Here is a 288358-nt window from a genome sequence, read left to right on the forward strand (position 1 = left end):
AATATTCCATGTTCAGAGCAAATGAAAGACATGAAAAAACACTTCTGGTCATGGTGAGCAACAGTACCTCAAACATACGCTCACTATGGGGTGTGCAATGGCAGAAGAAGCATTTTATTATTCTGTAACTGGGCAGTAAACACGAGCAGTTGCTGTAGCTAGCAGCTCTTGAGTCAGCCCAGGCTCTTCTGCTGGCAAAGGGAGCGGGAGAGGAAAGGGCAGTGACTCACTAATTTGCCACATGGTGGGAAGTAACTCAAGAATCAAATTCCTAGCAGCAGTACCACCTGCAGAGCTTACAGCCCTATATATTTTATTTTGCTTAAAAATCAGACCAAAACAAAAGTGAGATTAAAAAACAAACCCAGAAACCTAGGAGAGCCATAGGGTGAGACCTCCAATGAGAAAATGAGCACACTCCAAGATTAACAGGTTAACAATGCAGTCTGGTACTGACTACTTTGCTCTTATGCTGCAGAAAACACAATTCTCTCTGTTGTGTGTGAAAGCTAAATGTATTTGTGTCTTAATACATAGTGAAAAATGCAGTTCTTGCGAAAAATAAAAATATTCTCACATTAATTATCTACTCATTTCTCATCTGTTCTTTAGCAAATACTTTTTGCTATTAAGAAATTATATGCACGTCCAGTCTGCAGCTTTTTAAGGATGCTTCAGAAGACTGCTTTGACTAAGCAGTGAGCCACCATTCTAAAGATTTTCCTGCTGTAGCTCTAAGTTTAGAATTGAAGTTAGAACTAGTGGTAGGACCTATTGTCCTTGTCTTCCATCACCATCTTCTGATAGAAAGGACCTTCTGGGCCTTAGGTAGCTCAACATGAAGACAACTATTGAAACTGCTGAGTTTTTCTTTCTTTATGTCAAAATAAAATAAAACTCAGCAATATCAATTTCCCTCAGAACCCAGTTTAGAATGCATACATGCACAGTTTCTGTGGGTAGAAAGAGAATAGGCAACCAAGGAGGAAGTTTAAAGCCACTTCCCTTCACAGAATTTAATTGAGAAGCAGCTGGGAACCTGTGCCAGGTGATTTCATTTCTTACTGAGCCATGTTTCCATCAATCTAAGAGTCTATGCTTTTCTTATATTTTAAGGGCTTCCTCAAAATCAGTTGAAAGATAATGATGTCCTTCAGATCAGTGCATAACAGATCATTAAACATATAACATTTAAAAGGCCAAGGCCCTGCCAAGCACTTTTATTTGTTCAAGAGCAAAATATAATTGTGTTATGTGCACAATTTTATGTAGGTGTTTGAAAAAATACACTTAAATTCTGTACTCTTTATTATTTTGATTGACATTCTCCACAGCTGTCTTTTATATTAACAAGAAATTAACACAAACAGTGGGGAAAAAACACTCTTCATTTCCTTCCATCATTCGTCTGAGAATAAGAGTGTTTGCCTTACAGCGCAAAATTAGTAGGTATCAAGATTTTAATTATATGTCTGCTTCTGCTGTTTAAGCTCCATTTCACACCAAATGCAATAAAAATCACTAATGCCTATAATCAACCTTACTTTAACCAGTGAAATGAAAAAGATAATCAAGATACATATTAAAAAGGGCACTGGCACTGATTCTGTGTTGGGTAGTTTTGTGATAGATGTGTTGCTGCACCCACATGAAACACTGTGTAAGATCAACCTGCACAAACTGCCTTGCAGTAAAAAGGAGTATCCCCTGGTTTGTCCTTGAACAGACCAATTCTCGTCAGTGAATTTTGGTACTATCTGCCAAAGGTTCCCTCCTTACTTCCCAGTACTCCTGTATAATGTGCATTAATCTACCTGTTTTAAAGACCCATGGCAGCTGCAAGTTGTAATTCAAGTCTTCTCCTTAGGACCTTATAAAGAAAATGCATGAACCAAAAGCAAACTTCTTCAGCAGTCTGCCAGACCCAGCTTCAGGGTGCCCCATACTGTGAGAACAGAAACCTCAAATGATCTGTGTCAGCTCAAAGTCATCTTCAGAGGAGACTAAGCTGATCTTGAATGAGCAGAAGAACTTTTCCTATTTTTGAGAGGGCCCTAGTAAACATCTTTCCCCATTCACTTTTCTGCCAAATACTGCCTAAGAAGAATGAAAGCCAAGGTGGCCATGGATGAGAACCAGTAGTCAGCTTGGTAAATGGCTTTTGGAAGTCTGCTTTGTCTGTTTTTATTAGCAGTCAGATATAAAGCAGGTAAAGAAAAGTAAAAATTCTATTACACCCCAGAACTATTTGAGTATGAACACATTTGCCCTGGCTTTTGAAAAGTGCATTTTAAATCAATAAAATAAATGTTCTAAAAAATGTATTGCAGAGCAAAAGACCACACAGTGGGTTTGTTCAGAGCATTACTGAGGTGTGCCATACAATTCAAGACTCAGTAAATATAGCCCATTATGTAGTCCTCTACATATTTGTATGAATTATTCGTAGAATCATAGATTGGTTTGGGTTGGAAGGGACCTTAAAGATTGCCTGGTTGTAATCCCCCTGCCATGGATCTTATTAATGGCTTACACCACTGTCTTTCCTTCACCAGTGAGAAGTAAATCTGGTTTGTGAAGCATAACTGGTAATCTATTTAATGTATGAATAAAATACTTTGCTATAACATTCAGTTCTTGTTTTGTATTTGTTAAATGTATTGTTTGAAATGCTACCACCAGCTATTCATTCCTTTTCTGAGCAGTGATGCCATGACAACCCCCACGTGACTGGCTACAAGCATACCACAAGTCTCCAGGGCTTTGCTTTAGAAAAGACTCAGATTGATGTTACTCACACTTTTTTATTTTAAAGAGCCCAGTTTCAGAGATGCTTTATTTTGCAGAGATGCATCAAGCCTACCTGTCAATTCTACCATGTGGCAACAACTATTTCAGCTAAAATGGGACAAAGCAAAGTATGAAGAACTCAAGAAAAGGGTGGGCACAATTGTTTGATAAAGAGCATGTTCTTTAAGACTTCATCAAAGAATATGCTTACACAAAAGGACTACAGTATCTCTCTATTCATTCTTAATGTGCTTAATGTGAAAGCTACTGATGAGCAATAAGGTAGAAGAGACATGTTTTGACAATATCCAGCAAATGTATGTATAGCTTTTGTGTCCATTTAGAGTATCATAATGATTTTCACCAAATTTAGAAGGGGAAAAGATTTGATTAGTCATTTGCTTCAAATCAGTAATAATGCAGGACTGTGACCTCTTCAAAATCCATAAGCAGTGACTAGCATCAGTGATGATTTAACTGCATTGCTACCTTAGGAAGATTCTATCACAATACAATTAGCTTTAATACCAAGAAATAGTTCATTATTTCCAGACTGGGTCTGCTTCATTGACTGTGCACAATTTCCTTCCTTCCTTCCTTCCTTCCTTCCTTCCTTCCTTCCTTCCTTCCTTCCTTCCTTCCTTCCTTCCTTCCTTCCTTCCTTCCTTCCTTCCCTAATTTGACTTGCAGGTGGTGCACAATTTCCTTACTTCCTTCCTTCCTTCCTTCCTTCCTTCCTTCCTTCCTTCCTTCCTTCCTTCCTTCCTTCCTTCCTTCCTTCCTTCCCTAATTTGACTTGCAGGTGGAAAAAAGTTAAAGATGAGGTAGAGAATTGAATTTGATATATATTTCTAACTAAATTGACAATATTGAAATGAATAAACTTCGTTCTGTGTGAATTAACCTCAGGAGGCTCAGTAGTGTTTATAAGCATGGCTATTGAAAGAGTGGCTCTTTTAAAGGAGGGAACTGCTACCAGTGTAGCTGAAATACCCTCAGCATCCACTGTTCATACAGAACTCTCCTTTGTTCACTGTGCAGAGCAGTGTACTTCATATATGCATGAAGGGCAGAATAGAGGTTAGAGATCACCATGGTATATGGTGAAGAAATGTATTTATAGAGAACAAAATATTTGTCACGACTCAATTGCTCTTGGATTAAAAACAAGTATTAATTTCTGAGTGCAAGAAAAGAGAAAGAATAACTACCTTGTTGAGTGAAGGATGGCTATGAAAGTATAGAGTTTTGGTTTTTATTATGGGGTTCACACCAAGCAGTGATTAACAAGTGAGGTTAACAAGGTCCCCAGTGACCAAAGAGTGGCCTTTTCAAGTTCCCGTGTTGTCATGCTGGCATTTCTAAATTCCCATGTTGGTTTCCCAGAAAATTCACCGTGCCTTGTCCTGGCACAAGCACAGGCTTGCTGCATGAACACCAGCTCCCAGAGCAGAGGTACCTGCAGCTGTGGTACCTGGGGCAGCAGGACAGTTTGGCAGGTTGCCCTGAATGGCACAGCCTCCTGGGGCCAGGCTTTTGATCTACCCAGAGAGACAGAAATTGCTCTGAGAACACATAAGGGTCTCTGCTTGGGGATGTGAAGGCTTTGCACTGAAGGAGCTCACAAAGAAAATGAACCAGAGCAAGAGAGAAAGGGCAAATAGGAAGCAAGGAAGAAAGCAAGGTACACTTCTTGGAGAAGACCACTAAAAGGATGGCAATGTTTAGGGATAAATTATCATTTACTCCATGCTGTAAAAAATGTCAGCATGTTTTTATTAAACCAAGAGCAAATGCATCCAGTATGAATAATTTTGCTATTTCCTTAATAGAGGAAAGGAACAGTGAAAAAATATCAGAAGTTACATCTGCTCTCTGCAACATTCTGCATAGAATTAAAAATATAATGGTTCCAAAACCATCTGTAATGTGCTGCAAGTTTAAGTGCTGCTGTAAAGAGATAAAGGTGGGGTTATAAATGCCAGGGTTAACCTTTTACTGTTGTACATATAAGAACAAGACAGAAATTGTTCACAATTCCCAGAAAATGAAATTATATTGATATGAATTCTACAGAAGAAATCTGATTTCTAAACTTACATTTTTGTTGTTTCAAGTTTGGAAGAGTTTGCATATCTACAAATTAAAATCAGAGTTTGCATAAATATCACATTTTGTTCTTCACACTGGTGATTTGTACTGACTGGTACAGTAACAACCCTCTTTTACAAATTACATGTCTTCTTAAAGTTATTTTTAAAATAACTTATTAGTATGATAATTAAAGACACCTGAAGAATCAGAGAAGATAGCAGCAGCAGCCAAAATTCTCACAGGTTTGCCAAGTTTAGTTTTGCTATCCAGTAAAAGTCAGCTACTTAACATGACAGCATATAGAAAGGATGCAGATGAGCCCTGTCATCATCCCCTGAAAACACTTGGAGTTGAGAGCAGTTTCCTTCTGGGATCCCACCTCCTCTGAGATGACTGCCACAAAAAAAGCAGCTGAATGTTTTCACAGGAAGCCAAGCAGCTCAAGCAAATTTCAGACAAAGTTAGAAACTGCTAAACATTATCCCAGTCAATGCTGTAAATTATTCACTCTGTTCTAAAAGCAGGGAACCTGCCGTGGTAGTATGTATGACAAGTCTGCTATCAGGGATTCAAGCCTGGTCTTTGGCTCATCACAAAGATGCTTCAGAAAGAGACATGGAAGACTTGTGTTGCAGTCAGGCAGTGCTTTGGCCATGTCCTACATTAAGGGGTTAGTGTTGATGATGTGCTTGCTGCTTTGACTTGTCTCTTTCTTTTTTTAAATAGCAAGTGTTTCTCTCTTCTTTACATATCACCCAGTCTGCCTGAGCTGGAAGAGTTCATGTGTAAGTTATGAGAGAAGGAGAATGTATTTCATGACAGAAATTCATAGTTTCAGCTGACCCAGTGTCACTCCCTGCAGAAGCTTACTCTGAGAGAAAGTGGTGTCCCCTTTTAATCCTCCCTTGCTCTACTCCATTACCAGCTTTTCTTCCATGGGTTTACTTAGTCCAACACAGCTCACAGATTATTCTTCTCCCTCATACCTTGCATGGCTGTTTAGGTCAGATGAAGATAAATATTAGCATGCTGGTAAACTACCAACTCCTTTAGAATTATTAGATCCACAATGTGCTCTTAATGATTGTTCTAAAACACTAAGAGAGACCTAGGAATACTTTCAACACAAGAAGTCCTTTTCCAGTATTCTTGCCCCTCTGGCAGCATCCTAAATAAGTATCCTTTTGGAAGACCTGACTTATCTTAGGATGTGCTTTCTTACACTAGTCTTTTTTTTTTTCTTCTGCTGGATGTCTAATTAAAAATGCCTGCCTTCTCTTAGACAGTAATTTTTTTATCATAGTATGAACCCAACTGTAACCAGACTATGCATTTGCTACATTTTTCCAGCATAAAGAAGACTTTGCATCTCCAGCAGGCTTTAAAACTTTCTTGAATGTTTTCATTTTCCACTACTCTTCTGGGCAAGTCTGGCTTTGCCAATACAATGAATCATGTGTTTAATAGCACTACTGCCAGCTAACAAAACAGAACACAGGAATTAAGAGATCTTCCATAATGATATAGAAAGATATTTCCAACGAGAAAGGAAAAACATTTCACTTCTGTTGCAGATCCAGACCGCAAAACCATTAGTGGACGCGTGTGCCCCAACAATACATGGCCACAAGCTGAAGGTATGGCACTGGCTATTTCACTGGGCCTTCACATCTCCTCTCAAAGGAAATAAAGAGCCTAGCAGAAGGCCACAATTTCAGGACCTTTTTTTCCCCTCAGTGAAGTGACTGTTACAACAGGACTATCAGGATCCATGAATAGCACATTCCCAGCAACATTAAATGACTTCTTTTATCTTTATGATTATTGATGAAATCAGAGTTTCAGATTAACAAGTGCTAAAGTGTTCAGATAGCCTCCTAAGATGCACTTGTGCACAGCCAAGAAAATACCATGGCAAATAACAAGAATAGCACAATCACCAAGATACAGAGCAAAGAACTGAACAATGGGATGTTAATATATTCAAAGCACAAGAAATAACAATGAGTAGCCTTGACTGGCAGTTATCCTTCAAAATCTTACTGCTCCCAAGAGACAAATTTTTAATAACAGATGAGAGTGGAAAATAAATTGTTAGCTAATTATCTTTGCTCACTAAAGGGAAACAACAACAATTAAAAAAAAAAGAAAAGGAAAAAAAACAAACCCCGAATGTAAGCAAAGTAGAAAATATATGCAGCTAAACCCTGTCAAAGACTTAATTTCCAACACAGTTCCCCTCAGGCAATGGGAGTATAAACCATATAAGGACTTCAGAATTAATTTCCTTAAAATTGTTTATCATCTCACTGTGTGACATAATAATCCCCAGGCACCTTAAAACCATTTCACTAGCAAAACAATTCATTTCTTCTTCATGCATAAATTCACATGCTATATTAGGATGTGAGTTCAATTGCCAATGTTAATTTTTTTCCCATTACTGTAAAAATAATTGCTGAAGTTCCTTTGAAAATGAAACACTGCATAACCCCACACACAGAGGTTAACAACAAAAACACCAACAGAAACCCACTAGTCTTAGGCATGATCCTTAGAACTACAGGTCCTGATACCTCAAGGTGAGACTGGTTCTTTCTCATCCTACTGATTTCCATACTACTATAAAAAGAGGGGAGAAAAAAATTTTGCAATTCTGGTATCCAGTTTCTTTACAATCACTCTCCTCAGGGTTGTTTTGTCATGGGATGACTTAATGCACCAGTTTAAGGTACCTTTATTCTACAGTGTGACCAGCATCTGGCCTGCTTTGGTTACAAAGCCCAGCAAACAAGGCAGAGGCACTAGATTTCCTCCAGAAACCTGCTATTCTATCATTAGCCACTCAAAACTGTCAGATCTGGATGAGCAGGATTTACTGTTTGTTTTGAATAGGACTTTGGAGTGTCTAGAATCAAATATGGGGAAGGAAAGGGTGAGAAGGGAAAAGACTGAATTAATATGCTCAAAACAACACTGTTCCCTCAGCGATCCTGTTCCAAGAGACTTTTGAGGATGAGATGTTGAAGTCCAGCTATCAAAATTGTGCTTTCCCTTCTTTCCTCCATCTGACCTCTCTCTGGTTATCTTCAATTCAACCCTTCCAGAAAAGGGATTGTTTGGCCTCAGATAATTGTATAAATAAGTTTTTCTCTTCAACTCTCCCCCATTCCTTCCCAATCCCCACAAACACACTTCTAGCATGGATATGTGTTCTTTGAAAAACAGCAGAGTAACATTTCTTTACAAGTCAGAAAATGCCTCAAGATGTCCAAAGATATTCTCTCCTTCCACTGGACTATTTCCATTTTTACCCACTGTTGACACAGTTAACTTTAGAAATTGAGATTATTAATATCTTCCATTTTAAAAACAAATTTTAAAAGGCTTAAAATCATGATAATGATGAAAAGAACTAGCTTATCCTTCCTCACAGATCTCCTTCCATTTGTTCATTGCACCCAGTTGTTGCTTCTCTACTTACAACAGCCTTCAATCCCTCCAGGACAAAAATGGCCTGCAACTGGACTTAATCCAAATCTCACTGAAGTCAATGGAAAAGTTACTATTTGATCCAAAGCCATCAAAGATAATGGATAGAATCCCACTGACTTCACAGAAATCTGTATATGTCCTATCATGTACACTGGTACATTGTCCATAACCATCCTAGCTTTTGATAAGAGCCTATGAAGGCTGCTAGAGACAAAAATTATGATGATGATTCTGGAAAATATGTTGACAAATATTTATAGAAATTCTGCTTACACTGATGAAATTCATTCACTAATCATGCAGGCTGTGGTTGCAGGAGAACATTTCAGGGTCTAATTCACAGCATTACAAAGGGTTTGTCTCCCTATGTCACTATGAAAATGGTGCAAAAAAGGGTTCTCTCAACAATAGCACAGAGCTTTACCTGATCAGTGTCTGTTGCATGCTGTGTACACAGGGGACAGCAATTTTGAACACCCAATTGCATACTCATGATACATCACTGCTGCTTGTTATGCCCTTGTAAAAACAGAATCATTTCTTTATCCCTTTTGTACACAAAGTTGGAGGAACACCAACTTTCTGCTACTGAAAGAGAGAACTGTTTGCTGCTGGAGAAGATGTCCTGCATCATGAGAACAAAGGGACAAATTGATCACAAAAATGACTAAGGCCAAAAGGTAACATCAGCAGCACTGTTTCCATGTAGTTATCAAATTTCCTTCCCAGTGATAAACATAGCAAAGGATAAACTGCTCTGTGAGGACACATTTAAAAGGCAGCCTAAGGTATAATCAACACTTCAGAAAGACATTTGCTTGTCCTGTCACATGAAATCTAATGCCAGGTCATTTTCCTCCTACACTCTGTTGAAGAGACGATGGCTTTAAATTAGTTTTTCACTTTAATAACTGAGTGAATAAAAACAAATAGAAAGGGGAAACGTTGCCCTACTTTAAGAAAATAATTGAAGCAAACCTGTTATGTCTCAGCAAAGCTGTTGATCCTGCTAAGTGAGTCATTGCTGTTGACTTTGCCAGTTGCTCCTACAGACACCACCAGAAAAAGGTAGGCCCAAAGCTGAGTGATGAAATAAAGCCAGAGCAAAAATATAATTAAAATTTAAAAAAAAAAATGAGCAGGAAGCAGGCAAAAGTGATACTTTGCTGCTCAAAGGAGACCAAGCAAAATGTGCCTTGAAGATTTATCACTGGAGAGAACCATCTTAAATATTTTTGATTCAGCAGGAAATTCACATCCCGAATAGGGCACAGCAACCCAGTTAACAACATGGACAGGTTTTTGAAGTGAGGGGTTTGTATAGTTCAGGTGGTGGGTGTTATCTCCTGTGATTCATTTGCAGCCAGTCTACTTCTTGACAGACTGACTACTCACCAAGCCCTAAAGTGTCTCCAGAAAGCAAACGCTGCTCAGCTGAAATGACCCAGGTAGAACTCACTACACATCACTGTCACAAATATCCTGACATTTGCACAGTTCCTTCACCTGAGGCAGAGCTGGTCATGGGTACATCATGCAAATCCACAGCATAACACTTACAGCTTGTCACTAGTGAATAATATCCAGATCTGTGCAGGCATCAACAAGAAATACTTAATCCCATTGCTGAAGCTGTAATTACACAAGATATAGAAGGAGCAGTGCATCCTCCTCCTTTCCATTCCTTCTCTCCACTCATGATTCAAATGGCAAACTCCTGTTGTTTTCTTTGGATCAACTCTGGTTTTCACTAAACCTCTCCATTAGCTAATTAAATTTGTGACAGCAGCAGAAAATTAACACAACAAAACCAAACAAACCTGGATGGTTTTTCTGCCACTTTCTGCAAAGTCATTAATTCCAGGGCTGTTGCCAGGGATGGTGAAGACCACACAGTGGGAGCAGGGGGGAGATGAGCATGGGAAGGAAAAATGTGGGTCCTTTGATTTTTTGGTGGCAGGAGATTGTTGTGAGATCAACTCAGAAAACTATTACTATCAACTACTGCCTGGAAAATCGCAGTCTAAGAAAGCACAGAATGTTTCCAAGGCATTTGAGGCAGTAGACTTATCTCCACTATCTTCATTCCTCTCAACTCAGTATATCAGATTTGTACACAAGAGAAACTTATAAATCAAGGTAACAGAAATCGATGATTAAGTATTTCAGACACCAGCCATGCCCTCACCTACAGTACTGCACTACTGCAATTCCAAGACTGGAGGGCTGGCACTAATCTGAGATAAAGCTATAGAATTGTTCCTCTTGCAAAGTGTCCCAAAATTCCATATAGGCAGGAGGGTGTTTAGAAGACACAGAAAAAAGTCTATCCTCTTAAGAAGGACAAAAAGATTGGGTTACAAGGGCCAGTTAATGCAGATCAAGAAGGAGCAAGTCCCTGTAGGGGAGATATAAAATTTCAGGCAAAATTCCCCCTAACAGAAGATTGACAAATACGTCACATTCTGGATTCCCAGGCATAGGAACACAAACAAGTGTGAAGAAGTCTGATTCTACTTATATGGTTTTCCCCTCTGGTTTAATTGAAGAAAAACTAAAGCAGGAGCTGTGGAAAGTGAACCAGGAGAACTGAGCCATTCTGGATAGAATTACAAAGTCCCAGTCTCAGTATCAGGTTCAATGATGGCATGAGGATTGGCAACAAGCTGAAAAATACATGGCTAACATTGCAATATATCCTCGTGGGCAGTGTAAATCACAGAGCCAAAAGGTAGCCCTGAGCTTATGTTCTTTCCTTCACAGTTATTTCTGGATCAGAACTGCTCATAGAGCACATTTTGCTGTACTTTTGTGCTGGGGATTAACTGCACGTGGCAGCCAGCCACACAATTAACAGCCTTTCACTTAATGCAGCCACTCTTATCAAATGAATCCCAGAGCGCTCCTCAGACTTTATTAGGCGATTTGTAACTGCTGTCATTTCTACACTCAGCCTGTGCACCGTGGAGAAATGGTGCTCTCAGAAAGAATCTAAAAATTATTGAAGAAATCAGAAGCAACTGCTAACCAGTTCCCTGAGAGAAACAGCTAGACACTGCAACATTTAAGGTGACCAGAAAGGCACTTGCTTTGAGGGCTCCAAAACCTACACTGTCAAAGCATGACCAGGTTATTTTCATCAGTAACAGAGGAAAAGAAAAACAGCAAAAAAATGGCTATAAGAGGTTTTAGCAAGCTTTTCCAGAGAAAGAAAATTGATTGTCTTTTGCTTTTCCATGTCCATCTAGTGGGCTTTGAGCCCTCTTAAGTCATAAATTCCCAACTTTTGTCCCACACAAACCAGAGGGAAGCTGCAGCACTGCCCATCAAGCAGGGAGCTGGCATCAGCTCTGCCTTTACCCGTCCTCCTTGTTGCCTTGGACTGCTAGGCCTCTGTGGTCATGTATCTTGATTTTTGAGGTAAGTTCTCTGTCATTTGAGTCTGATACAACATGTGGTTCATACTATCTGTATGTTCAACATATTTACTTCTCTACCCATTACCTCCAGCCTGAGCTCACTGAAATAAATATTTTTGAAGCCAGTACTTTCTGAACACAAGTAAATGGATTTTCAAAGGTTTAGCTCATCAAAATCTGCCTAAGTTTCTGGAGGGCAGTAAATGGTATTTCTCCTATCCTAGGACTATCCTTTTGTCAAATCTCTGGTGCCAGTTCTAATTTCAGAGGGCTTGTTCAGGACAGGCAAAGCACTCAAAAGAAAAATAAATTAACATTGTGGCACTGAAAACAAAAACTACCTCAGCCTCTCCCCAGATTCTGTCTGGGCACAGTTCTTGAATACAGATACATCAGTTTCACTAAAGCTTCCCAAAACTGTTTAATCAGAGTCAGAAAGCAAAATGAGAGTGAAAACTTCAACCCAAACAGTTAAGACTCGACCAAGAAACTTCCAACTGAAAGAAAGGCTTCTACAATGAAAAATATGAGGCAGCATTAATTGCTGTGGAGGCAACGAAACAAATAATTGTATGAAAAGTAGTATGTTGTAAATCTAGGAGTTTCATAGTCAGAAAGTTCCAAAATTATGGAAAAGTAAATATATACTGCAGCCTTGCCCACATCCGCTGTTAAGTCTGTGCTCTGTAATTAACAGGTACTAGAACATCTGTAAGAAGTAGTCTTTAGAAAACACCTTTTTCCACTCACCATTTCACAATTGGTTAAGCCATTCTGAAGGACATTTGTCTTTTGACAAATAAGCAAACTTGATGCAGATATCTGCTGCAATTCTCTTCATCACCAGGGGAAATTCGGTGAAGTTACACATGAAAATAGGATCAGTGCAAGTATTTGGCAAGATCTGCCATAACTTGTGCTACTCTATGATTTCTCTGTGATTTCATAGTTCACCTGACCCAGTCCACAGCCAAACTTCAATACAGTACAAGTCATACCATTTCTTGTCAAGCATTTTTGTACTCTCCCTCTGTTGCAATTGAAAACATTTTACAAGTCACATGTATGCTCTAACAGCAGGAAAATGTGAGAATCCTTTTACATAAGGACATTCTTTACCAATTCCAACTGAATAAAGAATTTATCTGATCCAGCCTTTCCACTAGCCTGACTGATGGAAATTGCTCTCTGGTGGCTCAGGCAGTATTTATGAATGAAAGCAAAGGAGAATTCCCTTTCTTTCTTCTGGAAGAGGACTACAGCACTATCACCAGCAAACACCTGTCAGCTTTCTTTGCTAACCAAGCTTTGGTGCCAAGAGAATAATCCTAAAAACAAGACATATAAGGTTATTAAATCAAGGCAGTGATAGGTTCTTTATTTTATATTTCTCTTTTCTGTCTGCAAGAACGATTTTAAAAAACAGACATCTAAATGAGATGGAGAAAAAGAGAAAAACAGCTGAAACAAGTGTGAAATGTAAGATGAAGGAAAAAGGAAGAGATCATGTTCATCATGGAAAGTAAAAGGACAACTAGAACAAGACAGGGTTCCAGAAATAGCATTATTCCAGTAGTCTCCTGTGAAAGCAATTTAGGAAGTAGCAAAGAATTCTTACTCCCTCTTGGATAATGACAGCATTTGGAAATTTTACTGTCTTCAGCCTTCCTGCTTTGCTCTTATTCTGAAAGTCAGTCCTTTCCTGGTATAGTGAACCAGCAGAACAGGAGTCACAAGCCCATGTTGTGATTGCAACCCTATGCATCAACATATTTTGATTTCTGTACTTTAAGTTAAAATACTGCTGTTCCTTTGCAGACAATAACTTCCCATATCAAAACAATGGACTTGTGAGGGTACTAACCTTTTTAACTGTGCAGTTAAACTTAGCAAAATTTGTAAACAGAACTGTAGAATTAGCTGGAATGTGTTGGACAATCGGGGGAAGGATTCATATAGTTTAGGATACTAGGGGGTTAAGCATTCTGTAAAAGTGTAGATATTAAAGACACTATGTCTTCAATATAGTGAAAAACACCACGAAGCAAAATGGCATAAAAGCCATTTCCCTTACAATTCCCAACAAAATTCCTTTGAGACTATAACAGCTAGTAAAGAAAAAGCCTGACTGGGAAAATTACTATAAGCCAGCAGTAACTGTAGCATAACTAATTGATCTGATTACAATTTGGACTTTTTTTCCACATGACAATTTTCATCTATGTATCCAAGGTCTCTCCAGCAAGGACCCAGTGGGCTGACAGCAAATACTTCAGAGAGAAGGTTCTGGAAAATCTTCAGAGGCTCTGAAGTCCCTGAGCCACTTGCCATGAATGAGGGAGAGTTCTTAGCAGAGCAATTCTCTCCCACTGCAGCAACACTTCCTTCTTTACTCATGATTTCATGCAATTTTTGTGTCTGTCACAGTAATTGCATTCACAGAGTGAAAATACTAAAAATACATAAAATTTGTTTCAAGCTTCCCTTTTAATAGGATTTAGCAGCTTGAAACAAGGAGAAGCAGCACCACATGACTGATCAACTCTTTGCATGTTATAATCTACCACTCTGTTACACCACCATTGATCTGTGGACCGGGGGATAGACACCTTTGTACTGGAAGCATATATTCCATATTACTTCTTTTTAATTACACATCTTCAAAAGAAAATGTGTATTAAAATCACAAATTAGCATAGCCAAGTAGGGTAGCAGCAATTCTCTCAGAAGGGTTATCAACTGAAACCAAGACTTAAACTAGTATCAGCTCTTCCTTCATTTAACATAGAATTTCACCTGCAGTCATGTTGGAGGCTGCACTTAAATATGATTTCTAAGGTATTTTCTCCTTTCTCATTTCTCATTCTACTGATATGGATCAGTAGAAAATGTTTGAAATTATGATGAAAACTTCTTTTCTGAGAGACAGAAACTCTAGCACACAAAACTATGACTTTTTAGTACTAAACTAAAAGTAGAAATACCACCTCCCATAACCACCACCTTATAGTACTTCAGTGAGTGCCACCCAACTGCAAATTCCTGGCTTCAGAAAATTGATAGTTTCCCAGGGCAGGATCCCCAAACCCACCAAATCAGAGAGTAAAGCTTCACCACACCTAAGTGCCTGGGTCAAGAAGGAAAAAGGATTCTTGTTTGTCCAAAAGTGGGACAGGTCCAGTGTGCTGCAGCAACACACATCCTAGAGTGCATTGAGTATGTCCAGACCCCGTGTGGAGGAGGTGACCTCTGTGCAGTGGTCAACCACAGAGCTCCATGGCTGGATGGAGGTCATCTCGAGCCACCAGCCATGGTGGGAAAGTGCCAGGACAGACAAACTCAGCTTCTGTTGTGCAATCACATTAGCACATATATCTCTTTCCTTCAACAGTAGCTCATTTCTAAAAGAAGGATTATGATCCCTCTAAACAATAGCCAGAAACTAATTTAATGAACCAAAACTTCCTTTGCTATCAGAAGGAAGTTGACCACTTGGCTTTAGTAGCAATTCTAATTTTTAATGAAAATATTATATGCCCTTATGGCTGAACTCAAATACCCTGGAATTCTCCTGCTTCACATGGTTCTAGTTTGGATCATCAGGGCACACTGCAAGGGGCCAGCTATCCTTAACAAGCTGCATCACTGAACCCAAATATTTTTTATCTCCTTTTCTTCTTTAAAAGTTTCAGTTTGGGATAATAATAACCTAAAACACTTGACCAAATGCCACTTTCCTTATAATTAAGCAGAAATCTTCCTCTCTTCAAATCCCTGGCTCCAAAATTAAAACACTTTGCTACTGAAGCACTGGTATGATTACAAACTGAATACTTGAAACAAAAGAGAACTGAAGTACCACTTATAAAAAAGAATGTTAAGAGTTACAGGAAATGTTAATCTCAGGGTCAAGTTCTTCGTTCGTTTTCACTATTGTAAATCCTGGCTAGCAGCTTTATCTTCACTGCAGTTGCTGTGAATATTATAGCCTTACATTAAGAAATCATGTCAAAAAAGCCCTGATTAACTAATTTTGAAGTTTTAAAGACATCTGGACTGAGATTAACTACCAGCTCAGTGCCATGGGAAACAAGAGGTCACTCACTCTTCCCCTTTAACTCCAATTCTTGTGCCTCTCTTCCATTCTATTTGTCTTATACTTGTGCTCTTGAAATCCTGAGCAAGGTCAACTGCACAAGAAAAAGCTTTTTTTTTTAAAGGAGAATAGTCTTCCAGTGGGTTAATTTGTTCAATCAGTTCACTGAAGATGAATTTAAGACTAAGCAAGGGAGGAAGGAAGAAATAAAGCCACATATTCCTTTGGTAATGTAGAAAAACATTTACTCACTGCCTGGCAGTATTTAACACCAAAATAGCTCTCCGAAGGGTTGATAGAAACACATTAAATCCAGTAAAATGGTTGCAACTCAATAATCCATGTTGGTTACCATGGAAAAGCTATGAATATAGACACAATAAGGGTTTGTCCAAGTTAGAAATGACTAATCTTGTATTCACACACACACCCCTTTAAACTGGACAAACATCAAGTATGAGTGTATTTATTTTATTACTTCTTCATATTTACCACAATAAAAGGAATATTACTTAAATATTCCAAATTTGTTATGGTTTTTTTAACAGAGTTTTTATGATTTCAGGATCAAATTATTCACCTGTATTTCCAGGCCCAAATTTAAGCAAGAACAATGAGTTGAAACCATATAGTCTGCAGTTTTAAAAAATTGAGTCAGGTCTTCTAAAAATGTTGCACTTGTATAATTGCATTAAAAGTTGTGAAATTGAAATATGAATTGTGATTTTTTTTTTTAGTTGCTTTCTAGCTACAGAATATGCAGAGTTCATGTTTTTGAGTTTTCTTTTCCCCTTAGAAAGTTAAGGAACCCTCTTTTGAAGTATTCAGTTGATGCAGCAGCAGGAACATGAAAAAAAAAATGGGGGAGAGAAAGAGCTGTTAGAGTTTTATGACACAAAAGTTGTAATAAAACTGTAACAGTGAGGATCTTTTTTATTAGATACCAGGAAAAAATTCTTCAGGCTGGTGAGGCACTGGAAGAGCTTGCCTAGAAAACTTCTGGATGCCCCATCCCTGGAAGTGTTTACAGACAGGTTAGGTGGAGCTCAGAGCAACCTGGTCTAGTGAAAGGTGTCCCTATCCATGGCAGGGGGGTTAGAACTAGATAATCTTTAAGGTCCCTCTCAATCCAAACCATTCTATGATTCTGTAATGTGTTCCTAATTTTGTGGTCTTTGTTCCTTTCCAACATTCATGTTTGGCTCTGTCCTACCATCACTGAAGTCACCTCAACTGCTCTGTGTTTTAAAAGCATTTCTAAAAGTAAATGGTAATGCTTATTAAAGAAGGGATGTAGAATTTAACATTATGTATTGAAAAACTACGTCAGCACAAAAGAGCAAAAAAGGCATCAGAGTCATGCAGCCACAAGGAGAGGTTACCAGGACAGAGTACAGCACAATGGTTTGTTTAATTCTGTGGTTTGATTTGTCCCTTCAGCATTAAAATACTTTCATCCCACCATACAGCCTGCTGTGAAGGATAGAAATGACACCTTCACCTCAGAGCTGAGGAACTCTGGCATAAAGTTTACTGCCACACTAATCAGAGGGTCATTCCACACCGTTCTCACTATTTGCATTCCAAGAGAAGCCGACTAGAGCGACAAGAAAATCAGCTCAGGTATAAGAAAAATTTAACTCTTCTCTTGAGTATAACAGTTATTCCACAGTCCTCAGCTACTATCACAAATTTATGTGCTTATGAATTAAGACTGGACACAGATAATCACAGAATTTGAGGTCCAGGTTCACAAGTCAGTGAGAGGTTGGTGCCTGAAATATCATGTGGGAATGTCACTTTCCTTGCCAACAAGAGGCGCAGATATTCTTTTGCTCTTCTACAGCTGAAAAGGCAGAGTCTGAACAAACATGTGAATCACAATGTGTGGAAGCACCAGAGTTTATTTGGCTTCAGGAAGGCACTGTGCAATTTGTCACCCTGAAGTTCTGCTACAGCTCTCCAATTCACAAGCTCACTTCTACTGGGACTTTGTGAACAGTAACTACTAAACCATACCTGGGGGAAAATATGGCACATCAGGAGAAAGAGCATGCCCATGGTGGGAAACAAAGAACACACAGGAAGGAAGGTGGAGACGTGATGGTTGATGTGTGGTACTGTGTTAGAGGGGAAGGTAATGAAAAACTCTCATGCCTGCTGTTGTTCCAGCCATCAAACATCATTTCTAGCTGGAGCAGCCAAAGAAAAATTAGATGAGGAAGGAAAGCTGAAATGGAACATCCTGGTCACCTCCATATCCGGCATCATCCTCTGTTTCCTTATTAACCAAATATAACCCAGATTTATTTCACTGTCACATTTTCTTTCGAATCAGCAGATTCTTAAGTATTTTTTTTTAATTAAGGCAAAGCTTGCTAAAGCTGTTGGAAAACACAAAAGCCCAAGCACAAGGATAATGGTTACAGTATATATGTGTATGTAGAAGTGACACACTACTACCACCTCCTAGCAATTCCCTTGTCTGAAAAAAGAGCAAAAGGAGATAATACTACAAAAACCATAGGGAAGTAATAATTTTCTTATATATTTAAGTAATGCTGAAATATTTCTTCAGCCTGTAGAAGCTTGACATTTACATGCACTGTTAAAGGAATAGAAGAAAATCCTTCTTTGGTATGAACAGAGATGCAACTTGTGAAGTGAATCACAGCTACCTTTGTGTAGTGCTTTCTTTCAGTGCTTTTTGAGACTGTTAATAACCTGACAAAAGGAATTCAGCCACAGATGAGAAAGATTTTTTTGCTTTCTTACCTATTTCTTTGTCACTCATGACCAACAGAAAATTAATTTTACATTCTGCATCAACCAGCAATTTTTGAGTCTCATTTCCATTTTAAAACTCACAGTTCTCTTCATGAATTAAATATGGCATCTAGTAATACAATTGCTACAGTAAGGCTGGAATTTTAGTTCCAATAATACATTGATTAAACTCTGCCCTCAGGAGTTTCAGCTTTCAGCATGACAAAGGTTGCTTTGATTATCCCACGTCTGCATTATCTATGTATAAGGGCTTAAGTACAGTGCCATGATTTGGGAGGCATGTGGAATCGTGCCTGTCATATATAATCTATAGGCATACACACAAATTAAATCCCATTGAGCTGGATTCCCTGGTGCCTTCCCGGAGCTCAGCTGGCATAGCTGCACTGAAAATTGGTCCCATTCTCAGGAGACAGACAATCACTTCTTGCCTCTGCCTTCCCACCCCCATCCTCCAGCTGTCCCTCCTGGAGCTGCTTGCTGCTTCATTTGTGCACTGCCAGCATTTTATTGCGGGAACTGCGGCCTTCAAATTGCTCCTGCCACTTCATTAACACCATCAGAAACAGAAGCATTTGCTGAACAGCATAATATTGATAACTGGTTTAATTTGGTCTCACCATCTCTGCCAGGCTTCCATGCAACAGAAGCATGAAGAGCAAACCTGGCCAAGCTCTTTTAACATCCTACATGGCACAAGTTTCATTGCACTTTAAGGCTCCTTAGTTTAAAGCTTAGCACAAATTAGAATACAAATTAACAGGTTACAGTGCAAGAAAGTACAGCTTTAACCAAGCGTGGCTTGCATCTCCCAGAGGACAACACACCTTGGATTTTGGGCTAGCTGGTGTGTAGCAAACGGAGGGCAGCTGTAGTCTGGCCACACTCACGTGAATCCGTGTGAAAATACACAAGGAAAGAAAAGCAAAGCGTGTGTAGACCCTCAGGAAATACTGGTTACCCACTGGTCACAGTCTCTGCAGCTTTTCTATTTTCTGTCTTTTGCAGCAGTACAATCTCTCCTTTACTACATATGTTCTCACAGCCCTGAAAGCGAGCTCCTCGTGTGAAGTTAAAGTGCAAATTACTTCATCTTTGCTGCTGCTCCAACTTCATAACTGTGTTTTGCAGTACCGATACATCCTGTATCACACTTTTAGAACGCACCAGCAGTCACCAGCTAAAGCATTTCAGTGTCACATCTACATCCTAGGCTAGGCATAACCTGACTGATAGCTTAAACAACACAAAAAGACACACAGATTGGCAGGCACACGAGTTGGCAGACACACAGTAAGGGTACAGACCTGGCTGGTGCAAGCTCACTGACAATGAGGATACACATGGAGGCAGCTCTGTCTACTGGACTGCGTTAGGACATCAGCTGAAGTAAATCTTACTGTGAAAAATCAGAGCAAAATTTGCAAACATCAGCTAAAGAAGGTATAAAACGCATATCACACTATAACACTAGTCATGAAAATTTGCAAAAGTTTGCAAATCTTTAGATATAGGGGGGAAAATAATATTCATATTTGCTGGAAAATCAAAGAAACAAAATTCCAGCAAATGGGTGCAAGTGCAGAGAGCTAGTCTGGACTTGAATCAAGATTGATTTAAAGTACTTCAGAGATCCAATCTAAATGTTTTGCACAAATTTCAGGATTTGATTTTGTGAGCTGGAGGCAGGAGCCTATTTTCTCTAGGCTGCATGCAGCTAATAACAGCTGTAAAATGGTTCTGGCTGCCTGACAAGGCATACTTTCATCCTCTGACCTTTCTGAGAAAAATACCAAGGTTGGCATAGATGCACTGGCACATTTTTTCCATCATATAATATATTATGCTCATGCAACTAATCACTACACTGTAAACACAATTTTATTTTTATGTTTATGATTTCTCAGACTGATAAATACTTTCTGCTGTGGCGTTTATAAAAATACATAGTTTTTTTAAAATCTTGTTTGTAATTCAGAGTTCTTATAAAAAGAAGAATATTTTGAATGCTATGTTACCTCTAATACCAAAGATAGACATTAGAGTTTGACATGCTTGGGCTCCATGTTCTGTGCAATGAACATTCCCAATACCAAATACATGGCCTACATATGAAACCAACCAGGAAGTGGGGGAGAAAAATGACACCAACTTGAGAGTTTAAATTATGTGCCAAAATAAAATACCCTGTTTACAAAGGCACTCAGCATTCTCAGACGGAAAGCAAATAAAGAAGCCTTCTTTTGTTGGCTAAGTATGGCTCTATATCTTAATTAGATAATCAAATTTGAATAAAGATGTTTGCCTCCAGTTTAAAAGTGCTGTTATCTGACCACACTTGTAAATGGCAAACAGCTCAAGCCACTAACATCAAAGGGAAGGCTAATTGTATTAGGCTAAAGCATGCAAAGAACTTGACTTTTCAAGCCCTTCACGTACAGAACCCCGACTGGATCAGAGCTTTTCATGGGGATCTGAGACCTTCCTGGTCCCTTCAGTTCTATTTCTCATGCTTGAAGAGCTAGGTTGCCATCTGGCACAGGCTTGCAGCAGCTGCACAAGATAAACTCAAGCAAAACATATCAGCACAGGAGTAATGAACAATTAGAGGGGGCAAGTACTGCACATTACCTTATCTAAACAAAAGCTCGTGGGGAGTCCACACCCCTGAGTACCTCATGATCATCTACCACCTTTTCAGCTGCAGAATTTATTCTTCAGCCTTATGGGTCTGGGGAATGCTTTATCTAAATCACTGCTCCCAAATATACTTTGGGCTAAACTTTTAAGATTAAAGTTTTGGTCTTAAACTATGAATGCTCCAGTATATATATATATATATATATATATATATATATATATATGAAAATTGAAAAGGCTTTTTTGATAAGTTCAGTAAGATGCCTGCATTTTATTTTTTACTTGAATTTTATAGTACTTTCAAAGCTGCCTCCCAGTAAGCACTCTGTTTAACCTAAAATACAATTTGACCCAATTATGCAATTGAAGAAATAAACTTATTTTTACAGAAGAAAACAATAACCATTTCACAAGCTGAAAGAGGTATTTAATGGCTTTAGAACGACTGGCAAATTACTAAGTATCATCATATTTTTCACAAAAGTGACTGGGATCTTTGCAGATCTTTCCACATGTGTCTTGGAACACGTATTGAGGAAATCTGTCAACTAGACTCAGAAAATAATTTAGTGTGGAAAGGACCTCAAAAACCAAGTCCAATTACAAGTCACAACCACACTTCCAAGTCCATCACTAAACCATGTCCCCAAATGCCACATCTACACATCTTTTAAATACCTCCAGAGATGGTGACTCCAACACTTTCCTGGGCAGCCCGTTCCATTGTTTGTCAATGCTTTCTATGAAGAAATGTTTTCTAATATTCAGTCTCCCCACAACTTCAGGCCATTTTGTTTTATCCTATTGCTTTGTTACCTGGAAGAAGAAAACAACCCCCACCTGGCTACAACCTCCTTTCAGGCAGTTGTAAAGAGAGGTAAGGTCCTTCCTCAGCCTCCTCATCTCCAGGCTAGCCCTCAGCTGCTGCTCATATTTGTACTCCTGAACCTTCACTAGCTCCCTTTCTCCTCTCTAAACACTCTTCAGCACCAGTGGAAATTTTCTTGTAGTGAGTGGCCCAGAACTGAACACAGGATTTGAGGTGTGGCCTCACTGGTGCTGAGTACAGGGGAACAATCCCTGCCCTGCTCCTGCTGGCCACACCATTGCTGGTACAGGCCAGGATGCCACTGGCCCTCTTGGCCACCTGGGCACTCCTGGCTCATGTTAACCTGCTGCCACCAGCACCCCCTTTTCCACCGGGCAGCTTTCCAGCCACTCTTCCCCCAGCCTGTAGTTCTGCAGGGCATTGTTGGGACCCAAGTGCAGCTTATATAATTGGCCTTGGCCCATCAATCCAGCCTGTCCATATCCCCCTGCAGAAACTTCCTATCCTCCAGCAGAACTACACTCCCATCCAATTTGGTGTCCTCTGCTGAGGGTGTACTCTGTTCCCTCATCCAGATCATTGATAATGATATTGAACAGATCTTTATATATGGAGGGAAAGACAGTTTTCTCTTTACACCACAGAAGTATGTGCTTTCTAAATCTGGGTAAGGAATTTTTATGCCATGAAAGTGAAATGCATAGCTCCTTTAAAGCCCACTTTAAAGCAATTGCCTGGTCACTCTTGCTGAGAGTGACCATGTTAATCTGACTGTGTTAAATGGGTGGAGTTCTAGAATGTGATTTTCAAATCCTCAGTTTCCACAAGCCCAAACAACTCAATTTAGTTGAGTTCATTAGGAATGAAAGCCCAGACACAGGACTGAATTTATTCAGAAGAGTGCAAAGGCTGTTTAGATTTGAGATACTGGACAGGAAAAGAGATAAAGCTGCCCCATGCATGTGTTTTGTGTTTAAACAGGACTACGACTCTAGTCCTTTTAATCACCTCTCCCTCTCCTGCTTTGGGCATTAAACTAGAACTTCACACATGCAGTGACCATTACCTGTGATTTTTGTGCAGAGCAACCCTGGTCTGTATGTACAATGGAACCATTCTCACAGGTACATCTGGTTCTACTCATGTGTGATAACTGATGGATTTTGGACACTTGGAGTTACCATGCTTAGAGCAAGTATATTCCTTGAGCAGTAAGCCTGGACTACCCTGAACATGCATGAGACCTAATGTCCATCCAATCAACATCCCAAGTGAAATAAGTCTCACAAGTTTCTCAATCTGCATCTTGAGCATCCAAGCAATTTATGCCGCCTGTAGAAAATGCTGCCAGCGGTGCTTTGGATCCCCTGTCTAACAATGAACACAAGAAAACACAGCATCTCTGAACAGGTCCTGCCTCAGAGACCTTTGTGCCAGATTGTGATACCTCCAGTGTCACATAAAGATCAGTGTGATCCTCTTTTCTAAGCCTCAGTCATTTTTTACTAGCTGCTGCCAGGCAGGAAGAATGGAAACAGAACAGCATGCAGAAACTGGACCTGTGACAGTCAAGAGAGCCAATTCTTCCTCCAGGGGAATTTCTTACTGGTCATTTTCAATCCCAATTCAATCTCCTACATCAACTGGAAAATGAAATCTGATGAACTTGACAAAGCTGATGATGAGAGACAGAACCTGGTACCTCTCTGAAAGTCACTTCCCAGGTGCACCCATTTCCCTCCAGCCATAATATTTGGGATCTATAAGATCCCCAAGCAGGTTTTGATGAAGGTCCAGGTACATATGTACATGCCAAGAGGTGAGCTGAATGCTGGACAGTCAAGAAGTCAACAGGTGTTGGCTTTTCCAGAACCAAAGGGAGGCATCACACATGTCAAAGGTGAGTCAGTTAGCAAAAGTCGTAACATTTTACACTAAACCACAATGAGGCTGGCTTGCTCTGCTTCCAAAAGAGTGCATTGGTCTAGAGATTGGAACAATCAAGGCAGCAGTTAGAGAAAAAAAACCCTTCTTGATACTCTTGCCAAACCAACAGAAATGCCACTTACATTCTTACAGTTAACATCCAAATAACTGATCACATTTCATCACGAAGAAACATGTTGCTATTGCCTGAGGCAAGCAATGAATCTACTAAGGAACCAAATAGGAACAAATGAGATATTAAGCCTGAACTTGACAAGCAACATTCCAGTTCCTACCATATTTCTTGGGGGGGGGGGATGAATATTAGGAGAACAGATTATTCTATGGAATTTGTTACTTTCCTGTGAATGGTATCTAACTGTAGAAAAGTGCAACTCAGCAAACCAGGACATGATTTATCTCTCTGGCCTTTGAAGGACAGGTGGGGTGCTCTCAGTTAATGTACTGAGGAACGCAGCTCAGGACAAGGACTTGAGACTGACACAAGCCTTGTCTCTCATTAAGCTAAAAACCAAGAGGATTTTCAAATATATTTTCAAACAATTTCTAAATTTCCAGTATGTGTGAAGAATTCATCAACTACTGATAAAAAAATAAAATATCCAAGGAATAGAACTCTGCTTAGCCATGCTGAAGAGGAGCTAAGGGCACTGATTCTGCAAGAGGCATCCCCAACCCCTGTGACTAATGTGACTCAGTGGCACCTCAGGTACTGTGGAGTGGTTGGTGTTTGGTTCCATGAATCTAGACTAAAGGCATTTATCTCAGTTTGCTCATCACAAAAAAGCCCCTAAAACTACTTTTAAGGCCATCACATACTGTGAGAAATGAGCACTGAAGAGTGCAAAACACAAGTCCCACCTTTATAAAGATTGATGCAACAAATCAGAAGATATTCTCTCCCCAGCTGAACCTTGGTATCCATTTATTTATCCTCTTTCTGGATGAAATAAAATAACCACACAAATTAAACATGGCAAAGTCCTGGAATTATCAACATATCGGTTTGAGGAATACGGGCTCAGTTCGTGCATAAATTCACTGCTCCAAGACTCATAATCCCGTTTAACAGTGACCCCTAGTGATGTTCGGCAGCATCTTTGCTTTTTCTTGGGTGTTGCGCAAAAAAGATCAAATAAATAGTAATAAAATGCAACTGCCTTTATACTAAGGGCAGTGTCAATGCTCAGCCTCTGTTGTGGGTGAGTGGAATGCATCTCAGTCAAAGCAGAGAGGCGGCAATATGTTTTATGGAGGTAAGGTAATAATTTGACAGAGTTCAATGAATTCCATGGAATTTAACAGTGGTTTAACAAGGTTCAGTAAGTTTGATGGCAAGGCTCACCTTATTAATTCATGCATGGAAGAAAAAGACAAGGGGGAGGGGAAGGAAGGGAAGGGAGGAGGACGGGGGAAGGCAGGAAAGGGAAAGAAGGAAAGGAAAAGGAAAAGGAAAAGGAAAGGGAAAGGGAAAGGGAAAGGGAAAGGAAAGGAAAGGAAAGGAAAGGAAAGGAAAGGAAAGGAAAGGAAAGGAAAGGAAAGGAAAGGAAAGGAAAGGAAAGGAAAGGAAAGGAAAGAAGAAGGCAGTGTCATTTTCTACTTAGAATAAGAACAAATTTGTACGTTTTCAGTTTTCTAAAAAACAGCAGAAATTTGTTCGCACACAAACCCTCAGCTGATTCGAAACTTTTACAGTAACACTAGAGGGCAGGAGAGCAGCTTTTAAACCCGTCTTGCAATATCAACTCCATCTGGCTAAAGACGGGCTCAGAAACGTCCCTTTTGTAAGAGAACAAAATAGAAATGAGGTATTTCTCGTCTTATAGGCCACTTACGTCTTTTTTTTTATTACCACATACTAGCACAAGAAAGGAAGTGCCAATTTGAGCTAAAGAAATTAGTTTGCAATTAAATATCCTTTCATAAACACTCTTTATTTTTAGACATAATACAGCATCTCTTAATTCATTTCACTTATGCAATCTTTACTGGAAGATTTAGTTAATGTTTTTTTAAGCTTCTCCACCTCCAGAAAATAATTTTTACATATTGTTTTATATATCCCAGTCAGGTGTAAAGAGTTTAGATTCACTGAGCTACCCTCCCCATCCATATGCTGAAGACCATCAGGTTCTGCTCTCACAACTGATTTCCATGACAGTCAAGAGGAACAGCCTTTTCTGGGTCAAAAGTGTTTCTGACTGCTGTACAAAGAAGCTGTGAGAATTAGTGTCTTTGAAGATAGTATTTTGCAGAATCTCAATGTGGATGAGGTTTGCAGCCACCTTTGTAGGCCAGGGGATCCGACTCCCGGCTGAGGCAGGGCCACTGGGAGCTGTTTGCCCAGGCCCATGTCCACATAACTTTTGAATATCTCCAGGGACAGAGACTCCACAATCTCCCTAAGCAGCCTGTTGTAGTGCTCGGTTACCCTCGCAGTGAAAAAGTGTTCTCTGGTTATCAGATGGACCCTCCTGAGTTTCAGGCTGTGCCCATTGCCTCTGCTTAGCATTGCCCCACTGGGCACCAGTGACCACAGTATTTATTTATAAGATGCAGGACCATGCACAACTACTTGTCACATCACAGCATTTTAAAATGTGTAATCTGGCACTAAAGTAAAGAAACCAAAACCAGTCTGGAACCTCAGATTAAGAACTTCTACAGAAGCCAATGCTGTTTTAAAGTGGGGGTGCATAGGACCCCCCCTAAACAAGTCACAGACTCAATATTCAGTCATGGGAAAAAGCATGCTCAAGTCTCAGTCCTAAACAACACAAGTGTCTAGAGACGTAAAATAATGAGGGGATTCACACCATGAGCACAAATCTGTCAAAATGCAAATGTGATTATGCAAAATACCAAAAGCACCTGCAAGAATAGTCATTGTGGTCTATCTAATATCTAGATAGCATGAGAGACTTTGTCTACTTTTTGTCTACTTGTGGCAACATGTTCTGTTTTTTGTTGGCTTTTTTTTTTTTTTTTGCTAAAAAGTTTCCATGAAATGGTAAAGTGTTTCTCTGACATGTGTGCTGATGAAACAGCAATGACAGGAGTCAAAAAACAGCTGCAACAGCAGTGATAAGAGATAGAAGACAGCTTTTAGAGGGTAATGACAGAGACAACAATAAAGAAGATGAAAAGAAATGCAAGCAAAATCAATCCCAAAGATGCTACAGAACTGCTTTTCAAGGAAACAAAAAGTATACATATTTTAGCTATTTTCTGTTTCACATTGATTGTTTCTTATGCAGCCATCTATTACATTCCTTTACAGAATTGAAGGACACAACTGCCAAGCAATAACATCTCAGCATAAGAAAGCTGTGTCTGTCTGGTACAGTGACCTGAGAAAAGTAAAAGTTGTTCTCTGGATATGATTATTTCAAAATATTACATCTTAGCAATGAGATAATCAAAATCCACATTTCTTTCAAAATAAATGCCAACAAACTAGATTTCATGTTGGCTCATCAGAAAATATGTCACGGATTTCCTTGTCCATGCTGGTGATGAACTGCAGTGGTGAGCAGCTCTCTTCACAGTGAAAGGAAATGAGTCACGCACTGTAGAGCTGCTCAAGCTGCAGCCCGTGCAAGATGTGCTAAGTCTCACAGGCAGCAAAGTAATCACAGTGCTTCTGTTTCACCATCCCAAAGGCTAGAGAGCAAACTCTTAACCAAGCAGCCACATCAGCAGACTAGTCCCACACGGATGTCACAAACATCTACAGCAATTGAGATAATACCTAAATACCCCACACAGATGTCACAAACATCTACAGCAATTGAGATAATACCTAAATACAACTACACTCCTACATATGGAGAAATACATTGAGGTCCTAGGGTAGACTCCATTACAACACATACATTTGGATGACTATGAAGTAGGTGCTTAAGGTCTCATTCGAATCAGCAGACGTCTAATTAACACAAACAACAGAGTCCAGAGAGCCAGTCAGCTCCCCCCAGTGCAGACACATCTGCTTAGTCAGCTATATTATTGATATTGCACCACTGACAACAGAAACTTCCAGGAAAATGACAAAATCTAGACTGATGGCAAAGCAAGGCCTGAGTACCTCATCTCCCTCCGGGTATATCTAGCTCAGCTCACCACCTCTGGCTACACAGATACCACAAGTCTTCTCAACAGAAATCTAAGGAAAATAAGATGTAAAGAAAATCTTAATAAAGCAGAAAATAACTCCTAGAGCTAAGTCTCACTTCAACATCTACTCATACAATTTCTTTAAACATAATAGAGCAGCCTAACTGTAGTCAGTTAACATAGCTTTGTAATAAAAGTAACTTTTTGTGATGCAAATATTTATTTCCCTGTGTTAAAATTTGTCCTGAAGGTGTTACATTTTATTGTGATCAACATAAAGAAGCAAAAGAAGATTGTGTTATCTTCATTTCCTTAAAACAGATTTCTCTTTTTTTGATTCCTGAGCAAGAAAGATGAAGCACCCTCAAACTCATTCTAGGCACTTCTGTTAGCGAAAATGGAGTAGTACTGCATGGAGGAGAGAAATCAGCATGAAAGAGGCCTCTCTTCCAAAATTTATCTCTTGGAAAAAACAAAGCCAAATGCAATCTTGGTTGTTTTGTTATGATCAACGGGAGTCACTCATCACCACTGCGATGAGTAAAAACCTGATGCAGAAAACAAATACCAAGATCCTTTTCTTTACAGCAATAGGGTTGCATCATCTAAATAACTGCAGCACAAACAATGTTCTACGAGCAGCAAACCTACAAACGCTGTTTTTTTATTGAAGATCCTTTTCTTTATAGCAATAGGGTTGCATCATCTAAATAACTGCAGCACAATGTTCTATGAGCAGCCAACCCACAAATGCTGTTTTTTTATCCACCAACTCACGTAGCCCCCAATTTTTTTGCCAAGCCCCAGCTTCTCTTTCTCCATAGTAACTCTAGTCCCTGTTGTCCCATATCCTTGAAGCCTTCTGACACAATCTCCAGTTGTGATTCTGAGCCATACATATCCTCACTGGACTGCTGGCAGGCCAAATGGAGCAGGTAACCCCTTAGCTGGAGCTGTAACCTTCCTTGAGAAAAAAGGGGCACTAGTCTGTCCACGTCTCTCTAATCTCGACACTAACTGCCACAAAACTAGCAGAAACGAACTCTGCTTTTGGAGACCTGTCAAACTTGCTTGATAGTGACTAGTGGCATGAAAGATGTTTGGAAGAGGCAATTTACAGCTGTTGTGTAAGCCAAGCTAAAATAAGAAGGAGGAATTTTAAAGAAAGGCCTCACTTTAATTGCAGATAGTGTTTTTGACAACTCATGCAGTTCATCATGAGCAATCAAATAATAGAAGTTCAGGTACAGAAATATCATGCTAGTAAACTTAGAAGAAATGACACAATTTCTGTATGAAAAGGCAAGAATTCTGTAAGATAATTTAAGAATGCTGGTAGGAGACAAGAGAAAGACAACTGCTTTCCTTTCCATCCTCCTCCCCTTCCATGCATGCCACAGGTGTCCTCAGTTGATCAAGTTCAGTCCATTTCCCAAATCACCTTTTTTAGACCCACTGAACATCAAAATAATACCTTTTTCCAAGTTAAGCCATGCTGCAGGCAGCTGAGGGAGAGTCACACCCCATGGGAGCAATTCAGATATTCTGCCTCTGTAAAGTGGGGATTGCCAAGGGCTGCCCCTTGGCAGGTCTGCAGTTCTTATACATGATATTGGAAATAGGAGCCCACATGGGTTTGGGGTTGCAGAGATGAAGAAGAAAAACTTCATAATGAGGGCAGTAGATGGTCACTCACTTTTTACACTTACCTGAACAAAATAGCTGAGTTAGGAGCTGCCTCTAAAACCTTCCAGAAAGATTGACACCTGCTCCTGGGCTATTTCAGAGAGAACTTCTCCCAGCTCAATACAGACCTCCATTTCAGATGCCTCACTTCAGTTACAGTACTCAAGCCAGAAACAAGAACACTTTCCAATATCAAAGAAGACCTTTTTCATGTACAAAGTGAAAGGAAACACACTCACTTTTACTTGATCAAGTTTACCTGGTCTGGTGGAAGGTGACCCTGCCTGGCAGGGAGGTTGCAAGGTTGCAACTAGATGATCTTAAAAGTCCTCTCCAGCCTGAATTGTTCTGTGATTCTATGAAATGTGCAAGGGCCAAACTGACTTGGAAACATTAATTTAAAAGCAACAGGAAGAAGCTATGTGATAGCAACAGCACATATCATGTCTACAGGTATTTTTAGAACAGAAGAAAGAAGATGCTAAAAGTAGATAAAAATATAGGAACTTCCACAAAGTGAGAAAGTCTTACTATGACTGTGGAGCCTTCCACTTCCTGTCAAGATTTAAGATACTTGAGTGCAAATTTGTAAATCAATTTGTTTTAACTGACTCTCCATACCCTCACCACTGTTAAAAGTATTATTAAGCAAAGCAGTAGGTATATCAAGACCACTTAACCATTACAGTTTTGCTCTCTACTGGTTTTGAATCTGAAAGAGAAATGTATGTATTATTTGAAACTACATAACATTCAAAATTTCCTTTGTTCACACCTAAAGTAATTTTTAAGCCTCAGCCACCACTTCACAAAGATCTTTCTGTTCACAACATGATGTGTCAGCCCCATCTATTTGCTCACACGCCTACATAACTCCCAGGGAAGGAGCAAAATGATGGAGTCTGTCCATAAGGGTGCTGCTTTGAATGAGCAGCTACTTCATGAGAGCTGATGTCAGACCAGCTTCCTGTTGAAGAAATGGGACTGGAGACCCCTGAGCAGAGCCTCCAGGGCCACAGTGCCGTAGCCCCCAGCAGAGCTTAAGCAACCATTCCTCTGAGCTCCAGTTCCAGAAACAGCTCGCTCAGATGAGCTAAATTTTCAGGGAAACATGAAAAAGCAGCACATAACACATGTTAGGGAGCAACATGAGATGATGTACTCTGCTTTGACAGTGTAAGAACTAGACAGATGCTAAAGGAGAAAAAACACTCTCTATGTGCATTTCTGTACCTGTTTCCTCATGTTCATAAAGCATTCCCCGGACCACTCCAAGATCCTGCAGATGACAGGTCCTCTCTGTGCTTCAGAGCAGCTCCCGGTGACCACGGCTGTTCTTAACTGTCACCCATCCTCAACAAGAGCATTTTCTTCTCTTCCAACCCCCACACTTCCTGTGCATCTTTTTTTTCTTCCCCAGCCAAGATTTCTATCTTACTGGTTAGCACCAACTCCTAATTTTCATATTTAATTTCATTTTTTTGTTCTGCATTTCATGAAGTTTCAAACTCAGTTTCTCTACTGAGATATTTAAACTAAAAGAGGGTAGATTCAGACTAGATATAAGGAAGACACGTTTTATGATGAGAGTGGTGAGGCACTGGAACAGGATGCCCAGAGAAGTTGTGGAAATGTTCAAGCTCAGGTTGGATGGGACTTTGAGCAACTTGGTCTAGTGGAAAGTATCCCTGCCTTTGGCAGGAGGGTTAGAGCTTGATCTGTCCTTTCTAACCCAAATAATTGTATGATTGTATGATTTTTAAATTTATCTTGTTCTCTCTGAATTACTGAAGTTTTCTACCATGATGTCTCACACCAAATAGAAGCCACTGATCTCTGGTGAGTTATTATAACACCTGGTCAAAGAGGGACAAATCATGGGCTCCACCACTCAGCAGTTGCTAAATGTTATCAAAATCTCACTCAAACATCTTTTGTTGTACACAGAAAGACTAACAAGCTGATGAATACATATGCTGTTATTTCCATACTGGTTTCAAAGTGGATTTTAAACTAAATGCAATGAGTGGAATGGTAGTACTATTACAAGCCACAAGTTTCTGAGAACTGTAGGTACAAAAGCTTGATTGCATCCTGCCATGGAAGATATTGCACACCCAGAAATTGTATTTAGGGAAGTTGAATGTGATAATAACCCTCACTAGATATGACTGTTGGATGCAAAGAAACCACTATCACGTGGATTAGTTTCTTCATTATGTGATCTGAAAGATGAGCAAGGATTTTGCTTTCCCCAAGACGATGGTTACCAAAATACAAACAAGTGGCACACCTACAAATGTGGTTGAGTTAAAAAAATAACAGAATAAATTTATGCTTTACAGCGGGCATAAATATCTGCCTTCTGCAGCACACACACTCAATGGCACCACAAGGTGACACAGTGTGAGGTGAAAAGCTGACCTATCTGACCTAACTAATACCTGGAGGAAATCACAAAAATCAAACCATTTTACATCAAAGTGCAGCTACTGCAAATAATTCAAGAGAGGGCACATGGATCCATTTTTCTCAGAGACTGTTTGCTTTGTTGCAGTCTTCATACTGTAACCTTGAAAGAAGTCTTCCTTACTCCTGGAAGGTGGTTCTTCCTCGTGTCCCATGCTTACCTGCTCCAAGACATATTGGCCAACACCTGATTTACTTCAAATCAGGCATTTTAATGGTTCACTTTACTTGGGTTTCAGTAGTGAAAGCTGGCATGTTGAGTGGATGATTCCCTAATCTGTGACACCAAAAATGCCTGGGAGGAGCAGGACTCACAGAAACCCTCCCGAGACACAATCCACCATCCCTGCAAAGTCCCGAGGGAGCATTTTCAGCACAATGCGGCAGCCCAAGGGGCTCTCAGGGCAGCGGATCTCTGTGGGAGCCCTGGCAGAGACGGTCATGGAACCACAGAGCATCCTGAGCTGGAGGGACCCACAGGGATCATGGAGCCCAGCCCCCGGCCCTGCACATCCCCAGGAGACACAGCCTGTGCCTGAGAGCGATGTCCAAAAGCTTCCTGAGCCCTGTCAGCCTTGGTGCCGACACCGCTTCCCCGGGGAGCTGTTCCAGTGCCCAGCCGCCCTCTGGGTGCAGAACCTTCTCCGGATACCAGGCTAAACCTGCCCTGACTCAGCTCCACATTCCCTCGGGCCACATTCCAGGGACAATCTTTCACTTCGAAACTGTGAAGAAGCCCCTCACCACAAATTTCCCTCTCCCTCACATAAGTCCCATTCTATGTTTATTCAGGGGCGTGTGGAGGAAGAGGGGGGATGTCCCCGGCGGCCTCAGCGCTCCCGGAACGCCGCGCTCGGGGCGCTGTTTCCGGGCGGGAGGCAGGGAAGGCGGGGGGCGGGTTTGGGCGCTGCACCGGCGGGCGGCCCGCGGTCCCTCGGCGGCTCCGGCGTCCAGGGCGGCGGGAGCGAGGGAGGGAGCGAGGATGAACCTGGAGCGGCTCAGGAAGAGGGTGCGCCACTACATCGACCAGGTGAGCGCCCAGCGGGGCTGCTGGGGAAAGGGTGGCAGGCCCCCGCGTTTTCCTGCAGGCAAAGCCGCGCTCGGCGTGGCTCCCGCAGAGAGGGAGGCCGGGGCGCGGCGGCAGCGGCGCCGCCTCAGCAGCGGCGGAGAGGGCGAGCAATTGTCCCCGTGCCCCGTTCTCCCCGTGCCCCGTTCTCCCCGTGCCCCGTTCTCCCGGGGGGAAGGAGCGGCGGGCACGGAGGGGGAGCCGCGGCCTCCCGGTGGGTTTTCCTGGTTTCTGGAAGAAGGAGGAGGGGAGCCGCCGTGGGGCCGCTGTGTTTGCAGGATCCCGCCCTCTCGGTTGTGCAAGCTGGGCCGGACCTTGCTGAGGCTGGGGGAACGGCCTCTATCGCACCAGGGCAGGCTCAGGTTGGACGTCGGAAAAAAAAAAAATCTCTTCGCTGAAATGGTGATTAGGTATTGGAACCGACTTCCCAGGGCAGTGGTGGAGTCACCCTTCTTGGAAGTGGACATGGCTCTTGGTGATAGCTTTAGTGAGTACCGTGGGTTCTGGCGAAGGTTGGACTTGATTATCTTGGATGTGTTTTCCAACCTTAATGATTCTGTGATCGTTACAAGGGAGAATGGATTCGAACTAAGAGGAGTCAGGTTTAGATTAGATATTAGGAAGAAATTCCTTACTGTGAGGGTGGAACTTGAAACAGGATGCCCAGAGAAGATGCGGATGCCCCATCCTTGGAAGTGTCCAAGGCCAGGTTGGATGAGGCTTTGAGCAGCCTGGTCTAGTGGAAGGTGTATCTGCCCCTGGCAGGTTAGAACTAGACAATCTTTGAGGTCTTTTCTGAGCCAGACCATTCTGTGATTCTCTGCCTGGTGATTAAGCTGCCCATCACACTCCTGCAGTGCTGCAGACGGCTCGTAGGAGGGCAGGGTTGTTTTCATTTGTTGATGGATTCAGCAATTATGTTGCTACAGGGCAAAAAAAGAAGAAAAAAAAAAGACACACAAGGAAAAACGCATAAATAAATTAAGTTAAATGTAGCATCCAACTGTTCTCTTCCAGTTCAGACTTGGTGCAGGCATCACTACTGAGGAAAGCACAGCCCTTAAATCAGCAAAGGCATTTCTCTGTGTGACCAGCAAGTCTGACTCAAAGGCTGATTAGGGACCTAAGCTAATTTGGTGGGTTTGGTTGGTTTGGTTTCCTGTTCTGATTTGTTAACTGTTTCACTAAGCTGTTTTGCCACACAGCTGTATGGACAGCAGTGCACTTCTGAGGAACATAAAGTCACTTTTTTGTGTAATAATGTGTCATCCTATGGTACTGCAAAACTGCTCAACAGAAGTCATGCAGTGCCTTGTAGGCCTGGATTATACCTTTCTTTTGTGGGGTTGAGGTAATAATTTAAATCTCTTTTCTTGTAGACAGCTATTAAATGTGTGTGGGGTTGCTTTGTGTGTTTTTGTGGAATTTTTTCTCCCCTTGGGAGTGCAGATTGAAACCAAACTATTCTCTTGACAAATTTGGTGGGTGTTTTTAATCCCCATCAAGTAGGAAATGTAGGAACACATGAATGAAGAGACCACTTAGGTGGTGTAGTGTTTATGAGGACTGGGGTACCATCAGTGTGTGCATTTCAGAACAGACTGCCAGACCTGTACTCCAAAAGCATACACCAGTCCCTGAGGTTCTGAACAGACTCCACAACTGCAGTGGGGCAGGAGAGGAGAGAAGCCACCAAGGCTTGCTTAGTCTTCAGGGAAGCACAGGGTGTTTTGGGCTGAAAGGGACCATACAGACCATCTGGTTCCAGCCCTTTTCCAGGGGCAGGGACACACTGGACCAGGCTGCTCAGAGCCTCATCCAGCCTGGCCTTGAACACTTGCAGGGATGGGGCATCCACAGTTTATCTGAGGAACCTGTTCCAGTGCCTCACTACCCTCACAGCAAAGAACTCCCTCCTTACATCTAAACCTGCTCTCTTTCTCAGTTTTAATCCGTGCCTCCTTGTCCTCTTGCTACATGCTCCTGTAAAGTCTTACAAATCCTTGCAGTGGCAGGGTATTTGTTAAGTGTCTAGCATATCCTGGGAATCATATTAGGGTTCATTGCATGGACTGGGAGAAAAAGGAACAGCAAGAATGCCTGGTGATCTTCTCAGGAGATAACCCCAGCCAGTTCTGTGAGATTTTGCCAGGCTCCCAAAATCTGGTGGGAACTTTTGCTGGGTTAGTGGGATATACCTGCAAATTCTGCTTCTGTCTGATCTCTGCTTGCCACCACTCTTAACTATTTCACTCACTCTTGCCAAACTGGAGTCTCAAGAGTGAAAATGTGTATCCAAGAATAAAGGGAAATTCATGCATGCAGGCACTACGGATTTATGTGAAGTTGAAGCATCTTGACTGGAGAATGAGCATTTCTTGATTAGAGATGGTGCTGCTGAAGTTACCTGAAGTAATTTTGGTGCCCTTTTTTATATATAGTATTCTCTTTTTTCTAAAACGCAGCATTTTTTAAACTGGAGATGGGGATTCTTGCTACTTTTCCAGTGCTGGCAATTCAGCTAATGACCTATTGCCATACTTACAGAGCACATAACTTTTGGTCAAAGATAACTGTAGTATTGGCCCTTTTAAACTATTTGCTTAAGTTACAAAGATCTGAAATGTGCATCACCATTCATTAGAGACTACATGCACAAGATATTAGATCTGATTGATGTACAGTGTATTTCAAAATTACTCAGAAAAACCAACCCCAAAGGAATACTAATTATTTCTATCTTGCTTTTACAGCAACAGTATCAAAGTGCCCTGTTTTGGGCTGACAAAGTAGCTTCACTCTCTCATGGTAAGTGCTCACTTTTTATATTGTATCTTATTAACTTCTTTCTGATAGCAAGAGTGTTTTGGTGGGTTTTAGTCAGACTTGATTATCTTGGATGTCTTCTCCAACCTTCCAACCTGTGGCCAAAAACTCAAAAGTGCTCACTTTTTATATTGTATCTTATTAACTTCTTTCTGATAGAGTGTTTTGGTGGGGTTTTAGTCAGACTTGATTATCTTGGATGTCTTTTCCAACCTTCCAACCTGTGGCCAAATATTGACGTTTTGAGTTTGGTTTAGGTGCATTTTTGTGATCTTTGGAATGCCATTCTCTTAAATAGAGCAGAGCTCCTCTTCCTTGCCTTTTGAACTTTGTGTTGCAATTCATGTTTGAACAAACCTTAAGGTTTGCTTTCCTTAAGAAACAAAAAAAAACAAGAGCAACAAGAGACCATGGTGGTTTCCCCCAGGACTCAGGGTTGCCCTGCTTCTGAAATTGCAGCTCCAAGCTATGGAAGTCTAGTGCTTGCACTGTTGTTAGTTTCCTACTGATCTTTTTATTGAGAGAGACATTTATGGGTTGCTTTTTTTCTGCCCTATGTCCAAGACTAGGGTAACCTGCAACTGCTGCTTTTTAAATCTGTGTCATTGTTGTATCCTTCTCATGACACATCTCTATTATGACATTCTCTGTATTCACTGTCCAGTGCACCGAGGTCTTTAAAGCTAAAACTGATTATCTTTTCATTTTAATCTCTCACTGATAGATACTGTAAGTACTTTATACATATTTATAAATAAAATTTTGTAATTCAGTTGGATGCCAGAGTAGGGGGAAGATACTTCTCTAGTGAAGCAAAAGTGAACATTCTGTATTAAAATGATTGAAGCTACATTGTAAAGCAATGGTTTGTACTTTGTTCTTTTACTTCAGAGGAACCACAGGATATCTACTGGCTGGCCCAATGTCTTTACCTAACAGCTCAGTACCACAGGGCAGCACACGCCCTGCGATCACGGAAGTTGGATAAGGTAAGTCATTTTAGTTGAGAACAGGCTACTGTTACTCCTCTTTTAAGGCTCTGCTGCTAACCACAGTGACTTCTTCACCATCACAGTAAGAAAAGTAATTAAGAAAGCTGCATTATTTAGTTTCTAAGGCCCTGTGTTCAGTCACTCAGGTTTATAGCATTGTCTCCAGACAGGGTCACAGAAGAGAGAAGGGGTCTGAGGATGTAACTGCAGCAGGTATGGGAAAGTGGATTGTCATTTCAGATGTAGTTGTTTCAATTTTCCTTCAATTCTGATAACAAGTGGTAAAGACGAGTCAAGTAAGCGTCCTTTGAGAATTTAGTAGTAGAGAAAGTGTTACAGGCTTGGTCAGGCAGGACTTTTGGTGGTGAAAGGAGTGAAGAAGCCATAGCACTGAAAAAGGAGAGAGCAGAAGGGACTTGGGCAGTGTAAGCAAACACATTCTCTCCTTATAATTGATGTGTATGAAACTTTTCTTTCAGTTGTATGAGGCATGTCGCTACCTTGCAGCCAGATGTCATGTGAGTACACATTTTAACCCCTACTGGAAACAAACTAAACTAAATAAAATACACATCTTGGGAAGATTAGGTACTTGATAGGCAGTGTAGTGTATGTTCATTGAAACAACAGGTTTAAATTTTCTGACAGTTGATTTTATTCTTTAACTTTCAGTTGGGTCACTGGAGTATCCATTGTGGCACTAATTGGAAGAAATCCAACTGATCTTTTTTCCCAGGGAATACTCCTCTAATATTTTGTGGGCAAAGAATGTGAAACATTTTTGTCTCATGTCTTCATGTTTACACTTTTATTTGGTTGTTTATAATCTGACCAGTGGAGATGTGATTTATGATGGTAAAACCATAGTTAGCAGCTTTGTACTTCTGTATAAGATGTCATACATAAAAGGTAAAATGCAGTGCTTTCAGAGACACAACTGAATCAATTGGTAGATTAAATACAGAAATTTGAAGTAGAATAATGTGCTGCTTATAGAATAAGATGATGGCATTTTATTAAAACCTATGTTAACTATTTTTAGAACCATACCTGTTTCTCTGACAGCATAATTCTGAATAATAATTTTTTCTTTATTATTACATGCTTTATTTTGTAATGTTTGCATATTATAGATGACCATTAAAAGAACTAACTGCAAATAAAATTGCAAGTTGCCAAATAAGAAAATGCATGCATGAAAAACCTGCTGATAAACACTAGTTGTTGTAACCTGTGCCTTTGAAACATGATGCTGTGTTTGTTGGTGTTTTGTGTACAAATTCTTCAAAACCTTGTTTTTTACATGCACATGTTTGGTTAGTATGCTGCAAAAGAGCATCAACAGGCCTTGGATATTCTTGATATGGAGGAGCCAATCAACAAACGACTTTTTGAAAAGTACTTGAAGGATGAAAGTGGGTTGAAAGATTCTACCACAGACTGGGAGATGTCACAGTCCTCAGTAAGTGACATTATTTTAAAAAATATTTTTGTAGGAAAAAAACCTGTGAAGTCAGAAAGTGATTTCACAGCTCCATGAATCTGAAACTGCATTAAAGCTTTCTTTTTCAGATAACATAATTTTCAGAAGTGCTTAATCGTTCTTCTTTCAGTCACATGTTGTGTGTTAGCTTGCCTGTATGAAATAACTCAGCATGCAAAAATAAACAGGGCTTTTCAACAACTTCTTATAAATTATTTGCAGCCACTTTGCAGGAACTTCATGATCTAGTATTGGTTTTTACAGTCTTTTAGCTCTTTCTTGATAATGTATCCTAACTGCTTTCAATTGGGCAGCACATTCTGAGACAACAAAGCAAGTTTTTTTTCTCTCTCCTCCAGTTATTTTTAATGAAATACTTCATAATTACTCAAGTGTTGTTCTCAGTCGGATATTCTTTGATCACATTTGTGAAATTTATGTGAGGTGAAGGTGAAATTTTTGAAGCTCAATGAAAAAATCTGTGTAGAGACACAGTTTAAAGAGATTGGTATGGTGTGTAGGCTGAAGAGTCTGTGTAGAGTCATTAGTTTCAGAGGTACAAATTAAAATTTATTAGTTGAAATTACAGTGTAGGTGATTGACAGACAGCATTTTCCCTGTAAGACTGCAGTAGCAAAGTGGGTTACGTTGCTGATGTGGACTGGTTTTGAATGCTGGTATAATGGGATTAAAGAATTGTTTAGTCTGATGATAGAGTTAGGTAAGGTGTTAACTTTCTCTTTTGCTGACACTTTTGTGGCCTTCTGAATGAACTGAATACCTGTCAAGGGAATTTAGAAAGAACGTGTTTGTTAATCAACATTGTAGCACAACTGGTAATTATGGGCTTTCACTGTTTTCTTTTGTGGAATATCTATGTTTTGGATTTAAAACAAGGATATATTTTTCTGTTCAGAACAATTCAGTCCATTGATTTGGCCTTTTCCATCTCTACTGTGGTCATTCTTGTCTTGCATGAAATATGTGGTTTAATGGTCAGCAAAGAAGTGTATTGCCTTTGAAAGGGACAATTTCTCCATGTTGGATATGAAGGGAATTTAGTACAATTAAGTTACAACTCAGTATCAGAGAGCTGGATGCCAGAATTAGAAAAGATAAACTCTGTCCTCCTGTTGTTTATTTCGAGCATGTGTTTGGCAGTAGGTAACCTGACAGAGAATTCTCTGGACTTTTCTTTGAGGTAGCAGAGACAACTTTTTAGTTAAAGACAGCACTAGAAAACCAGGTTCTATCATATATGAAATACTTTCTACTTTCCAGGGAGCACATTTGATTTGTGCTGAAAACTAAATTGCAAACAATCATTCAGTCTTTGACCTCCAGTCCTGCTTTTCCACCAGATCAAGAGCTCTATATGCCTTTTACGAGGGAAGATCTATGATGCTTTGGACAATAGAACCCTTGCAACTTACAGCTACAAAGAGGCCTTGAAGCTGGATGTTTACTGCTTTGAAGCGTTTGATCTTTTAACGTCGCACCACATGCTGACAGCACAAGAAGGTCTGGAGAGAATATTTCCCAAACACAAGTAAAATTTACCTGCTTTCTCAAGATGTGTTTTCCTAGATAAAAATTAAGGCAATACAACAAGTAACAGACTCCAAAATGTTAAGAATAGAAAATGTGTGAAGTGAGTGAAAATTACGATTTGTGCAAATTTGCATTTGAACTTTTATTTTTCAGACCTGAGGTGCTAAGGGTTGAAAGAAACACAGTAACCCAGCTGTCCTGCTTGTTAGCTCTTCTGCCCTGCCCAGCCCAAGCAAAGTTTTGTTTGTGTTTTCAATTTTACAGGCTTTGAACCAATGAAACCCTCCTGGGGTTTGCTTAGGCATTAGTTAATAGAGTATTCTAAGTGATAACATTTGACATGTGGAGTCAATAAAAATAATGGTGTGTTATTTCATCTTTATTACATTTTATTTTAAAGTGTAGAAGGAATAAGTAATCAATCCTTAATTTCCAAAATTAGTACTAGTATCTGTTTCAGTGTATCTGTGCTGTTATAATCCTTGCAGTTGGGATGACCATCATAAAATCCTTTGTATCTCTAAGTTCTGGAAATGTTGGATTGTGCTGTTTCTTCTGTAATATGACCATTTCAATGTTTTTTAACTCTTATAGAAAAAGAACTCCTTGAATCTCTACCTCTTAATAGACAATGTACAGAAGAAGAACAGGAATTGCTTCACTTTTTATTTGAGAATAAATTGAAAAAGGTAAGTCCCAAAAATCTGGAGAATTCATTGAAAGTCTTGACTTTGGGTGTAAATTTTCTTGGATCCCATTTATTCTGAACACGGAAATAAATATGGACTTTGTAATTTTTAAAATTTTTGATGCAGTACTCACTTTATGCAACAGTGTAGCAGTTTTCTGTAAATTGTTTTCTGCTGTGGTAACAACTTGAAATTCTGATTTATGTTTTTGAAAATTTATTTATGGAGGAAACTTCTAGGTGGGGAAGAGGAATGTTAATAATATAGACAAAACGTCAGTTACCTGAAAATATTAAGCTATAAGAACATCATTCCAGACTATTCTTATCTAAAGATAAGGTGATAAAGAGCAATAAAAATATATATTGCTCAGATTTAATTTCTATAGCCTACACTAAGCATATTGACTATGGCAAGCATCTTTCATGTTCTAAATGAGCTTTTAGTACATTTTAAAGAAGCATTTTACCAAATACAGGATTTATGGACTTTCAGTTTACAAATAAAACTTCTAAGAACTTTAAAGCTTCTTAAGTATTCTTTTAGGACTGAAAATATTAATACTTATACCATCTGATTTTAGTTTAGTTTTTGTTTCAAATGTTGTTTCTTTTGTCTTTCAGTATAATAAACCCAGTGAAACACTGATTCCTGAATCAGTAGATGGTCTTCAGGAAAACCTGGATGTGGTAGTATCCCTAGCAGAAAGGCATTATTACAACTGTGACTTCAAAATGTGTTATAAGCTTACTTCAGTGTAAGTGTGCAAAGCAGCTTTTGGGTTTTTTTCTCTTATGGTGGGGTGTAATAATTTTGCCTGGACTTACAGCAAATATTGTTGTCCAATGGGTAAACATACATAACAATTTCATATGTATTGCAATGTACATGTCATGTGTTATATATGTCTCACGTATTTAAAATGTGTAGTTTGTGTCTGGCAAGATGTTATATAGTTATAATACATATCAGATGTAACCAAGGTAAAACTTGGCTTAATCAGCACTGTGCTGAACTTCCCTTCATCCGTCCTCTTCCTTATTCTGGTACCTTCAATTTTGTGTGCTCTCTACCTACTTCTTGTTTGGCCTTCAAAATACACTGGTTTGAATCAGTTGGTTAGTTAAGAAGTTTGATTTCTCTGGCCAATAGCAGTTACAATGTTATTGACAATGATCAAAAGATATTACCAATTTAAAAGCCAGCACATTATTTCTAGTTTTGATGGCCGAGTATCACATATCGGTTGTTATGGGCGTGCACTGCTGCTGGGGTCAGAGGCTCAGAACACTGCCATGGTTTGCTTCTTAGCTGCTGTAGGTCTGCACTCATGGATGTGTTCCTGAATGCCACAGGAAACAAAATTTTACAGCTGAGCTAAATGTGACTCCAAAGGCATACTGCCTGGTGTTAACCTCAGGAAGTTGAGGACTGTTGTTTGAAACTTGCTGTCAATTGTATAGAAAAGATAAAGAGCAATGTTGTTTGCTGTCTGCTGGTTAAATTTGAAGTGACCTGCAAAACAAAATAGCATTTTATTCTGATTTTTTAAATGTATATTCTGCTTGAAAGAATTTTCTGTTATTCTCTTTTGTTAAGCTAAAATAACTGTTGTATTTTTGGTCTGAACAGAGCCTTTATTATGCTGTTAATAGTTGTCCTTTAATCACAAATAGTTTTCTATTGCCTAAAGTGGTAACTAACTGGAACATTACTGCTATACAAGCAGTTTGCTTGTAACACATTAAAGTTTTTGAAATGTGCATTACAGTTTTTTTAATTATTTTTTTTTTAGAGTGATGGAAAAAGATCCCTTCCATGCAAATTGTTTACCTGTACATATAGGGACACTTGTGGAGCTTAACAAAGCAAATGGTAAGGAGCACAGCATTTAATACAACTCAACAGAAGGCTGTAAAGCCTCAAGAAAAAGTAACTGGTGAAGAAGGGAATATCAGAGCTGACAGCAGGATTCAGGGTTAGGGGGAAGTAGATGTGCAAAGAGTTCATGGTCTTGAGTGTAGCTATCTTTTAACCACTGGACTATGTAGGCAGGAGGCCTGTGAGCTACGCTGCCTCATCCCTGTCATTGTGATTTCTGTTTCCAGGTGATCTTTGTACAGTATCTGGCTGCACTTTTTTTTTTGCTCAACAATAAAATATAATAAATTAAAATAGAAAGTAATGTTAAGCAATTGTGTATGCTTAGGTGAACATGATTACTCTGTGATAGAAAAGACTCTAGATTCTCCTTGCCTTTGCTGTTGTGAAGGCCTCTCTTTAGTTCAAACAAATTAATAATCATGCAACATTTTCATTGGAATTACGGTAATATCTGACTTGCAGCTGGGGTGGCTTTTTCTCATTCCAGAATGCATATTAAACAAGTGAGTAGCTTGAATATTTTTAAAATCAATTGGAAAACAGAACAATGAGCTCATATGCTGTGCAGTCCCTCGGGATGGTGCATTATATGTACCCAAATAGGTCATTGGGTGTGCTGGTACTTCTTGGTGATTAGTTATTCTACAGTTAAGTACATCTGAAAAGGGGGCCAGTACTCTGATTTTTTTTCTAAATCTGCCTTGAGAAGCATTATGTACAGAAGTTAATATTTTGGAAGCCAGTTCTAATACTATTTTTTTCTGAGCTGAGATACAAAGTTCTCCAGGACAATCTCATTGGTTTAAGAGCACTGTGCTCTGGAAAAAATAAAAACTTTACATGCCCTAATGCTATTTCCCTTGAAATTGCTTAGGCAATAGAATTGTTATCCTGTAGCTGATTACTGCTGCTATTAGAAAATCTGTAGTAAGTTATTCCAGTAACTAGAATTACTATTTTTACTAAAAAAGTAATCACTTGGAATTATTCCAAATAATATAATAATTTATTTGCTTTTGTCCTATTTTCAGCATATTAATGCACAGGACTCTACTTTGAAATGGATCTAGCCAGTATGTTATACCTTTTAGATGTAGGAAGTTGAATAGTGTTTTACCTTGACAAGGTACATTCAAGTGTAATACTGCTGGCATTTATTGTAATGTATGGAGTGGCCTATGTTGTGGCAGAATTCTTAAAGAGTGGGAAGTAGAGCTGCTTATTTGTGTCTTGTGAAGACTTATGGGTTGTTTTGGTTGGGTTTTCTTTAGCTAATTGCAAAACTGAATTTATTTTGAGGCAATTTGAAACATTACAACTAAAAGAAAACATTTTGTTCACTTGTGGATTAATAATGTTAAGTGTTCTCTATATTTTGTATGGAAAGCTCTAAGACTTGAAATATCTAAGTGTTTTAGCATGTTTTAATTTTCTTTTCTTGTTTCTTCCCACTGTGTAGAACTTTTCTATCTTTCTCACAAACTGGTGGACTTGTACCCAAATAATCCTGTAAGTTGTTCTAAGTTTTTGTTGTCTGGTAGTTTCTTTTTTAGGTGAAAGCACATAAAAGTTGTAATGTATTAGTTTGAGCTACAGAATTCAAAATCTGTTTCTGAATGAAACTTGTAGAAATGGTTCACTCCTTTTATTTTCTCTGCATTGTAATTCCTTTATGCCAAGGTTCTTTTTGTAAAATTAAGTACCTGTAAAAAAGTATTCAGTGCAAGCTGTTTACTTTGATTAATAATTTAAAACAAATGCTACAGTAATAAATGTCTACGTGTCTCTGAGCAACCTTTTACAGTGTTTGATCACCTTCACAGTAAAAAATTGTTTTTCTTTGACTTGATCTTAATTTCCCGTGTTGCAACTTGTACCCAGTGCTTCCCATGCTATCATTGCACCCCTGAAAAGAGCTGGCTCTGTCTTGTATTCTTTACTTTTAAATAATTGAAGACAGCAGTAAGCTTCCCACTTAGCTCTCTTTATGAGGCTGAGTAAGCCCCAGTTAGAAAGGTACATGCCAGCAGTTCCAGCTTGTCTGTAACACCAAATTATTTGAAGAGCTGGTTGTGATTTCAGTGAAGATGTTCCTAACTTCTCTAATTATTATGTTTTCCTCTCTTCACTGTGTGAAGTGTGATGTATCTAATAATATTCTATTTTGATTTTCATATGTAGGTGTCATGGTTTGCAGTAGGATGCTATTATCTCATGGTTGGCCACAAAAATGAACACGCTAGAAGATATCTCAGGTAATTTTTTTTTCTGTTTTCCTTAGTGAATCTGTTGCTCACTTGCTAAGTAAACATTTATTGTTCATGATTGTTTGTAAGCTCATAAAGAGAAGCCTCAATAAACTGGTTACTACTTAAATACTTTCGTTGCCACCTTTTTTTTGGTATAGCAGTTTAGACCTTATCTGTAGAGATACTTTAAAAATGAGGAATACTTAAGTGGTGTCTCTCTAGGCAGCCACCTTCCTGTTCTGGGCAGGTTCCCTGCAGTCACTCATGCTTCTGAGCTAGCTACAGCTGTAGGTGATCAGGCCTCAGTTCTCAGTTGAGGGACACTCAGGCAATCTCCTGGGTTCAGGTTTCATGTCTGAAAGGAAATAATTATATGGAAAAGTCTGATGTTTGGCTGTCCGGTTCTTTCTGTGCACAAGCTACAGTGGGCTTTTTAGGTTTGGTCAATGCTGTTTCCTGTTGGTGTTCTGTATGTGTAGTGAATATCAGCACTGGGGAGCAGAACTTGCTGTGAAGTAGGGCATTTCTTCTGGTGCTGTAACCTCAAACTGAGAAGGCATGAAACAACCTGTAAGACTAATTTTTCCTGACAACTTTACAGACAATATATGTAAAGATGAGTTAGTAATTTATACTTTTTAAATGCCTGGTTATTATGAGTAAAATATTTAAGTTCCTTACAAATAGCACTGTGAAATTCTTCAAGTAGCTGTCCTGAGTGATATATTTGGTTTTGGTGCCGAAATAAAAAACATCTTTAAATGTACAAGCATCTCTGGACAGCAAGAAAGTATCTGTAGATGTTGAAGAGAAAAAGAAACTAATAAACAACCATCATCAAAATTCAGAGTAGTTCTGGCAAAAGGGAAAAGAGGTCCACTGAAAGTGAAATAGTAAGAAGATGCTTAAATATCTTGGAGAAGAATGACAGTGTAAAGCTAACAAGGCTAGGGGCATCTGTGGGCTACACAGTTCTGGTTTCCAGAAAAGAAACTTGAAGACACAGTCAAATATCCACATATCTTTGATTGCTGTCATGGGTGGTAAGATACAATGTTTGACTATCTAAAGTTTTGTCTCAGAAGACAGAGAACAAACCATTCTCTAGGGTCTGTCATGAGAAATAATGAGTTTAACTGTGACAGACAAAATTTAGATTATATGTTAGGAAAAATGTAAGTTTTTATGGATAGTTAAGCAATATGATAGAATACATATGGAACATGTATTACTTCTGTGTCAGCTTTTAAGACTGGGCACACTTATTCTGAGCTGTTTGGTTATGAATGTCCTTGCCTTCAAATTCAGAAAGTAATCTACAGAGCTTTCTACTGTTCCTGTCAAGTCCACCTTTCTCTAAAGTCTCTAGGTTGATGTCTTGATGCTCAGGTTGCAGTTTTCAGCTCAAGACTTGAGTGACATTTTTTATCCTTCCCTGATGCATGGCCTGTGATGTGACAAATGCTCTCCTTCTTCAAAGCTAGTGCAATTAGATGGCAAAACTTCAACCTAGATGTTCATTTGGTATATTCATATCCTGCTTCTTAAACTTGGATTTGATAGAATATATTTATTTCAAAATGTGTAGGATTTTGCAATGAGTTTTGAGTCACTGCTAATGTTTTGTGTATTTTATTCAATTTTCCTACTATATAATTGTTTATGTTCAGTAATATCAAATAATTTCTCCTGTCTGTGAACAGCAGCAGAAATAATAAAATCAATTCATAAGAATGTGTGATACTTCTAAGTGAGAAATAGTCTGAACTTTTAAAATGAACTTTGTTTACCACTGGTCATTACAATTATCTCACTAGATGCCTAACCATGTGGCATAGCATTACTATCTGAGTGATCTGAAGCAGATGAAATTTAATTTCAGATGTGTTTGCTTGTGACTTCTCTTGTTTTTAGCAAAGCTACTACACTGGAGCGAACGTATGGCCCTGCGTGGATAGCATACGGACACTCATTCGCAGTGGAGAGTGAGCATGACCAAGCAATGGCTGCCTACTTCACAGCTGCACAGCTCATGAAAGGGTCTGTACAAACTTCGTAGTTGGCAAGATTCAAATGAATCCATAAGTAGTGCAGAATATTGACTTGCATTCCTTTAAACAGTAGCCAGGCATTTGCAGCAATTATGTGGTAGAGAACAAGGGAGGAAGAAATCCCCAATAATTTAACCATTACTTTTAACTGCAATATTTGTAATTATTGTTCTAATTTTATAAGTTCTAAAGTCATGTTTTATGTATATGTAATCTAAGTTCTACCTGAACACCTGAAATTTGTGAATCATGGTTGTCATACCAGCTCATCAACTGCTGTATAGTAATAGCTTGAACAGCTCTTTCGTGCTGTGGGAGGGGGTTGTAAAATGAGTTGTGAACTAATCGTGTCATATTGCATATAAAACTATTGTATTTGATTGTGGTTACTGGTAAATGTAATTCTTTTATCAATTACTTCCTCCACGTTCTATTTGTAAGTTAAATGTATGAATGAAATTAGGGGAAACAACCATCAAAACTAAGCTTAAGTGCTGAGAAGATACGTGTGATTGCAGAGCAGGTTACAATTACCTATTGGAATTCAGTCTCTTGTTAAACAGAGATGTAAAGTCTTTTAGACTTCCCCTTAGGTTAGTAGTCCATTTAAATCAGTTGTTACTTGGATGTACATAAACATATGCAAACAATTGGCATGTCTGTATAGTTTGTGACTCCATTCTTGACAAGCACACAGAAACAAACATGTACTGTGTTTTATGGTTTTTAGGTGTCATTTGCCAATGCTCTACATTGGACTGGAATATGGTTTGACCAACAACTCCAAGTTGGCTGAACGGTTTTTCAGCCAAGCTTTAAGCATTGCACCTGAAGATCCTTTTGTTATGCATGAAGTTGGAGTGGTAGCATTTCAAAATGGAGAGTAAGCTTGCAAAATATGATAAAATACTATCTTAAACATGGATTATTCTTAATTGTAATATGTCAATATATCTAAAGTATCTAAAGTCCTTATATTAAGCTATAGTGTCTTTTGGTAGTAGTTTAGATGGTGTTCACCTTAAACCCTTGCTTTCTACATTGTTCTTCCTCGTGTAAGATTGAACAAGAACAGAATTTAATGCTCAAGGAACATCCAGAGATTGATGCTACCTTTCATGTGCCTGTCATTGTGTAGCTGAAGCCTGAAAAGGCATCTATCTGCACACATACTATAAAATTTTGTACAGCAATATATCTTGGTTCCAAATATATTCTGGGGGAAAAAAAGCCTAACCTATATAAGAATTGTTTAGCCAATATTTTTAGTTTGATTCCGATTTTTTTTAGTTTTTTCTTGTTAGCTCTTAGGACTTAATGCTCAAGGAACATCCAGAGATTGATGCTACCTTTCATGTGCCTGTCATTGTGTAGCTGAAGCCTGAAAAGGCATCTATCTGCACACATACTATAAAATTTTGTACAGCAATATATCTTGGTTCCAAATATATTCTGGGGGAAAAAAAGCCTAACCTATATAAGAATTGTTTAGCCAATATTTTTAGTTTGATTCTGATTTTTTTAGTTTTGTCTTGTTAGCTCTTAGGATCACAATGCAAAATATAGCCAAATGTAAATTACTGGGTTTTATATCTAATTATATCTAATTTATATCTAATTTCACACATGATGAAATAATGTCTTAGAAATCTTATTTGAATACAGTTTTCTCATACTGCTAATGAAAACTCTTCACTAATTTACTTTTCTGTCCCCCCACTCCTTCAATCCTTAGCTGGAAAACTGCAGAAAAGTGGTTCCTTGATGCACTGGAGAAAATCAAAGCTATTGGAAATGAGGTATTTATTCTAGTAACATGCAAGATCATAAATTTGTGAAACTCCAGCAAATCCTGTAATAGCTTGTGACAAAACATGTTGTGCTTTTTTTTAAGATAAAAGTAATACAGTATATTTTTTTTTTTGAAACTGTGCCTTTAGTGTTCCTAGGCCGAGACTTGACTTTTTCTAGTTAAGTAGAAAACAAGTTTTGTTTAGTTTGCATCAAGTTTTAATAACACTGGCCCTTTAAAGAGATATTAATAGCTTTGGGAATGTAAAAAATAGAAAAAAATTGTTGTTGAATAAATGTTTTCGGCTTGTTTGTTTTGTTAAGAGTTTAAAATGCTTGTGGTATTTTTCTTGTTCATAAACAAAATTCCCTATTCATTTTTATGTTTTGTTTTTTTAAAAGTAGACAAAATTTAATTACAGTCTAGGAAGCTGCAGTTATTTGAATTGTTGCTTTATTTTGCAGGTAACAGTTGATAAGTGGGAGCCTTTATTGAACAACTTAGGACATGTCTGCAGAAAACTCAAGTAAGCAGAGAGTGCTGGAGCTCCATTTCTCTATAATGCTACACAAATGTGTTTTCTCTCTCCTTTATATCAAGATTGCATACCACATGAGAGCAGTGTAGAATTGCCCTGTAAGAACAAGATTCTCTAAATCAACTTGTGAATATAACTATATTAATGAACCCTTATATCCTGTTTATTACACAAAAGTTAAAGTACTTTATGTAAAAGCCCCTCTTTAACTATTGATTCTTATTAGGGGCAGTGTAGAATTGCCCTGTAAGAACAAGATTCTCTAAATCAGCTTGTGAATATAACTATATTAATCAACCCTTATATCCTGTTTATTACAAAAAGTTAAAGTACTTTATGTAAAAGCCCTTCTTTAACTATTGATTCTTATTAGGGAATTAGTTGTAGGCTTTTAGATGCTTGTATGGGTGTGAATTTTAACTCTCCACAGCCTCAGTCCTCACATACTGAAATATGTCCATTGATTATTATATAAATACATAATTAACATAAAGGTAGGTTTATGCCAATTAATTGCTTGGATTAGCACTTACTTTTTTTTACTGAAGTGAAATATTCAGTGGCACTATAACACAGCAAGTGAGTCTTACTTTATGTTTTTTAGAGCAAAACTATCTAATATTTCATGTTTCCATTCAATGAATAGAAAAGTACAAAGCATATATATACAAGTGTTAACAGTTTTAACATAGAGACTTTTTCTCATTAATTACCTTAATGTGACTTTAGCCAGTCCTTTCTTTGTTCAATCAATGCAATTTAAAAAAAAATATTTTAATGGTTTTAATTGCTCAATTGGTGTATGCTGTAATTTTTGTTTCAAAGCTGCTAATGAGAATGTGATTATGGTAGATGAAAGCTGAGCTTCTGCTTTGGCTTTGGTAGTAATTGCTTTGTGCTTTAATTGCCAATTAGTCCTCATTTTCATTATGAAATAAGGGCGTATAACAGTTACTCCTTGTGCCAAGATCAAACAAAAGGCACTGCTTCTGAAATCTGGTCATGAGTATAATTGCAGGATTTTTTCAAATACTTGTTTTGTTTATAATTACTTTTGTATTTTTAAAATTTCTACGGTAGTTTAACTAACTGCTTACATCATCCTTTGTACAACTTCTAGTATTTGCTCAGGTTCAGAAATCAAAGCTAAAATATTTTTGCAGTCTTTTAAACCATCTTCCAACAAAATCAAGTTGAGAATTTAGGCAACTGTACATATGCTTTGACATCTTAAAAAACTCTGTAATAACTAATTTAGTAGTGTCTGTAATACATAATATGGCTATTATGAAAAACTTAGTGGATATCTGTCTACTCACTACTATTACGTGGTGGAAATTTGAAAGCAGCCTATTAAAATACAGTGGCAGTCAATTGGATGTGTAAATACTGAGTGAAAATGAAATAGAAATCATGTGAAATGTTTGTGCAGCAAGCAAATAGTTGCATAATTTTTCTGCCTCAGTTGTCACTTAATGCCCTCTAACAATGTCATGTGATCCTCATTGCATAATTTCATTATCACTTTAGATGTTAAAATTTCTTATAAACAGGTGATATCTATCTTTATTTTTAACAATGTAGAACTAGGATGTCAAATGTGACAATTTAATTTCTCAGAGTAATGCTGTAGTGTACATTTAATCCTTATTTTATAAAATAACAAATGCAATAATTAATAAAGTGTAATTAATAGACAGTTTTCAAAGACAGGTTGTTATTAGATAGATATCATGGATATGTGTAAATCTCCTTTTCTGATAGAACGTGTCACAAAATGATGAAGGTATCAGTGTATGCAGCACTTAAGGGTTGTGAGATTTCTGCCCAGAGAACTTTTCTCAGTTTGAATCATTTGTGATTTAGTCTCCTAAATGCTCCTTCTCTCCCTAGGGAAGGCAAATGAAAGCTACAGAAAGAAAGCCAGTGCTACAATGAGCAGCATTAAACATCTAAAGCAATTTAGCATACCAAACAGCTAAGACCTCCAAATGGGACCTAGCTGTAGGCAGCTGCTTTCCTACATAAGGAGAACAATGATTTTTCAATTACACTGAGGAAGAAAATTGTCGATATCCATGACTCTTTTGTGCATTCTTAGAATTATGTTCAGAGTGCAAAGCAATAATTTTAAAGTTCTGGCACAATTGTGTTCCACTTTGCTAAGGAAAATACCCACAGGGTACTGTAAAAACACCTTTCACCATGAACCTTACTAATAGATCTCCTGTACTTAACCCTAACAGGAAGTATGAGGAAGCACTGGAATACCATCGCCAGGCTCTGGTGTTAATCCCCCAGAATGCTTCTACTTACTCTGCCATTGGCTACATCCACAGCCTCATGGGCAATTTTGAAAGCGCCATTGACTATTTCCACACGGTACGTAACTGCCTTCAGCTGAAGGGCAGGGCACAGGTTCTGTTATTTACTGTTTCGCTCTGGTTTGGGTTTGGAACAGAGAACCCAAATTTTTTTCCAGCTTCCAAATGAGTGTTTATTTTATAATCTTAATTTGGTTTTTTTCTTAAATCTCCTATATTTTATTGGTTAGGTAAAAAATGGCCTCTTCGGCAAACTTTTGAATTGCAATTTACATTTTATGTATGTAAGCTTCTCGTGTACCTGAAATAATTGTAAATACTTCCAACCTAAAAATCTTACAGTAAGTAAACAGCAGCATATGCTGTAGCTCATATGTGAATCATTTCCTGTCTGTGTATATGTTCTTTTCTGGTTTTTTTCCTTGCTTACTACTTCAGCCAGTTCATAGGATGGTGTCATTTTGGTTGTTCAATGTTCTGCTTTTACAGTGAAGATTGTGCTCCGATAGCATCCTGGAAAAACAAACCAACAAACTGAGCCATTGCAGACTTATAATGTAAATGTTTTTATTTGATGCTAAATACTTTTGCTGGTTTTTTTTCAATAGGCCCTTGGTCTCAGGCGGGACGACACATTTTCGGTCACAATGCTTGGACACTGCATAGAAATGTACATTGGTGATTCTGAAGCCTATATTGGTAAGTCTCTAACTTATGTGTCTCTTGAAGTCATTGAGTCCTTTGAGAGGAGTGTTATGTCAAGGACTGCCTACCACTACATAATTAACTCACAAAGTAGAGGGTGTCTTTCTTTGGTTTTTTTTGGTTGGGTTTTTTAAAGGCTAAGTGAGTCAGAACTTAGCAGCAATTACAGATGACCACTGGTTTTTGTGAGCATCATGACAGTACTCTCACCAGCATAAAGAAAGGAAACACTTTGTCATTAAAGGTGTTGATGGCTTCTTTTGTACAAAATATTGATTTGTGACGTCTTAGATTGCAAAGGGAATGGGAGAAAATTCAACAGAGGTAGGGAGTTAGGAAATCAGAGCACTAATGCTTATGTTGTTGTAGAGCAAGGTATTTTCACCTTGTCAAAACTTGTCTCTGTGGAGACAGGATACGTTTTTGTGACTCCAAAAATACAGCTTTATATATGGTAAAAAAAAAGTGCTTCATAACAGTAATACATTATATTGCCGTGGGTTTAAATTTTCTATAAAGGATTTTCCCTGCAAAAAAACTTCTATATTTTTTAATAGATTTCTGCTTCATTCAGTTTAGTGATTTGTCTGTAGTGAGCACAGTTGATGTCTTGTCAAGCATGTTAAGAAGGCTGAAGCCTTAAAAGTAAAAGCCATCTGTGTGCTGTAGTGCTTTTCCTGCAGATTTTTCCACACCATTGAAACAGATGTTTTTTCTCAATATTGTCTTGCTCCATATGTAGTCACTTAACACATCTGGAAGAACCATGCAGCCATGTGATATGCATTAATGCAAACCAAGCTGTGTGTAACTTAAACAAGAAAAAAGCCCCTTGGAGAATTGGGAAGAGAATTGGCAATTACTTCTCAAAACACACTTGAATCTGAGTTGTACTTCTTGTATTGTGCTTTTTTGAGAAAGGAGGCTGCTGGATTTTTTCAGAACAACTCATTCAGATTCAATCATTAAGCAGCAGCAGCTCCTTGATGATCTGAAAGCAGAGAATTATAGCAGTTTCTGAATGATAGTTTCTTTGAGATTACATTTTTGGGAGTATTCATTTGAAATAAACTACTGGTTTGTCTGTTTTCCTAGGAACAGAGATCAAAGACAAATTAAGATGTTATGACTTTGATGTACACACAGTGAAGACATTAAAGAACATAATTTCACCTCCCTGGGATTTCAGAGAATTCGACATAGAAAGACAAACTCTGGATGAAAGTGGCATAGTAACATTAGAGACATCAAATCAAAGGAAAAGTACAGATACCAGTCGCCCATTGGAAGAAACCTTTGAGATTGAAATGAATGAAAGTGATATGATGTTAGAAACATCAATGTCAGACCATAGTACGTGACCATAAATACTGGTAGAGAGCTCATTTTGTCTAAGTGTACTATGTTTGTTTTAGCATTTTTGTTATGGTGTTGTACTTTCATGAATTTGCTATTTTTTATATGAATTCAAACTACTATGTACTTAACACCGGGAGTTTTATAGTTCCTACTTTATAAATATTCCTTTCTTCATAGCACTCTCATGAATCCCCATCTGAATCAAGAAGAGCTCATAGCATTGATGTAGGCCATATACATAGTTTGAATCCAGAGTATTGGCTATTTTGCACATGCCTGTGCATTACTGAAGATGAATTCAAGTTTTAGACACAACTGCACTTTGGAATTCAAAGGTATCAAGGGAGGAAGAGCTTGGGGAGGAGTCTGTATTTTATCAGCAATTGCACACACTCTCACTGTGGAAATCTGTTGAGTCCAGGTCATCCCATTGTTTTCCTATGAGGACCAGCACAGTAGAAGAACCAGAGAAGTCTGGTTCTGTCCCAGTGATAATGGGAATTGTGCTGTGGCTCCACAAAGGGAACGGGAGATGCCCAAATTCCCTTCCATATGTTAGAAAATATAGATTGGCCTTTGCATTGAATACAGAATTCAATGCCAATCCCATATGCTGTTAAACATGAGAAAATAAGGTGAACAAAAATGTTTTACTTTCTTGTTCTACAACAATTCACTGAAAGTTACACATTCTCCTGAAAAACATAGTACAAGCCATGAGTCTTAAGTGATAAAGTATCCAAGCAGAGTGTAGGAAAAACGAATAATTTAGGAGGCATATGCATCTCCTGGGCAGAGTCAGGTCTCTCTTCTTCAGTGTGACTGACAAAAAGAGTTCATACAAAGGGCTTTATTTTCACTTGGAACCTGGTAATTGGGGTGTGGTTCAGGTGACTTCTTTGAGGTAAACTGGGGATCTCTGGAAGAATCTATAATGAGTGTGTCTCAACAGCTGCTCTGTTAGGCAGGTCTCTTCCTTTACAGGATCTTTTGAAAGTTGTTTTTACATCTGTGCTCATGTATCCTGAATGATTGTAACCAAGACTATCTTGTGAATAATATGACAGCAAAGGCTTGTTGCTGCACACAGAAGGATATTGCAAATAGAGTCTCAAAAATTCTCAAGGAGCCAAACTCCTTTTTCTCTATATCATTATTTTTAATCCAGCATATGTCAGTCTAGTTTTCTAGTAAGACATCATGGCAATTTCTAAATGGAAGGTGGCAAAATAATAATCTAGAGAATCAGGCCTTTTGACTACTATCAGACATGGATATAAATCTTGTATTGTTTTGCTCTGTTGCTAATCTTTCTCATTGGCAAAATGGTTTTAAATAATGAGAGAAGTTCACCTTTCTTCCTGCACTCCCCAGTTACAATCTGATGCTGTGTTGGCTGTGATGGCAACATTGGTTTATGTTATTCCTGCCTGTAGGAATCTACTGTGCCACTTCCTCAGCTGTGGTAATACAAATCCTTGTGAATGAAATCAGGGAACTGGAACAGCATCTAAAAATATTTTCTAGATCTGATCAATTCCCAGGTTCAAGGAGAGCAAGCCACTGCTGTGTTACTTGTTGTCAGTGGGGCAGAGAGGTTGGAATGGGAGGAAACATGGAATAGCGAGAATGGGCATTGCTGTCACAGCAGCCTGGCATGACACTGTGCCTTGGCAGGTATCTGTTGGAGGCTTTTTGGCTGGCTATTGCTAATCTTTGTTTATTGGTATTAAAAATTGCCCAGAAAGAAATGTATGCAAAGTGTCCTAGATTGTGATGGACTGTTTTGGATGTCGGAGGAATTCCTGATACAGTTTGGCTTGGCTCCAAGCCTCTTAGGCAGCTACAGCTGGGTTAGAGCTTGTGAGCTGGTTCATGATGTGTGTCTCAGACAGGACTTTAGTGAAGTTCTGCTCTCCTCATTTATCTTCTGCTCAATGTTTTAACCTGCTCTTGTTCTGTCCAAATCCCTGCCTTTGTACTGGCAGCACCTGCTTGCCCTGGTCTTCTGCACCTCCCATCACCTGTCCTGCTCTTTCTAGAGAGTGCTTGGTGCCTTTCTGGGGTATTATGACATCCACCCTGGCTCTGGTTAAATTGGGTATTGTCCTTGTTCTCGTGAGGACTTTGGTTTTTAGTTTTGGCCTGACTAGACCCCATATTCTTGATTTGTGCTGCAAGCCTTTGCCATTGCCTGACTTGGCTCTGGCTGCTGCGTACAAGGGTCCAGGACTGTCAGGTTGGGTGGCTGATAAATATACCCCCAAAAGGGACATTTTGACTCTGTCTCATAACTTCATCTTTCTCTTCCAAGGATTAGTTTTGTCTCAGACTCGGGAGATCTTAATGTTCTTGAAAGTTTTCAGAACAGATACGAAAACCCACGAGGTATTTGTGCTGCAAATGGCTCCAAAAGTTTCTTCATAGGTACTGCTGCCTAAAAGGTTTGGAAACAAATAATGTGTTAGCTCAGTTGATCAGAGCCTGGTGCTGATACTGACAGTGTTGCAAGTTTAAACCCCATGTGGGCCAGTCACTTAAGAGTTGACTCAGTGGTCCTTGTGGGTGCCTTCCAACTCACTGTATTCTGTGATTTCAGTTTATTATTCCACATCCCATCGTGTATTTCCTTCATGCTTTGGACAGCTGTCTGAGGACTATCAATGCAGCAGGAGCTGAAGATTTGCCATGACCCTGTGTATTCTGATTAAATTGCAGGCATTTTTCTTCCTTGTGTCTAATTTCCATAGCTCCAGACAAATCTGTCCTTCAATGTGTGCCATGTCCCCTCTGAGGCCGGGGTGACAAGGCACCGTGAGCTTAGGGCGAGGCTGTGAGAGGAGGGAACGGGCACGTCCCTGTGTCTCCCCCTCGCACGGGCGGAGTGGGCGGAATTCCAGCAGGGACGAGGACGGGAACGGAGCCGCGGCTGGCGGGGGGAGCCTCGCGAGATCCCGCCCGCCCTGCCGCCGTTCTCGCGAGGTTTCCGCCCGGCTGCGGGCGCGGCGGCTCCGTGCGCTCGGAGCGGGAGCAGGGCGGGGGCCGGGACGGGGACCGGGATCGGGATCGGGATCGGACCGCGGCGGCGGCCGCCACTCGCGGCCCATGGACGCCCCGCAGCTGACGGAGTCGCCGCGCCGCGACACGGACGCTCCGCCGAGCCCGTCCCCGCTGCCGCCGCCGCTTCAGCCGGCGCCGGGGAAGCAGCGGGAGGAGAAGAAAACGGCGCTGAGCAAAGTGAGGGGGCGCGGGGCGGGGGCGGCTCCGTGGGAGTGGGAGAGGGTGGGAGGACAGAGCCAGCCTGCTCCCGGGGGCCGCGTGTTTGTGACGGGAATTTCTCCATCTGCAGAAGGAGAGGGTTCATTCCCTGGGGTATTGGGAGACCCCCAGCGTCAGCGCTGGAAATCATTTCACCTTTAATTGAGAAGTCAGGGCTGGCTATTGCTGTGGCAAAGCGACTTCTGACAGGGCTAGAGCGCATCTCTCTCCGTCTTTATTCAAGCACCTTTCAAATAATACTTGCAGGCTATACAGGTTGTCTAGGGATGTCCCAGAGTCTCCCTGGCTGGAGACACTCAGAACCCACCTGGACGTGTTCCTGTGACACCTGCTCTAGGTGACCCTTGGCAGGAGGTTTGGACCGGAGAGCCCTGCCAACCCTGACAGTTCTGGGAGTCCTTCAGTACTGTGAGATTTGATTTATTCCCAGTGTTTTTTTAACTGGAAAACTGAAGAACTGAAAATTACTATAACCCAGAGCTCAGTAAAATTAAATCCAGATATTAAAGTGCTCAGAAATTAAAACAGGTGGCCTGAAGTTTGATGGCCATTTTACTGCTTTGTGTGGTGGCATCATCCAGCCAGAGGTTTCTACAGTTTCCTGGCCCTTATTATTGGGCAGTTTAGCTGGGTGTAGTGGGTTGACTCTGGGTGGCTGACCTCCAGCCAGGTGCTCTTGCACTTCTCCCTTAGCAAGACTCCCCAGGAATAAGGTATGATGGAAAAAACAAAGTGTCATCACAGGAAAAACTGACACAGCTGAGGGAAGACCTCATAGCAGCTCCTTACAGCTTTCTCACAAAGGAAATGGAGGGGCAGGCACTGATACTTTCTCTCTGGGGCCAGTGACAGGATGTGAAGGAATGGCACAAAGCTGTGTCTGGGGAGGTTCAGACTGCATATAGAAAAAGGATCTTCACCCAGAGGGTTGCTGGGCACTGGAACAGGCTCTCCAGGAAAACAGTCAGCACTAAGCCTGGCAGAGTTAAAGAAGCATTTGGCCAATGCTCTCAGGCACACGCTGTGATTCTTGGGGCAGGGCCAACAGTGGGACTTCGATGGCCCTTGTGGGTCCCTTCTAACTCCGGTTACACTATGGTTCTAACATGGAGAGAATTAATTTACTCAATGGCCAATTAAAAATTACAGAAGACTGTTGAAAATAAAGATTGTAACTGAAGCACCTTCCCACCTCCCCTCTGCCTTCCCAGGCTCAACCTCCTCTGCCTGGAAGCACTGCAGAAGGATGAGGAATGGGGGTTGCAGACAGGACATAACAGCTCCTCTCTGCTGGTCCTTCTTCCTCACACTCCTTCCCTCCTCCAGCATGGGGGACCTGACATGGGACACAGCGGGATACAGTCCTTCCTGAAGTGCTGCAGGGAGTCCCTCCCACATGCTGCAGTTGTTCATGACCTACCTGCTGCAGCACAAGCCTCCTTCATGGGCTGCAGGCCTTCAGGATAAACCTGATCCGGTGTGGACCCCTCTGCACAGGCTGCAGGACCCTGCAGGGCATCTCCACCTGCTGTGGCATGGGGTCCCCCACGGGCTGTGGGTGAATGTCTTCTCCACTGTAGTCCTTCATGGCATGTGGGGGACAGTGTGCCTCACTATGGTCTCCTTCAGGGCACTCTGCTTTGGCACTTGGAGCACCTCCTCCCCTGCCCCTTTCCTGTTTGCCTGCAGGGCTGTGTCTTGCACATTTTTTACCCCTTACTCCTCTGTCTCACCCACTGCTGTGCTACCTTTCCTGTCCATTCTTAAACACCTTTCCCAGAGTCACCACTGACTTGGCTTGAGGGGCTCGGCTGTGCCCTGGGGTGGATCCACTGGAGCTGCTGCACTCAGCCCTGGGCAGCCCCAGCATCCTCTCAGACTGCCCTGAAAAACCCTGCCAGGAGCAACTGGACACAGAGACCTATTACACTGACATACTGCTGCAACAAGACTTAAAAGCTAATTTAAAACATTTCTTAGAGATACTTTACAATTTTTATGTAATCAATATCTATTTTTTAGGTTGATTATTAAAGTGCAGTGGTTCTCAGGCTGTTCATCAAAATATGTCAATTATCCTACAGTTTCAAAACAATTGCAGGAACTGAGTTAGGGAATTTGTGCCATCTGTTTCTACAGTATTTAGATCAAATATAAATCTCCATTTCTTTTTATACGTGCAGGTGGTTATTCGAAGGCTTCCTCCTTGTCTAACCAAGGAGCAACTGGAGGAACAGCTGCATCCTCTACCTGCCCATGATTATTTTGAGTTTTGCACTGCTGATCCCAGGTGAGGATGAGCTGTTTCTGTAGGTTTTCAGGTGCTGAAAACCTAATCAAGTTATGTGGGACTTTCCAAATCACATGTTTTTCCTCTTTTTATTATTTTTCTTGAGTTACTATTATGGCCTGCCTCAGAAGGTGGGGATAACCCATGTCCTTGTTGCTAGATCCCTTGGGGCACATTAGTGTGAAACAACACTGAATGATCAGTATTTGTAAATAAACAATGTAGGATTTATTACAGAACAACTTGGCTGCAAAGGAAAATAGGTATGGAGCTGTTTTGGTGGTTATTATCTATAGTAATAGAAGATGAAAGCATTGCAATATGAAACTGCAACAGTATCACCCAAGGACACAGAGAAGGGGAAAGAAAGAAAGAGAGAGAAAGGGGAAGGGAAGGGAAACAAGAGTGTAAGGATCTCACCACCCTAAGCCTCACAACAAGACTTGATTGCTATACAGTCTTGGTCAAAGTGGTGGTTGAGTGATGAGGGAAGTCCCGAAGAAGTGGTGGGGAGGAATCGGCAGAACACATAATCTCTTGGGTTTATATTCACTCTGGTTCAGGTAAATATAAATCAGGTGCCTCCTCAGGAGCAGGCATGTAATACTGTAGATCATGGGACACTTTGGGAGTCCTCCACACCTTCTAAGACAGCACAGCTGCCCATCCCAGCAGCGCAGTCGAGTCAGTTGTGCCCCATTGCATCCCATCAGCAGAGATGAACCCGCCCAGGTCACACGTGAGTTCCCCAGCATTTCCCAGGGGTAGGAGGGGCAGCCCCACAGCCCAGTGGTTTGTGCAAGGAAGCACAGCTTAGCATGCCAAGGGGCACAATCCTGTCCACAGGATCCAGCTCTTACCTCACTCACAGCCCATCATTGACCTTATCAGATCAGAGGTTTAGCCACTACACAACTGAAAGTTCACCTACTCCATCTCAGCCAAGCACCCTGGCATCTCTACAAATGAGCAATGTTTTGAGTCACTGTCTCCGAACAGTTCAGTCTGCTTCTTAAAATATTTCTGAAAGCTGGCTGCATATGCAGAGACAATGGCATTCCTGCTCTTTTCCTTTACACTGGAGATTTTAAAGTGTTGGGGGGTTTTTTTGTACGAATAGGCCATAATGTAGTTTGAAACCTTGATGTTTGCTTTAACCTTCATTGATGAACTGTAACAGCCTGCTTTATTGCTGTGAGCAAGATTCAGTCTGGGGCAAACAATAACAGAATGTGTTAATGAGTTCCATTTGAGTTTAGTTTATTTGTTTACCTGCATGGATTTTTATGTGCTTCATACACATTTTTAAATCTAGTTTTATTCATTTTTGTCTCATGCAAAAGTAAAAAAGCAGAAATATTGGCTGATTTAAATTAAATCAGAATTGCTGGTATAGTTACATAAGTTACTCAACATCACAGTGGTAAAATGCAATTCTCTTTTGAATAAATCAGTTTCCAGAAGAGAAACAAAACACCGTGTATGCTCAATCTTCATGTGTTCTGAAAAACTGAAGATCCATCTTGTCATATTTTAGTGTGTGATGAATCACCCCTCCTCTGGCTCGAGATTCTTTCCACTGTCTCTAGAGGGATGCCAACTCTTTATTGCTGACCAAATTTTGAAGTAAGGGGTTCTCTCAGAGTCAGTTTCACAGTCAAGAAGAAATGAATGTTTATTTAGAGAAATTATGACCATTTCTGACCTAGGTAGTTGAACATGCATCAAAATAGTAGGTGCTTCAGCTTTTCTGTTAAAACCACAAAGGATGTGAAGTGAGAAAGGAGGAAAACTTACTCTGATGGAAAATCTTTGTACCTAATATTGCTCTTCTGAACTTTGTCATGTCTGTTTCCAAATGGGCCTCCTTAAGGCTTTTGTCCCAGCTGATCATTTGATAAGAGGAAAATACCAAAGGCAAACCAAAAATTCTCTGAAGAAGTGTCAGTTCTCACTGTGTCAAGATGCACAAATGCCAATTAACAGTTAAAAAAAATTCTGATTGTAAATTTCCAGAAAAGTTTGCATAAGAATTTAGGGAGTCAGCTTCTTTAGAAAAGAGAAGGCACTGACAAAAATTGCATATATAAAGTTTCATTTTCTCTCCTATGTGATGAAATTTGGATTACCCAAAAATCTTGTTGTTCACTCATTTAATTGCATCTATGGCAGGTTACCAGTGAAAGATACTGTTTTTTCTCTCACACTGTTATTTGTAATGTTATTCTCTTCTGCCTTCACAAATCTAAACTCATTAAAAAAAATTCATTCAAGTTTGAATTTTTCAGCATGAAATGTTTTGTGCTCGCTCCATTTTTCTTCATCCTGATTTTCAAAAAATGTGTTTTCAGACACAAGATGGGTTTTTTTGGAATGGGTTTATCTTTACCAGGTTTGTATGGCTACTGCTTCTTTCAGCAAACTACACAGCTTACATGGGCATTTCACTGCCATTCTGCACTGTTGGCTTGACTGATTATTTGGTTTTTGACTGGCTCAATATCACCTTGTCTCTTTCGTCACCTTTGTTCAAATGCTGACACAAACCCATGTATATCTTTTTATGAGTCATCTCTTTACCCACTGAGAAATATACAATAAACTTCCAGAAAGTAAAAGTTTAATCAAGGTTAATCTCAGTCTTCTCTTACCCAGACGAGAATACTTTTTGATATAAGGCATTATATTGCCATAGTCTGTCATTTTATGGACAGTTCACAAGATTTCAGCAAACTTTGTGCATGTGTCTTCATGTCATTCCAGCTAACAGGAAAAGCTACAGGACAAGGTTGGCATGTTTTCTTTCACTGAATAGCTTTTTTCTAGATCCTGTACCATGTGCATAGGTGGCAAGCAATCCAGAGAATTCAGTGATAACAGAAACATGTGAAGATGAAAAGAAATGTCATGTCTCCCAATGAGAAGGATTTGAAGAAGCTACTCAGTGAAGAGGATCTGTTGGAAAGGGGCATAGAGATGCTTTGATGCAGAAGCAGACAAGTTTCCTTAAGAGCTGTAACATCTCAGTTTAACCACATCCTGTGTTACTACTTCACAGAAGTATCTATAAGCTCATTCAGATTTTACAGCTTGTCAGAAATTCATGCCACGAATGATGAATGTTACAAATGGGTCAGGAGCAGTTAGACAAATACTCAGATATTTATCTATGAAAACCTATTAAACATAAGTTACAAGTTTGGTGTTACAAAGTCCCTAGGCTGCAGATACCTGTAATTATGAACTGAGTGAAGTATTTGTACATTTTCCCCTTTTAATAAATTTTCTCGTGGCATTCTCTATTGGTTGCTGTTGATAAGGGCACTAGAGAGGTCTAACTGTAGCTGTTTCTACATTTTTATTTCCAAGATTATTCATCCTAGAGGACAAAACAAAGATATGCGTATCAGCTCCAGTTTCTCTGTTTTTGTAATCTTTATAATATCTTTGTGTTATCTATAAGTTTACAATGTCGTGTTATAGGCAAGCTATAAAACTTTTCCAAGTTTCATGTGATTAGTGTAATTTTCAGTTTTTCAGTTACATCCATTTCAGTAAAATCATTTCAGAAAGTGACTTGTGTTTTGTTTCTTTTTCAGACTCATCTGACTTACTGCATTACATTTATTTTCTCTTGCATATTGACATCAAAATACTAACAAAACACTGTTTATAGATGATAATAAAGATAGACTGTTGTGTACTCAGACTTCAAATATTAACTATTTTTCCGGACACTCTTTCCTTTTTGTCTGCTAGTAAAGGTTTCTGAGCCTATTCTAAAGTGATGGATCTCTGGCCCTTCAGGGTTAGGGTAGTCTCTCTGGGCTGGCAGTGAGTGCTGGGTGCCTGGAAGTGTTGACAGTGTTCTGAGGTTATGAAAGGAAAGAGATCTGAACACAAGCCTTGCTCTCATGAAAACGGTTCAAATAGTGCCATGCCATGTATCACAGAGTGATAAAGCGTTTCCAAAGAGCACTCCATTTCCCTCCATAACTTCTTCCCACCATTGTGCTCAGGATTATTGTAGCTAAACAGCATTAGCACTGTAGGATGTGGGTTTGCACCCAGGAACTGCAGCACTGAAGGGGCAGTGCCCTTAGTGCTTCAAGGGAACCACCACTACTGTGTTCTGGGTGAAATAATTGACAGGCTTTGATTGGCACAACTCTGGTGTTTCTGCTTTCTCTGCCAGGCAAACTGCTCATTTATAGCTGTAAAAAGGAAAGACTAAGCTTATTTAAAATTGTGCCAGTTCCACCCATAACGTGAATGACCACACAAGATGACGAGGATGAAGGCCAGGGGATTTTAGCTTGACATGACAATGTTGATGATGAGTTATCAATTACTGTGTGGGTGGGTGGAGGAGCTATTTGACTCCAAAATTTAGTTGTAGAGCTCTATATACATGTAAGTATATATTTTATAAATGCCCACCATGATTCATGAGTTGATATGTATTTTACTAAGATGAGATTGCTGGTTTTATAGTTAATATGTTGCTGTTTAGACTGTAAATAACTATTTTAAATAGTATATCAATATTTTTACACAATTGTGTTAAAAGGTACTTTGTAGAAGAAGTAAACATTTAGAATGTGTTTGTTATTAAAATTGCTAGAAAAATAAGAACTTAAAAAGATGATAGACTAAGTGTTACAGAAATAAATGTACCCTGAAAGATTGAATACCCTTGAGTGCAGAGCAGAAAAAGAAAAAGAAACAGTGTGTTGGAATGAATAAATGTGTGCACTCAGACTCCTCTGGGTTATTTCCATAGAGATTGCTCCAAGTGCTGACATGTGCAGTGCATCTGTCCAAAACATTATACGTATGGAAAGCAGCATTATAGGCAGCAAACATATGGCAAAATGGAACCAGCTCTTGGATGAGAAAACTGAATTTCAGATCCTGAATGAAATCTTTGGTGTTAGATACTTGAAAAACGGAGGAGACACACAGAGTTCACTTCTGTAGGACTCAGCTGGAAGACAAAATCCTGAAGAGTATAGAGTATTTTAGCCAGTAACTGCTAAGTACTAAGTACAAAAGTCAAGCAAGAGTGTTTCTTCCTAGGAGGGGTTGTTAGCCTCAGAGTGCCTGAGCCTGTGAAGCCCTGTGCATTCTTTGCTGCATGACCATGCTGTTGAGTTCTGAATGGATAGGTAAAGACAATCCAGGGTGGGGAGTAGCTGCTGAAAGTTATGTGTGAAACCTAGAGTAAAAGTGATATATATGCAAGCTAAGTGTTTTAAATTTGCTAGGTTTAGTTAGCTTCCCACCTAGAATGTTAATTTTACTCACTTTTTTAAAGCACACTGTACATTGTGCTGGGTAAGAGACTTAAGACAAGGGTTTGAAACACTCATTTGGGTGTGTTTTGTGCACTCAGCACTCTGACAGCTAACTCACATGCATATGAGAACCAACTGTTTTGTGGAAGTGGCTCCATGAGAGAAGCGTTGTCACAGCTCTGTTTCTGCAACCTTCTACCCCAATACATAGCTACAGCAAAGGACAGACACTGCTGTGTTATTGTGCTGCACACCAATATCCTGCTGTGCTCAACCATGCTTTTACATTGTTGTATGTTTCTGCTGATGCGTGTGAAGTTACTGAAGATGTTGGTAATGTATAGCAACAACACTAGATCCCTTACTTGCAAGGTAAATTCTAAATCTGTTTTCCACAATCCTGTTTATACAGATTCAGTTCTTTCTTACTAATGAGTGCTTAATAACCATATCAGATGTTCCTCCATTTTGAAAAATATTCACTCTGTTTAAGCTGAAAAAGCTAGAAAAATATGTTGTGTACCAGGAAAAGATTATGTTGCCAAAGAAAGTGAAAGAGATGGCATTGATATACCAGCTAAAGGAAACAAGGAAGGAGCAAGCCTTTGTATTTTCCATTCTGTTTCCCAATGTGTCTAACCATAAGTTAGACAGGTTCCTACAGGATAAAAAAAAAAATCCAACTGTATGATGAAGCTGCTTGCTGCTTGCACTGAGGCAAAGTAGTGGAGGAGCCACAGCAATGTAGGAGTGGACCCTTTTCCAAGTAACAGTCTTTAATCTGTAGAAAGTTTTAGTATTTTACAAAAGCTGAAGATGAAAAAAACAGTGGAGTAGTTATCTAGACTAGGGACTAAAACTTAGTTCCTCAATCTCAGGTAATAATAACTGGAATGAAAAATAATGCTCCCTCAAGATTCCTGGTTTTGTCTGATGAATATTTAACTCTTCAAGGGTACAGTCATATCAGTCTAATGTCAGGCCTTGTTTAATTTAAACCTCAAAGCACATGAAAGATAAGAATAGTGCTGTTGATGTGACAGAGAAGAAAGTTTCCTTCTTCATGAGAGCCCCAGTTATCTGAGACTTACTGTTATAGCCATTAGGCAGCACAGAGACATTGCTTCCAGTACAGCTATAGGTTGCCACAATAAAATTCCCTCCTTTACTTACACATTTTTAAATAAATCTTTTAACTCTGTGTAATTATGAAAAGTGTTAAATTTTGTCTTCTTTGAAATCAATGAGAAGAAATCTGTCTTTTTATATCTGCTTTGCATCTTGGTGAGAACTCTACAGCCATGCTATAGCATCTCTCAGCCCTGGCATGCCCTAGCAGACATTTTTGCAGTCACCCACTTACCATTCACACGATGCTGTTCCTATCCTAGAATGACAAAATATTTGGGTATATATGGATAAAATGGCTCTTCCTCTCTTCCTTGGAAACAGTTTGTCTTCTTCAAGCTGTAGAAACTTTTCATAGCTGGTATTTACAAAGTAGCTAAATGAAAAAAGCCCTCTAGGTGGTTTTGGTTTTTTAATATTTCTTCTGACTACAGGATAAAACACAAAATTGGTGGGTGTACAAAACCATTGGTGATTGACAGCACTGCTCTTTATGGTCTCCTCCTAACACTGTAAGTGGAATCTATATGGATGCGTATTTAAAAATAAATTCCTTGGAAGCAATGTTGCTTTGAGCTGCACATGTATGGATCCTGTGATCCAATCCATATTTTTGCTCTTTCTCACTCATTGTGAAATCTGATTTTGAAAGAGCTATGGGATTGAAATAGAATTGCAGCTGTGTGTGTTTATTGTCTCCTGGTGCCAGTGGCGAGTTGGTCTGAAGACAGGCCATAGGTGACAATGGAATTATGGAATTACAGGTATTTTAAAGATGTGGGCTTGTGTTAAGATTTGTTCAGAACTTGATGTAATATGTAGTCATCATTAAGTCAGTTTAGTACAAACTGACTTATATATTATATAACAGTTTTTAAAGCATGTACGTGCCATGACTCACAATAACTTAGCTGATGGGTTCTAATTCATTAAATTACCTCAGTTTCATCGTGGTTGTGGTGTGCCAGCCCTGAGGTTTTTATCAGGCACATTAAACATTTACCCATGGAGTGGGATCTATGCCAATACATTCTTGAAGAATCAGAATTAAGTACCTGTTTCTTTTGCTATGCTTTGGATTTTCACAGCAACTGTTGGTCACAACTAGACATTGCATGTACATTGATAACACATGGATGTCTGATGGAGTTTATTTGTGTATAATTCAGTGGATTATATTGCCAACTCTTAGGGTTTTTATTCTTCCTTAAATGTGGAAATCTATTTAAATACAGTGACAGCCTGGAAGCTGCCCCTTCACTGCAGTCTTTTACTTAATCTTTCCTTTTCAGTGATACAAGACTTTTCTTAGTACGCCCAAGAAGTTCCCCAAAAGCACTGCTGTTATTTATATCTCTTAAATAGGGAAATGTTAAAGTTTTGATCCTGCACAGTTGGAAATGTATGCTCTGCAATTTAGGGGGACAAAATAAACTGGAAATATTTGTGTCAGTTCAGAATAAATTTCACAGTTGCATATAGAGCTCTGATGTTCTGTTTCTTTTTTTTCATTTATATATCATTAGATGTGTAAATGCAAAGACTGCTTAAGGTAGCAGTTTCTCAAAGATGAGAATTATGATGTGATCCTTCTGGTTTTATGTTTTCCCTAGCCCTGAAAAGAATAATAAGTAACATAAAATAAAATTTCTTGTTGCAGCCTTTATCCTCATCTCTACTCAAGAGCATACATTAACTTTAGAAATCCTGAGGACATCCTTCTTTTTAGAGATCGTTTTGATGGCTATATCTTCATTGATAATAAAGGTTGGATTATTTGTAAGATATTAAATGTGTATGTATACATATATCAGTTTAGACCATCAATTTGCTCTCTTTTTCCTAGTTAGGCCATTATTTCATCACTACGCAGTTAGTTACATAAAAATATGTTAACATTTATCACTTAAAATATAATAAAGTGCAAAGTATATTTGTCCATGCAGTTTTGCTTGTCTATGTGGTGTGCATGCTTTATGTGCATTCTTGTACTTTAGGCAATGCACTATCAAGATCATATTAAGAAAATTACCTTATGCAAGCTTCACAATTCATTACAATAGTAACTGAACACATTGTGAGCACGGATTTTTTTACATCTTCAGCGTTTCTGAGCTAAAGTTCTGCCACTTACTCCTGTTTGGAACAAGCAAAAGGAAACCTTCAACATTTTGGTTGCCCACTTTTAAGACATGTAGAGGTTGAATTTTTAGGGCTTTTGCAGACATCTTGAGTTGAATTCTGAGAACAAGAATGGCAAAATTTATTGCCCGTTTTAAAATGTTCAGTCTGCAAATGTTTGCCCAACAGTAAAGAAAAAGTCTGTAATGTAGATATGGATAAATCCAGATCTTCTGCAGGAGTATGAAACTGCCATCAATAAGAAGTGGTTTAGCAGAATTTTAGCAGTTCCTTGCCTCATTCAGACATAGCTTCTCTAAAAAATTGCATAGGTTATGTAAAATAGACATAGATTTGTGGCTCTCTTGTACAGACATTTTCTAATCCATATACACAGTGTTGCAGAGGTCCTGTGAAAAGTAGTCCTGCCCACTTTTACTAGAAACTGATCCCTAAAGAGGCTGTCAAACTAATGAATTCCTCTTCAGCATTTCCTACCTGAGATGTTTTATTTACCTCTAATATCCCTCAGATTTAGATGGTTTTTGTAGAGATGAACAACACGTTCCTAGAAGTGTGCATTTCCCAGATTTAAAATTCTGTGTGTTTTAAGATTTAAAACTAGAAAGAAGTTTTTTTTAATGTTTATCCTAAGACTTTGCCTAAATTCAGCAGTAGCATGCGGGACTGAAGCCAGAATACTGTGCAAAACTGAGCTTGGACACAGTTGGCCAGTTTGACATGATTGCTTGTACAATTAAAGAGCACAAGGTTTGATCAGAAGTGCTCTCTGCTGAGGCTTGTGGCAGCGTTGCATTATGAGGCTAAACTGAAACAAGGATTAGCAGGTTCAATAAGGTTAACAAATGTTCTAGCAGACTGAAGACAAGTTTTCTTTGAACTTGAGCAAAGTGTAATCTTGAACCTGCTGCAAGTGGAAACCAAGTGCAATTCAAAACCCACGCACGGTTCTGCCTCCAGTGCACAGAAGAAGCCAACTCAAAGCAAAGAATCCCTGCCAGTAAAAACACAGGCAGGAGTCGCACAGTCCATCGTAAACAGAGAAGTTACACACAATTGTGTGTGCTGAGTTTTACAGTTGTGGTTCTGAAAGGAGATGCTTTGTTGTTTTATTGCATATTACCTGGCATTTACTTATTTTTTAGGCTTTTAGGCAACAAAGCCTTAGAAAAGCAACTCAACAGTTCCAGATTGATTTCACAATAGCACTTAATCACTTGTCAGACTGAGATTTTGTGACAGATTTTTCTAACCAATTTCTGTGAATAATTAAAAGGGATCTATAAATAACATTGCAAAAAATTTATTTTGCAACAGTATTCATCCTCATTTTCAGTCTTATCACCATATCCAAATAAAAGATCTTTTAAAAAAATTTTAAATACCTCTACATGTAACTTTTTATTAGAAGTTTAGGATTGAGTTGTAGAAACATTTATTTTTGTTTTCACATAAGATTTCCCAACACATGTTCAAGAGTTCAGAAGATCTTACTTGAAAGTAGGGAATGTTTCTCCCCCTCAAAAAAATTAAGGATTGATTTCTTTTAAGGTTTGGAATATCCTGCAGTGGTTGAATTTGCTCCATTCCAGAAGATTTCAAAAAAGAAACTGAAGAAGAAAGATGCCAAAGCTGGGAGCATTGAAGATGGTAAGCATCTTTTCTTGACATCACAGTGGGAAATTTCTGTTAGGTATTACAAAGTGTTAACATAACTCTTTTTCTTCACAGATCCAGAATATAGGAAATTTTTAGAGAATTATTGTGCTGATGAAGACAAGATCTGTGCCAATCCTGAGATTCTTTTGGGAGAGATTGAGGCCAAAACAAGGGAACTCATTGGTCTGTTTTCTTGATTTTTCTTATTATTGAGAATATTCAATATCTTACTTTTTTATCTTTATGATGCTAGCTGCAAGAGCTGACCTGTTCAGTCCAGCAGATTTATATTACTAGTTAAATATTTGTTTTCTAGGCAAGTAGTAGCAGTAAACCTTAAAGTCTCTATGCATGAAATCACTTGGTTTCACTTCAACTTTTGCATGAACACACACTGGCTTCAGAAATAGGTCCTTAGTGCTTCTGAATGCTTACAGATGTATTAGTAGATGGAAGATTTATTTTTAAAATACGAAATAGCTGAATACTTAACCATTGATCCCTGATACAAGCTGTTTTTATTATGAAACATGAAATGATCTCTCTCTGTTCTCATGGCCAAGATTCTGGAAAAGCTCTGAAAGTAAGGCAACACCTTGTTTTCTGTATGCATGCAGCATGGCTTCCACAGTCCTGGGGGGAATTTTAAATAAGGTGAGCACTGATATCTTCAGTGCTAGTATGCAGTTTTAAATCAGAGGAAATCAAACTAGTTGTTTTATTTTCCCTGCCATTCAAAGCTGTGGCCATTGCTATCAATACAAAACCAAAGATTTCTTCAGCAGGTAGCATGTTTATAACAAAATTATGTAAGGGTTTAGCTGTGTGTCCAGTTTCAAAGGTGTTACTCCTGCTGATGTCAATGAAGGATGTGCCCAAGACTTTGCTGGCAGAATTGAGCCTCACATGCTCAGAATTTCTCCATGTAAAGTTACTACAAACCAACATGTTTTATGCATCATGCCAGATGTGTTGACTGATCAGTTTCCACATGACAGAGAGATATGAAAGAGATTTTCTCTGTAGCAAGATGAAGATAAGCAATTTCTTCTGGTTTGTTTGTAGACAGCAAGATAAAACGTAAAGTTTTGCTCTTCATTTAGTAATTTTTTTTTTAAAGATTCTTAAACATTTTAGGAAAATGCTCTTAGGTTTGTATTTGCAGTAAGGCACATAAATAAGATGGGTAAGATTCAAGTTTGATAAACATTTTTTTTCCCCCCTTTGTCTTTTGGTAGTTCTCATCACATACTGCTTCTCTCCCTTGAACTTCAAGTTATAATTTCTCATTAAACCTCTTGCACTACAGTCTTAGTCATTACTAGGGTCAAGTTCTGAACTCTCAGTGCAGCCAATCCTTTCCCCAGACCTTCCAGTTACAATCTGTGATCTCTTTCAGCATGTAAAGGTGCCCAGAGGCAGCCACTGCTCAGGCAGGGGAACTTAGGGAGCAGGAGAGAGAGGCAAAACTCAGATCTGAGGAACTGGAAGGGGGCTCTGGGGACCTAAAACTTGTCAAAAATGATGGGCAGGTGGGGAGGATGGGGAGGCATGGAAAATCTAGGAACAGAGGGAGAAAAATATTAAATCAACAATCTTTATTGGTTGTTGATTCCTACCACTGATACTTGCTAAAAAGAAACAGTGAATCCTATCAGCCTTCCCATTCATAACTGTGTAGCAAAATTTTGTTATTAATGAATGTGTTGCCCCCAGCATAATCCAACTTTCAATGCAAAAACATTTAAATATTTTTGGTGCAGCAGCGGCGACTGACTTCCTCTAAATGTAGATTAATTTAATATGAATTGTGTCTAGATTTTGGCCATGTCATTTCAAATTTGTTGAAGACTTTTCTAACTTTTTTTCTTTCTTTTCTTTCAAATTTTGTCATATATTTCAATAGGGAATGTTTTTCTGTGGTGTGAGGGAGAATCCAATACACAACTGTAGAGCAATTTCAAGTAATAAACATTTTCTGTTCTGGGATATCTAAAACTGACAAAATTTGTTGTAACTACTCACAGCTGTAAGTACAGGCTGAATTGAAGTCTGAATTCAGTACTGACAGTCATGAATAAAGAATTTGATAAGGAGCATGATAAAGAATTTGATGATGTTCTCCAAGTTTTTGTAGAATTTGGGGATGGTTCAGGCAGGTGACTTGATTTCAGAGCATGGAGATAGCTCTGTAATAAAAGAATGGCTGTGTGATCCAGTAGATGAGACCTTTTATTAGCAATTTTGGAAGCCACAGTTTTAATGGATATGCTAATACTTTGCTGTGTAACCTGAAACAAACTGCTTATCTGTTATTCCTCCTGTTTTCCCGTGGAAAGGTGAATACTAAATGTCAGGTAAATCAAAATGTTATACGAGACTGAAAATGTTTCCTTCATTATGTACTTTGAAAACCAGGATTGAAATGTGCTATGTGAGATTACAGTAATGTGGGCTGTATATGAATGACAATATAGCTAGGTTTTGATGTACAGAAGTAAAATGTAGGAATAGATTCTGAACACATTTCTTTCTTTCTTTTGGTAAAATAACCATTCAGTGAGCAAAAGAGAAAAGCCATTCTCTTGAACTGAAAGGATATGATATTTAATTAAATATCAAATAATCGTGCAACATATTTCTGTTGCTTCTAATGCTAACAGCAAAAAAGTAATTAAGTGTTTCTAAAGCAGAACGATGGGAATGCCTTCAAAAATACATGAGACAAATAGGTTTATCAATGACTTAGCTCCCTTTCAGATAAAGCTAGAAAAAGGGGGTTAATACTAAAGCAAAGAAATGAGTACATTTTAGGAGTTGAACACTATATCACAAATTTTTTGTGTTTTAGCTAGAAGAACAACACCCCTTTTGGAATATATTAAAAATAGAAAATTAGAAAAGCAGGTACGTTCAGACTTTTGCCTGAAGTTCCACCTTTATGTTTCATATGGTTTTCTGTTGGACAATTTACAATTAATCATTATTGAACTCTTCAGAGAATACGAGAAGAGAAAAGAGAAGAACGAAGGCGGAGAGAATTGGAGAAGAAACGTTTGCGGGAGGAAGAGAAAAGGAAGCGCAGAGAAGAAGAAAGACGTAAAAGAAAAGAAGTGGAGAAGCAAAAGAAGATTTCTGAAAAAGAAATAAGGATCAAGGTAACTGAGATCAGTGAAAAAAATTATTCTTCTTTTGAAGTTATCTAGAAGTTCTTTGGTATCTCAGTGTTTGTTCAGTGTACAACAGCACAGTGTGGAGACACCAAACCAGTTTTGACTGGAAGGGAAAGCAGTGTAGGGCTTTGACAAAGTGTTGTTTGAAGTGTGACTGATGGCCTTACTTACCATGGTGTGCTGCTGCAGTTAGAGCAGGTAACTCAGACACCTTCAGACAACTCTGCTGCATTCTGTGCCAGCATTACCTGACAGAACCAAATTGTTCTGTGCCAGCCTGCTGGAAGATTATTGTGTGTTTGATCCCCATATGTGCCATTCACTTAAGAGCTGGACTGGATGATCCTTGTGGGTCTCTTCTAACTCAGAATATTCTGTGATTGTGTGTTTCTGTGAAACATAGCTCTAACACTTTCTGTCATGCAAATCTTCAGTTGGCCATGTATGCAGAGACACATATTTCTGTTTATGCTCAGAACTGATGTATTTTAATTGTATGGTAATTTCAGGTTGCACTGCCTTTCAGCAATCTGAACGGATTTTAATGCCATCACTTAAGAGGGTGTATCTTGTGCTATGAAGTCAGGCCATATAAAACCATGTTATTTCTGTAAGATTACATAGATAAAACTGTTCATCTGAACCAAATTTTTTGTTATTGGAAAGGCTTTATGGGCTGCTGTGAAGATGACATTTGGTATAAAAATCTGTAGCATAAAGCAAGAACACAGAGACTTGACTCAGATTTAGTGGTGGTGAGAAGCCACAGAACTGTGGACATCTTTCCTCATTTGTTCTTGGAAAACAGTTTACTTCACCTAAAAGTATAAAAATAGCAAATTCTGAAGCTGAATTACATGTTTTTCATATCTGGGCATTAAAAAAAAATACTCTAGAAGTTCATAAGAAAAGGGACTTAATCCTTAAAATATATTACCTAAAAATGCTTGTCCAAAAAGCCCCAGTATTCATGACGTATCTGTGGTGATATGACCCTGAAAGCTATTTCTGTCTCTGAAAGAAAAGGAAAATATTACCTGAGACAAACGTTATAGAAGTTTCAAATATTGGAGTAGATTAACCTGTACTCATTTCAGAAACAAAATGGTGGAATGGAAAGACTGAGGTGTTCTGCCTAGAATTGATATGGTAGGGTAATAATTTGAGACAGTTGGTCCTTCTATAAAGATTATGCCTGTAATACTATACTCTGCTGAAACCCTGTATGGGTTGCTATGAAAGGAACAGACTTCTTGAAAATCCTAATCTTCAAGGTGAAAATGTAATGACTTCTCTTCTGCTAATATCACAAGTTTTTCCTCATCTGTATTTTTGTCAGGATGTATTAAGCACCTACTTCTACATGCTTGTCTATCCCAATTCATGTGACTCACATTTTATACATAATATTTCAAGGAGTGAAGTATTAATCCCTCTCTCTTTGTAGTATTGTAGAAGTTCTACTTCTTATTTTATGGGCAATGACATTGAGCTCTGTTACATGATTTCTAAGAAACCATAGACCATAATAATGTCTTTATATTTATAACTCAGGAGAAAAGAGTAGGTAAGTGCTCTGGGAAGAATAGGTAAGTGCTTTCTTCAGTATTCTCCACATATTTGAGTGTGCAGTTGAATGCCTGTTAATGACCATCACTCCTTAGCAAATGTAAACCACCCTTTAAAAATAACTTTAAATTTCATACTTGGTAAAATACATTCCTAGCATGTAAATAAGGTATCTCCAGTCTTAGCAGGTTACTTAGTGATATATTTAGTACTTGTTAAAATGTCTGTACAGTAGAGAAGAATAATTTTGCATCACAATATAAACAATTATCTCTTAGCTTCTCAAGAAGCCTGAAAAAGGAGATGAACTGGCCAGTGAAAAGCACAAAGAAAAAGGTGAAGAAGCTGACATTGAGGAAAATAAATGGGATAAATCACCTGGATCTGGGAGTATAAAATCCAAATCTTTGGAGAGTTCACTAAAAGAAATTAAGGAAAAGTAAGTAATATTTATCTTTTAGTCTTTAATTTAGATCTTAAATGCTTTCATCACAAGGCTTAAATATAAGTGGTGCATTGACAAGATGTTCTGTTGCCAAAGAGCCAATTTCATTCTGTGTGTGAACAAATCTCTTCCTGTTGTTTTGGTACAAGGTGTTTCGTAAAAATTTACTGACCTGATGGCAGTATTAGTGGATGCAATTTGTTGTTGGTGAAATGCTATGAAATCCCTGATTGGAAGGATTTCTGCATGAAAATTCAAGTCATTCAAGTAGTTTTGATTGTTGTTATTTCACCTGTTCCCCATCAAGAGCTCAGGTAAGGCTTTCCTTCCATTAATCATGTCAAAGACTAAATTGTCCACAATGCCATATTTTTCCTTCACGTGTGGGTTGGCTGCAATAAACCTATAAATGTTTAGGTAAGTGGGACAATGGCAAAATAGTGAAGCTGTGAATGAAAGCCTTATGATAGATACAAGCAGTAGGTTGTCTCTATCTCCTGCTGCCTTTTGTGTTACCTTTGCAATGGTAGGAACAAAAGGCATAGCTCAGTTCTATTACTGCTGTAGCCTGGAAATGACTCATCTTACAAGTGTTTTCAGCAGTTGGTTCTCTTTCTTGTCCTTTGGCACATGAGTCCCTTTGCAAGCAGGATCTACCCATAAGATATGCAAGATAAATAATGAAGAAAAATATGTGTGTTCTGAATGTTCCTGAAAAATTCCATGTCCTGAAACTCTGAAATTGAAAATATTCAGCAACTTCTTTATTGATGGTTTTCAAGAAAGGAAACAGAACAGGCTCAACAGAAACACTTGCAGGGGCAAATCAGTTGTTTGCTACTTACAGAATGTTTCAGGTTAGAATGGACCTTTAAGATCATCAAGTCCAACTGTTAACCCAGCACTGCCAAACTGCCATTATACACTGTGTCCTTAAGTGCCATGTCTACATGTCTTTTAAGTACCTCCAGGGATGCTGATCCCACTACTTCCCTGGCCTTTTATGAATTAAACTTTTGGTGGTGCCATGTAACACCATTGTTTGCTATTGATGAAGAAAGTTTAATTAGACATTAATGTAGATTTTGCTCATGTAAAACAGAATTCATTTGGCTGCACAGGTACAATAAGCATTACCTTGTGTTTCAAAGTGCTGTTTTCATCTTGATTTTTAGTGGGTAGGTAGCAAGATATGAACTATTTCAGCTGGATTGAGATTTAGAGTTGAAACTACTTTGTCACTGACCCAGAAATTGGTAATAAGCTGTAACTGCCAACTCTACCTGCAGGAGACTGAACTTCCTGTTTGAAACCATGTCAAAGGCTTGGTAGCAATAACTTCCTACCACAAATCAAAATCTCAGTAGGTGCATAAGTTACATGGTCAAATACGGATTTGAAACTGCATCAAACAGAAGTGCTTCCATTCCCTTTACTTCTATTCATTTCTGTTTTCTCGGACTGTGTAACTTTGTCCTCTACCTATACTCTGAAATTGCTTACCCTTCCATTTCCACTCTTGCCTGCCTGTTCATTATGACTGAATTTTAGGAATCTACTTTAACCAGTCTTGGAACAGGAGTTTGTATCCCTGTCACCTGCCTGCCTTCAGACAGAGCACTTCCACCCCAACAGTAATAGACAAGGGAAGAGACAAGTATCAGGCAATACTGCAGCAACAAATTGAGGGGATCTTTCTGGCTTTTTGGAAGGTCTTGCCCTGATCCTTGCTAGGACTTGGAGTTAGGTTCTGGAATAGCTAATATAGTATTATATGTAAATATATCCATGCTACAGGTACAGGGTCTGTGTACCTGTGGTTGGTTCAGGTGTCTGTGACAGCTGGGACAGATGTTGCCTCCACGTGGTGAATGTGTTATGCTGAATAACTTAACTTCTCATTCAGGTTCTGCTCTGAGTTTCAGCTCGTGACAGCTGGGACAGATGTTGCCTCCACGTGGTGAATGTGTTATGCTGACACACGATCAGTCTTGCAAAATGCTGAATAACTTCTCATTCAGGTTCTGCTCTGATTTTCAGCTTTTCCTGAGATGGAGACCCTCTTTTGGCAGGCCCACTAATGCCCAAGTTCATGAAAGATGCTACCAATTTTCACATTTCTGTTATATGAAAAAGAAAAGTTTTATATATATAGATACATTTTTATTTGTATTAAATAATTCCAAATGATTCACTATTTGATCACCACCAAAAAATCTCCATCCTCTCTGATTCTAAGTAACTAACATACATTCTATGTTAGTTATTATGAGACTAACGTAAGTAACTTGCTGTTTCAATTTTAAGTATTTATACATATGTAATGAAAAGAAACTGCCTGTATTTGTTCCTTTTGAAGTTCAATCTATTTTGTGATCTTCATTATTTGCAGTCTTGCCATATGAGAGAAGCACCCATTTGCTGAACTGGAACAATGAAGTGAATAAGAGCTGAGAATTTTATCACACAGGCAGCAAAATATTGCCAATTGTCTTTATAATATAAACCTTTACAGCATAGCAGAAATTAAGTATCATGTTGTGGTAAGGTAATGATCTTTGTCGAAATAAAATATGAAAAGGCAGGCTAGATTATTTTGAGGCATAATAAACAAAAGCCTGGAACATAAGTATTTATTTTCACAAAAGTCCTCTGCAAGTTATGATATCAGTAAATAATTTTTGTTATGCAGAGACATGAAATTCACAAATTGATACGTGATACCTGCACAATTCCTTCAGATCATGAATGTTCCTGTTCAAAGGAATACTTCCATGCATGACTCGCCTCAGTGTCAGAGTACAAGAGCTAATAGTGCAGCATATGTGTTTATATGAAGGGTATTGGGGAACTCTTGAGAGGATTTCAAAGAGGGCTAGAAGGTGAAGAATGGGCCTTCCTCAACAGTTGCACAAAAGCTTGGTAAAGCTTTGTATGCAATTCTGAACCAAATGCATGGGTGGACATACATGGGTGAGACATTCAGCATTTAACCCTTTGTGATGAGAAGAAAACAACCTTGCTATATAATTTATCTACACACTTTTGAAGTCAAAGGAAGGGTTTGACTTGTATCTTTCTGTAGCTCCTTTTTACTGTTAATTGTTTGGATTTTCTTTCTTTTCATACATACTCATAGGCCACAAAATGATAGTGACAAAGAGCAAAGAGATTTGGAGAGAAGATTTCGAGAAAAAGAACCTGAAAGACAAAGGTATCGATTGGATGATGGCAGAAAGCATAGAACTCACTATGAGTTTGACAAGTTTATGAGAAGGAATGAAGAAGAGCTGAAATGGGGGAAAGGATACAACCAAGACAGAGGGAAGAAAGGGAACTACAACTACAGCTTCACTGTGGAGGCAGTAGACAAACTGGGTAAAGAGGACAAGTGTGATGACATGGCATCCAAAAAGGAGCGCATAAGAAATAAGGTTCTTTTATTCATTTAGGATAATCTTTCATTAGTTAATATGGTTCAAGATCACAGGTTTTAACTTCTGCAAATTCAGCATAAAGATGCTTTTTCAAAAGAATTCCTTATCTCATTTTCAGTAAAACCCAGATTTCTTTCTGGATTGTTGTCAAAGGACAACAGCAGTTAAAAGAAGTTAAGGTTACAGGCTCATTCATATTCACAATATATAGAAGACTTTCTGTCTTCATTTCATCCCTGTCATTTGAAGAATACTATTCTTGGAAGCCTTACATTTTATAAGTATATTAAAAATCGTTACACTTCTGGTGTGTAATGGAATTTAAAAACAGTGGCATGTTAGTCTTTTGAAAACGTACTTCCATTACTCTCATAAAGTAATTATGTTATGGATTTGCCAGGCATTGCTTGGTAGAGCAACAATAAGGACTTAAATAAATAGCTAATTCAGAGAGCATGAATGTATGGATTCTTAAGTATTGCATACCTGCTAGTATGAAAAGGCTGTCATTTCATCAGGATAAATTTATCCTGATAGCTGTTGTCAGGGGAAGAGCAGATGCAAAACCAGTGTGAGCAGAGCCTGTATCAGGGTGTGTAGTAGTCCCTTATTGTCTCCCAGAGATATGGGTATAATTTTTTTTGGGCTGGCTGATTTCACGCATGTGCCAGTCTTTTCAGGATGTGTCTCTCCTTGTCAGCCCCCCTCTCTCTCTCTTGATCCTAGATTTTTCTCAAAAGATGACCAAAACACTGTTAGCATAGAAATTTATTCTGCATGTGAAACTCTTCTTTCAAAGCAAGTGACTGATCTGTACTGTGGGCTAAGGCTGACAAGAGTAAACTGGTCGCATGCAGAGTGAGTCTGCATGGGGTGTGCAGGGAAAAAGTTCAGGTGGACTCACTGTGCATGTCAAGGAAGTCATCTTGTGCCAACACAGAAAGCCTGGTGTGCCCTGAGGTTTTTTTTATGCAGAGGTCAGCTGGGCAGGATGGCTAAGATTTATCTGCATTTACACATTAGCCACTTTCTGCATCAGTGGCTCTACATTTTTCTGTAGAACAGTCAGAAAAATGGCTGGTTCAGAAACAGGAAGATTGGAAAAATATTTTTTTCTTATTCTTGCCATGCTCTTCTTGAAATCTGTCAAAATGATCTCCAGCCTTGGAATTGGATGGTGGGTCTTGGGCCCTTTTGGCAAGTTTTAAGAAGCTTCCTGCTTTTTATTTCTTTGCATCACACTTCTGGTACCTTGCTGAGTCCCTGGATTAGTCCATACTTAGGACTAAAATACTAGATTTGTTCCCTAAAAAAATAAGCACCATCAGTAAGGTATTTTGCAGTGTGGTGACTTTTTTCCTTAGGGGCTCAGTTTTACAACTTAGGTATAGCATTGACAATGCCAACACAAATTTTAATCAGAGATAGAACCTCTTTCTGAAGTTTGCAGGAATTAATTAGAAAATGGGAAATTTCCAGTGTAAGTAATGTGATAGCTTTTATACAAACCACAGGCTACAGAGGCTGTGGCAGGAAAAGTCATGTGGACCCTTTATCATAAACTTTTTAAAGGGCACTGCTTGAGGATCTACTTTTATGCAGCTGTTTGGGATATGGAAGAGTGTGTTATGCATTTCATACCACACTGCAAAGCACTAACTAGAATGATCTAGTCATAAGGCTCAGTAGTGAATCTTGACATCTGGTCTAAAGAGAAGGAGAAAAAAAGTGGGTGAAAAAAAGATGGAAGAAAAAGAAAAGGGGAAATGCACATTGGGAATAAGAAAAAAGAATGAAAGAACAAAAATCCCGAATTACTTCAAAGTTACTTATTATTACTTATTACATTACTTACTTCATTATGAAGGAATTGAAAATTGGTATAGTTTGATGTAGGACAGTTTCTGTGCCCTGTTACTGTCTTTAAGTAAGGCTGCTGGCTGTTTGCTGAACTTAACACAGGACTCATCAAAAAGCTCAGGTATTGGTGAGCTTTTGGTTGCTTCACAACATTATTTGAAAGTAGAATACCCTTACCAGGAAGAGACTTCTTAAGCAGAGTTTCTAACTGGTGTGTTTTACTAATGAAATTTCAAAAATAAAGAGTGCTCTGAAAAGCATCACCATTCTCAGGTTTCAGGTGTCTTTTCCATGTAAACTGGTTCCTTCTTCCATTTTCTCAAGATGAGAGCAGCGTGTGTATGATTGGGTCACTCATACAGCCTGCACATGCTCAACTTGTACTTACTTTGTTTATTATCAGTGCGTAGATTCCCTTGCTCTCATACTCAGTATGGAAGGCAAGATGAAGTGGAGGAAAAACTGGGCAATTTTATTTTGATGTGTATAATTCAAATGTGCATTGCATGTTTAAATTCTGGTAAGGATTGGGTAATGATTGGTGATGAGTTGAGGATAATTTTCTAGCTGCTACCTGCTGTCCTGTTCTCTAGTATGTCTTGGATTTTTATGCTTATATATAATATTTGACATTTCATCTGCAGAGTTGCAATGCACAGGCTATTGTTCTTCTCAGCTGATGTTAGTGAAGGTAGCAACATTTCTTTTTTTTTACTTGTAAATAGCATGTTTGATAATTGTCTACAGTATTTCTCCTTGTTTGTGTCAAATGTATCATAGAATCTTTAATTTTTAAAGCGTTTTTCATTTTTTTCAAAATGTTTGGCTCCCAAGAATAGTGTTATAAACAACGCATATTGAATACTAGATACTGAATACCCAGTCAATTTTCATTACATGCCATTTTTTTCCTGGTTCTTATAAAATGTAAAGTAATTTAACATAAAATCTACTTTGTTCATAAAGATTCAAAACTTTAAAATTCCACATATGTGTCCCACATGGGTTTCCCAGAGCATTAACCATTATCTCCTTCCCTCTAGGATCGTCCAGCCATGCAGTTGTACCAGCCAGGAGCTCGCATCCGAACACATATGGGACCTACAAGCAAAACCTATGACTGCAGTGGGAAATCCTTTGAAGATGCTCTTGATAAAAAGTATGAGGCAGATAATTCAGCTGGAGCTGGTTCTGAAAAGACTGAAGAAGCAGAATAAAACAGTCTGGGGGAAAAGTCTTGTGAAAAGGAATGAATTTAAGATTCAGCATCATCACACAAATCCATTGGGCTGTTTCAGAATTCCACAGGCAATTGCATCACAAAATAATAAAAGCTCTGTCTCTTACTTTCTATAAAATAAAGGGAAGAGTGACTGGAGATATATAAAATATCTTACAGCAAAGTAATATTGTTGCTTTTTTACAAAAAGCGGCTCAAGCACTCTTTGCCTAATTTAAAAGCAGTTCAAATATTTTATTAGATTTACTTTGAAATAGAAGGCCCTCTAACAATTTTAAGGGAATATTTATATAAGACTTTAGAGAAGCTATGTCAACTTCTTGAGTCTAAAAGAATGAAACGTAAATTTGCATCAGTTTGAAATCTGGCATTTTTCATGTATTTGGTGCATGACATGAGGGTCCACAGGACCCTCAAAAGGCAAATTCCTTTTGAGGAAAAGGAAGAGGCAGGGGCGGGGGCTGCTGTAGGGTGTTGTAGATGGACTCAGTGGGACCAGCCCTGGGACGAAGCTCTGGAGTGGTGTTTACAGGATGAGGCCCACAGTTTGCACAGTTGTGAGGAATGTCCAGTGGTATCTGTACCTCATGGTGTTTACATTGGTTTTCAATTAACTGTAGTGTCAGATAAGTGTTAGTAAAGCTACAAGTATGTTGTTGGAGAGTTTGTCATTTTCTGAGCCACTTTTGCCTTTTATGTTTTAATAGATTCCTTGTGCTTAAAACAGAAGACAGCTAATGCAAACATCAGCACATTAACAATAAATCTGGTTTTAATTAATTAACTGGTTTTTATCGTTCTGACACTGACTTTTGGACAAAAAAAGTGGTTGTACAGTGATGACTTTTTATATGCTAATGTTTCATATAAGTTGCAGTAACAGGATTTAGAAAATGTAAAATACATGCATTCTGCAGTTTTATTTGTTAAAAAATTAAACACACATGAATGTCAATTGCAAACTACCATTTTGTAAGATCCAGGCCAAATTCTGCCCTCTAAGGCAGGCACATATACATGTGTATGTGTGGGGGTGTGTGTGTCTTCTGTTGGTTTCAATGATAGACGTGTGTTTATGAAAGGGCAGGATATGTTCATTTTTCTTTCATGGCTGAAAATTTCTCAGTTGTCTAAAACAGACCTGCTTTGTCATTGAAGTTAAATAGTAAGATATTATTTTTACATCCTCTCTGAACATTTTATTATTAAGTATAACATCTAATTGTCCTAGACTGAAAATTATTTATTGTATTTTACCAGATATTAAGCATTAAATAGAATAAAAGCAAAAAAGATTTTGACTATGATTTTGAGATGTGATACTGTGCTATTTTTTCATCTATTACTTGAGAAAAAAAATGAGTAAGATGCTGTTATACTGCTTTGCATGCCTCAGAAGCAGATAAAAATACAGTTGAGAAGAATTTTAGTATCAGGCTACATAAGTCAGCTGCCAACTAAAATTACTTTAAGATTAAGTAAAACTGCTGCTAGAGAATCATCTGGGTTTAGCTCCATCTAAAGTTTATCGCATTTGCCAAGTTTATCCTGACTGCAGGAGAAAGGATTTTGTCGTGGTGTCCTGGCTGAGCCCTGGGAGGGCAGGCTTTCCCCTCAGTGATAAATCACGTCTTGAGCCAAGAAAACTTGTGAGGGAAATTCTGCCTAGAGCTGGGCACAGCTGGGATCTTCACCAGATGAGGGTCTGCTCAAAAGCATTTCCCACCTTTTTTTGATGCCCTGTGGTTGCTGGAGCAGGGGGTGTATTTCACTTGTGAGAGGGACTGGCAGGACACAGAGGAGCTGTGATTTTGCACATGCTCACAACTCAAGTTTGATATCTTTTGGCTTTCGGGCTTCTTCTCCACTTGCACCTGAGTTCCTTGGTTATAAGCACCTCTTGATAGTATTATAGAGAACTAACTAAACACAGGAATTTTGCAGTATTTTTCCATTTGGGTCTTCTTACTCAAACCTCATTTCAATAAAAACTGTCAGTGCTTAAACACTTGTGTCCATCGGATCAAGCTGGAGATTCAGGTCAAGACAGAAATTTCTGCAGCATTTTGGCAACTTTTTGTGTTCTTTGTGTGCTCCTGCCCAAAGAGAACCATTCCTTTGACTTAGGTATTCACATGGAAGGAATATTCAGGACATCCAAATTTGGATGTAGAGAGTGCAGTAGTCAACATCTGCACACAGCTGCAACCTGAGCTTCATCCCAAGCTGCCTGATGGCTTGGCAGTGCCCCTCTAGGAGCCCTTGGGACAGCCTCTCTTATACAGCAGGTACTGGTATCTATTCTTGCCGCATCTGAGAGGGGCAGTAGGAAGCACTGGCCACCATCAGCAGGATCTGAGCATTGCTATGGCCAACTACACCTGCCACAAGTAGCTCAGGAGAGACAGGAGCAGCACAGCAGCCCCAGGAGCACCAGGAGCCCAGGGTGCATGGGAATGCTGCCCGCAGGCTCTCTGCTACAGTGTGACCCTTCCTAAAACAGAGGAAACACCGTCACTAAGCTTCCCCTCTCTGCACTTGTGGTCATCTTGGGCAGTGCCAGCAGGACAGCCTGTGCCTGTGGAAACAGGAATCAGGTTTGGGATGGGAGCTTGTGCAGCCATTATCTGCAGAGAAGACTGCCTGCTGGAATTGAGCATGTACCTCATAGGAATGCTGCAAAGTACAATGGGTAAAGCAGGAAAATGCATTTCCAAGTCCCTTCTCCAGTGTTGCCTGCACAGGAATGCAGCAGGGCCTGAGCTTGCTTCCCTTGCTGGAGGAGCTGCCACCTGCTCTGTGCTCACTTGTTCTTTTATGCTTCTCCCTATGACATCAAATAAATGCAGGCTTGCTGCCTGCCTTTGTGCAAACTCATCGTGGCGTGAGAGCTTCATTGCCACAATAGTAACTTTGTTTTGCAAATTCAGCTTAGCTGAAAGTAGAGAAGCATCCCCACAGAATGGGAATTGTGTCTGGTTACATCACAGATGACTTCAGTGCCATCTGTTTTCTTGCTTTTCAAATATAATGTTCTACATATAGAGAGCTTCACCAAATTTCTGTTGCCTGGTTTCTCATTGAATTCCAAGGTCATTGACATTTAGCAAGATGGAAATCACTCTGTCTGTCAAATGGAGATTGGGCTCCATTCTATCGTGATCTATTGTGTTACTGGAAACTGATGTGGAATGTAAATATTGAGTAAAAATCCCTGCATTTGTGCTTGTTGCAGCCTTAAAGAGAAGCTTATTCAACTCCAAACACTGTACTGACAATTTCACATTCAGTTTATAAATACATTCTGTTGCTTCTTTTAATTTAAAACCAAATGGCTCAAAGTTGTTTTTGAAGAGTCTTTGGAGGTCCATTCATGGTTAAGCCAACACTCCTCTTCATGCTGAAGGCAGTTTGTCTGCTGGCATTTATTTGCAGTACTACAACTGAGCAGCCCAAACAAAAAGCGTGAAATATGAACATGACAAAACCCACTCACTGGGCACAAAATAATATTGAACATCAGAATAAAATATGCCTAAAAAGGAAAATGGAGTAGTACTTCCCTCCCCAAACTTGATGGAATGTTGAAAATCTGTGGAAAATTACTTGTGAGTTGGTGGTGTTGTTTGAGTATTATATGAGGAGAGGAGAGACTTAAAATTCTCAAGTTACTTATTTATAACTGTTTCATTAGAAAGAAAAAGTATCTGAAACAAATGGGAAGCCAGAATCTTGTCTGATAATTTCTAAGTGCCTTAGAGGCATTCTATCTGTCTTCTGTGCCTCCACTTGAGTTTTTCATTGAAGTTCTTGAAGACTGAAAATGTCATCTTACCAAGTGCTGGTTTCCCTCTTAGCAGTTAAATCCTCTCCCAAACTTCTTCATTGTTACATAGCTAAAAAAAATAATTAAAAATTCCAGATATATTTTGTGATTTACATATCATTAGGCCGTACCTGATCTCCTGAATATGCCCCATTTGCATATCCCATCCACAATTACATAAATACTATCAGAGGCTCATTACTGTCACATAAATACTACAGTATTTTGATTCAAATTGACACAAACACAGAAGACATTGGACTGCAGTGTTCTTTGCTCAATTCCAATTAACAGCCTGGATTATTTTAAAAAAAAAACCAAACAAACAACATTTGTCCAACACACTCCAAAAGGGTAAAGATTAGCAAAAATGGCACATAGACTCATGGCTCATGGTCCATGCAAGATCCATAAATGTCTCCCAGCATATGGAGAAGGCAGGAAACACATGCAGAAATATGCAGAAACATACAAATTATATGCAAAACACGCAGTTATAGGCGATCCCCCCCCCCCCACCTTCTCTTTAAAAATGTTGATATAGTCTAGAATCAAATATGAAGATTCTGCATAGAAGTTGAAAGGGGGTGGGCAGGTGCTGGGTCTTTTAGGGTATTGGTGTTTTAGTTTTTTTTTCTTCTGCCAGGATCTCAATTGCCAACTCTAGTGAACAAATTAGAAAGTAATTCTGGAAGGCTCCAGCTGGCCAGACAGGGGGCTTGGCTTTAGATTGTCCACAGCATGGAGGACTTGGCCTGTTACTAGTGATCTGTGCCCACGTATGTGTGTGTTGTGCTGCTCCCTATATCTGGCTGTGCAGACATGGTTCTGCTGGATGAAACTGAAAGGAAATTCCACCTCACCTTGTTTCTTAAGAATAAACTTGAATATGGACACCAATATATGACATTACCTGTTGGAAGTTCTTGCAGAGTTTTGACAGCTGTTGGAGGACATCAGCATCCAGAAACAAAAGTATGTGTACAATTGTGTTCTCAGGTATTCAGTCAAGAAAATCAGGATATCAAAGGAGAAATGGAAACACTTTCAGGGCTCAATAGGCTCAGTCTTCTTTCCTTCACATTTAACAACATCCTGAAACACAAAGATTAAAGTTGCTTGTATAGTGGAAACTTTTAAATTCCTAAATTAGGGATCAAATAAGGAGGAAAACGTTTGGGAATATGTTACATAAGGTAAAAATGTATCCAGGGGTATTTAGATGTATCTCAAGTGAATTATGAGATGTTCATAGCTACAGTGTTAGGTAACATTTGTTGCTCTATTTGTTACAGTTACTAATGCATAAGAAAAAGGCCATTTCAGGAAGTAATTTAGAGGTCTAAGGGAAGGAATTGAATGAAAAAATAGCTGTCTTGATGATTAAACTCCACACCTTCGAAAGCCTGCTGGCATTTTTACTGAGAGACTTCACAGGTGAATATGGTCATTTTCTACATGTTGCTTATAAAAAAAAAATCTAGAACTGCAAACTATATTCAATTTTTTTTCACAATAATATTAACTGAAAGGAGGGAGACTTATGAAACTTTAGCATGATTTCGTAAATCAAATTAAATCCCTAGATGTAAAGGAAAAAAAAAGTTCTAAACAAAAGTTAGAAAGTTTAACCATACAGTAAAAAAAGTCTATTAAAAAAAGTTATTCACTGTAGTTGCTTGAGATGTGTTCTTTACCTATGCTCTGTAATTGCTAATCCAGCAAAAAAATCTCTGTGGGATTTTTTTACCTCCTTTGAGAAAACTTCTTCACTAGATTGAAAGGCAATCCTCCAAGTACTCCAAATCACTTACAGGTAACAATAGCATGGAAAAAGTTTACTCAGTCTGTCTAAGAAAAAACCTAATAAATGGGGTACACCTGGTTTATCTGGAATTTAATTAAGTGTTTCATTCCATTCTCAGTGGAAATTATTCTATTAACTACAGTAGCTGGAAATTAATTTTAAAACTGTAAGATGAGTGAGAGCACTGGCAAACCAGAAAGATGAAAAGCTCAGGATCAAGTGAAAATGACAGGTTATTAGCTGGCCTTGGGTTGACTTTACAGCTATTTCCATGAATGAACAAGGCAGGATTTTTAGTAATAAAAAACAGACAAAATGCAAGTACAAGGTGGATGAGTAGCAATTATGTTCTTAGCTGAAGACTTGGATGGAAACAACCAGTTGGTTTTTGTTAGTCATGGGAAAACCACACTCCTCAATGGTGAATGTATAACCTGTAGTCAAAGAGATATGAGCCTGGGACATGACTACACAGCAGACCCAGAGGGTATCTAGCTGCAGTGCTAGATTTCTCCATGACATCTAGATGTAGAAAAAAAGAAAGAAATTCCTCGTCAATCAGTAATTATAGTTAATCACTACACTTCTGCTACATTTTCAGAGCATGGGCAGGATTCATTTTGTTGGAAACTTAGATAAGACTGGCGAAAAATACTGCTTCTATCCAAGCAGCCAGGGGAGGTAAGAGATCACTGCTAAATGGTGCCTGTCACAGAGACAGCCCTCTTGGTAAGGAAATGATGCCGAATGTCCAGCCCAAACCTTCCCTGAAAGAGCTCTGAGCCATTCCTACCTATCCTCTCTGTGGGTACCGGGGAGAAAAGCTTAGCATCTTTCCCTCCACCTCCCTGCTCTGGAAGATGTAGAGAGCAATGAGAACGTGTGAGAGACTGAACTATTCAGAGACAGTGACTCAAAACATGGAGAGATGTTTTGTGTGGAGATGCCAGGGTGCTTGGTTGAGATGGAGTTGGTGAACTTTCAGTTGTGCAGTGGCTAAACTTCTGATCTGATAAGACACAGGGTGAAAGATGGGCTGTGAGTGAGGTAAGAGCTGGATCCTGTGGACAGGATTGTGCCCCTTGGCATGTTAAGCTGTGCTTCCTTGCACAAACCACTGGGCTGTGGGGCCCAGTGGTTTGTGCAAGGAAACACAAACCACTTTGTGTTCCTCCTACCCCTGGGAAATGCTGGGGAACTCACGTGTGACCTGGGCGGGTTCATCTCTGCTGATGGGATGCAATGGGGCACAACTGACTCGACTGCGCTGCTGGGATGGGCAGCTGTGCTGTCTTAGAAGGTGTGGAGGACTCCCAAAGTGTCCCATGATCTACAGTATTACATGCCTGCTCCTGAGGAGGCACCTGATTTATATTTACCTGAACCAGAGTGAATATAAACCCAAGAGATTATGTGTTCTGCCGATTCCTCCCCACCACTTCTTCGGGACTTCCCTCATCACTCAACCACCACTTTGACCAAGACTGTATAGCAATCAAGTCTTGTTGTGAGGCTTAGGGTGGTGAGATCCTTACACTCTTGTTTCCCTTCCCTTCCCTTCTCCTTTCTCTCTCTTTCTTTCTTTCCCCTTCTCTGTGTCCTTGGGTGATACTGTTGCAGTTTCATATTGCAATGCTTTCATCTTCTATTACTATAGATAATAACCACCAAAACAGCTCCATACCTATTTTCCTTTGCAGCCAAGTTGTTCTGTAATAAATCCTACATTGTTTATTTACAAATACTGATCATTCAGTGTTGTTTCACACTGATTTGCCCCAAGGGATCTAGCAACAAGAACGTGGGTTCTGTCCTAACAAAATTCTCATTCTCCAGAGAGTCTTTCCTTAAACACTTCCAGGGAGTACCCATCCCTGGAGTTGTTTAAGGAAAAACTGGACATGATTCCCAGTGCTGTGGTCTGGTTGGCATGGGGGTGCTCACTCACAGGTTGGAGTTGATTTCAGAGGTCTTTTCCAACTTAATTGGTTCTGTGATTCTGTGAGTCTGTCATTCTTTCCACACTGGACAAAAAGCATTGCAAAACCTAAGAGACAGAAAGCAATCCCTGAACTGGGGAGTCCAGATTTGCACACACAGTACCTGAGGTGTGGCCTATTCGGCACCCCTAGAACCCTGCGTACCTTTCTGGGCCCCTCAGCTGGGGAAGGATGTTAATGGGCGGATGCAGAGAAGAGCGATAGAGTGCGTGTCCTGCAGGGAGCGGCTGAGGGAGCTGGGGCTGTTCAGCCTGCGGAGGAGCAGGCTCAGGGGAGCCCTTACGGCTCGCTACGATCGCCTGACAGGAGGTGATAGCAGCCTCTTCTCCCCAACAACCAGCCACAGGATGAGAGCACACAGTCTTAAACGGCATCAAGGGATTTTTAGGCTGGATATTAGGAAGCATAGGAAACTCAGAGGGTGATTGGTTATTGGAATGGGCTGCCCAGGGAGGTGGTAGAGTCACCGTCCCTGGAAGTGTTTTAGGAAAACTGGACATGGCACCGAGGGCCATGGACTTGTTGACACGGTGGTGTTTGGTCACAGTTGAGGGTCTCAGAGGTCTTTTGCAGCCTACTTTGTGACTTTGTGTCTCTGTGTTTCAGGGATTCTGGAATTCCCTCCGCACTGGACAAACCCGCGGTGCGCTCCCAGACGAGGCCGGGCCCCCTGTGCGGCAGCGCCCCCTGCCGGCGGGCGCGGAGGGCGCGCCCGCCGCCGGGCCCGCCGCGCGTCCCTCCCTCCCCCTGGGCATCGGGCCTGGGCCTTCCCCTTGTCCAGCCCCCGCCGCGCGGGGGGCGGCGGCGGCTGCCGGTGCCGGCGCGGGGGGAACAAAACCGGCGGGGCCGCGCACGGGAGGGAAGCGGGAGAGGGGAGGCGGCGAGGGAGCGCGCCCGGAGGGGCGGGATGAATGGGCGGGCGGCGCGACCCCCGGCCCCGGGGGTGCGGCCCCCGGGAGGGCCGGGCTGCAGGGAGCCGGCGGCCCCGGGAAAGCCGAGCCCGCAGGCACCCCCTTCCCGCAGGAAAGTTAAAGGATGCCGGCCGAGCGAGGAGCAGGAGGAGCACGCTGCCGGTCTGCTGTCCTGGGATAGCGAGTTCGGCACGGGACGTGTCCCCGGCGGGACCGGGCCCTTCCCCGGTGACAGAAATTGCTGCCGGGAGCGGCTGCGTCGCACGTGGGAGCGGAGAAGCAGGTGCAGAGCCGAGGCTCACGACAGTCCTGGAGAACACGTCCTGTGAGCGGCGGCTGAGGGAGCTGGGGCTGTTCAGCCTGGAGAAGAGGCTGCTCAGGGGGGACCTTCTCACTCTCTACAACCACGGGAAAGGAGCTGTAGCCAGGTGGGGGTCGGCCTTTCCTCGCAGGCAACAAGTGACAGGACAAGAGGACATAATGTTAAATTGCACCAAGGGACGTTTAGATTGGACATTAGGAAGACTTTCTTCACTGTGAAAGTGAAGAAAGTGACATTGAAACGGACTGTGCAGAGTAGTGTTGCAGTCACTGTCCCTGCAGGTGTTTAAGGAAAGACTGGACGTGGCACTGAGTGCCATGGTCTGCTTGACAAGGTGGTGTCAGTCATAGGTTGGAGCTCGATGATCTCAGAGATCTCAATGATTCTATGAATTTTTTGCAAGTGAGGAATTTAGAAACTTTGGATTTTGCACTTCTCTAATATTCCCTTGCACCCCATATTCTTTCAGGGTAGTGTAAATGGAATTCTTAGCACGGTAAGAATTCACAACCTTCATTTGGTTCTTGACTAGATTGCACTGCTCTAGTTGGTCTAGTGGCACTTCATTAGCTCAGGTACATCACTGCGGCAGTAAGGTTTTTGGGGCCATTTTTGGAATTCAGCTGGAATTGTGAACTTGGAGTTGGCTGTAGAAGCAGTACATGGAATTAATTTCTTCTCTCTTGAATCTGTCAAAGGTACATTGATTTTACTCTGCAATTTAGACTGTTGTTAGTTCTTTTATTGAGAATTAATGTGTACATTTGTCATTCTCTTAACAAAAATTGAAATATTGCAAAATTGTTACAGTTCTGGGTGCTTTGTTTTTCTAAAGTAATCTGTATGTGCCTCAAATATTGCCACTTCATATATCTCTCCTGACTTGAACCTTTCCTGGAAACATGGAACTTCGTAATGCAGTGTTTCTGCCTGGATCTGCTGCCTCCCATGTTCTTAGCCTATCTTGGTGTTTCAGTGGCTGGTTGGGTTGGAGTGTTTGTGCCTTCTGTAGCTGTGCAATTTTAAAGACTTTGTTCAGCAGTTGTTGCTGGTGGAACTTAGCCTGAGTAGACTGGCTGGTAGCTGGGAGTTCAGGTGTGAGGCTGTGGTCAGACACTGTGGACACTTCTGGACTAGCAGGAGCATAGGTTTGCCTGTCTTGTTCGTGGTGCCTTGGAAGTGATGTCCTTAGGTGCTTGGTGTGTTGGTAGAGTGCCTGCTGTGCCCCTCTCTGGGGTGTTTGTGTGCAGCTTCCTCTGGGAGCTAAACTTCTCTTTGTCAGTCACAACACAGGGATGTAGCTTCAAGAGAAGCATCATGCTGCCACCAGACTGCCATTCACTTTTTGGCACTGCAAGAACATGTAATTTTTCCTTTTGCTTAAACCCAGCAAAAGTCTGGATCTGTTCCTGCTAGCAGAGGCAATGATGCCTCTGTATCTCACTGTATCTTGCTTACTCAGGTTTATTTTGCTGAGAACAAATTTGCCATTGACCCTCCTCACTGACAGAGGGTTATGACTGAACTGTTTGTCTGCAAGAAACTTCCAAGGCTGTTGAAAATCAACAGCAATCCTTCCTGTGCAGTGACTGGTGTAGGGACTCTTATGTGTGGTTGTAGTGCATTGCAGAAAATCACAGGGTTTTTCTTCTGGATCATTTTCCCAGCTGTGTTGGTGTCATTAAAGTCTGTTGCATGTTCTCTATCTGCTTGTGTTTCACCAGGCTTGATTGTTCTTTGAGAGGAAAAGAGTTTCAGATTCTTCTGCCACTGAGAACCAAGACAGTCTGATTTTGAACAATGATGTGGCAGACTACTTGTTGCTGTGCTCTGAATTTCTTCATGGAATGTTAAAAGAAATCTAATTTTCTGTGCTCACAGACAGTCTAGATCTTTAGTTTTGAGCCCTTTGTTGCTTCCCTCTGACAGTCACAGCTTATCTTCAGTAGAGGAAAAATGCAGGTATATATTAACTGTTGCAATGCTAAGTATAGAATGTGTTTTTTAAAAATTACCAGGAATGATTGGAAGACTTGTAGCTATGAAATTGGAATGGAGTTAAAAAGTAGAGACATCTTGTTTGCTGCCAGAGTCACGTTGTGCCAACACTGCATGGATTCCTTATTATATGTAGGTATCTCCTCTGCATTTTTCCACTTTTCTTCCACTGGGAGGTTTTTGAGAGGCTGTAGGAAGTATGACTTAATCTTAAGTGGGATCCTTGTGGAAGATGGGATACAGAATCCAGGAACCACCTCTGACATGGCTGGATGTGTTGGCTGGGAAGAGTTCAGGAGGTCTCTCCTCTCTGTGCATTAGCTTAGGGCGCTCCTATTGCTCAGTGTAACGTGAACTCAGCAGGAACTTCTGATGCTGTTTGACTCCACTCTGTGGCTGCCTTGTGATACTCATAACCAACTTCTGGTTGAATTTGTGGTTATCTCGCTGCCTCTGACTTCCTGGATACTTCTTCTTTCTGCCAAATCATGACTTTAGCCTCTTGGCTGCTAAGAACAAATCAAGAAAAGCAGTGATAGTTGTTATTTTCTCAGGTAGATACATGCCCTCATTACCAATCCTTTCCCCGTGCTGTTTTTCTGTTTTTGCTCTGGTGGAGGAGATTATGGCCAGAACTGCAATGTAGAGGATAGGAACTGGTGTAAGGATCTTCAGCATCTCAGTGGAGAGAGAAGAGAGTTGGTGGTAGGAATCTCTGTGTGTAGGTTCTAAACATGCCTGAAGAAGAGGGCTTGGGAGAGGTGGCTGATGGAGCAGCAGTAGGGACTGGTGGTCCCACTGCTGAGATTTGTGTCTCTTCAGGCAGCTTTAAACTGAGTGATGGACATTGATCTGTGTCACTTCAAGTCAGCTAAGAGCTGAGTTGGTACTGATGCTGTTTCTGTGCTTGACATCTGAGGACATAGTGAGCTTTTAGCCAGAAGCACTTACCTGTTCAGGTAGGTTTCAGTGGGAAATGTCATGTCTTAGGAAGACTGAATGCGTCTTGGCTGCCTTAAGTTAAAATTTAGTATTGCAATCCCCAGAATCTTAGTTGAATCACAGTATTTTGTCTTGAAGGCAGGATGTGGATGCAGAACAGGCATAAATGCTGGGCTTCAGGCTTCTGCTTTGGTTATAGTGTTCTGTTTGGCTGCATGTGTATTTGTTTTCTCAGTGTTGCAGCCATGGAAAGTGAGAAAAGTAGGAGGGAATGCAGAAAGAGCAATTAAGGAATGTGTTGTGCTTTGTAGTGTTACAGTAGCGTGCAGCACAGCCTCAGTTATAGCCACTGCTGCACTGCACATCCTGTTACCTGAGAGTTCAAATAGGGGAATGCTCAGGTGTCCTTTTTACAAAACAGTTATGGCCTGGCAGGGTGTTCAGCTAAACAAAGTGGCACAGCAGTTATTTGTACTTGCAGAGGTGGCAGCTTCTTTGTCCTCCTAGGAGTATTCAGGAAGTCTTGAGAGATACTCCAGTGGCCATCTGTCTTCTGCTTTGTTTAATGGAGAAGTTGTTGCTTGTGACAATTTGATCTCTGTCCTGAAATTCATACTTTTCCTCAAAGAGCTTCAGAGGACTAGAGTGATGTTGTGATTTAGTACTTGGTCCAGGTCTCTGCAGTGCACGTGGAGCACCCTGACAAAATCACACCATTTATTTAATAAAACCTTTTTGTGGGTTTGATTTGCAGCAGCACAGAGCTAGCTCCCTTTAATGTCTGTAATAATGCATTTACTCAGACAGAGCATGGTCCATCTCTCTCAGTGTTGCCAAAAAGATGCTGCTGAGCACAGATTACATCACAGTTCATGCAGAACCAACGCCATGGGGACCTGGTTACTGAGCATATGGTTTCTGGGCTGGCTGGCTCTGCTGGTGTGGGACTCTTTAGAAAATGTTGTTCCTTGCACTTTCACCCAACTAGGCAAGCCGGGATCCAGCGCAGAACAAGTTCTGATGCAGGAGCTGATGGCAAAGAGCAGTGTGAAGCAGAGTCATCTGTGTGATAAACCTGAGTGCAGAGGAGGACAGCATCCAAAATCATGAAGAGAGACAGTGGCACTGGAGCTCAATTTTGAGAAGGAATCTGGTGGGGTTGTTAGGAAAATCTTTCAAACTAGTTATTTACATCTGTGCTAAGTGAACCAGCAACATCTCAGAGTTTATTCTTCCAGAAGTGTTTCAACAAATTTAAATTGACAAGCTGAGTTAGTAGGGGCTCAGTGCTGTTTGTTACTATTTCAGTAACCCTTCCAAAACTAGTTTTACTATTCCATGGGCTTGTGGCCTAAGGTGCTGCAATAGCAAAGAGTTGCTCAGTAGGGTGCCTCAATTAAGTGGAGATTTCAGCAGAGGAGACAGTTACTTCAGCAACTGCCAGACACAGTGGCAGTTTTGAGTTACAAAACTAAAAATGGTGAGTGATGGCAATGTGAGACAAAGTATCCTCAGCTCTTTAATATTATGTAATTTGAAGGAAAAGGCTTGACTGTCAAGGCTTGACTTTTGGATGTCTGGACTGTGCCTGTGTTTTCTTTGGTTCCAAAATAATCTCATGGTCAAAAAAGCTTAGCAGCAATGTGGACAATTTGTGGAAGGGAGCCACTGGCTTTTTCTAATTGTTGTATTTGTAAAGGAAGTGGGAATTTTCATCATAAAGTAAGGTAGAACTGAATAAAAGAAGAGGATGGGGGGTGGGGTGAAGTGTATTTCAGTGAATAACAAAAAACTGCAGCAAGGGCAACAGGTGACATGTGAAGAGCTGGGAAATTATGAAGAGAGTAGAAAAGATTGTCTGGTAAACTTTGTAATAAACTGTGATAAATTCAAATTAGAAAAGCCCTTTTTTGGTTTTTTAGTGAAAAGAAAATGGATAATTCAGGATTACAACCAGTTTTGGAATTGACAAATTCCCTTTCAAGTCTAAAAATGTGATTACTGCAGTATGTCTTCATTATCCTAATTATGTTCTGCTGTGATTTGATTAAAAAAAACCCAAAACCTTTTTGTTTCGCTCATATCAGCAATTCAGAAATTTTTGCTTTCAAATTTAAATTTTCCTTTCCTCTCATTGTCCTGAGTCCTGCAAACAAAATATGAACTGTAGTTCATAAAGATTTGCAAGTCTTTTAGAGAACTAAGACATAATGTGCTGTGGGTTTTTACAATTGGCAAGTTATTTTCTCTTGCAGTGATACAGCCCAACAAGCACTGCTGTCATCTTTGTTTTGTTTTCATCTTTTACAGACATAAAAAAATTTGTTCTAAGATGTTGGGAAGTGTTTTGGGTCAACGCTGAATGTGGTGTGGGCTACAATTTGGGGTGTCTTTTGTATGGCTGCCAGCAGTGCTGGGAAACTGCAACTTATGCCCCAAAGGCCCTTCCACTTCAGTGTTGGTAGAGCAGAGTAATTACTTCTCATTTGTAGCTAGGCTGTGGTCGGATGCTGTTCATTTGCCTCATGGTTGTAAAGCAGGTTCCTTCTTAAAGCTCCGTTTGTGGTTCCACCGTGCTTCCCAATTGGAAATCTACCTGTTCCTGTGACTCAGTGTGATGTGCGTACACACAGTGCACACAAAGGAGTTGCTCCATAAGCAGCTGAGCTATAGTAAACCCGTATTTCTTAAGGATTTGTGCCCTCCTGCTCCTCAGCCAATCCTTCTTTCCTGGTTTTTTGCTGTATCCGTCTCATCCTTTAGCAGCACTGCCAATTTTTGCTTTCATTCTGTCTCTACCCCAAGCCCAAAGCAGCTCACTGCTGTAGTATTTTGAATTCCTTCCCCTTTTCCTTAATTACAAGCTGAATCAGATACTGCTTGCTCTGAATGTTTCAAGACTTTTTGTGGAGAGGCTAAACAGAAGTAGTTGCTGCTAAGTGGCATATTCTGCCTCAGTGGAGGCATTGCTTGCATTCTCTAGTTCCTGATTTTCATGAAAGGTGTAGAAATGCAAAGTAAGGCTGGATTGCTTTGTCCAGTTTGATTGGCATTGACTGTAGGGCAATGTGTTTGTGTAAGCCTCATTTCCATAAGAAACCAGGGGAAAAATGCTTTAGGAATAAATTAAGAAAACTTGCTTTGAATGCATATTTTTAGACTTGTTAGTCTTATATATATTTAGACAGGTAAATTAATGTTAAAATTAAACAACAATTTTGAGTGTTTTGAAGCAATGTGTTTTACAACACCCCCCAAAATTAGGTTGATAGTTTAGCTTGATTAATCATGTAATTTCAGCCTACAAGGAAAAAGTGTATGCATTTTGCTTAAATGTCCTTTTTTACCTTCCACTTTTATGTCAATATAACTTACAGAATATGGCTAGACTTGGTTTTCTGCTTATTGTAGTAGCTAATCTGGTTAAATTCTCTTGGAAATGGGGGAGTCTAGCCAAATCATTAAAATCTATTTACATTTGGGAGGGATTTTGTTTGGTTTTTGGGATCTTTTTTGTTTTTTGGTTTTTTTTTTGTTGTTGTTGTTGTTATGTTGGGTTTTTTTAAGTCTTGCAAAAAACATTAATTTTGAGAAATTTCCATCTTTGGGGTGAGGAGAACAGCGGACTGTTAACTACCAGCTGGGAAAAAAACCCCTGCTGTTTTTCTTAAATAGTATTTTTGTTGTTATTGGGGCAACAGATGAAATAATGGAACAGGAAAAGTCCTTTTCATAATAGATGAAGTTTTTATGATCAGTACTAATTTTTTTCATGTAATTAGTGAAAGAAAGCCAGTATTTAACAGTTGAAAACAGCCAAGGCTTTAGACTGCTGTTTTCTTGAATTTTATTTTAGTCTTTGTCAAAAACTGATTTGTTTTGAAATTTATTGGTGAAGACTCATTTTTAAATGGCCGTATCTCAGTGGCAGTGTTCCAAGTACTTTCCAAAGTACTTTTTGTTTTCAGTTTACATGTGTAATATAAATAATACAATGCCAATAAAAGCACATCAAATATGGGAAGATGATGGAGAAAACAAGTCACATTTATCAAATGAAATTCAAACTTTGCTCTTCATCACCTGTTTTTTTTAATCATTTGCTTCCAGTTTTTTTACATAGTAGGAATGCCTATTGTTAAATATAAGCTTTATTTTTTCAAGTTTTACTGATGCAAAATGACTTTCAGGAGTTGATGACGCTTATGTTTGGATTTGTCTATGAAGTAGTTGGTAGCTGTGCAAAATTTATGCTTTCTAAAAAGGCAGTGGGGGTGTGCAGGGAAAAGCCCATGTGGTTATTTAGGAGTGACAGAGTTGAAAATTAACATGGACAGATAACTATACACATCTTTTTCCTTTATTGTAGGAACTGAAAATTCCCCTATAAAAGGTGCAGTTCTGTGGAAACTGTTACTGCCTATAGAAAATGGACATGTTGCAGATACTACGTAAAACCACAGAGCGCTTGGAATGTGACTACTGCAGCTTCAGGGGAACTGACTATGAAAACATACAAATTCATATGGGTACCGTTCACCCAGAGTATTGTGATGAAATGGATGCTGCTGGTTTGGGTAAACTTATATTTTATCAAAAAAGTGCAAAACTGTTTCACTGCCATAAATGTTTCTTTACCAGCAAGATGTATTGCAACGTGTATTATCACATCAAAGCACAGCATGCAGCGCCTGAGAAGTGGAATGAAGAGAAGAAAGAGCAACAGGCAGAAGGAGATTCAGATTCATCCAAGAAAAGTGTCACATTGGAGCCACAGAAACCTACCCTTTCCCCCGAGTCACGCAAACCTGCCCTTTCTCCTGAACTCCCCAAATCTGAACCTGTTGTTTCCCCCAAGCTTCAGAAATCTTCGGTGTCTCCAGAGCCCCAGAAGTCTGCTCAGGTGACTTCTCCAGAGCCCGAGAAGTCAGAGCAGACTGTGTCCCCAGATCCAGAAAAGTCAGCCCAGGCCACATCTCCCGATCCAGAGAAGTTATCCTCGTAGCCATCCCCTGCTGTGTCTCCTGACCCACAGAAGCCATCCCCTGTTGTGTCTCCTGACCCACAGAAGCCATCTCCTGCTGTGTCCCCCGACCCACAGAAGCCAGCCCCAGCCGTGTCGCCAGAGCCCCGTCGGCACTCCCCAGCAACGTCTCCAGAGCCCCGTCGGCATTCCCCCGCCATATCGCCGGAGCCCCGGCGCCATTCTCCTGCTGTGTCTCCAGAACCCCGCAGATACTCCCCAGCTGTGTCACCAGAGCCAAAGAAACCTCCTCCAGCAGTGTCCCCTGAACCACGGAGGTATGCCCCAGCTGGGTCTCCTGAGCCACGGAGGCATCCCTCTCAAATGCGTAGGCCCGCTTCTGCTTCTTCTCCTGAAAGCCGCAGGCCTGCTTCTGCGGTTTCGCCGGAGTCATGGAGACCTGGTCCAACTGTTTCCCCTGAGCCCTGGAGGTCTTCACCTCACGAAGTGCAGAAGTCTTCCACAGTTTCTCCCTGGGCTTCAAAGCCTGCCATGTCAATGTCCGTAGAATCCCGGAGGTCTGCCCCTGAGTCCCGAAGGCCTGGTTCGGTTGTGTTGCCAGAACCTAGGAGGCTTGTTTCTGATTCCTGTAAGTCTACGTCCTTTTCTGAATCCCAGAAATCTACACTTGTTTCTTCTGAGCCCTGGAAACCCATCTCATCTGTTTACCCTGAAGGCTGGAAACCTGTTCTGTCCCCTGACACATGGAAGCATTCTCCCCCTGTTTCTCCTGAGCTTCGAAAGTCCAGTCACACTGTGTCCTCTGACTCTTGGAAGCCTTCTTTCTTTCCTGAGGTCCGTAAGCCTGGTGTTTCAGTATCTCCTGAATCTTGGAAACTCTCTGAGTCACGGAAATCTATGTATTTTTCTGAAACTCAGAAATCCACCTCTGCTGCTTCATCTGAGATTCAGAAACGGGCTCATTTCCCTGAACCCCGGAAAAGAGTGTTGTTCCCAGAGACTCGTAAATCTAATCCTACTGCTTCTACTGATGTCCAGAAACGTGCTGTCTTTTCTGAGCCCCAGAATCAGACGTCTACTTCTGCTGTTTCTCCTGAAGGTCAAAAACAAGCTCTGTGTTCTGAAGCCCAAAAATCTGCTCTTGTTTCTTCTGAAGTCCAGAAGCATGCCCTGTTTTCTGAAGCCCAAAAACTCACTTCCATTTCCTCTGAAGTTCAGGAGTCTACTTCTTTTCTAGAGTCTCAGAAATCCACATCTCCTGAAGTTCAGAAACATGGCCTCTTTACTGAGTCCCAGAAACCTACTCCTGTTTCTCCTGAGAGACTCAAGCAAGCTGTTTTCACAGACTGCCAGAAATCTGCTGTTTGCCCTGATGTTCAAAAGCATGCTGTATTTTCTGAGATGCAGAAGCCTGCTGCTGCTCTATCCTCTGATGTCCAGAGACATGCTGAAACTACTGTACCTTCTGAAATCCAGAAGAGCATCCTGTTTTCCGAGCCTCACAAGTCTGCTTCGGGCTTTTTCTCTGAGCCCCAAACACCTAGTGAGTCTGGTGAGAGTGACTTTCTCTCTCACAGTTTAGATGATCAGAAACCACTGGATGATTTATTCTCACAGGATGAACAATCAATATTAGCCAAAGAATCACCTGAACGCATGTTATATTCATGCCCAAAAAAGAAGCCCAAGAAGGAAAACCAGGAGAACTCAGATTCTGAACTAAATAGCAGTGAGTGTGGAAAACCAGTGGTGGACTCAATGGAAATGAAGGAACAAGAATTCAACAGTGACCAAGAGCAGTATGATATGGAGTCATCTGATTACAGTAAAGAGAGCAAAATGGATGCAACTACTGCTACGCAGCCACAGTGTGTGCTTCAGTTTACTGAAGAGAAAGAGGCTTTCATCTCTGAGGAAGAAATAGCAAAATACATGAAGCGTGGCAAGGGAAAGTATTACTGCAAAATTTGTTGCTGTCGTGCAATGAAAAAAGGTGCTGTCTTGCACCATTTAGTTAACAAGCATAATGTTCAAAGCCCATACAAATGTAAAATATGTGGCAAAGCTTTTCTCTTGGAGTCTCTTCTTAAAAATCATGTTGCTGCTCATGGTCAAAGTCTGTTGAAGTGTCCCCGTTGTAATTTTGAATCAAATTTTCCCCGAGGCTTTAAGAAACATTTAACCCATTGCCAAAGCCGTCATAGTGATGATACACCTAAAAAACACTTGGACAGCCTTGAACCACTTGAAGAACAAATTTAATCTGTTTTTTTTTTTTTCCTTGTGCTAGAAAATCTGAATTTATGAAGTGTTCAGAAGTGTTACTGTATGTTAACCGAGTAGTTTAGCTGATCTGACAAGTCAGAAGATGCATGGTTTATTGTACTATGTTTAACTTGTCTTATAGCTGTATTACTGAAAAGATTTACTTTTTAAAGTAATTTTAAATGCGTGTTCATGTCTTTGTATTACCCATCAGTAGAGTCATATTTTATTTTTCAGATGTACTATGTTTTTGAAACCAAAATGGATACAAATTAGTTTTGTAAAGATTTGTAAAACATATAGGCAATTAAGGACTGGAGTGGCAAGCAATCTGTATTTTCCTGTGAAGACAACTTCTTTTTTCACATTTGTTAAATGTTGTATTTTTAAAAATGTTTTTATCAAGTTCTCAAATCAAAATTCTCACTAAATTGAATGTGAATGAGCAAGAATATGAGGAACCAATATTCCTGGAAGAATTCTGCCCTGAGGTTGTAATTGAGTGTATAGACATTTGCTGGAAATTTATTGCACTCAGTTCTCTGACTTGTCTCAGATTTAGAAGCATCAAGGTACTTATTTTGTGATTCTGTATTTTGGCCATGTTTTAATCATTTACTAATATACATTAAATTGATAGATTAACATCAGACTATGTATAGCTCAACACTTTCTCTTGATGATCCAGATGTTTGTAATGTCAGACAACCCCTAAATTTCCTGTATTTGGTGAAATGTTATGCTTTAATGTTTTAACAATAAAAGGAAACCCAATCTGGTGTTGGCCATAATTTTTTTTTAAGTCAAGAGCAAAACCTTTGTGCTCAACGTAGTATCTTTTAACTATCTTTGGCAACAAGAGATGCAAAATTACCTAGGAGGTCTGCTTTGAAAGCTTCAACTTCACAGTCATCAGCCTCAGTCATCACTAAGCAAGGTTAGTCTAAATTTCCCATCTGTTTCAGAAGAACATGTCAGATATAAATGAAAAACAAGGAAAAAAAGGAAAACAAGAATTTATGCACTGTTATTTAGGATGCTGGCCTTTGTGTTATTTGTATATTATTTGTTAAAAACACGTAAGTACTTTATAATTCAGAAGGAAGGTAGATTTTTCATGGAGGCAGCACAAGGAAGAAGGAATTCCTCTCCAGGTCAATTATGCCTAGACAAGCTGTTTAAAATATGGTTTAGGATATGAAGGTGTTAGTTAAATTAATAATAAAAAAGTCCAAGTGTCATCTCCAACCAAAGAGCTTCAGATTGGTTTGATGAAAGGTTGTATTTTTATCTTTACTGTTTTTCAATAGGATTTCTGTAAGGAAGGGTAAAGATACTTAAAGCTCTGCGCTGAGGTGACTTCTTAGTGCTGTTTGTTAAGTGAAAGAGTTGCCTTCCTGCCATGTTTATATGAATAATTCAAATGCATTGTGTGACTTACTATGTATGTGCTGTGGCTGCAGTTCAGTGTAGAAAGAGTGGTGTTAACTAAAAGCCAGTAAAAGTGACTCATTCAGGACAGCACAGAAGCATACAGTCACTCTTTACTTCCCAGGTGTTAGAAAATATTATTTCTTGCAATGGCAAATATTTAATAATGAAAGTCAGCATAGTGAAATGATTTCCTGACTTTGCAGCATGTCTTCATTACGCTTGGGTGTCATACTCACAATGTTCAACTTTCAGGTTCTCTAACTTTTTAAAGGCTGTTACATTAATAGATCATATATGACTGAGAAAATGCTTCTATATGAACTTTTAGGCAGTTCTTTTTTATCATCCCTATCCTTGGAAAGGAACCTCCTCTGTGTTCTTTTGGAAGGACGGTGGTTTCAATCCTTTTTGTGAAGAATGCTCAAGGGAAAGTAAAAAGGGAAACAATAAAGAAACATCAGACGATGTTGTTACAGAAGGATGTTAGCTGTGGCCATATGTGCAATACAAATTTACCTTCATCTTTTTATGGCAAAAAGTGGTTGGTTGTATGGAATGCTCAGTCATGTTTTTAAAGTGCATTTTCACCAGCTTTCAGTCAATCAAATTAAAAGTAGACTGCAGAGAACTTGGAGGTGTTTGTCAGAAAAGGCCATTTTTGTCTCAGGTTGCAACTTCATTTCATTTGATATTTGGGAAGAGATTCTTGTAAGAATTACTAGTTTCAGTGATATTTTATCTCTGCATAGCTAAGAGTGTCTAAGTAGCTCTCTTGGTATATCAGTATGTTGCTTATCTCTAGATCAGAGAAATCATACAGAATGTAACCATTAGAATATGAACACATATAACAGTATTGGCACTGTTACATTAATGAGTAAATTAATAGTGTAAAAACACCCCTGAAGACCATTTAGGAGTCAGTGTTTTAAAATAAGAAGTCTATGTTTCACAACTGTCTATTTTAAGAAAAATTCTATAAAAGAAGTATTAAATTTTAGTATTAAAATTTAGTAGAAGTCAAGTCAAAGGAATTCTTGCTAATTTGTATTGTCTGGCATACTTGACCAGGTATTTCTTCTGAGCTGTACAATCAAAAGAGTAGGCTTTCTTTCTTTCTTTCTTTCTTTCTTTGGGCAGAAGGGACAGTGAGTTCATATGGGCTTATGGTAACTCTAAAACTGCACCTTGAATCACAGACATGCTGGCTGAGTTACTTATCAGTGATGTCATGACAACTCAGTTGCATTATTTCCTCACATATGCCTCTTATCTGTCAGTTGTCTGCAGGGTTGGTGGTTTTTTTCACTGCCTCTCTCCCTTTTTACTCTGTCTTTCTGAGTGCTCAGGCAAGATTTTTCTTATACCTTGTGAAAGTGTGCCCAAGCCACAAGTGCTAACCCCCAGCAAAATGGATAAACTGTGTTTGTGTGGTTAATGTTTCACTAGCTGAGCTGAGCCCTGGTGTTGTAGTTGAGACTTGCTGTTCTGTTGAAGCTGCAGGGTAGCCCTCATTGTACCTAGACACTCCATGATTGCAGCAGAGGTTTGTGCAGGTATTGAAACCAGATGTTCTCATTCCGTCTCAAATGCTTATACTAATATTGACTCATCAAAGTGTACAACCTTCTGAAATCCAAAACCTCAAACTCCAAAGTTTAAGTGAAACTCAGTGGAAAAGCAGGCATTTATTCCCAGAGGCTTCCTCCAGTGCTGCAAGAGAAAAAATTAAAAACAGTTGTTCTGGTCTTTGTACACTCAGTGTTTAGTTTTATTCCTTATTCTTCCTTCATGCACAGCTTTAAAACTTGAAACACATTGAGGAAAAACAGCTTTCCAATACCTCCCAAATCTGCTGCATTTTAAAAGTAAAAGTAAAATAAATTCTTTAAACCCAATGGGGAAAATTAAATGCTTGCATTAAAAAAAATGTACCTAACATAGGTATATGCCATCCTGACTTGTGGAAGACAAAATTTTATCAGTTACAGCATCCGTGCTGTGTACTTCTGGTTAGCAGTAGTCAGATGTTCACAGACACAAGAGGGTGAAGTTTCTGGCAGCTTCTCACAGAAGACGTTCCCTCCCCATAGCCCCCTGCTACCCAAGCCTGGCCAATACTTACTGCTATGTTAGTGGGAAGAACTTGAGCAAAGCAGGACTGTAACCAAGTGGGGTGGGTTGGTGGCTGCAGGCACACAGAAGTCTGATTTATCCAGTGTCACCTTTGTCTCTTCTTCACCAGCAAGGTCTCCCACGCCTCTCTGATTAGTCAAAGGGTGGAAGAAGTGGAAGAACTACTGATAGAGAGGGTTGAGTCAGGAGTGACTCAAGAGAACTCAACTCATGCACATCCGTGGCACCCTAGGGATGGTGTCCAGGGTGCTGTGAGAATTGGCTGACACCCATGGCTATTGTATATTACCTTTGATGGAGGTTGGGAAAAGTTCTCTGTCATTGGAAAAGAACAAATGCTTCACCCATGTTAAAAAAAGTACAGAAAAATGGTCCAGATTTCCCTGCTGGCAAATATTTAATTTCTATTATTCTGATAAAAATGATGAAAACATATTAAAGGTGAATACTTTGGTTATCACTGTCTTTCTATAAATGTCAATACTTATGCAGATTCTAAGGACTGAATCTTTCTGAAAATTAAAGGAAAGCAGGAGGATGTGCATTGAAGAAGTCTTAAAGCTACTTCTGTTTTCCCTGTTCTGCAGTTTCCAAATATATTCCATTATAAGGACTCATCAATGCAGTTGCTGCAGACCTGAATTGGCTCAGTGATACCCCGTGCTGTTTTATTTTGGAGGAGAGCTGGTAATGACCAAATGAAGAGCTTGGAGAAAATCAGCTCTGCAGTTGAAATGATGTCTCAGCATGTCATTAACACATATTGGTAGAGCAACCTCACAGATGGGACAGAAGCTTTTTACATGAGGACCATATGTGCACTAAAGAGATAATGTAATGACCTTGCTGTGGTGGCTTTGGCTTTAGGGGTTACTGCTGTCAGCTGCCTGACTCCTTTTGTCTGTGCTCTGTTCCTTAGCCCCTTTTGGTTGAACTGTTCACCTGTGTGATTTCTAAAGCAGAAATTAGTCTCTAAAAATGTCTTGACTATAATTTTTTTTTCCAAAACGAGAATGACTTCTGACTACATTTATGGTTAAATGAAGTATCCCACTATGGTGCAAGTGGGATGTTAACATCCAAAAGGGGCAAAAAAGTCATCTGGGGGTGAATGATAGGTAATAATTACATATTTCTTAGCAAAAGAGCATGCACATAGTAGGGAAAATATCTTAACCAAAAGGAGTGTCAAGAATAGGCAGCCCAGGGAGTCACCATACTGGAGGTGTGTGAAAGACATGCAGATGTGACACCTGGGGATATGCTTTAGTGGTGGAGCTTGCAGTGCTGCATTAACAGTTGAACTTTGTGAACTAAGAGACCTTTCGAACCTAAAGAGTTCTATAATTCTGTGATTCTACATGTAGCCTATGTGGACCAAAATATTCCTATTTGAATGAGTCTTTCACTACATATGTCACTTCAGGTTCCTTCCATGCCCTGCCACTGAGCACTCTGGGACTTGTATCAACAGAGCCACAAACCTCCCTGTTAAATGAAATGCTTTGTACCTTACTGTGAGGCAAATCAATGTGTATGTGAATGTTAAATGGTTTTCTTAAAGTATTTTGCTGCATAAATCAATTACTTATGTGGGAATTATACCAAATGAACTGTTAAATATTGTTTTCCTCTAGTTTCCAGATGCTGTTCTGCTCTGTACACAACCTACTGTCCATTAAGACTCTTCCTCTGTACTGTGAAACAAGTGTCTCTGTTTCAAAGTCAGCATTAAAAGTAAGTGACAGTATGGAATATTAATTTTGCCTAAAAAAATAATTTCTGTGGCTACAGGCAGGTCAGAGTTGACACAAACAAACCCTTAAGCAAACTAAATGTTCCTGATATGCATATGAGAGAAATACACATTGGACAGAAAGGGGCATGTGTGTGCAAATACAGCATGGCTTTTACTAGTATCACTTGCTCACATGTAAGAGATTGGTTTTTTACAGCTTTCTCTCATATCTAGCTTCCTGAAGATTTCACAACTAAAATGATTTTCAGAGCTGGAAACTGAACAGACTTTATCCCCCTTTGGACTGTGCTGATCTCCAGGGTGTTCACAGTGACTATAGGAGTGCAAAGTGTCAGAAAATATTAACGTGGAAATTCTCACTAAGATTTGGTGTACATGTTGCAAGATTTGGTGTACATTTTAATCTATACAGGAGGAATTATGGCTTTTCATTGCATTGTAATATATGGACTTCTATAATTAATTTTCAACTGATTCAGTGTGGATGCTGTCATATTTTAAATGATCCTATGCTATGACATTGCTGTTTGTGCATTGCTAGATCCTGTCATTATTTTTTTAGTCTCCCTGTTATCTGATTATTTTAATTTGCCCTGGAATCATCAACACATTCCTTGATTAGACAGTACCTCTGTTGTAGCTGCAGAGACATCAGCCTGAGGATCGAGTCTATCAGCCATTTTTTATTTTTTGGTCCCTTGCCCAGAGAAGTTGGAGATGCCCCATCCCTGGAAGTGTTCAGGGCCACCTGGTCTAGTGGAAGGTGTCCCTGCCCACGGCAGAAGGGTTGTAACTGGAGGGTTTCTAAGGCCCCTTCCAACCCAAACCATTCAGTGATGGTGGATTCTGTGCTTCATCAGGAGCACAGAAGTTTCATTGTTCTCTGCCTCCCGGAGCCCAGATTCGGTAAAGTTGTCATTAGAGGGAGCTCCAGAGCAATTTATGAGCAGATCAGCTTTCAACATACTAAGTACACACACATTCATACTAATACTAATGCTAATACGAATAAGAATAAGAATAAGAATAAGAATAATACACCAACGATTGGTTCAGAAATGGCTCTGGGCTTCTGTCCTTGTTCTGGTGAATTAATTTTGGCCCTCCTATGACTGATTTCCTCACCACTATCCCGAGTCTGTTGTTTTAAAGCACGTGTTTGTTTTCTTTGACACCCCTCCCTGCTGTGCAGTATTCCCACTCCCTCAGCACATGCATTATTTACAAAGGTGCTCAAAGCATTTATGTAATCACCAAAAAATGACCTCTTTTGTTCTTTAGGCCACTACTCCTCTGAGCTCGGTAAGAAAAGGCTCTAAGGGAATTTCAGAGGAGTGCTGCCCTTCCCACGGAGGTGTTGGGGTGCTGGGCTGTGCTGGAGCCCCCAGTGCCAACCTGCTGAGCTGAGGACCCGTGCTGGGCATAAGCTCTGTAAGTGCAAAGAGGATTTCAGTGCAGTCCACAGCAGCTGGTGCACACAGAGACACAGCCTGTGCCTGACAAGGGCATTTAAAGATCTCAGACCTATTGACTGCCAGAAGATGAGGGGATGAAGCAGGGCCAGCACTCACAGCAGTTGCAGCTCCCAGCTTTTGTGGAAGAGCCCAGCAGAGTTTCTCACCCAAGGTTTGCACTGAGAAGGACACACAGAAATCACACAGTGACTCAGAATCACACAGAAATGCACTGGAGGGAACTAGTGAAATGGAAAAGAGAAGAAATGTGAGAAACCACATTTAGATCCAGGTTAAACTCTCCCAGGTTTGAGCAGAGAGAGGACAGTCTCCAAGTAAGAAATCTGAACATACGAATCCAGGTGTAGCTGGTGATGTCACAGGAAGTCTGCCTGCAAGGCAGCGGTGGCACTGGCTGTGTTTAGTGTGTTTCCACTTCCAGCACTGACAGCACTTATTTGTTATTGATTCGCAGCAAGACAGTGACTGTCTTGCTGTCACCTTGTTGGTGACATATTTATTTTTTATATCTTACTAAATTAGACATAACTGAGAAGTTATTTACTATGCAGGTGGCAAGGCACTGCAACTGCCCAGAAAAATCTGTGATTGCACCATCCCTGGATTTGTTCCAGGACAGGTTGGATGGATCTTTGAGCAACCTGGTCTAATGGAAAGTGTCTATGGCAGGGGGCATGAGATCATTTTTGAGGTCCTTTCCAAACCCTTCTATGATTCTCTGTTACATCCATGCTTTGAGACATTGCCTTCAGATGCAACCTGCCCATCTGCAGTCATATTTCCCCTTGAAATCCTAGGGAATTTTGCCTGAGTGCACAACTAGTCTTACAGAGGCAAAAGCAGTTTACAGATATAAAATAAAAACAAGCCCTGAAATGTCTGTCCTTCATCATTTTGCATTGACTTGCTGTGGTCTGGGCCATCTCCAGCATTTTTTCTTCTCTGCTCTCATTACTCTGGGCAATAATGAAACTGAATAAGTGAAATGACGAACTTGGCCTTGACATGGTCAAAATGTTGTTGAAATGGGGAAAAATACAAACATACTGCCTTGGCCATGGGAACCTTCCTGCTTCATTTATAGTAAAAAAAAATACCAGAAATCCTTATTTCGTAGACAATTTCAGACTTCTCTGGCACACATCCACACTTAGGTGTTGCAAAAAGCATCAGAGAGCATCAGAGACAAAAAGTCAGAAGACTTTCATAATTTGATCTTTCCATCCTGTCAGTGAGAATTTTTTTAACCTCCTACTAAAGCAACAGAAGTAAAGCTGTAGGGATGTCTTAATAGTATTGCAATGATCACCAGGAGTGGTCACATCACTTGGAAGCAAATGGCCCTTTTGAGTAGTGGTGTCCCGCTGCAAGATGAACTGACAAAATAAGATAAATTATCTTAGGCAGGATTGTTGGCATAGCCTTGATTGTGGTTTTGGAGCAGCAAGGAAAGATACCTATGTGTTTAGAACAGAATCAGAGCTATTTATCTAAACTGGTTTGTGTCGGCACGTTTATGTGCGAACAGCTGAAGTGAAGATTCCAGTTTTGCTGATAAATTACAGAAAATTAACCCACCGCCCCTGGCTTGTGCAGCATAGTTCACATTGCTTTGCAGCAGCTGCAGGATGGGCTTTTTACATTTTGTGTAAACAAACAGATATGATCCCAGCACAGGGCAGGGCTCCTGCCAGGCTCTGGCTCAGCAGCTCTGCAGCCCCCTGGCCAGGAGAAAGCAGGCACTGGAGCCTTTGATGGCTGTTGGCCTGGGCTGTGTCCTATCCAGATTTCTTAAAACAGGCTATTTCATTGTTTGGTTATGAACTCATTGCTGATTAGATGGAAGTGGGTTTGTTTAATTAAAAAAAGAAAAAAAGAAAACAAAGGCCAACAAATTGAGTTAAAACGATGTGGTTTACGGCAGAAAATGCCAAAGTTAATTATGGTTACCATCTGTTTCATCAAAACCTTTATTTGCTTTGGATACCTTTATTTTCAGGTCAGGGCTGGTTTTAATATCTTTCTCAAATTTATTCCAGTGACAAGGCACTTTAAAATTAAATTATCTTATTCTCCATAACCCTGAGCAGAGTGGTGATGTCTGCAGTGACCTTATGGTGCTATTTCTTGTAAAGAAAATATTGCTGTGGCTTTAATCACTACAAGCTTAGCCCTGCAAGCAGAAAGCTTGCATGGCTTTTTCCAGGGATTTATTAAAGGAGATATCTGTGTTTCTGTGGGAGGCATATTGCAAACATGAATGGCATTCTTTTCCCCAATATCTCCTTTCCACTACCTGACCGTGACTTAATTTCTGATAAATCAATTCTCAAAAAAACCATGAAGAATTTACCTCTCCTCATGGTACTTCTGCACACACCTCATTGCTAAGAGCTCTGTCACAATATATGAGTCAGCTACCTTGAGAGTCTTGCAATACACTTGTAAGGCAGAGTCTGGAGGAGCAGAGTGACTGGACATCGCATGAGCTTCTCCCCCGTGAACGTGATTGCAGCACGAGGCCATTTATAGCAGGCTCCTGCTGTACTGCTGGGCTGCCTGCAGCCCCTAGGGAATGCTAGCATGTACAACACTTCTTGACTGGTTTCCAGGAGGCTTGTGAGGTATTTGAAATCAATGTTATGTATTACTATCAGCAAATAGAAGAGGCCAGACTATTGCTTAGGTGATAGAAGAAAGGTGGCAGTGAAGCTGGCATCAGAAAAATTACAAAGTACAATAACTTCTTTTAACAGCACATCTGTCTTATTATATGCACATTCCCCAAAATATTGATTTCTCTGGCAGAGGTATCACTGACCAAACATTTGTCATTTCTAAAGCTGAAAGGAAGACATGGACTCATGTATATGGAATCCTATGAATTCAAGGAAAATTCAATGGAGATTTGATCTGCTTCTAGAAGGAAAATTCTTTACCTGCTTCTTTCAAAGAGAAACAAAAACATCCTTTATTATTCTTAGTGAGAGGACTGTGCTGCTGCTACCATTCCACACAGTGAAATGATTCCTTGAAAATCTTGCTCCTCTTACGTCTTAAATAAATACTAACCCAATGGGAGTGATAGAGAATTAGGCAATAAGATTAGAAAGAGAGATTGTGCCTGAATCAGTCCATTAGGATTAACCAGGCTTTGTTCCATGGCAACTTAGCTAAGAATAATCATGACTGCAAATAGTTCTGTTCCAGTTTCTTGGGTGGAGTGCAGAGTAAAATTGCTGGTCTCCAAATGCAATTGTTAATGTGTTTGGCGGTTCTTAAATGTCACTGTGGCTGTACTTCAGCAATTCAGTTAGAATTGGTTTTGCCATCACATGTGATGCATAAGGAATTCAAACCCCTGCAGGCAAGCTGAGTTCACAAGGTCCTTGTATTTTCAGATTATTTCTGGTGGGACATGATTTCTGGCATTAACAGTTGAGGCTGACAGCATTGACTCTGCCAGGAGTCACTGGCTGTACACGAGGTATGAAAGGAGTATGTGAGAGATGTGGGCTGGGGCAGTCAGGCTGGCACATTGCTGGGACCTGATGATAAACCAGTTCTCAAGAATGTGGATCTCAGGTGGAGGAGAAATTCAAAACACCTCTGTTCATCCATGCTGCAGGACGCACATAGCCAAGCCCTGTGGTGGGAGCAGCCGAGCTGAACCCAAGGAAAGGCAGTGTCACCTGTGAGCAGTTTGATTACACTGATTGTGTCCAGGAAGAATCTTGAGAATTTTTTAAGAATTGTAAGTCCTGAATTGCTTTATATGACTTGTTTTTATTTTTCTACTGTATAGTCCCCTATCTTACATTGCAACATATTTTTATTTTAAAAACATCAGCCTGTCTCTTTCGTGCTTGGAAACTATGGTGCTTTCTTAATACACCAATTTAAATTGGCATGAATCATTTCTACATATTTGATTATGGTGTCACAATCATTTAAACAAAGATGATGAGAGTGAATTTAATCACTTCATTGCAGGCAACACCAAACTTATTCAGGGTTCAGGTAGCATTAATTTGTGTACTCAAAACCACTGCAAGATACTCTGGTAGGAAAAAAAACCCACCATATTTATTGGCTTATGGCTTAATGTGTGTTTCCAAACAGTCACTTATTTCTCCTAAAACCAGCCAAGGCCCTAGAAGAAGGTTCTAGGGGACATCCTAGATGTTCAGGGACATCCCTGCTTCACAAGTAACTCTCTTCAAGGGTGCTCACTGCGGTAAATCTGTGCCTTTGGGGCACTCTCCAGCCTCTCCTGCCCACAACCATTAGCAGGTCTGTCGATCCAAGAGTCTCAGCTCTTCTGGGCACCCTGCAGCCTGTCTATGGTGAGGCTGGCTGCTGCCAAGAGCAGATGACATCTCGTTTAGCTTTAATTGTTTGGCCTGAGCCTGCTGCCCATGTTCCTCCAGCAGCTGGTGGCATGTGGTGGGTACCACCAGGGATTGGCTCAGGGGCTCTTGTGACAGCCTTGGGGATGGAGGAGCTGCCTCCCGCCACAGACTCTACCTCTCCTCCCCTGGCTGCAGACAGGACACAGGTGTCCAGCCAAGACCAGACCCAAATGTGTAAGAAAGGAAGGGAGATGACTGACAGTCAAGTCATCCAAACACAAATTCACTGAAAGAAAACACTGTTTATTCCTCTTAAGGGAGGTGAAGAGCAGAGATGGGATGAAGAGAGTGAAGCCCATGCATACATTTCCCCATTAACTGAAGGTTTTAGTTTGGCTGCTCTCATTCTTGAGTTCAATGTCACCCTTTATTACGGGTGGTTCACTGTTGACTGTTTCCTTTACACACACACACACACACACAGATGCACACACCCTCTACCTGGCTTCTTTGGCAGATCAGCACCTTTCAGCTCTGGGTCTCCTCTTTTGTCTTAGCTCCAGATCTGGGTTCTCTCCATCCAGACACTCACCAGGACATTCCACATCTCTCTGCTGTTTTGCAATGGGCTTACAGTGTTTGCTGAATCCCACCTTGCCTTGCCATCATTGTCTTTCCCAATTTTCCCCCCCCTCCAATTGCCTGCTTCTCATTTAGTTCCTTACAACCGAGTGAATAATGGCAAACTCATAAAAATTACAGCATCTTTACAACATAATGTTCATCCCTGTTACATTTAAGACATGGTGCTCAAACTCTTCATCATACAGTTTCATTGAAGGTAGTTCTGGAGTCTGCTTACTTTTAAAATAGACACAAAAAATGTACATATGATTTGTGCTTGTGCTTATGTACAGCCCTGTGTGCCTTTGGGAGAAAACACCTGCAAATCCTGTGGAGACATGACAGATAGACTTTCTGGGGTAGATAATTTGGAAACTCATATGCAAGATTGCAGAATGCCGATCCCACTGATGGCAGACTTCAGACTAGAGGGGATTATCCATGCAATGCATTGGGCACAGGCATAGTTTACAACAAAGGGCCCATCCCATCTGAGCCATGTCATGGGCAGTGTGGTTTGCTGAAAGAGTTGTGCGTGTATGGTCACGCTACTGAGATTCCCATCTGCCATCCAGTTTTCTTGTCCTGGTAGAAGCCTTGTTGTGTGCCACACTTTTGCAGTGAGGAGGAGTAGGCATTGCTTACCAGCTGTGTTTTGATTCCACTTGCTGCCCCTACTCTGTGTCCTTGGGTATGTACACCTCCTAGGTTGTCTGCCAAATCACTCAGCTGAGGCTGAAATACTCTTCAAGATACTGGGTTAGGAAATATTTATGCAGGAACAATAAACAAGGATATGTGGCCTCTGTGTTGTCCTTTGACTTGGAGCTAAAATTAAGTCTGTCAGCAGGAGAGGGGAGCAGATGCTCTGCAGGCCAGTGCTGGTGCACAGGCTCCAGGGCCAGCTGAACCATGAGAGGGCTGTGCCTCCAGCACACTGCCCTGGGCACTCACACAGCACCAGGGTAAAGCTGCAGTGTGAGCTTCATCTGCCCCAAGCAGGAGCTAGGACAGTCCTTTGCCACGTACCAAGTGCATTTTTTGATCTTCAATTCTATTTAAAAAGAGAAAAAATGGAGAAAAGTACCCTCCCTTCCCTGAATTACAATAATTAATTCAATGCTTTGTGCTTTTTTGCCAAGTTTATAAAGAACACCTCCTTTGTAACGCTTTGCAGGAAAATGCTGATCTGTTTTCCAGAACTGATTTAATCTGTATATATTATTGTTTAATATCCTGTGAATATTTGTCTAAATTCTAATAAAGCAGCCAGAGTGCACCACCTTGGGAATTATATCAAAATCCTCCAGAGGAAAGTAGTATTCATCCCAAGAGATGTGTCATAGGTCAAACAAAAGCTGTCATACCTCCTCCTTATTTTGAAAGCACCCATCCTTTCAACTTTTATTTGCAACCAATATAAAAAAAACCCTTTTTGTCAGCAATTTGTCTTTTTGTTTATATGCTGGTGTGCTAACTAATTATTACAATTCCACACAGTGCTAATCTTGCCATAATGGTATTTCTAGTACGACAACTTTCATCTGCTGACTAAACAAGCACAGTCTTGCCTTTTCTCAGCATGGCCATGAGTCAAAAACAAGTCACTGGGAATTGAGGATCTTAGGGCTCGCCTGCACATGGTTTTTCCATGAGTGCAATTAGACAAGTTCAAGTCAAAGCAATGCATCCCCCAAGCATGGGTGAAACTGCATTCCTGTTAAAGTCAGCACAGCTTATCTGAACTCTGAAGAGTGTAACAAGCAGTCCATGTTAGAATAGCTGCTCTGGAGTACATGGACTGTCTGTCCTGCTCTGGCTGAGACAGTATCACAACATCCACCGCCCTGCCAGCCCTCCCAGAACATTTTTTTCTGACAATATAAGTTTAACATTTTAGAAAGAGTTCTTAGGACAATAAATTGGACATCATGCCATTCACCAAAAACATGAGATTTTCCCCTCTGCCTCCTTCAGATCTAGGAATATAGAGCCTTGGCTCTGAGGCTACAATTGGTTATAGGGAGCTACACAATCCAGGAAACTTTTGTTAATCTCACACCAAATGACTGGGTGCAGGAAACACACCCTTTGCCACTTACCTCAGGACAGCAAACATTCTTCTGACACAGAAGGTCATGCAAGGGGCTCACCAGGCAGAAACCTCACCACAGGACCAGACTGAGGGTAGTTGTCCTTTACCCCATGATGTACTGTGCATGACACATCTTCTGTATCATGGGAGTTTTCTTTGTTCCTTTTTTCTTTTTTTCTTTCCTTTCTTTTTTTAAAGTCTGACTACCATGTGCTGATGGTGCAGGTACACAATGTGTTTGCTTTGGCAGTGAAAGCAGCTGAATAATTTCCCACTTCTTCCCCCAGCCCAGCTGTTCACCCTGTTCCTCTTGGTTATGCTGACTGTTTGCATATGGGTAGGACAAGCCAGGACAGAGAAACAACAATGTTAAAAAGTAACTTTCACAAAAAATCCCCACATTCACAGTTGCAAGGAGGACACTGATGTGTGATTGGGACAGGAATGTACTGCAGAGGACAACTTTAAAATACATTATTTAAAAAGTGTTTCATACAGTCTGCAAAAGAAGTAGGAAACAGGTTGTGTTAGGGACAAGGATGTTAAAGGTACAAAACGTGAAAAACAAGTGTTGAAATAAATAGACTAAACAACTAAGATGACATTTGGAATTACACAAGTGTGTTGTCATCTACTGTGAGCATCACGTGTACTTCTTCAATCTGTCTAATCTAATATAAACATAGAGCAGCAGGTAGATCTAAAAAAAGCCTTTTTAAAAACACCACAGATACCCATCTTGCCTTGGGGAGATGATAAGGAACACAGCAAACCAGGTATGACAGCACCTGGAGGCGTCATTTAGTGTGGGGCTAGAAGGCATTCACATTCCACTGAGGAGGAGAGGAGAGGAGAGGAGAGGAGAGGAGAGGAGAGGAGAGGGACCATGCAAGTTCAGTATAAAAAAGAGGTAGCCTTAAATCTTCTTTTAACAATGCTAATTTTACTGGAGCAAATGGAATGTTTTTATTGCCACTGACAAATTTAAAAGCAAATTTTCCTTCAAAATGTTTTTTCCTTTTTTTATCTTATAGCAAGCTCTTATGATTAAAAAATCCCACCTGTTTCCACACACACAGCATTAAGACAAAAGACTCCCTGCAGGAATTCTGATTTGTAGGAGTAACTTTGATTCAAACTGAATCTCTTTTGGGACACTCCTAGAGCTTGAGTTTTGTAGAACTTCAGACTCACTGATTACACAATTTTTTCCTTGACTGTAGTTGATGAACCTACATTGGTTTGTCCTTCCACCCTAAAGTGTTACTGGCAAGTACAGTGAGGTGTCAAGATTTGATGTGTTTTGCAGTGAAGATAGGAATGAAGCTGCCATTTGATTTTAATGGTGATTTTCTGGGCCCTGGTTTGCTCACAGATGACCTTGCTCAAGGAAGAGGAGAGAGAACTTCAGGTTCTGCAGATGATAAAACTTCCTTCTGAGAGTAGAAACAACACTGCCTGATATGTGACCCTTCAATGTCTTTTCACTGTGATTTTAAATGAAGCTAACAGATAATTGTTAAAACTTCTGCCATATTTTAAATGCTGTTTGGATGTAATCAGTAACAATGAATACCGTTGTTCAACAGTAACAACTTCCAAAATGTCCTCACTCTAAACAGGAGAGGATTTAACATGCATTTTTACCTGGTGCTAAGAAAAGATTTCTGAGCAAGATTAGCCAAGGAGATGGTGTTTGCATTTGAATTACTTTTCTGCCTTAAGTTTGAATTCTGCTATAATAACACTGTCTTTCAAAAAAAAATTTCAGTCTAATTTTTCCAGACAATGCTGGAAATCCCATTAAATAACCAGTGATCATATTTCATTGGTTTGTGAGTGAAATTTTGAAGGAGTTTCTGAGATATTTTGGATATGCACAGTCAGAAATCTGAAAACTGTCCCTTCATTCTTTGGTTTTGATGCAGAACCACTCCCACATTAGTGATGCAGTGTTTGCTCCTGTCCATGGTGCCCTGGCAGGAACACCTGCACCAGCTGTTTCCTTCCCTTGCTGCTCTTCCCTTCACTGCCACACTGTCAGATCCTCTCCCACCTGCAGAGCTGGGCTTTTAGTACCCAACTTGCTGCTCCCTTAAAATGTTCTCACTTCAATCTGTCTTGGCAACTTTTGTCTGGGGCCCGGAGGGAAATACTGTAAAACCCAACAAAGAGCAGATTTCAGCTGTTGACCTCAGCAGTTCTTGCAGTGACATCATTTCCCTGATGCTTGTGATCTGGTAGGCAGAGAGGACGCAAGCTGGCTGGCTTTTGGCCAGGGAGCTGGCTGCTCTGCACATTTCTGCAATCACTCCAGTCCATTGCCACAAGCACCACAGGGAGTTGTAAAAAAAAAACCCCAAAGATGTGTTACAGATGCCTCAGTCTTTGCAACTGTATATGAAAGAGAAGCCAACAGCCTGCTGCTGCTTTGGGGACTTACAGTACTGGGGTATGAACAAGACCATTTCCTTGTATTCATTTCTGCACGGGCATTGTTGAAAACAGTGCTAAAACAACAACTTTTTTCTTGAAATTGAGATCAAGCCCATATTCCTGGGAGTGCCCCATTCTTCCCCCATCAAACAGGTTGGCACTCACGTGAACTGGTGGTCACAGAGAGTGAAAATTTGGGTAGAATGAGATATCAGCTTACCCAGGCAGGAGATGTGCTCCTCTGGCCATATGAATGATGGGTGTTTTTGTGGATCCTGTTCTCCTCTTGTATGTTTACCCACACAACAAACAATGTATTTACTCATATTTCAACCACATATATGCTGACAACTTTCTTTCATGTTGTATTTTCCCAGTAGATTTTAGATAGATATTTACATTTAATTCCAGCTATTGCAACACAATTAGCTAATTACTAAATAGCTAATCTTTGGGTACTTTTTGTTCTGTTTTGGGGTTTTTTTTGTGCTGTTGTTTGTTTTGTTTTGTTTTTGTACATGCTGTACATGAGGCTGACACTTCCTAAGGATGTAACTTAAAACTACGAGAGCAAACGGTACTTAGACCCTTTGAAAATTTTATCACCACTTCCTAGTCCAATAGTTTGGATACTGGGCCAAAATCTGAGTTTGCTTGGATTTTTTTTTGAACATTGTACAGTATAACCCAAGGCAAACCTGGTGGAAAGAGTTCATTCTTAAATTCCTTCTGGGAATGAATGTATAGAAGAGAAAGGCTTCTTCTTTTTATAAAAAAACAGAAAAAGTGATAAAGCACTGGAATTGTCTGCCTGGAGAGGTGGTGGAGTCACCATCCCTGGATATGTTTAAAAAAAGATTGGATGTGGCACTCAGTGCCATGGTTTGCTTGAGGTGTTAGGGCATGGGCTGGACTTGATCTAGAAGGTCTCTGCCAGCCTTGTGATTCTGTGATTCCTAGTCTCAGCTCCTCTGTCTGGCCCCAGAACAGTCAAGAGAGTAGAGAAACTGCATTTAAAGAGAAGGGCCTATGCAATTCTAAACTTGACCATGTTTACAGAAAATAAATGTTAAAGCTGTTACCTTGTCTTTACTGAACATATGCAGCTCATTCTTTCCTGACATTTGTAACCTGGAAACAGGAAAAAGTACATTTCATGCCAACTGATATTTTTTCCTCACAAAGATGGTGATATCGCAACCTTTACATAATTTTCTCTGTGAAAAACCCTACTTTGGTGTTATTCTGCAGTGCCTCATCTCCCTCAGCTGACATGGAAAGAAACAAACTTCCCCCTACCCAAAACCCTTGATTAAACTGAAGTCAGAAAATGGAAAATTTCAGACCATATGTTCAAAGTTATAAACAATTGAAACTAAAGTATTTTTCTAGCCAGGACTATCAACCATATCTACAGTGATTAGTTCTGCTTATGTTTCTTTAAACCGTGGTCCTTTTTATCCCCATACAAATACATCTGTGATCTAGAGCTCCAAATACCCTGGAAAAGGCAAAACAAACAAACACAAAAATCCTCTTCCTGAGAAGATGAACAGAAAGAAAATATAATTCGAGTCAGAAACAACTTTACTGTTCACAGAAAAAAAAAAAAAAGGAAAAAAAAAAGCCATGGCTGCATCTGCTTAGAGAAATGGCTTACACTCAGATGGCGTGTGGGTTTGTTGCCACCCTTGGCAGCAAATTACTTTCATCCCCCATCCATAGCTCTTTGACATGACCATCCATGGCTTTATCATGGTTTCAGATGAGTTAACAGCACACAGTCTCCAAACTTTCCCAAGGGGAAAAATGTTGTATTTTTAATCTCTTGCGTTTTTTACATTTTTGACATGTTTGTGGCTATTGCTGCATAGCAGGTAACCTGCAGAGGAGTATGGACACTTAAATGCTTCTGTGACTACCTACTCAGCAGCTTCACCCTCAGCAGTCAGCAAACCTCAAAACCCATTTCTATTTGAGCAAATCTGCCAGGGTGAGGATGATTCCCTAATTAGCCACATCCTCTGTGTTTCACCATTAGATAACACAAGGAAATGCGTTCACGGCTTGCTGCTTCGTCGAGCTGCTCTAGTGATTCATTCCACATCGACTGGCACTGGGAGAGCAGAAAAGCCCAGGCTGACAGTGGGGATGTGAAGGACAGCACCATTCCTGTGTGACTTCAGACAGTGTCTCTCCCTTTGTTTTGTCACAAATGAAAGTTTTCCCTGTGCTGCCCCAAGGATCTTGCTCTCCATTTACCTCCCAGAGTAGGAGATATTTTTGGTTGGGTCAGTTCAAAATGTGTTTTTCTTGAATGTGTGTTTCTTATAGGGGTATCAGCTGGACACCAGTGTCTCTCTGGAGCAGTAAAATACTCAGTTCCCATGAAATCCTGCTCCTGAAGATAGGACATCTCTTGATGACATTCTTGTAGTCACAGGACTATTTGCCTACAAGAAGAAATGGGGCATGATGCCCTGCTCTGAGCACTGCACACACAACACGATTGATCATCCTGCGTGAGATCCCCCATTCATCTGTGGCTGTCTGAGCACTGGTGCATCCTCCCAGCACAGGGCCTGGACTCCTTCTGTGGCCAGGGAACAACAGCCACGTGTGTGCATCTCCAGCAGGTATTCCATCTGTCTTGTTTCAGACACTCACCACTGGGCAGGAAACCTAAGCAAGCAAGCTCTTAGAATGCTGTACCTCAGAAACATGCATGCAGCCCTCTGTCTGCAGTAATAGGCATCTCTGCATTTTCACTTGATTCCATCTGTCCAGCACCAGTCCTTGTCACCCACATCTAACCTGCCTGTGCTTATGATTGAATACTCTGTGTATGTGTAGTCCCAGGGTCTGTCATCAGACTGTTGAGAAATATGATGGGTGCAGGATTTACTACTGTACAGCCTGATGCTCTGAGTTATTTCAGGGCCTCAGAGTTATTTTTGAAGGCTGCACTGTATTTTATGTTACATCTGCAACACTGTTACTTACAGCTACAGAAAGTCATTAGCTTCTATTGCAAAGAATAGCCTCTTCAGGTGTCTTCACTGGGCCTGTCATGTCTGCAAGCACATTCCCTAAAGAGGTGAAACAACACTCAAATATATAATGAACCTGATGACTACTCTCCCAGGAGTTATGCCAGTCTTAAGTATTAGACTCAGTTCATGGAAAAGTGCTGGAGTTTCCCTCAGGAGCAGTCTGATTGGTTCAGTGAAGGTTACATTCATCCCAGCAGGAAATACAGTTTTATGGCTTAGCCCTGGTAGCAGCACACCCTTTAGATAAGTCCTTATTAAGACATGGCTCAAGTGAACCTTGTCAGTGTTGTGGCCAGATGGCAAGGCCTTATGCTGACCTGCATCAAGGGAAATACTGTGCTTTGATCTCCAGCCTGGCCAGCCCAGGCTCCTCCCAAGATTCTCCCCCTCAGTCTCTCTATCTGCCACTGGGCAGGCTGACCAGCTGGGCATTTGGATTCTCAGTCCCGCTTTGTCTGTCCCCATTCACCTTGCTGAGGTTTCCTTTCCCTCCAAAGGATGTCTTCTCTAGTGCACTAGCATTGCAGCACAATCTGCTCCAGAAACCTGCCTGAAGATGTCAGATATCTCTCAAGTAAACAAAATATTTAATGCAATTCTAAGTGCTTTAATACTAACCATGTGTACAATGAAGGGAAGGTGTGTTTTGGTTGCAATTCTTGTCCCACCAAAAAAAAATTCTGAGTACTTGTCCTACCATTAATGACTGCTAAACATCCTATTTTCCTGAAACCTCTATTGTACTCATTTAGACTCTGCTGAGGACACAGACAAGGATAAGAAACTAAGAGGAAAGCTAAAAGGAAAACATATCCTTGGGGAGACACCACCAACAATTCTTGCCATCAAATAGGAAATGATCTATTACTCCTCATCAAAGGTCTCCAACTTCACTGAAAGTGGGTTCTTTATGTTATGACATACCACAGAATATTGTAATGAAGCATTAATTACTGCATATACTCATTGTAATACTCCAGGACTGTAGAATTTTATGGTTTTTTACCAAAAGTACATGCTGAGTATTTTCATTCTGAAAGTTTCTTTCCCCAGTTTTAGAGAGGAAAGCTTCCTTAGAAATTGTTAGTCAATTAAAAGTTGAAAGATTTTAATTATTTGTTGCCTTAAGGATCACAAAGTGGAAAATGACAAGCATTATTTCTAGATAGCTATATTTGAACTAAAAGAAGAGCATTGTTAAAAAAATAACAGCCAAAGAAACAAACCAAATCTCATTTTTAACAGGTCTATTTGTTGCCTTAAGGATCACAAAGTGGAAAATAAAAAGCTTTATTTCTACCCTGCTATAGTTGAACTAAAAGAAGATTGTTTTTAAAAATACAAACAAAGAAACAAACCAAATCTCATTTTTAAGAGGTGTTTTCAGGGGTCTGATTCAATGTATTCTGCTCTCTTTGAGGCCGTGAGACTGAAAGTCCTTCCTCTTTGTCTGTGGGCTCATGGTGACAAGGCTGACAGTTGGGTTTCAATTTTTTGTAAGTGGAAGTGAGAGGAGGTAAAGGAAGAACTTGAGTCTCTGTCCTGCAACCATGCTTAAAGTAAAATGCCCTGGTGTTTCTGCATATGAAGCCTTTGTCAGTGTTGGAATCTCTAAAATATGCACACATATTAAAGAATGAGAGAGGTATTTTCTCATTGTGTCTGGTCAGTAATATTAATATAGACAATTATTTTGGTAGCTTTGAAATGTTGTCAAAGTTCCTCACCTTACATTAGCTTCTCAAGCAGGGCATTTTTCTGGTGCCAAAGTAGTCTGACATGCCAGCCTGACTTTTAAGAAGACAATGTCCTTAGTATTACTTGTATTTCTCTTGGGATGCCCTTTTTTTTTTTTTTTACTTATGAATAAGATAAGGCTGATAAATAATGTTCGTTTTCAAACTTTCCATTCTTAGGAAAGGAGGGGCCTTTTTCCTCTTTAAGGCTGTTTGCTCTACTTCTACTTCTGAGGATTACTCATTTCCAGTACACTGGCAGGTAGCATAGACAGCAGGGTTTAACAACAGATTTTTTATACCTGAGTCACAGAATGTACTATGGAAAGAGTATAATGTTATTTAGAAGGAATTACTGTCTCCAATGTAGGGCATACATAATGTAAAAATTAGCAAAATAAAAAAGTGGTGATGTCTCACCATTTTCTTCCCAAAGAAAATGTGGTCAAACCAAAACCAATCTTTTTGGCCAGCCAAAAAGATAGGTAAAATCAGCATTCTGCAGTCTGTGATCACTCCATGAAACATAAGAATTTGATCCAGTAAAAGACTGCAAAATGGTATTTGTAAACAATTACGCAGTCACTCACTGATATGACTGAAGAACAGCAAAAAGAAGTAGTGGTGAGAGCACCTTCAGACTTTGGCCCTTTTTTGTGGTTGTAAATGCAAATCTCTGTGACACTGCTGTATAAATAGTTTCATCCTTCTTTGACAAAAAGTGTTGAGAAGACTGGAATTGATACCTCTCAGTTTCCATGATTTTCTCCTGTGCAAAGGGTAACTTACACAGCATTTCACAAAGGCAGTTGTGTCTCTTCTGCACTCCTCAGCACTTGATTACTCTCTTGTTTTATACTGCAATCAAACTGTAAGATCTGGAGTGATGACCATCTCCTCCTTTTCTCTGGACCCCTGAGCCCAACAGTATCAGGCTCATGATAAGGATATTGAGGAGTCAAAGCAAAAGTATTAAAAAAATTTGATAATAATTAAGATAATGAAGAGTTAAACAACATAATAATAAGTACCTGTATTTAGCATATTATGTGTATTTTAAAACAATTAGTAATGGAAAAGATCACCATAGGAATAATAATTGTTACTATTTTTGTCTTGTGTAGATTTTTTAATCTATGACTCTCTGAACGTGCTAATTAAAGACTTTGCACATATCCAAGTACAAGTAATTCCCATCTGGAAGGGATGGGATGTGAGAGTGAAGCAATTTAATGCCAATAATATCCTCATCTGACATTATCACTGCAGATCTGGGGCTGAGTTTCCATTTTTAATTAGTTAGCAATCTTAGTGTGACATAGATGAATTAAGTACATCCTCATCTACTGTTTGGTACATGGGCCAGCAGTCATCAGATTATGGATGTTTGCAATGGGCAGGTACCAGCAAACCTCTGACCTCTGAAGTGACTCAGTTATTGGGCAGAAAAATTTGAGTGCCAGTCTGCAGCTATAAAACTGGGACTCAGCTTCAGACCAAAAGGTGGCAACTTCCTTTTCATTTTACCACTCACTGTGTGTGGTAAAAGAATTCCTCCCATTTCTTACTGATGGCATTAAGAATTCTGCATTTCCTTTGTGGGATAACAACCACCTCTTTTCCGCAGTAAACAGCCAGGGTGTCAGTATCAACCACAGACTTTTTCCTTGGAGCCAGGCAGCCACAGCCCCAGAAGACAGTCTGCTCAGTAGAAAGCAGCAAGCTTTTAAACTTTCACCATACCCTTATTTATTAAAACTTCTGCAGGTAGTTACATGACTTTTCACTTTCCTCTGTGCCCACAGGGAGGGATAAAGGCAATCACTTTCTCCCCTAGCTGTCATGTTTGACACCAGGGTGAGTGATTCCCATCTCTGTTTCAGAGGTCAGCTACTCATTTGCAAAACTTGCAGGGTCCAACTCTCCTTGCTTTTCACAACTAACAAATCCCCAGCATTTCTTGGAGCAGCTCTGAGTCAGGTTTGGGTAGGTGCCACAAACCCGTCACAAGGACCCAGGCAGCCAAGTAGGCAAAAGGCACCTCAGTCACATTTAGCTGTATCCTTCAGTAGCTGTTTCAGTTGTAATTCTTCTTTTGTTCAGCCTGCAGCAGATGGTGAATCAGAGCACATTTGGGCAGGTGGAAAGTCTTCCAGCAGCAATGTCTGGAGCTCTGAACTTGGCTCCTTGCTTGTCCTCCCCCCTGCCTGGCTGTGCTGGCCCAGGGTGCTGTGTCTGCTCAGATGGCTCCAGACAGAGAAGAGGGCTAGGGAGGAAAAGTGGCAGATGGCAGCTGAAGCTGGATCAAAGCAGGAGGCCTCACCTCCATACAACAAGCGCTGATAGGAGCTGTTTTTGTTTTTCCAGCTGTGTTTTGGGTGTTTTTATGTTTAAAAAGTGCCTCTTTGCAGAGAATTTTGATTTTAAAAGTCCACAACCTTTTGCTGTTTTCCCCATCTCACCCTGCCTGTGAGCATGAAGGGACAGATCCAGACCAAAATTAAAGTATCTGTAAGTATGAAGCTCAGGAGGCAGGACCCCATGGCTCTGTGTTGACCAGATGTAATGCTTCAGCTCTGGGGATTTTTTTTCAGGGGGTGATCCATCTTTATTGCCATGTTTGCTGTGTGAACATGTCTGTACTAGATGTGTAATAAAAGTGAGGCAGTTTTTTCTATGGCCCTCCTGAGTTAACAGAAAGCTGGCAAAGCTTTCACAGCCCTTCCCAGGTGCCCTTGTAACCATGCCAACATGTTTTGCAAACACTGAATTGGCCAAAGTAGCTGCTTTCACAAAACCTAAAATTTGTCCACCTAACGTTCTGGGAGAGGATGAGTAAGAGGGGTGAGCAGGCCTGTAGGAACTGGTATATGCCCCTGCAGTGCTGTTCCCTGTGCAGTTCAGGATATAAAGCTCTTGTGCAAGTCTAGGGGCATCTAGCAGAGGTGCTTGGTACCTGCTGCTCTTTCTTTTCATTTCTCCTGCTTTGACAGAAAAAAAGGGATGGATTGTGCCACCAAGTCCTTGAACAAAGCAAGTATCAGACATTTAAAATTTAATTTTGCAACCTCATGATATAGAAAAGCTAAAGAGAGACCAACACATGATAGGAAAACTTGCTAGCAGGACAAGAAAATGTGCCAGAGGTATCAGGACAGGTCTAAGACTTAGGTCTTCCCTACTGACATTGACTAGGCAGTGCTGCTGAGATCTGTAATCCTGTGTTTGCTGCCCACCAGAAGTGATGGTGCCACTAACTGGAGTCTTGCCATGGGACAGAAGTGTCCCAGCCACTCTGCCATACAATTCCTGAAGCAGAGGAGATCTAGCTATGAAGTTTGTCAGATTGGGGGAACTGAAACCCAGGCTAATCTGAATCACAGAATCACAGGAAAATTTGGATTGGAAAAGACCCTTGAGGTCACTGAGTCCAGCTGTTAGTCCAGCTCTGCCAAGTCCACCACTAAACCAGGACCTCAAGTGCCACATCTACACTTTAAATCCCCCCAGGCATGGTGACTCACCACTTCCCTGGGCAGCACTTCAGTGAAGAAATATTTCCTAGAATCCAATCTAAACCTCCCCTGGCATAACTTGAGGCCATTAATTATGTTAATAGCAGACAGGGGACAATCTGTTTCTCCTGGCTTTCATCCTGATGATTAGGACCACTTCAAGCATTTCCTATCTTCTCAATCTATTTTTATCTGGAGGAGGTTTCACAGAACATGCAGTAGTTCAAGGAGAGCAATACTCAAGTGAATTGAACTGCATGACTTATTCCAAGCAGGAAGTGGTCTTGATAAGCTTTCCTAGTACTCTGCTTACAGCTTCAAAAGCAATTTGCCAACCTAGGAGCTGCCTTGTTAGATGACCTAGGAGATGTGCTGGCAAGAGTCCCTGTCTATCAGCAGGAGGCTGGGCTGGAGCAACTGGGCTCTACTTGCAAATTGTGTCCTGCAGCACACATGGTTGGTAAATGGTTATCCTCTGTGTCTGTCTTTTGAGCTGGGGCTCCATCCCATCCACACGTGTAGAGGGAAGGAGTTACAGAGAATCCCCTGCCTGTTTGCATGGGGTGTGACCTGCTTCCATGGAGGTAGCTCTGTACTGCATGAGGTACCCTCTGAAACAAGCTCAAGGGAAAGTGCTTTGGTCTATTTTAATATCTGCACTAATTGCTTTTTTTCATTTCACAGACATGAGGTGAAATGACAAAGATTTCACCAGAAATTGTGGGGCATTGTCATGCCTGCAACTGAAAAGGAAAACATCTGGGTTTCTCAAGGCAGTTTTGCAAGAAAAAGCCAGGGATCTGCCAAAAGTTTGCTCAAATTAAAAATACCAACTAAGCCTCGGAAAAAAGTTTGAGATGGTACTTCCACAACTGCAGTTTTTAGTGAGGACCAAGGAGGACAGCAACACCCCCTCAAGACAGATTTCTTGCAGAGGGGAAGGTGGCAGGAAAAGGGGACTCAAAGCAAGCCCTGCAGATTGGCAGAGGGTCAGCTTGCAGCACCCAGGCCCTGGTGAAGGAGTCCATGGGCTCCGTGGTTGAGGGACTATGAAAGAGGGATAACATTCTTTCAAAGTATCTCTGGAAAATCTGGCAGTGCCCAAAGCACTTACTGCAGTTCTGAAGGGCAGTTGTGTTATTTTCCTTTTTGTCAGGGTATCAAACTGGCTGCCAGATTCTCCACCTTATTTGCAGAAATGGAAAAGCCAGAAATAATCTCAAAAAAAAAGCTGTCTTCCAGGATGTAGATCTACAGTATAGGCTCTTGCATCACCATGGAAATTCAGAAATCCCTGACAGCTTAAATCTCACTGAGAAGGAAATAAAATAGTAAAATGTCACAAGATGGCAGGATGAAATCTGTCCTTCCTGCATACCTAGTGAGATAAACAGTTCTGGACCAGGGTCAGACAGGGCAACTGAACTGTAATAGGCTCCTGTCAGAGGGCTCCACTGGCAGACAGGAGTAATGTTTGGAGTGGTTAAAGTGCATTGAAAATTTCTATCCTGCCCCTTGGAAAAACATGTTAGTTAAACATTAACGTGGTTCCTTTGCCAGTGGCAGAGGTCATAGGATGGGAACAAGCATGGACAAATGACCATAAACTTTTTTGTCTCACCTTTCACAGATCCAGTGTTACATCCTGGTTTTAGGCTTGATAGGTCATATTTGCCTTATAGTGTTTCTGACATAGTGATTTCAGGAAATATTACTGCTGGTTAGCCAGCACAGGATAAAGCCTGCTGAAGAAGGTGCTGCTGTGCCACTGCCACCACTGCCTTCTTTCTCGGTCTCTCAAATATTTCCTACTGCCATGTCATTTGGCTGGACACTAGTGCTTCTCTGTCCCTTCTCTGGGCCAAGGAGCTGGGAAGATTCTCTGCTAGTTTAAAGGACCTTTATTTTGTGCAGAAGGGTTTGTAGAACTGCAACTTTGGATGTCAGTGTGTATATTATAGGCACTGGGGCTACTTATGTGAGAGGACTGGCAGAGCATTCTTATTCTGGAGTATGGCACACTTTAAAAAAGAAGAGTTTATGAACAAGGCAATGGTAAAAAAATCATTTCACCAATACCCATTACACTTAAATATCTAATGTGAAAGAATTAAAGAGGGACTGGTACCTAAAAGAATTTTATATGTGGAAGTGATTTTGAAAACAAGCACACATCACAGACTTAAAAAAGAGGCTAAAAAAAGTAGACAGATGGTCAGATACCAAATTAGATGCAATAAGGATATGGAAAGATAATTTATCATATTCCTTATTCCCAACTTTCATATAGACACTGGACTTGACAAGCTCTTCATCTGTTCTCATGAGTGCTTAAATAGAGGTGAGAGGTCTGAACACTGCCAGACCTGGCAGATCTAGTTTTTTGCAGGCTTAGTCCTACCAGCTGCTATCCCTGAGGTGCTTTGGCCTCACTTGTTCATTTGGCCTTCCTGTGCCCATGATTTCACAGTGCAATAAATCCAGCATTACAGCTCTGAGGTCAAAATCACTGCAGCCACACAATGTGAAGTGCTGACTTGCACCAAACCCTTGCTGCTGAGTCAAGTTTTTGCTGTTAATCTGTTGTGCTGGCAGGGATGGGGCTTTTTTATAGGAGCTTTAGTATCATCTGTTTGTGCTGCTCAAGCTTTATGCTGGTTCACCCATCATCTCCTGTGGCCAGCCCAGGGACAGCACAAATCCTGTGTCTTTATCATCTTTATGAAAGAAAGGAACCATGTGAGGAAGATATCAGTGTTGTCTCTGATTAAGAGATTTTTTTAAATAGCTGGAAGGACAGGGGTATGAGACCTGCACAGTGACAAGAAACAGTGACTGAGTTCATAGAAAAAAAAATTAAATAAGCTAAACATTAAATCCACATGGAATGCCATGAATTTGAATGTCTAAAATTTGTCTCCTAAGGATTTCTAAAAGACAAATTCCAATACTCTTTAACAGACAGAGAAAATGCTCTGAAGCCAGATCTGAAATGAATGCATTTCTCAAGATGCCTCATCTCCTCTTGTGTCCTTTTTCTTTCTGGCTCAGCTTTAAATAATATGTAGGAGCCATAGTTTCTACAGAACTTATCACAGGCAGTATGTTCTGGCTATTATTAAGATGAGGGATCTCAAATATTTCCATTTTTTTAATGAGAAAGTTAAGAATTTCTGCATAAAATTATCAATATGGAAAACATCTTTCTCTGAAACCAGGTCCTGGTTATTTTTGTTACCTAGAAATAGGATTATGAAGATAATGGATATTTTGAATCACAGGTAGTTCTGAAAGAAATGACAAATTTTGAAAAAAAATGGAAAAATAATTTTGAGTTGCATCAAAACAGAAACCTTTTAGAACTGGCTGGTGAAATTAAAAGGTTTGAGAAAAAGAATTTCAGGATAAATGAAATACTTGATTTGAGTAAAAGACACTATTCTTTCTGCTTTGAGCACTTCCATACATATGAAACATAGTAGAAAGTAATTTCAAGGAACTACCAAGGCAGAAAGTTCAAAAGAAATCAATTTCATTTTGAAAAAAAAGCAGAAGTGAAACAAATAATTTTCTTAAAAAGAATTTTATCTTTTTCTCTTAACAGAAAATTATAGCTCAGCGTCAAATCACAAAAGCTTATTTCTCTGGGAAATAATCCCACATTTGTGCATGTAAGTTGCTTTCCAGGTGGGAAGAGGAGAGAACAGGAGGGGACACAAACAGCCGTAGGGGACAGGAGTGGCAGGCCCTGCTGCCATCTCCTCTGGTGAGTGTCCTGAGGGGCCCCAGTCCTGGTTTGCTGGCAGGGCTCAGAGAAAATGAATCTGCCTGGGACTCCCAGCCTACACTCTGCACAGATGGAGAAGTCTTGAGCCAATGGAAGAAAATCAAAACCTCTTGCTCTGAAACCACTTTAATCTGGTGAGAGAGAGACCTCCATATGGATGCTAAAATAAGAAATTCTTACTGACAGCATAACCCATTTAGATTTCCTGTATATATGGATTTGAGGAAGACACTAGAACACCGATCTTTGTGACCCCCTTCCCTGTCTGTGTGTTGCACCTGAGATGCCACCCTGACTCAGAGGAAATTCCAGAGGGAGGAGCCCTCCTCCTTCCCTCCCTATGGGTCAGTTGTTGGTGCACCAGCCTCTCCCTTCAAAGAGCAAAGGGAGTGGGGCAAAGGGACACCTTGAGCTCATGCTTTGAGTGATTCTGCTGGGAAAAGATGAATATTGCCTTGGTATTGGTAGCCCAGGTGCAGTTCTGTTGTTTGCCCTTCAATTTCACCCCAAATTTTCAAATCACTTTCTCTCTGATTTTCAATTTACACTTCAGGTTATGTCTTCTTCTTGATCTTCCTAAAAGTTGTATTTGCTGTATTTGCAAAAGCCTTATCAAACAGCTATTTGCTGCTGCTAATACACAGAAGGGAAAAATATTTCTGCCAAAAACATGAAAGAGATTCCTACTCCTAAGGGCAGGATGTCTCACTCTAAAACCTTATCTGCACATGAACTGTACTGCCTTGTAATGGTTTAACCATCTTGAGGTGGAAGTGCTTATGTCTAGGGAGAAGAATCCACTTGCAGAGGCATATTTATATTAATCTGATGGAAGATGGGACTGTAAGGTGTGTGAGGCATAAGTGAACCTGTAAGGATAAAGCCTCATCTTATATAACCCAGTGGAAACTTTCCAATTGGAGTATTTTGGCTGTATGTCATTATTTGAAAGGACATTTGGCTGCAATGTAGTGCTTGCTTGCTTTCTGCATACACTATGTATTCCATGGATTAAAAAAAAAAAAAAAAAGTATTTTGGCATAGGACAAAGCAAAGGCACAGTAACTATAAAACAAGCACAGAAACTCTGATTGCAATCACCCTGCGCAGCAGGGGGCTCGTATTCAGCTAAACCAGTCTGCTGGTACAGCAGGTTCTGGCCAGTGAGACTCCATTGTCATTTACAAGCAAGCATATTTAAGTGGTTAGGATATCTTCATTCCATTTTGTTCTGATTTGGCTGGTCTCCTTGTACTCATTCTCTCTGAGCACACTTAAGGGACCAACCCCTTCATCTGCATATTCAGTTGCACAATAATTTTTTCATCAGGTCACTCTTCTGTGAGTTGTCATTTGCCAAGTACTGCATTTGGAAGCATTTGCTGGTCTCAGGAGAGGTAATGCTTCACTTGTTTTGGGAAGAAGAAGACAGAAGTCCTCACAGGCAGGAAAAGCTGGGCTAGATGAGAAATGCATTAGCATAATTATGATAAAAATTTAAGGCGCAGAAACTGTAATTGCAAAATACATCTGTATGAATTCTGGCATTAAGGGAACCCTGAAAACCACAAAGAAAATAACTGCCATTAGTCTGGGAATGACAGTGAAGCAGGTTTAAACTAAGCTCCATTGTGTGGTGTTTGGGATGCACCAAGGACACGTGCAATCACTGGGGTGTACCTGCACAGCACACCTGAGGGCTACCAGCAGTTTGCCACTGCCAGAAGGGGCAGCCTGGCTGTTCTCCACTGCATTGAGCTTTGCCCCATCTCTACCCCTCAGATGAGAACCTGTGAACCAATTCTCACCTGGCAGAAACTGCTCACCTTTTACTTTTGGTAGGGTTATTTTTGGTCAGGACGAGCAGTTGCAGTTGGTGCTTCATTCCAGCACTTGGAAGAGATCGAGGTCTCTCACCGAGTGTGAGCTGGACAGAGCTCAGTTTGCAGCACCTGGGAGCTCATGTCCTTTAACTGTACTCTGGTTGAATAACTCTAAGGAGTCTGTTCCTGGGCTATAAGAGCCCACCACCTTTCTCCAGGATTCATAGTGCTGCAGTATCTTTTTCTCTGTGTACAGCTTCTGTGCTTAAATGAAAAACCAGTTTGTTTGGGGACATGGAGTATGTACCCATCACACTAAGAAACAGAGGCCTTGAGTAGTGTAGGCATGTAGGCATGTTCTAAACAGTGCCAGAGAAAGCTATGGCTTTGGATTTAGGATTGCTCAAAATCTGTCTTTTTTCTCCTCTCCCAGTTCCTGTGAATTTACAGCATCATTGTTTCTCATCATGCCAACAAACCAGCCTCAAATACCCAGGGTTTGTGCCTGTCAAGAAAGTCCAAAAAGGTAAATAATGTGAAGAGAGCTGAAAATGTCATTCAGACGCAATCACGTTAGTACAGGTTATTGCTGGCATAATTTCTTTTTTTCTGTGTAAGTGCTCTGGTTTTGAGTTGGTTTCAGTACACAGCCTGGTCCTAAGAACACTACAAGACCAGTTGCAGTTCCTGCCTCGTGTGCTGCTATCCCAACTTGACAGTCAGTGCTGCTAAACAGCATAACTGAAATGCTGAGGAATGTGGCCTGCCTCGTGTGCTGCTATCCCAACTTGACAGTCAGTGCTGCTAAACAGCAGCAGAACTGAAATGCTGAGGAATGTGCATGGGAAGGGACTTTCTGGAGTCCAAGCAAAGTTTGTAAGGAGAACAGCTTAAACTGCAAATGTATTTGGGAGGTCGAGATTCTGTAGAAAAGATTAATTTGAGACTCTTAGAACAGGAAAGGAGATTTAACCACATATCTTTCATTAAATAGTATGAGGAAATCCCCATGTCCAACTTGGAAAATTTTGATATAAATTACTTAGCTGCAGAATGACAGAGTCTTCCTGAGCAGTACTAGCTCCAGCTCTGACCCTTTATAAGTACCAAACTCATAGAATATAATGACAGAAAACAAACACAGAAAAATTGTTACACATACAAAAGTGCTGAAAAATTGAATATTTTCCATGGTGATAAAAATAAATAAATAAAACAAGTTCTTAAATTCAAGCTGGCATTTAGGGGCTACAGCAATCTAGAAAGGAGAAGGAGCACTAACCAAAGGTTATTGTTATTATTCTTTTTCTGGTAAAGCAGGAGCCAGTTGTGCTAGAGTTTATTCCATTTATTTTAAAGGGAGCTCTTATTATGTTGTTCTCTTAAACTTCTGACTACTTCTGGTTTATTTTTTTTTTTGTCAAACCCACAAAAATTTGTTAAGGAGGACTTGGTTAGTTCAGTGCAAATTTCCATTGCTCCCTTTCTGGCCATTGTTTCTTTTAAATCTTACATGAGCAGAGGTAGCTTGATGGGTTTGGAGCTTAAGTTCCCATTCTTTGACAATCCAAGAATGGGAGAATGCAGCTTGATATAACACAAACTAAAAATTAGGGAGGTGTTAGGATTCTTCTTAAGTAATTTCTTCTGTTTGTCAATGTTCCTTTTTTCCCCCCCACATTAATGACTGCTGAATAGTTTGCAAAGAATGCAGCAGACGACCAGTCTTGTGTGCTGCAAAGTGTTGTATTCCTCTGCTCCTGGAAGCTCCCTGGTGTGAACACCATTACCAATCTGTACAGAGAGCCTAACAGCTTACACTGTAATGTGAGGTGAGGAAACAAATCTGTAGAACTCCTAGAAGAGGAAAAAGGAATAGATCTGAAAAGAGATCCAAGGAAAATTATTGCAGAATTACACAGAAAATTAATTTAGCTAGTCATATGAGATCCATCAGCCCGTTGCCCCCCTGAAAGAAGAGGCTCTATATCCTTGTCTGTGACCTTCTCAATACCTTTTGAGGAAATGAGTATGAACCAAGTCCCTTCAAGAAAACAAGTAAGAACCAACTACTTTGTAGCTTTTAGTTTTGAAATATTTCCTACTGTCCAAACCAAAAAGTTCTTTCAAAAAATCCTTGTTCATCTGGTTTTGACCCTGAGGCAGAATTAAACTCCTCAAACATCAAAGTGCTCAGGGAGACCATGATTCATTCCAATGGTAATGACAGCTCAGCTTTCAGCTGTGGTACCAGGCTGGAGGATCTCTCCCCCCATGGTCACTTCCAAGGGGCTGTGGGTGCTCATACCTGGGAGTGGGATAGGGATGTAACAGGGGGAAATAATGCCTTTCCTGTGTAAGCCTAGGTTGGCCTGCACAGGTATAAAACAAAACCACAGTACAGGATCAAGAATTGTGCATAAAGTCACCTCCAGGTGCTGGTTTGCTACTTCAGAGCTTTCTGATGGCCAGGATTCCCAACCACCAAACTTGCTTATTGACTATTTTAGTGTTTCCAAAAGCAGGAAACACTTTTTACCCCAGAGCAGCAGTTCTTCAGCTTTGAAGCACAGAGCATTCTGTGGCTGAGCTCGGAGAAGCAGCTGGTTATTCACACAGTGGTACAGGGCTTGTACTTTAATGGGGCTCTTTTGAAGCTAATTACCAGAAAATAACGAAAGAAATAAAAGTTGGATGGAGTAACTTCTTGAACTTACTCTAATCTGTGGATTTACAATTGGTTTGCAATGCCATAATTTGCTGTGACATAGTTTGTGGTATGCAAATCATGGAGAACTCTGGCTCTCTATTGCATAATTACCATAACAATTTATTTTGGCTTAAAAGTACTTATCGTCAGAAAGTCCTTGTTCCCTCCTTTGACTTTAGAAAGATTAAAAAGAGTAACTGACACTGTAATTTAACTTTATGATGACCATATCAGTCCTGTAGATCCTGCTCAATCAAGATGCTGATACTGCTGCTGATAAAATACGATTTGTCTGATAGACACCTGCCCGAAATTTATTCCTGCACTTGACATGAACAAAGTGTAGCTAAGGTCAAACATAAGGAAGTTCTAGTTAATCATAGTTCTGGAGTGAAGTAGAAGCAATGGACGTAAATTAGTGTAATACAGAGCAATTCTCAGGAAAAGAAACCCTAAGATTTTATTATTATCTCCCTGTGAGACTGCAATTTGCACTATAATTCCATCAGCTGTCTTTTCTGCTTCTGTGCATAATCAGATATAACATCACATGTCATTAAAGAAACAATTATTCTAAGAACAGACTAATAAATGCCTTTTGTTACATGCAGGATTTAGCCAGCAAACATAAATAGACCTTTTGCATCAATACCAGTGAGGATTAACAGTGACATTTTTATGTCACCCACTCATTTGTGAATTGCCACATTGTCACAGCAAGCCACAGGGTGGAGGGAAAAAAAAGGAGACAACCAGCAAATGCAAAGTTATCATTTGTGGGAGTGAAGAAACTGTGACTATTTAAAGATGCTAGTCAAAAACTCTAAAATGAGGAAATATTTGAATCCCTCATAAATTCCATATTTAAGATTGTAGGATTGAACTTTGAATGAGAATTTGGTGAAACAGATTTTTTTTGGGTACAGTACTTCTTATTCACAGTCTTCCTGTGTTAATTTGGACAACTCATACAGTATTTGTGTGACTCATATTTCCTCAGGCTTTTAATTTTTGGGGTATAATTTAGGCAGTATTTCCCATTCTTACTGGAATCAGTTAAGTGGTGTCTGCAGAGAATCTACGGATGCTCTGTATGCATAGGGAAATTCTGCTGTTCTGATGAAGCATGGGAACCTGAAGATCCTGTAATAACAATTGGCTTCTTTGTCTTCACACTCCACAAATCAAAAAAAACCACCAAAGTGCAGGGAGCAGCAGGGTTAAGTTCATTCTCAACTGGTGGATAGTTAAAATTGCACTGAAAAGTTAGACAAAACTTCAGAAACCAATTTTTCAACAGAGGTATTTTTTTCAGCAATTAGTTTCTTAGACACACATAGTAGGTTTCTGTAGCCCTCATCAATACAGCAGTTAGCTATCCATGCCAGGGTATAAATGCAAGTTGTCAGCTAAGCCTTGCAGCCAGTCTTGCAGTCACGCACTGTTTTCCCCATATGTTCATTGACTATGTTGGGCTTAAATTCCTTCCTAAGGATATTTTATCAGTTAAGCCTGAATGCAATTGTGTCCTTTAAACTGAGTTTCAAGGATAAAGATTTGAAGATTTAATGATACCCCTTTGATGTTATTTGAAATTTCATGAATGTCAAATGTTCTAGAATATTTTTAAATTAGTTGACTGGCTCCCAGGAAAGCCAAAGTGAGATACTAGGGAGAAGTAGGAAAACATCTAGCCAAAAGCATTATGACTGTTTTTAATTTTTTAAATTTTTTTATTTTATTTTTTGTATGTGTCTGCATACATTTGATCTATTTTGCAGGCATGATCCCTCCTGGCTGACACGAATTAAGCTGGCTACAAATATTCTAGGGACTATATGTGAGGAGCTACATCTTTTCCTGTATTTGAACAACACCTGGTATTACGGGATACTGACTGTACAATGTCACAAGCACAAGTTTGGACAGCTTAATGCATTTCCTCCTCTCCCAGTCAATCAATTTTCACTTCTTCAGTATCATTTCCCTCTTGTTTCATTCAATCTCAAGTCAAACAAGCTGGCAAACTTTCATAAGCCTGCAAAGGGCCATTTAAAAAAAGCCACACTGGCAACATTGGCAACAAGAATTACACAGATTTTGGCAACAAGAATTCCAACAGTTCCTTTCCAAAGAGAACACTGGTGAAAAAGCAGTATTCTGAGAGTAGGTAATTCTTCTTTACTGACTACTACTGTAATGGGTCAGAGGGATTTAAATCAGAAAAGGCCCCCTGAAGAGCACTAGTGTGGAATGTGGAATATTAAAATCATTCAACAGTTACAAAGACAGGAGCTGTTTCCCTGTACAGTTTTTCACTGTGTGTACTGGCATGTCTGAGATCAGTTGCTTTTTTTTCCATTGTCTTTACAACAGGCATTTCAGTTTGAAGGGTGTGTAGGAAAGTGAACTTTCAAAATGTTAGTCATCTGTAAAGTTACAGTGTTCTACTTTCAACAGGACGTGAAGCAAAGTTTTCCAGAATGTAGGTTCAGTTACACAGGGATCAAAAGGGGCTCACCTACAAGAGGGTAATGTGAGCATTCCAGTTAGCCAGAAATCCCATTAAGGACCCCTGTAAAAGACACTACTTTTGACATAGTTAATGAAATAATCATTGGAAATCCTGTGAACTATGTGCAGTGTTTCTTATTCAAAGCAGAGTATGATTCACAGTGTTGACCTTAAGGCACACAACACTAAGACCTCAAGGAGAAAGTGTGGTCTTTTTCCACATTTGCCCACCACCTTTTAGATTTGTCTCTGTTATAATTAAAATTATCTATGTGGAGACCTTTATCCTCAACACAATTCTTGTTCTTTCCACTCCTAAAATTTCAAGTGGAAAAGGAAAGCTTATGTTTACTTTTTTCATTTAGTTCTTAATAAAGAGATTTCTTTATTTGAAGCATCCCCATTTTCTGAGCTTTATAGATCTATTAATCAATACTTAGAGAATTCAAGCCACTAAAAAACAGAGAGAGAGAAAAACAATGGGGATGAATGGGAAGTAGCTAGAAAAGAAGAGGATAAAGATGCACAGCACTGTAATCCCAAGAGCTCTGCGCTTTGCCAGGCTCCATCAGCAGACTTTCACTTTGCTACCTAGTAAAAATCAGTTGCTTTGTTTTTAGCCAAGGTTCCAGTCTAGAAGGAATCACACTTTAGTTTAGAATTCTCTCATTTGTTATCTGCTCTGAGCTAAGTTGAAAACTTTGCGATGATGTAAAAAATAACAACTGCTATTCTGTACCACTGATACAACAGAGAGAAAAAAGCTGTCCCTCAGTGCATACAGCAGAAGTCTCTCCTCAATGTTTGCCTGTTTGCAAATATTGCTTCAGTTAAATTTACTCTAGATCCGGGAAAAGTTTTGGGTTCTCATTTTGTTTAAACCCCACAAATGTAAACACAGGATAAAGGCCACTACCACATTTCTCTTGCATACACAAGTTCAAGAACTGCCCAGCTCTTTAATTATCCCAGAAAAAAAAATTTGGCTGCAAGGAAGTTGAGATTACTGACTTTCAAAGTTGAGAAAATTTCAAGTTAATACCCAAAAGTCTAATATTGTCTAGCATGCTGACAGCTGTCAGTGACTTGCTATAAAGCCCTTAAAAGACATACTAGGGTTGTAGCACTGCAAGCTCTTACCCATGATACAACTAACTCATTTTGCAAAAAAACAAACATCCTTTATGAGGTATCTTTAAGAACAATTATGTATCTTATGAACAGATATGATAATTTTGCAGCAACTCTTTAGTTTCCTGTAGCTACTGTTCAGTGTTGATCCAGCTGATTACTCTCAGTAGCTAGAGATTAATAACGGACTGTTAATTAGCTATGTCAACTATATGAGGTACTTCGCACCATTTAATACTAAAAGTCTTCTCTGCTGTCCAGTTTCACCTATAGTTCAGGTTCAGTTCACGTCATTTATTCACCTGTGAAAGTGTAATAATACCTTTATAAATGTTGATGTAGCATCTCTGCTTTCATCCCCATCCAAAGAAGAACTGCCAGCAGCTTCAAAAGGCCTCAGACTTTCCAGTGCTGGAGCCCACACTGTGCAGCTGTAGACTGCAGGGGTGGCAGCTACAACACCCACAGTCTGTTCCACCCAGCCCAGCTGTGGCAGGAGGGGACATTTCAAGATGCAGAAGACAAGTGTGAGGTTGGTAGCTAATGGTCCTGCTATGGGGAAGCAGCTGAACCAGCAGGACTTACCTGCATTCCTTTAGTTATACTGTCCCAAACTGTCACAGTCACTTCCATAAGACAGATCTACTGAAAGATACTATGCCACAGGTAACAAGGAAAAGAAACAGCAAATATAGATATCCTTATATATTCAAGTGTTACAAACATGTTTGCTGGTACTTGGATGCTTTATATTGCCCAAGTGTATGTTCAGTGAACAGAGACATCATCCTAAGTCTGTACAGTCAATTTTGTCTTTCTGTATTTAAAGCAGTTAAAGGGACAGCACCTCTTTAGTATGAAATGTCCCAAGGGATTTCTGTACCTCAACATATATTGCAGACATACTTTATCTCTTTTTTAAAAGGAACCCTCCCAACACACTTTCAGAACAGGCAACCCTTCCACCCAACCAACCATCACCCCACCTAGCTTTAAAAAAAGACATCTGTTATTTATGCCCACCCTACTACCAATTTCTCAGGCACTCTTAAGGAATTGCAAAGTGAAGTAACTGGGAGAGCTCAACAGCCAGCCAGAAAAGGTGAAAGGCTTCTGGCTTCAGCAGAGAAGTACTGAGGAAATGCCCAGATACAGCCCACATGACTGAATTATTCTGGTTGTTAGTAGCATTTGAGATTAGGTTTACAAAGTCTCTTTTCACGGACAAGGGTTGATGCAAGGATATATTCTGCAGGCTTTCTGCTTTAGATTGATAGCAGTCAGCTTCAATCATTTACCTGCACTGATGCAGAGCCATGCATGGACACAGATCTGTTCACTTCTGCCACTCTCGCCAGTTCCACTGCGGGTTTGCCAAATGCCTCTTAATGAGACAAGGGCAGGTTAAAATCGATTAACGTGACTTGTCCCCAGCACCCAGGGGAGGGGACAGTTCACAGCTGTCATTGCAGAAGGGAAGGTGCACCTAAACACACTACAATGGTTCATTTGGCATGGCTGGTCTAGCTGAAGGAACACGAATGCTTTTGCACCTTGACCTGAGTACTACCTGCTCTAAGGGCACATCTCATGCACCACTTGCAGCTTCACTCCTTGTGAAAGGCTCAGAATTTGGTTTCTCCAGGGTTTTACCACAGGAAATGAACTGCCTAACTTGTAACACAGTTTTATTAAAAGCAGGCACAAAACCTGGTAGGTTGGCTCAGTTTTTCCAACAATGAGTGCACATTAGGACATATCAACACTAATGCTGGCTAAACTGAAAAATCATAGAAGAGAAATTGTGGAACAGCTGTAAAATGATCTTTCATTATAATAAAACTAGGAATTCATGTTTCATTTATTCTGTCAAACTGTTCACAGTTCAGGACAAACTAAAAAAGCTAGCCTAATCCCTTCTACTAATCTCAGACCTCTTCCTCCTTTGCACACTCAGATGAGGACATGAAAAAATGGAAGTATGCACCTTTTTTTTTTTCTTCAATGCCAATAAGGAAACAAAACACATAACTCAACTACTTTTTTTTCTAGATGAAGTCTCTGAAGTTTAGCCTATTGCCTTCAGGTTCATATACATCCTGTATAACTCAAGGTATATTAAGTCAATACAGTAATCTCCTTAGCCCTCCTTTCTAGCTAATGGAAAAATAAGTTAGCAATGCAATGCTGAACAGCTTCTCTTCCAGTGAGAAGCCTGAAGTTGGGCTGTTCTGACATACCAGGACTGTGCTGCAACAGCTGTAGCTACACTCAACACAAGAGCTGTTTGTGCTTTTGCAAACAGTACTAGTCACACAAAGAAATGTCGGTAAGAGGGCCAACTCAAATACTTAGCATCAGACATTAATTTATGTCAAGAGCTCTCAGCAAGCCATCTCTGTCAACTATTATTCTTTAGGAGAAGGGATGTACGTTTAGATACAATTTTCTAAAGAACTAGTCAAGCCATTGCATGATCAGCAAGCCTCATGGAGACTGCTCTTCTACCAAGTTCTCCACTTCCCCCATAACCTCAGCTGCTTTCACATGCCTCTGTTCTCTCCTAAGGTTCCAAGAACACTTCCTCCTCCCTTCTCCTCTCACTTGTGTCACCATACTACTGATTTAGGGTTGCTTGGCTTAGCTGCTTGCATCCTGATCCACAAGCATGGCAACAGCTGAGACTTTTCAGTTTAAGCAAAAATCTGGATGTCTGTTAGGAGCTACTGGCCACATGAGGTTTTCACATATCTTCTGGAAAGGGAACAGCTTCAAAGAATTTTTAGATACACCAAAACCCCACAGTCTAGCTTGCTGCTGAAACTTCCCTTTACAGTAGCCACCAGCTGTAGTTAAGACACATTACAAAATACCTTAATCCTAAACCGTTTTTAATTAGGTGTTGACCTTTACACAGTGACTAAAACTAGTATTAGTCTTTCCAAGAGTCAGAGATATTAAGCTGCACAGAAGTAAGGTCAGTATACTATTTTAAGTTAAGCAATGCCACTCTCCCAGGCCCTTATTTAGACATATTTGTCTACAAGAAAAATTGTTGTGTCTTCATTTACATTGACATGAGTTATTAGAAAGTAGCTGCCAAAGAAAGATGTTACTGTCTTGCAAACAACTTTACTGTATGTTTTCCATGTCTCACTGCTTGAGTGCTAGACAGCATCAAACATCCTGATAATGAAAAAAAACCCAACACAAACCAGTAGATAGTTTTAACAGCCAATATGGACCTAAATATGTAGCATACAGGAACCAATTCAGAGCATTCATGGGCTCTTTTTATTTCGAAAAACTAAAGCTTACAGATTCTCAACTCATAACCATTCAGAGAGACAACCACAAAAAGTGTATTAATAAAACCCAACAGGCTTCCAGGCCTCTTAAATTTTTCGAACATAAAGTACAAAAAAAAGATACCACATGTTACATTACAGTCTTGCTGCCTTACACACCATCATAAAAAGTGAACAAACACATTCAGTAACTTCAGGCATACCAGTGAAAAGATACCAGTAAGTGCTCCAGTTTTCTGTACCACAGAACTTTATTTCAGTCACATTTCAGTCACATCTTTCTAGGCAATGTATCCAAAATATTTGACTCAAGCACACTTGAGACTTTAGACTGCAAATATACTGAAATAGGGCATCAAGTCTTTCTTACCTCAAAAAAAACCCATTAAGTTTTAGGTCATATTATAAAAAGTAACCATGTGGAATGTGACAAGTCATAATGTGAAATCAAAGTGCTTTATTCCCATAGCGCAGAGAGACACGAGTGGTTATCCAGCCATTCTTTTGTATATCTCAAACACCAAAAGAGATATTTGCTCTGTTGCAAAAACCTTCCGACCATTATGGTGAAATTTCATTAACTGACAGCTAAACAGTATCAGTGGACCAGCAATTTCACTTTGATACTTCAAATAATGATATAAATGAGGCATCTTCTCATCATTTTTCAAGTTTCCTTAATAATTTGCAAAGTTCTACTGTATTATGTAACATTATATTCCAGTTACTCTCTTAAAATCCAAGATATGCTCTATTCAAAACCCTAAAATTGTTTCCCTAGAACCTAATAGCTGTTAAGACTTGGTATTTTTGTGCAATTCTTTGCTACTTGCATGTGAAGAGAGACATAATTCACCCAACAGCCTGTATGAAAGAACTATAAACTCTCAAAGCAGAAAACAACTTTAATAAAGTTTGGACATCAGTAGTTGCATGGAATACGTACTCAATTCAGATGTGCCCATACTGAGGAATACTCACATTTTAAGTGTTCAGTCAGAAAACTTCCTTCCTACAGAAGTCTAAAAACCTATTTATCTTGCAGAGAAAAGTTTAAGACATAGGCATCTAATTATCTTTTCTGTTACAACAGAATTAGCTCTACATCATAACATGTATGGTTAATCCTCCCTGTTTCAGACACCCCACTGTACAGGAGTACAGTTTAAACAGGGAGGACTAAGGGGAAATTTCTGGTCCTGTCTCACAGACATAAAGAAAAAGTGCTTTGCAAGACTGATTTTATCCATTGCATTTGAGGCAACCAACCCAAAATGAAGGCACATGAAATCTATAACATTATAGCTTATAAATTGTAAACTAAAGCTGAACCTCTCTATAATCTCTAGTCTTTTTGCACAGAAGTAATGACCAGCACCTACGCAGAGGTTCTGTATTATTTTTAACGCAGTTTGTTTTCAGAAATAGTTAAGTGTCACTTGCATGCCTGTGCAAACACTGTCATTTATTAGGTCTTGCCATGAAGTGCAGAAACTGGTTGTTTATCTGCATGGAAAGTCTGATGCCAATGCATCAGTAGCACTTCCTTCCCGTCGCTACAAGAAACAGAAGTCACTAGCAACAGCCACAGAGAGCCAGCTGTTACCTCAAAAGTGCACACTCCCAGCAGCAGTTTTCCTGTGAGGTGTTCTACAGCTTGTGGCATGCATTTAATCAGTGTTTCAAATTTGGATTTTAACATGTCAAAGCTTATCTACTTTTGGTTAACTACAGGCCAGGCACGCACATGCATCTAAAGGAAGCCAACTCAAAACGTGCTTTGACAAATGCTGCATTGAAACTGGCCATACCTTAACAACTAAACACAGATGAGCTGCTACACTGAGCAGGATCCAGGGGCAGCTCAATATCTCAGCTCTTAAGGAAAGCTGAATATGGATATAAATCTGCCTCCTAGATTTCACTGGAGCTGCTACCTTTAAAGCAGAGAAACAAGATTCAAGGTTTCCGAAAGCTTTAGCAGACGGATAGGCTCGTCAATCAGATTAAGACTTACTAGGCTGTCAAACAACAGTTCAAAGCCTTGGCTATCACTTCTCTAGAAATATAGGTTTAAAAGAACTCAAACACCACTGCCACCACTTAACTAGAATATGTAATTATGCTGTTTCATTCAGAATGATAACAGGGATTGAGTTTTGGAGCTCTAGTTTTTCACCCTATGCATGAATTCACACACCTTCCATTTTTTTGTTTTCTTCCCCTTTTTTCTCTATTTCTACACAGTGTAAATTGATGGGATTGGCACAAAGTTACCAGCGAACACAGACCTGTAGCTATTACATTACAGAACTGTATTAGAGTTTCATGAAGGTTTCATGCAATGGTGTCTGTGCCCTTTTATTCTAATAGAGAACAACTTTCACAGGTAACACATACAACACGATTTTCTGATTTTTAAATGCAGTGAGTTACACAGAGAACATTAACATGAATTGACCAGACTTAATAACTGGAACTGCGCTAGGTCTGGCACTTGAGAATTCACAGTGATTAAAATAAAATTGCTTTGCCTAAGACAAAACATAAGATACCAAATATATATAAAAACTCTTTGCTTCTATTATCTTGTATTAGTATTCCAACAGCAATAAGCAAGCTCAGTAGTACCTCAGACAGCAAAGACTTCTGCACGTGGTTAACTTTATTCATTGCTTGCAGTGCAATGGATTATTACTTTTTTAAATAATATATTCATGATGTCAAATTAAGCAATTTTCAATGCATAAAGTCAACACAGGCTCAACTCTTTGATGGATTGAAGCTTGGATTCTGACAGGAAACCATTCTGTACCATCTCATTTTGTGTACCCAACTCCACACTGTGCCAGGTGGTATTGCTGTTAAAGAGAAACTTAAGGTATACTTGTATATTACTGAGGTGTTCTTCTGTCATAGCAAGTTGTTTGATGATAGTTTATAGTACCAGTTGATAATGTAAGAGTAAAGCATTTGCACTTTTCTTTCCCCCACTCACTTCACTAATCCTAGTAGATCCACTAACACAGGTTTACGATCCCAAAGCCTGCTTTTAGAGAGAAAGGAGCACAGCTTTTAAACACCCCAGTGTTTCTCAACCCACCCACTGCCTCCATTTCAGCACCGAGGGCCTGGCTGAAGCAGCTGCTCCCAGGAGCTGTGAGCTCCCAGAGCCCTGCTGACCTGCTGGGCTCACTGACCACACCGAGCTGGGAGTTAAAGCAAGATACTCAGGACCCTTCTGGCAGAGTCCACGAGTGTAGACGAGCACCCACTCGTACCTGCCTCACCTTCTGTGCTACACCTGAGGGCACTTTGGTCCGTGCATCCACCTCCCAGACCTCCTGCTGCCTGGCCTTATCCAAACACATTGGACTTCGGCCTCAGCTTGAATGATGATTTCAGGGATTTCTCCTCATGCTCTTCCTCCTCAGCGTCACCACGAAAGGAGGGCGTGTTGTGGATGATCTGAGTCCTGAAGCGGATCTTATTAAGCCGAGGCTTCATCCGTCCGCTGCCAGAGGCTTTCCTGGACATCTCCTTGCCTTTGCCCTGCACCGCTGCCCCATCGGTACCTTCAGCTTCCTCCCCAGAGCCGTGGTGGTGGTGGGAGAGCCGGTAGTTCATGAGATTAGATGGCAACACCTTGGAGAGCCTCCAGCGCCCGCTCCCATTGCCAGCATTCCCTTCCTCCTCCTCCTCCTCCTCCTCCAGGGCCCCCACGAGGTTCCGCATGTCCCCCGAGGTGCCCTGTTGCAGGTACTGCGCGGCCTTGCGCCCGCTGTAGTCGCGGATGTCCACGTCGGCGTCGTAGGCTCCCACCAGCAGCTTCACGACCTCGGCGTGGCCGTGCATGGCGGCGATGTGCAGCGCCGTGTGCCCGCCGCTCGTGCGGGCGTTGATGTCCACGGGCAGCCCGTGCCGCTGGGCGAAGTTGACCAGCGTGGCCAGCAGCTCCTGCCGCCCGTGCTTGGCGGCCCAGTGCAGCACTGTGAAGCCGGTGATAAAGTCCCGCTTGCAGAGCAGCGCCGGCTCGCAGCTCAGCAGCCCCTCCAGGCTCTCCCACCGCCCGTCCGAGGCCGACAGCATCCAGGCGTGCTCCAGGGGGTCCAGTGCCACGGAGCCGGTGGTGCTGCCCTCCTCCTCGGCGGAGGACGAGGCCACCGAGGCGCTGTCCGAGTCGCGGCCGCGGCCCCCGCCGGGCAGGGCGCCGCGCTTCATCTGAGGGGAGCTGCCCCGCGCCGCCTCCCGCTGCGGGCGGCTGCCGGCATCCTCGCCTGTTGCCGGCGGCGTCTCCTCAGCGCCTGCCCGTGGGGAGGGCGGCGGGCTCGGCTGCTTCGCGCTATTCTCCGCCGCCGGCTCCTGCTCCCCGGGGGTCAGGGGGGCGGCGGCCTCGGGGGCGCAGTACCGGCGGCAGAGGTGCACGTACTTGACGCCGGTGCCGGGCTCCTGGCGCACGGTGGCCACTGCGTTGACCAGCTCCTTGAAGCGATGCCGGGCGGCGGCGCGGCGGGAGGGATCCGCGGGGTTCAGCCAGTCCCGGAAATGCTCCAGCAGCTCCGCGTTGCGCGCCCGCCCGCCCCGCGCCGCCAGAAACCGCACCACGGACTCCTGCTGCAGCTCCGCCGGCTCCGCCATCGCCGCCGCTACCCCATCGCGCCGCCGGAGCTCCTCCTGCTGCTACTGCCGCTGCTGGAGATGGTGGTGGCAGTGGTGGTGCGGGCGCGGTAGAGCCGCTGCTGCCCGAGCCCCTCCTCCCGGCGGCAGCATGCCCGGCAATCACTGCCGCGGCGGCGGCACCGCGCCGCCCTCCGGCCGGGAGGCGCCGCCAACAGCGCCCGCCCCGGCGGCGGAGCCGCGGCCGCGTCCCCTCCCCGCGCTCCTCCCCGCCGCGTGGCTCTGCCTTTCGGCGGCAGTTTTGGCCGTGTCCTTCTCTCCCTACTCTCTCCTCCCTCCTTCTGTATCTCTCTGGCGAGGCTATGGCCGCTTCCGATGCCGACGGGCACCTGGTAAGTCCCCTCCGCGGTGCGGGGAGCGGCTGGTGAGGAGCCCCGTGCCGGGGGTGAGCCCGGCGCGGCTGACGGGGCGGAGGGGCTCGGCAGCGACGGCAGCGGGAGGCGAGGGAGGGTGGCGGTCGCACCGTGCGAAGGGGTGGAAGTGCCGCCTGTTCCTCGCCGTGGGGCACCGGGCTCTGCCCCGGTCCGTGCCGGGCGCTGGTGGGGGTCGGGTTAGCGGGGGAGATGAAGGCTCCTGCCTCACGCCGTCTAGTTCCCGGAGCTGCCAGGCTTTTAGAACACTCGTTGTTAAAGGAACTTGTTTTCAGGTGTCACTCTTCCCAGCGCTCCCGTGGCGTATCGCGTATTTCAGGTAATAAGTTGAATCTTACCTACTGAAGAGTTACTTCTGTGTGATGGCCAAGCTGTCAGCTTTATGTCGTGAAGATATCGAGCCCATCCACGGGACAGTGCTGGAGCGTAGCTCCTGTGCCTGTAGGTAGTAGTGGAAAACTCGGGGCTGAGGAAGAGTCAGATTTGGGTGCTCATGGGGGATATCCATGGGCGCGGCATCCTTCCCAGGAGCTCGGCGTAGCCGCCGGGGCTGGCGGAACCCTCACCCTCTGCATAATCACACACTGGTTACCGTTTTCTTTCAGTTTTGGAGGCGAATTTCAGTCACATCTGCAAATCCAGTAGAGTCTTAGAATGGTTTGGGTTGGAAGGGATCTCAAAAAGATTGGTTCCAACCCTCCTGCTCTGGGCAGGGACAGTTTTCACTAGACCATGTTGCTCAGAGCCCCATCCAATTTAACGAATCTGGAGAAATCCAGACACAGTTGTGCTACCAACCTTTAAAAATGGGGTTGAGGGAAGGAATGAGATATGGTTTAGGTGATGTCAATTAGGTGATCAACTATGTGATACTTCTTTTAGAAGTAGTAAGAGTGCAGATATCCTGTGGTCAGTTTTGCAGACTTGATTTCTCTGCTTATTTGTTAAACAATGGCAGAGGGACAGACACCTATGTCCGTGGAAAATTTCAGAAGGAAAAATATGGCTGCTGCTTTTCTATTGAGACAATGCTTCAGTTGCTCTCAGGTGGAATAAGTTTACACAATGATTCCTGTGTAAAGAAGGGAAGTATTGTGTTGTCCTGAAGGAGTGCTCCCTGCTTGGTAGGCAGCAGCAATTTAAACACTGAGACAAGCTACTTCTATTTCTTTATTCTAATTTGTGCAAAGTGGGGTGCTAGGTGATAACCCACAAAATGCTAGCTGCCCAGTCGTCAAGACGACATTTATAGATTTTAGCAAACGAGGAAATCAAGGGTCGTTGACTACTAGTTGCATAGTTTTCTTAATTAGTGTTCCACCTGCTGTTCATTAGTGATTCTCTCATTCTCTTGTTTGTCGTGCTAATTAGTTCACGTTTGTAGTTTTTCTCTTCTTTTGAGTTGGTGGGTTTCTTGAGTTGGTGGTCACAATCTCCCCCTGCTAAAATTTCCTTGGAGCTGAGTCAGTTGATTTCAGCATAGTTGCTGAGTTGGCTTTGTTAGTTTCTTCCTTATATTGGGTGTTCTGCCAAATGTCCTTGTAGCCCATAAATTTTAATTTTTTTGTGTCCACTCTCATTAGCACATCCTTCTCCCCAGGCTTTGTTAACCTCCTCCAGGTCTGAGATCATCGAGGCATGTCAAGCCCTAAGCATTAGCAAGGCAATTTTGCTGACAAAATAATTTATCTTTCTAACATCTGGACATCAGAAGGAAATAAATTTATTCATGTGTGGGTGTTTTTTTTTTGTTTGGAGAGTTACAAATGGCAGTGCAGAGTTTGGGATTTAGGCTGATGACATGAAGGTGAAAGGCCTCTCTTTTGCAGTCACACTGAGCCTCTTGCACTGGCTTTTGGTGTGGAGGCTGAGTGGTTTGTGTTAGAGGAACTGTCTTATCCTAGTGGCAATAGAGGTGCTTTGAGTATCAGACTGAGTAGCTAGAGGTCTTAGATATGCAGCCATTCTGTCTCAGATGCACTTGTCTTTAAATGGACAGGAAACTGACAGGTCTCAGTGTTTCTCAGCACTTTTTAATAGTAATTTTCTTCTGGTAGAATGCCTTGAGAAATTTTGTTTTCTAACGTGCTTTGAATGTACTTTTTAAAAAATAAACCGAAGATGTAATATTTTTAATCATTAATATTTGTCTTTAAATAGTTCACTTTGCATATGCATTTTCCCTCATATTAGTCTAAAATGGAATTATCTAATTAGAGGAATGTAGAATGAGAGTTGGTGCAGTTAGTGCAGTGCAGTCTGTAAGTCCATACAAGGGAGTCCTGTGCAAATAAAGAAGAGGATGAGTATATATGCCTTGAGGAATATCCATATCCTTCTAGCTGTAAGAATTCTGAGATTTGCCATGCATACCTATTAGAAAAGGTGTCACTTTAATGGGCTTTTAAGTGTTAAATTAAAACATTTCCTACTGTTCACCATGTGCATGTTCACAGGAAACAGTAATGGTTGCCAATTCCATGTGGATTGGAAATATAAGAGAAAGAATAGCATGGACCTGCCACCATTTCTACTTCTGTTATGCAATATTTGTTTAAAAATACAGTTAATTTCTAGGGACCAGGAAACAGTAATGGTTGCCAATTCCATGTGGATTGGAAATATAACAGAAAGAATAGCATGGACCTGTCACCATTTCTACTTCTGATGTGTAATGTTTGTTTAAAAATGGATCAAGATATGGATCAAGATATTTCCTTTTAGCCTTATGCATTTTAGTGTGCTCACTGCCTTGATGTCATGGTTCTAGATTGCTAGCTGATGTTTGAAAAGGAATGTGCACCTTTAGATATTTCTAATGAAATAGGTGTAATTCTGTCTCAGAGTTCTGGTGCATATAATGAGTGTAGATAATGTTTTAGTTGACAGAAATAGCAATTTCAATTCCAGCTCCTCAGAAAGAGTTCCCTTTGGTAACACACACCTTCCTCTGATTATGCTTTCTATTTTGAATTCTGATGCTTAGATTTTTTTTAGTACTTTTTCCTATTTTCTAGGAGCAAACCAACTGTGATGTATTTTCTCCCTACAGTTTTCATTTACATTTTCAGTTGGACTTGTCTACTTTATTTCATTCACGTTTCATAAGGTTGTTTGGTTTGGGATTTTTTTTTCCCTTTGTTTTTCTTTTTTCTTTTAAGCCTGCAATTTGTTCTGTAAAGTAAATTTAAATTTTTCCTCAAATCATGGAATAAAGCTCATTTGACAGATCTTTTTTTTTCCAGACTTGGCTTTTCTTCATTGCATGTGAAATCATAAGGAATGAGTTCTAGCTTTTCTAGTAGAATTTTATTGCCATTGTTAACTGATATATTAAAATTATTTTTCTGCAGCAAAATGTTGGCTGTCGAACTTTGTCCTTGTCTGCACATGTTGGGTTTGATAGCTTACCTGACCAACTGATTAGGAAATCCATCAAGCATGGGTTCTGCTTCAACATTCTTTGCATTGGTGAGTAGTATCTGGGTGCCTAAAGGCTTTAGTGGTATACCCATCTTAGGAAGTGACTGAAATTTAAATCCCATTGTGGTGTCAAACAGTTTATTTAATGTTAACTGTAATTCCACCCCTTCTCCCAGCTTTGTTTATTTGGGTTTGTATGTAGCATTTTCGTAAACAATGTGAAGACCAAAAAATGTTGAAAGTGGGTGCCAGTCATTTATTCATTTATCAGCAGCCTTTTGGATTTTTTTGAGTAAAAGGGGCTTACGCCTGTAACAAAGAGCTCCAGATTAAAAAAATACTGAAATTCAAAGGTGGTATTACTGAAGTGTTTCTATACTTATCAAATGTTTTGCTCTAATATTTTACCCTTACTCTTAAAATACCTTTCTTGAATCTGTGGTTTCACAGCTAGCTACTTAACTTTTAAAAATCTGTAGGAAGTTAATTCAGACTTTTAAAGAAACCAAAATGTTCTGCTTATTACTCATTAGCTGATATTTTACCCTTGTATGCAGGATGAAAATACTAATGAAAATATATTTAGGGTTCACTAAAAGAATGCACAAATGCACAGTTTTGCTCAGAGAAATCAGTTGAGTTTTTGTGTACACTTTCTGTGATTATTATGTATTTATTTGATGTGAAAAATGTCTTCTCCAACCCTTCTGTTTAACTTTAGGGGAAACTGGAATTGGGAAATCAGCCTTGGTGAGCAGTTTGTTTAACACCGATTTTGAGGACTCTCCATCAACACATTTTCTGTCAAGTGTGCGACTTAGAGCCCAGACTTTTGAACTCCAGGAAAGTAATGTTCTTTTGAAGCTGACAGTTGTAAAAACAGTGGGATTTGGTGACCAGGTGAACAAAGCAGATAGGTAAGTGCCCTCTTGTCACCATGGTATGCTGAAGTTTTGGTCTTAAGTGCAAGTTGATTTTTCTTTGGGCTTTGTATTAAGTGGTTGTTTTACATGTGTTCCAAATAGATGGTTAACTATTTTCCCTGTGTGCCAAAGTAAACACATTGTTCTTCTTATTTTATAATGAATTATGAATGAATAATATGAATTATTTTATAATTCAGATGAACTCTGCCCTTTGGTTTATGAAATCTTTTCTTTCTTAATCTTTTATTAATGTGTGTATATGCAGTAGTTTCTTTTGGGGTGGAGAAAAGCAGGGAGTTCAATGGGTAGGTTTTTAAATAGCCAAGCAGTTTATAAAGTACTGTAGATTATATAGATTAGATCTACAGGGTTTTTAACAGTTTGGTTGTAACTTATTGAAGATTTTAAACTGGAAGATCAACCATGTGGATTACCAAAGGTCTTTGTTTTTTGTGTCAGTCAGCTTAGTCAGATGATATAGAGGCAGCACACTGGTGTTTCAGTGTGCTGAACTTTTTCTGAGTCTCTGCTTTTGCGACTTTTTCACAGGACTGAACTGACTCAGCAGATTTTTCTTTCAACGTAATTGTAAAGAATTTATGCCATGTGAGTACCTAAATGGTGGTACTCATATAATAAAAGGTTAGAGAGTCACATTAAGATTATATGACAGCTGTGGCTTATGATATGACTGGATGATAGCTGCTGCTGGTGACTTGGATGAAGGAGATGCAAGTAGATACCAGTTTAGCTATTAGAGGTTTTGATGTGTGGTATAGGGGGTGCCTTTTTGTTCTTTTGATTTTGTGTGTAACACCTGCTTCTGGATTTCAATAGCATTTGATCTGGTTTGTAAACTTTGTGGAGCAGAAAAAATGTAAGGGTGCACTGCTTCTACATCTAACAAAACTATTTTTGAAAGCACATTAGAATCTGGTTTTAGGTAGGATAAAGTATACTTAAACTGTACTTACTATAAATCAGATTTTATTCTCTAGCATTTCTCATTTTAGTTTTTGTCTATTGTTTAAGAACTCTCTCATGTACAGTACTTCAGAAGATAAAGTTCATCCTGTTTCTTGGTACTATTAGTTGCTTATTCTTTCTTTTCTTGTATTGTACCTAAGAGGTTGTTGTATCTTCCTTATATTTAAGAGTTCTGCATTTGCACAACTTAATTGCAAAAATTTAAAAACATCACTTGGGAAATTTGGCTATAATCATCATTAACTTTATGTAGCTTTTTTCACTAATGGTAGCTAGGAAATATTTTGTTTGTATTAGATGCACAATTCTTTTTTGAGTAGCTTTTCAGAAATTAGGGTTAGTCTGTACACATAATTTTCTGCCCTACTTGAGCAGCCTTTTGACATTTAAAGCAAAAATCTGCAGAACAATACAAGAGAATTTGAAATTAGGGTTAGTCTGTACACATAATTTTCTGCCCTACTTGAGCAGCCTTTTGACATGTAAAGCAAAATCTGCAGAACAATACAAGAGAACTCCCTTCTTAGTCTGTCTCTGTTTAGGAGTAGCTAATATCTGGTTGTTAAATTTTATTTCCTACAGCTATCAGCCAATAGTGGATTATGTAGATGCACAATTTGAAGCCTATCTCGAGGAAGAACTGAAAGTTATACGTTCTTTATTTAGCTACCATGATACTCGCATCCATGTCTGCCTCTATTTCATTTCACCTACAGGCCGTTCTCTAAAAACCATAGATTTGTTAACTATGAGAAGCCTAGACAGTAAGGTAAGACTTGGAAACAGTTCCAAGAATTTGTCTTACTTTCTAAAGCATCTTGTAGCCTTTAGGTCCACTACCATGTTTCAGTTCTATATTGATGCATTTGGTTTTGTAATGTTTTTTTGGTACTGATACACTTTAAGTTCCAAATAAATGGGCTCTGCAAGTAGCTTGCAGTTCCTCACTTGTTTGTTTTCAAATCAAAAAGAGAGAGACATATGGTAAGAACATTGAAAAAAGAAGCACAACAAAGTTAAAAAAAAAGTCAAAAAAAGTAGAACCACACCAACTTTACTTTTATTGAACCCTAAACATTGTAGTGGGATTGGATAGTGTACCTTCTAGAAGTACTTTACTATTTCTAATTAAGCTTGTTTCTAGTTTTTGGACTGCTGGAAAGTTGGCATCTAAAAAGGTCTGCAGCACTGAAGATCTTCATTTTAGATAACTGAAGAGGCATGAAGAGCCTTGAACAGAGAACTCTGCCAATGTGGCTTTTTCTGTGATAGGCTGCAGTAGTGTTTTAACATACTGATTTAGAAAAGCTTTGAAGTAGCAGTTTCTAGTGAAATTACTTGCATTTTCTAAATCCATAACTTTCTTCATGTAATGGGGCTATGTGAAGGTAAATGTTTAACATATTTTAAGAAACCTTTTATTATTTGGATTTAATTTGTTGAATTGTTGAAAATTTTGAAAACTTAAATGCATTTGCTGTGCCTTTCGCCTTTTTCTTTGTGCTGCACTAGAGCCCTCCCACTAAATTTTCTTCCTGCATTTTCTTGTTTCTGAGAAGTTTTTCCAAGATAGCAAGGATTAAATCAGCTGTCTCGGCCACATTTGTGTTTGATAAGCACATTTGGGACTTTTGTTACTTTGTTTGTGGATATATTTTGCATTTTGAACTTCTCAATAGCAGAGAAGGGAAGGTATGGTGGTGCAAAGGCACGGGAGAGCACATTTCTGTGTGCTATATTGCTGGTTTCTAGGTTGTGCCTGCTCTTTACTGAACTTCCTTTAAAACAGTGTTTCTTTCAAAAGAAAAGGATATAGATCTTCGAATTCCAGCATCCTCAGAAAATACTTCCATCAGGATAAACCAAAAGTAATTCTGCTTTGAGGTATTTTGACTTCTAGCCACCTACTGCAAAATTTCTAAATTCTGCTTTGGCACAGAGAGAGCATAAACCACATGAACTCTGTTATTTTATCCATTTGCAATGGATTCTTTCCGATCTTACTACAGAAATACCCGTGTACACACATAAAGAGTTATGTGCTTAACTGTAGTTTTGTTTCCATCTTGTTGTGGAGCATGTTTGTGGTGCTTTTAGTACTGCATTCTCCTAGTGGCAGTTAAGAACTTGGAATTTCCCAGGATATGGGAGTCCCTGGGTGTATTTGCTGAGTACAGGATTCCATAAAGAGAAGATGGTACAGCCACATGCATCCATCAAATGTGTAAATCTATGTAGAAAGCTGTCTTGAGTTTCTTCCTAAATCTACTGCAGTGTACACTGTGTACTTTTGTTACAGTCTGCTGCTACAGAACAATAGCAGATTACACAGCTCAGAGGTACAGAGGGTTCTTGGGATAGATTAGGTTCATCCTGTACTCTGCAGTCCTTGAAGAAAAAAAAAAGAGTATCTATGGCCAATTTTTTTTTTATTTATTATGAATTGGATGAATAGCTAAGAATTTGGTCTCTAGCATTTAGACACTGGAAAATCCTCTAGTTTTGCTTAGGATGGCATCACTACAGACCAGCCAGGTTTCATTCACAGACATAGGGGATCTTTTCCTGTACTCTTTCTTTCTGGAAATAGTGATTATTCAGCTAAGGGCGCTGCAATTGTAATTCATTGTCACAGAATTGTATGCAGGTTATGGCTCAGTCAGTAAAGTATTGTGGGGATTTTGTTTGGGTTTTTTCCCTGCAGAAAGAATCTTCAGAAATTTTTATATTGATTCGCAGAGGTACACTTCAATCAGCTTGCTCTTGCAACCAACAATGTTTTCAATTACATGTATTTATTTTCCTTCTTTGTTGCTTATCTAAAGCCAGAGTTAATTTTATGCTTTTCAATTTTTATACAGTTGTGGTGATTTAATGTCAATATTGATAGCTGTAATCACAGTTTCTGATGATTTTGCATTTTACTGTTCTTCTTGGTAGACTTTCTCTGCTATTTGTTTTCTGTTTTCTAAGAAATTATCTCTTAATTAGTGAGTGCTTGAAAAATGTTCACGTTGAAAAGACAACTTTGGTGTTGAAAAAGAGTAGAGGTTAATTTAATTCTGAGGACTCTGTGTTCCATCCATTTTTAGACCTATATTGGAGAAAACCTACGTTGTTGTCCCTCAGCTAATTTGATTGAAGGTGTGAATTACTCCTAGTGTAACAGATTGTTTATTCTAAATGAGTTCAGTTATTACAAAAATATGTTCCATAATTTTATTTGATTTTAGATATTTTACCCCATATATGCTTAGATCATTTATGCTACATAATTAAGGACTATCATCAGGTAATCTTGGAAGTCATACTTCAGAGCTGGCTTGCTTCTTTTTCTTTGGGACATTTTGCTTAAGACAAAAGTCTTACTTGAAAAATACCCATTTTGAATCTATTCTTGATATTTAGGCATTTCCATTCGGGCGGAATATTCAGAAGAATAGAAAGTGTGTATGTTTTTTTTCTTTTTTTCTTTTCCTCTCCTTCTTTTTTGCATCTGTGATCAAGAAACTCTGTAAAACACTTCATCTTCTGAAATCTGAAAGAGTTATTGATGTTGTTCATTCAAAATATTTGGATATTAATTATTTCCATTTGGGCATTAATTTTTTCCATTTAGTTCTGAAAAATGTGTATTTTGGGAGTAGTGGTAGTATTTGTAAGAAAAATTTGGCGTCTATCGCTTCCAAGTTACTGCCATCACTGTTTTAGGAAATAGGACAGTTTAATGGAACTGAATTCTGTGGTCTGAATAATTAGCTCAGTAAAGACTGGTGAGCAAGAAGCTTTAGCCTTTGTTACTCCTCTGCTCATGTCAGATACTGGAGAAACTGTGCTGCAGTGGTGAGGTGAAGAAGACGTAGCTGAAAGGAACCCAAGGAAGAGGCTCAGGGGTAGGCAGGGTTTGGTAGACAGCTTCCTTTTCTTTCTGTGTTTAGACTGCCAGCTTTCATTTAACACCTGAGCCATGTCCCCTGCTGCTATAAACTAAACAATCTATTTTTTTAACAGAGATATAAATACTTAATTTAGTATTTAAGTTAATAAGCAGGCATTGCTTGCATTTGAGTACTTAGCTCTATGAAACCTCCTTCCTTGTTCTTAGAATCAATTACTTTTAAGGGAGTATATTAAATAATTAGTTGCTAGTTGATGCCCATGAGAATATTTTTCATTGTTCATGAAAATTTGATATCACTTGATGGAAAGGTTTGGACTGCAGAGGAAGTCAGCTAATTAAAAACAATTCTATTTACAAAAGTTGCCACCTCAAAATTGAAGTCTCACACATTTCATGTAATTTGTCATTCATAGGTGAATATTATACCAGTTATAGGCAAAGCAGACAGCATTTCTAAAACTGAGCTACAAGAATTCAAGAAGAAAATAATGAGTGAATTAGCTAGCAATGGCATCCGAATATACCAGTTTCCTACTGATGATGAAACCGTTTCTGAGATTAATACCATCACAAATGTAAGTAAATGACAAAAATGTTGATATTTCAGTGCTAAAGCATCATTCTCTAATGCTGATTAATGTTACTGCTTTCACCATTGTCTTTGAACTTGTAAGTTTGCATGTCACGAGTTTGTTTATTCTTCTTATGTGTTGGGGATTTCTTTCCTACTTGCAAATCTTCCTGCCCCTCTGCTGTTGATACCTGTAACAGAAAAGAGGTTCTCATGCATAAATGGTTTTTATACTATCTGGTTAATTAATATATAGTTACTATTATAGATGGACAGATTGACTTTGCTCTTTTCCTCAACAGATACAATTTTACATCTGGTAGTGAAGATATTTAGGTGCCTTATGTCTACAACTTTCTACAATAGCAAGTCTTACACCTGCATTTTTTCTTTACTTAGTACTTTCTTTTGAAATTAGGGCAGATTTTCCCTGAGGATGAAGAAGTCAGATGTAACTGGCTTATTTTCAGTTGTCCTTTCTGACTGTCCCAGGGGTGGCTGCCAGCTCTCAGCTAAGGCTGTGAAGCTAGATGGCTTTGCCTTGAGTGCTCTGTGTTTGCTGCTCTTGTGTGTGTGTTTGTAGGTGCATGTGACCATGTTTGTGTGCACAGGGGTTTGAAAGTAGGGAACAGGAGCCAGCATGCTGGAGCCCATGGCTGTGCATTCCCAACCTCTGTTACCTGGCCAGGGAGTGAGAATGTGCAGCTGTCCATCAGTAACAGGTCCTTTTGCTGTGGGGAAACGTGGTGGTTTGTTACTTAGCACTTCCATGCTCTGCTAGTGATTTATTTTCCAGGTGATGGTGTTTCTTTATTTGGTCAGCTGTTGTGGGTCAGCATGCAGGCAGTCAGTGCCCAGCCTGTCTTTGTGCCAAGCCCACAGCAGTAACCACAGCGCAGGTTCCAATGTGTGATTGTCACGTGAGTGTTACTGGGATATGAGCTCTGACTGAATGTGAGTCACATGTTCTAGAGCAGTTTTCTGTTTGGGGCAGACATTCCTAGTGCAGCTCAGGGTGTAATTGGCTGCCTTTGCCCTTGGGACAGACCTGCTGAATCAGGAACAGCCTGCTGTTCACCAGGTTACTCTGCAGAGTGCCTTTCCAGAGTGTTGGCCCCCCAGCATGTGCTGGGGCATGGGCTTATTCCTCCTGACACGCAGGACTTAGCATTGCTCTCATTTCTCCAGCCTGTTGAGGTTCCCCTGAGTTGTCAGTATACCCATCTGGATCTATCAACTGCTCCTCATGTTCTATTGTAGTTAATAGTTTTTTTATCAGGAGATACTGCCTAGCTACTGATCTCCTAGAGGTGGTTTCTGGTTTTAACTGCTTGTTGGCTTTTCCTGAAATGGTGTTTTCCTCCCTAATTTATTTCTGAGGTGTTTCTCTGTTTTTATGTAAGAGTGCTGACAGATAAGACTTAATTGGTACATCTCCTACAGGGTTATTTGCCATTTGCTGTGGTAGGAAGTATGGAGAAGGTGAAAATTGGAAACAAAATGGTGAGAGCTCGTCAGTACCCTTGGGGCATTGTAAAAGGTAAAAGAATTCTTAAAAATATCTTTATGAGCTTTTGCTCTTGTTGAAGTATAAAATCCACAGTAATACAAGGGGCTCTTTCACTGATGCCAGGCTGATGTATTTTGCATCAACAGTATAAGGAACTTAGCAATTAATACTTGAGACATGCACTAACTTGTAATTTCATCCACACTGGTGCATTCTTGGGATCAAAGTATGAGATGGTGTATGTAGTGTTCGGGCAGGTTAAGATAGTGGCAGTACCTCTAGCACTACCAAATTTCAATCATTTGTGATTGTCAGTAAAGAGGGTTAAAAAAGAGAGAAATGTGATGGTCTTCATCTCAAGCAGGAAATCAGGACAGGTTGAAATATGTTCACCAGTACTTCCATGTCTTCAGTACTTCAGTGTGTATATTAAAAATTATAAAGACGTGTAAGAGGTATAATAAACAACAAGATACTTTGTTCACTAAATATACTTCTAGGGAAAGGTAAGTGATGATGTTTATAATGTATTTTGACTATTCTGCTACTTCTGCATAATAATAAAATCATCTTCTTTACTGATTAGTGGAAAATGAGAACCACTGTGACACTATAAAGCTCCGCAGGATGCTTTGCACAAATATGGAAGATTTAAAGGAGAAGACTCGTGCATATTATGAGTCATACAGGCGCTGCAGGCTGGAAAAGTTGGGTTGCAGAGACATTGGCCCTGAGAGCAAACAAGTCAGGTAAAGGACTTGGTGTGCAGCACTTGCTTTCAGCATCCTTTCACTTCACATCAACCCCATCAGAGCGGCCGTTCATACATAAAATAAGCTTTCTAAGACTGAAAGAATGTTTTTTTTTTTTGATTGAAGGATGTAGCTGTTCATTCAGTTACCTTCATATATGGGTTTGAATCAGTATTCTTTTTAAAACATGAAAGCCAGTTGTATTTCTGAAATCTTTTTCTTCTATAATACACCTGAGGATTTTAATTTTTTTCAGGAAGCATGTCTGTTTTCTTTACGTATCTGTGCTTTGCGAACTTTTAGATTATTTTCAGTATATATTATTATTATGTTTTACTTTCTTTCCTAAGAATGTCTGATATAAATAATAGTTTGGTTGGACTCCAGGTTCAGAAGGAACTGAAACAAAAACTTTTACAAAATAAGTGGTTACACTGTTGACTTCCCACATTATCTGCCATGATAACAAATGTCTTAGCATTTTCAGGTCAAGAAATCTCTTGCTGCACTATAGGGAGTTAAAAGAGGATTCCAAAGAAACGTTAAGCAGAAGGTTATAGACACTCAGTTGTTTCATGTAGTAAAGCTGCTTTCTGCAGGAAGCATTTAAAATTTTATATCCATTTTGTTTAATCTTTTATTTCCAGTTCTCTCATCTCCCTCTTCCAGCTTCCTTTGGGTTTTTTTTTTTTTTTTTTTTTTTTTTTTTTAATGCATGGGACTGTACTTTTAACTGGTCAGAATCATGCTGGGGAAGAGCTGATGCTTCGTGAATTGTTCAAACCTTCATGGTTTAGTGAAGCACCGTTACTGCACAGTTGTGGTAGGAAATACTGACTTAAACCAGGCATGAAAACAAAATAAGACTTTGCTTTAAAAACAGTTATTCATTGTTTGAACCAAGGCACATTTTCATATTAATTCATTTAGATGATGTTGAGCTGACCTTGAATCAGTGGTCTCTTGACATTTCTCTTCACTTAACAAGAATGTAATACATCCTTTTCATAAAAAGAGAACCAAAGGTGATAGAGGTTTAAAACCAACTGAAATTAACTGTAGAATTTTAATTTGGTTTATGTTTAAGAACATGTGTTAATAGCTGATGTCTTGTTGTCCTTGTGTAGGGAAGATTTATTTTTTACAGATTGGTTCATTGCAATACTGACTCCAGTACCTTCAGCTTTTCTGAAGCTCCATTTCATGGAGTACAGCCATCTCAGGATAAAAGTTAAATTATAAAAACCATCATCCATAGAAGTGTTTTGTTCTACAAACAAAGGAATTATCTTTGTAAAACCCCTACACAGTTTGTGTTTTGTAAACAGCCTAAAGTGGCAGGTCACATCAGAATGTCCCAGTATTTTGCATTTCAGAGCTCATTTAAAAGTTGTCTGCTTCTTAGATATACAGAAGAGCTGAGTTCCCTCTGGTGTGTAGATTTTATGTACAGACCACTAGATGTCAGTTTTATTGAGAGAATTTTGGCAAGAAAGACACTTAATTACTAGTTTTGGTAAATCAGTTTTATTGAAAATGTCATTGTTTTGGAAGAATGAGAATAGATATCCCATAAGAATCTAGAAAAATTAACTTTTTCCCAGATTTACTGCAACAGGAAGAGAAAAGTAAGACTAGGATAGATGTGGTTGTCCCTCAGTAATGTGGCATAGTGAATGACGCGAGGTCTGAAAGAGAAGGTGTTTGGTGTTTTGGGAGAGATATTTTATGGTACTATTAAAAATTAAGAGAATTTAGAGGATGTGTATGCAATGTAATTAGCAGACCAATGCAGCCTTACCCATAAGGCGCTTTATCAGGTTACTGGGGAAACAATAAAAAGTGTCATCCTCAGCAATGTGATAGAAAATATCTTTTTATGTAAAGGAAGTTTAGTGGTTCCCAGTTTACTTATACATTTAAATAACTTTTAGAATAGGTACTATCCAGTTGTTTTAGGCAAAAATGTATTATTAAATTGTCATCCTCTTGGTCCTTAGAGATGTTTACAATATATACATATGGATTCTAAGAGCTGTAGTTTTACAGTATAATTAATATTGCATAGCAGTATATGCCTGAAGATTAAAATGTCATGCCAGTTGTATAAATAATGATCAAAATGCATGTTGAGAATTCATATTTTGTACCTGTGATGTAGCTGTCTACATAGTAAATTTGATAATAATGTAAATTTAGAAAACCTTTGCTAGACTTGAGTAATTGGCTGTTTGTAGCCTTTGAACACTGACACTTGAGTAGCAAAATGTGCCCTGCCTTCTGGCATATTGGGAAGAAGCTGTCTGTGAAGTTCCTGTACTACTTGTTGGGATGTAGAAGTAGGACAGTAGTTTATTTATCCAAAGTTGTATGCCACTGCAACATCATCTTTTATTTCTTTTCTTCTTTTTATGTGTAATATGATTATTTACTGAGTTGAGCATCTTCAAAGTTAATCTTTTACTAATTTTAACACAAAATTGCTTTTACCTGATAAAGTAACCTAGTCTGGGTCTAAAGATGTCCACATAAAGAAATGAAGGTGTAATTGTAGCATGTTTGCTTAGTCTAGCATTTGCTCTAGCAGCTTTATCATTCCCAAAGGCAGCATTTTATCTATCAGAACTGACACTGTGTGCAGAAGCGTGAAGAGTGTGAGATTGCTAGCACTTGAAAACCTGTGCTGTAGCATTATTGTCTAAACTTGGAGATAGTGTGAATTAATACATCTGTGTGAAAACCATGCCCCTGTTTCACATGGATTTAGGGATTTAGAATTTCAGGGTGATCTGTTATTTCACAGCTGATTAGAAGCCCCCAAAACAAACCCAGACACAAAAGGGTAATTGTTCTGAATTTATTTTGTTTCCATGTAGTGCTCGAATAAGATAAAATAAGAGCAGTGCTTTGGCCTTGATATCTTACATTATCTGCATGTGCAATTTCAAGATGTTTCTTCTCTCTTTAGATGATATTTTGAATACAAATAAGAAACTTTAGGATTGAGAAACTGCCCAGTCAACATAAATTTAAAGACAGAAGAGAGCTGTTTAAGCTTAGTGTTGCTCTAAATAATTAACTCTTTAGATTTTCTTTTGATTTTTCCATTTATAAATGGTTTAAATGAAAACAGTAAAAGATAGGACAAAAACATAAGTGTGTATGTATATTAAAAGTATAAATCAAAATCAAATACTTAATATACATACCTGTTTATTTTATATGAGGGTGGAAGGCATAAGTTACCTGGCAAAGGACAGTAACTCACATTAGCTGGGAAGGGCTGACTTAGCAAAATGGGTAAAGAACAACCCCAGAAAAAGGTTACAACATTATCCACAGTTTGATCTGTTCTTAAGCCAAATGTAGAAGACAATGCTTTTGTGTTTTCAATAACCATTAAAACAGCTGTGTTCCTCCAGTTGTGCTCTCTGGAATCATGTGACTTAGAGAAGTTTATAGTTTGATGGAAGAACTTGTGTCATTAAGCAGGTTTGCTTTTCAAAGGAAGTTTGGTGTGTGAGGTGCATCTGTGTACTAGCTCCATTAGTATTTCTTGAAAAGCACAACATTTCCCACCAGCACTGCCTGGCAGTGGTAGTATTGACTCTGAAAATGTCAAGCCTCTAGTAGTTTATTCATATGAATAAATTACTAGCATCTTTTAATTTGCCATGATATGCTTTGACATGAAAGAAGTAACTCAATTTCAAACACCTGTTGTTTGGAGGGAAAAAATGATCTTGTGTACTGAAGAGGAGGGAGTCATAGATAGTAAAGAAATGTTTGATTTACTTGCTGACTTGTTTTTTTTGCCAGAGATTTGCTCAATGATCTGAACTAATTTACTCCTTCTATATAGTTTCAAATATAAGTATAGTATATATGCAGTTTATTTACCTCTGGAAGAGAGGGTTCAGGAAAAAACAAGCAGTCTTGAGGTTTTGGCTGTTGCATGTTGGAAAGTAACCCTGTGTTTTGGATGTTGAACTATTTAGGAAATTGAAATCATTCTATATTAATGTAATTCTGCCATATTTAAATTCTGACATTAAAAAAAGAGCGCTGTATGTTTTGAAGATCCTGTTATTTTCTTCCGTTTTCATATAGGAGCAATCAGTTTTTGTTACATTAGTGCTCCAGATTAATTGTTTTGTATGGTCCTACTTGAAGACTGAGGTTTCACAATGTGGAAATTTAAGGAGATTTTTCTGGCAATTTCAGTGTCTTAATAGTAAGCAACTAAAAGAAGAAGCTTATGCCTGTTGGAGTCAGAAAGGTATAAATCAAGTGTTTAGAACATGAGATGCCTAAATTGTTGTATTTTCTTTGAAATGTAAATTGCCCAGGAGCTGTTAGCATAAGTAATTGTCAGGGTTGTTTACGTAAATAAAAAAATAGAAAGATAAGATGCTTGCTTCTGTTTAGGTTTCTTCCTGAATTTTTATGTGGGAAGCTGTAGAAATTAATATTTCAGATGAGTATTAATTGTTTAAATACTTTTCTAGATTGTTGGTTTTCCACACTGAATAAAGCAGCATGCTGTAGAGTTGCTTACATTTTTGAACTTCAGTCTACAGGAAGTCATTGAGGCAAAGAGGCTCGAGTTCTGCCTTGAAGTGGAAAGAAAAGAAGAGGAGATTAAGCAACGATTTGTGCAGAGAGTGAAGGAGAAAGCAGCAATGTTGGAAGAGGCAGAGCAACAGGCAAGCGTGCCTGTCTGTCTTGAGTTTGTTTTCTGAGATTTGGAACAGCTAAGTTCTTAACAAAATCACTGGTTGATATTTAGAATTTCCTAATATTTTGAGGACAGTAATGCATTAAATCAAAAGCAGTTTGATTAGACACCAGCAAACAAGAGAATATGTCTTATGAGGAGCAGCTGAGGGAGCTGGGGTTGTTTAGCCTGAAGTAAAGAAGGCTCAGGGGAGAGAGACTTCATAGCTCTCTACAACTACCTGAAAGGAGAAATGTAGTGAGTTTGGGGTTTGTCTTTTCTCCTAATTGCTACGTGACAACATGAAAGAAAATGGACTTAAAGTTGTGTCATGGGAAGTTTAGACTGGATATTAGGAAAACATCTTCACTGAAAGGGTTGTTAAGCATTGGAGAACAGGCTGCCCAGGAAAGTGGTGTCACCATGCCTGGAGGTATTTAAAATATGTGTAGATGTGGCACCTGGGGACGTGGTTTAGTGGTGGACTTGGCAATACTGGATTCATGCTTGGACTTGATGACCTTAAAGGTCTTTCCTAGCATACATGATTCTGTGATTCTATAAACGGATCTTGTTTTGGGAAGGCAGGAGCTTATGGTCTGAAGGCATTGGTGGGTAGGTGGTACACATCTGTAGAGTAGGAGTTGATGTGGTGAAGTAAGAGGGTGATGAATGCAATGGTTATGTTTCCTTGTCTTCTCTAGCAGTGTGCTGAGAAACATGGTATGCCGTAACAACACAGTAGGTGCTTTTGTGCATAGATTGCTCTGTGAAAAACAAGATTTTAGGAAAAAGTCTTTCCTGAGGCTTTTTATCAGAGTTGGCCATGTCTGTTTGCCTGATTTCCAGATTTAGTTATTAAATCTAAGCTCAGCCCTCATGCTGAGAGGTTTGAAAGTGTGTGTGTCTGGTATTCTGTTGGTTTGTTTTGGTTCTGGTTTCAAAATCTCATCTACTCCCAGCTGCCTTAAGGCTGTTTGAAAACGTGGAATATATCTTGGCTCTGTTTTTGAAGATTTAGTCCTGTCAAGCTGGACTAGCAAGATGGGATCTTCTCATCTACTTTCTGCCAGACTCTTATTGTGGTCATGCGTATTTATATTCAAACACTGGTTTAATTGAAATTAGAAACCTGTGTATTTTTATTAATGTTACTTTCTGTATGTCAGTACCCCAGCAAAGCTGTAGCAGGTTTTTTGAGCTGTTCAGGTGCATGTTTTAAATAAGAAAGCAACTTAATTTTTTTTTCTAAATCTGTTAAGACACCCATGCTACTTGTAGAGAAAAAAAATTAGATTCAGTCCTTCTCAGTGTGAGGCTGTTCAATTGGAAGAATGCTTGGCCATGTTCAAAGCAGGTTCAGCAAGGTCTTACCCGGTATCTGTGCTAACCCTTTGATATTTTCCTTGTATGATATATACCAAGTGGTTTGTGAACTCTGCATATTGCAGAATTATGGATATTAGTTTTCTAAGTTCCTTATGTGGGAAAGTGATCATGCAGTCACTCCTAAAGAACATTTGTCATGTACTCTTGCTGCTGTATTTGTATCTGGAAACTAAAGAAAACCAGGAATTTCTGTTGAATTTCAGATTTCTTTCACATCCTTCATTTAGAGGAGACTTGCAGATACACCTGTAAAATTTGTCAGGTCTGCTGTGGACAGCAGGCATACATTTATATTTATATAGCATTTATATATTTTTATATATTTATTGTATATATTATATATATTTATTTATATATTATTATATATAAATATATATATTTATATAACATATATATTCTTAGTTTCTTGTTTGCAAAAGCAGGATTCTAGGAGAAATTGTGTAGGGAAATGGGAAATGAGGAAGGATGAAGTACCCCTTTTGTTGTCACATACAACTTCACAGTAGGTTTAAACTGGTTAAAATACATCTGGAAAGAAAAATGCAGTAGTATGGTCAAAAAATGCAGTAGTAATGTCAAAAAAACCCAGTCAAAGAGCTGAAAAGTAGGTAGCTTCTTGCAGCCCACCAGTAACTCCCCAACCAGACTAACTCTGTATACTTATTAATATTTAAATCTGATCAATATACACATCCCCACTATATTCTACTTGAGTAATCTTGATTTAATCTGTCTGTTGATAATTGGTTAGTCTCCAAAGGCCTCCTTATTTTGATACAATAAAAATACAGTAAAATGTAGTAGGGAATCACTTAGTGCCTTCTATGTTTTCCACCTGTACTTCAAGAGTAGTAGTCTGGATCATGAGAACAGCCTGATAAAAGTTACTATTTTTCCGTATTGCTGCTTTTTAATCTTAATGGTTTGGGGAAATAACTGCAATTTTTAACGACTATTAACACAAGCTGACATGGGTTTTAGTGTTATTTTGCAGAGGGTTTTTCTATTGCGATATCACCACCTTGTGTTGCCGGTTGGAAATGTTATTTCTTGTGCTTTCTTTGAATAGGTACTGACTAAATTTGAACGTCTTACGCTAATGCATCAAAAAGAGGAGCTGAAACTAGGGGAAGAGAAAAAACTTCTAGAAGATGAAAAAGCTCTGTTTGTTGAGAAGAAAGCTATCACTAAGTCTGTTCAGTCACAAGTATCTGTCTCTACCCCTGTTAGTTTGAAGACACAAGGACTGCAAAAAGTAAGTGCTGATGCCAGTCATCAGAGAGCAATGAGAAAGTTCTTCACATTCACTTTTATAACTCAAATTTCAGTAATCATTTAGAAAAGACAGAAGCTCCTATTCTGTGATAAGAAGACAGAAGTGTATAAAATACCCTCATGTTTGGATTTACTTTTAGAGTAATTGCTGTAAATTCTATGAGCATTGTTTTGTCTTTCTTTTCTTTTTTCCATGAAAGAAGCAAGATTTTCAACTTGAAGTCCAGTGCTCTCATATCAGAGATGAAGGAGCTATGAATGTTGGAGAGCAGAGCGAGAGGGAGAGTGAGATGGAGGAGTTAGAGAGAGAAATTCACCCAGGGAATTTCAGGAGTAGTATTTGATTGCAGCACTCAGGTTTTGAATGGTAGGGTATGCTAATAGTTTTATGAAGTGGTCTAACTGCTGTTTGGCCCATATTAGCTATGTCTTCCTAGTACAGGTTTTTGAGAGAAGAGATTGTGTTTTTACAGCAAATTTTATCAAAGTGCAGAATATGACCCAATAAAGATTTCACTTTCTTCCCACCCACACACTTATTTCTTTCACCACTCTCAAAAGAAAAGCTTGAATAAATTGTGAAAATTCAGAAATACTTTCAAAAGTGGTGTCCAGAATAATATGCCCATGATTTATGTAAAAAACATTGAATTAAATACTTGTATGTTAAATTAAATTGACTTTAATGTTTTTCTCCTCTAAAACCAAAAGTCAATTAACTTATTAATTTTCTTTCCTGATAATATACAAATTTACTGCAGATAACATTTTCTTAATTAATAACTTCCTGCAGTTGAAAACAGATTATTTGGTTCTGAATTTATTTATAACTGCTATATTCTGAAGAACTTTAGAAGCTACATTGGTGCACATATTTCCACAGATATCATCAAGCTTTGACATTTTTGGGTTGTATGCTAAAAGCCTAATTTGGCTAAAATTTATTGCATTTCAACTACTGTTACCAAATTCATTTTCCTAGATTCCTTTTTTTTCTGGATTTGCGTATGAAAGTGTAATTCTTGGTAACAGAAGTCATTATCTGCACTACTTCGAGCAACTCCACTGGTTTAGTTTTATTTCTTCAGATTATGCTAAGTTTATATCCTTGCTGTGGTTTTTCAGTTCCAGGTTTATGTAGTACTGATGACAGAAGACACAACATTGGTAATTTCTCATGAGGAAGCAGTGATTCATGGTGTGCTCTTGAAAGTATAGGAGTTCCAGTTTCTTACTTAAATGTTTGGCTAATATCTCTTGTTGCTGCATTCTGCAAAAGAATAATTTTTAAGCATGATCTGTACACACGCAGTGTGGTGTTACTGTCATTGTCATCACAGGGTTTCTGTTACAGCTCTGCCTTGATCCGTGTTTGCCTTACATAAGTGTGCTCAGCTAGCTTTAATTTAAAATGCATTGTGCCAAAGAAGGTGTCCCTGCCACAAGCAGTTCCATTCAGACTATGAAGAGTGTAGTACAAAAGTATTCAATGACTATATCCACTACATGCTTCCTAAAGAGTTCTTTTCAAATGGTATTGTTTATTAGTCCACTAAGTGTTATTTAATATAACTATTGACATATTTGAACCACTTACTGATTTTGCTGCTAGATTTTTGTTTATATGGTTTTATGTACGAGCAGTGTTCTAAATTTCAGATACAGTCTTTTTAATCAAAATTTACTGAGATATTTTTGCAATGCTGTACTGTTGCAGGATAGTTCATCTGATATTACTAACTCAGTATGGAAAGTACCTATATTTGATGTTTTTGAGTGTGGTATTCAGTTACAGTTGAAGGTTTACAAAAACACCGTATTGGTTAAAACACGCTCTAAGTGCGTTGTATGTTTTCAGTAGTCATGATAAGTGATGGGAAACTATAAGAGGTACAGTTCTCTGGAGTTTTGTTGCTTGACTGTTTAAAAATTACATACTAACTTGACAGAAATAAAATAGATTGGTTTTCCCAAAGTGTTACTCTTGGTCTGCTTCCTGTCCCTCATGTATTATTAAAAAGGAGTAAGATTTCACATTTAACTGAAAAATATGAAAGTTTTACATCTGTTTTCAATATCTTAGATCATTTATTGACTGGGAAAAAATAGGTGATTTGTGTGAACTGTACCACAAGGGCAGTGTGACTTGTGATCTGCTTGTCATATACCACTGTACTTACCATGTAGTCATGGAATATCTCCAGTTGGAAGAAGACCATAAGGAGTTGGAAGAGACCCTTAAGGTTCATTGACTCTAGCTCTCTGCTCCTTGCAGGACTGCCATAAAATCCAAACCAAATGACTGAGAACATTGTCCAGACACTCCTTGAACTCTGTCAGACTTGGTGTCATGACTACTGCCCTGGGGAGCTGTTCAGTCACCAGCTCTCACCTTCTGTTTTACTCACACAGTGATGCCATATAATATACTGTATATTTTAGAGAGGTGGAATGGACCTTAAAGATCACCTAGTCCCAAGCCCCTGACATGGGCAAGGACACCTCCTACTACACCAGGCTGCTCAACACTTCATCCAACCTGGCTTTGAACACTGCCAGGGATGGGACATCCACAACCTCCCTGGGGACAACCTCTTCATGTCCTCACCACCCTCACAGCAAAGTATTTCTTCCTAGTATCTAACCTAAATTTCCTCTCTTTTATGTACCCATTGCTCCTTGTCCTAGCACTATCTGACAGAGTCCCTGTAGGCCTGGCTTCCCTGTAGGCCTCCTCTAAATATTGGAAGGTTTGTTCCACACAACCTTCTCTTCTCTGCACTGAACAGCCCCAACTTTCTCAGCCTGTCTTTGTAGGGTAGGTGCTCCAGTCCCCTTACCAACTTTGTGGCCCTCCTCTGGACTTGCTCCACCAGTTCCATGTTCCATCCAGAACTGGATGCAGGACTCCAGGGGGGTCTCACAAGATCAGAGTAGAGGGGCAGAGTCCCCTCCCTTGCCCTGCTTGGGATGCAGCCCAGGATGTGGTTGGCTTTCTGGACTGTGAATGCACATGGCCTGTGTTGAGTTTGTGTTGAGTTTTCCATGAACCATCACCCCCAGGCCTTCTGCAGGGCTGCTCTCAATCATATCTCTGCCCAACCTGTACATAAAAGATTGTTTTCCCTCAGTAGCAGAGAGAAGGAATAGATAATGAGACACAAACCCTTCATTGACCAGGAAAGGGTCAAACTGCTAATTCAGTCATCTCTACAGACAGAGCAGGCTGTTACGTAGGAGGTTAGGAGGAGACACTCGTTTAGCCCACACACTCAGCCAACATATGACTTTGTTCAAGACAAGAAAATGGGATAGGGCCAGGCTCTGTGATTGCTCCTTCCTGACCAAAATGTAGCATGATGAAAACTATTTTTTGTTTGACTTTGTACTTGTTGACTGGGTCATTTGCATTTGTTGGATTAGAAAGCAGGGATATGCTTTTCTTAGAGGAGGTAACAGCAGAATGAAAAGATATTTTTAAAGTGGTTTGGAAGTGTTATGAAGTGATCTTGAACAGAATGTAGTGATGATTGAATGATGTGTGTTGTCAGCACTCAGTTATCTCCTGTGTCCTGTCCCAGCTGCTGATTTTAGTTAGCTCAAGCACAGCTCTTGGTGAGTGTTACAAAACTACATCAAAAGACAGATTTAGCTGTCTATAGTCTGGCCACTTTGCTGAGGACAAAGACTGAGAATAGTTAAGCACTGTTTGACCTAGATAGCTCTGTGCCTGGCTAGTGCTAGAGGATGTGCTGTGCTTTGACAGCTGGGAAGCATGAACAGGGACATGTGGTACCATATGACCTGGTCAGATGGGTTTCTGTGCACTTGCACGTGCTGGCCCTGCAGGACTCAGCAGCAAATCAAAACTGGTGCAGGCACCTGAGCAGGTCTTTGGAACAGGTGACAGTCAAAGGGAGTTGTTCAGTTGTAGCACAAAAACAACACAGCACAAACTAAGAGAGCTGGTGGGTTTTCCTTTTCATTTCCTTGTATTCGTTTAAGCAGTGGAGAATCATCTGTAAGTGTAGGAGACTCCAGTGTTATTTTGTTTAAGTTTGCCCAAAGATGAGATACCAGATAAGAGCACAAGTGCACATCATAGCCTGACAGTCAAATGCAATTCAAAGAATTATAAAGGAGCAACTGACAGTATTGTCTGGAAGTGGAAAATTAATAGTCTGGTAAATAAAAACATATATGTCTCCTTGTGGTTTACCTTAGCCAGGTGCTTTTCAACTGGACACTTCAGAGAGGTTTATCCTGCATGTGTAATAGTTTCAGGACTACATGTTAAGGTCTCTTTATTGTTATGGTACCTTCTGCAGGTGGCTGCAAGATTATTTACACCCTGTACCAATCTGAAGGCTTTTTTTTTTTTTTTGAATCATTTTCTTAAGTTTATTTTCCATATATATTTTGTATATTTATTCACAACTGTATCTTTGAAGTTACTTTGCCGGTAACAATACCCAGCTGGTAAGGAGTTTTATCTTAAATCTGGCTGAGGGCTTGGGCTCAAAGAGTTGCAGTAAATGGGGTTACATCAAACTGGCAGTCAGTCATCCCAAAGCTCACTTTTAGGGTCAGTGCTCTTTAATGTTTTTATAAATGAACTGTACATAGGATTTGAATGTGCATTAAGGAAATGATACTAAATTCGGGAAGCTGTGGACTCTGTCTAGGAGAGAGAGGACTTACAGAGACATCTGGATAGGCTACATAGCTGTGCAGTCCCCAGCTGATGGGAATTAAGAGGAGCAAGTGCCAGAAATTCAGAGGAAGTTCAGACTGAACATTAGGAAAAGAGTTTTCACTGGGAGCAGAGTTGGAACAGGCTCCCCAGGACAGTGGTTACGGCACCAAGCTTGTCAGAGTTCAAGAAGCATCTGGAATATGCTCTTAGTCATATGGTTTAATTTTAGGTAGTCCTGCAAGGAGCAGAGACTTGGGCTCAGTCCTTATGGGTCCCTTCCAATTTGAGTTAGTCTATGATTTTAACTTATGGAAACACAAGCCTCTTGTAACAGCAGCAACATAATATTTATATAGAAAGAAGAATACTCAAAAAAAAAAAAAAGTAATTTTTCAAGGCCCTTGTGAGAAGACTTCTGTAATTCACATTCAGTGAATCACTGCAAAAACTAATTCCGTGTCATTCATGGATGGGTAAAATACCCAGCTGGATTTTTATGAGGCATCTACGTCTCCATATTTTCTTTAATAAATGTATTTTTTAAAATCCAGACCCCAGCATCAAGGCAGCAAAACCCTAATAGGTAAATATAGAAACTTGCAGGATTTTAAAGCAGACAAAAAAAAGCTTCAGCAGGATGTTCGCTAGGGTGCGCTCGAAGCACATGGCTTTTGCTTTTTGGGGACAGGACTGTGGCACTGAGCAGCTGTCTCTGGCCCTGAACAGCCCCGTCTGCTTAAACCTGCTTTTGTCAGGGGGTTGGTGTAGGTGGGCTCCAGAGGCCCCTTCCAACATCAGCAGTTCCGTAATTCTGTAGCTCGTTTATCACAAACAATTTTTTTTCTTCAAATACTAAGAAAATATTAACTTATTTTCTGTAGAAACAAAGGTGTAAGCACAGAAGGCAACATAAAAGTAAGTGCTGTGAGAGCTCTGAGCTGATGTGGTTGATTATGTGCTAGGGCTTTAAAATGCTGGAAGCAGTCTTTATAGTTTGAAAACCTAAGAGTACAATCGCACCTCATTCTGAGCCAAAATATTTTTAAATTACTTCCTGGAAAGGTGTGAGAAAATAGCATATTTTTCTTGTTGAGAACTACAAGTGAGATGTGTCAGGATGGTTTCTGGGTGACCATCGTGTGAGCTTTAGACTTTCTGAAAAAGGTATTTATGGAGCTACACAAATGTCTTTTGGCAACAGATCTGAGTATCTCTTTATTTTGGGGGCACCTGTACTCGCAGTCATTAAGGAATAATCTGTCTGGGCACTTCAGTGTATTACGGTTTATAAGTGCAATATTCATAAATGAGAAGCCCACCAAACCAATTATTTCAAAATTAAATTCTGGCTTCTGGCAGAAATTTGCCTATCTCTGCTTTTCATATCCAGTGTGAAGGATTTTGATATATTCATATTCATATATACAAATCCATACATTTTTGTAAGTGTACATAGACAGATGTACTCACACCTGCTGTTGTCTGTGGATATATGGACCATGCACAGCAAGTGACAGAGGTTAGCTGGGAGTGGGCCTTGGTTTGTGTGGTTCCTCATCAGTTCAAGAGACTATTTCAGTGCTTAACCCTTGGTCTGGGTGCCTGCCTGCAGAGTCTGCATTCCCTTGTGCTGGGAGTCAGAAGTCTTTGCTAGCCCATTAGTCTACATACTTCTGGGGGGATGATTGCTCCCACTGAGAAAAGACAGCAGGGCAGAGCTCTCTGCAGATTTTACACCTCTGTCCTCGCAGAGTGGAGATGTGGATTTGTGGACCTACTCCTTCCTCTGGAAGATGTTAACTCCTTCACCCAAGGCTTAGAAGCAGCAGACTGATGGTCGTCACTCCTTTGGAGAGGAGAGAGAACAATTGGCGTGTTTAGAAGGATGATGAGAAGGTGCTGGTGTCTGCATAGCTGTTTTCCATGGCTTCTGCTTCAGTTCCATTGGTAAGTCTGGGGAAAGGCACAGACTGGGTTCCATTCCCACCTGTGTTAGCAGTGTGAAGATGGTCAGTCCTTTGAGCATCTGCGGAAATAATGATCCCAGTGCATTTTGGCCACTCCAGGCAGGCAGACAGGACACACAGAACTCTGTCACAGCCTTTCCTCAAATGCTTGTTACCCCCATCACGTCACGGGGTGACAGGACTCATTTGACTTGCAGGCTCTGGTGAAAAATGTATACCAGGTTAGAAACACAGCAGGCAGTACTGATGCACTGTGCACAGAGCTACAAAATACCAGTGCAGGTTTGTGGCCGTGTTCACAGCAGATGAATGACATCCAAGCTTTGCCCCAAGGTCAAATCAATATATACCCCTAGTAATTTAAAATGTACAAATATGCTGTGTGAATACGTACATCTGAGAAATAATTCCTTTGCCTGTCCTGGTGGAGTTGAGATTGGCATGTGTGTTTTTTCTCCAAAGTTACAGAAGTTCTTTTTGCCTATCCTAACTTTTCAAGGGAAAAAAATCTCTTAGGCAAGTCCGAGTATCTTCTGACTGCTTCTCAATCTTCATTGTATTTATTCTCACAAAATAGACTAAGAAGTTAAAAGATACTGCATCGGAAAATGAGATCCACAGTGGGTAGGGCTCAGATTTTTAAGCATATTTAAATTTTTAAATTTTTTTTTAATTTGCACCCACTCGGTGGAGATGAGCCATGGAAGTAAATACATCACAGTTTTTAAAGTGTAATTACAGTTCTGCAGGAAATCTGTGATGGACTAGGTACTTGTGCTAACATTCTTTGCTGGTGAAAAGCACAGGCCTCTGCTCACCAAACTTGTAAATGGATCTCAATCCTACAGTTTTTTTTGACTGGTAAATAAAACAGAAGATCTGCTTAAGGAAGAGAATGCATTCTGAATTCCGACTGCTTTGAGTTAGGTTTGTATGAGACCTTGGTTTCCCTAAGTACAAAATTTCAATGCTTTATGCTGTAGCATCTTGATTCCCCAGCCACTTGGGTTTTAGAGAGGAACTCGCATGTTTAACATCTTCAAAACTATAGTGGATTTCTGTGGTGTGGACCTGAAGTGTCTGAGTGTGTCTTAATTTGTCCTGAGTTGGCAGTCCATCTTGCTGGCCTTCTCCAGCTTTACTGAGATGGTAAAGTATGCATTGATTGTGAAAGAAAAAAAATTTCCAAGTTTAAGTTCATGTCAGATTTTGCTCATTGCTCCAGTATGAATATAGTTTCTCAAAATTTTTTTTAGTCTGGTGGACAAGTTCATTGTCTGAAATGTGAGAAAGCTCATTTCATATTGCTTCTCCAAGTTTGGCAGAACAAGGGGCTGGGATTAAAGCTCTTCACACTCTGAAATCATATGTGAATATATTTCCTGTGGTTTCCTACAGGACAGGGCTTTCTCTGGTTGCTGAGTGACAGTGATCTTTGGGAAGGCAGTTGTTTTGTGTGTGACCTCTTGGAGGCTCTGGAGTCGTCAGAAGTTAAAAAAAAATAGAAAAAGCACTTCTAATGAACTCCATCCCAAACTTCTGTTTCTGGGAAGGCAGCACTCTGGCCCTGGGAGATGGTGCTTGCCAGAAAGCCCTTTGTAAGCTCCTGTCTCAGTCAGACCTCAGACTCATCCCTGACCTCGCTGGTCTGGCTTTGGTAGGGCTAAAAATAGTTCAGTTTGAGAATCTAGTAATTGAAAATATGGTCACAAAAACTAAAGATCACAGTAACCTGAGGCACTGCTGATAATATTCTTGCTAAGTGAAATGTAATTATGGTGGGTGGCACAGCAGATTGCCCCAGTAAGGGCTTGCATGTAACTTGTGTGTTTTGAATGTGCCATTCTGTGCCTGCGAGGTCAGGAGTATTCCTTGAGAGTTTTGTGGGATGATACAAATGGAGATTGTATATTGGCAGAACTTACTGGATCAAAAAGTAAAGATAGTGCATTGCAAGCTGTGAATTAACAATTGATGACAACAGTTATCTGAGGTTGCTGCCACTTCAAGTAGGCAAATAAAGGAATTACAGCCTAATATGCCTGTTGCTGAAAGCCTTGTTTGGAAATTTGCCTGGATAGGATGTTTAAAAAAAAATACAATCCCTATGTACTTCCAAAAGATTATTTATAGCTTTAAAATTTTTATAAGGTGCAATAATACAAATGTCATATCTCAGAATGTAATACCTGAAGCAATAAATTCCCTGCTCTCTTAACAGAAAGACAAAACCCACATGCAAAAGTTTCTGGGCCCTGCCTTGTGCAGCCTGGGAGGTTGCAGGTGCATCGGTGAGTTTAACTGGATAGGAAAAAGAAAGTATTTCCTGTTTGATATGAAATGAAGTTACTAAAAATGGCAAGCAGGCCATCCAAAAGTGCAGAGGATTTACAGATGTGATTTCAAATAAATTAATTTTACTCTGGCCAGTACTTAGTTAAGACTGCACAAAGACTACAAAATTATCCCTAATCTTGTAACTGTGGTAAATGTAAGAGACACACCAACTGGAGTGTCCTCTGGACGTGTATTTTTGTATCATCCTTAATCTGCTCATGTTTGATAGTTAGATAGTTAATGACTTACTAAAAGGATACTTTAAATAAAATGTTTTCATGTAGCTTCACAGAAAAAAAGTAAATACGAGGCTCAGGACTTCCGTGTTTTGAAAAACCAGATCTGTTTGCAGGAAAGACTGGTTTTTAGAAAAGGTTACAATTGTCTTGGAAATGTAATTTCTTTGAAATTAGGAGGGAAAGGTGTATTGTGGTTGCTGTCAGCCTGGGTTTCTCTGGATCTTCTATTTGGTACATTTTTGGGTTTATTTCTTCTCTTTGTATTTTAAAGGCTCTTTTATGGAGGCTGCCAGTGAGGGGTGCTACGTGATCACCCCAGAGATGATGGAGCTCCTGCATCTGTGTCCTGCTGCCAGCCAAAAATTATGTTTAAGCATAAAAACAAACCCCCAAGCAAATGAAAGCTGTGAAAGCCTCACTTTATAAAGCGAACATTAAAGGATTGTCAGGATTTTACTCCTCAGAAGCAGCCAGAATGGAAATCCTCAGGCAGTTTGTACTCTGTGAGAGTGGAGTGGCAGGAAGGGCTCAGCAGCGCGGGATGTAAAAGCTGTCTGGCAGGGATGAGGTTTTCATGAGCAACCCAGGGGCAGAGAGGAGAGTGGCTGGGGCAGGCGTGGAAAATCCTGACCTTCCCAAGGTGGGGAGTTTGATACAGTATGTTCTAATGCTTGGATGTGGAAGACTCTTGAGATTTTTCTGTCTCATCTTAGTTGTCAAACACACAAGACATTATTTTGATTTAAACCAGTTTAACAGTGTATTTTATCATTGCACATTTTTATTTTCTTTTAATTCTAGACATAACAGTATATCCTTCCCCTTTCATCTTAGCCGCTTGCTCACTAAATCTGGTGAAGGTTCTCAGCCTTAAAGCTGAAAATGTGCATTACCTAGGTTCAAAAGAATGCTCTTTGGTAATATACTCCGTGGTTTACATCCAAAAAGTACCCTTCAAAGTAAAAAGTGCACAGCTGATGTCCCTGTCCTGCTGTGTTGACACTGGAGCTGGAAGGCACCTTGGCTCTGTCAGGCACTGTGCAGATGCTCACTGCTTCCTGTGGTGTCTGAGGGTAGGTTTGGAAGTAGATCAAAGTAGAGATTAAAAGTGCAGCTATAACCAGGTAAGACAACAGGAAACTCCCTATTTTAAAGAAACAACTTCCATCTGGGATTTCTGATGTGATTTCTTTTGGTGTTGGAGTGGGTGATGTCTGATTCTCTTAAGGAGGGGCAGTAGGACAAGAGTAGTTCTGTTGCAGCAAATATTAGAAACAATGGAAGAAAAAAGTTCACCAGCTGAGTTTCAGCAGTGGCAGGAGTAGTATTTTCTCTCTGTCAAAGGCAAGACTTGAGTCCTGGCTCCTACAGAGCGCGGAAGAGAAAAGCTTTTTCTTCTTTCTGAACAAAACCCAATGAAATAAAATATGTCATTTAATTTCATTCTGCACAAACTGCTCCTCTGGACACAATGAAACATTTTGTTCTCTGGCACAAGAGGGTCAGTGTGGTCTCAACACTCATCTGCTGTGTGAGGTTTACCTTTGAAACTGCTGGAGAGGATTTGTTCAGGGTTTGTGTGTTAATGCCTTGGGCATCCCAATGATGATCTGGGCTAGGCAGCAAGGGACCATGCTCATGCCAGGTGGCCTGCAGGATGCTTGAGCCTCAGCCATGCTTGGAGGCTGGAGGAACATCTTCAGAGCCTGATGGAACTGGTCTGTCTTCACTTGGAAGGAAATGAGGGCTGTTACTACCTCTCTGCCCTTCAGATAAAGGTCCCAATTCCTCAGCTGGTGGAAGCAGGAAATGGGCTGATTTTCAAAGGATATTTTTGCTTTGGGGCTAATTTTCAAAGAATTTGGCGATTAAACCTGAGCCTTTTAGCAAAGAGAAAAATAACCTGTATCTCTTTCTCTGGTTCCCATTCCAGCACCAGCTTGCTTTTTCTTTCCATGCTTCTCTGTGATTTCTTTTGTAGGTCATAAGGGTCTTATCCCCTTGCCTTAGTGTCTGCAGCCTGCCAGGGAGCTGCTGGCAGCAGGGCTGATGCAGCTGTGCAATCTGCCCTGGAGGGATGGGCCTCTTCTCTGGGAGGCTAGTGGTGATTAACTGCAAACTTTTGGTTAATGTAATGCAAATGCAGCATGGACAAGAAGCAATATTTGCCATCTTTTTGCAAAAGTTTTGAACATAGGAGTTTGCTGAGTTCTGCTTGGGAGGGTTCACTCATTATTTATCAAATCAGCACTTTTTTTAGGCATTGCTGCACAGTCTGTCACATCTGCAGCACAGGACTGTGTGCCATGGCCCCCAGAGCAAAGCAGCAGGAAGGGAGGAAGCTCTGCAGTACTGGTGGCACCTTTCTTGTGGCTGCAGTGAGGCTGCCTGTGGCCCCCTGCACCGTGGTTCTTAGCAAGGCAGAGGTTTTTGCCCGGGGGCAGGGAGGGATTTCTTCATCCTTCCCTGTAGACAGTGCTATCCCAAGATCAACTGTGAGGAAATTAAATATAGATCTCTATGTCCTTAGAATTGCACCATGACCTCATGCTTTTAGTGCTGTGTAATTCCCACTGAGAAAAGCTCTTCCAGACTCCTGTTTGGTCTCTTTCACACATGCACAGCTCATTCTTCACCTCTTGCTTTGTAGGCATATATTAACCTTTGCTTTCTGAGTGCCTCTTCCATGAAATGTCTTGGGGTTTGATTATTTTCCTCAGGAATATTGGCTTGCACCTTCTCCATGTTATTCTTATCTTTTGGCTGTGCAGGGTTTGTAAAGTTTTCAGGCCCTGTTGTATCATTTCTCTGTGCTCGTGGCTGTAACACCTCCTGGCTCCATATTGGCTCCAAATGCAGCATGCTATTTCCTGTAAAGACTAATGAGAAGACATCAGCTTGGATGTGTGCCAGGACACTACTCCCCACTGGGCTGCTCCTCTGCTGTGTGCCCTGAAGGAATGAAGCAGTGACATCCACGGGTGCTTGTCTGACAGCCAAGGGTGTGAGCTGTGCCTTGTGCTCCTGCTGGGGAGTGTGGCACAGCTGGCTCAGCTCTGGGCAGCTGGGTGGGCATTGGGGCTGGGCCATCTGCAGCCACTGGCGTGAGCAGCTGGGTTAGCCCGATGGATCCCTGAGGAGTGGGGGCTCTCCAATCCCTCCTGACCCAGCCTGGAGCCCTGATGCAGTGAGTAGACAGCTCTACTGGAAGTGTTGATATCAGAGAGAACTTTTAGCTTTGCAGGTGCTTGGAGATTCCAGACTGTCTGTATGGCAGTGTGTTTATTTAGTGGCATGGCAGCAGCCCAGCCAGGGGCACTGAGCAAAAAGCATCAGTGGTTAAAACTTTAAAGTGGAGGAAGCTGTAGTGTGGAGAGAGAGAGGGGATGAACTTGGAATTTAACATTCTTCCCTGTGTGAGGTCACTTGGTTTGTTCAGCCAAGTGAAGAGGAGACTGAGGAGAGATCTCATATCTTCCTGTGGCATGTTCACAAGGGGAAGCAGAGGGGCAGGCACTGATCCTTTCTCTCTGGTGACCAGTGACAGGACCGGAGGAAATGGCCTGAAATTGTGTCAGGGGAGGTTTAGGTTGGATATTAGAAAAAGGTTCTTCACCCAGAAGGTGGTTGGGTGCTGGAACAGGCTCCCAGGGAACACACCAAGCCCAACAGAGTTCAAGAAGTCTTTGGACAGCACTTTCAAGCACATGGTGTCATTTTTGGGCTGTCCTATGCGGGGCCAGGAGGTGGATTTGATGATTTCTATGGTCTCTTCCAACTCAGGATATTTTATGATTCTGTGATCCACATGGATCCTGGGATTTCTGTTCATGTTTAGGTCTGAAACAAGGACATTTCCCTGTGGCTAGGAGCACTAGAAAATAATCTTTCTGGGCCTAATATGAGCACCTATCAAAGATGCAATTTCTGTCATTTTGTAAGACATGGGATCAGTATGGTAATTGCTGTCTCAGGGCTGGAGCTCCCTTTAGGCTTGCACAAAAATTGAGTTGGTGATAAGAGCCAGGGCTGTGGGCAATTTTACATGGGTGAGTCTGTGCATACATATCCATTGCTTCAGAGGTAAAGCATTTTGCACTGGATGCATAAAATATGATAATTCCCCAAATGGCAGATTAGAGCAGGAAGAGCACTTATTTAATGTTTTTCTACCCTTATATTTTCACAAGAGCTGGATAAAACATTACCAGCCAGGAGCTCTTCTGTCCTTGTTTCTGGTGGGCGTGCTAGTCTGCTTTGTGTCTGTACAGGCTTCACAAGTCCCATGGTCTTCAATAAGGCTTGGACTTGCAGTAACTTTGGTACCACAAGGGATGAGGGATAGAAATCTGCTGAACAAGAGGAAGGAAAAAGCCACTGGTGCAGAAGCAGAACACAGCAGGACCCACCAGTGGATGAAGAATAACTAACCATGGGCTTACTTGCAGACCTTGTTGGGGCTCTGGCTCTGGCAGAGGGGTGCCCTCTGCACAGCCCCACGCTGGCACTCACGGTTCTGTGGTCACCAGTGCATTGGCCTTGGGCCAGAGCTGCACCCTCACTGGACATCCCCCAGTGCTGGAACAGCCCTGCCAGCCAGTCCATTTCCCCCTGTGTCCCTCAGCTCCTGCTGAGCCCAGACTAAACCCAAGAAAAGCATGCAAAAGCACGGGGTGGCCTCAGCCGGGGTCAGGCATAGCAGTGGCTGATCTGAGCTCACATCTCTCTGCCTGTGTTGAAAAGACTTTGGAAACAGGAAAAGAGAAGGAGAAAATATGAATTTAACACACTTTAAAAATTGAACTATATAGAACTGGGTTGCAGAATGTATGAATTTAAAAACATTAGAAATACTTTAATAAATGCAAAGCAATGTTGTAACTGATCAGCTTCTGAAAACCTGAGGTAAAAACTGAGTTATACTGATTAGGGTACAATGGAGGTTTAAGTGAGACATGAAAGAGATATGTTCTGACTAATATATTGGATTTGCTGTAATTCTATTTAGTCTGGGGCGTGCCTGGCACTGTGCCTTCCTTCACTTTACTGCTGCATCATATGAGCACTTGATGCTGTCAGCAGAGGGAAAGGAGCAGGGACCAAGAGTGGATTTTCAAATGCATATGATCACAGTTTGGCCCAAGGAAGAGTGATGGCTTAAAGGAGCTAAAATCAAAGCTGCAGTCCTCTTAAAAACATCATTTTAGGGTCTCCTCGACCCACTTCTGGCTGTGCTCAAGCCACTGGAAAAGCCTGAACTGCCACGCTACCTCCCGTATGATGACAGAGGGACTCAGTGAGAAAACAAAGAAAAAACTGCAATCGGCGTCAAGCCGTAATGAAACTAAATTTTGCCTTAACTGTGTTCAGTTCTTGTGCTGCTGCTGCTGTCACATGCCAGAGGCTTTTGTTCCTAATTGAAAATGATAGCTCCCCGGGTGCTGGGGAGGCATGTGGCAGCCTTTTATTGCCGTGTGGATTATGTGCCCGCTATATTTTACACACTGCCTGGAGAAATGCGGCAGATTTTATTGATATGAGGGACCGTCCCTCATCGTGGTTTTTTTCTGTCTCCCTTGCATTCTTGGTGCAGCTCATTTCCAATTTTATTAACATCTAGGATGTGGTAGGAAGGCTTCAGTACAAAAATTAGCAGAGGCCTCAAAAAAAAAATTCCCAGTGCTTGGATTACAGAGACGCACACAAGTATAATTCTGATATTTCAGTAAAATATAACTGAGGGGAAAAAATCCCCTGAATTTTTTGATCACAAAAAAGTTAAAGAAATTTAATTTGTCCTCAATAAGGTTAATTTAGTCTATCAAGCCAAGGAAATTAATGGAAGTGCAAAAATGAATATAGTTCAGAAACTAAGCATTAGAAAGCAAGATAAGGCTAATGACAAAATAAATCACTTTATAACCATCTACGAAGAATGGCTCATGACTAATGAGGTACTGGTTGGATGCCCCTTTCTTAGCTGTGCCCCCTCTCCTGCAAGGCTGGAGCAGCAGCTCCCTTGTCTCACCATCACCCAGCAAATTTGCATCTTTGCATCCTGCTAGGGCTGTGCTGAACAGGGGGCATGAAGTGCTGGGCATCATCAGCTGCAGGCTGCAGGGCTGTGAGACCAGCCTGCACTGCTGCAGGACCAGTCTGCACTGCTGCCAGCCTCACCAGCACTGAAGTCAGCAGGACACTTCAGTAGAGGGGTCCCAAAGTGCAGTTTCCTCTCCTCCCTGCTGAGAAGAGCAGCATGATAAAAGCTTCTCTGCATCTGTGTGAACCTGAAGTAGTTGGTGAGAAAATTGGCTGACCTGGGGAGCTCCTTCTCCAGCTACAGCCATGCCAGCAGTGGCCCTTGCCTGCATCCACATTTAGGAGTCCTAATGTTGGCCTGAGTCCCCCAGGGGTCCCGTGGCTCAGTAGCAGTGATGGCTGTGCCTGGGCTGGTGGGTGCCAGCAGGTTGGTGTCTGACCCACACTGCCCAGGGGTCTCAAACACTGACCTGACCTTACCTGCACCCTGCTGCTGCCCGAGTTGGCACAGGGGAGGGGCTGTGTTATTGACAGATGAGCCCCATCCCAGCACTCCTGGGGCTGGGCCAAAGTGCTGTGGGCTGCTTCATCCCTTCCTGCTTGTGCTGAACCTCAGGAGTTGCCTGGCAGTGCATAAGGGGTGCTGGGAGATGCTGCCCCACCTGCTGCTGGAGTATCCAGCCATGTCTAAGGTGCCTTTGCTTCAGGCACCAGCCAGTATTGAGGCAGTTATGTGATTTTCCATATCCTTGGGACAACCTCCTGAGCTGCTGGCTCCCCTCCCAGCACAGTGTCTGGCCCCCAGGATGGGGAATGTGGAGGTGGGAGGTGCCTTGGGGCACTCACTGACTCTCTGCTTCATATCAATAACCAGACACTGCCAGACCTGATCCCTGCCCCACTTACTCTCCCTGGCTTTGTGGTGCTCCCCTCTCTCAGCTGATGAGTATTTATTTAGACAAAGCAAAGCAGTGCTTTTAACATACTGTCTTGGGGGAAGTCTAGCATTAATTTGGTGTGAGTTTCCAGAGCAATTTACTGTCCTATAGTCAGGGTAAATGGATGGAGGTACAATATGGCAGCTGCTCTTCATATTAAGCCATGGGAAATGCTCAAGAATGCATTTTAATGCCTTTAAATTTGAATGAGTGCTGCTCTATTTAATTAAGGGCTCTTCTGTGAGGACTGGAGAATTGAAGGAAGAGTGACTTCATTTTTTGCTTCAGTTTCCTTTTAAAGTACCTGTTTCAGAGTTCTCTGACATTAACAGAAAGTTTGGGCTTTGGATGGTTTCTTAAATGGATCCTATTGCTGCATTTCCAAACTGGTGGGAGGTCATCAGGAAATTCAGAAGCTGCCAGAACGGCCATGCTCTTCAGACAAGGAAGTGGTTTTCCTCAACTTCCTGGTGTTGCTTCACAGCTGAAACTGTTCCAGTGCACCCCATGCTCTAGCTGCAAGCAAAGGTAGCTCTGGATCAGCTTAAATGACATCAATCAAGATGGCATGCAGCTCAGCAAGACCACCTGGCTCTTTTCTGATACTGAAGGAGGGAGAGATGGTGATGTGCAGAAAGAGATGTGTATGTAAATGCATATATACATGTGTGTGTTTTATGTGTTACATATATGTATTTATCACAGTAGTGAAGGCAAAGTCCATCACAAGCTCACAGAGTGTTCACAGAATAAGCTGAGTTGGAAGGGACCCATAAGGATCATCGAGTCCAGCTCCAGGCCCTGCACAGGACACCCCAAGAGTCACACCCTGTGTTCAGCTTGTGGAGCAATAGCCACCACCTGGAGCAATAACCCTCATCTCCGCCGCTCCCAGGATCTGCAGGTTGTCAGCCACGTCATCCAAGCCTTTGGGAAACCACCTGCTGTGTTTTCTAACAGCAGTAAGTTAAACAGGTGTTCTAAAATCAGTTGATTTTGCAAAACTGCCCATGGTCCTTCTTCTCCCGTGGTTCAGTGAGTCCCTTTGAAGGGATGCCCTGGCTAGTCCCTAAAAGTTTCCATCACAGAGGCAGTGGGTGAAATCAAAATCCCCCTCCTAAATGGGGCTACAGTCACTACTCACTGGTTGCCCTTTCTACAGTCCAGATTATCATGGCCTTTCCAGTGGTGTCCACTTACATTCAAATATCCTTTTATTCATAGCTTTGTGTGAGTTATTTGGCTGGTCTACACCAAGTGGTCTACAGGCGCAACAATTTATACACAGACAACTTGTGTCACTTTCACAGATCTATTGCTTTTTTCCTGCCTTGCAGAGATTCATGCTCATTTTTCTGTATGAGACATATTTAAATGGGAAAATAAAAATGACACATTAATCCTTTCCTTCCTTTGCCTCCCAGATGAGCAAAACTCTTGGAGTAAACTCAAGCCTGCTTCTTAATTTATGGAGAAATGCAGAAGTCTAAATCAAGCTCCGAGAAGATTAGATTACAAACTTGGAGTGGAAAAACTTCAAGGAGACCAGTTCCACAAGCTGCTGAAAGCCTCGAGTTATTGAATGCTACAAGCTGCCATGGACACCTCTTCACTCCCAGGGCAAGACTAAAGAAAAGTATTTCCCTGTGGAAAATGCCACAGGGCACAGATGCCAGCACGGGCACCGCTGCAGGTGCCGGCCTGGCGCGCTGCCCACGTGGCATGGTGCTCTGGTGGTGCAGAGAGTTGTGCAGGAGTGTTGTGCTGAACAGGTCTGAAAGCTTTGACTTTTGCACTTTTTTTCACAACCAACCGGCACAAAAGCTACTGCGCATCCAGCGTGGGGCATCCAGCATGAGAAGTAGCCCCAGCACATGGTGGTGTCTCGGGAAGCAGCTGGTCGTGGTTGCATTTCATGTTTTCAGCTGTGTCCTGTAACTGTTCCTGTGTAGGAGCACTGGAGATACCTGAGCAGTGCTGCTGTGTATAAAGCCGGTAATCTAACAAGAGAAACAGGCCAGGAGTGCAGCAAATGTTTTCCTGCCTCTTCGAGGCACAGCAGTGTGTTTCATCAGAGGAGAACAAGCTGGGAGCAATAGACATAACAGGATTAAAATGATGGCTGCTCTGTCATTTTCCACGCTAACCTGGGTGCCTGAGAATTGCTGAAATATGGTTGAAATGCCACCGTGATGCATCACGTTTAAAAAGAGATTTGTTAAAAGAAAATCCATGCCAAATAACTGAATCTGTTCCATTAAAATAAAATGTAAACACTAGCCCCATGGTTTAACCATCACGCTTTTTGATAGTCTTTAGGAATTGAAAGGCAATTCTCTCCCCCTCCTTGCATTATTATATAACCTCATCAGAAGATAAACAGCCTCCTTCCCCCCAAACACTTTGCAATTTGCATTTAGATTGTTTGATGCCAATGTTCAGGATAAGATACTTCCTAGCTCTGTCAAACAAAACCTGATTGTCATTTAGCAGAATGGCAGTCAATTTATGTTTCCATTAACGCAGATCCCAGACAATTATCTGGGGAGGGGAGAAGGGAAAACCTTAACAAATTGCCCTGCTGTCTTCGAGGCTGATTTTCCAGTGGGCAGCTATAGGGCAAATTTGACACACGCATGAGGAGGAGAAAGGGAATGCCTTTCTGCTGTAGCTGGAGAGAAAGGTGTGGGGACAGCTCCCGGACCCCTTGGCTGTGCAGCGTCACACATGAGAGCCGAGTGCCTCAAGGAGGCAGCAGTGATGTGGGGCAGGGTCACCAGCCCTGGGCCGGGGATGTGTCAGACTTTGACTCCCAGCCTGATTCAGTGGCAAAGCCAGAGGTGCCTGTGGGTTTCCTTGGGCATGTGCCCACTCAGCAGCTGGAGATGCCTGTCAGACACTGCCCTGTCTCCAGAGTCCTGTGCCAGTGCCAGCCTTGGGGACCCTGGCCCTTAAGCAGTCCTTGTGGTCCTCCTTGGCCAGGTGGGATGGCAGAGGACATGCCCCCTGGCGATGGGATTGCCCTGCACTCCTGCCACGCACACCCCACAGCTGCACTCCTGCGGCCAGCGTGGGCTGCACACTGGCATGACTGACAGCAGCTCTACCAAGCCCTTGTGCAGATGCAGAACACAAATGTAATATGCTTTCCTTCTCTGACAGTAAGTTAAAGACACTTCTCCCTTCCCTCCTGTCTTAATGAATTAATTTCTCCTCTACCCCCTTACTTAGCTGTGCCACATCACTCCTGTGTTCCCCACGAGGATTCTGTGGATGACAGCAACCCCTCCACCAAAGGCAGCTCCCCCATGGCTCACCCCAGTTGTTTGCTGGAGTGCAGCACCGATGGTATTGACCAATCCAAGGTTTCCCCCGGCCAAGCATTCCCCCAAGGAAGCTCTCCCTTAACTAAGCCAGTCCTGTCCTTTCCAGTGCCCTTTCTGAGAGGGGTGGGCAGGTAGCACCAGTGCAGCCCCACTCCCTGGCAGCACTCCTTGCTCACAGGCTTTTCTGCACACACACATGCGTGTGTCACCCAGGAGGTCACAAAGCTCAGAATCCTGTGTGCAAGACTATTCCTGTTGCCTTTGCAAAAGCACTGCATTGCATCTTGGCTGGTGTAAAAGAGCCATTTGTGTTGGAAACAGCTTTCAGTGACTCCCTGGCCAAGTCAGCAGGATGCTGGCTGTCTTTCCCTGGAGCTGCTGGGGTCTCCATAGGGAGCAAAGAAGAGACCCAAGTAGAGGTGGTCTCACCTGCAACTGAGATGTGCTGTAAACGTGGGGGACTCACACAGGCTGTCAGGCACGTGCTGCAAGGGGACCACCTTGGTACAACCTCCTCAGTGTTCTGGCTCGTGGCCCCTTTGTGGCACCGTAGGGCAGGTGGTGCTGCTTGGTGGCTGAGAAAAATCAAGTGGTTTTCTAAAGGGAGGATAGACACCCATGGCCCAGTGATTGGAAATACATCTGTGACCACTTGGAAAGTTATTTTTGCTACATGAAAGGCTGGGACGCGAGGACAGGGCCTTCTCCAGACTGTAGCACCTCTTGGCTTTCCTTCCAGTACAGCTCATTTATTTGGTTTGGCACCAAGTAACGAAGCCATGTAGCTGCCAGGTTCACCATGTATAAGGAGCTGCTGATGTCAGGAAGAGCTTTTGGCTGCAGGAAAGCCCTGCAGATGTTGTCCAGGTGGTTCTGCTCTCCATGAGCATTTAGAAACAGTCAAACCATGTAACAATTTTACAATGATTATTTTTCTTTCAAAACACAGCCTAAATTTCTATCAGGCCCTGGAGCAGAAGCACAGGGTGACACGCAGTACGAAGGCTGTGTGAGGTGTGTGGTATGTGCTGGCAGCAGGGCACACAGAAATGCCAGAGGAACAGGACCTGGCAGAGTGTGGAGGGGACTGGCACGCCAGGCCAGCTCGGAAGTAGCTGGCAGGCTCCTCTGTGCAGCGTTTTGCACCATGCTGCTTGTCAGACAGCCAGCAAGGCTTAGCAGAGGGAGAAGTGTTGCCTGCCCACATTTAGATTCTAGTGGTTTCCACATTTCAGAATTTTGACTCAGGATCCAGCTGGGGCAAAAGGAGACTTGTGTCACCTCTCATGCAGATGACCTGGTGAGTTAGCTGTGCCTCACTAACTGTGCAAAGAATCACCACCTGCAGGTGCCTTTTCCAGGGGTGTCTCTCAGCCAAATCAAGGCAAACACATCCAGATCCATTCATGGACTCACGTTCCCCCTTCAGATGCTCTGCACTGTGCTGCTGAAGGGGAATCTCAGGCCTTGTCTAAAAACGGGTTTACCTTTCTCACCTGAGTTAGGGGGCATTCAGTTGCCCAGGGTACAACCTGCTCCTTCCCTCTCTTGCAGTTCCTTGGCTGTACACTGCCTAGAGGACACAAGTACCTTGCTGACCCTGCCCAAGCCTATCCAGGCCATGAGGAAAGGGGTTTTCCTCTGCCTACAAACTTGCTCAACCCACCAGGTGACCTCAGAGCACCTCTGAAGCCCACTATTGGAGACTGCTCTTTTCCTTGCCAGTTTTTTGCTTTCACATCCCTTCCTAGCTTCTCTGCCACAGCCTTATCCTTGCCACCTTGGTGCCTCTTCCTGGCCTGTACCCACTCTCTTTCTCTGGACGTACACACCTCTTCTCCACAGGTAAGTTGTTAACTTCCCAAGACTTTGAAGAAATCCCAGATGTGCCAAAAGAAGAACCAGAGATTCTGACTCTAGTTCAGGCATTTCTTACCCCTAACAGGTTTTTGTTTATGTGGGAATTACTACAGGGTTTGCAGACCAGTCTTCCCTATTTTCTTTGCAAACCTCAGAGCCGCTTGCACTACTTGTTCACCTTGTTGTCTAATAGAGAGAGAAACCTCAGTCAAGATGCCTTAATACTTATTTTATTTAAAGAATCAGAAACACAGTCATTGTAGTTCATTTGTACTCATATCTGCCAACATTTCCTAAACCACGTTAACATTCATGTATAACAAAAACATTTTCTGAGCTGTGCAAAGTTCAAAGGAACTGTTCAATTACTTGAACCCATTTCTAGAAGAACAAACATGGCATTTTACAAACTGAGGCCACCAGAAGGAATCTTTTCTCCACCCTTTTGCAGGAGATGGAGATGCCCCCTCCTCCCTCTTTTCCTGGCATGACAGGCAAAAACGAGACCACAGTATGAGTCAAACCTCTCTCAGTCCAGGACTTTCTGAATGGCACTGGGTCATGTTTTTGTATCACTGGGCTGTATTAAGTTGACCTTAATACTTGTGCTCCTGGCATGGAAGTGATTTGTCCAAGAAGATTACTCAGTAACCCAAACTGTGATAAGCAATAAAGAGGGCCCAGAAACAGCTGCTATCAAAACAGAACACCTCCTCCCCCCTCCCCCCCATATTTTTCCTAGAAGAAAAATATGACTGGAAGGGTTGTTGACCATTCAAAAAATCATCATCCCCCTTGCAAAATATATTTTAAAGCACTGATTTAATGATATGACATCTGCATGTTTTCCTTGATCCTCTCACACTCCAGCTTTTGTCCTGTTAGAGTTAAGCATAAAACAGTGGAAATCTGGAACCATTTTAGATCTGGCTAAACAGAATAGGCAGCATGCAAGTTGTCATCCTGTTTTGTTTTTCTGACTGTAGTAAATACACCACAGAACAGAATTTTAAGAGCATTTTAACCACTGTAAGTTGTCAGAAAAAAAATCTCATCTCTGACAGATCTAACCCAGAATTTTTATTGGAATCAATAACACACATTTTGGCATTGCTGACTGCCTAACTGTGCAGTTTACTGTTTGAGGTGCAATGACACCAGTTCTGACCTGGACCAAATAAGTGGAACAGATATGGCTCTAGTCTCAAACAAGTCTTTCCAGAAGACGTTTCTTCAGTCTCTTATTGGTTATAAAAAGGCAATTTCCTCTTAACAGTAACTAAATTTTTAGTGACTGACTCATTACAATCTGGAGTATCAACAAATGCGGCAACATCAAGTATAAAAAGAAACACCCTGAAAGTGATGCCTCCTGGTTTGAAGGTGCTATACTTGGCCATGAACTGTGTTTCTGGAATTGGTTTGTTAACATGTGACAGCAAGAAGAACTTATTTTACAGAGAACAAAGTCACAGAGCTGAACTTAAACATGAATGCTCACTTACATGGGTTTTGATATGTACTAGTACACACGGCTTGAATGAAAACAAAACTTACACCTTCGCATATGAAATACTGGTAACGCAGTGATGATGTTCACCCACCAGGCCTCTATGTTTTAATAAGATCATCTCCAGGTTACAGTGCCTCTGACACACTTCTAAACACCCACCACATGTGGGCTTTGGCAAACAGCCAGCTGCTGTCAGAGGCAAGGTATGGATACAGCTATGAAAGGCCTTTCAACACAATTCACTCCTCAAGAACCGATGTCTTTTTAAATACTCTTAACAACTGCATTATGACTTTTTTTTCTCATTCCTTTTCATACAAATTACTGGCTAAACTCACATTTATTGCACCTTTAAGTCCCTGGTAGATGGAAGCTTATATTGCCTGATACAGTTTGTATTGTAGCTTGACGACGTTAAGAAATCCAACAGTCTCCAGAACTGTACATTTCTACAGTAAGAAATCACATTTCCATAACACTAATTACTGCTGTCGCAGATCAGCTCTTGTCTCTGTCATGCAACGACAGAGGAAAACTCCATGGTCCCTGCGTGTGCTAGAACCTGCAGTGTTCTTCTTATTGCCATGAAAAAGTCAATTAAAATGACTCCTCTGGGAATTACTTCCAATTCTGGAGCCATTATCACTCTCCAGACAGAACGCTGTGCTTCAGCATGGGTCTTCAGCCACTCTAAATATGTAGGAGAGAGCAAGCATGTGTATGTTCCACAGGCAGCCCCCCCAGGTATATTTATCGGTGACCATGCAGCTTTTTCTCTTTTCCTCTATGATGCAAGAACAAGCAGTCTGATCTCAATCTTCAGGTATGTTTCTAATTTCATATGTTGAATGCAAATCTTGTTGCAGCCTCTCTGTTTAACCAAATCTTTAACAATTAAAAAAAATAGCACCAGATGTATGAAAAAGAGGAAATGTCTGATCTAGTAGGAATATATATAAAGTAGAGCAATTCTTACAGTAAAAAGGTACGTCGTACAAAAAAGCAATGGAAAGTGATACCGAAGGACAAAAATCCATGCTGCATATAATACGGGCAGAAGACAGGCAAAAGGGATTCTGCTCAAATAACCACAGTTTAATGGTGGAGCCGTGCTTCCTCCAGGACCTCCCTGGCAGCAGTGCCAGGACACGGGTGGTGTGGCACTCTGAGTACTGAGCACCAACACGCACCAACAAACCTGCGCAGCATATCTTTGAGGTATATAGAAAGCATGACATTAACATTTTTGACTCCTCATTCTTACTTGCACAATGATGCACTGATCTTTAGCTGGGGTTTTCTCCACCCTCCCCTCTTCTTCCCTTGGTAAAAACAAAATCCCAGTTTCGAGCTTCCTAGCACACCTCCTTGAACTCTCAAATCCATCTTGCATAGGCCAGTAATAAGAACACTGCAGCTCTGACAAATAAGTTACAGCAATATAACAGCTTTCCTCTTAATTTTTTTTAAAGATATCTTCTCTATAATTTACACAAAAGGTTAACAGCCAGAGTTTAGGTTACTACAGTCCAGATGGGCGTCCTTTCAGTCTGTGATTCCAGGTGGAAGGCACTACTTCAACATACCACTGTATGCACCGCACACGGTCTCGGGAGCACAGCGGGACACTGTGTCTCCAGAGCTGCAGACTGAAGGGCCTGGGGGAAGTCTTTGGAAATAAAAATGGCAGTGGTTATCAGTCCAGTTTCTCTTTGCTGTCTCTTCTTGTGCTATGCAGTTTCCCCTGAAAGCTCCTCAGCTGAGAGAGCGGTGATTTGTCCTCAGAAGCTCTCGACAAAGCTCCCGGGGAAGAGGCCCGTCCTGCCATTCCTCTGCAACGTCCCCTTGTACCAGCCATCCTCGCGCTTCTTGTGCACAAACACAATGTCACCTTCCTTCAGTTCGATCTCCGCCTCGCTCTGCGGTGGGTATGGCACCACCACGCGGTACCTTTGGAGAGAAAAATGTGCAAACACTTGGTTAATCTGCACTTGAAGGGAGCAGCTGGGCACCAGCACCAGAGATCTTGGGAAGAAAAAAAAACCAACAACTTTTGGAAATATCAGTAAGTTACATTTTCACACACTAGTTGTATGCAATGCAGATACATTTTCTACTAAAACTGAGTAAGATGTCTTGCCAGCTTGGCTGGACAATTGACCAGGATGGCTCTGGAGCCAGTCCATGAAAACAGAAATGTGTTGTCAAGTGGATGGACCACTCATGGTATCTCTGCTCCCAGCTGTGTGCTGAGCCTGTGCCAGGACTTGGCTGCTTTATCCTACTGTTGCATCTCTGCTGTAACATGTCTTATTCAGCTCTGCGTTTGCTCCATCCAAAAATCATAGCATCATAGAATGATAGAACAGTTTGGGCTGGAAGGGACTTTAAAGGCCATCTAGTTCAACCCCTCTGCTAGAGGCAGGGACATTTTCAACTCAAGCAGGTTGCTCAGAGCCCATGTGTCAACTGCATAAATCAGCTTGGTGTCATCTGCAAACTTCCTGAGGACACCCTCAATCCCACCATCTATGTTATTGACAAAGGTATGGAACAGCACTGGTCCCAGTGTGGACCCCTGAGGGACACCACTTGTCATCAATGTCCATTAGGACATTAAGCCACTGATCACTACCCTCTGGATGTGGCTGTCTAACTAATTCCTGATCCACCTAAAAGCCCACCCATGAAATCCATCCTTCTCCAATTTAGAGAGATGTTGTGAGGGACCATCTCAAAGACCTTACAGAAGTCCAGATATGTGATACGCTCTCTTCCCTTGTCTACTGATGAAAAATGGGGTTTGCAATGCTCCCACTGCCTGTGACACCAGCAGATGTTAGCTAAAGCAGTTCACATTTTTCTTCTTATAATATGTCTTGAGAATGTACTTTGAGTCCCTCAAACCTGGAAGGGAAGCTAAAATGGAGAGGTATCAAGTGACTTTCAAAGCACTCTCCAAACCAACGGGGAGCCCCAGTCCTGAACCATTCCCAGGGCTCTCTGGGAACTTAGTTGTCAAGTGTCACTTCATTTCAATGAAGTAATGATGTGTCTGAGCCTGATACAGCTATTCTGCACTCAGAGCTTATCAGCAGGTGTCCTTCTGAGAGCACAGACCGGGCCATTTTATATCAAGGCACTTGTATGCAGAGCAGGGAATATATTTCTACTGCACGGTTGTTTTTTCCTTCAGCACTTCTGCAGTCATCTGGCATTTGGTTAACAGTCAATAAATGTCTTGCTAATTGCAAAGTAATGAATATAGTAAGATAGTTAAAAGTTGCCAATTGATTACCTAAAGTCCATCTCCTGAGAATTAATATATTCACAGCTGCTGCCTGGCTGCCAATGCCTGAGTCCTGTTTGTAACAAGGTGAGTACTTTTTTAAGATAATATCCTGCCCCTGGGGACTTTAACACACCCTGGAGGCTGTGGACCATGCCCTGAGGCCATCCCCAGTAAGACAGTACTAAAGCAAGGGGCTCTCCAGTGGCCGTCACCCATTTTCTTTGCAGATTTTGCTCAGGTGCATAGTGACTTCAGCTCTCAAACTAGGCACTCCACTTTGGCATGACACTGGAAATATCAGCTTTTACTCTATGTTTGGACATCTCCACAGCCAAACAACCTATTGCTTGGAAAAGCATTAAACTCCATTTGGTTCTGTTCTAATACCTGACCATGGCTTTTTTATCTTGACAGAGCAACAGAGTCGTGGAAAATATATGTGTTCAAGTGCCATCAAAAATTTGCTGATCCTCTCTGTACCTTGGTTAATAAATCTAGTTGTCACTTCCTTCCTCTGTGGAAAAGCAAATAACAGGGGTTGAAACGTGTGCAGGAAAATGGTCTATCAAGCTATCATCTGTGGAACTGCTACACTTATAATATGAAGCTTTGCCAATTACACTCATTATGCAAATGAATGCACACATTATTTCAAACACTCTGCTGCAGTGTTGATTAATTAAATTATCAGAGTGGAACAATTTCAGCTAAGATGATGCCAAGTTTCAGATCTCACTACTCTTATGCACAATCACAGCCCACTGGAGCTCTGCATCAGGAACTCAAGAGGCCTTGAGAAAGAAAAAAGGTTGGACCTCAACATTAGTTGAGTGCTGTGGAGGTACTCACAGACTATTCTGGTAAGTCAGAAAACAGAAACTCAGAAAAAGGTGGTGTCTTGGGCAGGGCCACTCTGAAGACCCAGCTGGGACTGCCAGCACCTCATGTTATACCAAAAGCACAAAGATATCCTTTTAAAGCAAAACTGCATCCTCAGAGTGATGAGCTGCTAGTCCCTAAATGGTTCACAAGAGGAGGCAGGTGACCACACTCAACAGGAATGTGCCCACTGTCATAAAAGGGGCTCTACACAGCATCTTCTTAGCAATTTAGAGAAATAAATCTCAGTCACTGCATTACAAAATGAGGCACTTTTCCCCCATTTGGGAAACCCTAAACGCTATGGTTTAAATCTAATTAACTACAGTACCTCACAAGATAGTACCAAAGAGGTTTTTGATAGAATAATAAAATACTAGCTACGAAAGACCTTGCAAATCAGTTAAGAACTCCTGTGTGAGAGACGGAAAAAGATGCGATGCCTTTTCCCATGAGAGGTTTGGAGCAGAGCCTGGGAGAGGCAGCCCGGCGGGGGCTGCAGGGCACATCCCGGCACTGCGCTGGCACGGGGAGCTGTGCCACCCCTCCACACCTCCAGGTGGCACCTCAGCCCTGCTTATCCTCTGGAATGGAATCCCAAGGACAGCTATTAGCTGTGTTTCTCTGGCAGAAAATGTCTCTTCTCCCAAACATCCTCCCTCACTCCCAAAAAGGCAGTCCGGGATACTTCTATTTATATCTCCACTTTTAATTTCCCCTTTTCTCCCCTTTTTGAGAAGATGCTATAAAATTGTAGGTTTTCATATACCAAACTGTTGCTTGGCATTTTAGATGAATCTCAGTCTTCTCAATTTTGTCTGTGTCACACTCCACCTCTAAATTACCAACTTGCAAAAATGCTGGGCAACAATTATGATGACAAGTGTGGCAACCAGCTCTGACCACCATTAACAATATTTGGTATTTTCTGTTGTAAATTGTGTAAATCTGTCTTATATAGTTACAATTCTGACAAATGTTAATAATTTTGGCCCAAATTCTCCTCAGCAGTTGGCTGTATTGGGCTGAAGGTCCAACATACAGCCCAATGGCCTCATCACTTCCAAGAATAACATGAGGGGTTATGCAGCACCAGCAGGACCCATATGAGCACTTCCACAAACTGCTCTCAGGTCCTGTGTTTGGGAGCAAAGACCTGTTTTGTGGTCCCACTGGTCTGTAAGGGATGGTGTTCCTTCAGAAAACCATCCACTCACAGCCATGTTTAAAAACATTTAAACCACCCCAAAATGGCACATGATTAGGCTTGTATGAGCGCTGAAAGTAAAATCTCTGCTGATTCATGCACCAAGCTGTCCCAGCTCTGTGGGACTTCAGAGGTTGCATTTCCCTTCCTTTCTTAGTACTGGGCCCCTCTTGTATTTTTCTTTTAGGGGACAGACTTGATGTTTGTCATCCCCACTGCTGGCTGCTGAGCATCCTTGGATTGGGCACTTCATCCCTGGAGGCTACAGTCCAGGATGGGCAGTGGCCTGGGAAGGGTCCTTGGTGCACAAGAGATAATACATAAGAAGAGGCTGCAAGTAGTATCAGCAAGGACAGGGGATAGGTTTTTCCTGGGCAGGGAAACCCCAGGGAGCTGGAGAGTGGGGTAAAGTAAGGGACGAGGTGGAGGAAGAGGGAGGCTGATGGGAGAAAAACTGGGAGCAGAGGAAGAAACGTGACTGTGGTGAAAACTGGAAGCCCTGATAGAAGGTGTGGATATGGCTGATGAGGGGGGAAGCTCTGCTGAGCTGAGTCAGGGAGAGCAAAAAGCCTTGGTGGGAGGGAGCCTGGGGCAGGGACATGGCATCCCAAGAAGCAGGAGACTGCATCAGTAGAGGCTGGGACTGGGGCTGAGGGTGGGATGGGCACCTTGGCAGCAGTTATCTCACTGAGCTGGGAATAGGTCCATCCTCTGCTGTCAGCAAAGACCTTGCAATCCCCCTGTCCCCTGTCTTCATAGCACTTGTTTTCACAGCCAAAAGAAACACCTCTCCCACCCAGCCCTCCCTTTGCTACTCCTACTGAAATCTGGAAGGTGCAAATAAGACTCCTAACCTCAAACAGATGTCACCTGATGGAAGTTCTGGTTTTGTTTCTTTTAAAAAAGCAAAATGATTAAAAATATCAAGTGTAGATACATAAAGAAATCTACAACCTTACAAGAACACAAGTGTTTCACACCCATGCATCTGAGATGAAGAAAAAGGCAAATAAAATTGTCCATGACTTTAGTTCTGCTTGCAATATAATCTTCCATTATATGATTGCATACTAGTTTTTCCATAGAATGCCTGCATTTAGTGCACAAGATGCTGCTCTGGATGTGAGTCAAGGCTCTGACATGGAAGCCATCCCACCTTTTGCAGAGGTTGGAATATCTCTAGCCAGTGACCATGATGAAATGCACTGAGTAGTGCAGATGTGGGGAAAGTGGCTTCTCTGACTCCTTCAGCTGCAAAGCCTCGTGCCACACTTTCCCCAGACAGAGACTCATCTCATGCACACTGGCTGCGTAGGAGTCCTGTCTGGTCTGAATGACTCATGCAGGCCCTCTGCCACTGTGCAGGCAGGCACTGAACAGTATTGATCAGAACTGATCAGTAATTAATGACTGAACTCAGCCATGGACACTCTAAAAAAAACCCCAAAATACTCACTGAGTAAATATGTGTATCTGGGACGCTGATGGAACTAGACCAACTTAAGAAAATGTGCAATGATGCAAATTAGGTCTGCAGGGCTAACCTCCAATTTGATCCCATTTAGAATTCTTGAATTTGGATGCTTAATGCAAATTCTTATTTCTCAAAGTATCATGCACTAAGGACAGGTCTAGTCCTGTGACTCCAACAGGTCTCTTACGCATTAGGGATACACAGTTTTGGAGGCAATGGAAAATCAGTGCCAAAGGACCGTCTAGCCCAGTTAACCATTGCTCTTGTTTACCAGTGGAGCTCTGTTTTTTCATCCTTTCACTGGCAAATTGCAGGGACCTGCAAGGCACCTCTGTACACTACAAGCCAAAGCCTGCTTCTTCATAGTATGGGGACTGAATCAGCAGCCTTAGAAGAACAAGTCTCAGTTGGGTCTTTTACCTTTCTGCTGGAAATATATTAGGATTCAATTTCTGAGATGGTTGACGGTTGGTTCCCAGTCCTAAGGCAGGCATACCTACTCAGAGAAGCACTTAACCACGTGAATGCATGTCACTGTTCAGTCAGAAATTACTCCTTGGGTCATTTCTCTAGTATCACTTTCCAGGAATGAAAAGAACCCTTCCTCTGCTTTCCTTTTTGGCAAAGAAGACATATGAGCACAGCAAAATTGAAGTCAATGGGCGTTAAGCACATGCTTGAATGCTTCCTTGAATTGGGAGCTCAATTTCTAATGTGGTAGTGATTTGTAGAAAGATACATGGAAACATGGAGGGATCTATTTTAAAGGTTAAACTTGCTGCTCCCATCTTATTCTGCAGCACTGTTGTGGTTATAACTGGGTTGAAGACTGCACAAAAACCATAGAAACGCAGCACAGATATGCCAGTCGTGACAATAAGTCTGGCCACAGCTGCTTTATCACAATATAACATGGCAGAGTTAGTGCCAGCTACTATAAAGGAGTCAACAACGCGTGACATGTTTTACTCAGGTTCGCCTCTGGGAACAGTGCCAGGCAGCACGGGGAACATGACTCACGCACACACACACGCACACTCAACTCTCCTGTTTTGCTTAATGTACAGTCACATTTTCTTGAAGGGGGTGGCAAGGGAAGTATTTTGTTTTGGTGCTGCCAGGCACACAGCACCCCCCTCCTGTGAGCCAACAGCGTGGTGGGATGTGGGCAAGGCTCTGGCCCAGTGCCTGCCTCACCACAGTGTGTCCCTGTACTGGTCCTGTTTCTCACACCAGCAGAAACTGGATGGAGCTGTAGGTGGAAAAGAGTGTGTGGGGCACACACAGCCTGATGGGGTATTCACTTGGCAGTCAATCACTGCCACATGAAGTGACAAGAACACCACCTGGGAAATTTCTCTGCTCTGCTGCTTGGATTGCTGGATGCTTTATGGCAGAAAGCATCTGAAGGAATGTGGTTTTATAAACTGGTAGTGGAAACTACACCCAGAAGGCAAAGATGGGCTCTGACTATCCTAGCAAACTAGACAAATATGAAAGCTAAATGACAGGAGAGCTAGGAGCAATTTCCTTCCCAATCCAGTCACCCATAGCCAGGCTTTGGAATATCAAGAAGATAATTGTTTTCCTCTCTCTGTACAAAAAAACCAAAACAAACAACCAAAAAAGACTAAGAGTATAAACATTAACACCACCTCCAAGAGGGTGACGCTTGCTTCACCTTTCTGTCTACCTGGCTGCAACTCCCAGAAGGTCTGCACTGTCAGGCAGCAGAATAGGCAATTCATCCCTTAAATAGTGAGTGAGCTGCATGCAATCAGAGCCCTTTAATGCACCTCCTGGTGCGCTGGGTTTGATCAGTAACCTGGATGTGGCGAGTGCTGGAGCTGCAAGCCAACCTCTATAGGAAACATAGCAGGGCTTTGCTGCCTGCATGAGCCTCACTTTGAATGCCGTAAATATTAAGGAATGTGCTACTTCTTCCAACCTTTCAGTGCTCTGTTTCTGTGTGCACAGATGGGCGTTGGGAGACAGAAAGCCAAGTACAGCTAAGTGTACTGAAATGCTTTGCAGCTTTTTAAAATTTCTTCCAGCATCTGAATCTGTTTATCTAACCTTTTTTTCCCTCTCCTCCCTTTTCTTTCTCAGAGAATTGCTCCTACTGTGTGTATGAAATGCACCAAAATGCAAACAAGCAAAATATGGAGCTGAGTGACGTTGAATGCAAGTTGCTCCACTGCCAGATGTGAAAAGAACAAGAGGTTTGAAAACCGTAATTTGTTTAAAAAAAAAATAATTTGGTACTTCTGAGAAATTTGATGATTTAATGAGCACAGATGGATGTGGGATGAATTTCTAGCAGACAAGTGTTTAATGTATCTGCTCAGATTATTCCAGGACTAAGCATTATCCTTCCTAGTGCATGAAGGTAATTAATATTTCCCATTATGGACATGAAAAAACCCATATGATCAGTTAAGGAATGCAGATACACCAATGATATGGAAGTTAATTCATAAATCAATTAAAGAATCTTGCCTGCTGTGTATAATTATGGTTACTTCAATTATAGCTTATTTTCAGATTTAAGACTCAGGAATCAAAATACGTAAAATCAGAGGAAGTTCCTTATCATCATATACTGCAGCTGGAAGTATTTACTCAGTTTTAGCACTCTAAATCTATTTGCTCCTGATTCCAGCACAGCTAAGAGGATGCAGGTAACCTTTGTCTCTCTGGTTTCAGTCTGCCAATTAAAATAGTCATCAGTTAAATGTTTCTCTACCTGGACCACCTGAGGTGGACTGAAAAATTCGTAAGGTATGGGACTAGCCCTGGCATATTACATAATGCGTCTGGAGTTCTCTGTAGTAAAGCTTTGAGAGCAGCATATAAACATCCAGCTCTGGAGACGTCAGGGGCTGTACTCCCCAGCTTCCCTTCATGGTTACATTTAACTAAAGGTGCAGCAGCCCACTGATTCAGTTACACTGGTACTAAATCTGGTTTATATTGATTTAACTTTTCTTATAGCATTAATCTGAACTGATGTAGACCAAATTAAGTGTGCCTAAATAGGGATTGGTTTTTCACTCCTTTTACTAAATTACTTTTTCATGGATTTTAAGAGTAAGAGACTACTGCGATAGTCTGTTCTCACTGCCTTCATTACAATGCTGAAGGACTTGCCTGTATTTATTTCTGCTTCAAGACTAACAGCTGCACCTGAACAAAAGCATCTCTTTTAGAAAAAATGCCAAATCTAGTGTAAAAATATTCCCATGTCTGTCCTGACTGCAGTCTCTTACAGACTGCAACCATGCCATCCCTACACTCTTTACCAGGTGTGCCAGAGCTCTCTGTGTCTCTCATTGAAAGTATATAGTTTTAAATCTTCCATTTTTCTTATGATGCTTCTCTGAGTCCACTTCACTTTGTATCAGATTTGCCTCTTCTGAAATATACTGTTACTCTGTGTTCACCTGACCAGGAGCTGAATTAGTTCTGCACCAACAGATCTGCCCTACCCATCACCCACTTCCCACTTCAGTCCTCATTCTGCAACAGTAAAGGTTTTATGTCGACAGTTCAGGTTCAGGACCCCACTCCTGTTGGGATGCACTACATACATTAATAACCATTTTCTAGTGATTTCTTACATAGATTTGATGCCAGTGAATCAATTTCCAAAACACTTAGTATCTGCTGGGTTGGTTGTGTACAGTTTACTCAGGAAGGGGTTTTATGGTAACAAACCAGATGCCTTAGAAAAGCGTATGTTATGGTGTCACTGTCACCTTCTCAACTGAATTCCAACCTGCATTGAGTAAAACACTGTATTTGGACAGTCCTGTAATGTCTCTTATTACGCATCATCTGCTTCACAGTCCCAACAGGATTCTGGGTCAGGTGCCTTGCCCAATCCATTCTCTTCAGCCTCTTTCATATACTCAGACAAAACTAGTTTCTTTCCAACTTCTGTGATTTTAATGTTATTTCAAAATTGTTTTAAATACCAGTTCAAGTGTTTTCTCTGAACAGCTTTTTGAAAATTCCTCAATGGTTTTGTAAAAACATGTTTTTCTCAATCACCTTCTGAGTTAAAAGCATTCCAACAGCACTGTAGCTGTGTATTATTTATTCCCTTCCCAGTCCTCAAGCTGCAGTCTTGTAGAAAACATTTACCTGAAGCCAGTGTGACTCTGCACATAGAGACCTATCTCTTTTCTGCAACCCCCAGCTCTTTTCTGGTCAGTTATCTCTCTCTCCACCTGCTTTTGTATTTTGGTATTCCTATTCTTCTTTTTTCAGGTTTGCAAAGTCAGTTAATCTGAGGTACCAAGGTAGAGAGCAGGCTGCTGAAATGAACTCCAGAATCACTGGTACATCCCCCTCTAGAAATGAGCTACATTTTTGGTAACAGGTCACTGAAGATGGCTGTATCTGTATGTATTCTAAACAAGAAGAATTTGAAACAGTCTTTGGTATTGCAGAACAGGACATGTCCAGATGGGACATAATATGCCAATTTCTTTAACTTATTCCTTAAGTTAAAATACTGGAATCCCACTTAAAATGTGGCATTTGCCAACAGCACTTACACCATTTGGGCTGAGAAAGCACTGCTATCCTCCACATTTAGACCAGAGCTATGGAGTGTCATGGACAGGTTCTCTTAAACACTTTAAACCTGCTCGGTGTACCAAATTATTTTCAATGGGCAGATGCATATAAGCCTTGTCTTCCTAAAAGACAGCTGAGACACGTACAGTCAATCCACAGGACACCAAAACTGCAACAACTCCTGAGCAAACTGAACTTTCATCCCTCCTCCATTTGCTCCCTGTGGATGCAGGCAACCTCAGGAAAAACACTACTTACCTTTCCCGGGGCAAAGGCTTGGGTTCTGGCCGAATAGCTGCCATGGAAGAGAGGGGGGGCCTGGCAGGTGAAGGGATGGAAAAATTCAAATCCAAAGAGCCTGTTTTCCTGTGCAGAGGCTCCAGCCCCATGGCTCCTTGCATTTCACTCTCGATGGGGCATGAGCCGGCTCTGCCGTGACTGGAGAGGGAGGAGAGCTCAGGCCCCACTGCCCCTTGCAGAACTCCTTCAATGGCTGTCTGGGGGTCGTGAGTGGGGGACACAGATGGTGGGGAGCGTGACTTCTTTTTTGTTGATGCTCCTGCTAGAAGTTTCAAGAGCCCGCTCTTCTTCTCCTTCTGCAAAGGAACCAAACAAAACATGGGCAGTGAGCAGACATACCAAGTCCCTTTGCTTTCGTTTTGGAGAACTTCAGTGTGTGACAGAGGAAACCTCTCAAAACTGCCACAGAGTTGGATCCAGGTAGAACTTGAACTTCCTATAATAAAGATCCTATGAAAATCCTACCCCACTGGAAAAGGTTTCAACTAATTCAGTAGAGTAAGGACCAAACATACTGCAAAATTATCCCCATTTTCAAATCCATCCAGGCAGTGATCATGTGCCTTTTGAAAGAAAGAGTGCAGCTACACTAGTACAGCAAAGATACAAACTTCCCATGCAGAGAACACAGCAAGCAGAATGCTGCCCTGTCTCTTCAAGGAGAATCCTGTCGCTCAATATAGATATATCCCAAGAAAGAAATCAGGACCCATGGATAAAAACCTCTGCCGGGAAGCACAATGGGCTGAGGAGAGATTTCAGATCCCAGCCCACTGCAAGAGAAGCATTCATCCTTACTGCCTCTTACTTCCTGATGCAGATTTACAGTAGGGAGAATGGAGGCATGAGAATCTGGTTTAACAACTCTTTCCAGAACATGCTACCCTTCACATCCTGTATCACACAGCAATAACTATTCATGCCTCCCTCCCAGAAAGGGGTCACTTCCCTTCATGTGTTAAAGTAAAGATATCACCTTGATGTTTGGAGACAGACCACCTTATTCACAATTGGCAGTGCATGGGAGGTTTCAAATTTCTACAAGGGTTTCTGACACAGGGAAATGAAAAGATGATAATAGCACCCTTTCAATTAATGGGAAGAAAAAAGTTTAGCCTGCGTTCCTGAGGAAACACATCTGACCTTTTGGATTTTACAACAGTGAAATCCTGCTGCACATTTACCTCAAGAACACACAAATACCAAATACTGTGTCCTTAATTTTAAAAGTTTTTTGGCTAGAGGTTTATATGTAGAAATTGGCTATCCTCTGGCACATACTCCACAATGTTGGGTTAGAGTTGCAAACCAGCAATACTGTGCAGTAAATTTTTCCATTTTTTAAAAATGATACAAGAAGTTTTGCAAAGGTCTATTAGATTTCTTCCTCTTTTGTCAGAAGTGCAAGCCATTACCCAAACTATCTTCAGAGGCTCAGGGCTGTGAGGTTTAGCTGTATTTGATAATTTTTTCAATAATAGGATCCCAGGGGATAAAATCAAACCCAGAAACAGCAAGACTTATGGAACAGAAACTCTCTCTATATATTCAAGTAGGAACATTTGTTGGAAATACAAGCCAGTAATTTATTTATTCTCTGTAGACAAAATGTCCCATGCAAGGTTTAAAATTATGCTCTTTTATGTTCTGACTGCTGAAGTAATTTCTCAAAACAGCTTTAAAGAATAGAAAGGCTACAATAAAATAAATATAAGATTTTAGAAGATGCTTGGATTTACTACAGTAAATGCACTTGGAGTATCTGGTATTTCTGCTTCTAAAGTTCTTGTCTGCACTCTTTAACTGTCATGTACTGGTAAGAAAATAGAAATACCTTAGATGCCAAGACACAGAAGACATAAAACGAAGCACAGTTGTTGTCACAGAGCCAAAGTCCACTGATTTTTGAAGAGCAGAGTCTGAACTGTTGTCCTAGGGTGATCTGTGCATCTGGATCCTGGTCTCCTGCATACCACTGGTCATGTTTTAAGAGAGTGTTTTGCACTTACAGGATGGAAGGATGCATCCTGTCAAGATGTTCACCCAGGCAGAATCCACTGAAGCTAAGGCAGGCTGGCCATATGGCTCTACCAGGTCAAAAAAATTAAATCAATTCCACTGGAAACAATAGAAAAGCAGACCAAATGCCCCTGATGAATATCTTCTTTTCCTGATGGGAAGGGACTGTATGGAAAGTGTGCACTCTGGAATTAATCTGAAACACCAGGAAAAATGCTGCAGTTTTTCTCTCACTGTCTAATTAAGAAATATTGTTGCTGTCATCATTATATAAAATTTTAAAGCTCTTCTTGAAATTGCAAAACTCTTCTTTCCCTGTGGCACACTGAGACAATAGCTCTAATGATCCCAGCATCCTGTGTCAATATGCATTTGAAGGTGTCCAAAGGTCAGTGACAGAATACAATAGCCATTGTGGGGCTCTGGAGAAACGGCTATTGTGCAGCAGTGAGCACTCTGAGCCTCCTTAATTGGCAGTCTTGCAAATGCAAAGCAACTATGTGAACTAAAGCCCTGTATAACAAACAATTAATATTCCTATGTGGTAGCAGCTTTTCTAATTTTTGCTTCTAATTTAAATAACTTGGCAAATTTTCATTAGAAAAACCTTGTGCAACTTAGACCATTTAAGGCACAGAAGCAGAAATATTTGGAATTAAGGAAATGCATATACTCACACCCATCTACACATTAAAAAGCAGATGAGTCTGACAGTCATTCAGTTTTGTTTTCAAGAACTGCTTCCACTCTACAGGGTTAGCCCTGGCATAAATTTCTACTCTTAAGCTACTATCCCTTAGAAAACAGAAAGCTATAATGAACTTGCTGATCTATCCTTTGTTCTACTTTAATAAAAGGAAAAATAAAAAATTGATTTTTAGTCCCTGCTGAGCATTTTACTGAACTTCTGAAACAAGATCTGTGGTCTTGGAAGGGAGAAGATGACTTAATTCAATTGCTAAGCCTAGTCAAAACCTGAGCAGCACCATCCTTCAAGTAGTGGCCTTGGGCAAGATACTTAGAGGTGACCCGATACCAACCACTTTGTGTGTGTGGAGATCAGACAATATGTCCAGCTCTTCTCCCTTTGAGTCTGGGTCTCAGCTGTCTGGTTATCACATGGCCAGATCCTCTGCTGACGCTGCTCACAGCATTTCAAGCAAAAGAAGCACTGTCAGGAACTGATAATTTACTGTGATGTCACCCATGAGAAACAGATTGGGTTTGGACCTTCTATGATCAGCAGTTCAACCTAAACCACTACATGCCTCTCTGTCTGTAAAATGGGACTAAGCTGAAACTCCTCCTTGTGCTGTGGGAATTTGTTCATGATTCTAGTGTTACAAAGCTCTACATTTCTTTGGGAGCAACCATCTCTTTTCCATGGTTTTAATATAAAAAAAAAAAAAAAAAGGAATGGGATAGTAGCATGCAGTCCCAGAAGTGATTTATTGCAAATGTCCAAGTATTATGAATTCATTTAATATTTAGTGTAATAGCAGCCATCCTTCACAAGAAATTAATATTAATATGTCTATTCAAGACAGTCCTTCAGCAGTTTCACTGTAAATCAATGAAGCATTAATGGACATAAATGCTGTAGAGAAATCTACACCGATTGGTTACAGACTATGTGGCTTTTGAAAAGAGATAAGAAGTTTACAGGGGTAAAGATATCTGATGACTTTCAGAAATGTTTTTGAATTAAAAAAATAGTTTACTTTTTTTTTCCATTCACAGATGGTTGTTTTATTGTTTTCTAGGAAATCTGTAATCTACTGAAACAGCTGTGTAATTATTGAGTTTTCTTTGTCTAGTAGCTACATTTCCAATTGACTGCAAACTGTGTTTGACATCCCCACCCCCTGAATCTGCCAAGGTCAGACCTTCACATCTGTGTTGATAGATGGATTCACAGTGTGGACAGCACTTCTCCCATCTCCTGGTTACTGCCCACATGTTTATATGAATTTAAATCATCACCTTTTTGTAGCCCAGGTTTTATTCTAGGATGTTCAGAGTCAAAACTTCCAAACCATTAATTTCAAAAGGATTCAATGGAAAGCAAAAGAACAAAATTAGCCCTTACAAATAAATTCCAGGCTGTTTCTAGTTAAGAAAAAAAACAACAACAACTGACTGGGAACACAGACAGTATAGACAACTCAGAATTTTTTCTCTGGCACAGCTGACAGTGGAGGCTCTGTTCCTATGGTGTAGCATGAAGAAATCTCAGAGGATGTCAGTCTCTAGCAGCACAAAGATGGGATGGGCAGCACTTCTGTGACCCTGGAGCATAGCCTTAGGGAAGCCAGCACTTAGACAGGTGTAAGTTCCTCTCGATATTCCAGTGTGAGAATGTTTGGGAACGTGAATACTGTCTGAGCTTAAGAACTCATGAAGGATTAGATCAAAATTAAAGTCTGAGATATGTAAATGTTGAAATATTTTGCTTCACAGTAATTGGGGATGATTTTTCCCCTCATTAATAACTCACTTGAAGATAATAACTAGCTCTTCTTTCAGCTTCAGAGATGAGATGAGCACAGAATGCAGCTACTTCATTGATGACTGAGTGATAACAGAGTCCCCTGTCTGCAAAGCAATAATCATGCCATAATCTAAATACCAATTACATGTACTGGCTATATTAATACAGATATATTTTTTTAAGCCACCCAACACACAGAACATTCTGGTTTAGTTTTCTTCCTCTGAAGCTCCTGATACTTAATTTTCTGCCTATCCAGGTTCATTAAACAAATGAGGAAACCTTACTGCAGCTGATAGAAAAGCTGTCTCTGGTCACTGAAATGAGGTAATTTCTCATGCAACACCAGTTACATCAATAGATAAGACAGCCAGAGGGAGAAGAAGAGGTTTCATTTAAAAATGAAGAAAAAAGAAACAAAACTGCTTAAATGCTGCCCTGAGCCCTACGAGGGCTCAAAAGCCCTCACAAATCAGGAACTCATCTATCAGTCAGTACCCCCAAAACACCACTTTTATTGCTTGTTTAACTTGGTCAGTGCCTGCTTGAGTAAATGTAAGTTAGTGGCTGGAGAACAGTGCATTTTTATTCTGATTCCGACATGGCTTCTGGTGATTGATGCTTGCATCGAAACAGCAGATCATATTTTGGATTATGTCTCTGAGAAAAAAAAGCTATCTGGGTTTTTTAAATCTTTAAATTATTTGACTTGAGATTTTGATAGTCATTCAAAAAGCCCTGACAAAACCCCTGAACCAATAGCACCTCAAAAGGAAGCTTCAGGTCTGAAATATCTTTGGATATGTATTTATCATGTGCAATTTGCCACTATTTCTCATGAGGCATTGCTGACATACTGAACAAGACAACAGCAATTACTTACTACACAATTTCTTCTGATTTTAGGGAAAGACTAGTCTGATATCATATATTGTATGGAAATACTTGCCAAAGATTTAGTTTTTAATGGAGACAACTGCTCCTGGCCACAATCTCAGTATACATGCTACAATGCCAAGAAACAAAAACGATTTTAGGATCATAATATCTTAAGCTTTTAAATTCCAGTGACAGTAACATGCATACAGATGTGCACAAAATATTATATTTATTTATTATTAATTTGAAGATAGATACTATTAAAAATAGGGGAAAATAAGTAAAATGTCTTGCTAGACCTGACTAGGAATTTTAAATGTTTTGAAAACAAAACTGAGAATAAGAAATTAGTGTTCAGGTCCCAGTACAGCAAAGCACATAGGCACTTCATCATGTGCTTCTGCTGAACTGAGGCAGATTCAAGGCTCTAGAGACTAAAAAAAGAGATAGAGAGGGAATCTAAAAATATATTTCAATATTCAATTTAGATGGAATATTAGATCTTTCAAACACTGGAGCAAAGTTAAAGGCTAGCTCAAAGGAAAGAAAAAACCAAAACCAACTGAAGAGGAAGCAGAGAGTCTCAGCTATCATTAAGCTTCCTGGAGGCTGCTGAATTCAGAAGAGGTATAAGGTAAGAGACTCTGACAGGGTTAAGGATGAATGAGGTACACATGATCTGCTCTACTGATACTGTAGCAGTTTTAGTGCTACTTTTTCGTGGGAACGGCTGAAACACAGCACAGGGAGTTGAAAACTACTGCTGTGATGAGGTAACTCAAAATCGTGCACAGATAAACTGAAATGCAAAGAAAAGAAGTGAAACTGAAATGCATCACCAAAGAAGTGATGAGACCATGGTTCTCAAGAAGAATGTGTGACATTTCCATTTACTTCCAAGCAGTCACCTTCTCCAGAACTGAGGTTTGATGGATACGTTTTAGTCCTAATTTTAGTCCACATCTTCCTTTGATGTGTGAGCAACCTCTTTGGTGCACAAAATAAAGAAGTAGGTCTGATATCCTTGTACATTTGACATTCAACTTCTTTCTTTGCTCAGCAATCTACTGGATTTCAATTATCCTACAAGTAAGGGAAATTCAGCTCAAAGCACGGCGATCTCCCCTGTGTGCTCCAGTCTCCTGCCCACCACACTGCCTACATGGAGAGGTATTAAATATGTACTTTCTTGGAAAGCAGAAAACTGACAGGAAATACTGACCTACAAAATCCCTTCTGGTGGAGAAGATACTTGGGAAATTGATTTTTTCCCACAGTACAGGAATTAGGGGGAACCTAAATGAGATTATCAGGCAAATGGTTGAAACGAAAAAATAGGAAGCACTTTTTCAAACAACACATAATTAAATGGAGACTTCATGCATATTGTATTGTGGAAGCCAAAAGTATGAAGAGGTTCAAAGGGGATTAGACAAATTAATGGAGAACAGACCTAGCAAGGGCTATTAAAAAGTGGTATGAATCCAAACTCTGCTTCAGTAAATCCCAACAGGTAAATGAAACAGTACTTGGAGCACACACAGGGTAACTCCACCTTGCTATAAAGAGACCGTAAAAACAGTAACATTCTCAGAATTATTGCTATGCAAAAAAATTTAGGTATTTTGGCAAAAGTTTAGGAAACAGGACAAAACCAGGAATGAGTCCTCCCCTGTGCCCTCTCAGCTTTGGGAAATCAGCTGTTCAGGGACTTCCTCAGCTGTAGGAGTCTGAGAGAGGGCAAAAGGCAGCCATCAGGATGCAGTGTCAGCCAAAGAAGAGACACAGAGAGTTGGGAACCGCAGCCCCAGAGCACTTTCACAGCCCTGAAACTGCTGTTTGGATTCCTCAGCTCCATCTCTGCTGTGCAAACCTCAGATCCAGGGCTGCTGCACTCACACTGCACCAAGGAGCCACAAAAGTACTGGTGACATGGCTGACAAGGCCCTATTCCTTCTTGGATACCAGTTTGCTTCCTAACCTGACATTGCACCACCTTTTCACATGCCAAGGGCTTCCTTGAGGCTACCATGGGGGTCTCCTACACTATGATACACTGTGTCTTGAAGACCTACCCTAATCTGAAGCCTAGAAATGTTACACCTCTGTTTTAATACATATCAAGGTGCCTAAATGATTTAGGCAACTGTGATTGATGAACTACTTTCTAGAGAATTGCAGCAAAACAGCTAGACAGACCATGAGCATTCTTGTGAAACTTTAGGCTGATTTATTCAAATTAGAGGATAATCCATCACAGCTTGACTGACAGCACAGGATTCTGAAATGAGAAAAAGATGTACAATTAAATTAACTGCTAGATGAACTACTTAAAATTAATGTTTCTAAATAAGATGGTTTAGACTGACTGGTTAGCTTGCTGCTCCTTGTCTCTCATAAGGAAGTGAAAACGATTTACTGGCCCTGGGAAGCACTGGGAGCAACACTCAGATTTTGCAGTAAGCCAGAGCAACCTCACTCACTGAACACCTGAATGAAAGAGAAGGCACAATGTGCTTTGACATATTTTAGTCTTACACGTGGTTGGCTCTGGCTCTACCCATTCATGAGGGATAGATTTTGTTTCAGAAGCAAACAGTTAAAATTGCTTGGCCTTCCTTTGTAATCTTGTTAAATGACAGGCAAGTGACACTTGTACTTTTATGGAAAGCAGAAACATGAGGGTAAATGGTTTGGATTAGTGGAAGCCGTCTTGTGCTTTATCCCTGATGTATCTATTCCCGCTTGGTTGATCTTGTTCGAGCAGCTGTGCCACCTCAGGCTGTAATTTCAGCACTTCCAACAAACCACGTGGATTGGGCTGGCCTGCACTTAGAGGGAAGATTGCTTGTGGATAGGTCAGGTATCACAGGAGGTATATTTTCCTCTCAAAATCAATTCCCCACTGGAAGAAAAAGAAGGTCTGTCAGTGGACAGTGCAAAATTGCCAGAATTTGTGTGTATACTCATTATGGTGAAATAATTCCTTCCAAGGATGAAACAGCTCCTAAAAGATGCATTTAGCTGGAGACAGAGGAGTCAGCTGAGACTGACAATACATCACACTTGCATGGACTGTGGCCTAGAGGGGATCAAAGCAGAAGATCCTCTTGCCTCTATTTCTGAAAATTATCTGGGCTTTGCACTGCTGCTTTGGCAGCCTGGACTGAGCGAGGCACAGGAATGAGAAGGACCCTGATGGTCCTCAGATGGTCTGAAATTTTAGAAGCAGGTCTGTGACACCATCAAAGCCACAAGCATAAACATTTCTTTCTGAAGGCTGACCTCTAGTTTTGGCAGTTATCACAGCATCAAATCTGAGCATTCCCCAAACATTTCTGATTTATTTCATTCATTAAAAACATCAAGCCTTGTACCTACTCCCTCCTACCATCATGACAGCACATCTCAAACAATGCATTACTACTAACACACTCAAGCTGATGGCATCTGTTCTGGGTGTAAGAGAAGCTCAGCCCCTGAGCACACAGGGGTGTGCAGGGAGTCACAGGTGCTATTTTTCCATGGGCATCACAGGCCTCACTGGGATGACTCTTGCACAGGGACAGAACTATTGTCTTGCACATTGATGTGTGATCAATTACTGAAGTGCTTAAGCTTTGCAGGCAAAGCAGCTGAGGTTTCTGTAGCCTCCCCTGTCAGCTGTGTTACAGGCATTTTCATTCTTACTGTATTTCCAAGCAGCCCTGTGAATTACTCCCAGGACAAACTAAGATGGCTGAAGTAGTTTTCTCTCATGAAGTTCAATTGATCAAGTATACTCTTTAAAAATGAAGAAAGAAACTCAGAATAATTTTAAAGTATTGCAAAGAAAGTGGCTATCAGTGTCAGAGGAATGACCAGGCATGTAACTGACAATTTATTTGGTAAAGTCACCAAGGAACTGTCACTGTCCAAATGCCACAACAGTTGGGTTTTAATTACTAGCGAACTTTGTCATGGCAAAAAGCTTGCTTTCTCAAGTCTTGGCAGCACATGTCATAAGAGCATCCACTCTCAGCAAAACCAAATATTTCGTATTTTTTCCTAGTTTTATCTTTTTTTCTGCTTAAAAAATACAGCCCCCCCTTTGCTTAAAATGCTCTATACTAAAGACAGATCTTTAGGAATATAAAATTCCTCTTTGTTAAATTAAAGTGCATAGCAAGAAGGATCAGCAATGAGAAGCAGAGCTAGCCAAAGGGAATAACTAGAGCATAAGCAGGGAAGGAGAGCCAATAGCGCTGTGACTTTTTTTTTCGCTTTTGTACTAACCCTGGTTTTACTTTGGTACCCTGGCCCTCCATTTACCTTCCCTTCATTTGTCTGTTTAGCCCTCTTCTTTTTCCCTGCCACATGACCTGCAGATACAACCATGAATGAGATGCAACTGAGTTACACTGATTTAACTAATCACCACTTGTCGCGTGTGCTACCCAAGCCAATGTTCTCCATTGCCTTATTCTATCCCAACTATGAGACAAAACATGTTAGCTCAAATGTCAGGCTTAAACTGATTTGGGTAACCCAAGATGTGTGAGGATATGCTTTATGCCAGAGCTGACAGTAGGGTAGTATCAGTGATGCACCCAGTGAGAAGCAGCTCACACAGGCTGCACACAGACTCACACCTGTAACCTCAAGTGCTCTCTGAACACAAACGTGTTGCATGTCTGGATGCTATGCAATAAGGCAGTGACATCTGGTTGGTGTTTTCATTTGCAACTACTGCAGAAATAATTACCAATGACAGCACATATACAGCATATTCCTCTTCACTCTGCCAGCTAGTTGACTGATGCAGAAGAGGCCGGTGTGACCCAAAATAAATGGTGAATCCTGCCAACCAATGGAAAGAAATGGTCAATTTTAACATGTAAGATAAAAATGCTTCTGTGAAGATGTTGGGCAAATATATCCCACATCTGAAAATGATGGAAACTATATAAAGATAAAATCACTACTGCACTGGAGCAGAAATGACAGCTTTGTCATTCCATCTCTGAGCCTGCCTACCACAGATGAAGATGAAACACCCTTTAAACAAGTCAGATAACGGTGCAAAACTGCAGGGCTTGATTGACAGACTGGCAGGCTTTCTGATTTTCATTTTAGCAAAGCAGAGAGGGCAAACATTAACTTATAATTGTCCCATCCTCAATTTGATCCTGGTTGATTGGAATGTCTCTGCCTATAAAGATAACAGAATTAGTAGTCCATCAGTTAAGCAACCATGACTTCTATTCAAGGTCCTGTACTATGATTACTTTGCTGTATCTGACAATCTTCCCAGAGCAGAGTAGGCAATATGATGAATATCTTGCACTCTTCTTCCTGCCAGAACAGCAATGTGTTTGTTTGAGGACCCCCTTCCAGTCTCCCTCTTTTTAATTCAGCAGTATTCATGCTGCTTCAGAATTCCAACTACAGATAACCAGATGCTACCAGTTGCTTTGCAATGTTTTCCAGTTAATGATTTTCTGTCAAACCATGAGGACATTTCAAGTAGGTACCATCAGGGCTTGTCTCAGCCCCAGTGCTAGTCAATCTTTCCATTAATTACTTGCTATGTGAGCTACTGAGTGTATTCTAAAACCAGCAGTGGACACTGAGCTGATTGAGTCCCCAAGCAGTGTCCTGGTTTTACCTGGGACACAGTTAATTTTCTTCAAAGTGGCTTGTACAGTGCTGTCTTTTGGATTTGTCACCACACAACGGTAATAACACACCCTGTTTTAGTTAGCAAGCAGCCCTTGCACATTGTTAAGGCCTTTTCTGCCTCCCACCTACCCCACCAACAAGGGGCTGGGGGTGCAGTCAGGGACACAGCCAGGACAGCTGACCCCAAGTGACCAAAGGGATACCCCAGACCATGTGGTGTCACGCTCAGCAATTGAAAGCCTGAGCAAGAGGTAGAAAGTGGGGCACATTCAGGGTGATGGTCTTTGTCATCCCAAGTCACCATTACTGTAACAAGAGCTGAAGATCTCCCTGTCAGTGGGAAATGGTGAGTAAATTCCCTGTTTTGCTTTGCTCGTGTGAGCAGTTTTTGCTTTACCTATTGAAGTATCTTTATCTCATTCCATGAGTTTTCTCACTTTTACTGATTCTTTCCCCTTTCCCACTGTGGCAGGGAGTGAGTGAGTGGTTGTGTAATTCTAATTTGCCTGCCAGGGTTAATCCACAACAGCAAGATTAACAGGGTAAAAATTCAAAACAATTTTCCTAAAATGGAGAAATGATCCCAAATCACCATAATGAAATCTGCAAAGACAAGCATGATATGCAACTGCTAGGAATAAGAAATCAAATGCACACTGCAATATGAGGAGTGACTGGCCAGCCAGCAGCTCTGAAAAGAAGTTACACAGGATCACAAACTGGGAGTTAGTCAAGATGCTGTTGTGAAAAAGACAAGCTTTATCTGAAAAACAACTTATATATAAGTAATGGAAAGTGCTTATTCCACCCTAATTTGCACTAACAAGATCTCAGCACAACTCCACTACTCTACTTTAAGACTGCAGCAAGCTGAAGACTGCCCAGAGAAGAGATGAAAGTGTAATCAGAGGTCTAGAAAACATTACTATGAAGAAAGGCAAGGAACTGGGCTCTGTGAGGTTGCAAGAAGAGAATTCTCAAGGACTAAACACATTATTAGTTCTCTGACCTGTGAAAGGCTGTCAAGAGAAAGCTGATCAGCAGCTCTATCTGGAGCAAGACATGAAGAAACAACATTGAGTTATAACCATTAAATATTTGTGAAGGATAATAGGGAATCTTCTGACCTGAGGAATATGAAAGGACAGGAATGATTGTTCAGGGAAGTTGCGTGAAGAAAGGCAAGGAACTGGGCTCCGTGAGGTTGCAAGAAGAGAATTCTCAAGGACTAAACACATTATTAGTTCTCTAACCTGTGAACGGCTGTCAAGAGAAAGCTGATCAGCAGTTTCATCTGGAGCAAGACATGAAGAAGCAAGACTGAGTTATAACCATGAAAGATTTGTTAATAGGGAATAGGGATAATAGGGAATTTTCTGACCTGAGGAATATGAAAGGATTGTTCAGGGAAGTTGCAGAACTGTCTTAACAGAACAATTTCAAGAAAAGTTAGACATCTGTGGTGGGAAGTCGGTATCCACCTGATTTCCTCACAGCTGATGAATGGAAATCCATTGCAGGCTTCAGGGTTGAAAGGACAGGAATGATTGTTCAGGGAAGTTGCGGAACTGTCTTAACAGAACAATTTCAAGAAAAGTTGAAAAGTTCCCATCTGTGGTGGGAAGTCAGCATCCACCTGACTTCCTCATAGCTGATGAATAGAAATTCATTCCAGGCTTTGGGGGGGCCACCATCCTACTACCTCTCCTGTGCCACTGTCTCTGCTGGCCAGTTGTATCTCTTAGCCAGGTTTACTCTAAGTCTGCCAACCAGGAGTATCTGGCTTGGATATAAAAGCTATCCAGAAAAATTTTTGAAGTTGGAAAATCAGTTCCCCCTTTTATGTCCTGGTCAAAACCTAGCTTATGCATTTCCCTTGCCAGAGCAGGGACCATTGTGTTGAGAGGATCTGCCTGCCTGACCTCCTCCCTTTTCTGTCTCAAAACTAAAGATATGAAAAACAACATGACATTGTACAGGAGGGAACAGAGATCTCTGAGGTCATAAAAAAAGCCACCTAGTTCCATTAAAAAATATACTGGTTCTGGACTGATCATGAATTGGGACAAAAAACTACAGCAGAGGAAATGTACTTTACTACAAAATAAGTTGGCCATGGACTTGCATTAAATTACTTTTTCTGTCCCTGAGGTATCTGGGGATGAAGCCCAATGCCAATCTGCTTCCAGTCTGCTGAATACAGTGATCTGAGACTGAAGGTTAGTATTACAGCTTCTGTAGTATTAACTTACAGAAGCATGTCAGTGAATATGAACCAAACAAAATATATGCAAAAAAAGGCAAGGCAACAGGTTGAGTTCTGCCTTTATAATAAATTGCTTTTTAGAAGGTTGACTGCTTGACACACTAAATTAATCGATTACAGGCAGCCTGCAGATGTAGTGTCAGAAAAGTGACTTTTGCATGGTATGCTTTTTGAATTCCTGAGACTGATCTTTTCTCCAGAGGGCAAAATAGTAAAATTTTTTCTTTTTCAGTCCTTCAGAGACGGTAACCGGCTCCATGTCTTCACTTGGTCTGAAGAGAATTACTAGATGCTTAAGACATTACAGTCAGTCTGGGTTGTCATTTTTTTCTACTGAAAGTGGCTTTACCATTTGGCAAAAGAAAGGCCGAGGGTTTGTACATTTTAATGCTACTTCTGCAATATGATTAATAAGCAAAAGTGTACAAAGTAAGAATATCCCTTTGCTACAACTTGGTTATACCCTCAAGTTCCATAACAAAAATAGAAACATGCCACAGATATTTGTTGACTGTTTCAACATGCTATTCCTACAGTATTGATGTTTTGTCAGAAATGGCAATTTCTTTCAGTTTACGTAATTCTTCTAGTAGAGTTTGCTGAAAGATTTCTGCATTGATTGTAGATATTTTAACCCACCTTGGAAACAGAAACATGGGCACTGAAAAGTTGATTAGAGACAATTTTCACAGGAAATCCAGGCTTTGTCTCCATAAAAAAACTGCATTGGCACTTAAATTTCTTGCAGCTAAGTGAACAATCTCTGTTGCCTCTTGGTGGTTTAAGACTTACTGGCTTGTGAATTCACAGTTGGAAAACCACTGAAGAAAACAAATGAGTCCTGAATGTGTGGGATGCCAAGATGCCACCAACTCTGACACACTTCAAGTTGTTTCATTGTTTTCGTGGCTTCCAGCTTCCTACTCTGTTTTTCTGTTGGAATGGTTTCATCCTGCATGTCTTCCTTCCTGAGAGTGGTGGGGTAGTGTCAGCTTATGCCAGCTCTGTGTGTTACTGCTTCAAGCAGAAAGGAGAACTGTGGGGACAGGAAGATCATTCACCGTCTGGGCTTTTTAACCCATGCATGGGGGCTGGGACCTTGATGCCATGAGGGAATGAGAGACCAAAGCATGTTCTTCAGGAATAGGGCAGGGAGAGGGCAGAAGCCACGAGGGGATGCTCAGCTGCAGAGCTGTGTGGTCTGGGATGGGGATTGGCCCCTACGATCCCGCGACAGGCGGAATGTGTCAATGTCTCACACTGATAGCACAAGAGCGCTTACATTTCACCCGACTAATCCAAGGACGTACTTGCCATCCCCACCCACAGCCTGGCCCCATCCAGCCATCTGGTCCTGCATGATTTCTTCTGCAGGCAGGGGAATGCCATGGGAACGCCAGTGCCGGGATGCTCACACACAGACACACACTCGCACACACATACGCCTCCAGCCTTCTGCTTCCAGTGCTCCCTTGCATGCTCTTTCTTTTGTCAGTTCTACTTTCTTCCTCAGGATTTAGCAAAAGCTCCTGGGTCCTCTGTGCTATAAAATTAGGTCTCTACAGGTGCCAGGAGAATTCTGTGCCTTGGCATCCAAACAGCTTCATCTCCAGTTAGTAGATAAACTGAATTTCCTCTTGAATTTAAAGCACTCTCCATTTTCTCTTCCCCGGGATCCACTTCCCCTTAAGGCCATAGAATGCAGCACAGAACCACTCAAAAGAGTGTTAGAGAAATCCACTGCGGACACTTGAGAAATCCTGTGACAGCACTGTGAGGCAGATAAGCAGAGGCGGGAGGAAAGGAGAGAAAAAAGGAATAGCTTTCGGAGACTGCTTGGCAGCAAAGTCAGCGCTTGAAATATCTGTGGGGAGTTTGAAAGCATTTCCTAACATCAAAAATGTGAGGAAGAAAAAGAAATTTTGATCAATGACTTATTGCCCTTGATCTAAGCAAAAGAATCCTAGCCAGTCAGAAATAACAGAAATCTGTTTTATTGTAAAGCTTAAGTTTTCTATGTTTTGACAGCTGGGGCTCATGCTTTTGGCTGGGTAATTTGCCAGCTTTAAAATATTCATCACTGAGTTGCCAGGTTTTTGTCCTTTCAAACTGAGCTCTAACGATGAAGGAGAAGGTGCTGGAGAGATTTTAAGCATGAATTTTCTGCCCTAAAACATAACTTTGTGGCCTGAGTTCACATGACCAGAAAAAGAGGTTTCCACTCCCTGGCCAAGTTTCTGGTGAATCACTTGCTGGTCACTGAGCCAAGATTCACTTTCTGGAGCATGGGAAGCAGTGATGAAGACAGTCCCCTTCCCTTTGTTGAGAGGAAATGGATTAACAGTACGTACTCTGTGCACAAATCTTGAAAGAACTGAACTAAAATTCCAGACTAAAGCATCCTTAGCAAGAAACAAACTGGAACACCTTACACTGAAAAGTCATACCTGATTCCGAAAATGATCAGTGAAATGCTGGTGTTGGTGGCTCCTGGATCAACTCAGATGTCATACTCAGAGTATTCAGCAAAATTAGTGTCAAAGAATTTATTCTTTTTGATGCAAACCTTTAGATTATTATTCCAATGTTCCTCCCTCTTACTGCATCCTACACTTACTCTCAGAATTCAATTCAGGCTTCTGGTCTTGTGCATTTTTTTTATTGCTATGTCTTGCACTGTTTTAATTTCATCACTCAATTGTTATTATTCCATTTCACACCTGTGCAACTTAGTGGGCTTTCTTAGATGAACATAAGGGAAATATTTTTCCCAAACTGAAAAATGTTAAATAATTTCATATCTGCTAAGAAGACTAAATTCCTCTTCCAGAAACTCAGGGTCAGCCTTATAGACTTGGTATCTGAAAAACCTGCTTGCATCAACTCTGTCCTTAGCTTCCTCTACTCGTCACAGGTGACCACTATTTTTGTCACATCATTTTATATCTACAAAGTCCTTGCAAGTGCTCAACACTTCACTTTTGAGACTGATCTTCCATTTTCTGGATAAGGAATTAAAATGTCTTTGGGGATATGAAGTGATAACATATCCCTTTCAGTCAGGGACAAGTTAATATGAGAACAAGTTGCAAGGCAGAGACTAAGAATAAGTAAAAACTGAAAGTGCAAAACTGTGTAGGATCTGGTTCTTCAGGCAGTTTCAGGTTGACCATCTGATAGCTTAATTGGACAGCTAATGTGAATTAAGGTCAAAGAGCATCTCAAGAGTTTATGAAGCCAAATTTCTAAAGGCCCTTTGATCTAGTCTCCGATACTTCATAAAGCCAGGGTGGGCAACTAAGTCCACAGGCAGGAGGCCTGCACTGAGGGATGTTGCCAGGCAGGACTGGGCACTGGGCTGCAATTTAGGAGAAGGATGAGAAAGGCACTGACAGGAAGGGGGAGTGGTGGAGAGGGAAGTCTCTCTGCTCATTTCTATTCTGGCATAAAAGACAAGGTTAAGATTTAGCAATAAACCTATGTCTGCATCCATTAACCTTTGTGAGTTTGGCTTATATCGGCTTCCTGCTCTATTCTGCACTGGTGCAGCCTCACGTGAAGTTCTGTGTGCAATTTTGGGCCCATAATATCAGAAACATATAAAGCTATTAGAGGACATACCATGAAGATGGTAAAGAGTCTTGAGGGGAAGTCACATGAGGAGCTTCTGAGGTAACTTATCTCATCCTGGAGAATGAGATGAGACCTCACAGCAGTTTACTCTTCCTCATGAAGAGCAGTGCAGGGGCACGTACTGATCTCTTCTCTCTTGTGCTCAGTGACAGGACCTGAGGCAATGGCCTGAAGTTGTGCCAGAGGAGGTCTAGGTTGGAAATCAGGAAAAATTTCTTCACCCAGAAGCAGTGCAGGGGCACGTACTGATCTCTTCTCTCTTGTGCTCAGTGACAGGACCTGAGGCAATGGCCTGAAGTTGTGCCAGGGGAGGTCTAGGTTGGAAATCAGGAAAAGTTTCTTCACCCAGAGAGTGGCTGGGCACTGCAACAGGCTCCCCAGGGAAGCGGTCACAGAACCAGCATAAGTGGCTGGGCACTGCAACAGGCTCCCCAGGGAAGTGGTCACAGAACCAGCACGAGAGAGTTCAAGAAGCGTTTGGACAGTGCTCCCGAGTACGAGTGGTGTGCATCTTGGGGTTGTCCTGTTCAGGGCCAAGAGTTGAACTTTATGATCCTTGTTGGTCCCTTCCAACTCATGATATTTTATGATTCTATGAACTAACACTAACCCAGGACAACACAGGAGCATGGTTTGTGCCACACCACTTACCAGGACTGTTCTTGATGAGCAGTCTGGATATAGCCATCCTATTTTGGGCAAAAAATAAAAAAAAAGCATCGAAGCATGGATACAAGTCATGCAGAGACATCTGCAGGGCCAGAAAATAGGCCTTGGCTTGTTCTGTTTTGCAATGTAGTTCTCACACCAGCATCATGCCAAACATACTGTATCATTTGAGGAATGCATTTATTCTGAGCAGGACTGATACTTGAGAAAGTGAGTGACACTGGTGAAAACAGACAGATGTTTACTGATTTAGTCTTCACATGCAAAACTGTTGGTGTGTGTTCAAAGTAATTTTCTGAAGATGTATCTCTTCCTATCTTAACATCAGGAAACAGCAGCCTAGTGTATTTTCCCATTTGTTGTGACTTGTTAATCTAGATCCAGTATATATTCCAGGGACACAGTTCCTAAATTTAAAGCTGCAAACAGACTTGTTCTCTCAGCATACTTGTAAGAAATGTTTAATTTTACATTGCCAATTTTCAAATATTTCTATACTCTGGCTAGGTAAAACAGTAAGGAATTGCTGTAACACAGTGACGAATTAATGACTTGCTTGATAGCGCAAGCTCTTATTTTCCTCTCTGTCAGCTCTTGGGCCAGACATTTTGGAAGAGTTTAATCAAAATCCTCATCAAAAGCCAAATGACTGGATTTTAAAGAAAGTTTAATTACAGTGGTCAAACCACCCAGCATGATTTGCTTGATTTGATTAACATAATGAGGAGCTCATTTAATGAGAAATGCATTAATTCATTCAAACAAGTGGTTTTATCAGTGGTATTAAGCATCAACCCAGATTATGTACAGCAGAAACTATTAGAGCAAAAATTGAGCAAGGTCAAAGCAGTAGTCATACCGTAATTACAAGCTCTTAGCTGTAATCTACCAGTTGAACTGGGTAGTAGTCCTGCCCAAAAAAAGCAGGATCCCTATTTTAAAAAGCCCCCAAACCATACAGTTTTGCTCCAGTTCCACAGCTGAGATCTCCATCTCTTTCTTTCAGATGTTCAGAAGATTTGGGAAGTGGGACTGAATTTTTTGACTTTCAGATCTGCACTACACATGCAGATATTAGTAACAAATGACAAAGAGCTCAAAGGAACCCTGCTAGCACTCCACAACCCTAAAGGAAATGGATGTTGTTCTTTTGCTCTTTGTTTTATCTCCCTCCTGACCCTCTGATGTCTTAGGAATGCTCCCATCCCTAACCTGTCATAGAGTGACTCTGGGGAAAAATTAACATTTTACTTCTGGGGAAAGGAACCTCCTTTTTGGAAAAGGAAAAAAAAAGAAAATCCTCAAATGGGAAGTATTAGAGAAAAAGAAGAAAGAGTCTCCTTTACACGTTCCTCTTTTCCACTGCCTTCTTTAAATACATTTCACACCCTATATTTCAACTTTTTTGTTTCAGGACCCCTTCCTCTGGGCTTTGCACAGCACCCTTCACCTGGACCCTCCACTGGCACCCCTTCTCTGGTGCTCCCTGCTCTATCTCCCAGCAGCTGCCAATGCTCTTCTCTTCTCTCTCCTATGCTGCCCTGACCACCCTTACCTTCTTGACTTCTGCCGTGCTCCCTCACCTTTACTGAGGCCACTTGGCATTCCTGCAGTGTCTGTGCTGCCCCTGCGGGAGCCGCCTTTCCTGCTGCTTCCCACTGTGCCCATACAGCACTGAAACTTCTTTGATTTTCAAGTGCTCTACTTCTCAGCCTGCTTGGCTGCCAGACTACTTTCCAAGTACTGTTGCACAGTGGACTTCAGCACTGTCTATGGCACAGTTTTTCATCAGCTACTATCAGCAGCTGGTAAAGGAGACCATGCTCAAAACTGTTCCTAAGGAGGCTGGTCAAGGAGCTGAGATGTGGAGTCCAAGCCCAGTTGCAGATGGGATACTCCAGGATTAGATGATACCAACAAGTGAAGACTGGTATGGAGGCAGAATTTTACCTCCTGATTAAGTCAGCAGGAACATGACAGTAAGACACTATTATCGGGGTACCTAAATGAATGTAAGTATCAAGGTTCACCTGCAGCTTTGGAAATTTGGATCAAGATCTTCAAGAAATAAGCTGAAGCAGAGAACTAGGGATGTCAAAAAACAGACGTAAGGATTTATTTGCTATATTAACAGATAATGAACACAAAAATCATTCATGCTGATCTGAAAACTGTAATCCTTAGGATTATTTCTGCCAGTTGCCTTTAAACCACAAGGAAATGAGTAAAAGTTGAAATTGGAGTCCCTTGATTTTAGAGAAATCGTGGCATTTGCCTATATGTGACTGCTGCACACCAACAGGAACCTGTGATATTGGCATATAAACGTTTGCACAGAGGAAAGCATTAACAGTGATGATTACACCCTGACCCAGCATGGCTACTCCCAAGTTGAAGTTAGTTCCGTCTTGGAACAAGCAACACAAACAGCATACATGGACTTACTGCAGAAGCTGCCCCTTGGTGTCACATTTAGTATCCCTGAGTGGAATTTATGGGAAATCATAAAACATAAATTTTTACAAGATCTTGTCTTAAAACACTTTCCCCCACTATCTCCCAACTCAGCCTTCAAGCAGACAATCAACATTACTGAAGTTATAATCTGAAGAAAATTCCCCAAGGACTAATATATCTCACCATACTAGAGTGATAAATGCAAAAAATGCAATTTATCTCCACAGCCCTCAAAAGAATCAGGAAAAACAATGGATCCTCATCATGTCCATCTCTGAATGCAAACTACTTCCTATGAACTATGTGCCCTCTGTACCACAGTGAACTCACACCAACAATTCCTGCATGAAAGAAGACCATGGTTAATAACAACAAAATGTTTCCTAAACCAGTTATTCTCTGATCATTCAGCTTTTTCCTCAATGATATCCTACAAAAGACACTGGAAAGACTAAACGAGGATTAAAGTCAACAACTTCATGGGACACCAAAAACTGTTGATTCTAACGACAACACTAATTTTATGACACATTACAATTTACATCACATATGACTTGCTAATCTCAGTTTCTCAGGAGATAATTACCTGTGCATTTCTTCCATCCTGTGTTCAATGGAGCTGAAGACCTTATTACCTCTCGTCTTACTAACTTCCCCTCTGCTTCTTTCATCTCAAAATACCTGACTGATTAATATAATGAAACTGAACTCAAAAAAATTGCTTCTGATCTTTGCTTATCTGGCAGCTTGCTAGCTACGTCCCTCCTGTTTTTCCTCCTCAATATTTTCTGATTTTTTCCTTTTATGTGTACTGATAACAGATACTGCCTTTCTCCACTGATATTCCCTCTGAGTGTTATGACACTTTCCTATTTACTAAAAAAGCTGTCCAAACAACCTTCACTCTGAAAATATCAAGCCCTTTTACAATTATGGTTCCAGTTCAGACTCACAGATGCCTTTCTGAATAGTTACATGGCTTTCCTTCTGGCATTATCCAAGCTCTGAATTTCTTCAAAGAAATATTTGGGCTTAGCAAAGAGTAAGACAACTTATCTGGCCAAACATCAGTCACTATTTCTAAAAGGAAAGGAAACATTGCTAATTCAGATCTTTCTAAAATGAAAGTGAACTATAACATGGACAAGATTCAGGAATATGTTGTTCAGCTGGGGCAGCTATGTATTGCCCAACTGAGGCAGAAATGACAATTTTTACTGTCACTTCTCTCTGATACTTCCCAGATAGTGAACTGGTTTTTGGTAACATCCATTGCAATGATGTTGTCTATTATTTCCTTCTCCCCTCCATGCATCGAGATCAAAACCTTCTTAACTTTACTTCTCTGAATCCAATTCAGTAACTTTAGGCTGTAACAGCTTGGGAAAGATTAACCAGTATCTCAGGACTGTCCTCGACATAATTTTGCCTACAGACTTGCAGTGTGCAGTACCACATGAATTAAAATATATGGACCTATCACTTAATGCGTTTTAGGAAGTAATAAACAAGCCAGAACACAATGCTCTGAGGCACTGTGCAGCTTTACCACCTCCTGCCAAATGCTGTTCCCTTCCTTGGACTTGCAGAAGCAGCAGGTGTTGTTCTGCTTCCACCACATGCAGATCTTGACGCACATCTGAGAGCTGTTCTTTGTAAGCAAGTACCTAAACATCACATCCAGGGCAGAATTTCTACCCTTCCTCTTTCACCAAAATGCATTCAGAGAAGATTCAAGACAGGATTAAGGAAAGCATTTTAAAACTTGTATTCCTCATTTTGTGCAGCTAGGGGTTATCTGTGGCCCGGAGGACACATGAGACCTGCCACCTCAGGATTACCATGTAGAAGGAAACTGTTTACTCCATACGTGTCTGTCACCATGGAAAAGCTCAGGGAACATATGGAAAGGATTTTTTTCAGGTTCAAAGGAAAAGCAGGCCCCCACATCTCTTCCTCCTACTCAGATACAAACCAGGATCTTGCTCTGCTAGCCAGTACAGAGATAATCTTCAGCATTGATGTACGGAACTGCTGACACAAGGTAAACATTTGGGAAAAGCAAAATATTTGCCAAGACTAAAAGGCTGGGTGCTTAAAGCAGCTCTCCTCGCTGGCTTTCCTTAGCAAGGTGTGCCAGGGAACATGTACCCAGCTGTCGGCCCACTGCTGGCTCCTAAGATATTGACCCTACAGTACACTGTACCTACACCCCATTGAGCAGCATCCCATTGCTGCCTTCTCTTTTGGCTGTGCCACTGCAATGAGAGTTTCTTGAAGAAATTGAGATGTTTCTGGAAGAGCCAAACAGCTCCTACCCCTCAGGAGCCAGTGTTTGGCTGTGCCTGAGGCACCTGCTGTGTGGCTGGTGCCACCACCAGCCTCTTTGACACAGGGAGGCAGACGGATTCTGACACAGCCACCCGGCTCTGATGGCCAAGAGCCCGCTACAACACCCCGCTGCACCACTGCAAACGTACAGATCTCGGCGCTGACCAGCGGCAAAAACACACAAATTCAGCCCGTCCAGCCTTGTTTCCCATCCGCGAGCAGGTAACACGAGAGTGCTGTTGAGCATGGTGGTGGGGGGAAAGATGAGGTGCGGAAATAGTGTGAGATGAGGATGCCCAAGCCGTCTGGCGATGGAAGCCAGTTTTTGCAGGGTACCTCCTCAGGGATGCGGCAGCAGCACGGGGCCCTTACCTTCTCGTTCTTCCTCTCGTCGGCTTTGCCGGCAGGCCCGGGCGCGGCGGGGCCGCCCAGGGCCGCGCTGCCCACGTCCCCGTTGAGGTGCGCGGCGCTGACGTTGGGCGGGGTGATGGCGGCGGCGGCGGAGGTGAGCGGGATGAGGGGCCGGGCCCCCGGGGCGGGCGGCTGGTGGCCGTGCTGCGGGGACACGGCGGGGTGCGGCCGAATGGCCGCGGCGGGCAGGCGGGAGGGCGAGCTGGGCGTCCGCAGAGGCGAGACCGTGGCCGTGGGTCGCTCCGGGGCCGGCACTGCCGGGTGCGCTGCGGGAGGAGCAGAGAGCACGGTTAAATTGCCCTCGCACGGCCTCGACGGGCCCTTCAGGGGCCACAGCTCGCTTGGGCAGGGCACGGTGTCAACACCACCGCGGTTCGATCCCCTGAGGGACCGTGCACTCGAAGGGTTGGTTGGCATCGGTGATCCGTGTGGGTTCCTTCCAACTCAGCATGTTCTGTGATCCTGTGAAGGTGCCAAGGGCCCGATGGGTGTATAAGCTCTGAGCCTTTGCCCAGGATATATCACCCTGCAAGTTTTTTGTGGCTAATTCCCCTCCTGGCTGCAAAGCCCTGTCCGAAGTCAGCAAAATTGGCTTGTTTTCCCCAGCGATGCCACTGGGGAATGGCATTCACTACCCCTGCCCGTGCCTGGAAATAAATACCTAACCTGCTGTCTTTTAAAAATACATTATCTCGTTCCAGCTGAGCTGTTTTCTGCACCCCCAGGCCCTTCTCCTAAGGTGATCGGTTCTGGAGCAATGCAACACGGGACCTACGGGGTTAGCCCAGATGATCCACGCTGCAGACAGCAGTTACAAAAGGAGGTGTCTTGTTTCAGCCCTAACAAAATGATCAACATCACATCACTGTGCTGCACAGGATAAATTAAGCAGAAATTCACCAGAGGATTTCTGAGCTCAGCCTCCTCTCTGCCAGCAAAGTCCCTAAGGGACTATGCAGTGCCTTTTAGTCTGGCTGCTCCTGCTAAGCAAACCCTGCCTGCAAGCAGTGGGAACCAGGAATTAGAGCTCGTCCATTTAAGGGTGACTGTGACACACTGATGAGGTCAGCTCCCCAGGGATTCCAGAGCGTGTTGCATGCTTCAGGATGCAAAAAATGTGACAAAGCTCTGGGTCCATTTCCACAATGATGGCTGTTTTCTGACTTCCAGCTTGGTTGATTGCTTAGGTGTTACCTAAATACAGCTCCACTTTGAGTATGTGCAGCCTAAAGGCTGAGTCCTTACTCAGACATTCCCTCACATAAATTATTCAAAAATACGAAAGTGCCCATTTCATAAATGATTTGAAGGTTTCATAATCTTGTTTAGTTCTGTCTCAGTGCAAAATTTAACCACTGTCTTAGTGCATTTTAACCTCTGAACATTTTTCTGAGCACAACATGCTCACTCACCCCACAATAGACTCTATTTTGGTCAGGTTATTCATCTGGGATGTGAAAACATAGAATGTGATCATTGCACTATTCTCTTATGTGGAGAACAACTCTGGAAAGCCATTAATTCCCTTTACATGAGCCAGTACAGCTTCATGGTTGGTCTGGTTGAACTACATCCATTCCTGACAAAAAAACTTTGACTCCAGCAAATCACATTTTCTTTAACCAAGTTGCATTTTACTGGAAAACTTCTGACTGACTTTGATCTGTCATTTTCTGACAAATTCATCTGAAGGACAAACTTTTATGCAGCTGGAGCTCACTCAATCTATAACTAAACAACTCAAACCACTAGTTTCTATCCCTGTGGTTATCAGTGGCACCCATTACAGGGATTAGATTGATAGAGTGCCATTAATCATACTCACTACACCAGCTGAGCACTCCTGCCAGGAGGGAATTTCATCTCCCAGCCTTCCACCCTATTTTCTCCTGTGATACTGAACATGATGGGCTAGTCATCATCAGATTTGCACCTCCAAAGTTTATATGATTCTCCCTTACAGAAGCTCCTTGACTCTATAACATCTTTTTTTACCAGTTTTATAGCAAATCAACTACACTATCTTTAGCCAGTCTGTAACTTGATATCAGTTTACCATGTAGCATGAGGAAGGCCCTAAAAGTTCTTATTTCAGATGCCTTCAAGACTATTTTTACTATTAGTCATCATCATCCCCTCCCAGGACTCCCAAGAACATGCACTGAAAGTGCAGCTCACTTCCAGAAAGCCAGTCAAAGTAGCCACTACTTATCTGGAAGTGATTCCCTCCTGATCTTCCCATTTGGAACCAGAGTGATAAGCAATTTTACTATGAGAAATCTAATTTTTTGGGGTTGGTTAAGCTTGTAGGATCTGTTTTGATAGGTTTTGAAATGTTGTTTGCAGGGAGCAATGGCTTTCCTAAATTTAGAGAGAAAGCACACTAAAGGAATTTTCTGCATGTACCTGGATGCGGAACACTGATTTGATAATCATATTAGGTACATTATCTCTTTCATGTATGACTTGGTGTTTCCAGACACAAAGGAAACATAAACCATGAGAAACTGTAAAAGAGATGGTCTGTGAAAAAACAGCTCTGAGCAGAGTTCTCACATTTTATTCTGTAGTTTCATCTGCTTACTGTTAGAATGTGTGCCTTTGCTCTGGGATCTCTGGATCTGGACTGTGCTGCATCAAACATGCTATTAATTAGCAATGCTCACTGAAGGCTATTTTTGTTCTACACCACTTGTATTTCGTTTTGGGTGTATTCCTACATTAGTGGCCTTGTAGAAAATTGATTTGTTACTCATGTATATTTCAAGCCAACAGAAATGTGATTTGAATACTGTGCCAGCTTGCCTCTCTTGGAAAGCTTTCCCAAAAGTCAGTGCATTGACCTGTCCTGCATGGGCTCTGGTCCACAGGATGCTGGTGAGGACAGCCATTATGTAGATAATTACTGATAATCATGAAAACTTCCTTTATGTGTCCTGGCAAAGATTTATTTAATTAAAACAACAATCTCATGACCCTTCTGGAAAGGCTGGAAAACTCTCTGCTTGGGAGGTTTTGGAATAGCTCTGTGGTCCCTTGATCACCCTGCCTGCCAGTGCTTTGGTATTTTTTAGAGATGTCAGTGACCTAGAGGAGCAGTCTTAAATCAGGGAAGCTGCTGGAGGTGTGGGGCAGAGCAATCTGTCACCTTGGTTTCGGGGGAGTCACTCTCCTGTTGACATGGGCACAAGAGGCATCAGGAGCACCTGAACACTTCCTAAGCACTGCGCCCAAAAGGGGACATTTTTGCCTTTGCATTGTGGGAGCAGGAGACCTTTTGGAAGGGTGTGACTTGAGAGAAAAGCAGCGCTTTCTGAAGTAGAGAAAAAGAGGATAAATTGATTATTCCCTGGTGTGACATGGATGCCATGTAAAGCCCTGCACTGTTTGTTGAGCAGAGGAGTCTCCACTGTTTGAGACTGACATTCTCAAGTATTTGATTACGTTTTCTTCCCTTTGGTCTGGACTGTGGAGGAGGTGAGATTAGATGGTCATCATCGTGCCTTCTGGCTTCAAAAGGTATGAATTCATGACTTACTCTGCAGGGCATTTCTCACTTGTGTTTGCTCTGTTTTATATCTAAGACCTCAGTTTTGAGCAGTCATTACTGATCTTTGTAAATACAATGGCTCACAACCCTATAAAATATCAGAAACAAAATGTTTTAAATTTTGCTGTATAAAGTCCCACCACAGGATTTGCTTTTACTTTATTCAACATCAGAAGCTGTTTAACATCAGGGAAAGGGGAATAAATTGTACTCTAGAAAATTGTGCTGCACATCAGAAAGGGAACCTAGAAAGAACAGAGGCCCCCTGGTGCAAGAAGCTCTTATTCTCACTTCAAAAGGGTGGCAGCAGTTTTCAGATCTTTTACTTTACCACTAACACAGGGTCCCATTCTGCCTAATAAATACCTTTCATCCCTGAAGCCCAATGAAATGCTTCTTAATTTCAAGGCATGTATTACTTGCTCTGCAATAAGGGCAGTATTTTTTTATCAGCAAGCCAACCGGACTCAGAACTGTTAATCTCCTTAATATACAGAGTGCTTGCTTTCACTCAGATAAATTGTATAAATATTTGTAAACACTACAATCTATTTCAGCTGTAGCAACAGAACAATCTGATAAACACAACGTGGTTCTCAGAGATCAATAGAAACCCATAAATATTGCAAGCAAAGAAAACATACTCCATCAGCAGTGGACAAACTCCACACTGGCTGGGCTGAAGCGAGGAAGAAAGCTGTGGGGACGGGCTCATTCTAGAGGGTTTCACGGGAGTGGGACACAGAGTCCTGCGGGGCAGGAGGCCCAGGGTGAGCACTTACCCATCTGCATGGCGCTGCGGGGCTGGCTGCCCGCCTGCTGCGCCGCGTACCTCAGGCAGTTACCCAGCTGCGGAGAGGCCACCTGCAGCTGCGCGTGCGTCGGGGGAGCAGTGATGGGGACAACTGGTCTGACAGCCGTGGTGGCGTTGCTGTGACCAGCCACAATGGGGTGGATGGCTCCTGGGGCTACTTTTGTTGTTGGAGCTCCTACAGCTCCGCTGTTCCTGGGCTGCCCAGCTCCCACTGGCACCCTGCATGGAAACAGACAAGTGCACAGTGTAAGCATGCTGCAGAGACCCCAATACCCAACGACAGTGCTGATAAGCACCCCCAGTTACTTAGGGGGTTTAACATGACACCCTGTCAGTTGTTAAAGTAAACTGAGGTATTGAAATATACTTATCTTTATTGGATCCATTTATAAGCACACTGGGGGATATTTTCACCCCTTTATTCTACAGGAAGAAGTGCAGGGTAAAAATAGAAAAGATAATTTTTCTCATCATGTCTTTTATTACTCTACATTTCTGTCTGAATAGTTTCTAGTAAAATCACAAATCTTAATTCAGAGGAAATGGGTATCTCCCAGATGTCATTCTGTGTGCCAGAGGCTATTTCACATGGAGTGATAATTAAAACAGACTCAGAGATCTTTTCTTTGGACCAAACCTGCATACAGCCCTACAGGGAGAAACAAAGGATAACACTAAATCTGTGTCTGGCTATGGAAGGGGACTGAGATGCTGCAGACTTGACTGTGCTTGGCTTGGCTGGACACTCACCCTATTGATGTAACCAGCCCTAGCTTAGACTTGCTAAGGGAATGCAACAGGGACAGGAATACAACTGACCTGAATGTAAATGAAGTCCAAATTGTTGTTGACACCTCTCTCACTCCTCACTTTTAACTGCATGCATAATTTGTATTTCACCTGAGTGGACAAGTAGACCTCAGAGGGAAGGGACAAGGCTTTTTCTCCTATGAATTTAGTTCAGAATACAGCATGTCTTGATTCTCTTACCACTGAGCTAAAAACTCTGACTAGGACAGTAGGACACTTAGGAAGATAGAAAGACATCAATGGACAAACTCAGCTGCTGCTGAGGAGCTCTTTCTCTGTGTTTCTTACTCAAGTTCCTGAATAATTTCCTTCCCCAGCTGTAGATGCCATAAAACAGATGAGATCATTTTGTGCTGTTTTCTTCTCCTGGGCTGCTTCTTGTGCCAAGATCCTCTTCCAGGAAAGGACAGCACAGGGGATATGAGGAAGATCAAAGTAAGGTGGAGGAAATGGAAATGAGGCAGTGCAAGTGTTTAGCAAGACAGGAGAAAATAACAGAAAAAGTGTTAAGAGTCAACTATGGAGTATAGAACTGGGAGAAACTCTGGGTCCCCAAGATTGCATGGGAAGACAGAGAGGAGAAGAGCAGAAAGGAGTATGTTGAACAATCTGGTCTGGTTCAGAGGACATGAGTGACAGAAGAAATAACCCTAAGAAAAGAATGAAAAGCCAAAAGAGTGGAATTCTGATGGAAAAAGACCAAATCACAGGCTGGAGGATATGGTCCAAAAAGGCAAAAAATAGCTATGCCTTCTGCCCAATCCTCCCTCCCCCTAAAGTCACCAGAGGAAAGACAACACTGTGGTGTCCTTGATTTGACTCATCTCATGGTGTGAGCTTTGCCTGGATTACGTTTTGCTAAATAAATCTGATTTTTTATTTTCTTAAATTTTTTTTTCTCTAAGTCCCCAGGTTGGGAAAAGCTGGGAATCCCACCAGATGGAAATCTTGACTGTCTGTCATCTGCTGTGAAGAGCTGGCAGGGTGGCAGGAAGGTTCAGCTGGAGCTGGCTTGGCCATCTGCACTAGATTCAGTTTGCCAGAAAAGCACATCTAACAGTCCACTGAGAGCAGTGTTCAGGCAAACATGCACACCAACAAGTACAGAAACTATCTGTGACTCCAGCACAGATGGATAGATTTTGGATGTGGCAAATAGTCTCTGCTGCCCTGTGCCTGTCTGCCCATCTACAGAGTTTTGTTCTTTTTCTATAATGCTCCACTCACACATGTGTTTTGGCAGCATATAAATCTAGTTCAGTGTCTTTAAATTCACAACTTCTTTTCCTTGGGTTTTGTAAGGTGTGTCAGAAAAAACATGTATGAATCTAATCCTCTGCTTTTCTGTCAAAGAGGAACAAAGTATGTTGAATGCAGTGCAAATAGGAGATTTTGTTGCTATCAGATTTTTATTGCTGTTCTCACTGAGCGTGATTTATACAGGAATTTAATTAGCCCACAGGATCATAAATATAATCATAATGATGCTTTCAGGTTTTGTGGAAAGCACTTTTGCCCTTTAGCACTTCTCTGCCTTGTTCTAGCTGTGACATGCTGCATTTAATAAAGTCTTGCTGATTCAGATAACCGACCCTTCAGCACAAACCTCCTTACTAATTAAGAGCTGAAGAGGCAAGGAGTGAAGGCAGCCAAGGGCTGCCAAGGTAAATACATTTCGGTTGATGAGCAGTGAAGAACCAGTGAATTAATATTTGGGGTTTCCTTACTGAAATCCAATATTAGGACTGTCAGCAGGCTTAGTTATTGCCTTCTGATCTGTTCTTAACTTTTGGTATTACTCAGAAAACGCACGTCAGACTTGACATAAACTTTAGATGCAACAAATCTGGATCAATTTTTCAAAATCAGCAGTGTCTGAGTTGTGAGGTGCCCTTTTCTGGAGAGGGGTCAAAGATGGTGGAGACAGTGTGCATGTGGGAGGAGACACTGAGGGCACATGAGAAGGAATGAGTTCAGTTTGCAAATCCACAGTTTCTCTAAAGGAGATATGGGCATACATATGCCAGCATTCACCTGCAAGGAACACGTAGGGCAAACAGTCTGGGACACAGAGATGGACTTTCTTCTCAGCTTCTCAGCTTTGATTTGGTATTGTCCAATACTGAACTCTGACAAATGGCATTCGTCCCTCAAAAATGCCTTTTTTCCTTTTCTCGTCTGCTGCAACTGAGGTGGGGGTAGGTAAAATCAGACAATTTACTTAACTCTCCTACCACTTCAGAATTTTAATTGTTCAAACATTACTCCAGATCCAAACCATCCTAGATCTCTGCTTTAAGAACAAAATCGACATGAGGAGCTACTGAAAAGCAAGCCACAAGCATTTCTTATTTTGTTACCTGTCCATTAGTTTTATAACAATAAAATCATTAGCCAACAGATTCTGTACAAAACACTGTACAATAGTAAAACCTACACCTATCAGAGGTTATAAATGTCATCATCTAATACAACTAGTGCAATCTTCTGAGGACATGGATAACTCAAATGCTACAACCAGCAAGTCTCATTACTGAAGTCCACAGTGCTACCAGAGAATTTCTGGAAGGGGAATGTGACTTAAAAGCAGAGCTACATTGTTTTCAGTGCCATCCAGAATCCCCCTCAGCCCCAGTACAGGCCAGTGGTCCTCACCTTGACACAGGTGTCACGTAGTTGCCGGGGAAGACACCGGACATGCCGCTCCTCAGAGACGTGCCCTTGAACCAGCCGTCCTGGCACTTCTCAATGACCCGGTACATCTCCCCTTTGCGTAGCTCCAGCTCGTCGTTCTTCTGAGGCTTGTAGGCATACAGGGCTAGGTAGCTGTGGGGACAGGTCACACAGGGACAAAGCACACAGATGACATCAACCACCACCTGTCCTGCTCCAACTCCAGCCCCACAGAGCAGAAAGTGCTGTTCAGAAGTTGTAGTTAAAAAGAGACATCATTACAGGCTGCTTCACAAACAAGGAAGGGCAGACTGGATTCTAAGACAATAAGGGAATAACTAATCAGAGTTAAAAGTAATTTAGAAGTTGATGAGACATGCTTCTCACTCAGGGCATAACCAAAGTGCCACAAAGCAGCACTGAAGTGAAGGACATAGCAAAGGTTTCAGAAAAACATGACAATTACAGTGACAGCCAGAGTAACAAGGGCTCGAGTAAGAGGGCTTTGCAAATCCTGACATCTGGAAGAAGTATACATTCATATGCTTCAGGATGGGATCCACCTCTTTTGTGGAGTTTAAGAAGAAAATTTTCTTGTGGGTAGGCTATTTCAAAAGCTTTTCTTGCAGCTTTCTCAATGCTATTTGTGCTGGCCAAGTTTAGAAACAACACACCAAATTGTTCTGATCTGGTATGGTAATTCTTGTACTATGTTGGTAAAACAAAAAGTGAGAAAGGGCCACATTCCGCAGGGGGAGGTTTTACTTAAGTAAGTGAAGGGGTAGAATTTGGTTTTGGATGTTTTGCATGCAAGTATTTAATAAATCTTTAATACAGGATCCAATATGTAGGACTTTTTATTTATTTAATTACAGCTTTTATTTATTCCCTTTGTTTAGAATCTTTCTATTTATCTCTCTTTTGTTCTTCTGTTAATACTTCAGGGATGTGTCTAGTGTTGTGAAATGACTACAGCTTAAAATCCCTGTAGAGACTCTCTCTGTTTAGAGAGATTCTTGTTGAAAATTAAGAATGATTGCTTGCACTTTGGGAAATAATGGAAAGTCGGGATAGAATAGCAAGAGTGCACACACAGAACAACACTTTCTTTGTAAATACCGGATTTTTTTGTATTGTCGTTTTTGTACAGATACAAAAAGGGATTTCTGGTAATTCTTGATCAAGGTTGTGCCTTCCTGAGTTTTTTCAAAATTTATTTGTGATTTACAGGCAGTGAACACAGACTAAGAGAAATGGGAAAACAGAGACAGTGCATTTACACTACAAAGTGCAGCAGAATGCTCTTGGGCTCAGGGGTGGGTGAGAAGAGGCTTGCTGCCCACCTTCCTCTGTGAACCAGAGGAAAAAAAATGATAGCAGTTGTGATTGTAGATTTTCAGCCAATAAAAATGATACATGACGTTTTACTTCTGCTCTCCAGGAAATATAATTGAGGAATAAATCCTGCTATTTTCTTGATTCTATTTCTTTTTTGTACTGTAGATTTCCTTATTTTTGTACTGAAGGTAGTAAATAAACAGCAGTAATGAGCAGAATATGAACTATTTGGTAACAGCTCCTTGGGGAATCCTAGGCTGATGTGCCTGGCTCTGTTTACCACATGCATGGGGTACAAAGACCTAATCAGAAACTGTATTTCATGAGTCAACAGATGGGAGAAAACACCCTGTGCATTCTTTTTTAAGCCTATATAATTGGGTGGTCTTGAGCAGGTCTGTAGCAGTTCACCTGACAGAAAACATGAGGGTACATATGACCTGAAGGACATTAAAATGCGTCACCCTGACAAGAAATAAGGTTGCATGCTTCAGTGCTAATCCTTCAGCACTGTGCTCTGCAAGGACATAACAGAAAGTGCCAGACTGCTCACTCGAGGGAGCAGAAAGTGTGGCTTTGACTGTCCCTCTTGAAATTGCTGCTTACACAGGGTTCAGATTCAGAAACTATGGGTAAAGCAGGGGGTCAGGGATAGAGCATTTTAGATAGACTCACTTAGCCTTTTCCCCCAAGGAGCTACATGTAATAATATAACTTACAGGTGGAGATTCTGGAAGCAGGTGCAAGGAAAATTACCCTAAGTGGATCATAGGCCGTTGTGCCTTGCGGCTATATCCAGATCTCCTAATAGATTCTTTTTGTTCTCTCCTACTGGCTTCACCCAGCAAATTCCCCCAAATCAGGTACCAGTATGTCTGAATATCCAATATCACAATAAGCCTAAACATCCTTTGGATAGTGCATTGAAATCCTTGCAGAGCCTAAAGGAAGGTGTACAAACGCCCAGCACAGATGGCACACCAGAAAGACCAATCTCTGTATGGCTAAAGTGATGAAAGCTTGTGTGTGACAACCATATAGGGTGACCCTGGCACAACACCAGTGATCAGCACTTTCTTTGTGGACCAGCAATCCCACCTCCTGTGCGGGGGGTAGTGAGGATGCCCATCCCTGGAGCTTTCCTCTTTAGCTGCAGAGGCACAGGGTTCTCCAAACTCAGTGGCAGGCCCAGCCTGGGTCTGCAGCTCACCTTGTGGGCAGGTATAAACTCCACTCCTGGCAGGGAGCTGGTTGTAGGAGAGCTGGGGGGGATGCCTGCTCTCATCCATGGCTGAAAACAATTTCATTGCAGGCAGCTTCCCTCCCCAGAATTTGTTTCTGGGTTTTTCCTCTGGCAGGAAATCGGGTCTAGTGGTCCCATTTGCTGAGGATGATTTTGCCTTAAGGCAAAGTCTTTGGATTTGGACACATTTCACTGTTCTCTAGATTTTAGGTGTGAAACTTCACCAGCTAACTCTGTACAGCCTAGAAGAAAGTGTTAAAGCAACAATCTGAAATCTTGGAAAATGTAGTATCAGATTATTCTGGGCTATGTGAAACAGTGAGGCTAAGGCTTGGAAGTGGGACCTAGAAGAACCCAAAGTGTTTATTAGAAGTTCTCTGAAAAAAGGTTGAAGTGTGAAGTGTTCTTGGCCTTGGGTAGCTGCCTGTGACTCTGCTTACAACGCAGAAGCCCCAGGGCTTTGTCTAGAGTTGCACCTCCCCACTACTGCTACAGCTTTCAAATAATGCATCCTCTTTGACTGGAACTTGGCTCGCAAATGCAGAATGACAGACCGGATTACAAGGCTGCTTCACAAGGGAGATGACAGGAGAAGCATGGGAGGGAGAAGGGGAGGCTTGCTGACACATGGAGTCAGTGGCATTGCCAGAGAGCTGGAAAATGTCCTGATTCAGCAACCAGGTACTTCAAATATTGCCAATTACCACTTCCTAGTCAGGGCAAAGCTTGAAATAAACATGTGCCCCACTGTGTGCCACACAGACCATGCAGGGTGAGCACAGGGTGATGATGAGACCTCCCTGTGGGGCATTCAGTGATATGTCGCATCCCTCAGGTATAAAGATCTCAAATAAGTAGCTAAGAAGAAATTTGTTCAGCTCTGATCCAACACCCCTATTGTTCTTAAAGAAGATCTCTTCTATTATTTTTAGGATTTTGTGAATCCTAATTTTGTGAATTTTGTTTTTGCCATATCATAAAACCCAAAAATATGGATGTGCATATGTGCTTGTGTGTGTATAGTTGTCCTGCTTTTATGAGGTATATGTGTTGAGAGGAAAGGATTCAGTAGTTAATTAGAGAAGTATCAGATAAACCAACCAGGCAGGAAGAGACTTGCTATAACGAAGTCTACTCTTTTTGTTCTGTGAACCTTCTGTTATTCTACGCACTATTCAACAAGACCAGATGCCAAAGATATGAAGTTCATTCATTGGCTTGTTCATTCATTGTTGATGGCACCAAAAAAGTGCAACTGGGCCATTTTTTTCTGGTTAATCATGAATATATGAGGTGTTTACTTGCGTGGGACTACACCTTTCTAAGAGCTTTAAATGAAAGAAGATTTTCTCTGTCTCAGAGGTACTCGGTTTTCTTCACAGTGATCCATACAGCTACAACAAATAAAGTCTAAAAGGGCTCACACAGAAAGGGGGAAGTCTTGCCCTTCTCTATTAATTTTTCAGTTTCAGCAGGGACTGCCTCATGTTTGAAATTGCAATCTCTCTCTTCTCAGAATGCACCTGAGCTGAGATTTGGGCATTCAGGTTTTAAGCACACACAGGCACGCACGCACACCACATACACATAGTTGGAAACAAAGAGTACACAGTGACTGAGATGAGCTGCTTACATATTGAGGGGGAGCTGGACCTTCGGTGGTGTTCCCTGATCTCCAATTATTGCACTTGTCCTGGGACCAGCCACTGTGGCTGTTCCAATCAAAGAGGAATCCTGAAAATACACAAAGAAGAACACACAAGGATTTAAGATGAAGCTCATTATTTCCTAAATTGCTATGGGGTGAAGGCATAGAAGAAGAAAACACATATTTTATAAATTCCTAGATTTTCTAACTTCATTATATTGCCTTAAAAAAGGCTTATTCTAGCATTGCACATTCCAAAAATACATTTCTGACACAAAGGATTAGCAGAATTTCCATGTACCTCTCAGAGAAATTTTAGTTGTATGCACATCTTAAAAGTTTAACAATGTAAAACTACGTAACTGCTTTGTAAAATCAGCTCAGCATGTGCATCTGCAATTGTACCTTCACTGATAAAGGTAACCTTTTCCCCTCAAAAACTTGTTTTTTAATTGGTACTCTTTTGGTAGTGGTTATGGATCTCTGGAGAAGAAGATACTATTCAATTTCCAAAATGCACTCTCATTTCTATGTACCCTTTTTATCATCAGGAATATTCTTCTCCTTCAAAAGAAGGTGACTACCCAACCCAAAACTTTGAATGGAGAAAGTAGTTCACTCCACTTTTACCCCAGAAAATAAATCTCCACTCTCATATAGACAGCTGGACAGATCTTCTCCAGCTATTCATGTGAAAGGCAATTCTAAGTGTAATCATTCATTTCTCAAAGCCTAATGCTCAGCCAAATTATATAGGGCAATCTCTTTTTGAGTTGTCTCACAAAAGTCCTCATTCATCTATGTCAAAAATTAATCCTGACTGGAAACATCTCCTGAACTAATGCCAAGGCCTGTAGCAACAGATCTTTATTGCAGACAGGGCAGAGCTGGGCTGATGGGACTTGTAGTGGTTTACTTGAATAAAAAGTTTTTTAATAAGTTATAACCATATGCTGTATGCATGTCCATATGCAGAATGGCTCTACAAAGTAGGAACCAATACCCACAAATTGCAGGTTCACGCAGGGTGTGTTATACTCAGCAAAGATTCTGAGCAGTTCACAGGCGTCCACTACAGCTTTTGTGTTTCAAAATTCTATCTAACAAAGAGTAAATATTGATTTTTGAAACAAAAACATGGGGACAATTTTTGCACTTAAAAATGACACTGAATTAAACCAAGACACAGAGTTAAACCAAGACACACATTGTTACTTAATTACCAGATTTCAAGGTTATCTCATTCCAAAGGAGCCACATAATTATTAGTGTTCTGTCTTGACAGTGCATTGCTGAGCTATATTGCTTTGCTGTGTATGAACACATTATCATTAGGAAATTGTGCAGCAAAACATGGAAACACTGCACTGTGATTCTATAGCTTTTGGCAAAAAGCAGCAAGATGTCTCATCTCTCACCAACATCTACACTCAATCATGAAATTGTATTGACAAGTACATCTCCTTTTTCTCATTATTTCCTCAAACTTTCTGGCTGTTTGCTCAAAGAAAGAAGGATCCAGGCAGCTCTTGGTCCTATGTGTAAAAAGCATTCTTTCCAGCTCTGTGACTAAGGCTTTATTAATACTGCCTGTCACGTCAGTGAGCTAGTATCAACTTACAGAAAAAACACACCAGCCCACTAAAAAATTTAGGGATAGCTGGAGAATGATCCCTCATTTGTTATGTTGAGCTGGTTAATGGGTTAGGGATTGCAGCAGAGACACCTGGCAGCTGCCTCGTCCAAGAGGTAAGTGAGAAATCAACTAGTTCAAACTTCTGCATGTTGTTCTACCACTGCATGCCTTCTCTGGATTAGAGAAACTGTCTTTAAGAAAATAGAAAATGCATCAGCCCCACCCTTCCTTGCTAGGGAAAAAAAATTAGATTTCTACCACATGAAAAACCAGATCTGAATGAACAGCCTCAGGGTGCAACTGTAAAGGCAGAGAAGATCACAGCAGGAAAGGATAGAATAAGACAGAATGGAATAGAGTAGAATAGAATATTTATATTGGAAATGACCTGAAACAAGTATCTAATCCAACTGCCTGATCAATTCAAGGTTGGCCAATTAAGAACATTGTCCAAATGCCTCTTAAAACATTGACAGGTTTGGGGCATCAACCACTTTTCTAGGAAGCCTGTTCCAGAGTTTTACCAACCTCTCAGTAAAGAAATGCTTCCTAATGTCCAGTCTGAATGTCCTGTGGGGCATTTCCATAGGACCACTCCCATGAATCCTGTCAGTGGAGACCATGGAGAAGAGCTCAGCACCTCCCTCTCTGTTTTTCCTCCTTAGGAAGCTGTAGAGAGCAATGAGGTCACCCCTCAGCCTCTTTTTCTCCAAAGTAGACAAGCACAGTGTCCTCAGCTTCTCCTCTTAGGACATTCCTTGCAGTCTTTTCACAAGATTTGTTGTCCTCCTCTAGATGCATTCAAGGGCCTTCACATCCTCCTTCCATGGGGGGGCCCAGAACTGCACACAGTGCTCCAGGTGAGGCCACACCAACACTGAATACAACAGGATAATTTTGAGTGACTGTGATGCTCTGTTTGATGCACCCCAGGATGGGGTTTGCCCTCTGCTGTCTCACACTGAGCCTGCTGTCCACCAGCACCCTCAGATCCCTCTGTGCAGGGCTGCTCTTCAGCCACTCCTCTCCTAATCCATACTTGTGCCTGGCATTACCCCGTCCTAAGGGGATCAGAATTCAGCATTTTGAATTGTTACATTTCCTCCTGCTAATCATTGGCTAATGCTCCAGTGTATCTACATCCCTCTGCAAGGCATCTTGTCCCCCCTCAAGAGAGTCAAAAGCACCTCCCACTTTAGTATGATATGTGCATATATGTGTATATATGTGTATATATGTGTGTATATATATAGTCATACATATATATATATGTGACAGAACTGGCCCTAGAACTGACCCCCAAAGAACATCACTGGTGACCCGTCAACAGCCAGCTGTAGCCCCATTCACTGCAATCCTTTGAGATCTGGCCTTTGGCCAGTTCTTCACCCAGTGCACCACAAGTCCACTCATTCTATGGCTAAGCAACCTGTCCAGAAAGATGCTGAGGTACAGTACCAAAAGCCTACTAAAATCCTGAAAAAAACTGTATCCACTGCTTTCCCTTCATCCACCAGGCAGGTGACCTTACTATAGAAGGATATCAAATCAGTTAAATGGGACTTCCCTTCTATGAACCCATATTGACTGTTCCTTATGACTGCATCATTCTTTAAATGCCTTTCAGTAGTACCCAGTATAATAATCTCCATAATTTTTCCAGCAACTGAGGCTAAATTAACAGGTCTGTAATTCCCTGGGTATTTCTTCATGCCTTTTTTTTTGTAGACTAGAGTAACATTGTCAAGCTTCCAATCAGCAGGACCTCCCTAAACCGGCAAGATCTTTGACAGATTATTGGGAGGAGTCCTGCCATCACCTTCACTGGCCCCTTCTCACTTGGATGAATCCATTAGGCCCCAAGGACTTGTGAACATTCAGGTGATACAGCTGGTCCCTTACAATTCCAGTGTCCACCAATAGAAAGTCACTGTTCCCACATTTGTGGTCCTCTAACTCAGAGGACTGGGAAGCTGGAGGTCTACTAAAGACTGAGACAAAAAGTGCATCTGCTTTTTCTTCATTCGTGTTAGTCAGATTGACCAAGTACTATCAAGTATTCACCACCAAGTGTCAGCCCAATATTTTCTTTAGACCTCATCTGAAAAAAGAGCCTTTCTTGTTATTTGAAAACACTGGCCAGTTTCAACTCTAATTGAGCTTTGGACTTTCATGTCTTCTCCCTGTGTAAATGAACCACAGCTCTGTACTCAGGCTCCTGAGAAGCATCACCTTGCTTCCAGAGGTCATACAGTTTCTTTTTCCTCCTGATCTACGCAAGGAGTTCCCTGTTCAGATAACCTGGTCTTCTGCTCTGCTTGCTTGACTCACAGCATGGTGAAGTTGTCTGCTCCTGTGCTTCTGAAAGGTGAATCTTAAATACTGACCAGCACATGTGAACTCCAAAGTCCTTAAAAGCACATTCCCAGGGCACTCCGCTAAGTAACGCCCTGAACAGCATAAAGTTTGCTCTCATGAAGTCCAGGGAATCAACTCTGCCTTTTTTGTCTTTACAGTGAAAATCCTAAACTCAGCCATTTCATGAACACTGTAGCCAAGACAGCCACCTACTGTTACGTCCCTCATGAGTCCTTCTCTATTCACAAATAGCAAGTCCAGGAGGGCATCTTTCCTCGTTGGCTCACTAAGTATGAATGACAAGCAGTTTTCTCCTAAAAGCCTCAAGAATTTTCAACACTTGTCACAGAAGTATGATATTTCCAGTTGATGTCTGGGAACTTGAAATCTCACATAAGGACAAGGGCTACTCCAGATAGTTCTCCTAATTGCCTATAGAATAATTCACTGGTGCTTACATCCCAACTGGGCAATCAATAGTAAACACCCTCTACAATACCTGCTTTATTTTCCTTCCCTCCAGCCTTCACACAGAGGCTCTTCACCATCATCACTAACTCTAAGGGCTGTGCAATCAAACCTCTCCCTTACAGTGTCACACCTCCCCCTCACCTGTCCTGCCTACTCCTGAAGCCTGTAGCCCTAGGTGCCAGCATTCCAATTGCAGGACTCATTCCACTAGTAGCAGTGATATCCAGCTCTGGGAGCTGACCAATGCTTCATGTTTCTTGTAAGACTCATGCTAACCCTTCTAATAGCTCCTATGATCCTCCCTCTGCACACTGCAGCAAAGTCAGTTTGCAGAGGTGCAGATACCCCAGCCTGGAGCGGCCACTGCAGGCACCCTGGGCTGAGTCTGACTGACTGCAGAGTAATGAGTTCAAGCCAAGAGAGCAGAGCAGCAGTCAAAGCATCATCTGTTTGCCTGTTTGCACTGACAATGGGGCCTTCTGTGTCTTCTATGTTACTGAAAGCATGATCTCAAGTGCTTTCTATTATGCTTGTACTAACATATAGTCCAAGGGATTAAGAAATTATGTAACTGCCATTCACTGTTGCTGGATGACAATTTTGATTTCTTCCCTTGAATAATCCCAAAGATGTCTCCACAGTTCTGTATATTATCTATCTACCTGATATTCAGTTTCTTGTCTGTATCTGGTTACTCCAATATTATTGCATCTGATGCCAGCCTGGCACCTACAAACCATTCATTTTTGCCCCTTTGTACAGCCTAGTATCCTATACATACAAACTCTAAATCACTGCTTCCTGATTGTGCTCTGATTTTTCTTTAGCTGCTCTCCCTACAGGCTTTGACATCACTGTGTGCTTTCCAGTCTGTCTATGACCCTGCTTTTCATCATCAGGTTTTACTCCACAGGACCTGCTGGCCTTCCACACATTGAATTCAGCTCCTCTTTTCACATCTTGACATTTACTATCACAGAAGTATTCTGCTTTTCGGTTTCATGTGTCTCTGTGCTCCTTGCTGTATTTTCTTGGTGGCTGCTTGATTGCTACTATGCATCTGAATGTTCACCAGCTTTGCACTTAAAATACAGTCCCTGACACAGTTGGTGAAGTCTTTCTAAGCTGATTCTTTCAAGGTCCTGTTGTCTCCTTCTTTCAAGGTCCTGTTGTATCACTAATTACCTCATATTACAAAATACAGTATTGCTAGATTATTTTGCAAGATTGTATTTGCAATAAGATTTTGAATAAACTAGTTTTTTCAAAAGAAAAATCTCCTTTATACTTCTGATATTACCTGTGCTGGAAGTTTACCTTTCTACTCTTCACACAATTTTATGTGCATCTCTCCAGTTACCAGTAATACAAATAATCCTCCTGGAGAACACAGCAGGCCTTTCTCCATCACAGCTGGTAGAAGGACTTAATACATTTTCCTTCTTTATTTAGCCCTGGAGCCAGGTTGTACTCTTGCTACTGTGATCTAAGGAACAAGGTACTAAACATGTCCTCCTTTCCTCTTCATCTGCTCAGGGGAATGGGATCCAAGACAATGCTCTGATTTGCTTGTTCTCTGCTTTGATACCTTTTAGCAAGTCTATGTGCCACCTCCTTGCTTTCTGATGGCACATCCCTACACACAAATATGCAGAGACATTACACAGGGAGGGCTCAAACACTGCAGCATTTGTGTCTTAATCCTTCTTCAATCTCTGCTACTCAGCATTGCTAAAGCCTTACAAGTAGGAGATGTCTCTGACAGCCAGGATTTTAAGAGGCACATAGGCACTTACTGATAAAAACAGGCACCTTGCAGAGTTTCTCAGGGTGGCATTAAGTACTTCACTGCCTGATTCCCACAGATTTTATTGCACTTTAAGTAATAGGAGTCACTTCTGAAAATACCATTTGGTACTCTTCCCTATCCTTATGAGCCTCTAATACTGCCTTTAAACATTTGGCCATTGAATTTCCAGATGTGACCTCCTCCTGGGTGATCACACATGCGCACCTCTTGATTAGGAGGCCATTTAATGGTGGCATGAAGTTTTCTGAACCAGGCACTGCCAAGTCTGATCCCATTTACTTAGGCCTGTGAACAGCCAAATCCGACTTCTTCATGCTCCCACTTCAATGTGGCGTCCTCCAAGCAACAATTGCCACTGTTTCAGCTCCAGCTCTTTTCCTCTGGACACTACAGACCCAGATGCCAGCCAGCAGGGAAAAGCAGTGGCACAAAGACATGCTGAAAGCCACCTCCAGATCCTTCTGCACTAATTTCTGCTTCTTTGTGACTCTGGTAGCACAGCAGCACCACCTGTACTGTGCAAGGCTGAATCTTGAGTAAAACTCCCAGACTATACACACAGACACCACGGTGCTGCAGGACAGGTATTTCACTCCCAGTTCATGCTGTGCCCTCTGTTTTTATCACCAGCTACTCTGGTGTAGGAGGTGATTATGTACTCATGAACTGAGGAATAATATTAAAAGGACTTTTTGCTTTTTGTTCCCTGTAAACACAACAGCTTCCTTATGACCACTGAAACATTACTCCCCCCAAACATTACTGACAAGCCCAGAGACACCAGGAAATTAAAGTTAACAACTACTCATCTGGGCTGAAACATCTTCTCAAATTCATTCCCTTTCTCTTTTCCCATCCACACCTTTATGGAAGCATTACTAGTTTGGACTTCCAGCATAAATTAAGTTTTTCTTTACCTTGCAGATTTACTTTAGATTTTCACCAGTACTTTAAGGTCCCATTTGTGGTTTGATTTGAAAAGACATGGTGCCTGTAGGGATTAGTGAAGGGCCTTGCAAAAGCAAGGGACTCAGTCTTTTAGCGGAATAGAAGTCTAGAAGACTGTGATAAAACTAGGAACAGAGTACAATGATATTGCAGGTTGCAGTAGCCTTCACTGAAAAATAATTGTTGCTATCAGAAGAATGTTCTTATAATCTAGAAAATCAACCAGAACTCTCAGTTTTGACTTCAAAGAAAACCCAGCACTCTCTCACCACAGGGCACTTATCACATTCATTAATTCTCAGGAAAAATTCTTTTAATGTCTCGAATGCATATTTACAGCTTACTTTAAATTTCTCTTTAATATTACTTTAAAATAAGATAAAAACACCCATTCAACTCACATAAATTGACATACCATCCTTTGGAATATCATAAGAACAGGCTAATGGTCTTTAAGATTCCTGTGACTCGTTTCTCTAATTTGCTGACTCCATAAAACGATGACTGTGGCAATCATTCTGAACCTTAATGTTCCTAGAAATAATGTATTAGCACTTAATGCATGGTAGTGACACCAAGTATTGATGAAAAGTGTTACATGCAAGATCAAGTAGCCTCATCAAATGCTAATTATCAAAGTGGGGGCTGAAATGGACTTATCAATTCCAGAGGAAGAATTTTTTTTTCCATAACAGTGTGTGTGAAAAACAAACAAATGTGCAGGATAACAGCTGCAGCTGCATAAATAGCTGCATAAATACCCAGTTCCTTCCTGCAGAGACTGGAGCTAAATTTATATGATTTACTGAGGGGTTCTTACAACCTGCAAGTATCTGTGACTGTGGATGAAGGTGAGGCACAGTATTATGCCAACTTTTTCTAGGACCAGGTTGGCCCTGATTATTTTTAGTTTGTAATAGACCAAAAACTGTAGACCATGTCTTCTCTCAGTAGCTCATAGAGCCATGCAGAGAGCTGGAGAAGTCAAATAAATTAATTTTGCTTCTATTTCCCCTATCCTGCAATCTAATGATGCCTGAAAGTTAAAAGAAAAAAAAAACAAACAAATGTTTTTTGTCATTTTCTTCTGAAGCTTCATCTGACATTACCATCCATAAAAGCACTGATTATTCTGGCTCACAGCTTCTCAGCTTCCCCAAATGAGGACTAATTAAGCATCACGTGGATGAGCATCAGGAGAATTATATTTTATTCAGCTTTGTTTCTCTCAGACTATACTCAGGATATAGCTCTCCACCACAATATTTTAAATAGGTTTGTAGTAAATAGTTTCTTGAAATTCTGGAACAAAGAACATGAAAAATCAAACACAGAGACACAGGAATGCTTCAAGTGAAAGCTTGACCTGTAAAAGATGTTAATTTTATCCTACACTCATAATTGTCCTTTTGATAACTGTACAACAAACTCATCAGGATCCTTTGCAAAGCCTCCTGTAGGAAGTCCCTGTCCAGGGAGAAAATAGTGGCAAACAAATAAACAAACTCTCCAAGCAAAAAAAAGAGGAAAATATACACTTTAGTAATTTCTGCTCAAATGTCATACATGTAGACATAGTGTGCGCTGGATGAACAGGTTTTTATGGCATGGGGTAAACACCAAGACAATGTCTCACTTGCTCTTGAGACTTCCAAACCAGTAGTTGACTGGCAGGTACTGTAAAGTCTCAAGATTAGCTGTGTGCAAAAATTATTTCAGTGGCAAAATGTTTTCAGGTTACTACCCTGAGGAGCATCTGGGAAAAAATATATCGTTTTTCTTTTACTGGCAATGGGATTTCATGCACAGTTGAATAACCCTTCTAAAGCACAACTTTCTCTTCCTAGTTCCTGTAAAAAATTAGGTTTTATGTGATTCTTGCAAAATCTTTCAAAATATATTTGTGATGAGGCATATTGTAGGAAAAGGGAAGACACTGTCTCTAACCTGGTAGTTCCCTAAAGACAATTTTGCTTTGACCTGGATTCCTGGTAGCTTGTGTAATCAGTTCATAGACTGAGTCAGCTCATGAGCGTCATTTGCAACAGTTTTGACAAATAATGTAATATATCCCAATATGCAGAGTATATTCAGAGACCTATTTGTAGCCCCCACCAATACAGCTGCTTACATTCCTGCCTACACCTTTCTGTTTAAAAGAAATTAACTCCTTCCCACCTACAACCATCTCCACCTCCAACAAGATAAAGTTATTTAGAATAGGCAATGTCTGGAATTATAAATAACTATGAATAGAACTGGAAATATACAAAGAGAAATAATTAGTTTATATTAGACCTTAGCAAAAGCTCTTATGCTTTTGTTTTTGTGACATGTTTTGATCTAAATTATAGAAAGGTTGGATGAGTATTTCTTCTCTTTTGCCATTTTGACTGGTGCCACCTCCTGAAATACCTGCCCTTGGTTTCATCTGTCTCGCTCTTGTATCCAGTCAGTTGTCATTCACAGTCAGCAACAGAGCAGGTTGGACAGAACTTGGACTCCCAGCCAGAGCTGAAAAATACCTGAATTTGACTTATTTTCTCAGAGCTTGTTGTGCACTTGAAAATTCAAGGTTCATTTTTAGTCTCTGGATTTTAGGTGTAATCTGTACGCCTCTCATGGTCAGCACATTTAGGTTATCAGCCAAGACTCAACCAGAGTTCTGCTATTACATTTTCTCAGCTAAAACTCAGCACTTCTAAATAACTGATAAGGACACACTTCCAAATGATTTATTTAGCAAGACACTTCAAGGAACATTTTTCATTTCAAATACTGTCAATCTTTGGGATTGGGAGCATGCAAGACATTGTTCTCAGCTTTTCCTGGACACGTGTCCTCCAGTTAGGAGCTTGAACTAATACTTGCAGATACAAATTGACTTCTTGTGCATGGTGATGAGTTGTTCAAAACACACAGAAGTTCCTTCTGTGGGGAGGGTCCTTTCTCCCTCACTCAGCTGTTACCCTGGTGTGCACAAAGCCATGCTTCATTATTCATGAAACGCTTTTTCTGTCAAAATCCAGGGGATTTGGAGCAGTACTGACCCATGACCTTTTCAACTAGCAGGGACGAATAATTCATAAGGGGTGAAAATGGAAGCAAGACAAGCCATCTGAGGCCTAGGCATGATTACTTTCCAGGGGGACCTTCTCTCCTCCCCAAGGACTCTCAGTTATGAACCACTCCTCTGCACCCGTAACCTAATTCAGCTTCAGCTCCATCACAGGCCTGCAGCACTACTTACATCTTCAATAAAAATCCATTTTGCCAGTAAGATAGGACATTCTGCATGATGGAAAGACACTATTACCTTTCAGAAGGAGATCTTACATTTAATGAGTGATGCTCAGCATGCAGCAAAAATCATACAAGCAAATTTAGTTGCAGGTCAAATTAGGATTCCAGCATTGCCCCTTTTAAATTAAATGCTTTATATCCTGGCTGTTGTGGAATTCCAGTCACTATTTTGTACAGCTGAGGTGACTTCAAGTCGATTCTTCTACCTTTCAAGCATCCCAAAGTTTGTAGTCAGTGAAGATGTTTTTTAAGACTATCATTCATTTAAAAATACATCTTGCCCTTTGGAAAACAGTGGAGTTGGTTTGCTTAAAGAACAATGAACACATTATGGAAGGCCAGCAGTCTTTGATTATTAAATTAATGATATGCAGACCTGCTTTCAAAACATGTGATTTCATAGTCTGGTCTGCATGTCAGTGCAGAATATGTAGAAATCTGTGCCCTCCTGGAGGCTTATAATAGTCTAACAACTCATAAAAACAAAAAAACCATGTCAGCTCAGTGTGGAAGTCTGGTTTCAATTCACAAGAATTGACAAAAGCCGCAAGAATAAAGTACCACGCATGAAATAACTTCTAAGGGGTGGAATATATGCTACATTTACTGAAACATGTAAAATTTGCACCTAAATTTTAAGTTCCTGCAGTAACTTAGGTAGTGAGCCCTAGATGTCTCTGTTTCTTCTCATGTCAGCCGAGAGAGAGCAGGTGCTGCAGATGTAGGTGCCTCAGGTCTGCAGGGAAAACTGATGCTTGTTTAAAGGAGACTGCTTTGCTGGGCACCAGCCACATGCCTTGAGGTAGGGGACAGGATGTCATTCAAGAACTCCTGTAATTGAATTCTGCTTGTTCAAAGGACAGGCTATAAGAAAACTGTGTTGAACTTTTTCGAAATGTAGAATCCACCTGCAAGCTAAACACCAATCCTGATATGTTTCAGAGAAACTCATACCTACTGAAAGGAAAAAAAATTCCTTTATTTCTTTTTTGTAAAGAGATCTATTAAACAAGCAATGGAAAAGTGCCTGGAAATTTCAAGCATGGGATATAATGACACAATAAACCTAATTTACATTCTAGTTAAAAAAATAGCATAAATTTGCTAGATACTGAAATTGTAAATTTGTTGTTTCCCTTATAAGAAATAAGCTTTGGCTGAATTTGCTGTTGCAAACCAGTAAGGGCCTGAGATGATTAGAGAGACAATCACTCAAGGGCTGTGACAATGACATGCAGGACAGAGAGGTTCCTCTTCAAGTGGGGAAAGAAAAGGTGAGACACTTTCCTGCAGCAGAGCTCACTGGTGAGTTCAGCAGCTACATGCACAGCCTTCCTACAAGCTGCCCATGCTCTCAGCAACGCCCCTGAGCACTTCTGAAGCAGCAGTAGAATCAGTTTGCAGATTTGTCAAGATGTCAAATGCTGAACAAGACATACAGGGCATTTACCTCAGAAATGCCAAATGCATTTTAGAGCAAAAAAATCTGAAGACAAGACTCTTACTGCCCTGAATGCCTTGATGTAAGAGCTCATGGGGCCCATTGTTTATGCTACTCTGGCTGGCATTCAGCCATGTGAATAAAAGAAAAGTGCTGAACTGATATTCTGTCTAAGGCTGAAGCATCATTAATTGCTTCAGAGCCATGTCAGGTCTTAGCAGATGGCAGAGAAGAGACTGAATTTCTGACATTTTTAATTGAAATGTAACCCTTATCATTATGGGATTAATAGTTATATAAATATAGCTGCACAATTTTAATGGACATTTGATAAGAGCCAATTCTTTATTTTTTGTAGACTTAACTAATAAGGCTTAAAAACAGGTGAATGTGCGTTTGTAGCTCTTGTGATTTCATTCCTAATCTTACAAGCATTTTTCTAAAGGTTGCTCCTACAGTCAAGAGAACGTAGTGAAAACTTCAGCCCCACTTTTTTTTCCCTATAGATCCACATTAATTGCAAAGCTTTCAAAGGAAATGTTTAAATCCCTCAAATTAGAAAGCAAGGTTCCCAAAAGCAGAGAAGTGTATTAAGACATGTAAATGCCACACTTGGGGTGACAGGGTGCAATGACACTTTTGACAGAGGGAAGCCTCTTTTCACTAAGGTTGATCTGAGCCACCCAGACTCTTCTTCCCTGCCTGGATTTTGGCCAAGACAGTTTTGACCAGCAGTGGTAGAGGAATGTATTCAGCTGCTTTGTCTGCAAACTGGCTCTATGCCCCAAGGCAGAACTACTCCCCAAACCTGTTCCCACCATGGGCTTCATTACACCCCAGTTTAGATGAGCTTTTGACCACGGCACCAAGTACATGTCTTCCCATCTGCTGCAAAGGACCTAACCAAGCTTCCTGTGGGCTGGATTTTGATGATCATTATTTGTCACCAGCAACATCAGGCCCTTCTTGTCCTCTACCACTTGTGTGCAAATGACAAAATTGTTTGAGAAATGAGTGGGGTCTCGCATACCAGTTGTTCTGTTAAAACAGGGGAGAATAATCAAGGCTCTTTCTGTTTCATGGTATAACTTTTGTGGTTTACTAGCTCAGAATGAATCTTCAACATGACTCTGACAAAAAAGGGTGTGTGTTGTGTTTCTCTTGACTAGCACAGGACCAGAAAAGTCAGTATCACATCTCTGTAAAGTCCAAATGTGTCACTCTCAGTGCCAAAAACCTGGGTGTCATTTACTTGACGAGTTTGAGACCCTCCCTCATGTGTAGTGCTTATGCTGCTTCAGAGATGTCCCAGTACATCTTGACACCCTGCTGACAGAGGGAAGCCTCTTTTCACTAAGGTTGATCTGAGCCACCAAGACTCTTTTTCCCTGCCTGGATTTTGGCCAAGACAGTTTTGACCGGCAGTGCATATGCTGCTTCACAGATGTCCCAGTACATCTTGACACCCTGCCGCTTTGTGTGGGGGCCATATCCTCACCTTCACCCTCCTGCTGGGGCCTGAAAGGGGGGGAAGACCTTACACCACAGAAACCCTTCCTGAAAAAGGCATGTGGAAGAAAACGGGTGCTATTACAGTTGGACTGAGCTTTCTCTCTGGCTCCTACCTGTGGATGGGCAGCAGAGGGAGGGGAGCAGCTGAGGCAGGAGAAGACAGTATTGCTCCATTATGGCAGTGTCCTCTCAGAACAGTTTTTGCTGGCCCTGCATCACACATGGTGTGCATTCAGGCAGCCTGCCTCCCCCAGAGCCCTTGCAAACCTCTGCTGCAAGGGCCTGGGGCTCATATCGTGGGTCACAGCAGGTCACAGCTATGAGGAGTGACTCTGTGGTCTGGCACACCACATTGGCCTCATAGGGGAGACCCACCAGCACTACAGATGGACATACACAGGCATTTCTGCCCAAAGCAGCCCCTATAGTTTACTGCTTGTCCCTCTCCCAGCCTCTACAGCATGGGCAGTGGCTGTAACATGGATTGCCTCCTGCTCTGGGCCACCACAGGGCTGGCAAGTGGTCCATGTTTGTCCCTCTATGGAGACATGGATGTGAGGGGACAGAAGGCAGGTCCAGGGAGAGGAACAGGGCAAGGATGGCTTTTTTCAGCAGAGACATAATGTGTGGGAAGACCCTGTCATGCTGAGGTTACCCTGGCACTATGAGACTATGACACACAGCCTATGAGGAGCTGGTCTAGAAACCACCTGTGGGTGCCCATCTGCACACCCACTGTGTAGATGACTGGGCAGGAAGGATGAGGCAGAAGAGCTTTGGCACTGTGACTTTTCTCCCTTCTCTTCTACGCCTTCAAACTGCAAATTGCGAGTTGAATTTCCTTATCCATAGAAACAATTGCAAAGGGTTTCAGCGTACTCCTAGTGAGTATGACCCCTATTTCTGCCAGGGCCCCAGAAGCAGCCTCTTGGAAGCTCCTTTTGGGACCTGTGGGGATGTCTGGGAGGATGTTCTTCCGCATCCTTCTTTGAGAGGAGGAAGGATGGAGAGTGCTGCACTCTCAGCATGTGTGATGGTTTAAAAACTCCTTGGGTTTTTCTGAACGGCAGTTACTTGCTGGGTACAACACTTGTCAAAGTGCAGCGCATTTACTCATCCTCCAGTGATCTGTACAGAAATAATTATTCCAAAAATCTTTTTTTATCCCCAGTGTGTGAATTTCATACTGACACTGCTACCCTGCAGAGTAACAGATATATTCAGGGTAATGGGATCACTCAAAATTATTCCCTTCTACAACAGAAACTGCTGCAACAGTTGCATTGCTTCTAACAGATTGTAGAATTACGTTTTGTTTTTTAAAGTGTTGCAGTATTGTGAATCCAAATTAGCCTTTTCCTCTGACTTCTCACACCTGCCCAGTGATTAATGCAAGGATAGGAGCGGCAGCTGCCAAGTGCTGTCACACCAGGATGACAGCACCATGTGACTGCTTCATGCGAGGGTGAGCCATTTTGGAAGAGGTGACCCAAGGGCATGCCACCTGCTAAGGATGCCCAAACCCCCCTGCACCCCACCTTACCTGGGCTGGGGCACTGGAGGAAAGGTGGGTCAGGTCCCCGATCCTGGCAGCTGCCCGTGGGTCACTGGAGCTGATGAGGACAGGGGCACTGATCTCCATGGAGTGCCGGTTGCTGGCAGCCTGGGAGGACTTGTGTGTCATGCTGAGGGCGGTGAAGGAGTGGCGCTTCTTGGCGTTCTTCTTGCCTTCCACCTGCCTCTGGGCGGCTCCGGCAGCCCCCGCACCGGCCAGCGTGGAGCAGGGAGCCAGGCCCACCGCCGCCGCCGCCGCCACCGCCACTGTCTCCGTCGCCAGCGGCATGTCACAGCCAGAGGCGGCAGCCGAGCACGTCTTGTCCATCTCCATGAGCTGCTTGGCAGATTCATTCAGCTGTGTGGGGAGCAAAAGGGAAAGATAAAAAGTTGTTGAGAGTGATAAGGTTCCCTCCACTGCAGAAAAGGAGGCTCAGTGGGACCTTATCTCTCTCTACAACCACCTGAAAGGAGGTTGTAGCATGGGGAGGGTTGGCCTCTTCTCCCAGGTAACCACTGACAGGACAAGAGGAAATGGCCTCATGTTGTGCCAGGCGAGGTTTAGAATAGGGTATTAGGAAAAAATTCTTGACTGAAAGAGTTGTCAAGGACTGGAAGAGGCTGCCCAGGAAAGTGGTGGAATCACTGTCCCTGGAGATATTTCAAAGACTTAACAGACATGGCACTTCAAGGCCATGGTTTAGGGGTGGGCTTGGCAGTACTGAATTAATAGTTGGACTGAATGGCCTTAGAGGTCTTTTCCAACCTAAATGATTCTATGATTCTATGAATTTATTTGATTTATGAGGCCAGATGGAGTATTTCCATCCACTTGTTAATGCCAGGCAGATCAAAAGAGGCAAGTAAGCATCCAGAAGAGTTAAGCTAGAACCAGGCACCATAAATTGGTCCACATGAAGCTACAACATTTAAAAACACAGCATTTCCCAAAACAGCTCATCCCAGGCTGCTGAGTCAGAGCCTGGGAAAGGAGGCAGGAGCCTCCTCATCAATGTTTTGCTGTTCTCAGTTCCATCACAGGCCTGTGCTTGATGTTTCCACACATGGTTTGACCCAAGGGTACAGCTTCCAAATCTTCCCAGTTTCATTTCCCTGCCTCCCACCTAACACAGGTTATCCAAATGCAGATGCAAACTGAATGCATTTTCCCCAGATATATCACCTAAACTTTGGAAGAGCTTGATGGCCACTTCAAGATTTGCTCAGGGTCCAGCTTGAAAACATGGTCTCACCAGTTCTTTTGAAGAGTTTAACACTTGACCTACAGGCCCTGAACTCCGCACTAGGAGGCTCAGGCCAGCTTTAACCCTCTGTTCCTCATCCAATCCAGACTCGCAGATAACCTCATGTCTATGCAGGCCAGAGGCGTGCTGGGTGGCACAACCCTGTCACTGAAGTCTTTTACCTCCCATCCTTCACAACTCATCCAGGAAAGCTACATGGCTGGAGAGATTTCAGGCGCACAGGGATGCTGCCGTCACTAATGATACATGAAGTGCACTCTGAAGTCAGCAGTGCTTTCTGCACAGCACTCATTGCCAATACATCTTCCCTCGAGGGATGTTAACAGCTGATGGAAAATGCCACATTTTGCCAGCAGACCTTTATATTAAACTAGGATACACCGCAATATGTTTGCATTTAATGAATAAAAACAACATATGAGAAAGGGAGCCACAGCTAATGCACACGTGCTTTTGCATTCCCTGCTATTCTGAGACCCACATAAACCAGAGGTGTATGTAAAACTATTCTGGACCAAAATGAGGCCATTTTTTTTTTTCTATAACTACTTTTATGAATTATGGCAGCATCCAAGAAACAGTTGAGGACAAGGTCTTGCAAGGCTCTAAATAATAATAATAAAAAAAATAATAATTTCTGCTCCAAGCCAAGCCAATTTTGAAACCTAACACAAGTGGAAATAAAAGGGAAAAAGAGAGGGAAGGGAAAGATAACAACAGAAATGTGCAGTTAAACAGACGTGTAATTGCGTAGCTTTTATAACTCCCAACAACTGTCACCATGCTGAAAATAAAAGAGTAGATGTTGCTAGCCTTAGGCCAGTCCTCCTGAGTTTGAAAGCACTTCTGACTCCATAAGGACTCATTCAGTGTAACAGAACACTAACCTAGAAAGTAAACTTCAACTTGCAGGATCCTTCTTTCTGTGACAGCTTCCACTAAGTCAACCAAGAGCCTCCAATTAATGACACTCCACTACTTTCAGAGCTGCTGGGAGTCCTGCAACCATTCAATTAGCAAGTCATTTTCCCAGCTGTACTGTCCAACTTGAGACCATGCTTACAGCCAGCATAGTGCACTGCACCTGCCAATTTTCGCTGATAACAGCTGATCCTATTTCAGATTCTTCAGAAATGTCCATTATTTCCCACTTCATCATGCTCTAAATTGGTACAACCTAATATTTGCCAGCAGGCTCCAAGTTGCAAGGAAACCAGATGGCTCCCCTCCCTTAAGTAGGTGTTACAGCTCTGCTTACCCCATTGATGAAGATAGTCTAGCTGAATTACTTGCAATATTAAGGAGAAAAGGATAAAGCTATCAAATATGTATGATTCTTCAACAGCAGAGGGTGAGGAAATTTTTGCTAATCAACAGCAAGAAGAAAAAGAATACATTTTAACTCTTTGAGACAGGATAAAATAGAGTTAAAAAAAAGAATTTAGAACTTCTGATTTTACAGTGTGCTACATGTGGACAATGAAGTGCTCCTGCTCTTGATATCAAGGTCTGAATCTCTTGTAAGAATTAGATTATAAATCCCACTGTCTGGAATCCAATTTAACACTGAAGCTGTTATTTTTAAAACAACAAAATCCCTTACTTTTTTGTCCAAAGTGGCAGCTAGTTGAAATGTCAATAAGAAAGCAAGCATCTAAACATGTGATAAAAAATAACCCTGTATTGACGATATAAATGAAAGTAAATCTCTATATCAGTAGAAGATTGAACACAGAAAGAAAGCTCCTCCCTAAACAGTAAAGCTAATGAACTTTTGAGAATGTCAGAGGCTTCCTGAAATACTGGGAAAAAACTATTTTGGTCTGCCAAGATAAAAAATGCTTTATAGCCTTACAACTTTATTTTTGTAAAGAACTGTTTTTAAACAGCTTTGCCCACAGAGGCTGGAAAGTACTTCCAAAATAGGCTATGAATACCAGAGAAAAGTCTGCTTACTACTTTGTAAAAGCAAACAGTTCTTCCTCTTCACAAAAAAACTTCTAGAAACCTTTTTTTTTAACATAAACATGATTGCAAATTTCTTATTTTAAACTCTGAATATGTAAACAAGCATTGCTTTCTGGTGTCTGTCATCTGATCTTCAGGCAGATTTGCTTCCAGATGAGAAGCTTAATGGAAAGTTCTGACCCACAGTCAGTGTCAGGAATTTGACATTTCTGGAAGCCTGCAGCTCATGACAATCTCTAATACCAGAACTCAACTTTCTCACTCAGTTTTGAGATCTTCTCTAGAAAGATCCTGTATTTGAATTTGTGGTGCTGCTAAGCCCAAAGTGACTTGAGACTTATGCCCTTGAGACTGCAGAGAGACTGATTTTACCCCAAATCCATTCTTTGCAAAGGGGATGTCCTAGAAAACTTGACATAGGATTTAGAAGGATAAGGCTTGGAATTGAATGCCAAACCAGTCAAACATTCCCAGCAGCCCTGCAATCCTGTCTAGAAATGCAACATCTTGCAACAGCAAGCCTTATATTATCTGAGGGACTTTATCGTGCAAGAGATGTGATGAGACAGTGCAGTAAAACTGTTCACAGTGTCTCAGTGACTATTGGCTGTGAGTCCTGCATGCTGAGATAAGAATGCACCAGTCTCAGTTCATGGCTCTACTGTGCCTATTTCTCAGGAAGACCTCCCCCAGCTGTGAGTAATCGTTCTGGAGACAGCTCCAGCTTATCTGGTTTTGGGAGTAAAGAAGGATGGCAGTGGAATACCTCTGTGCACAGAGGCTTGTTCACCTCCAAACAACCTTTTCTTGCAATGGGAGCAGTAATCAAGTGCTCTTCATTAAAAATGTGGTGGCCTTGATCAGGAGGCCATACTCTCCACCCTGCCACAATGACAAGCTGTTATGACATTAGTGTCCAGGGAGAAAGCCCATGCGATATGAACTAAGGGAGAGATTTTTTCCTTCTTCTGGCTTTTAGATATGACTGTCTTAGATATTCTACTTGTGACTTTACCACATAGGTGACAAATATTAAGCTACATCATTCAGGACTTCTCCACTGCCACAATATCTTTTTATTACTCTCCACATAAATCTCTTTTTTTTTTTTCTGCAGAATGTATTATGGTGAGTTTCTGTCAGTCTCTGTTGCACATGCTTGCATGCACAGATATACACACTCTTCTAATTTCTAATACATGTGGGTTTAAAAGGGACCACCTGTAAATTCTTTCAACTTATTTATCTTTTAAGGATGAGTGGATACAGGAGAGAAACTGTCATCTACACTGACTGTCCCATGTGGGACCAAATATGTCCTTTATATCCCAATATGATTCAATGAACTACAGTTTCAATGGGCAACATTATTCACCTACTTACATACCCTAGATGGAATGAAGAGTAAGGAAAACCTACTTCTTGTCCAGTGTGGATGACAATGAACTCTAGGTTTAGTTCAAATAGCAAATTATTACATTGGAATTTATTGTTGTTATTATTATGGAACAAGACAGAAACATGGGAAATGTAGGTCAGATTTGAATAATTTATCCTTACTACACCTCCCTTGACAAATATGCCAGTGCATTTACAAATCCATGTTAGTGGTAAAATTATTCTATTCCAGTTTAGACTTCCAAGGGACACTTTGATACACCGTGGTCGTGGTCACAACAGCAGCTCCTGGGTTGTGGCATTTCCTTGATAGTGCTGTCTTCTGTAAGAAGGAGGACTATTCTGCTGTTGAATACTCTTAGTTTCTAGTCACTTAGGTCTGGGTAAGGGATTAATTTCTAGCTGACATCTGCCCTACCAAAGACAGGACCTCACTGTGTGGTTTACAAATATACTTCAGCATGTACTTGATACTGTGGAGACCAAAGTGTTACTAATGTGTGACTAAAATGTCATTCTTCTCTAAATAAGAAAAGATTGTTTAAATTCTCAGTTTTACACACATGATTCAGTATTTTGATAAATTGGAGCCAATTTGGACCAGAAACTACACTTTATTAAGACTTTCACTTGCCACAAAATCTTTTTTTCTGTCTTTATGGAAACTATTAGCTAAAGAATGGCGCTGTTCAAATACAGGTATAAGACTCAAACCAGTTTTAAAAGCTAAAAGTTACAAATCCCCTCAAATCTCTACATATCCAATACAAAAGAACAAATCGGAAAGAAAAAAATATTATGCTCAAGTTTTTAGAAAGGAACCACTGAGCAGAGCAGAAAACAAAATTAAAATTATTAATAAAACATCTTCACAATGTCCTCCTAAAAGATTGAAAATATTTTCACCCAGGGACTGCTGATTTTTATACTTTATGGTTCATAAATATTGAGAAGATCATGCACATCCCTATTTTATGCCTTGCGGAGACTTTGGCAACTTGCAGTTCCTTATCTGATTTTGTGATTAAAATAAACAGTCTGAATTTATTACTGCATTTTCACTTCAGAGTAGGCACTTTCAGGAAATACTAAGTTCATAAAGTGCCCTCATTAAACTAGTTTGCTAGTATTATAATTTATGTTCTGAAGCACAGTGAGATTATTAAGTAACTAAGGGCATAACTATACAAGATTCTTCTGTCTCTGCTGGGTTCCTGAGAGGACTGCATCTGTAAAAGCATTTTCAGACCCAAAAAGTAGTCTTTCAGAAAGCTAAACCAGCTTTTCCTTACTATTATCCCTAACGGCAAATGCAGGATACAATCTTTCTTCTGCTGTAGCCAAGTAACAAAACAGCCTTTGACTCAAATGGACATTAGGAGGAAGAACATAATACTTTCTTTACCTAATACTTTACATGTTCATGTAGGTTAGTACAGAGGACACACAGCAATTCCAAGAGCTTACTAGTGGGATATTAGCAGACAAATTTGTGCCAAAGGCTCATCGACCAACTCATATTGAATGTATCTATAATTTTAATCTTTTATGTTTTGTTAATTCTGATTTAAAAGTGTTTAGAGAAAGCCTCCTAAGTTCTCTATGGGCAGTTTAAATTCATTCAGCAAAACCTACAAAATCCTACCTCAATTATTCATTTAGGCACCATCTTATGAACAGTAATTAGTGAGGCACAGTTTAGGAGGAAATATTATAGACATACCAAAGCAGTACTTAATGGTTTTGTGTTAATCTCTAACAATCCACTATTGCCTTTTCTAATTTATTGCCAGAGAGAAACAAGCAAATTTGGAACAGATTTTCTGCAAGTGGTTTATCCATCATGGAAGATAGATTTCTGAAACCCACACTGTGATTGAGAGCAGAGTTATTCCATGCACCCAGAAAATATAAGAAGTGCAGTACATGTGCTTGCTTGAACAGATTCAGATGAAATGATAGCTGCAGAAATACTTTCCTAGGACACATCTCAAACTTTGAGTGTTCTCTTCCTCCAGCCATAGGTTGAGGCATAGGTCTCATTTTCTTTTCCAAAAGCCTGCTAAATAGGTCAGCATGTTCCCAAGGAGCGCAGTCCCTAAAACCCTCCAGCAGATAGCCTTCCTAACCAGGGTCATCCACATACACAGCAATGTATAGTCTGGAAAAAGCAAGCCAATAATTTTTGTCTACAACGTGGGTCTTTGAAAGGCAGCAGTACTTAGCAATCTATTTGCCTGTCCTACAAGATCTTTCTCATTTAGCAGCAATGTCACTTCTAACGCACTGAGGGGCTGAAGGAATGTGGCATATTAGAACAGCATGTGCTTGGACGAGCGTGTCATCATGATCTTGCAGAATGAAAATAAATGATGCGTGCAGCAGAAGTAAACACTAAGCCCTGGGTGGTGAACTGGGAATTTTTTTTCTTTCCCCGTTTTCCAAATAGTTTTAAGAAGGAAAATGGTTTGCAGTGGTGGAGAACAAGTCTGGTGCATCCCAGAGAAATGCATTATCTGCTGCAAAGTCTGTTCAGGAGTAAAGCACAGCAAGAAACCTTATGGAAACTAATGTCTAAAGAACTGAGAAGAATGAAAATAAAACTAAATGCAATATCATTAAAAATAGATTACCTCACCAAAAAGAAGTGTGCCTTCTAGATCCCCCTCCACTTCCTGAAACAATGCTAGCTATTTAGCCCTCAGCTCCAACTATGAGGACTCTCTTGCTCTGATCTGTCATCTCTGAATCTCTGATCTGCTGTGTGCCTTCGATATGCCTAAGGATTTCCTTTTTCCTTCTATCTGTCCCCTATAGACACCCTTTTCCATAATGAGACACTCATGACTGCACCAAAGCTACTTTGAAAGCAAGAAGTGTAACCAAATACAGCTTTACTCAACATCAGAAAGAGTGGGAGAATACAGCCTATTTTTACTTATAAATTATTCAGAAAGCTAAATAAAAAGTGCAGTCATGAATTCATGGGCTTGATCCTAATTCCTTTGAAGTCAGTGGCAAAACTCCAGCTGCCTTCAACAGTGGAAGGACTGGTGCCCATCTGGCACCAATTTCAGTACCAGAAGAGTCCCTGTTGAAGTTTGTGTAGATTTTACTGACAAACTATTTTTTCATCAAAAAATGAAACTCACTGGAACTTAAGTATTTCCCAGGAACTTGCTTGTTTTGACAAGATGTCCATCAGGAAATTGTTTTGAAGATGATGTTTCTCAGCTAAGACAAGAAATTACCAAAGTCACAGTGGTTTAGGAGTTCAACAGGGTACTTGGACTCCTGTCTGAAAGTCCCTGTGTGGGGGAATGGCCATGGCAGACCTGAAACAACACTAACACTTTCAAAACAGAAAGCCACCAGTTTTCTGGCTGTGCTGAGTATCCTTCACTCTTGTTCTTGTAAACTGGAAAACCTTTGTGACTCCCCTCCTGAGTCCAGGTGTCTGCCTGCACCGTGAGGGAAGAGGCTGGTGCTAGCAGAAGTGTGGGCAGCCTTATCCTGGGCAGTGACCTTGGCTAGGGACCCAGATGAATCAGGAGGCTTTGAGGAGCAGTTCAGATCACGTCCTCATTCCTAACCAAAACCTGGCAGCTGTATGAGCCCTGTGTCATTACAGCCAGTTACTGCAAGGAAAGAAAGCCCTCTGAAGGAGTTTTGTGCTGAATCTAGAAAGCCCTTCACTTGTGAACACTTCCAATGTGAGCCAGCTGTACCTAAAAACTTCAGCACAGGCTAGGAAAGACTGTTTAGATCCTGGAGCAGACCTGTATGGATCACATGTAAACTCTATACAATATCTTAAAAAAGAGTCAAGTTTTGTATTTTTAGAGCTTTCAGGCAACTTTCTACCTCTTTCCTTCCTTAATGTTTCACAAGGCTCCTGGTGCTATCGCTTACTCAAGTGATCAACAATACCCATAAAATTATGAATTAACTGAAAATTGACAAGTTAAATACCACCAACTAAGGGCAAAGGATGTCCTCAGAGTCAATGCATACTTGAAGCCTGGGAGTCTTAAAGCAAATGGCTTCCAAATTATGGTGTGTGGCCCCAAGTAATTATAAATGGGATTGTGAACCAGGAACATCATGCTCATGTTGTTGAAGAGACCCTTCTCTTCCTGACAGCTGCACTGTGCACACATGCTACCAGACATGCCATGGTGCCCTTTTGCTCATACTCTCAGATATGTTCCTGGAAATATAGTTCTTGAAAATGCTGGTTTTGGAATTGAAACCCTGCTGGTTTCAGGGTTGTGGGAAAGAAGCAAGAATACCACATCATTTTTTTAAGGAAAACACTTGCTTCCAGCTTAATGCGACATAAGGAGGAAAGAAAAAACCATCTATTTGCTGAAGTCCTATATAAATTTGATAAGAAAAGTGTTCTGGTGGGTAATGAGAAAAAGACCTACACCATCACCTCACACCATCAATGTTGCCTGAAGAAAGCATGAAGTTGGATAAATCTTTGGAGATCTTGGAAGCTCTTTGAATTGCAGCACAAGGAGCCCGTGGGAAAGCCAAAGTAATTTTTCAAGTAATACAAGGCTTTGCCTACACTGAACAAGGAAGGAGTCTTTTTAGCAGTGATTTACAACTTTGTGTAGGATAAGAAATCTTGTGCAATCAGGGAAAATTAAGTTTTATGTGCTGCAACTGAAGATTACCTGTGGGGAATCGCATACAAATAAATGCACTGTACTCTCTATCTCTGATAAAGCAGAAATGAAGAATGAAAGCAAATGCCAAGAAAAAGTTTTGGTTCAATTGCTTGTAAAAGGAACCAAGGTATACACAATTCAAGCAGATATTAGCACTAAAGGGTTGTGATAAACAGCCTTTGCCCTGTGTGTACTATATTTAAAGACTTTTTGCTACATAGTGTTCTGGCTTCTGCTTCCCAAATACAAGACAGAAAAGGAATGCTGGATGTGGTAGAGGGCACTTGCAATAGTGTGACATCCCATGGGGCTGTAGAGTGAGATTCTGTGTGCATGGAGCTCCTGCTACAGCTGGCTGTAAAGCAGGGCTGCTGGCTCCTGCACCAGCCCCGGGGTCACACTGCATGTTTCTCTGGAAGCAGCCAACGGATGTCAGCCGTCTGTCACAAAACTGCTGCGTCTTTGGAGAGATGCATCCAGCCTTTGGGTTTGCTGTTTGCCAGTTGGGGTGACAGTATGAGTCAGGACAGATTGTGCTGCTGTTTCACCAAACTATGGGATGACTCCCTAGAGGGAGAGTTCTGAGATTTTCTCTGAAATGAGAGATGAATTATATGTGTTTGAAAAGGGCAGCTGCACCAGGATACACGAATCGTTTACGTGACAGGGAGACTGGTCTTCTTAACTGCACACAGATGAAAAAAAAAGGAATTGTGCTGAGGGAGACATGACTTAACAGCCTGAGTTTGTGTCTCCTGTGGTAATTACAGTGCAAACTCTGCTTTGAACTGCCTGCACATTTAAAGTACCTTCTTCCCACATAGATGTGCTGATGCCTGGTACAGCAGCATGGCTCTTTTTCCTCAGCGGGAACATTAATTTGCATCCTTTTTTGTTCTATGCAGTGACCAGTTATTTTAAAATGATTTTTACATAGCCCTGTCTCACCTTGGAGACCTCTATACTTTTGTCATACTGCTAAAAAGCAGACAATGGATTGGGATGGCATTATGGGGCAGGGGACGTTGCACATGGCATATTGCGCACTGCACAACAGGCGCATCTCATTTTTTTTGGAAGCCTGACCAGTAATTGAAAGCCAGTCTGTAAGATATGAAAATAAGTTTTCTGTGTTATATGATGATGCATTGGGTTCACAACCTTCTCCCCTCACCTTGTGGGTGAAAAGTCTGACAAGGGTGAACTGTGATAAATTCCCTGAACTCTGCAAATTCTTGACTGAAAATGGCAGCACTAGACCTCACACTAATGGCATGACTCACTGCCCCTCACATCAAACAACCATTTATAGACCTCTTTGGAGAATCAGAGATGTTAAAGTATGATTGGGGGCAAGGTTGAGTCCAGAGTGGGAGGTCTCTTCATTGACTTGACAACAGCTGCAGTCAAAAGTACATTGAACTCTCTGGGTATCAAACTAGAAATGTAACTTGTTCAACCCTTTGAGTTTAATTTCTGGTTTAGGGTAAAGGATGCATACCCAGTGCAGTGGAATCATGCAGTGAAGCAGCTAGTGCCTTTGCCTCTTGTACACTCATCTGGAGCTGTATCAGTGTTCTGGTTTCTGTCCAAGCCTGCTCTGCCACAGGTGTCACTGCTAGATAAGAGGTGTGCAATTTCTGCAGCCCCAATGATCTTGGAGCAGATCATTTAGGATGCTCAGCCATATGTGTCACATTACTGCAATAAAGTACGGTGATTGCCAGCATTAGTCACTTTTATGACATCCATATGCAAATGTTGTTTATGCTAGTATGCTACAAGTGGAAGGAATTTGGAAAACCACTGCTCTAGGCCGTGCTGTTTGAGCTCTGAGATGGCAAAAGCAATGGGCTAGCAAAAAATCTGCACAGTAGGAAATCTTTCTGAAACTGCAGAACACTGAGTTTTTTTTTCCTATTTGTGGAATTACTCAAGCTCAAATATTTTCCTAACGCATTCCTTTCTGAAAACAGCCTACCCTGCATTGCACCTATGTTCCATAGGCAGAGACACAAGTTGTCTTAAGGAAACTGAAATTTTGCAAACTGTGACCACACTGTGTGATGCAGTCACACAGAGACATTTATTCATACTTATTTTTGTCATTAAATGCTGAAAAGCTCCTATCACACATCAGAATTCCATGGTGAGAAGCATTATGTAAACACAGAGCAATATGACAGCTCTTGGCCCAAAGTACAATTTAGGATGGGGACAAGAGACAATGCATAGTTATAGACAAAATATACAATGCAACAGTCATATCAGCAAGATAGACAGAGGATTTTACACAACATACATCTTTTCTAGCCATCACAGCCAAAAGCAATTTTAGAGAAGAATCGGGAGGAGCAATTCTGATGCAGATGTTTGAAGCATTCATCACAACAGTGAAGAACAGAGCACTGTGGAAGAAAACTGTGATTAAAAAAAACTGACAAAGTGATTGTCATCACTGGCATCCAGTAATAAATAAAAGACAACAGGCAGAGAGTAATGAGTAAGCAAAGGGTTGCAAGTAAGGGTGAGTTTTATGGGTTGTAGAGGACAGAAAAAGACTCGAGAAAAAGAAAGGAGTAGCAGCTGATGACCACATCAGACTGTCAAGAATGAGGCACATCTGCATTTGCTAAGGCTGCAAAAAGGATGTAGCCATAATCAGGGTATGACCTGATGGAGTTTGATCTTTGCAAATGCTCAGCAATCAGGTTGGACAAAGACTGGTAGAACTTCTAGCCACATGAATGAATGAAACCACTCAGGAGGATGTGATTCCCACTAGCAATGTCTTTATTACTTGCCACGAAAGTTCAAAGAACAATGTTCCCTCTTTAACCAGTGGCCAAAGAGAAAGTAACACGCTTAACTGTGTACTGTGCACTGCACTGAAAACTCAGGAATGTGCTTAGTGAGAGTTCCTGTGGGCAAAGGCAGACCTGTGTGTCACTGGAATGGTGTGAAGCTGCCTTTACTTTGACCTTAAACTCAGCCCTCAGGAGTGCTTTTGTGCCTTCAAGGATCCCCACAGGACAAAACCCTGTGCTTGAGAAGCAGTAACCCCTAAGCAGTAGCTGGCCAGGGTTAAACCATGACAGCTCCCTAGGTGCTTTAGGGAAGAGAAGCTCAGTGCCAGTACCAAGAGCTCTCAGATCTCATTTGACCTGGGAGATTTCCAGGAATTCAGTATTAATCATCTCTATAGCTCTTCTTGCATTCCCCTAATTCATATATTGAGGGATAATAAAATCTTGAATCCACCAAATCAATATAACACATATCTCTTTCCTAAGCCATGCACCTAAGGAAGTGAAAGGCTTTGGCTGGGAATAGGCAAATCTAAGCACTAGACTGGAGCAAGGAGGGAAGATGCTGAGGAAATTATTTCTCAAAGGTTAGAGTCATAGTCCTTCTTCCTGGGCTAGGAAAAGAAAAAGGATATAAGAGGAAGTCATTACTATAAATTCCTTACTATGCTGTTGAGGCTGAAGCAGATCAGAGAAAAGGGATCAAGGAGCTGACCATCAGGGAGTGCTCTCCCTCCTTCTGCATGGTTGCTTTCTTCTTGAGAAACAGAGCTGCCTCTTCCCTCAGTGCCATCCCTTTAGCCATGTGGTAAGAGAAGAATACTTCCAGCATGAGTCTATCACTCATAGACTGAATGCTCTGGTACCTCTCCTGCCCTGTCCCAAGGTTTCCAGAAAAATTCTATTACAGAAAGCTCTCTCATGAAATTTCCTGTCAATTTGATTCAATTGTGTCTAAACAGATCGGAAGACTTCAAAGTCAGATTTAGAGCAGGACACTCCCTCCAGCCTCACTTAAGCAAAACCTAATATTATTAACCTGGTTTATGGAGTAACTAGTATACTTTTTCATAAAACTATAATTTAATAAAATAATTAGATAAGTCAAGGGACAAACAGGAGGTGGAAGAAGTTGCTTGCACCAAGTTCCACATTCCTCACCTCACCATTTTTTGCCTGATGGCTTACAGCACAGTGCAATGGCAGCAATCACTGCAGGATAGCTGTGGGTGGGAGTTGCTGCCCTCATAGATATGTTTTCCTGCAGTGTGAGGTACCACACTTCCCATTTTCCTCCTTTCCCATGGCCTCCTTTCCCATCTTCCCTCTTTCTGCCCTACATCAGCATGGATGTTCATGTGACTATGCAGTGAAAGTAACAGATATGACTAGAAACTAAAACAACTCCAACTTAAATAGCTTTCAACAGGATGACTTCCCTGATTCATCTCAGCATGCAGATGTATCTGGTAATCCTGGAACATGGAGGGCAAAAGGAAAGAATTGTCACACATGAGTTAAAAGCAGGACAATCCCTTTGGCAGCAGCCCTTGCTTTTGTCAGATTAAAATAATGCCAGTATTACACTCAAAAATGATGCAGCAGGAGATAAAATAAACAATGGCTGGTCTACTTTGTAAAGGAATAAAGTAAGCAAAACCAATGCAATTTCTTCTACAGGATAGACTAAACACAAAGGGGTCAGCCTTCAAGAATTCTGTGTGTTCTAGAGAAAATCTGGAAAATATAGAGAATCCCAAATTAATTCCAACTATCTTCCCCTGTTTCTGATTTTTGTTTTTAATTTGCATATTCTTCCTCTAGTCTTTTTAATTTGATTTTTTCAATGTTCAGCTCTAACACCTAACAAAATGTCAGAGGATTTCAGAGTTCAACATCTGGTTTTGGCACAGCTAATGACATTTTTAGGCAAAAGACCAACTTCATCTGTTATTTTTATTATTTGAAGCATGCGTTCAGCATACACACACACTCACAGATCTTTTTGTTCCTAGAATAAAAGCAGTTTGACCGTTCCAGCATGTGTGACAATAAGAAGTAAAGAAAGATGTAAAACTGATTCATTACTACATTCTATCAGGAAAATGTTCTTCTTGAAACTACTCTTCTTTAAAAGTTCAAGAGGTCAAGTTCAGACACATTTGTGACTATTTACCATGATAGAATATAAATATAAACATAAAAACACTGAATGGTTTGGGTAAGAAAGGACCTTAAACATGATCCAGTTCCAGCCCCCCTGTCACAGGAGAGGTGTTCCAGCCTTCTGATCAACTTTGTGGCCCTTCTCTGGACTTCTTCTGACAGGTTCACATCTTCCTTATGTTTGGGACCCCAGAGCTGGATGCAGCACTGCAGGTGGGGTCTCATGAGAGCAGAGCAGAGGCGAGGAATCATCTTCCTTGCCCCACTGGACACACTGCTTTGGATGCAGCCGAGGATGTGTCTGGATTTCTGGGCTATGATTGTGCACTGCTGAGCGATGTTGAGCTTCTCATCCACCAGCACCTCTAAGACTTTCTTTTAAGGGCTGCTCTCAGTCCATTCTTCATGAAATCTGTTCCTGTGATTGGGATTGCCCTGACTCAGGTGCAGGACCTTGGAGCTTGGCCTTGTTGAACTTCGTGAGCTTTGCATGGTCCCACCTCTCAGGCCTGTCCAGGTCCCTCTGGATGCCATCCTTTCCCTCCAGCGTGTTGACCACACCACAGAGCTTGGTGTCATCAGCAAACATACAGAGGGTGAACTTGATCCCACTCTCCATGTCACCAACATTTTAAACAGCACTGGTCCCAGTACTGACCCCTAAGGAATGCCACTCATCACTGCTCTCCACTTCAACATGCTGACTGTCACTCTTTGAATGTAACCACCCAGACCATTCCTTATCCACTGAGTGGTTCATCTGTCAAACCCATGTCTCCATCATACTTATGCAACATGCTATCTTCTGAAAACAAAGGTCAGAGGGGGCTCTAACAGGCACTTCTTGGTAATTCCTTTTTGGTATCACTCTCATCAGCTGTCCCTCCTGTCCCTCTGATGGAGAGCATCTTACCCACCACTGACACAACAAAGAATAATGTGTGCTTCCACCTCTGCCAGGTCCTTTCATATTCTGGGATTTTAATACAGGACCCACTTTTCTTCATCACTCCCAGCATCAGGGTTGTGGCAGACACATGGAAATATTTTGTTCTTTGCTCATGGGGCTGTGGCCACTAGAAAAGGGGCAGAGAAGGCAGCCAGTTTGCCAGGGGCATCTCCCAAAACCCTCCTACTGACCCTCTATGTCTATATTTGGATTTAAGATCCCCACTCAGAGTTTTAAGGCATTAGGAAAGCTCCCCAAGAAGGGAGCTAATTCCCCAAGAAGGAAGCTAATTAAGATGTGCAACATGCACTAACAAGGACACTAGGAAAAAAGATGAAGAATGCTGGCGTGAGAAATAATGAAATCCTCTAGGATTTTATGTTTAATTAACTTCTAGACATTGTATCTGTTGACATATACCTTCTTAATATACATTTATACATTAGCTCTAGGTAAGTGAGACTGAAATATACTTTCTTTTCAAAAGGAAAAGGATCCCAGGAAGTCATCAGTGCTGAAACAATCCTTAGAAGCTGTCAAAGGTGATCACTGTCTGGAAAATACAAAAGATCTCTTCAGTACCTTCTCTAGAGAGCATGGACTACTGATGATAGGCTCTAGACCCCACTCAGAGCCCTGGAACAGTGGATATGCTCAATTGGGAATGCTAATTTCTAGTGCTTGGAAACCTGCACCATTGCAGGAGTTTGTCCACCATGGTTGTGTGCTGTGAGGCTTCTGAGCACTGCTGCCAAGTCCAACACATTTGTTGCACAGGCAGAAGTTATTTCTAAGACATGTGCTATCTATTTACTTTTTCCTTCAGAGATCATCACTAGTGATTGTTTTGTAACACAAGCAGCCCTGCAACCGTAACAGAAGAACAAAAGCTTTGAGGCAGAAGTGAAAACTCGATATAGAAAAAGAGACAGAATTGCATCCAGGATCAGAAAACATATCTAAAAGCACAAGCCTGGTTCAGGTGATCTGGAGGTGAAGGGAAGGGCTGATGTGCTGAGAGCACAGGGAAGTGGCAGCAGATGCAAAATGCAGTAGGCCAAACCCCAGTCCATTTGCACCAGGCAGGATGCAAACAGGATTTTGTAGAGAAGTGCCAGAAGTCCTTCCAGTGGATTGTGGCTATAGACAAAAGTCTTGTTATCAGATCAGCTTAGATACCTAAGGAGCCTAATTTTTGGTATCTAGGAAGCAGCATTGCAAAAATGCCCTGTACAGATATGGAATTGATATATATGACTCTGAAAGACTCAGGAAATGAGCTTATTTGCAAAGGTTGTGTGCTTGAGTTGGTTGTGCTGGAAACCTTTTTTTTTTTTGCTATAAATTGCTCCAGAGAGTTATTTTTACAAAATACAGTCTAGGAAATTCAGATGTTACTCATAATTAGGAGGGGTGGGTGGGAAAGATATTTTTGGATATGACAGCTGACAAATTTCTGGTTTAATGCGCCCTGGAACAATAAGAGGTGATAACAACTTGGATCTGGTTTTGATGAATAGGAATATTGGTCATAACATATAAATCCAAATAATTTTGAGATCATTCAAATGAAAGTAGGCAAGAGTAAAATCAAGAGAAAACCTGTAACTAAAACTGTCGGTTCTCAAAAGGCAAATTTTCACAACCTACAGCTGTGTCTAAATTTACATGCTGGCTCTCACCATGGCTCACACAGATCTCATAATTGTCTGGGCTGGAGGATGACTCAAATATGACAGTACTCCTACCTATTTCTGTATGCAGGCTTCCCCTCCGTGGCACCCACCTGAGATGAACTTCAGTGTAAATGTGGTGTTCCCTGACAAAGAAACCAGAAAGCAGCCCTGCTTTGACTTGTCCAGACACAGCCTGAGGGGACTGAGTGACACGGAAAGCTCTACAGAGCTGAGGTGCTCAGCTAGTCCAGGGCAAACCTGACATTTAAGTCAAAAGGTGACACTGCAACTCAGTTTTGTATCCTGAAGATGGAGGAAAGTGTTAGAGAATCTGTGCGAATGATCACTTTATGAAGGGTGCTAGAATTCAAGAGAACTTAAAAGAAACCAGTCAAATTTAAAGAAAACAAATTTTCTGCCAAATGTCACGCTAATTTACATTTTACATAGGAAATTAAATCAAAGAGCACAAGGTTCTTTATTTATAGAGGCAAAAGGGAACATAAGAAATCAAGCTGTTATGCAGAAAAATGGGCCACAGATTAAAAATAATGTGTATATACATAAATAATATATACATAATATACAAATACATATTTATATATTGTAATATGTTGTATATTTAATCTTTTTCTCACCTCTGACAGCTAATACTCTTAGTTTTTCTGACTAACATAATCTTTATTTGAACTTCTATAGATTATTTTACTTTATATGCATGTAAGAGTACTTTAAATCAATGAGCTTTATTCATGGATTGACATGAAAATATAGGTCTTTCTTGCAGCCTACAACACAATTCTGCATGTTTTAGTTTGAATGTGAAACATGAGAACTGTACTTTGTACTCCATTAACATAGAAATCTGACACCAAGAAGTATCTTAGTAATCTTAGTGTTGGTATCTTAATATTCTATACGGGATGAAAACAAGTGGGACCAACTTTTTAGAAGCTATGAAGATGCAGGAATGAAATTCTTAAAACAATATATGCACAAAACGTAAAATGCATATGAAAATGAATACCAATAAAGCTTTTTAACAGAAATTGGTTGAACATCTCTTAGCGCTTGCATTATTGTCAGCTTTACAAGGTTCTTATTCCATTTTTATCTGACATACAAAAGGAGAGAGAACAGAAAAAATCAATTGTGATGTTAATGGGTATAATTCTTAACTCATTAGTGTTACACCTACTTACTACTGGGATGAATTTGCTCCTCTGAGATTTAGTAAGTCAGCTTTTCTAAAATCATCTACACTAGTTTCCATCTACCCACCTTTCAAAAGATTCCATTTTTATTCACATTAAATAATACTTGCAAGGCTAAAATGAACCATTTTGACAGTCCTTAAAAATAGAGATTGCACATTCTTTTTGAAAAGGGCACCAAACAAATGTTAGTATTAAATGAACATCTAATGCTTCAGGTTTTTTGGAAGGCTTTAATAAAAGATACTCAGAAAGATTCAGAGTGTGCTGCCACCAAGACCACACAAAAATAAATGATGGGTCAGACATCAAGGTTGAATTAATTATGAGAGTCCCATAGGGATCCATCTGTCCTGCAGCTGAAAGAAGAAACCAAACAGACTGAGGAGCAGAAAAAAAACCCCCATAGATAAGAAGTGGACAGGGCAACAATTATTTGTTGAAAATGGTCAGAATAGCTATTAGAGCTAGAAATACACATGCAGACACATCTGAGTTTTCAATAATGTAACTATGATGACTGCCACTGGGGACACCAGCATAGTGAGAAATGGCTCATGGGAATCTGCCTAGAGAGAAAAAAAGGACAAAATCTGTCATCCAGACTGAAAGGGTAAACCTTTCAGTTTAGGGTAAATCTGCATTCATTTGCAGCTAACTAAAGGCTACTCTTAGCAAAGTACATGGTTACACAGCTAAGGACCTTCTTCTGCTGGGAAGATGGGTTTCTGTGACACTGCTGGACAGCCTCAGCTGGGATCCTGGTTAATGTGCTTGGGCTCACCTGTATGGTTAAACTGTTTTAGGATGACTGCTAGATCCTGCAGTACAGCACAAAACTTAAATGGATAGTCTGCTCTGCAAAGATAATTTTGGAATGAAAAATCATTGTTCTCTTTAAGAAATGCATTTGCTTTTGGATTTTATTTTCACTTCTGCTTGAACTCTTTTAAAAAACCGACTTGCAAGAATTATTTTCCCTGGGGAGTCTTCTGGACCTATGCTGCAGGGCATTGAATCCATTGGCTCTGCCCATTCTCCTCCTCCCTCTTTCTCCCAGACCTCCTTTCTACATTTTTTTTTTCTTTTTGACTGTGAAAAACAGGAGAAGATCCTCATTACCCTGCTTCACTGCTCTGTAAAAAGAATTTTAAAGCTCCTAATATTACTTAATCACAGCTTTCAGTGCTCCTGCTGCCATAAAACATTATAACAATGGGTTGGCACTTCATCAATTGTAATTTGCTGATATTACAGTCACAGTAGCGCCCAACATAATTGCCGTGCTCTACCACTGACTCATAAGGCTTCTTGGTCTTGGTCAATCTTCTTTGCTCTGGGGTTGCAGGCAGAAATTTTGCTCTAACAGCTCAGATTTTTGAATTTCCAGTTCCTGCCCATCCGAGCAGGATGCCTCCCTCCAAATACTCAGCACACCATTGCCCTCAAATTTCATTCCCACTTACTTAAATCTATTAGGACACACTTTATTCTTCATTATTCTAAATTTTGCACATAGCAGCAGAACACAACTTTCAATCAGAGATAATAACATATATTAAGAAAGAAGGATCTAGCTTGAAGACAGTAAAATAAAAGAAATTTTGTCAGGGCTTTGAATTCCTTAGAGGTCCAAAACACCTCATAGCAAGAATATGACTTCAAACCATACAGATTATTAACAAGATGTTTATTTCAGGACAGAAGGTACATTGAGGATCAATTTCATTATGTTGTGGGGTTTTTTCTGTAGACAAATGAAAACATAGATTATCAGCCCAAATGACTCCTACTGAAGATGAAGGACAGCAACAAAGTAGGAAGAAACAATAGTCCCAACTCTCGGTGACGGAACATATTGTTTGTGACTCATGCTGTCAAAGTAATCATTGTGAGCTGTGAATATTGCTCCTTATCCACTTGTAGCTGCTCTGAGGTTGGGACAGAGGTGATACAACAGAGGAAGGAAAAAGCCTCTCTGCAGACATGCAAGCACCCTTGTTAAACACTTGTAAGGAATAAAGAATAAGATCCATGCCACATTGCACTCATATGGCTGTACAGACAACCAAACATGATTCTGAGATAGAGACTTTAAAACACTGCAGGGGCAAGGTATATTTTGATGTCTGTTGGTTTATTTGTGCCTCCTTCTGCCACCATGGTCTGGCTCTAAAGGCTGTGTTTCTGGGCTTCCTTTACAGAAGTGGTGATCCCTGTGAGGAATCTGCTAACCACCCCTCCCCAGCACCCACTGCAAAATCTTTGTAAGCCCCTGCAAAAGCCTTTTGTGCACGCACCTGTGTGAAGGGTATGGCAGCACATTGCCAGAACAAAGTGCTGCCACAGGGGGCCACAACAAGGATTATATGCAGTCTGTAGCCCTGGCATGCTAAACCCTAAGGTCCTCAAAGTGACTGGCTTGTTTTCCAGAGCTCTGGCTTGCATAACAAGGGTAAGAGCTCTTGTCTGGGCGTGGGAGCAACTGGGGACATCAGAGCCTGCCAAGCTGGAATTCACTCTGTCCAGAGTGCAGGGCTTAGGATACCATGTGAAATCCCACACACTTCAGCCAATCAACTGACACAAATAGAAGGCTACTGTGAGAATTAAACTTTGCTTATTCTACACATTTTGCCAAGATTTTGAAAACCACTTAATGGACTTAGACAGACTTGAGGAGTGTTTTTAGATTCAAGTACTACTTGTTTAATGGATTTATTTTATAAATATCAGCACTGAGATTTTCAAAACTTCTTTGGGACTTGACCTGCTGATTCCTTTTAATTTTTAATGCAAAGTAACATCTAAAGCTGGCAACAGAAACACAATTGTATAACTTGAATACTTGCATAAGCTCATCTCATATTCAGAACAAGGCCTTCATCCACTATGTGGATGAAATAGGTGTCCAGTATTGTAGCCTGGAGGATCACTTCCCTTTGGTTTTACAAACCACTGCACAAATATTATAGCCATGGCACCCAAGTATCTCATTTGAATAGGCCTTTAGAGCCTCCAGATTTCAAATTTATACAGATAAAATGCATGTGTGTGTATACACATGAATATACACATAAGTGTGTACAACTGTACTTTAGCTACTGTGTGTGTGTGTGTCTGGTATGAATGTATATGCATGCAGACCTTCCTCCATGTGTGCTTGGCCCCTGCTGCTGGCTACCTGGCTGTTTGCATTCTCTTTACAATCTGCAAGCATCACTGTTCTGACCCTGCACAGCGCTACCTCCTGCTCCTCCATGGCCACCCAGGATGTGCTAGTGCTTGGAGAACTTCAGCAAGTCTTCAGCAAGACTTCCCTACAGGCTGTTCTTCTGAGGTTATGAGCCCTTCACCCTTCAAGAGCAGTAATTATGGAGAACAGATACCTAGGAGTGGGAGAAGGATCAGAATGCTGCACAGTGTGTAGGCAGTGCCAGCCTGCAGATGAAACTAGAGCTGGGGAAAGGTGGTGAGGTGCAATGGTGGCTGGCTGTGCAGAGGTCCCCAGTTCACTCCTTCTGCAGCAAAATTCAGGACAGACAGCCTGCAGATGAAACTAGAGCTGGGGAAAGGTGGTGAGGTGCAATGGTGGCTCCTTCTGCAGCAAAATTCAGGACAGTAACATTGCACTTTCCCAGGACAAGAAAAAGAAGGGGAAAAGGATGAAATCTGGGAGAAACCCAGCTTTCTCATTTAATCACAACAAACTGAACATGTCTCACACATTCAGAATAGAAGAAAACTAGTCATTAACTTATGTGAGGCAGCTGGTTTCCCAATAACAGCTCCTACACATTCTGGTGCTAATATTATTGTTCTTGTCAACTGTGGGAATGCAATGTATATTAATGATGGTTTATTCCAAATTGGTCATTGTCGGAGTTAATAATTAGGTAGTCAGGCACTAATTATCTCTATTTTGTCTCCAATCACTAACTAAGAAAACTGGAGAAGTAATTTCAGAGGCAGGCACCAGAGCCACACACAGCAAAGCAGGCTCTGCTGTGGGCACAAGAGATTCTTCACTACAAAGAGGTACCAGACAATTGTCTGGAAGCAGAGTTAGGGAGATGCTGCTCTGAGCAGAGTGGCAGCACCTCACAAAAATACACATGCACGTGGTGCCCATCTGCTCTTTGCACCCCTGGTTCACTCATGAGGGAGGAAGCAGCACCTCACAAAAATACACATGCACGTGGTGCCCATCTGCTTCATGAGGGAGGAAAGCTCCTTGAGGACACTGCCTGGCACCTGGACAAAGAGCTGCACCAGCAGGACCACCACTGCTGGCTGCAGCCCTGGGCCCAGGCAACCTCTGCCTGGAAGGGCACCACCAGCAGGAGGAGGGCAGCAGTGGGAAGAGGTGGAACCACAGGTGTGCACAGAGGAAGTGAAGTCTCAGCATTTACTCTGAAATAAGAATCCTGTGGGAATTACAACAGGAAAGAGCTCAGGATAAAGATGGGTCTGGAACACATGGAATGAGAGCCCTTGGACACATGGGTGGGAGTGCCTGAGCCCCTGCTGAGGCAGAGGACACCCTCAGTACCACTCTGAAGGTCTGTGCATTTAGATCACTGCTGAACCTGCACTGCTTCTCTCCACTGTCCCAGAACTTACATCTCTCCTCAGATGTGTGCAAGGTATCCCAACTACAATTCTCCTCCTCTGTTTCCCCTATGCACTTTGGACATTATACCAAAGGGGAAGCCTTTAGAAGGAGTTCATGGAGCATACTTTGCTGACCACTTCGAATTGGATGTACCCCCCTAGTGCCTTAGCAGACAGCAACCAAAACAATTCCCTTTTCAGTAACTCTGTTTTACTTTATCCTTCTCATATAAGAATATTTGAGGTTATCCTTCCCTTGTAGGCGCAAAACCCCCACAAGTTTTCATGACCAGCATCCACCACCATGTGTTATAAACTTACCTCAACATAGAGGATAGGGAAAATGCCAATCTTGTCACCCAGCATTCCTTCTGCCCAGTTGTCATCCACCCTCCTGATGACTGTCAAAATTTCATCCTAAAATCAGAGATACGCAAAAGACATAATCAAATATTTTCAGTAGAAAGATGCCAATTTTTGGTTACCCACAAGATAGCTTAGAGAGTGAGTACACAGAGGAGGTCATTAGCCAGGTAAAAGTGTTTCCTGAATCCTGGGCTAGCAGCATCCCTGGCCCAGCATCTTATCCCAGGCATCCCACTCAAAGTGCACTGAAGCACCCTGCAGACAGAGCAGCTCATGCTGGCTGTCAGCAGCTCCAAGGGTCTGGGCACAGCAGGTGGGAACAGGTAACTCCTGGCTTCATTAGGGGGAGAGAAGAATGTCTGACCCAAGAGGTCACCTACAAATCACAGGTGAAACCTCCTTAGCATGGAGTTGCCCCTGTGCATCCAAGGGTCTGCTGTGATGCTGGTCTGCTCTGGAACACAATTCAAAGGGAAGCACCAGTACAGCACAGGTAGTCCTGGAAACACTTCCAACAAGGAATAGTACAAGGTGCTCAGCAACAAGCCTACACAGCTAGCACACTGAATGTCAGTTTTTCTTTAAAAAAACAAATCATAAGGTAAAACTGCAAAGCAGATAAAAAGCCAAAGATAGCATGTCAAAAAGCCAAATTGCATTCACCTGTTGGATCAGCTTCAGTTTGGACACAAGTTCATTTCCTAAAACCAATGGTATTTTGATATTATATTTAATCTAGGGGACTTTATAAAAAATTCAGCAGATAATGAGCTTCTTTGTGATTATAAAACAAGAGATAAAGCAAAGTACAAACAAGATTGATATTGCTCAAATTTTCACTTGAGCACACCCAGAACGTACAACTCATTAGGAAAGCTCAAGTGACTAGACCAAAACCCTGACCTTTCCCAGTCTGAACTACTCAGTTTGTCAATGGATTTCTGCCACCATCCCTGTCTTCTGGGGTCATCATACTAAACCCAGGCTTAAACCAGCACTGCTTTCTACAACAGCTGTGGAAGGCAACTCTCTCAACGGGGCTCTGCTTGGATGCTCAGATCTCCTATGAGAAAAGGAAGGAGTGGGCTGAGAGAAGCTGGGAAGTCAGCTTTGTTCCCTCATGACATCCAATCTTCCTCTGCTCCTATGCAGGAATTTACTAAAAAGAAGAAAATCTCTTCCTCCAGAAAGCTGAGACGGAGTTCCCTGCCAATCTCACTTTATTTCCACTACTCACTCTGTGAAAATAAGAGCTATGTATGGTCCACCACGCTCCATGTAACAAGATACTGATGCCAAAGGGCAGCTGTTTTTTTGCAGATACTTCTCACATAGAAAAAACTCCCACAAATTCCTGATCCAGGATGTTCAGACCATGGATTTGCCTTGATAGAAAAATGACCGAACAGAGATGTGATGTGATGTACTTAGTAGTTTTTGAACATGTGCATTTTGAATACGTGCACTCTGAAATAGTTTAAATGTTTCCTTTGCATTATTCATCTGAATGATCCATTAGGGGAAAGCTCATAGAAACGGCTACAAGCTGAGTCCTTCAGCTATTTATTACAGCTGGAAGGATGCAAAAAGAATTTGTGCATTTAATTTCCTGAAGAAACAGATAGCGTTCCCTTCCAAAGCCCTGTCTGCACAGACCATTTTTGATCTGTTTAAACAACTGACAGTAATGCATCTCTGCAAAGCTTCCACACACTCTTACAAAAGACCGATTAGCATAAATTTAGAATCTAGGTAAAGGGTGTAAACGAGGAAAAGAAACAACTACATCACTTCAGGGACCTGCTATGAGCATTCCTACTTTTTATATTTGCTCATCTATTTCCCTAAAAGAGTTTTTTAAAAACACGGAATGTGATGTAGTCTACACTTCATGCACATATATAATCTTATGTGTGTGTAAGTGCATACACATGGGTATGAATAGAATCATAGATTGTTCAGGTTACAAAGGACCTCTAAGATCATCGAGTCCAACCGTTAACCCAGCACTGCATATAAATGTATATATATTTGCAACTATTTACACATGTAAGAAATTAAGGGGAAAAAATTAAACTGTAAAACCCCAGAAGCTTTTGACCAGATTTTGCTAGAGGCACTATGCAATCCCATCTCTGGAGCAGGCTGTACAGACACCTGGCAGGAAAGGTTTTTCCTGTGTTGACTTTGCTCAAGGATAGGGTGGGGAATGGCTGCCTTTTGAAGATCCCTTTCCACTTTACCTTCCGTGGATGTATGAAATCTGGAAGCATTTCCATACGCGTTCATCTCAGCCAAGTCTGGCTGCTGAATATGGTCCTATATGAGAAATGCATCCTGAGATATGCTGACATTCCAAATTAGTATCTTTGTGAGAGAGCAAAGTGCAAATTCTTGAGAATTCCATTACATAATTAGTTTTTAGAAGGGTGTTGAAAATCTTCAGAATTACAGCAAATCCCAAAAAAATATTTTGAATTTTTTTTTTTTATTACTAGAAAGTTGCTTTGAATTTACAGCCAACAACATCATTCTATACAGTGAACTGGTGAAAGCTTCAGAATGAACTATTTTAGAACCTTATATTAGTTGGATAGCCGTGCTACTTATAAATTCCTAGAAAGGTTCCCAAAAGGATCATGAATAGCAAAACGCCACAGATCTCTTGGCATACCACTTCACTATTTCACATTGACTAAATTGATTTCCAGGCAGCATAAAGGAATTCAAGCCTCAAATCTCATTTCAAAAGCCAATGGTATCCACTGTAGTTTGGACAAAGATATGTCGTGCTCCTTTCATGCCTGTTGCTAGACCCTTTAATTATTTGCTCTCTCCTTCTTGCTTGAGTTTCTCTCTATTCATCAGGGCTGGATCAGCCTTGTGACAGACATGTGGGACCTGCAGTTCCAGTTTATAATCATTATCAGAAAAGAAGTCAAAGATAAATCACTTAAAAAGCTATCTGATTGACAGAGAAATGAATCCTTTTGCTGAGAAAACAGCACAAAATTGTGTCCAATAACAGTCATGATTCACAGCCTGATTTTTATTCTAGTCATTAATGGCCATTAACGAAGCAATACGGAGCAGCTGTGCCTGCTATTCTGCAGAGATAACTACTCCATCTAGAGCACTGGGGAGACCGCAGCGATGGCAGGATGGCACCACGTGGTGCTTGGTGAGTCCAGCAGCAGTGCTGCCAGCTGGCACCAGAATCCCTGTCACCAGCTATTGCTGGGATGGTCCCTCTGTGAACAGCAAATGCTGCTGGAACTGAGTGCTAAGGGGCTGCTCCACAGCCCGGAACAAGTATTGGATGTGATGGTCCTGGGATTGGCATGGCTCTTGTAAGGCACCACTGTGGGCTGGGAATGAAAGTGTTGGAAAGTGAGGGAAGCAGCTGATGTTATTAAAAATGTGAAGAGCAATGAAGCGTGGTGAACAGTTGATGCTACCTTGACAGGTTTGAGACTCATCGGCCGGCATCGCTCAGCCTTCTGACAGCCATGTGAAGACGCATGCAGAGGGTGGTCAAACACCAAAACAAACGTGTGGGCTGAAACTGGACTCACTGTAAGTCTGCAGCAGCTACACAGACAGCCATGTAACTACTTCAGATTTGCACTGCTACACCTGGGAGCAGAATCCTCTTGCAGTGTTCACAGCCCAGAGAAAGATAGATTATTTTTAAAACAGAGACAGCAGGATCCCATGTCCATACTGTGGTACCACGTTAGGAGAGATTAGAAAGCTGAGCCATTAAGTATATCCCAAGAGCATGCAATTAGGCTCTGTAGGACACAGCATGATCCCAACCACACTAGAGAACATCAGGAGTAAAACTTCTGAAACTACTGGCATTAAATTGGTGCACAGTTGACACAAGGCTGGAACCAGCTGTTACAGAGAAAAAAATAACTGCCTGGTTTGGCTAATCACTGCCAAAGACTGAGGGAAAACACATTAAATAGGAAATCTGGGTAAGTTCTATCATCTTACAGACAGCCCAGAGGAGGGAACAGAGGTGAGACCCTATGCATGTGTGTATGGCTTCTCTGGAAAGAGGACTTGAGGGAGCAGTCCAAATGGTGCAAAAGAATGTGGGAGTTTTGTTTTTTGCCTGAATACTCAAGACAGATTTTTCTCTGCCCCTCATGATTTTTTTCTTACACATAAAAATTATTACATTTATATCTTTGTCCTTCTGTTTGGAGAGTGTTGTATCTACAGGAGATGAAAATAGGTCAATGGCAGGAGTGCCCTGCAGCACTCCTCATGAAGATCTGTGTAAAGTAGACTTCATTTCCTTGCAATACACATCTGGAACAATGAAACATTCTAATTTTGAACAATGTAACAAAACAAATTAGCAAGAGGAAACACCAAATATCCTTCCTTTGTTTTCTTTTACTGTACTGGTAGGTATTCTGAGTGCACAGTAACAAGGGGAATGGGAAAAATCAAAGCCCAGTGAAAGAACAACAATACAAAATGATACAGAATATCCCCATGTTTGAGTTTCCTTCTTGTAGCTTCTCTTTAGAGGAAAACTCTTTATTTTATAAGTAAAATCCAATCACAAGTGTCTGGTAGCCTTAAATGAGTTGCAGTACACAAATAGGTTATATTAGTTTGTGTAAGTGTTTCGCCAATGTAACCCCTCCACCAGAGGAAGGAACAAATGGTGTAAATGAAACTGAGACCTGGTCCTGCATCTTCAGAGGCAAACTGAGACATTCAAGAGATGCATATTGCTCAAAGTGACAAATCACATCTACAGCACTGCAGTGCTCAGGACTCTGTGCAGAGGAACTGACTGCATCGGCAGATGATCTATAATCTGGGCTAAACAGGAACCTTCATCAGCACAGGTGACAGCTAAAATTAGCATTGAGAAAACTGATGAAAACATGACGGTGAAGTCCCAGGATGAAAAATAGATTATTCACTGTCAGGGAGAACAATAGGCAGGACACTAAAACTGTTACAAGGTGACAGTGTGTGTAGTGGAAGGAGCTGAAGAAGAAAATAGCAGTAGAAGAGAAACCAAACCCCCTTGGGGAAAACACAGTCATCAGGGATAAAAGGATGCCAACAGTAACACGAGGGGTGAAAACAAGGAAAATTGAGAGATTGAGAGTAGAGCTATACAGCAGGAAGAAATGCTCCATGTGAGAATGACATTGGACAGCCAAGAAAATGAGAACTATCACTATACAAAGGCAGTTATTGTAAAGGAGGTTTTCTAATATATGGCACCAAATATATCGAATACAAAAGTGTCTAGGAAAGGACCTGCTGTAACAAAAAAGACCACAACTGCCTGGCATACCTATTAAATTTCTTAACACTGAGCAAGCAAGGAATACTTTAAGCAGACAAGGAAGACTGCACCTCAGAGAAGTCACCAGTGTACTTCTGAGCAGGCAGCGAGAAAAACAACGCACCAGAAAATATATATTTACTGATAAGGTCTCAGAGGTAACTTCTGGCTAACTTTCTGTTAGTGCAGGGCTGTTACTTCTCACTAAGCAGCCCACTTTCTTGTAGAGATTCATGGCTCCAGGGAGGCTGGCTAGTCGCAGGGTTTGCAGTGTTTGCAATCAAACACTTCACTTGCTATGGAACAAAAGTGCTTACAAATCCTTTGTTAAATAAATATGAGAAAGTATACAGTCTAGGAAATTGCATTCTGCTGAGAAACTCTGCATGAGTGAAAAAGATGTTACATTCGGTGAGAAAATTATATGCTGCAAATAATTCATTCAGCTATAATAAGTAGCTTCAAAAGAGGAGGTCAGTAAAATCCTGGTGCAGGATATTTTTATAGTCTATTTCATATTCATTTTCAGTATAACTGTTATTACTTTATGTGATACTATAACAGCCGCAGACAGCTGAAATAAAACAGAAAATGACAATGAACAGGTTCTCTATGGCATTCACTGCCATAAATTAACAATAGGGGATGGGCTTTATTTTACTGTGGGTTTCTTGATATCCATGAAACCCATCTAGGGTCAACACAAATTGCTAGGGAGGGGAGTGGAAGGCAAAAAGCAGGTGGGGAGGTAGGGGTGAAAGGGAAAACATGACATTTTAAATCCAAAGGAAATTACAATATCTCAGTTTTCTCTCATTCCAACAGGAATTTATTAAACATTTTGGTTTAAAAAAAACCACTGAAGACTGTTTTTTAAATGTCTGTTTTTTACTGTCGTTATGATCTTAAAATAGGAAATACTATTATGATGATAGTGTATTTCAACTGCTAATTGGTATATGATGCAATACACATTTTGAAGCTGAATGCAATTTTAAAGCACTGGAACATCTGATTCAATAAGGAACATTAAAAGACACATTTCCATTAGGGTGTTTTTTCTGAAATTTGAGTAATTCTTGGGGAACATTTCAATGCAGATGAAATGCATCCTTTTTAGAGGGAAAAAATGTTCTCAGAAAGCGTGTAGCCAGTTCTACTTGTTGAGCTTCACCAGCTTTACACCAGCCTTGCTATTCATGGCACAATCTCACAGAGTGCAGGGTAGGCCAGGGGTCCAGGAAGGCCAGGAAGGCCAGGAAGACCAGGAAGACCAGGAAGGCCAGGAAGGTATCCCACCAGTCCCAGCACCCCTGTGCTCCTGGCTCAGCTGCCAGCACTGCATGTGCCCCATCACCCCCTACCAAAGCAGACTTCTGAACATTTTTAAAAAAAACCTATTCCCCTACCTTGGTGAAGGTCAGGCAATCCTTGTCTTGATCTTTATCCTTTATTTCAAAGTCGTAAAGTGCTTTGCCCTGAGGTGGAGCTTGTGGGAGGGGCTTGATGCACTGGATGTAGCTGGCGGGGAAGAAGCCGTGGTTGCCATTGAGCTCCCCGTGGTACCAGTTCTCGTCCACCTTGCGCCGCAGGATGATGAGGTCCCCCTTGTTGAACTTGAGGTCACCAGGCTCCTTTCCCTCATACGTGTACAGGGCTTTGCCATAGGGAAGCTGAGAAACACTCTGGGGAAACAAAACAAATACCTTTAAGCAATCTCCAGCCAGCACCAGTGTAATTCTCAGAGTCATTGTTTAGCTAGAAGCAAACTGATCAGCCATGGTCATTTACCAAATTACCCCAATGACTGCAGTAGACTGCCCCATTATGCTACATGCTGGATCTCAGGAAAACTAGGATGCAGGTAATGATAAGCCTGAGAAAGTAGGTGTGTGACATCAGAGCAGGCACTGTCCATCTCATGTAGCTCAACTGAAACCTGCAGTACCTCTTACACCACCCAGCAGCATTGCTTAATTTGTAAAATATCCTATGTAAGCAGAACTATATGTCTAAACAACTAAACTTGGACATGTTAAAAGGTAAAATATCAGACATTTTGACCCTCAGGGTTGCTTTGGTTTCTGAAGCTCAGAAGAGAGACAAAACAATACATGCTTGATGATTCACAGGGTTACAAAAGCTGGCAAATTGGTAATTTTTCATTGTGTTTGTTTGAGAATCTCCAAACATTTTTGAGTTTGAAGCCTTTTGTTTAGCTTTTGATTCTGTAACCAAATACTCTTATTTCTTTCAAAATCCCCAAGTCTCATGCTACTCACTGAGGGCTACTGTAAACAGTTATAATACTCTTTGTTGCTTATGAATTAATGTCCTTGTGGAAAAGTGGAATAGGCAGAATGCCCCAAATCTTTCTTTTAGAACTAAAAAGAGCTCTGAAGCTTTCACTGTCATTAAAAAAAAATTAAACAAACGTACTAAAAAAACATGGCCCATGAGAAAAAAAAAAAAAGCCTAAGAAGTTCATTGTTTGGTATGATAAAAGAGTGAAACCTATTTGATGGAAGCCACTTGAGTGTGAAGAATCCTTTCCCAAGTTCATTTTGTCCCAGTGAAAGGTAGATTATCTCACCCAGGCCAGGACTGCATTGACAACATTTTGGTGGAAGTACTGGTTCATGCAGCCCCTGTCCTCCCAATCTACTTGCTCCTCTTCTTGCTGAGTCCCATACATCAGGGGGTAACTGTGTTTGACACAGCTTCCTGCTGCTTTGGTCCTGTAACAACTCTTTAGCCCATACTGGAGTAGAAAAGGTATATTGCTTTATTATCCTATGCAATTTTTCATTTTATTTAATTTGAACTAAGAGTCAGCTTGCAAATATATAGCAGCACATAACACAAGGGATGTTAGAGAGGTCCTTTAAAATCAAGCTTCTGTAAGTATTTTGTTTTTTCAGAGTTGTAGTTACAAAAATGACACCTTTTGCATACACATGCTTTTGAGTAGTCTGCTCCCTGCTGTGCATCATGCTTGTCAATGGGGTGTCCTATAGGGACAATGAAAAAGTAAAGCTATATTTAATAAAACACCCTGGTATTCCCCCAGGTGTTTCTAATGCCTGTACTTCTGGATGACATTCCTGTGCCTAAAATAACACTCAGATGCTTTCCCCAGGGGGAAGGTGGAGTGGCCTGACAGAAACACTGCACTTCCAGAAAATGAGACGCTGGGATGACTTTTCATGGTATCTGTTAAAGCCACAAACAGAGGCATTTTTCAATTCTGATGGGTGCACTAAACAGACCTGCTCTGGTGGTGTGGGTTTTGTGCTCTTACACCTGCATTTTGGGCAGGAGGAGGAGAAGCGAGCCCGCTGCCTGCACTGCCTGCCGGCGCCTCCGCCCGCTTCTGGGCGCCAGATGGTCCCTGCAGCAGGCACACACCAGCACACCCATCAAAGAGAAACTTTCTTCAAGGCACCTTCACACACAGGCGTTAACTTACTCATTTTTATTAGGAAAGGCTTTAGTAGCTGTGCAGGTCTTGGAATGCTGTGTGACAGATTTTTTTGCCTACAGCCCACAGTGAAGGAGACAAGCAAAGAGGCACAGCTCTTCAGAGCACGATCCACGTTGTCTGGAGGGGGATTTAATTTCATTCAGATGTGTCTCCAGTTCTAACTTTTCTCATTAGCAATTTGCAGTTTCTCTGCAAATCCTATGTATTCTTCTGAATTTTGCTGTATCTGAATGGAGTTACCCACTTAAAGACCAGTTATTTTGGAAGCTCCTTCAAACACAACTAAAAAAGCATACAATCAACAGCCAGCTAACAAAGCATCAAACAGTCTCTGCCAAATCAGTGGCAGCATCCTACTGATATTTTTCTCTCTGCCAGAATGGTTATTTCCCTTGAAAGCAAAGTGTTGCCCCCCTACACAGCATTTTAAAGATTAAGCATACAATACCATCAAACTCCTTAGGTAAGGCATAGATTGCATTACTCATTTGAAACTAGAATAAAAACCCCACACTAACCTGAAAGACTAGAAAGCCTTGTAGTAATTTAGAAATAAAAGATCCATTACTTTAATTCATGCTGGGAGAAGACAATTTATCAAAGTAAGAGTAAGACTTCTGCCAGGTGCACACTGCTGATCCAGAAACATGCCTGGCAAACACACTCTGCATCACTTACCCTAGCAGGACCTTCCTATTCCCAAGATCTTTGTTGCAATTCAAGGTCAGATCACTTTCTTTACTTTTTAGCCACTTTCTCTTCCCAAGCCTCATTTTACTGTGTAAAAAGGTAATAGCCCCCAGTGCTACAGAAAAGAAAGTAGATTTTACTCCATTGCACACTTCATCAATGAAATTCGTATGCATTACATGCTGGGTTTTTATTGATAATTAATTGATCTGGCTAAAAGATTATTTAGGTCACTGTTTTTACCTTCACCTGATGCAAATGAAGACTTTTAAGAAAAACAAACCAACTGCCAGACATAGATTTGAAATCTGGCATTGCTTTATCTGGAGACCTTAATGTGGGAATTTTGCGGTTTAGGTGCTCGTGTTCCTCTTCTCCTTCATGCGCTTATCTGTGGAACATCTAGGAGCTGTCCTACCAGACAAGATCTGGCAACTGACAGTGGGATGGACTTCTAAAAAAAACTGTTCAAATTATCAGCTACAGCTTTTCTAATTCTCAATCACAGCTTTTCAACTAAAAATTCTAGAGGCATTTTTTTAAGGTGAACATGTTATTTACTGGAAAATATACCCTCCTACTGAAAAATTGAGACATTTCCCAGCCTTTCTGTAAGGCCCTATGCACCCATTTTGATTTGAGCATCCCATGCAAATCTTGCATTTACTGTGGCCAAGGTACCAGTGTCCTCTAATAATTTTCAAATAAAGCTATTCCTGTGTTCTAAAGCTTTAAGTGTCTGTCAAATCAACCAAAGAGACAAATTTTATATCACAATTACAATAAAAAATTCAAACAAAACAAAAAGCAAAAAAACCAAAATATCCCCAACTAATCAACCAACAAATCCCAAACATGCAAGATAAACTCTTGAAGCTTCTTTGATTATATATTCTGGCCCAAAGATCTAGCTTTCAGTGAACTTTTTTATGGTCACATTATATTAATGGTTCCTAAGAAGCATATTTTTGGAAGTTTCCCCTTATTATTCCTATTTTTGGTTAATTCATAAGTGAGAAGCAGATCAGATTCAGAAATTTCCCCTGAACTACATCTGAAAGGAGGGAGCATTAAGCATATTTTAGAAATAGAATAAAAATAATCTCTGCTGCTGTTTGCTAGCTGTAACATGTTTCTTAGAAATCTTCCTCTGATCTTGATTATCTTCCTCACTGACAATCTTTGTGCAGACAATTCTGGCCTGTGCACTCCCCTCTTCTTCACTTGACTCTCCCAACTCACAGGAAAGGAGGTTGGCCAGGACTGATATCCGACTGACGTTCAAACTCCCCAAGCCCTGCTGGTGAGCATGTTCTTCCCATTTTATGTTCAAAACCTTGGCTCGTGCCCTGTCCTATTTCCCCACAGGTCTTTATTCTATGCAGCAGCATTTCAGTCAGAAATCATCACCTTCAGAATGCCCAGGTGGTCTTTCCTACAAAACCTTCTAATCTAAACGAGGATATAAAGTATCATCCCAGAGATCAGACTTAAGCAAAGCAGAGACAGGCGAGGTTCAGGTGAGGCAAAGCACACAGAAGTGTTTCTCCAGCAACTGCAGGAGGCTCACACTTTCCTCTTGCTCCCTGCTTCAGCAGAGCAAATCCTCCTTACCCTTCCTGTGCCCATTCCATGCATGAGCACTGCCACAGCAACTGCTGGTGGACAGCGCTGAGCCTCTGCACTACACCCTGGGCATGTACTTCATCCCCTGCTCCTCCACCTAAGTCCCTGCTCATCCATGGGGCCCCATCTTGGCATCTTCTGCCTCACTATGTCCATGGAGAGGACCTTCCTTTCCAAGTCTAGCCCAGCAGCATCATGCTGCTCCTCTCCCCATGCCACTGAGCTTCACATTGCCACTCCTGCATTCAGGAACCAATGTGGTGGCAGCCTGGCTGTTCTGTGAGGAGCTCAGCAGAGACCACCAGCCCACTCCCTTCCTCCAAGTCAGCTCCTGACCTGTGCTTCACTGTGAGGAGCCCCTCCCATCAACCCCCTCCCCAGATGCCATGAAATCTGGTCAGGCGTAACGCAGGTGGCTGCAAAATTAAACAGCCTCGACATCTGACTGCATCAAGTAGGTGATTTGCCCTGCTGGCTTATTGTGAGGCTAACTGGCATTTGGCTATGATGTGTATTAAATTTCATTTTCTGTGTGGGTGTGTATAGAAATAAAAAAATTAAGAAAGGAAGAAAGGAAGGGATGAAGTCACAGTCAATGGCAACAGCCAGTTTCTTTTTCCTGCCACTAAATCCATGCTGGCACGATGCTGAATACTGCCAAAGGTTTCTTTTCTATTTCAGCAATCAATACTGACGTGAAAGCCTGAAGCGTTAATATGCTGAAAATCCCCCTTGCAGAAGACTCAATGATATGTTGGCAACTCAATCATTCTGCATTTGTGTTTCAGCAATGTCAAATAGCAGCAGTTAAGCAGAAACCTGCTGGCAAATTGACAAATAACAGCCATGAAGCAATTAACTGGCAAAGCTGGAGCATTCTTCATTATGTATCCTGAAGAACAAAAGGAATGGGAAAAAACCCAAACATGCTTGCTTCCAATAAATTCTCCCAGTAGAAAGCTTAGTAGAATGTGAGCTGCCCAGATAGAGTAGGTCTTCAGTTTTCAAAAGTTACAGAAAATAAACCTTTCCCAGTGTGCTCAAAAGCAATGCAGGCTCCATCAGGGGTCAGAGCCTGCCAACTTCTGCATGCAGGACTTGGTGGAGGAGGTCACTGCTTCAAAAAAATGTCTAATGCTTACCTAAAGTGCTATGCGGATGCCTATAAAACAAGAAATCAAAAATAAAATAAGTAGGGCAAGGCATCCAGCTACTAAACCCAGACAGAAATGCTTGATCCAACCCTTCTCTCAAACTAAGTTTGTGTTTAGATCCTTGAAAGCCTAGAAACCTCTTGAGGCTCCAGCTATGGCTCCTCTCTACAACAGCAAAGCAGAAGATTGTTTTTCTGCAGTGTGAAAGCCATGTTAATGCTGAAGGGTAATTCTCTTGCCCAAGCTCTTGCTTTGTGCAGCTCAAACTGTGCAAAAAGCTCAACCTCACTGCTTCAAGGGGTTCCCTTGCACATGGAAATCCCCACAAGAGGCAGGTGTGATGCTGCCTGCCCCATGGGGCAGCAGTCACCTGACCCTTATGTCACGGGGTGAAAGAATCAAAGAATTGGAGAAATGCAAAAGGTGGAGGAGTATTTAACTCCTGTTTCCCTTTGCTCCATGAGTCTTGATCATCATCTGAGCTAGAGGTGAAGCAGGAGGGGATAAAGCCAAACAACCTCAGAAGACACTGCTGTAACAGCCTGATAAGAACACTGCTAGGGACAATAATTTTTATTTTTTTTAAAGTCTGTAATAAGTCACTTCAGCAAAACACACTGGCATGTTACTTGTTGCAGTCCTTCAAAATTCTCCAAGATCTATCTCCATATCCCCCATACTCCAAATATATTTCTGAAGAGTCTGTTCCTCTGCATGAATGTATATACATTTATCTCTTTCATCAAGCACTATCAAGTGTAAACATCCAAAGTAAATTCAAAGTCGATAAAAATAAAAGGAAAAAGTAATGAAAAGTAATTAAAAGTATGCACATCTCAGTGGTAAAATACAGTTAAACACTGTAAAATACAGTTAAGCTATTACTGTAGAGCATAAATAATAATTAAAACACATACTGCTAATTTTTTGCTCCATTACTCCGAAGCATCAGGCATTACTCTGAATTTCCCAGTCTACACAAGCAAAGATTCAGCAGCGACAGTTTGGACTGAATTTACGTTTTCCAACTGGTAGGAAACTCCCCACAAGCAGGCTGGGTAGCACTTCAGCATATGGTTTCCTGACACCCATAAGAGCTGTGCAGAAATCCCAGCAGCTGTGCTGGAGAGGACCAGGGCTGCATGATGGAGCATCCATCAGCAGGACTGCTGAGGAGGAGACGGGCTACTCTATTCCCTATAACTACCCTATTACTGGGATCTCGGCATCCAAAACTCCCATTCAAATCAGCTGAGAGCAATTTAAATCATGAGCCTGCTCGGATCCCTTTAGGACACAGAAGTGGAAGGCAGTCTGGCACAATAAACAGCTCCATTGTGGTGGCAGTGACAGCCGTGTCTGCCGGACTTGGCAGGGCAGCAGGGACTGTGCACTGCCCACTTGCTCCTCACCACCCTGCCTGCTGTGCTCCCTGTCAGTTTAACACCTTTCCAGAGCAATACCTTTCACCTACATTAAAACACGTTGCTCAGTCAGCCCTAGGAAGCGGAGACAGCACTTGTACCTGCAGCGAGCTGAAGAAACAAGGGTTTGAGGCAAACTTTAGCCAGTGCAGTTAAAACAATTAATGTATACTGCCACCAGATCTGTGACCTGCAGAGTTTTTAGTGGCTTTTGTCCTCAAGAAGAACTTTCAGGGTGACACATCATAAATCATCATCATATCTCACAGCAAAAACTCTCAAAAGTGTTCTGTCTTCTGTGTTAGATGGTCCATCTTAAGTGCAGTGATTCAGAAGTACAGGTCACCTGTCCAACATATCTCAACAGTGACACTGCAGCATTTGCTTTCACAGAAAGCTGATTACAGGAAAATTAATCAAAGAGAATCTAAATTTCCACAAAGAAGCAAAGACAAAACCCAGTTATATGCAATTAATCAGCTCAGTGTGACAAATCAGTAAAAGCCTGAAAAATCACACTTTGTGTGTACAATCTTTTTGAAATCAACTTTAAGAATAAACGTATTTGAAATGACAATAGAAACAGCACCATGGAGAATGAAAACTGAATGTAGTAGTTTATATACTCTGGAAAGTGGCATGTTTATTGATAGTGCCATATAGGTATTAATTAATGACAATAAAAATAAAAGTTCTTAACTAAAGCTTTCCTGTTTTAGTTGATGAAATGATTACCTAACATTTAGACCCTGACCCTTGTTGATGGTGCTGCAGATAGGCTGCAGTCCTTGTGACACCTGAAGACACATGCAGACAACATGTACTTTAGGTGAGCATGGCTCCCACCTGGAGTAGAAGGGAAAATGCTTTTCCAAAACTAAAAGGTTTTTGGAATGTCTCTGCACATTTGCAAGGGGTAGCCTTTATACATGGAGAGGAAGTGTCCAAGCAGATTAGGAGCCTATCTGCCATTTCCAGAAATGACTTCTGCAATTAGCATGAAGATACCAGGGGAATTGCTCAACAGATGGAGCATGAAGGCAGGAAGGTACAGCATTATTCTAGCACATTGACATTGCTCTACAATGAACAGGGAACAACAGTGCTCACCACCCCAGAACAGCACAGGCTGGTGCTCATCCCCTTCAGCAATGGGCCAGTGGAGCACAAACTGATCTTCCAAGAGAACAGTGTCTGCCGAGGTTGTTGTGTAGTTTATCTGGCAAACAGCCACAACTTGCAATTCACCTAATAAGGTCCATATTTATACACAGAAAGATTAAAGAATGTTTCAAAGTTTCTCCTAGCAAATGCAGTTGATGCATGCAGCACAACTGAGAAAAAAACAGAAGGCTTTCCACTGCACAGCTTTTCACATAGGTCTGTCAGGGATTGTCCACTTTACCAATATTAGAGCTGAGTTAATTTTACAGTCCAATGCCATTTCTCTCAGAAAGATTCACAACTTGAATGGAAGAGTGCATCTGATCTCATAATTGCAGCTAATAGCTTCATGTCCTCTGCACAGTTCACATTGCTTCAGCACCTCACTCACTATCTATCAATATTTACACATTCAAAGATCTCTATTTCTTAGTTTGTTTAAGTGAAGTATTTTCAAACTACATGCTGTCCTACTAAACAACACATGATATTCAGGGTCAGGTTGGATTTCCAGCAGTGAGTTCACAGTTGTGGTTGCCCAGAGAATTAGTGGGTAACTCCAGCCAGCTGTTTAACCATGTCAGCCCAAAGTCCCTCCAGTTCTGCAAAGCCCCAGTGCTTCCAAACTCTCTACTCTTTAATAAGTGGTACGGTGAACACACTGCTGGAATTGCAGGTCAGTTTCTGGTTTCAGTTGAACCACTTTAATTCCGTTGATCTTGATGAAGTGGTGTGGATGTATAGAAAATTCCTACCTGGTAGAAAGCTTTACCTTACAAGTTCTCTTCTCTGAAACAAAGCTGAATGTCTGGCAGCCTCTATTGAGGAGAATATTTAGTGGTCTCTTGTGCTGGCCATAGCCTTTACAAAAGCTATTAGACACTTCAGAGCAGAAGCTGGTCTACAAAACATCCCAACCAACAGCCGACACAACTTCTAACCCAAGTATGCAGTGTGGCTTCCTGAGTAAAGA

At 41.1% G+C, this 288358-nt stretch overlaps 6 protein-coding genes across 11 annotated transcripts in view; 4 read left to right on the top strand and 2 right to left on the bottom strand.

The window, feature by feature from the left end:
* The first annotated feature begins 33269 nt into the window (after nt 1-33269).
* On the top strand, nt 33270-53903 carry CDC16 (cell division cycle 16). The gene is made up of 18 exons (XM_039714162.1): nt 33270-33398; nt 36188-36242; nt 37152-37249; nt 37732-37770; nt 38574-38714; nt 40097-40256; nt 40881-40975; nt 41599-41732; nt 42771-42850; nt 44319-44368; nt 45041-45114; nt 47023-47148; nt 47890-48042; nt 48895-48958; nt 49416-49477; nt 51736-51871; nt 52422-52512; nt 53614-53903. Exons 1-18 carry the CDS (start codon nt 33351-33353, stop codon nt 53877-53879), a joined length of 1872 nt encoding a protein of 623 aa, XP_039570096.1. The 5' UTR covers nt 33270-33350; the 3' UTR covers nt 53880-53903.
* A 288-nt stretch (nt 53904-54191) lies between these two features.
* UPF3A (UPF3A regulator of nonsense mediated mRNA decay) lies at nt 54192-82703 on the top strand. Of its 4 annotated transcripts, none has more exons than XM_039714164.1 (10): nt 54192-57114; nt 59340-59446; nt 67532-67638; nt 69565-69663; nt 69745-69855; nt 72524-72579; nt 72672-72830; nt 74693-74853; nt 77999-78073; nt 81200-82703. In XM_039714164.1, exons 1-10 carry the CDS (start codon nt 56983-56985, stop codon nt 81510-81512), a joined length of 1320 nt encoding a protein of 439 aa, XP_039570098.1. In that variant the 5' UTR covers nt 54192-56982; the 3' UTR covers nt 81513-82703. The 4 variants fall into 4 exon arrangements, with proteins under 4 accessions (XP_039570098.1, XP_039570097.1, XP_039570099.1 ...); XM_039714163.1 differs by having other exon boundaries at nt 77999-78293; nt 81200-81517; XM_039714165.1 differs by having other exon boundaries at nt 77999-78237; nt 81200-81417.
* A 7039-nt stretch (nt 82704-89742) lies between these two features.
* On the top strand, nt 89743-166899 carry SEPTIN10 (septin 10). 3 transcript variants are annotated; one of them, XM_039714131.1, is made up of 11 exons: nt 89743-90368; nt 105659-105758; nt 148741-148858; nt 149532-149727; nt 151306-151492; nt 155038-155199; nt 156639-156735; nt 157292-157454; nt 162031-162163; nt 164633-164818; nt 165039-166892. In XM_039714131.1, exons 1-11 carry the CDS (start codon nt 89941-89943, stop codon nt 165180-165182), a joined length of 1914 nt encoding a protein of 637 aa, XP_039570065.1. In that variant the 5' UTR covers nt 89743-89940; the 3' UTR covers nt 165183-166892. The 3 variants fall into 3 exon arrangements, with proteins under 3 accessions (XP_039570065.1, XP_039570066.1, XP_039570067.1); XM_039714133.1 differs by lacking the exons at nt 89743-90368; nt 105659-105758 and adding an exon at nt 145216-145348 and having other exon boundaries at nt 165039-166899; XM_039714132.1 differs by lacking the exons at nt 162031-162163; nt 165039-166892 and having other exon boundaries at nt 164633-164766.
* On the top strand, nt 90381-101230 carry CHAMP1 (chromosome alignment maintaining phosphoprotein 1). The gene is given in 2 exon segments (XM_039714130.1): nt 90381-92392; nt 97572-101230. A coding segment is annotated over 1 exon segment (2817 nt). The 5' UTR covers nt 90381-92392; nt 97572-97631; the 3' UTR covers nt 100449-101230.
* On the bottom strand, nt 140572-145108 carry SOWAHC (sosondowah ankyrin repeat domain family member C). The gene has a single exon (XM_039714134.1). It carries the CDS (start codon nt 144975-144977, stop codon nt 143697-143699), a length of 1281 nt encoding a protein of 426 aa, XP_039570068.1. The 5' UTR covers nt 144978-145108; the 3' UTR covers nt 140572-143696.
* Nucleotides 166900-186461: 19562 nt separating the features above from the next.
* Nucleotides 186462-288358, bottom strand: part of SH3RF3 (SH3 domain containing ring finger 3) — a 120237-nt gene continuing 18340 nt past the window's right edge. Inside the window, exons 2-10 of the mRNA XM_039714497.1 lie at nt 279253-279528; nt 272473-272568; nt 249405-249773; nt 234368-234468; nt 230136-230306; nt 226639-226889; nt 222268-222572; nt 199448-199785; nt 186462-189703 (exon numbers count right to left, since the gene is read on the bottom strand). Of these exons, the coding sequence (XP_039570431.1) occupies nt 189535-189703; nt 199448-199785; nt 222268-222572; nt 226639-226889; nt 230136-230306; nt 234368-234468; nt 249405-249773; nt 272473-272568; nt 279253-279528 (2076 nt within the window). The 3' untranslated portion in view covers nt 186462-189534. The remainder of the gene's footprint in view (nt 189704-199447; nt 199786-222267; nt 222573-226638; nt 226890-230135; nt 230307-234367; nt 234469-249404; nt 249774-272472; nt 272569-279252; nt 279529-288358) is intronic.

This window comes from Passer montanus, unplaced genomic scaffold (assembly GCF_014805655.1).
Source record: "Passer montanus isolate IOZ18808 unplaced genomic scaffold, ASM1480565v1 scaffold3, whole genome shotgun sequence".
NCBI lineage: Eukaryota > Metazoa > Chordata > Aves > Passeriformes > Passeridae > Passer > Passer montanus.

Bases quoted from the DNA above. Each gene is read 5' to 3' on its own strand.
- CDC16 (XM_039714162.1), top strand. From the start codon at position 33,351: ATGAACCTGGAGCGGCTCAGGAAGAGGGTGCGCCACTACATCGACCAG. The intron at 47,149-47,889 runs GTCTGTACAAAC...TATGGTTTTTAG, and splicing joins GCTGCACAGCTCATGAAAGG to GTGTCATTTGCCAATGCTCT. The intron at 52,513-53,613 runs GTAAGTCTCTAA...CTGTTTTCCTAG, and splicing joins TGATTCTGAAGCCTATATTG to GAACAGAGATCAAAGACAAA.
- UPF3A (XM_039714163.1), top strand. From the start codon at position 56,983: ATGGACGCCCCGCAGCTGACGGAGTCGCCGCGCCGCGACACGGACGCT. The intron at 72,831-74,692 runs GTAACTGAGATC...ATTATCTCTTAG, and splicing joins AAAAAGAAATAAGGATCAAG to CTTCTCAAGAAGCCTGAAAA. The intron at 78,294-81,199 runs GTTCTTTTATTC...CCTTCCCTCTAG, and splicing joins AGGAGCGCATAAGAAATAAG to GATCGTCCAGCCATGCAGTT.
- SOWAHC (XM_039714134.1), bottom strand. From the start codon at position 144,977: ATGGCGGAGCCGGCGGAGCTGCAGCAGGAGTCCGTGGTGCGGTTTCTG.
- SEPTIN10 (XM_039714131.1), top strand. From the start codon at position 89,941: ATGGGCGGGCGGCGCGACCCCCGGCCCCGGGGGTGCGGCCCCCGGGAG. The intron at 149,728-151,305 runs GTAAGTGCCCTC...TATTTCCTACAG, and splicing joins CAGGTGAACAAAGCAGATAG to CTATCAGCCAATAGTGGATT. The intron at 156,736-157,291 runs GTAAAAGAATTC...TTTACTGATTAG, and splicing joins CCCTTGGGGCATTGTAAAAG to TGGAAAATGAGAACCACTGT.